The sequence below is a fragment of the Anser cygnoides genome, chromosome Z (assembly GCF_040182565.1).
Source record: "Anser cygnoides isolate HZ-2024a breed goose chromosome Z, Taihu_goose_T2T_genome, whole genome shotgun sequence".
Classification (NCBI taxonomy): domain Eukaryota; kingdom Metazoa; phylum Chordata; class Aves; order Anseriformes; family Anatidae; genus Anser; species Anser cygnoides.
In genome coordinates this window covers 59,781,246-59,991,522 of record NC_089912.1, presented here as the reverse complement: position 1 = coordinate 59,991,522, position 210,277 = coordinate 59,781,246, and the positions used below count along the sequence as shown (strand labels likewise).

Genomic DNA, 210,277 nt, shown 5'->3' with positions numbered 1-210,277 from the left:
AGCTCCCCACACCTTCCTTTCAAGCAGCTGCAGAGAGCAATAAGGTCTCCCCTGAGCCTCCTCTTCTCCAGACTAAACAACCCCAGGTCCCTCAGCCCTCACAGGACTTGTGCTGCAGGCCCTTCACCAGCTTTGTAGCCCTTCAGGGCTTTCATCTGACAAATCAGACTTTGAAACAGTCTGAACATATGTATTTATGGACCTCAATCCTAACAGTCAGAAGTCCTCGGCCCTTCCACCAGTTAGGGCTCCTCAAAACACATGGAAAAACACCTTCCAGTGAAGACTTAACCTCTGTCCTGTGTGTTGCCACCCGCAGCCTGAAGGGCTGGGATACCTCACAGCACACAGCACGTTTCATTAAAACAGAAGGTTTGGCAGAATCACCAAATGGCTTAGATGGGAAGGGACCTCTGGAGATCACCCAGTCCAACCCGCTGCCCAGCAGGATCGCCCAGAGCACATTACACAGGATGGCATCCAGGCAGGTTTTGAACATCTCCAGAGAAGGAGGCTCCACAACTTCTCTGGGCAGCCTGTCCCAGTGCTCTGTCACCTCACCATAAAGAAATGTCCTCTCATATTCAGCTGGAACATCCCGTGTTTCACTTTGTGCCCGTTGCCTCTTGTTCTGAAGACTGCAAGGCAGCTTACGCTGCAGGTCGGCATAAAATTGCCAGGCACAGAAAAAAGTTACAGTCTGAAAAAGCATCACTTTTCATAACATAGGACTATTCTTAATATCCTAACCTCCTTAATAGAGAAGAACTTATAGTCTTCCCTGCCTAAGCTTTCACAGCACTGGGAGGTGGAAAGTAAGACCATAGGCAGCATGACTGCTCAGCTCATCTGGGACTTCTTCCGTCTCCTCGGCCCCGGGGACTTCCACTTCGCTCCCCGGCCTCTGAGATGCTTTTCCTTGTTGTACACTGTGGGGTTGTTAATTCTCCTCTGGCACTTCAGATAATTCAAATTGTTAGAGGTGCGAAGGAACGCTCTGCAGCGAAAAGAAGCGCAGTCGCTATAGTAACTGTGACAATAAATATATGAGCCCACTTAATCAAAGCCTCCTCTTCTAATCATGGTTTTGAGGCTTGTCATGAGTTATATATCCTGCTGCTTTCCCCCTACTCCCTGTCAGCGTGGTTGTGCTGGCTTTGAAACGTTTCCGTCCAACGCGATGCTGCACCTATAAACAAAGAAGATTGCTAAAATAACATGCAAGGTCATGGCTTTGTGCCTGGCTAAAAATAGCCCGAATTGAAGGCATTTGGAAACACCAGACTTCATACCCAAACAGCATTAATCAGTCATGCTGAAACCCTATGTCATCTTAGAGTGGCTGAGGATCTTGTCCAATGTAGCCGATAAGCAGTTAACGCCTCGCCGAAATATACTGCCTGAGTCTTTCTCGTGAAAGATCGACAGGAAGGCTGTGTTGTAATTAATCCCAGAAGAGAAAAAAAGCTCCACCCCATGGAATGAGATCCGGCAGGGCTGCAGGGGCTGAAACTCCCAGCAATATTTTTCAGGAGAGCTTTTTACTTACACACGGCACACCCACTGCCTTGGCACCGGTGTCTTCTCCCAGCAGTTCTTCGGTGAAAGCCCACGTTACCATCCTTCGCATTCATTCTCAAATCCAGACTCCAGTCCTACAAAGCTATTTCAACCTGTAGGTCGTTGCAGAGGGAAGGTTTGGACCATGCTTCATGCCTTATCACACCCCAGCCTTACGCAGGTGGCCAGCAGCATCCCGTAGCAATGTGTCGTGCTGCAACTCAGCTACTATCTGATAACCCAAACTTGGCCGGTCCTAAGACAACAGGGATGCTTTACGTCTGACCTACAGCCAGCGATATGGACAGCAGCCCCACGTAGTGGGACTTGGCTCGCTTCAAGCTTGTTCTGTGCTACTTATCGAGCACCTGTTAGATTTATAGCTAAATCATGTGCTGTACAGCAAGAAAAGGAATTCTCTTCTTCCTCCTGTGGATGTTTATCACCATCTTTGGTGCTCTGCACAGAAGAGTTTCTTTTGGCACCCGTGATGTTGTTGCTTTGCCGTTGCCAAGAGAACAACTGGGAGCCCTTGGCATTCCTCAGCTCCTTAAATACGTCACGGCTCTGCTATCTCGCTTGGCTGTTTGGGACCCACCCCAAGCAGTTCCACCGCTCGCTCACAACAGAGGGAGAATTCATTCACAATTTTTTCATACCACAGGAGACCGTTAGATTATCACAGCGGATTTCCTACGTATACGGGCCGTTGCATTTTACTCAGGTTCCGCTTCAGAGAAAGCCAGCAGTTCCTGCTGAAGGAAAATGCATCTCCCAAAAGTCATTCGATCTCAGTTTGTAGGTCTACATCGATTGCTTTCACTCTCCTAAAACTGTGCTATATTTCTCATTTGAGTTTTCCTGGACTTGTGATCATTTGCTGCTTGTTATGGCTCTCTTTTCTAAATCAGAGTCGACTATTTCCTGTTTTGTTTTTCTCACAATATTCCTTACTGACTGTTACCAAATCCATCCGATAAATTAAACAGAAGATTTTTTCTCCCCATCCTTGAGATAATTTTGTCGGTCCTCTCTGTAACAGTTCCAGTTTTTCAACCTATTTAAAGCAAAACCACCAGAGCTGGACTCAGTGTTCTTGGTTTTCTATATCACTGACTCTTAATGTGAATTAAAATAAAATTAAGAAAATCACCTCTCTGTTCTACTCGCCTAGATCCAGGGCTCTTTTCCTTCTCTCCACACTGTTGCCTTGACACCTACCCTATCAGTCCCATAAATATGCTGATGGTGTACCTATGTATGCACAACTACCCAACAAATAATTCGTCACATTAACTTTTATCTACCTTTGATCTCGGATTTTTTTTACAGTGTAGATCTTGGCAGGCAAACCAACTCTCAGGACGAAAGCTCCTACATCTGGATAAAAACAAGCAGCTTTATCTTCCACTATTTCTGTTAAAAATGCTGAGGGTTAACCATGTTTAGAGTAAACCTCACACAGAGAGATGTCCCTGATGACCGCTCTCATTTCCATTACGATGCTATGGTAGGAACTACACAGTAAAGATGACATTTACCAATTTTACTAAAAGATGTTACTTCTTTCCGCAAGCTTTGCCTCTTATACCTTTAGAGCTACAACACTGCTAATTACATTTACCTTATTTCCATCATTATCCTTTTACTTATGCCTAGTAATTTTGCTCTCTCCTTTAAAATCACTCGGCTTAAAATCTCTCATTTATAATTTTTGTGATCAAATGTGTTCAGGCTTTTCTCTGGCTCTGAGACCACCTTGCATGGGAACAACTTGCATCCGTGTTATTAAAGTGTTTTACCATCCAAACCAATGTTTTCAGACTGCATTTTGGGAATAGCATCTTCCTGAGCCGATTCCCACCCCGTCTCCAGCAAATATTTGGGAAATGCTCCTTGGCCCGATCCAGCACCGTGCCTGGGATCGTGCTAGTGATTTAACAGCGCAGATTCTAAAACCTCCAGCTCCTGGGAACGTTTGGTGGCACTGTTAAATCCTGTTAAATCCGTTAGTTAACCTAACGGGGCTTAATGGCTTACTCCGTTACTGACCCAGATTGCAGAGTGCAGAGGGAGGTGGGTTTTTAGGCTGAGGGGTCAGGCTGCTGTCCTGGTTGCTCGCCCTAAAGCCGCCTTGCTTGTGCTGAGAAAGAAAACTTCTGGTTAGTCTCATATTCACAACTGATGCTTTTATACGAGCTTTTCCTTCTCATAAAAATACCTCGTTGCGGGCTGGCGACCTCTTTGCTGGCTGAGGACCCACACAACCTCACAGACGGGCCGTACTTTGGGGGTCAGCCGAGCCCCACACCCCCAAAATTCAGACTTGCAATTCAAAGAGGCGACTAATTAACAATCTGCTAATTAGTTACATGTTACTGATTATTAATAACAACCTGGAAATCTGCATCTGTGGGCAACAGATTGACATCCCGGCCGGTGTAATGGTAGCTCTGCAGCATCCACTTGCGGCTTGAGGCTGTTCAGCTTCAAGCATAAAGACAGGCAAGTACAGAGGGGAAGCACTGCCCTCTTCTGACCGCTCGGTACAAGTTGGGATTGTTCCTTTACCTGATCTAAACCGGTATAAAAAGCACCAAACGCTTGACACTCAAGTCGCAGTGAAGGCTCACCGAGCGCGGGTAGGCTGCAAAGAGGGGTCAGGCAGTCACCTCAGCGGAGAGCGTAACCCCACCAGGAAGGCTCTGGTGACATTACATCTGGGTTTAGGGTCCTGAAATCGGCACACAGCACCTTTCTGTCCTCCTCTCAGCTAATACGGCGTGCAGATGAACTGCAGAAAGAGAACAAACCTCACAGGGACCGGTCACGGCCAGTGCTAGGCCTTAAAAAGAAGGAGTTGGAGGGTGAGCCCCGTCAACAGGCCTCGTGGTGCCTCTTGCAGTGCCTTAAACTGATGGATCAGCCTTCAAGTGATGGATCCCAGCTCTCCTGGACTGGGATCCTGACAATTCCTGACTGGAAACCATCTCTAATGACAACGGTGTGCTGTCAGCAGCGGGACCGTGGTTTTATGCAGGCAGGGAATTAGGCCAGAAACCCCACTTTTGCCAACTCCCCTGAAGAGGGCAGGCCTTCCTCACCTAACACAGGCCCCATTTCCAAATAATAATCGTCATCATCATCATCATAAGTCAGGCAGGCTTTTAACCTGGAAACACAGCTTCCCATGGCTTTGGGCCCAACACTTTCCACTCACAAGGCCTACAGGGCAGTTTTGGCTGCATTTCTCCTGCTGCCTACAAACTCTACCAGCGTTTCCAAATAAATGTTGCACTTCTGGCTAAATCACATTATGGGAGGTCCCCGCCTCCTCGTTTTCCAAATTATAGGCAGTATTATCCACCTGGTGCTTACTACGAGCAAATAAATAACGTGGTCATCTGTGAAACACAAACCCGTTAGTGCTTAGAGTAAGATCCACGCAGAAGAAAACTACCGCATCAGGAGGGATTTCGGAGAGAGAAAACTCAGGCCAGAACGCCTTTGGGCCAGCGGTTTTGTTTCAGTGGGACTGAAGAGATGGTGCCTGTGCTACTGGAACGCTGGTGGCAGCCCCAAATCCACCACACAACCCCAGTTCCTTACCTCGTCGGCTTCCCAGCTCCCAGTTTTCCCCCTTCCAGCCCGGTTTCCTTCTCCAGCTCGGTTCCCTCTTTCATTTGGTCCATCCCAGGCTCCTAGGGCTTTTAGCCCTACATCAGTGCCAAAAACCTCTCATCACGGAGAAGGAATTCACGCCTCCAGAGGTGGAGGCTGAAGAGATGCAGCTGAGCTTTGAGAGGGGAAAATGCAAACTGAAGGCTGGAAGCAAACCTTTCCAGTCCCATGGCCTGATGCAGAGGCTCTCCACGCATCCAGCACATGCAATATTTGTTTCGCTGCGTGCACACTTGTGCCCTGGGATGCTAAAAAATAGGAGGAGCAGGCAGCCTGGCTCACTGCTGGAGCGGTCTTGGGGCATTTGCTCCCCAGGAATTGCATTTTTTGCAATGAAACCTCAACCTACAGCAGAGGAGAAACAGGAGGGGGAAAGAAAATTGAATGCAGTAGGCATTGAACCCACATTTTTCGTTTTAAAAAAAAAAAAAGAAAAAGAAAAAAACTAGTTTTTAGGTATAGTCTGTCCTGTCCAAGCTGTAATTGGGCATATTCTCTGCAAAGCCTAACAAAAATTCATGCAGACTTCCTAAAGCGCCTGCTTATTTTCCCTGCAAGATTAATCAGAGCAACCCTTTCAAGATCCTTTTGTTCCATCTATTCCGCTGCAACCCAAGAGACAATGGAGTAAGCCCCGGTGAGAAAAGCTTGTCTTTTTAAGCTAGATTTCGCCTTTTTTTTTTTTTTTTTTTAATAAATAGAATCTTACTCTTTGAATTTAGCTATGGGATTGTTATAAACTCGCTCCAACAGCTGCCAGATGGCAGTTCAAAATTACATGGTGAGCAAGGTCTCAGGAACTGAAGATGCTCTTGGAGATGTCTACGTTCGCCCGGGTATTGTACTACTTCAAAAATCAAACTCTGCCTTTGAAAATGTCAAAGGGAACTATTTACGAACAGAGGCCATATGGTTTATTTGTCCTCTTCAATTCCTCTCCCAGTCAACTGGGAAAAAAGAAAAAAAAAAATCCATTTCAGGCCTGAAAATGACTGCATGCCACATTCTACCCTGTTCTTACCGCAAGCACTCAAAAATGGTCGATGGTGGCACGAAATTGCTCGAGGACGTGTTTGCCTTGGATTAAAACGGACAGAAATGATCAGCAGCACTCCAGGCTCCGGTAGCTCCATTTGCCGCATCCACGGACGTTATGCTGGGGTTTTGTTCTCGGGTCCCTTGTTCAAACAGTTGCAAAAATTATTTTTTTTTTTTTTTGCACAAATCACCGTATTTGTTGAAATTCACTCCCCGTGCCCCCAAGGTGCCGGGGTTTGCGTTCAGGAGGCTCCCCTCCTTCTCTGCGGCGCAGCTCTCACAGCAAGCAAAATAAGGGCACGCCGGCAAGCAGGGAAGGCTCAGGCCTTAAATTTTATTGTCGTAGATGAGAAACAAATCTGGCTTGTGATCGGCTGAGCACGCTCAAGTAACAAATTAACGCCATCCCCCCGTCCTCCCCCCTTCCCGGCACGTGACGCCGACGGTTTGGGACGTTAAATAATGGCTCCTCAGAAGACAATTTTCAAACCTGTTCCTTTCACGGCCGTAATAAATAAGAGTCCCGCGCACTTCTGGTGGAGGCATCCGGCCCGAATGCAACGACCCGCGCGGAACATGGCTTCTCGTTTCGGAGGGCTGACGACGGATGCCCACGGGGACAAAATACTGACGTGGTTTGATCCCTGGGGATTTCACGGGCCGGTGCGTCAGCGAGCGTCTGCTGAACCCGCCGGTAGAGAGTTCTGAGCATCGCTGACCTCGTCCTGTAGGTCTAAACTCCGCCGACCTCTGGTTTGGGGCTGACATCTGTGGCTGCGGCGCTGCGCATCTCCCGCGAGGGGCTGGGTGCTCCCGGCGGGGTCGGCACAGGCGGCTGGCGCGGGCAGGGGCCGCTCCTTCATCCCAGAGCTGCCCCCCCACCAGTGAAAGTGCTGAGCTTTAGTTGAGGTATATAAATCGTGTCACGCACTGCAAACTGAGCCCTCTGCCTCTCCCTCGTTTCCTCTTTCAGGGCAGCAGCCTGAAGCTCCGCGGGGCACCTCCGGAGACCGGAGTCCGGTCGCTTTGCCTCCCGCCCCAGGACTTCCAGCCCATCTCACCCGGGCTACCATTTTGCTGGGGCAGCAGCATTTCCAGACAGCGTAAGGAGAGGGTTTCACGATAAGAACAAGCTTTCTGGCTTTTCAAAGCCTAGCACAAGCTCTCCTACAGCTAAACCTGCCCCTAATTCCCCCCCAAGAACAGAAACCAGGGTTAGTACAGTAAGCGCTGCTGTTAGTCCTTCCCCCAAGTCTCGCACGAGTTTTCTTCACATCTCAGAACATCTAGTAGTTCGCTTGTTAAAAGGGTAGAAATAATTCGTACGGGGACAATAGTTAAATACGGACCTTGGAGTTACTAGGTACAGTAGTTTCTCTTTTACAAACGAAAGTAGAGCCACCGTGCCGGGGAGCACAGTGCCACGACGGCGGCGCAAACGGAGACTGGCTTCTACAACGCTATTTACAGGTTTTCAACTTTAAAAAACTGCCGAGTTTGGTCAAATATAAGTATAGAACATTTCTTCCATATACAAACTCTTGTTAGCTGATTCATTATTAAGGTGCTCGTAAGTGTGGATGAGGACAGAAGTTACGGTAGATCAGTTTGTGTTCGCGTCTATTTACAAATCGCGCTTGTTTGCCTGCTGACGCCAGCGTGTTCCAGAGAAGCTGAAAGCAAAGTGCCTTGGAGAAATGTAAATTTTTTTTATACGTGACCTTGGCCAGTCAGGAAACTAACGCCACGGGAACCAAAGTATGGAGACCTTCCTCCCTCACGGGTAGCACAAAAAGCATCCGACTCACTTGGCTAAGTGACTCTTTAACCCACCTGAGGTTCCTGCTGGTTTTGTTCAGATGTTAGCCAACAAGCACACGTTTCTGTCAGGCAAAGGCATGATGATATTTAGTACACTCGGTGCTCTAGCTGCTTAAAGCGATGCACAAATCCTAAGTATGATTTGCTTCACAGCTGCTTTGTCAGAAGGTAAGTAGTGGAACTTTCATTCCTTCTTTTTTTTTTTCTTTTTGTCTTTTTTTGGCAAAGGTTATGTGCCCTTGCTGAGTCTGTACAGGTGGTGGTGGCAGAGGGAGCATCCCGCTCCCATCGCCACCTCTCTGCTCCTGTCCAGCCCTCGCTGCCAGAACGCGCTGGTCGGCTGGGCAGCTGCCTGAGACAGGACTCACAGCACCAGGTTGTTGCGTGAAATACATCGGATGGGGTCTCCGAAAGAGTTCAGAACCACCCGGTACAACGGAAAGGAAAAACGTACGCGTGGAGAAACCAAACGAGGAGAATGTGCTCAGAAAAAAAAAATTATCTTCCAATCGGGAAAAGAAAAAAAAAAACAAAACAAAACCCAAGTGGTCAAATTCTTTCACCATCGACATTCTTGAGGAGTTATTTTCTGCCTGCTGGCCAAACTCTGCCTCTAGCTGCACCCTCACAGCCTCTCCGCCGACCGACCGCGGCTACTCCCTGGCATCGCGGCTCTCTCCGCACCGATTGTACTCACGCAGGGGGCCTCGGAGGAGCTCATAGTTTGGCATGTTTGGAACCCGTCAAACCAGGAGAGGATGTGACCGTAAGAAAATGCTGATTTTGTCCCCGTCATTTTAAGATGCTATGGAAAAAGAAAGAAGTTGATTTGACCTCTGTTTGCAAACTTAGCACGTACCGTCATCTCTCTGCCGTACATTTAAGTTTCAAACAGGTCCCAGAGATTGCAAGGCAAGCTTGTTAAGGCAGTGGAAGAAACTCGAGATTCCGTTCACACCTCTTGATTCCCTTAAATGCATTTCTAAGGCATCAAAAGGGGCACGTGGTTTGTGCTTGCCTTTTCAGAAAAAGGCATTCAGAACAGCGTTAAAAAAGGGATGCTCAACGACAGACAGAAGCCGCTCAGCCCGGGGCGTCAGCCACGCTATCGGAGAGGAACGGGGAGGTACAGCGGGGTTTTCCAGGCCGGGGTACCTCACCATCGCTCCTTCTGGTACACCTCGGTTTGTACAATCTCGCTGGGGTGCTCGGATATGCAGGCCCCGTTGATGTCATTGAGCTTGTTGTCTGGAAGATCCTCGGGTTTTGTGCAAAGTTTCAGCGCCCTGGAGATGAAGACGTCCAAGTTAAACTCGGGGTCTGTTTCGGCGTTCACCTCCTTGGTTTCCTGGCGGAGGTGGTGAGGAGGAGATGGCAGGCTCCGCTCCTGAATCTCCGGAAGAGTACTGGGACACTCGAGACCCACCTGCGTGCTCTTCACCCACTGAGCAATCTCCAGAAAGAGGTTGGATGGTTCTTCTTCCAGAGACAGCTCGGTTTCGGGTGCTATGGTTGCTCTTTTCCAGTGGGATAAATCTAAAATCAGCTTGGGCTCCGAGTAGTGGTGGGGCTTATTGTCTCTCCACAGCAACTTGTCCAAGTAAGAAGGTGACCCCACTTTGTAATCACAGGATTTCCCGCAGTCGGCGTCAAATACGCGGTCCATCGAGGAGTGAGATAGCTCCAAGAACCTCTCCGAGCTGCTCTGTGAATATTTCCGCGGATCGACTTGCGCTTCCTCAGCGATGGATTCCGACCCCGCCCGCGGGTCCCGCTGAACCTCATCCATGTCGTGGTATTTATCGTGCCTCCAGTCCAAATCAGAGGAGAGGCTGACGTGATACCTGGGAAAGACACGCTGCTGTTAGACAGGTCTTACTAATATCAGAGACCTTCTTGTGTGCTAAAAAAGGATGGCTGAGCAATTTATCGGGAGTCTGAGCCTTGCCCTGCCTGCGTGGACAGGACCAGAAGCGGGAATACTCTGAGAACCAAGCTGTCCCTTCGTTCAGCTGCTCATCATCCCTCCATTCTGTTCCTAAAACGCTCGGCTCGCGCTGCAGAACGTCCCCAGCTGGGTGGGAGGACGAAGCCCAGGTCACAGCTTGCTGTGTCACACCGGGAAAGCCAAAAGCAAGGAGGCACGCGGGTGACAAGGTGACCTTGAGCAACTGTTCTGCTGCTCCGGTGCCTCTGGCTGGCAGGCGTCAGGGCGATGTGCGGACACACTGAAGACATGCTGAGGAAAGCTGCCAGGCTTCCTTTTTTTATTTAATTATTTATTTAATCATCCCCAGCTGCTACCCCGATACTTGTTCACGCAGGAAAAGAGACTAACAGGAAGGAATGCGAGGGATTTCTTTAGATTATTTCTTCAGTGCTGGTGAAATACAGTGGGTTAACAAGGCCCGGAGATTTAATTGCTATGCAGAGAGCAGCAGCTCATCCTGCTCAGCTGGAAGGAGCAATACGGGAAGGTGAACATCGATAATTCTTGGCTACCTGTTTTGTGCTAGCTGCACCGGTACCAGGAAGGGCCTTTTAACTGGGGTATTCATCTAGGACAGGACAAGTCTGCCCTAACCTTCACGTACAGCTTTCAGTAAACCATTTAAAGCACAATAAAAATATGTTTTAACAGACCCCATCTACGTGGACTCTAGGGCTTATGCACCTTGAAAAGCGATAAATAGAGTTCCAAATCTTGTCCCCGAAAGGTCCGAGAATTACATGATTTTATAGTGGGTATTATAGGGACAGAGGATAGAGGGAAGAACCCCAGTGTCATTTAAACAGGTGCAACTCAAATGATAACGGTATATGCTGATAATAAAACCGAGAGCAGAAAAATTCTCAGTAACTTGAAGATGCAGATTCAGCATCTCCTCCCTACGGACATCAATGACAAAACTCTTGTTGACTTCAGCTAGGTGCCAGCTTGAGTTAGAATTACAATATGGCATAAAAAAAGGCAAAACAAGTACCCTTTGTGGGTCCAGGGCACATATTACCGAACCAAATCAATGCTCAGAGACTCGCCAGTCAAGTTTTGCCTAAAAAATCCCAGTGAATATCCGGTCTCTAGACCGGCCCCAGGCACTGTACCTGTCCCAGTTAGACATCTGGCTCTGGTTGGCTTCCATCAGTAAGATATCATCAATCTCATCCTCAATCCGGAACGGATGCTGAGACACCGGTTCGTCCTCAGGGCAGGAATAGGGGCTCATGTAAGGATGCTGCAGCCCCATCTCGGCCGTTAATCGATCCATGGGGTTAAATGTCAGTATTTTCTCCAGGAAATCAATAGCTGCAAGTCACACAGAGAAACAAACTCACTCATCCCTCAAAAGCACCGCTAGCTTTCTTTCCAGGAACGGCTTCGTGAATTCCCCACACCAAATCCGCTCGAAGGAAGGCAGGAATTAAAGGTCAAGTCCTGTCAGAAGTCTAACACGGGCACATTTGTCCTGCCTGCTTCAGGGTTATGCGACTAAGTCCTTGGCATGACAAACTCTATTAAATTATTTTGCATATTAGTATTTCGGAAATTTTGAGTGTCTAAAATGATTTCGAAAAGACCGTGGAGAGCGAAGTCTCTACTATGATGAAAGCAGAAATTCAGTGCAACAAAAGCGACTAGAATTAAACCTAAATACATGATTTGTTGGGATTTTTTTTTTTTGACGGTTCCTTTTATGTAGGCTACGTGAAAAAGATCAAATCCTGCCATTGAAGATGTCTTTCCAATTCGTTTAGGTCTTGGTGCATGGAAGAGTCCCTTAAAGTCCAGTTAAGGTAACTACAAATGAGTTTTTTTTGCACTGTACCTTCAGAAATGTCCCTATGAAGATCGTAATCGGAGGAACTGGAATGTTTCTCTGTGCCAAAGACGCTTTAGGAGCAAAATCACTCAGCACAAAGGAAGGGCCATACCTATTGCCTCGGTGCTTAAGTGTTAACCAATATCCAGTTGTCTCCCACCGAATTATTTCGTCGCTTAGATTAAGCCCGAGGAGGAGGCGCTGCCAAAGCGGCGCGCGCCACAGTACCTTCGCTGTCCACCTCGGGGAGCAGCTTGCGCAGCGGCTTCCTCACTTCCCAGGTGCTGTTGATGAAGCTGGGCATCACCTTGAGCAGCTCCTCTTTGTCCTCCTCGTGGATGACGGGGATCGTCTCCAGAATCAGCTGCATCTGCTCCAGCTCGTGACCGCCTGAGTGGGCAGAGAAAGGCAGGGAGCTGAGACGCACGCGCGGCCCGGCCGGCCTCAGCTTACCTGGACAGCTCCAGCGAGCTCCCAAAATCCCGGAGAAAAAGAGGCAGAGAGCTTTTTGGCTGTGATGACTGCACCTACACGAGTTTTTGGCAGACTTATTGACATCTGGGGTTTCAACCCTTTTCCTTGAGGGCGTATTTACCCACATATTCCTAAGCCCCAGCGCAGGGCTGGCTCCCATAAGAGAGGAACGACGCACCCGGGGAGCGTCGCAGAGCCAACCGCCTAATTAATGAACGCTAATCCTATTCTTCAGCGCACTATTGAATTTGACCGAGAGCTCTGCCGATGATTTCCAGCTTCTTACGTGTACCGAGGAGCTGCCTGGCATAAATACCGAGTCGTGCTATCGACTTTCTGTCTGCTAGAAATGCCCGTTATAAATATTCTGTCGTTAGAGCCAGGACTAGCCATTAAGAGCCAGGACTAGCCATTAAGAGCCAGGGCTAGCCATTCTCTCCCCAAATCAGAGCTTCCCATGGGTCTACGAGGGGTTCCAAACACATCCCATGGGCAATGAGATATCCAAATGTCACGGTCAAGGAAAGGGTCTCCATCTATCACGGCTTTGTCACTCCACCAAGGTCCAGTTCAATGCATTTCCAGCTACTGTCACCTCAACTCTGCCAGGATGTGGCAACGAACCTGTCCCCAAGCCAACGTGGACTTTAGCGGGGCTGGTCATTACCACACCCCGTATCGTCATTAAGCAACGAGAGGACTTTCCGTTTTCTCCTTCCTCCACTGGCAACGCTTTCGGATGAGCAGCAGCAAAGCACTGGAGGGAGCTGTAATTTAAGTTGTGCGGCTGACTCACGCACAATTAACAGTTTCTCCAGCATAAAAATCATTACTGGTGCTTTCTGACTTTGTGTGAGCTACCAGCTCCGCTTTTCGAGTGGCTGCTTCATTCCTGAACGAGTGATCCCGCACCCAGCTTGGCACCAGGCTCAGCTCCCTACAGCAGCGTTTTTGGAGCTCTGTCAAATAAAGATTTGCTCATTAACGGGACGTTAATGGGATGAGCCCAGGTGGCAGCAAAGGCACAGCGTTCTAGGGTACATCCTTACCTCCGCAGCCTGGGAACTGCTCACGGCAAATACAATTAACCGTGGATATTTCATATTACTGGTGGGTTTGAGACTAATTCATTTTTGCTTTTTACCACAGATTTCACAACGATTGCCGGCAAGGACGGAAGAATTCACTCTGCCCCGCTCTAAAGCCTTTGAATTGGGTAACGAGCAAGGAGAAAGGGAGAAAAAAATAAATGAATCAATGGGAACCTACCAGCGAAGAGCATCCTTCCCGTTAGCATCTCCGCCAGGATGCAGCCGGCCGCCCACATGTCGATGGCTTTGGTGTAGTTGTTTGGCGAGAGGAGGAGGCGAGGGGAGCGGTACCACTTGGTTACCAAGCCTTCCGAAAGGTAACCCTGGAAGAGCAGAGACAGGGACACCGGTGAAAGCGACGTGTAGGCATCCCCGTTCAATAATTCGAGGTATTTTTGAGGTTTGGCAATTTCTGAGCGCTTAACCCGACTGGAACTCTGCTGCGGCACGCGAAGGAAGCCGTTGTCAGCTCAGCGCACGTAAGCCCAGTGCCTGCATTTCCAAAACGTCACCTCGAAATGAGGCCTTCTTCAAAGGAGGTGATGTTTTATCTAAGTGAAGGAAGAAAGCTAGGAACACCCCAACAGGCTGGGTGCGAAAACACGACCGCTGGAAGACCGAGGCGCTGAGCGCACAGCGCCCGAACCCAGCCAGCTTGCAGCAAACTGCCAGAAACGGGTGATTTCACCCCAGATCTGTACCGGAGGTGTTGCTTATCGACACGAACAAATGCCAAACGCTGCATCGAGTCCTCAACGGGGCTTTGGGATGGATGCAGGGAATTGCACGGGCGCGCCGAAGCAGCCCTGGCCACCTCCTCCCCTTTGCTTATTAGGAAAATTTGTGTACGAACACCCACCGTCACCTTCCAAGCGCGAGCGAAGCTGCAGCTCGACTTAACGCCGAAGCTGCTAAACGGCTGATGTTTCCTAATTAATAGTGGCAGAGCAAATCCTCGTTATCTGTGGCACAAGCGGCTGCGCCCTGTGGACCCCCAGAGCTGTTGGGGACAGCAGATTTTGGACTGTGGTGACGTTTGCTTTGGGATCCCAGGACGGGTTTTAAAGGCGATGCCCTTGGCAGCACCGTACGGCCAACCGCTGACCGCTTGGACCGCAGCCCTCTGGATCCCGAAGGCAGCCCAGAGCTTTAATTCAAGCGCCAAGCGCTCGGCGTCTCCGGCTGAAACCGAGGGGAGGCATTTAATCCTGTGCTGCTGGCAGAGAGCACAGTCCCTTAGATTAAATCCCGTTCTCTACCTTGAAGATCGCCTCTTGTAACCTAATCGCATCTTCCCGGTTCCGTAATTTACTCCAGCCTTGCGCGCGCTCACTCTCCAATCAATTACAAACTTCATTTGGAAGACGATTTCGTACTTGCTCCACGTTTGGCAGGTGGGAGCTGGGAAGGCGACGGGTCCCTGCCGCAGCATCCCTGCAGCCGAAGTGCTCCGGGCGCGAGCAATGCCGTAGGGATAAAGGAATATAAAAGAATAAACGCACCAAGTCAGCTGGGAGGCACATGCCACTGGACAGTCCGGAAAAATACCCAGGCAAGGATTTGTACCCAGACACCGTGCGCTCCTGCAGCTCAGGAAAACGTTCATAAAAGAGGAGATCCATCCACAACACTGGAAAATGAGGAGAGGCATCACTGAGGCTCCGAACGCATGCTGAGGTCGAACGTCAAACGTAATTTCGTCAGGGTAACGTTGGGATATTTCTACATATCTCTACGTTCAATATAACACATAAAAATGTGGATTGAAACACACTAGAATAATCAGCGTAAAAAGAAGCGACCACGTTGAATTGCACTTAAATGCCGTGAAACCACTGGAGAGTGCCAAAACGCAACGGGAGCGAGAAAAGGGTTCCTACCAAAAATATAGTCAAAAACTCCACCCCAGTCGATACGGTCTAAACTATTTTCAGCGTAAATGCAAGAGCGGTTTGCTACCACGGAGGATAAGGGGTTTGTAACGCCTCGGTTCCCCCCCGCCCAGCGCAGATTTTTGTTCGAATTTCCAAACGCGCAAGTTGCCAAGCTTTTAATCAAAAGGGTTTGCTTTAAAAGGGAACATTTTAATTTTTGTCTTCTTAAGATGAGTCGTAATTGAGACTGATTAGCCAAGAATTTACGCCGCCGGCTCGTTTAATGCCATTACGTTCTTGCTAATGCTGCTGAATCAGAACCGGCACAAAGACCCCAAGGCGTTATCAGATCAGACTGCTGCTTTTCAGCTCCTGCAGTTATTCACAACAATGGGGACGTGGGTATTTGCTGGAAAATCCTAAGAAAATAAACTTCGGGGATGGTGATTCGGGGCAATTAGGCTTTCTGTTCTCCATAGCCTCGTGATACGAACACACCAAACCGAGCCGCCAGGGGAGCGTGGTGTCACCAAGCGATGTGAGGGCTCAGGGGGAGCGTGCGCCGTGCAAAACGCATGGGAGATACACTGCAAACACCCCCTGCGTTGCAACGAGCCAAACCTTTTCTTCCCCAGGCGTCTCTTATGGATTGCAGAAAAGTCCAAGGCTTGCTCCCATGCTATTTTTTTGTAATTTTCAAGTATCGTTTTCCTGCTTCCGTTCCTAAGGCTTGTGTAAGAACCGCTCAGGCAACCTAAAAAAGGGATAAACCCGCTGTGGGTAGGATTGGCATCAAGTTCTACCAAATATCACAGCAGGGAAACCAAAAAGCAAAGAAAAATGAATGCAGGAGAGACCAAGGGCTTGCCTCTTCTGGAGAAACACCGAGATTCAGGATCTGGCTCAGAGCCTGCAAGCCATGCAGCCCCTCAGCACCTCTCCTGAGCATCCAAGCGTGCTGCACACCAAAATCCAGCTTTTCTGCACTCAAAAAGCTGCGACAGTGAGTACCCGGTGCCCCCAAACTGGGAATTGGGCAGCACCCAGTGCCAGCTCGTAGGTCCTTCCCTCGAGGACGTGATTTCTGCCTCTGACTGCTGGCGGAGCTGGAATGGTTCCCGACTGCAGTGCCAAAGGGGGGGGGCTCAAAATAGAAACAAATAAGGGCTGTCAGAATAATCCTGATGCAACAGCAGGCTGGTTCCTCTTCAGAGCATTTTATTCTTTTAAATTTATCTTTAAAAGGCAGTTAGGAGAGCTCTAGCAGGGGCTGGAAAACGAGCCTGGTTTGCAGGAGCAGCGTTCCTGGCAGAGCACGAAGCGTAATAAAAATGTCACTGTGCCTGGCTCTGAAAATGTGACATGCATTCTCATCCTTTTTGGGTCACAGAACGCGTTTGTCTGACGAACCTGGGCTAGGCTGTGCTTCAGCAGAGGAAAGGGGATCTTCCTGCGGAGATCTCCTCGTGGTGATCCGTCCGCCGGGGGGGCTTCAGCGTTTCGCTGGGTGAGCTGGGAGCTATGGCAGCGCACTCGTCAGCGAGCCCCAAACAAAGGGAGGACTTCTGAGGTTTAAAGACGTTCTGGAAATCACGAGATCTTGCCCCAAAAAGGGTGCTGCACCCTCCCTCCTCTGGGATTTGTGCAAATGGAAGCTGTAAGTAAAGTTGCAAGTAGGCAAGGAGGAGGAGAGGGTCCTGCGCCACCCCAGGCACTGCACCCAGGGCAAGCCCAGGGCCGATTCTCTCCTCTGAAATATCCATCGCTTTTAGAGTCAGTCTAGACATTTATTGGCATTTATCCCAATTTCTAAAGCCTATTTTGCTTTCTCCCCGTTCTCCCGTTCTTCCTGCCCCATCATTCCTGCAGGCGAGGCTGCTCTGGGCTGGAGCTGCTCCGTGCCACTACTCCCAGCTCACCTTCCAGAGCTGGAGAGCTCTCCCCGTCCTACCCAATTATCCTAATTAATCGGCCGTCACGTAAACAAGACACGGTGCCAGGGAAGGACCATTATTTAGGTGGCTCTTTAAGCTGTTTCGAACCCTGCTCACAATCTGCTGGGGTTATTTTTTGCCATTTTAACACTTAGCAGGATGGTTGCCAGGGTTTGGGATTGGAGTCAGAAGAGCTCTAACCTTTCAGACAAGCGGCAGCACCCAACCTGCAATTTGTCTTGTTAGCAGACCTCAGACGTCAGCCCATGCATATTCCAGATACAATGGGTCATACGGAAAAAAAATAATCCATGCTCTTCAAGTGAGATGACGCTTCCTTGCCAGAAAGGCAAAATATTATGCTGGAGTTGTACACGGCCAGCAGAGGCTTGGATCTACTGGATCTGTCCAGCAGTTACTTACGCAGGGAGCTGGGAGGGGGGTTTAATTTGCTTTTGGGCACCTCTGTGCTAGCACCACCAAAATTCAGGGCACGAGGACCTCTGTCCTGGCCAACGCCACCTGGCAGCAGAAGGATGGAGGCTCAGTAGCTTCATGCAGAGATGCCCTGGGCTCGTCCCTCTTGCTTACGCCTTCTGCAAGAGGCCAGCACGCCAAACACAAACAGATCAAGGAGCTCATAAATATGAGCCCCTGCACCATGTAGGGCTCCTCTCACCTGCCCTGCCCGATGAAATCCCCGAGACGCGGGGCGCCGTCTGCCCCACGCACATCCCTCCCGTCCGGGCAGGTAGGAAGGAGCTGAGCAGGCGATCAGGAGCAGGACAATCCCGAATCGCACGCAGGAGCGGAGTTGTTGGCTCATTTGCTAAAAAAAACGTTGGCTGGTCCCGCTCAATTCCTGCTCTTTGGCACACACTGCTCGAATTCAAGTGTACGTTGACGGCGGTTGGCGAGCATCTCCTCGCTGGTTTGTTGCTAGTAAGAGATGGACAGGCCTTGAAATCCGGCCAACGCATGAGAAGCGCTTTAAATAAATGATAATAAAACCATTTTTTACACGGACTCATCTTGAGTTGACCTCGGGAAAAGAAAAACGTGCCACTAGGGACCAAAACCAAGCACTTGGAGCCGCTCGGAAGGCAGCTCTGTACTGTACCCCAAGTTCTCCAGCCCTGCAAGTGAGAAACCAGGGGCACTCGGCGCAGATGTGAGGATAAACACCAACACAACGCCTGCTAATGAGACACGTGCCCCTTCGTGCGCTTCTCTTGCGGGGATAAACGGCAGCTCACGTTTTATAAAAGAAGCAGCGAAAGGAACGCAAGCAGCAGGACATCAAACCGGAAACTCACCGGAACGGAAAGGAGCGCGGCGATTTCTCAACACCTACCTTATGGCAGTAATGCTGATCCACAATCCTGGCGAGCCCGAAATCGCCGATCTTCAACACCAGGTCCTCCGTGCTGATGAAAATATTGGCCGGCTTGAGGTCTCGGTGGAGCACGTTGGCCGAGTGGATGTACTTGAGCCCCCGGAGGAGCTGGTACATGAAGAGCTTGGCGTGCTCCTCGGCGAGCTTCCCCTGCTCCAGCAGGCGAGCCAGGTCCGTCTCCATGTACTCCTGGACGATGTACACCACGTTGAACTTGAAGAAGTCCCCGCGCAGGTTGGTCCCCTTCGGCCCCAGCACCTCGTACACCTTGACGATGTTGTCGTGCTCCAGCCTGCGGATGATCTTGACCTCCCGGAAGGCGTGCTTCATGCTCCGCGCGTCGCTGATGGTGATCTTCTTCACCGCCACTTTGCGGCAGCTCTTGCTGTCAAGGGCCGACAGCACCAGCCCGTTGGCCCCGAAGCCCAAGGGACGGAAGTTAACGAAGCGGCAGCCCAGGTCGTAGCCGTACACGCTGGCGATGCAGTCGCACTTCTCGGCCATCGCGGGCTCCGTCCTCTTTTGGCTTTTTCCTCTCGGTCACTCGGAAAAACGGGAGAGTCGAAGGACTCCCAGGTTACGGACACGTTTTGGAAGAAAGCGCGCCATCATGACTCGCAGATGCTTGGGGGGGGCTCTCGCGGCGAGCCCATGACTTCACGACGACGTGCAAACGCAGCAGGAAAAGATGTGAGCGCGCACACACACACACAAAACGTTTCGGAGCGGGTGAAAAATCCAGGCGCGGAGGAGACCGCACGGACGTTTCAAACGCCGCGAAGATACCTCTACCAGAACACAGAAGGGTTATTTTTCTTGTTAATACGAGAGCAGCAGTGCTACATTTTTCAGCCTCTTTCCTCTTTTCCTTCACCAAAGCCTCGTTGGCCGTGCCGAAGCGTGGGGCTGGTGGAGCAGGCAGGCGCGCTGCCTGACGTCCCCGGTGCTTCAGTCCCGGGGCAGGCGCCCAGCCACGCAGCCGGCGCCGATGTCCCCGCGGCGGGGCACAGCCCAGCGCAGCCCCATGGCCCCTCCGCTGCCCCGCAGCCTTCCTCCTGCCCGCGGGTCTGGACAGTGTTTCTCCGCCCAGCGAAGTGCATCCAGGCGCTGGCTGTGCTCCTCGGCGGTCAGCAAAGCGTTGCCGCTCCTCGATCGCTACGTGCGGACCCCATTTTCCCCCGCGGCGGGTACAGATCTTGATGGAAGCAAATGGTTTTCGGCCCGAAAGTCACTCTTTATCAGCTGCGCTCGGTGCCGTACGTTTCCACGTTTGCATTTCCAGCACCTTCTCCTCGTGCGTCTTTTGTTGTCCCACCTTTAGGGCCAGCAAGGACGTGAACCGGCGGAGTCGTCCCCTGCGCTGGGCAGCCCGCCTGTCCCGCAGCAGCTCTCAGCCCTGCTCCTGCAAGAAAAGAAGAGATTGATTCGCTCGATAACACCGCCGAACCCGTCCTTCCCGCGCAAACGCCTTCCTCCTGAAGGTCAAGCACGAGCTTGTGACCTTTAGGAAATTCATTAGTGACGCCCTCCACACGTACGCATCCCTCCCGGCATTTTTTCAGACGGTTAATTTTTCCTTTTCAGTTTGAAATGTGCGGAGAACTGCTAGCACTCGGCTCTTCCCTTCCCCTGGTTTCTCTATTTTCGTGCCTGAAAATTTTACAAAGCAGTTCGCAGCCGGCGAAGGTTCGACGGCGGGCTGCTGGCTGCAGCTGCCCGTTCAGCACGAACCTGCTTACCCAACCCACGGGAGAAGCACGTCAGCAGCACGCGGGTGCTACAAGCCCATCCTGCTAAGCAGCCCGGAGCGGAGCGCCTCGGGTTTCTTCAGCCGGAATGAACGCAAATTTTGGCTTACGAACAATTTCCTGCCTTGGCGAGGGCTGGCTGCGCTGATGGGCAGCCCGGGCAGGACGGCGGGCGTGCAAAACGCTGCTAAAACATTAAAAAAAAAAGGATTTTGCAGCTGGGACGTCAGCGTCGGAGCTCAATTTGAAGTTTTGCACAGCCAGCTCTCCCGTGCAGCTGGGCTAATCGCTTCGGAGAATTGCTAGCCCTGCCCCAAAGAGCCTGAAAAACGCTTCCCCTCCAAAAATGCTAATGGTACGGCGTGTTCCCGGAGAGGAGGAGAGGCGTGCTCATTAAGATGGGCGACCCGTGTTGTCCCCAGCTCGGTGTGCCCGGCTCCGCGGGGCCGCCTGGGGACAGTGCCGGGGTCCCTCTGCTCCTGCCATAAACACGGGGCCGGGAAGATCTGCTGGGAAAATAAACGTTGGCTTCTTTTCTCACCGCATCTTTTATAAGGACGCGCTCGGCACCAAGACGCTGCGCCTCCCCGAGCCACCAAGAGCACATTCGAAGCCTGGCGAAGGGTGGGAGGGGGGGTTCGAAACAAGGGGAAAAGGAGGGATCCCAACCTTCGTGGGTTTTTAGGGATATGGAACCGAAGCAGCACCCTTATGCCACGTGCTGGCACCTGCTACAGCCTTCAGTCGTGTTATTACCCTGTAAAGGATTTTCTAGATTTTCATTGCCAATTTTTCAGCTCATAAAAGCTTCCAGCCCACCCCATCTCCTTGCCAGCTCGTGTGAATTTTAACCCCCTTTCCCCTCTGGGGCCATGCCACGGGGCTGCCCCGAATCCCCCAGCCCCAGCCCCTCGTCCTGCTGCACCGAGGGCAGCAGCTCCGCAAAGCGAGGAGCTGGCACCCGGTCCGAGCGCCGGCCCCAGCTAAAAAAAATAAATGAAGGGAGTGGATTTAGTCCCCGCCGTGTTCTTCGTGGCAGATTAAAGCCTCTTTGTTCGAGCCCTTAATCAGCAGAGCCGCTCCATTAACCCACCGGCGGGTTCACGGCCTGCCCGCTCCCCGCGCGGGCTCCCCGAGCACCGGCTCGCGCTGCCCTCCCGCTCCCTCGCCCTCCGGCAGAAATCACCGAGAGTAACGACAGGGAAAATATTGAACGTTGAGCTTCGCTTCCCTTCGCGGCCACCGATCGTTAAACGCGGGCTTGGCGGAGGAAGGGGAGCGCAACCCTCCGGGTGGAGCGGCTGAAGGGGGGGTGGAGAAGAGAGCGGTTAAAACAAAGACACCTGGGGCACGCGGCTCCGAGAAGAGGCAGCGCGGGGATACCCTCTGAAAGCGTCTGCCAGGAGTTACCCGGCGGCTTGGCAAACACCGCTCGGAAGGAAAAAATAATTGCAGCCTCTCTTCAAGCCAGCAATTACCCGCCGCCGGCTCTCGGGTGCAGCTAAATCGGCCCCCGCTGTCACCAAGAGGGCAACGCCGCGCCACCGAGGTGCCTTGGGCGGTAAAATCCGAGGGGGAAAAAGTCACCCCTGCGTCGTGACGTCCTCCGGCAGCGACCGAGGAGACGGAGAGGAAAGATTTCTGAGCGCTAAAGGGAGATCTGGTGCACGCGGGGTTGGCCTATGCGCCCCGTCCCTGCCCCGCCACTCCGGGAAGTTTGTTGTGCCCAGCATGGAAGGAAACCAAGTTTTGCCTTGTCAGCTTAATTATTAATAATTAGCGAAGCGCTGGAAGCGCTGAAAGGGAAAATGCACTGCGTAAGACCAGGAGGGAGGAAAGCGCCCTGTTCTGGCTGACGAGCGCACACAGTAGCTGCACTTTTGTACCGGGAACATCTTATCGGGGGCATGGAAAACACCAAAAAAACGTGTCCCGTACCCACAGACACGTGCAGACAGCGGGGGCACGGCAGAAGCAGCTGAAACCGCAGCGGGGGAATAAACATCTGCCCGTATTTCCAACCAAGAAATGGATTTGGGGGGAGGGCTGCAGCTAAAACAAGAGTTTCAGGCGAGCCCCATCACCAGCAAGCCCGCTTTTCCCTGCCTCGGGATCAGAGCGAGACGAAACCCTGCGTAAAACCACGACGAAACAAATGCAGCTGATTTATTTACACCGCTGGAGTCACCCCAACCTTTTGGCTCGGGCGCCTGGCGGAGGATTTGCTGGGGAGGGGGCTGGAAAACTGCAAAACAGAGGGGTGATGGTTTTAGGGTTGGGTTGAGGGCTAACTTTATCCCCATCCACGCTGCCACCTCCCACGTACCTCTCTAGCAGGGGGAATTCGTTAAAGCTCAAGTGCTGTAATGAGAGGGCTGTTATTAACGGAGCACCACGGGTGCTAATTAAAGGAGGATAACAGCCAGCTCTCGCCTGAAAAACCTTGTAACGTAAAGGGCCGCAGCCTGCGGGTTTTTACATCTCGACAGCGATGGGAGCAGGGATTAAACACCGCGCTGCAAAGCAGGACGGGTCCGGCAGGGGCTGGAGAGCCGTGCAGCCCCTGCTGCGCTCGGCTTCTTGGTTTGCCTCTCGGGTACCTCTGCAGGAGCGCAGCGTGAGTCGGTTTTTTCGCTCCCCCTCGTCGCCCCGGCATCCCTCCCTCTCTTAAACCAAAGCTTTTCAGCCGTCCTTTCCCCCTTCTTTGTCTCCTGCAGCTCCAGGGCCTGGGTCTCTGCTTGGAGATCTCTTGCGCCTCCCAGGAACGCGAGGTTTCCAGGTGCCCAGGGAGAAGAAAGCACATGGGGGAGACCTCATCTAGGGGATGGGATCTCCCCAGGAAACCAGCAGGCAGCACCAATCCCGTCCCCCAAACCTTGTGATGAACACGGCTGACAACAGGGACTGAAAAATAAGATGCTGGGCTCTCCACCGGAGATATCTTGTCCCCGTGCCCCAGAAGATGTCCCCAGCTCGTGCCCAGAGACACCGGCCAGCACTTGGGCCGGACAAAAACGGCTGCAGAAGCGGAGGACTTTTGTCGTGAGCTCCTCTGTGGTTACCACCAGCAGGGTCCTTCCTTGCCCTGTGCGGGATCAGCCTCTTACGCCAGAGCTGCTTACAGCACCAAGTCAGAGACCACTGCACTCGAACGGACGAGTGCTCTCCGCGTTTCTGAGCCTGGGTTTTGTCCTTCCGGCTTTGCTAGAGCCACTGAAGCAGCAGGTACCTAAGGTGACGCGGAGCAAACTGCTTTCCCTTTGGGATCCAGCACGCCCCGACAACCCAAGAGCCGTGTAACCTGCTCAGGAGTCGACCATACCCTTATTTTCAGCCCCGAAATAATATTTTTAGATGCTCCTACTGCCGGGATGCGAATGGAAACCCGCTGGGCCCTGTGAGAAGGGAGGAGACGAGCAGAGCCGTGACCAGAAGGCACCCAGTAACCCCGCACCTCTCTGCCGCAGGATCCGTCCCCCAAAAGGAGGTGAAATCTCAACGTGTCTGCGGGAAAAGCTAGAGGGAGAAGGCAGAACTGAAGGGAAAAAGCCCAAAGGTGAGCCCAAAGTCCTGGCTCAAACGGCAAGGACACACACGCAGTTTTTATAGGCACTCCGCCTTAACAGAAGAAAGCCCCGCGGCGGCGCCCAGAGCTGCCAAGCCGCCTATGCCACCCGAGCCTCCCGGAGAGGACCTTGCGTTTTTATGGCACTCGTGGCCAGGCCGAATCGCGCTCCTGGAAATCAGACGACGAGGACAGAGCACGGTGCAGAACTTGCTGACGCTCGCGCAGACTTTAAACGGGGCACAAAAGGCACTCGGCTGACCCCCCGGCGCTGGTAAATCAGCCGTGGCTGGGGCCTCGAGTGGCTGAACACAGACAAGAGGTGAGGGAAGGCTTTCCCAGCGGGTCCGAGCACACAAAACCGCCCCGGGCGCTGCGCTTTCCAGCCGGGGAATAGCTGGTAATGCCTCGAACAAACACTGGCTTAGCACGGCTGAGGCACCCTCCCCATCAGCCTGCAGCAAACGTCTGTCCCATGCAGCGCCGTGTGGGAAAAACCCAACTCCATCCCTCCTAAAGCATCGGTCCGGGCAGCTTTCCTGCACCAAATACCCCCAGGAGATGGACAGACGGACAAATGTCATAGCCAGTACCTTTCGCTGCACCCGTAGCCTCCGCCCTGCTCCGTCCTCAGCTCTCCTGGCCGCCGTTTTCGCGTCACGCTGCCTTATAACGGCTGACGCCGCATCGATTTCAGGGCAGCGGGATTATTTCCGTTACCTAAAGAAAACAATTACTGGAGCCGATGACTCAGAAGTCTCGACAAGCCATAAATCGGAGCAGAAACACGATACCTAAGCGGGCCAGGTCACTTTGCCCTTTCGGTTGGCATCTGTGGGCTCCTAAGGGAGAGAGGAGAGAAACCGCGCTCCGCGGGCACCCACGCTGCGTCCACGAGCCCTTCGCTCGCCGCGATGCCACAGGTCGGGACTTTGCCTGCGTTATCACTGGCGGGGCCAAACCAAGATAAGCAAAAGCGGGAAGGGTATAAAAAAATAAAGAAAACAACAAGGTAGGAATAGCCCCAGAGGTTTTTCATTACAGCCCAGGAGCCCGCAGCAGGAATTTGCCCCGGAGGAGGCAGGCACGCACGCACAGCGGGTAGGAAAACTACCCGGGGCAGAGCACCGTGCCCCAGAAACCACCCCGCTGATCCCCGTTCCTCTCCTGTACGCGCGCACCAGCGGTTTGGGGACCCTCGCCTGCAGCTGTACCCTGCAATCTCATCATTTCAGGAGACCGCGGTATGTTTTCGTGGGGTGCTGGCAGCTGGCGGAGCTGAAAGCCAGCGGCAGCGGAAGAAATGTGCCGGCACCATCAAAAACGACGCTGGATATCTAGAGAATTATAAGAAAAAAAAAAATAATAATGTTGTAAGTCCTGGTCCTAAAATAGCCCGGGGGAAAACAGAACACACTCCCAGCGACTTCTCGCCATCCACATAACACACGGGGAATAAAAGGCTTGGCCGGGCCGCTGCTAAAGCTTGCTCTGGGTATAATCGCCTACTGCTATAATGAGATTAGGTGGATTAGCTTTATTTTAAGGGAACGTCAATGAACCGGGCAGAATCTAAGCACGAATAAGTCCAGAAAGCCATCAAACCAGACGGTTATTTTTAGAAAGCGTTCCTCCCCCGAAATAACCTGGGTGGGGAGAGATGGCAGGCAGCGAGAGGTGCGCTAACACAAGCAGCAGCCGAATGAATGGATGCTGGAGACAAAAAAGCTGGCCGGATTCGGCCCTGGTTTCTCTGGGCCGTGTTGCAGAAGGAAGCGATTCAGCTGCAGCCTGAGCACGCATTCCTTCAGCGCCGTGGTTTCGTCCCTTTTTTTTTTTTTGTCCCTGGAGCTCATTCCTGCAGAACACCCGGTGACTCCGAGTGCGCCAGGTACCGCGCTGCCAAAACTCCTTTGCTCTTTTTTTCCAGGACGGATTCAGGTTTTCGCCTCGGGGGGCTGACACCCGGACATTTTGCTCAGCACGTGAAACCCACGTAGGGCTCTAAGAACCCGCGCAGCCCAGCAGTAGGATGGCCCCTACCCCGATAAAAGGGCCAGAAAGAACCCGTTAAAAAGCCCCTCTAATTGCATCGCCAACGGTTTGCGCCAACTCCAGCTAACGCTCGAGGCCAAAATGAATTAAGCCTCGAATAGCAAGCTCTCCGCCGTTCCTCCCGCTTTCACCCTTAATTTTTAACGGGGCTGCGGCGAAGAAGGGAAACGAGATCTGCAGTGCTGCTGGAGAAAGTCACCGGCAATAACTTCCTCCGCCTCCGTCCTGTTTCATCGTGAACTCGTTACCACACGCGTTAGGAGAAAGGGGTGCAGGAGAGAGCAGGAGCCCCTTGGCTCAGCTCCGCCGGGTTTGCTCCGCCGCTGGGTCCTGCCGCTTGCACCCTAAGGTGGTTTTTAGGGTGATGGTCTTCGTGCCCAAAGGGGTTTCGGACAGGATGAGAGCCAAATGCTCTACACGGGGCAGCGAGAAAGTGATCAGGGGAAACGCCCGTTGTGCAAAAGGCCTCGTGCCAAGAAAACCTGGCTACCTCGTGTTTTCTAAGGCTCAGGTCTCAAAACTTGCCCCCCTGCCCCCTTCGGTATCCATTACTGGAAAATATTCTTGTATTTCTAGAGCCCTTTTCACTCGCAGACCTGGGATCTGCCGAAAGGCACGGCGTTTGCAGGTGCTCAAAGACGTTGTGAGCGTGATAATCAACGTTTCCTTCAAACTTCTTCCTTTTCTTTTTTTTTTTTTCCCTCCAAATCGCACTCTGCCCATTTGAAGAGCAGACAGCAATTTAGCTTTCAAGCTCAGAGATTTTTCTCCCCCCCCTCCGTGTTTCTAACACAAGGGACTGGGGCATTTCTAATGACTTCAGAAGACAAAGACCGCAGAAACCTTTCTTGAATGCAGAATCGCCTTTGTGCTGTACAGACACAGAGGATAATGAGCAGCTTTGAGTGCTGTGATCAAACTCCTTTCTACGAGCCTGACTGGGACCCTGAACAATCTTGCTTGTGCATCACCACCAGCGTCAGCACGCTGAGGAAATCACTCCCTGGGGCACCTGGGCTTGGTGAACCCGCTGGGATTTAGCGGAACCCGCAGGAGATGCTGCGGCGTGATGCTAACGTGGGGCAAAACCCCGTGCTGAAGAGGCGGGAACAAGAGAAACATGCAGGTGAAACTCCAGCTTGGCATTAAAACTTATCTCGCTGAAGTCCGGAAAAGGCTAAATGCTCATTTCGGGTACTGGGAAGACGCTTTCCGAAGTTGATATAACCTGAAAAAAAAAAAAAAGGAGGAAGAGGAAAAAAAAAAAAGCAAACCCAGAATTCCCAGCCAGCAGAAATATAATTCTTGGAGAAATTATCTGAAACCCTCTCCGGGTCACATTCAGCGCTTGTAAAAGCCACCCCGCCCAGTCCCAGCATTTCAACCTGCACTACTGACAGCTGCTCCGTAGCCTCAAGGAACGCAAAGAAACTACTTTTTTTCCTTTTCCCCTTTCTCCTTGATCTCATTTTAATTGGAACCAGCCCCAGCTGAATCGGAGCCCGAGAAGCCCCAGCACCTCCCCGCCGTCGTTGAAGTCATCTGAAGCCGGGACCGGTTTCTGCGTTTGCATTCCCAGCCCTGCCTCCTCTCAGCAGGCCGGGCTTTAATTTCCCTTTACCCGCTTTCTGGCGGTTCCAAACTTCCCGAATTACGCAGGGTGGGGTGGAAGGAGGTAATGGACCAGGTAAAAGCCGCGCTGCGGCACGACGGCCAGGCTGGTTTGGTGGCGTGCCAAGGATCCTGCACCCCCCTGCTCCTTTGGGGACAGCGTGGAGCAAGTCACCAGGCCATTCCTCCCCCACGGTGACGTTTCACCTTGCAGCCCAGCAGGATCCGGCCTGATTCTTCCTCTTTTTTCCCCCCGTAACCATCCTGCCCAGCGAATGGCACTCGGGGCTGGGGACACCCAGATGCAGGGGAAGGGGGGGGGTGCTCCGCAGCCAGAGCTCCGAAACCCGAGCTGGGATCAGGCTTTTTTCTCTCGGTTTACGTAGCTAATTGCTACGGGCCTATCAGTTACCAGGTAATTAACCCAGCTGTAAAAATCAGGTGCAACCCGGAACGCGTTTGTGCAAACAGAGCGGGAGCAGCGGGGACAGATGGACCCTTGGTGGTTAGCAGCGTGGGGGTGGTTTGCTCTCGGCTGAACCCCGAGTGGGCCCGACGCGAAGCTGAGCCACTCCGCCAGGACTGCGGGGACTTGGAAAGGCTCCCGTCCCTTGGCATGAGAGTAGGGCTGTCCTCCCACCCGTCCCAGCAAAAGCTCCGTGCTCCAGAGCAGCTGCGCGCCCAGAAAGATGCCCAAATATCCCTGCCAGTGACCCACGGACGGCACCTGGGCACTCTCCTGTCGCTGCTCTCCAGCTTTTTCCTCGTCTTTCCTTTTTTCCAGTCTCCTGCTCCTTCCCTCCCCGCCAGGACGCCCCCGAGGACGAGCGCGGCGTCCAGCCCTCGGGCGCTGCGGCCGCGTGGGCTGGCCGGCTTCCTACGGAGATGTGTGATATAGAAATAGCACGATTTAGAAAGCGAGCTGCTCGTCGCAGGCACAACCATGCCGGCTGCTTTTAAAGGCAGGCAGGCTTAGCAACGCTGCCCAGCGCTGCGGGAACGATGAGCCGATTCCCAGACAGCCTCCGGGCTGGGGAAGTTGAAGGTGAGGTGGCACAAAGAAGTGACCCGGTGCTTAAATGCTCCAAAGTCATTCAAACCACACGAAGTAGGCGATTTTCTTCTGCAGCGGTGGCAAAGACGCTCAGGGACCGTTTGCTGGGTGGTCCCAGGCCGTAAGCACTGAGTTTCATTCTCGTCTACTTACTCAGCTACGCTCGTCCGATTTCGCCGCTATTCCTCACATACCTAAACCCGGAGAGGCAAACCAAACCACCGCAACGCAAACAACTAATGAATAATCGATAGCAAAGCCCGTGAAGGCACCGATAAATCTCTGGGACGCAAAGCCACCGGCACGGCCACGGCGGGCTGTTTTACGGCGCCTCTGGAGCATAATTGCCCACAGCAGCAGCCCTACGTGACGGGGAGAAAGCCACCGAGCTGCCGTTTCTAATGAAAGTCGCCTTCTGTTAGAGGTTCTTCCAATTTCTGGGCTAATCACGGGAGCCACGGGCTCAAACTAACGAGAGCAGCATCTACATGTGCAAGTTTTATAAAGCTGAAGGCAGTTGTCAGCATCCTGGGGAGATCAGGACTTGCCTGAAGCGTCTACCGAAGACCCCAGAAGTCATAAAGACGGAAAAGCAGCAAGAGTTACAGCAGGCAGAAACCATTCTGGCAAAAATGAGATGGGGGAAACGCGCAGAAACCCGACCTTTCTAAAAGCCACGGGAAGGAGGAAAAAAGAAATGGCACTGAAAAGAAACCCACAGGGTTGATGACTGATGAGTACCTCTAAAAGAATCCATTCCCTCTGAATGGCCAACAGAATTAATTATGAAGGCAGGCACTTTTTAAGCACGCCAGGAATAGGGTATTAGCTAGCTGTTAGATGCCATCAGTAAAACTGGAAGTGATGGCATAAAAAAAAAAAATATTAAAATGCTCGGCAGTGTGTTCAACAGCTAGTGCTGCTCTGCGTTTGGGAGGAGGCGGCGCGCCGCCCGTACGGGGACGGGTAGCACAGCTACCGAAGAGGGCGGTGGAAACTCAAAATTAACCTTGTGCGCTGTGCTGTCCCGAAGCAGGAGCTGTCCCAATAGCCTCCCGTACCTCCCGTCCTAAAACGACCGAGCTTCCCAAGCTGCCAGGCGTCTGCTAAAATAAAGCAGTTGAAAATCAGCAGGTGAGGAGCAGGGGAACGTTGCGAGGTCACCGTGCTCGCAGGAAGGACGAAAGGCGACGGCCGGGAGCAGCAGACAACCTCAGGGTCAGTTCCAGCTAGAACAGCGGCTTCAGGTAAATACAAGAGCTGGAGATTAAAATCCAGCGTGATTCAAACCGGCCAGCAGTTTCCCAGAACCGGGTCTATTTAAAAGGCTTATTTTTCCTTTGACAGGCAACAGGGCTGCAGGACACGGGCAGCTGCCTTGATACAGCGGTTTTTTTCCCCCAGAGCACACAACATTGGGATCGTAAACCTCGCATCAGGTGTCATTAAGCACACAAACATTAGGTGCGGTGCCACAGCCCCCATCCTGGTTGTTAGCAGGGAGGGAAGGCAGCGCCCGAGCGTGGTCCTCGGGGACTTTTGTCACTGCTCGGTATCACCTGGGGCTCTTTCTGGGGATTATGTTAAATGTAAACTTGCGACAGAAAACAGAAACTAAAGGATGGTTTGTTGAGAGTCAGAGCCAGATCCAAACCACCTGGTGGAGGTCACAGTCCGACAGACCACTTCTTCATGGGGCAAAGCAATGCCTGAGATCCTCAGAAGGATCGCTGCTCGAGTCAGAAAAGGATTTGGGACGGGCGTGGGGCGTCTCTTCTCATACACCACCGCAGCAGAGGTGGAGCAGGAGGGGGTCCTTCAGGGTGCGACAGGAAAAATGCCCATTAGGAGGAGGAAAGAGACTCCCCGCGCGGCCACAAAAACCTCCCGAGGTGGAGCAGGAGCCTCTCAGCGCGAGGTCAGAGCGGCCAAAGCAATTCGGCCTCCCGAGAAGTAGGTCGAGAGGCGATCCGATCAGCGCACGCGGGGAACGGGGAAGGACTGCTCACCTCTCCGACAAGGGCACGGCAACATCCCACGGCTGGGAGCCGAAAGTTCGACCTTGAAATGAGATAGCATCTCCCCGGAGTGAGAGCAATTAGGCGTCGGGTGCAGGGTAGCAGGGGAAGGCGGGGGGTCACCGTTGCTCAGAGCCACCGGAACCGAATTAACAGGCGGGTTTTAACCCAGCCTTCTGGTGTCTGCAGGAGGACGAGCCGCAAACGTTTCCCTGCGGCTGCAGTTCTGCAACGCCTCCCACCTGGGGGACGCGAAGTTCGGGAAGCGTGATGGATGCCTCGAATAAAAGCCCAAGCAGGGTCACGTTAAAAAAAGGAAAGATCGGGGCAAAAACGCCTAGAAACCAAGGTTTGGCAAGCGGTGTGCAAAATTCAGCTCGCTTCAGTTCAGACACCTAAAACACGAATACCAGAGTCCGAACCGGCACCCCTGAGCAGCATCCCCCTGCCCTACGATGGGGACCACCTGGGGGTGAAATTAATCCCGTCCTGGAGGTACCTGGTCCTTCCACACGGTGGAGAACAACTCGGACCAGACACGTTCGGATGCTTAACCGCGGACAAATGAATCACGTCCACCAACACACCTCTGACTGGAAACGAACTGCCTCACGCCGCCTGGAAAACCCCGGGGCTCATTTTGGATTGTAACACCAATTCCGGCCGTTTTGCATCGCCCAGTCTCCCAGGAGGCAGAAAAAGGGCCGTACACTACTCCAGCACCCGGGTGCGGTTCTTCCTTTCTACGTTTTACGTTTAAAGAGGAGGCAGCTAGAGGATACCCGCGTGAAGCAGCCAACCTTGAACCTGGAGAGCTCACGGGTGGCCAGGACGCTGCTGGTTCAGGGTCCTCCTTTCCAAGCAGGGGTCACCCGGGTGGGATTTCAGCCCCCCACCCCGGTCAGGGCTGAGCCCTCGCGGCCCAGAGCTGCCGCCACCTACCTGGGCAGGGTCGGAGGCTCCTGGTGGCGGTTCCTCCAAGCCCAGGAGCGACCACGCGTGGATCACCGCATCCCTTTACCCTTTCCTCTTCTGCGCGGAGGGCGAGGTGAGGATGCAGGCGGCGACCCCGCTCCTGCGATGTCCTCCACGGGGCTCCCGTCACCTCCGACCTGGCGGACGCCCAAAGCCTCCCGAAAGAAAGCGGAAAGCTCGCTGGTGACCCAAACCTCGCTCGTGTCCTCCGTCCCCGGGGGGGGGGGCCTCGCCTCGGGGCAGCAGCGGGCAGGGGGGTGCCCCAAGCGAGGCCGAGGGGCCAGAGGTGGATGGCACCGGGAGGCTCCGGCCGCGGGGAGGAGGAGGAGGAGGAGGATGAAGGAGGAGGAGGAGGATGAAGGAGGAGGAGGAGGATGAAGGAGGAGGAGGAGGATGAAGGAGGAGGAGGAGGAGGAGGCTGCGCTCGGGGCTCCCACCGGAGCCTCCCCCTGCCCGCCTCGGCGGCTCCACGGCCCCACGGCCCCCGCAGCCAGCGGGCAGGGGCAGCACCGGCGGCCCCCCCCCCCCCCCCCGTCTCCCCCGGCAGCCCCGGGCTCGCTGCTCCCTTACCGGCTCGGCTCGGCTCGGCTCGGCTCGGCACCGGCACCGGCCGCCCGCCCCCGCCGCTGACGTCACCCCCGGCCTCAGCCGCCGCGCGGGGGCCACCTGCCGGGGAGGGGCCTCACGGGCAGCCGGGGCCACCCCCCGGTGCCGGCCGGCGGTGTCAGCACGCAGCGACACCCCCCCAGTGACACCCCCAGTGATACCCCCAGTGACACTCCCAGTGACACCCACAGTGACACCCCCCAGTGCCAACCGTTAGTGTCACCACGCAGCGACACCCCCACAGTGACACCCCCTGTGATACCCCCAGTGATACCCCCTGTGATACTCCCAGTGACACCCCCAGTGATACCCGCAGTGACACCCCCCCGGTGCCAACCATCAGTGTCACCACACAGCGACACCCCCCCAAGTGACACCCCCAGTGACACCCCCAGTGCCACCCCCTGTGATACCCCCAGAGACACCCCCCGGTGCCACCCGTCAGTGTCAGCACGCAGCGACACCCCCACAGTGACACCCCCAGTGACACCCCCAGTGACACCCCCAGTGACAGTCCCAGTGACATCCCCAGTGATACCCCCAGTGCCACCCCCCGGTGCCAACCGTCAGTGTCACCACACAGTGACACCCCCCCAGTGACACCCCCGGTGACACCCCCAGTGATACCCCCAGTGACACCCCCAGTGATACCCCCAGTGACACACTCCGGTGCCAACCATCAGTGTCACCACACAGCGACACCCCCCCAGTGACACTCCCCCAGTGACACCCCCTGTGATACTCCCAGTGCCACCCCCAGTGATACCCCCAGTGCCACCCCCCGGTGCCAACTGTCAGCGTCACCACACAGCAACACCCCCCTAGTGACACCCCCAGTGACACCCCCAGTGCCACCCCCCGGTGCCACCCGTCAGTGTCACCACACAGCGACACCCCCCCAGCGACACCCCCAGTGCCACCCCCTGTGATACCCCCAGTGACACCCCCTGTGACACCCCCTGTGACACCCCCAGAGACACCCCCAGGTGCCACCCGTCAGTGTCACCACGCAGCGACACCCCCACAGTGACACCCCCGGTGATACCCCCTGTGATACCCCCAGTGACACCCCCAGTGACACCCCCGGTGATACCCCCTGTGATACCCCCAGTGACACCCCCCGGTGCCACCCGTCAGTGTCACCACACAGCGACACCCCCCCAGTGACACCCCCTGTGATATCCCCAGTGACACCCCCCGGTGCCACCCGGCAGTGTCACCACACAGTGACACCCCCCCCAGTGACACCCCCAGTGACACCCCCTGTGATATCCCCAGTGACACCCCCCGGTGCCACCCGGCAGTGTCACCACGCAGCGACACCCCCCCAGCGACACCCCCCGCCACAGGGGCGCTGCCAGGGACGGGGCAGCCACGGTTCCTCAGAGCAGCCGCCCTCAGAATTCCCTCCCAGTGTCTCCGTTTGCCCTCTCCCAGTTTAAAGTCCTTGCCCTGTCGCTGCCCCCCCCGACAAAATGTCCCTCCCCAGCTTTCCTGCAGCCCCCGTGAGGTACGGCATGGCCGCCTCCGCTCGGCCGAAAATCGCCAAATGGCCGAGGTGGGAAGGGGCCTCTGGAGATCCCCCAGTCCAACCCCTTGCTGATCACCCACAGCATGTTACACGGGATGGCGCCCAGGCACATTTTGAGTATCTCCAGAGAAGGAGACCCCACAACCTCCCTGGGCAGCCTGTCCCAACGCTCTGTCACCTCGCCGTAAAGAAATGCCCCCTCATACTGAGCCAGAACCTCGTGGGCTTCAGTTTCTGCCCGTTGCCTCTTGTCCTGTCGCTGGGTACGACTGAAAAGAGACTGGCTCCATCCCCTCGACACACTCCTCTCGGATATTTACACACATTAATGAGGCCTCCCCTCAATCTTCTCTTTTCCAGGCTAAACAGGCCCAGCTCTCTCAGCCTGTCCTCGTACGACAGGCGCTCCGGTCCCCCCATCGTCTTCATACCCATCCCCTGGACTCGCTCCCCTGGACGTGGGATTTGGGGCAATGCGGGCTCGGGCAGACCGGCCTTACCGCGAGGCTGCGGCCCAGCAAGCGGCCTTAACGGAAAAATTCACCACACGCTCTGTTTACAGTGTGAAGGCATAATTAAAGGATGCTGCTCCAAGGGTCTAAGCGGAGGAAGCGTGACCGTTCGATAGGTATTGATCTCCTTCGGACAAGCGTGCCGCTTTGGTGGAGCTGGAGGAGCGGAGCCTCGCTGGGCTTCTGCAGGGAAAGCGGTGGGCGAGGAGAAATAAAAGAGAAAATGGTCCGGTAAATTAAACTCCCAGGGAATTACCCAGGAGGAAATGAAGGTATATAAACAATTTTTGGTGGTATAGTCATCGGTAACAAGACCACTCCACCGTTTCACGAAGATTAAAATGAACGTTCGCATCCTGTTACCCTGTGAGCAGGAAGGCATAAGCATTATTTCAATACATTGCAAGGGAAGAAAATAAACAAATAAATACAAAACAAATAAGAAAGGGTAATAGGAGCCTTAAAACTTACAGTTAAAACCTCACAGAGAAACTGAGTTCATATGCAGCACATCACCGTATTTTTTAGGTGGCATTTCCAAGGGTGACAGCCTGGCATTGCCTTTGAAGGCCAAGTGTGGAGGTGTCTTCCTCATGATGACAGAGGTGTCTTCCTCATGACGATGGAGGTGTCTTCCTCATGACGATGGAGGTGTCTTCCTCATGATGAAGGAGGTGTCTTCCTCATGACGATGGAGGTGTCTTCCTCATGACGATGGAGGTGTCTTCCTCATGATGACGGAGGTGTTTTCCTCATGACGATGGAGGTATCTTCCTCACGATGATGGAGGTGTCTTCCTCACGATGACGGAGGTGTCTTCCTCATGATGATGGAGGTGTCTTCCTCACGATGGAGGTGTCTTCCTCGTGATGACGGAGGTGACAAACACAGGCACAGCCCGGGAGACTGAGGAGCACCCAGGGTCCCTCCAGGGAGGAGCACGATGGGGTCCAACAGGACTGTTTGGGCAAAGACGTCCATGGACGGGACTGCTGTCTGGCATCTTGCTTTGGTGCAAAATGTGAAGGGGCACGGGCCTGGCTGTAACTGACGTAAAGACTGGCCTGATTTTTGAAAATCCTTCCCCAAGGTTAATTGCAGGTGCAATGTTGCTGATTTCTTCAAGCAAACGGGGTAGTGCCTGGAATAAATGAATGGTCAATACCGGCTTGGTCTTCATGAAGCGCTGGGTGAGGCTGGATGTTACCAGCACCTCTGAGAACGAGGGCAGCGTTCAGCACCTTGCAGGATCTCCGCGGTCTTCCCTGGACCTGCTCACCTGAGCAGCCCTGGCAAGAAACGCCGCAGCCGACGGGGCTGAAGAATTGGTCCCCGAATCTACCACGATAAAAGGACCTCCTTTTAAAGCCGGTGATCCAAATGACAGTAACTCAAGGCGCCTACAGGTAGCTTGCCGCAATGCTGACGCTGCCGAGGGTCATGAATGGAAAAGCCGTATTTACAGCGCCCGGCGTCGACGCAACGCAAAGCGTAAGCCCCAGATTGCAAGTCCTGGCACCTGCAGCTCTGTGTCGGTGCCAACACGCATGCAGCTTGGGCGCTCCTTTCGGCAGCTGGGGGAAAGTAGAAGGACGTGCAGTAAATACAGCGCAGACAGGCACCAGCGGAGCGCTGCTGCTCTTCGGCACGAGGTGACTGCAAGGGTGCGCGTTTCAAAGCAGGACGAAGAGGGCCGGGATGATAACACGATAAGCGACTTAATTAAGCACTCTAGAGCCTGAATGGATAATCACGGGCCTGGGCTGCGTCTTAACGCACGAGGAGCTGTGTCTCTTTTAAAGCAGGGAGAAGCAAAGCCCTCCAAACCTGCCTGAGGGTTTTCATACATTTCCTGGTGGTTGGTGAGGGGGGACCCGGCGCGCTTGATCAAAGCACGCAGCCCTGTTGCCTGAAGCATGTGCCAATAACCAGAGCCGCGAGGATCCGTTATTTTCACCGTGCCAGAAACGTGGTTCTCCATCCAGGCTCTCTCCCTTCGCTGTGCAAGACAGCTGAAAGCACAGGTAAGGCAAACGCAGGAAGGCAGGTCATTCGTCCTGCTTGAAACCCAATAACTCAACCTGGGACTATCAGGTCACTTCAGGAACAGGATGCTTTTCTCTGCTCTCTCCTTTTTCACTTCCAGGCAGGGCGTTTTTATTGTCTAATCCCAGCATTTACAGCATCTCATTCAGAGCCAGAAATTCACCCCTTTACAAAGAAGTCAAAACACACGCCGTGGGGAGGTGACATCCAGACTGGACTGGAAGGTCTCCGCTGTGGACAGCCTGCCCAGGTCGAGATCTCACCTCAGCTGTACAACGTGGCTGTTACACCCGCTGCAAAACCTTTGCCTTGCATTCTATTATTCTGTCTCCAGTTACAGGACATAAGGCCCAGGTACTCCAACACATTTAGGAACTTAAATCATTAGCTGCTGAAATAAATGGGGGCCGGGCATCTACAGCAGGAATAAGTTTCATAAATCCTCTGCCAGATCCGAACTCGGTGACATCGGGGAAGCGATAGCAGGCAGCCCAGCGCTGTCATTTCCTGCCGCACGCCGTACATACATCTTTCCTGACACTTACGACACCTTGTTTTCTAGACATCCCCACTATTTTATCAGCCCTTGGAGTGAGGTGCAGAACGTCAGCGGTCGCCCTGGCTATGAGCGACCTGCAGTAATGCACCCCGGGGGTGGATCATCAACGCTTTTACAGGCCCACGCACAACAGGCAGAGAATAAAGACTCTTTCTTCAGACTGAAGCCCATAAAGTGAAGTACCGGCATAAAGCTGTCTCGTTTCCAGAGGTGCTAAACCTAGCTGCTGGGCTTGGGGGCTGTCCCTCGACCGGCTAAAAAAAAAAAAAAAAAACCCACACTTGTCTTTATCAACATTTTGTAGGTTGCGGAGCCGCCTCCTCTCTGCGTAGACGTGAAATATTGTTAGGAACCGCCCTGTGGAAAAAGAATTTCCCATCTTACAATTGCTTTCCCCCGCTTAAGGTGAACCACCGGATAATCCGTGTGGGATGGGCCTTCCAGAGGTCACCTAGTCCTGCCTCCTGCTGCTTGCGCCACGTCTAATTGGATCGCAGCCTTCCCGTCGAGTCCCAGGACCGGAGGGGTACGTGAGTTTAACAGAATCGGGTTTCGTGTTGAAGCAACAAGAAAGCAAACAGCGTTTCTTGCCTCGGCGGCCTCCTCTCGTATCCATGCTGCAGGCTGCCTGCCCTGCGCGTCCCCGCCGTTCACCAAATTTTAGCTTTCCTCAGCGCTTCTAGCTCGCAGCCCGATTGCCTTCTGTCAGCTGTATTATTAATCAGCAGGCTGCAAATTATGTTGCCATAACCCACGTACTTTTTGTGCTTTCGACTAAAAATAAAGCAAATTGGCGCGGAGTAAACAAACCCCGGTCTGCTGGGAAAGCCCACGGCTGAGCGAGGGGAGCCGCGGGTGCACAGGGGCCGGGGCAGTGGGGAACCTGGGGTGGGTGAAGGGCATCTTTTAGGCTGGACACCATCACCGGCAGCAGTTTTTTTCCAAAAAGTTGAGAGGAATGAGCACAGGGTAGCAAACGCACCCGCCAGACCATCTCCCTCCTGCCTGCCTAGCCAAGGTGCTGCTCTGTCTGGCCAAACGGGGCGGATGAACCCAAAACCCAGCGGAGCAGCCACCGAGTTACCCCGAAACCTGGGCGCCGCCCCTGCCTTCGCCATCTCCTCAACCCAAAACTGCCCTAAAGGGAACATTTCTCCAAACAGAGGCTGAAAAAAGAAACGGGCAATGTGAAATATTTAAATCTCTCTTTGACCTCCTAACCTTTCGTACGGAAAAAAGGCAGACGAAAATACCAAAAAAGGAGAGGCCGGGTAATGGTCGGGCCAGAACTATTCCCCCATGTCCGCGTTTCCTATTCGAACCAAGTTTGCCTCTGTAAAGGTCAGTTTATATTTCCAGAATCGCTGCTTTGGCTCGTGGGGGGGGAGGAAAAAAAAAAAAACCACGCCGTTTTACGCACGTGTTTTTTTTTTTTTAAACAGACTTTCACGCGCTCATTCGCTTGGAAAAAATAAAAAATAAATAAATAAAACCGACCAAACAGCAGCAAAAGGAGGAGAAACAGCAGTGAAAGCTGCTCAGATTCACCTGCTGCAGCTTGGTGCCTGCCGGTGGGCCGCTGGGATCACTTCGTGGCTAGCATTTTGCTGGTGGGCCCGACGCGTCTTGGTCCCAGGGAGCTGACCGCGAGGATTTCCTGCATGCCAGGTGACGACGCGTAGCAAAAAGGCGTGAATTCCACTTGCCCGGGTTCCGTGGTGGTTTATTGCAGGCAAAAGCTGAGCCCTGGCCACGCTTGGGTGCCGATACAGAGAGCGGTGTGAGTCCCAGCTCGAGCGCGCGTTAGCCGTGGCCGCTCCGCTGCCTCCACTGAAACGACTCCGTGTCTGCACTGATGCTATCAGGAAAAGATTAATTCCCAGAGCCGGGGTGGGGTGAGGCAGAGTAAAGCGCGATCGCTTGCCCCGGCGTAGTATTAACGCACGAAAATAAAGTGGAAATTAAAAGCAGCAGGACAGGAAAATACCGCCAGGGTCAAGCCGGGGAAATGAAACCGCTCCAAGTCCCCGCGCGCTGTTCGCTCCGCCGTGCACGCTCTGATTTCTCCCTCGAGGGCCGTAAATCAAATCGGTGCTTCAACGTTGGTGCCTACGAAGCAGCCTGGCGGGGAAGTCCAGGCTGGTGGGACAGACAGAGCGCAGAAAAGCTCCACGCCGCGTGCCCTGAAGCAGCCACAGGCACCCATCACATCGCGCCGTGCTCCGGCCTCGACATCGAGCGCGTCCTCTCTTTTCTTTCTGCCTTTGCAAGCGCTTTAAAACCCCAGAGGTAAGCCAGGGGGGGTCGAGCTCATCTCTCGTAAAAAGAGCTGCAGCCTCGGCTCAGCTTCACGGAACAAAGCTGAGCGCGAAGCTCCGCCGGAGGTAACACCAGAGCACGAGATTTATTAGGCACAAATAATGCATCGCCCCCCCCCCAGCCCCTGCCAGCTCCTCCGGTGCGCTGTGGAGAATGGAAAAATAAACGGAGGGAGAAGGGTTGGGGATACTCAGGAGCTGCGCTGAGCCCAGGGCTGGCTAACGCGGTGGAGGACATCACATCCGTGCTCTCCCTGCTCCGGCCATCAAACCAGGAGCAAAAACGTTCAAGAGCAAAGCTGCTGAGTTCCCAAACTGCCACCAGTTTGCCATTAACTTCCTTTAAGGTTTCTTTCCTTTTTTACATTTCCACCGTTCCCACCTCCTGCTCTTACTTTTTCCCTCTCGTTTCCGTGTTTGCAGGCACAAGGGGAAGAGAAGACCCCGAGCAAAAGACCCGGCGCCCAGCCGCACGTGCCGGAGCCCGGATTTTCCTGTGGCACTTCCCAGTTTCCTCCCGCTTCAGATCTGGATTCCCGCGGGGCGGTAAGCAACCAACCCCGGGAAGCTCTGGATCCCACTGACCTGCTCCGGGACCTCGTTTGGCACCGGCCCTACTCCATCCTCAGTCCCCAGAGGTGCTCCAGAGCCCGACCTCATGGCCCCACCAGCCCCTGAGTGGGACAGAGCCCGGATTTTGGCACGGCACAGGCTGAAAAAAACCCCAATCTGAATGGGTTTGGCAGGCAGAGCCGCGGGTCTGCCCACGGGGAGGGTGCCTTGCCTCAGAGGAGGAGGAGAAAGAGGGGAAGAAGGAAGGTGCTGCAGGATTTCACGAGAATCCTATAAGACGTGCAACCAATTAATCCATAAGTTGATGTTTTCAGCAAATTTTTCTTTACCTCATCGGCTGAGGAACGGCACGAGCCGCCCGTGTGCATCTCTGGGGGGTGCATAACCTGGAAAAAGCAGCGACTCCCCCTTAATATCCGAGACAAAAGCTTGGCCGCGGTAAGAGAGAATAAAAGACTGTATTATTCTAACGGAAAAAAATAATAATAATAATAAAAAAAGGCTTGAATAGGCTGGGAGCTTTGTATTTGGGCTCCATCATTAATCAAGCTAATTCACAGGAGTGAGCCATTGGAGAGATATTAAGCACAGCGAGAACGGCCTGGGCGAAATAATCGAGGAGTTAGAAGAATGAAGGAGTCGCTTGAAAATACAAACCAGATTTCTGTGCGCACCCGTACGGAGCCACAAAAAGAAAGGGGCCGCGGGGCTGGGAAGCCCAGGACGTGTTTTTGGGTTGGAACGTGGAGAATTTGGTGGCCAAAGCGGGCGAGGAAGACCCCTCAGTGCCCGGAACTGGGGGAGGTTTGGCGCGGTGGTGTGTGCCCTGTCCTGCAGAGGGATGCTGCTTCCGTTTTAAGGTTAACTCAAAGGGAAAAGGGAAAAAAAAAAATAGGATATTTGCAATTAGGTTGGTTTGCGGTGATGTTCTGCTGCTCCTGCGTGCAGGGTGAGGTCAGCGCACCGGGCTGAAAAACATGAGGAATGGGCCAAAGGGAAAATTTGGGCTTCCTCACCCAGAAGCGACTCCCCCGCAGCACTTTTGCAATGCGAAGAAGCCCGGCGAAGCTTTTGTCTTGTGCCCAAACCACAGCAGAAAAGCTGAGCATCAAAAAGGGAGCTGAGCGAAGCCTTCAAAAAACCTCGAGCTGCTCCGAAAATCGGCTCGGCGGGCGCAGCAGCTTTGTGTGCCCCAGCACCTCCACCCTTTGTGCTTCCAATTTCCAAACCCAAGGGTGTTTTGCTGTGTTTTTTTTGACACTCGGAGCTGAAAAGCCCTATTAGGAGCTGGAAAAGCATGGGGCTTTCCGGCTTTCCCTTCCGACTGCTGCTGCAGCTGCCTGGAGCTCTCTAGCAAGCAGGCTGCGTTGCACAGAGCACCTCTCCTCTGCTCTCCATTTTCCAGGGGAGCGAGGTTAATAAATAACACGGACGGAGGGCCGAAAAACACCAGACGGAGCAAATCTGAAGTGCAGGGAATGATTTGGGGGTGGGAAGCTCCAAGGACCTCGGAGAAAGCGGGCCTGTTTTCTCCTTCACGGGGCTTTAAAGAACCAACAAAATCGCTGCTGCTCTGCCTAATTACCCACCTCATTACCGGCCGGGGGGAGAGACACCGAGCAGCCTCCAGGAATTTCCCAATTCCCCAGTTGCCGGAGAGGGGAAGAACGGAGACGGGGAGCCCCAACCCCACAAGAAGCCACTGCTGCGACTCGTTCCATGAGCAACTGAGCAAAGCAAACACTGCTGCAAAGGAGAAAGGCAAAAATAACCCTATTTCCAGCTTGCAAATAAGCACGTTATTTAATTAAAAAGCCCTTATTAAGATGGCTGTGATTTCCCAGCAGGCTAAAAATACCGAAGTCACTCCAGCGGCTGATGGTGGCTGCAGCTAGAAAACTCTACGTCTCATTCTGATTTGAGCTGAACGTGATACTACACAACGTGAGAGCTTTAGAAGAAATCCACTCGTTTTTATACCCGGTTATCCCGTTTTATGTGCTGGTTAAATTTCCCCTCTGCACGCAGCTGTTACAAGCTGTCGAGGACGGGTGGGTGGCAAAGCAGAGAGTTTTCAACCAGCTGCCAACACGTGGAAGTGGCAGAAATTTGCGTTTAGAAACCTAATTTGGAGGAAAAAAAAAACCCTCTGGGCCTCTCCTCCTTCCCTACCTGCCCTGATGCACACGGGCCACGTGCGCCGAGATGCCACGCGTCAGGGTTTGCCTGAAAACCCGTGATAAATTGTAGCTGGGGAGGCGATGAGGGCCTTCACCACCTTGGCCGCAAGAGCTCCAAGAGCTCGGCTCCAAGAGCTTGGCCGCAAGCACCGAGACTTCGGGCACCCGCAACTCCCTACCTCTGCTCAGAGCTGAAACGTCGGTTCCGGAGAACCCCAAGGGCTGTCATCAGAGGACGCGGATCTTGGGGAAAAAAAATACTATTTAGAAATTTAAATCTCACGTGGAAGCGGCAGAGAACTCGGGAACGAAGGGTCCCGTCAGTATCGTCGCTGAATTCGTCGCCTTACCTTTGAGACGGTGCAGGACGAGGCCACCGGAGCCTCCCTCGAGGCTGCCAAGACTGCTGCCGTAACCACGCCGTTTCCAGATGGAACCAGATAAGAGACGAGCGATAAAAGCACTCTTAATTAAACATTTGTCTCGCAATTACATACTTCTGAGTAATTATCGCCATCAAGACAAACACCAACTGGATTACACAGAAAAGAGACAGACGGTAAAGGTTAATGGGGCTGCTTCTGCAGCTATTCCCAAGCTCTTGCTGCAGGAAGGGCGGGATGCCCAGAGCTCTGGATGGACACGGCCGACTTGTGGAAGGGCTGAGCTGGCAGATTTTTGAAGTTACAGGACTGAAAAGACAATTTCAGCGGCGCCGTCTGCCCTCGAATCCTCATTTTTTTTACATTCACTAACCCCAATTCCTTTCTTTTCCCTTGCAAACCTTTCTGGCTGTCCTCGCCCTCCTGGTTTCTCTTCGCTTTGGCCTGGCTTAGATGTAGCCAGGACCCCAAAAAGGGCCTGAGCCCGATCCCTAGCTGTAGTTCGTACCTGACTGACTGCTTTCCAGGGGTAGCAGAGTTCCCATTTGGTAAACCCAGACTTTTTTAATATATATATGTACTTTATTGGCTTCCTTTTAATAGCCCCACGTGACCGGTTCCCATTTTAAGCCGTGCTCCTCTCACCACCGGCTCACTCCCGCCACATCTCCGTGGACCAGCCCATCCCCAGCCTGCCTCGGATTTCTCCTCCCTGCAGATATAACGAAAAAAAATAAATAAAAATAATAGACTGCTAAAACAACGAGGAAAACAGGGACTAGTAGAAACATATTTGAATAGTTTGCCGCCCTTGCTCATGGCTGTTTCCCCCAAACAAACCGCCTCGAAAGAAGCACGGCCTGCGAGCTGCTGCGAACGAATGAATCATCCCTCTGCTTTGAAAACGAAGGCCGCACAGAAGAGGAACCTCGGCGCGTTCCCAAAGGTTAAGCTGATTTTGCCGAGCCACAGCTGAATTATTGATGATCAGCGCTGCGGGTTTCTCTTCAGGAGCTAGCAGCCAGGTAGCAGAGCCATTTACGCCAGCACATCTTTTAAGCCCCCGTCTGCGAAGCTCGTCCGACTCCCGGCCTGCTCGGGCCACGGGGAAATTTAATTATTTAGGCTTCTCAGCAGAGCAAACGTAAAATATTAGCTCATAATCGAGACGCTGCTGCTCAGCGCACAGCCAGAAAAGCTGCATCAGCAGCCAGGAGCGAGGTGCCGCTGGCCACACAGATGCGTGGGGATGGGGCTGAGCTCCTCTCGGGAGCAAATTCCCCGATAAATCGAAAAATAAAATGAAAAAAAAAAAAAAAAGGCAAACTTCAGCATGGACCAGCCTCTTCTGGGGGTCTTTCTCCATTCCTGTTTCCACTCTTCGTCTGGTTTATTTGCATTCAGCAAACCCGTAAAGATCCCTGAAGAATCGGGGAAATGGGACAACCAATTTTCAACCAAATCCGAGGAAAGTCTCCCTGCGAGGAAGCAGAGGCTGAGCCCTAATACATCAAAGTAGAAACAGGCTTAATTGGTTCTGATCACGGTTTCTCCGACCTCTTGGTTTTTATTCAGCCTTTGTTCGGCTTTGAAAGCAGCGTGCGTAGTAATAAACTTGTTCCGTGCTCCTGCCTGGCCATAAAAATCAGCGCGTTTAAAGCGGTTCCATTTTACAAAGCCTTTCTCCGTTTTAATTGCATCCCAATTCCCAGGAAAATGCGAGATGACAAGTTAGAGGCTTTTTTTATTAAAAAAAAAGTCAGCTGCTTAATAAGAAAGCCTCATTTAGTTTTTGTGCTTTACTGTGGAAAACGGTAAGCCTCATTACCAGGGTATTAAGCTCCGTAGCCGCTTATATATTCTCCTGGTTATCGCACACAAGCCCCAAATTCAGCACAGCTCTTGTTTTCGGTTGCAGCTAACGCCCCTTAACGGGTCCGCTCCGGTAAGAATCAAGTGCTCAAGGAAAACTCTTATAAAAGCAAAACCGGATTACGAATGATCGTGTAAATACGGCAGGGACCAAAATGAAGCCCCAGCGCTGAGCTCCCACCGAAATCGTACAAGATAGGAGGAACATAGATGAGAAGGTTTTGATTTTAATTACTAAAATAAGCTTTTGTTTGTTTGTTTGTTTGTTTTTCAGGGCTCACAGCTCCACCAGTTGTTCTCCCGGGATGCCTAACGCCGGTTTTATTTCGTGGTGCGGATATTTGGGTGCCGGGAAACAATCACCACCCAGGTGACATCCGCATTACCAGCGCTGGCCTCAGAAGGACGTGGACCAAGCGGCTGAAGCCAGGTGAGCACCCTGGCACTATCAGGGCGCCCCTTAAAGCTGCAAGAAACCCTTCTGAGAGTCACTTGAAGGTGCGCGCGCACACAGGAGACCTTTCCTAACTCAGAAAGCGAAAGCTGTTCTCTCCAAGTCCTTCCTATCGACGACGTTATTTTCACAGTCTTCCTTTACACCGTTACCGGCGGGTTTTGCTCCACGTTAACTCGCTGTAAGCCGAGCTCCAGCGTGAGTGACGTGAAATGCTTGTTTTCTGTTCCTCCTCAGGGGCAGCGCGAAGGGGAACATGTGCTTTCACAGATGGAAGTTGCTGCCTCCTGAAGTAACAAGTAGCACCACACAAACTACGGCTGAGAGCTTTGAGCATTTTATATCCACCGGTAATTATTTCCACCGGTGCCTCTTCAGAAGAGGAGTTAAGGAGAACAAAAAGCTTGTGTTGTTGTTTTTAGAAGAACAAAACAGCGAAACAACAGAACAGAGAGCGTTTTAAAAACCAACTTGGGTTTGTCTCAGCTTTTTAGGTGCAGGCTTTGGTCCTGCACACTCATCATCCGCTCCCCCTGCTCCTTACAGGGTGTGAGGGAAGGAACTGAGTCATGCCCCGCAGAGAGCAGGATTAAGGCTGCGAGGAGAACACACGATTCCTTTCTCGCCCATCATGTAATTAAATTCGCGGCGCCTCAGCTTTATTTCCTTGTTTGCAGGAGATGAAGCATCGGAGAAAAAGCTGGCATTCGGAGGAGTGCAAGTTCGCACTGGAAAGCTGCGCGATCGCTAAATTCTGGAGGAGTATTATTACGCGAAGCTACCTGGCAGGATCGTCGCGATACGTAACGCCAGCGCCGGTTGTGTGCTGATGAAAGATTAAGGGGAACTGCAGCCAAAGAGAAATAAGTGAGCGTACACCGGCAGGAGCCGGATAGCCACGTTTTGAGGTGACTCACGGAGACGAACGCTTTGTCTCGAAAACATTTTGGAAACACCAACGCGCCATCCGAGGAAGGAGACGGGAGCTTGTCGAGCACCTGAGACACCACGGCTTTGCTCTTTTCCAGCTCACAAGTCTTTAACTTTTGGAGGAAGAGAAGCAGAAGGGTATAACAAGCGTCTGCGATCCCAACTGCTCAGCTTCCTCGTGAGAAGTAGAAGTAAGAACGAAAACACGACGTTAAGGATACGGGCTTAAAATATAACGAGCCCGTTTGCGAGAACCCGCCCGAGGGAAAATAGCTTAGAAAATTAAAAATTCCGTAGTAACAGACTGAAAGCTGTTAACCGACATCTAATTAATCACAAACTGCAAATCCCCACAACAAAACATTAAAAGTAATTACAAAGGCAGAGGAAAAAAAAAAAAATAATCTGGTAGCAACTAAGCTTACCCAGACCAAAACAAGTACAAAAAACCCCAGCGATGGTGCCCAAGCAGAAAAAAAGCTGACAAAACCATCGGGACTTGACCTTGCTTTTGGTTATTCATGGTGATGCTGTATAACGTCAGTTTTTGGGTTTTAATATTTAGCAGGAAGCGATTTGTAAGACCACAGCCTCAGCCTAAGAATCAAACAAACCCGTTGACAACAAGCAGCCGCGGGGGAGCGGCGAACGCAATCCAACTGCGAGCTGGCACGAGCAACACCCATTACCAAGAAGTTCTTCCGGGGCTACCTGGGGCTCTTTTTACTTCTTCCCCACACTTTTAAAGTTAAAGCCACACAATCACAGCATAAATCACCCAGGAAGGCAAGTCAACACGCTGTAAATTACCGCAATAGTCCCACGTCCACCAGACCAACGTCCCTCTGGTGGCACCTGTGCCACAGGATCTCCCGGAGAGCTGAGGAGTCAGATGGGAGCAGAAGAAAACCAGAATTTAGGCCGTTCGGTAGTCTGGGGCAAGTCGCCTGGAGATTTCAAAAACCAAACACGAAATAAAGGCAAGGAAGCACAACTTTTAAATGAAGAAATTTATTTTTTTATTAAGAAAAAGGTTACAAGTCCGGAATTTTGAAAGACTGTTAAGAGTACCTAAGGCTGAGAGCAGGGAGGGAAGGGACCCCGGTGATCCACGGACCCAAATCTCTCTTAGTGTAAACTAAGCTTTGTAAAAACGGATCTAACAGACCCAACTGACAGCTGTGGAAACACAAATTACAGAAATTCTCATTTTGCACGTCTTCCCATACCAAAGATGAAATCCATTCCAACACTACGTGGAGACATCAGCTCGGAGCTTGACATCCCAAAGGAAAAGGCTCAGCAGAAAAGGTTATTTAGGACTCACCAGGATCTTTTTACTGAGAAGGTTCCAAGTTCATTCAGGGGCTTTTGCTCATTAAATTGTCATCTGACAGGGTAAAACAGGAGGTATTTTCAAATAGTTGTTGGGATAACAGCAGATACAGGCTTATGGAGGAAAAAAGACTACAAGTCTTCTTATCAAAGCAATTTTTATCACTCACAGAGCTGAAACCTATCACAATTCTACTCCGGAATTTACTACACTAACAGATCCTTTGAAAGCAATCTTCTATAATAAAAACAATGCAGAGTTTGACCAGTATTTTTAAAGAGTAACTCAACATTTTCACTACAACAGAAAAAAAATTATCCCTGCTCTGCTCTTTCGACCTACTGTGTCAGTCTGAGCAAAAAAAAAAAATCTGGCTGCGTGATGAAGTATGAAAACCACACGGCCAGCAGAACTGGAAATGTTGAAAGCACCTCAGATCTTCCCGTTAAAACGACGCAAGGAACTCCAAAACGCACAATTAGGATACGAAGGAAGAAAAAAAGATGAAGAAAACGAAGTGGAAATTGGTTGGCGGCACTAAAAAAAGAATCCAATGCTTCCTTTGGGTAGCTACGGGGTAGTAACTACAGTCTCCACCTCGTAAACACGAGAGGAACATTAATTTCACTGTTGAGTGCTGACCTAAAAACTTGATTAGAGCTTCCTACGACCACAGTGTGCCAACTTCACCTGGTTTGCGTTTGCACCTGCACCTGGTTTGCGTTTGTAATTTACCAAAAGGCATCAGCCCCTCCCAAGTTCTCAGAAATAAAGCTCAAATACTTCAAGGCCCTTTGATATTGCTACTCCAAAGGTAGAATAGATGCTTGGAAAAACACTCTTTGGTCCTCGCTACTGCCTTTTAGAAATTAAGAGAGCCTAACAGGAATGCCCACACGCAGAATCTCCCTGCGGACGACAAAACCTCTTTCACGTCTCTGCCCTCCACGCATCTTGGGCAAGCGGAATCCAGGAGGCTCCTTAGCAGATGACGTAGCGGACGAGGCGCGAGCCGCGGACTTCTCTCACTCGCTGGCAGTGGCGCAGGATGTTGAGGATCCTGTGGAAGCGCTTATCCGCTTTCAGCTGGGTGAACTCTTTGATATCGGCCTCCACGACAAAAAACTCTCCTGGAAAACAAGGAAAAGCCATCGGAAACCAGGAGCATGCTAATTCAAGGGAAAAAAAAAAACACCCAGTTGTCTTTCAGACAACTAAGTAGGGGGAAATAATGTGTTGTTCCATAGCGTCACGCTTCCAAGTCTTACGAGCAAGAGGTCTGCACGGCTACAGGTGATCTAGGTCGGAAAAAAAAGGAGGAGAGCATTCTCCCTCCGTTTACCCTTAGAGTAAGGCAGAGGCATCTTAAATAAATAGAGGGCAGAGATGCCCCACCTAAGTTAGGAGAGACCATTTTCAGTTTAACCAAGGAGAAAGAAGCTGATGCCAGCTGGAAAGCCGAAGATGCCGGAAAACTTTTGTTTATTAAACAAGTGCAAGGTAGGTTTACACAAGAAAATCTGTTTTTATGGAAAGATTTCATCTCTAAATCTTACGAGCGATTGAGCAGGACGCGACTCCACTCTGAAGAAGCGTCCAAGGGTGATGTGCTGGCCTTTGGGACCGAGGTCCTAGAGTGCCACTTACAATTTCCATTTTCTGTTCCATCTGGGGGAGCGTAACGATATCCTGAGCCTGGGCAGAACACAAATTCTTCCTTTATTCGCCCAGAATTGAGGGCAGCAGCCTTCAGCACAGCAGGAGCTTATTTACCAAGAAACCAGAGCTGGCTGAAGGCTGGCGGCGGCGGTTTGGTCGGAAACAGGAGCCCCGTGCACTCAATAACGAACCTGAATCGCCCCGCTGGGTGGGAAGGCGCCCTGACAAACCAGGCGGCATCTTTGGTCGTCTCGAAACCAGCTGGCAAGCAGCCCAGGCTAGGGAACTGTGGGAATCCCAAGCACGGGCGCGCTCACGGCAGAAATTTAAGCGAACGAATCGACGAACGTGCAACCTCACGCTGAAAAATGCACCGGATGAAGCCGTTGAATCATTTTGGGGCTGGTCAGACAAGCACCGGCTGTCAGACCTTTCTTAGACTTCCTAGAAGATCACAAAACAAACCACTCAACGCACCCTCTCGGACGCTGCACGTCCTAGTTCTGTAAGTGAGCTTTCCGAAAACAAACAGGAAAATGCAGACTGGCCCCAAGGTACTCGAAGAAATTAAAAGCCTCGAGTTTGCACGATTAGGAAAAACCTTGGCATTGCAGCTTCTGCTCTTATGTTCACACGAGATTTAAACACTCGCTTCCACCGAGGAATCCCTTCTGTGGCTTCAGCCCATTTTTTCCTTCTCTGTGGACCTGAATTTAATGCCATTACCGAACCCAAACTTCAAGAACCTTTGAAGATGAGCAAGTGTTTCAAGAAATCCCAGATTCACAGTGTACGAGCTGTTGCTAGACTGAAGCAGAGCTTATCTGCACAAAAATCTACCCAAGCCCAAATCAGAGGCGAGTCATAAGACCGTTCCCATGTTATATCACTACCTGCCCGAGCAAAAACCTGCTCCCCATCTTTGTTTATAAGCCCCCTTTAATCCTGAAAGGCTGCGGTGAGGTCTCCCCAGAGCCTTCTCGTCTTCAGGCTGAACACCCCCAGCTCTCTCAGCCTTTTTTCGGAGCGCACAGCGAACATTTAAGGGGAGAGTGTTCTTGCATTCTGCCGAGGGCAAGAATCAAGAGGGAGACAGCGTGGCGTTGTTCTCAACAGGAAAGGAACGTCAAGAAGTAGATTTTAAGGTGAGAGATCTACTGTGCCACGTATATTTGGAAAAGCTAGCCTGGAAGCTGCACGGCAAAGACATTTCGGGGCATTTTTACTCATCTGTGCTTTAAAGACGAGAAGACTTCTTAAGATTATCAGACAGCCCTGTCTCTTCCACAAAGCCACCGCAACGTGACTGATTACCTCGATTTCCCTGCCTCGCAACAAATTTTTAGTAGCTCATGTCCGTTCTAGCTTAAGAAGCTGAACCCACGGTGCATGCGGTTTGGTTCTCGAGTCTATTCGGAGCGACTCCGAATTAAATCGTTTTGCTCTCTGAGTTTTTGGGACAACGTGCCGAGAAACTCACGTGCATTCAGCGAAAACACACAAAATAAAACCAAAGATAGTTACGGGGAAACTACTCAGTTGAAAGACAAATCCTTTTTTGCTAAACTGCAGCTGAGGAGGAGCAGTCAACGGATTTTATACGGACTGTTCTCTGATCTCCTCCCCTTACGGCAAGGGAGGACCAGAACCTCCACGGCAAGGTGTTGTCGGTGCCTCCATAGGGGAGAGGGATTCTAAATATCTGATTCAGACTGTCACAACACGCTGGGGATGGAGGGAAAACCCCGCTAAGTCTACAGTTGTTGGGTTTTGCTCCGTTTTTCCTTCTTTTTTTTGTTGTTTTGTTTTGAGAAGAAGTCATAGCAGATGTTCTAAAGCTTTTCTAAGTGATGTTTTTAAACACTCCCTTGCTATAGGTCACTCCACCAACTACCAGAGTGCCTGGACAGACTATTTCCTGAAAATGAGATGCTACAGCACGAAAACCATCTGCTGTCACAAGCCATTTAACCTCTGGTCCGGTTATTTTATACTTACCTACACCGCCAGATCCACCTGCTATGGATTTGGCACTAATAAACGCAAAAAAAAAAAATACCTTTTGTATCCTTAGTTTCCTCTTCCAGGAATCGGTGGTAGAGACTCCTGACCGATGCATTCATGGATTTCAAAGGCTGATGCAGGATCTTGTACTTGCTCACCACGGCCTTGTTGATATCTTGAACGACGGCGTTGATTTGATCGTACGTCAAGCGACCTTTCATATACCTGCAAATAAAAAAAAAAAATCAAAGTCAGTAGCCAGAGAGTCACGAACGTGAAGTTCTCTGTTTATTTTCCTCTTTATTCAGCCTGAACGTGCTGCTCCTAGTTAGAGGCGGTTTCTTCTGCTTCGTGTTAATGAATAAACCTGATAGTTCATTAGATCACTTAATAACGCTGCAGGAAAAAAAAAGCCATAATAAATCTTAAAGTAGAAAGAAGGACGTTAGAAAGCCAAATCAAGAGGTAAACAAAATATCCCGCCCTTAAACTTCCAGGAGCATTTCAAAAATGGAATGAATGTTGCATTTATAGCCTAACACTTACACTACAAACAGAAAAAAAAAATCAACCTGCTTGGCAGAAAACATGGCAAAGGCCAAAAGTGAAATTAAATGTTTCTGCCTAGGAGCGAAATTTGGTTCATATTAAAGAGAAAAGATAATGTAGGATTATAATCTTGTAGGCATTCCTTTGTTTTTTGAAGAAATATCGGTTTTGTTTTCTGTATTTCCTCGTGCAGCCTACTGGACTACACGCAGCACCAGCATCCTTTTTTTGAGCTTTCAGAGCATTTCGTAAAGCTAGTACCAAAATAATAAAGGCTGCTGATGACAGCCCAGAGCTACAGGAAGCACAGCAGATAAAAAAAAAAAAGCGACGTGGAAATATCAAAACATTGGAATATTTGCGAGTAAGGCTATGCAGCGTTTAGAGACGTAGAGGCCTGCGTTCAAGGAAAAGGAAAATGGAAATCAGCCGCAGAGCTGCAAACTGAGAAGCCATTAAATGGAAATGAAATCTGAAACTCGTGTGACAAGCAGCGAACTGAACACAAGACCAAGCCCCAGGAAGCACTGCAACAAAAGCCGGGGCAACCTTGCAACTTGACTTCGCCTTCGATCGCCCTTCAGTCACGGCAACAAACCAGATTTGGCCGTCTCCGTTTGGTCCCGTATCAGCAGGCGGTCGTGTGGAATTAAAATACTTCGAGGAAAGCGTTACAACTCATTTTAAGAACGAACGGGGTTCTTCAGGCCGGTACGTCATCTGACTGAAAGCTGTAGGACGTTGGAAGAGATCGATGAAGGAAGAAATCCTCTCCTCGTTTCATTTCATCTGAACGGCAAACCTCAGTCTTCGGCAAACATACGAAGAATTTAAAGCAGTTAATCAATTACAAACTCAATAGTCCAGGAATCACCTCCAGTTTCAAACTGAATCGCCACGAAGTTATTTGTCGCCGGTTTTCAGCTTCACGGATCGTTGGATTAACCCAAAGTTGGAGATGCAACCCTTTGGATAAAAATACTCCACTCTGCACGCATCTTCTTGAGTAAAAGCAGCCCTACTGCCTCTGAAACGCGTGTAATTGGAGTAATACAGCCTGCCAGCACAGAAGTGCTTGGCCTATAGACATTAATTGCTATTTATTGCTCTTTGTGCACCCCTCAGCCTTTTTACATAGTCACAGGGGTATTTGTAGGCTACGAAGACCAAGGTATTAAGTCTAAAACACCTACAGTCGAGGTCCTACGCTCCCGCAATCAATCAAATACCCTTAAAAATGACAGCAAACCTCAGCTCACCCTGAAGCAGAGCCAGGAAGGCGCGGTTTGTTTCCCTAAACCTATTTCTCCCTTGAATCCATAGGTACAAAACCCAAAGCACAGGGCTGCGTTCTTCAAAGAACAGCCTAACAGCGGTCTGCCACGTAGATACAGCTGGAAAAGAGATGAAGCTCCTAACGGCCAGCTCCCTAAAAAAATATTTAGGCTAAAAGAAACGTATATTCCCCCAAGTTACCGTCAGAGAATTATAATGAAAGCGCGCGTTCTAAAAATACCTTAAGTGGTGAGAATTTTGAGAAAGAATAAAGCCAGCATTTTCCTTTGCCTCGAATTGAACACTGAGGCATCCACTGCGCGGTTTCTTTTTTGTTCCTCAAAAAAAAGAGGCGTCTTTTCTGGAACAGATCTGAAGGCTGAGATAATTTGCAGGTTTCCTACTGCGCGAGACTATTGTTTGATCAAGATCCTTCGTAGCTGCGCCTAAACACAGCACGTACCTTTGTTAAATACCTGCCGCAGAGCTCAAAAAAAAAACCCACGAAGCCATCGAAGACTGCACATTTGGCACCCTAATAACGTCAGGGTAAGGTTCTCCTTCGCGTTCAGCACCAAGAGGGTGAAAAGAACTCGATTTTTTCGGTTAAATCCTCACGCGGCTGCAGGAGGAGGGAGAGGAACTTGGTTTGCAGAACTGCAAACCTTCCGCTTTGAAGGAGAACGAAACACTTCGAGAGCTGATTAGGGATGATAACAGCTTTTACTGGGGGTTAAAGCAACGTTTGGCTGCGCCTACTTCTCTTGCCTTAGGTGAAGGCCAAAAATTGTCGCCTTCCAGCTCTGCTTTTCCCAAATTCTATCAGAGAAGTACCTAACGAGGTAAATCCATCAAACATTAGAGATGACCCACAGAATAGAAACGCCCTTTTAAGAACCAACCCCCACCCCAAATCCCTTCTTATTCGCTCAGAGTTCAGGCTCCTTCGTTTCCGGATTCGGTTGGAGAAAGTTTGGTAGACGTGGTTTACCTGAAAGCTCTAGCAAAGATGATATGAAAGCCCCAAATAAAACAGACTCATAAACAAAAATCATTAAAAAAAAAAAAATCAGAAAAGCCATTAAAACATTTCTTATTGAAGCAACTCTTGTCAGGGAACACATCGAACCCGGAGTCTCGATAACAAATTAAACTTGGGCATCAAAAGCAACAAATCAAGATTCTGTTTTTTCCCCAGAAATATTTGCAATTGTCCCCAAAATCCTATTTAAGAAAAGGTATCACGGTCTTTGAACAAGGATATTTCTTAATCAGGTGCAGGTGGTAGGGAAAAGAACAAGTTTCTATTCCAGAAACTCAGGAGATTTCAGTGGGAGGTGGCTTTTGCTTTAACAAGTTCAATTTCTTCACCCCCTCTCATAACAGACCGGTAAGTCAAAAAAAAATCACTATTTTCAGAAACCAGTCGTCACGGTCCGTTAAAAACCGCGTTTCTCATCATTTTTGCTTTTTGCGTAGCCGCACCTTTCATTTGAGGAGCTGACGTCTCGTCTTAAACGCCGGTTCTCAGAACAAGCAGAGAACCCGCTGGTGAGCTAGTACGTTCCTGCTCATCCAATTAAAGTGATCTTTGAGGTAAATGGCTTGGGCTTTCCCAGATTACTTCCAGTCTTCCCAACAAATGCGTGAAAAAGAACCTGGTTAGCTCTGTTCATTTCATTTTGAGGTTTGCATAGAATCGTGTCTGGAGCTACTGCTACGTTGCTTCACTCTGGAACATTTCCAATTTCAAAACAGCTGTCAGCTGGAGCCCTGCAAGAGCTCACTTTCCCCAAAACCTCGGTTTCCTGCCCAAATTGGCGTGCGAGGGTTTAAGAAGAAACCACGCTTACTTACGCGGGAACGCTTTCGAATTCTTCCGCCGTTATTAAGGACGCTTCCTTAATAAATCGCGGCTCCTTGGCAGGTTTCTTCGCGTGTTCGGGTTCCGCAGCTTTCGTTTGCTCCTCGCTTTTCGCAGCCGGCCCAGCGACGCTGGAAAATGAACGGATATCACGCGTATAAATAGCGGCTAAGCAGTAAGGGGGACACCGTTACGTTTTCAAGGCTGCTTATTCACAGCCCTACGTTCCAACCCGTCTGAGAGGCCGGGTGAATACAAATCGCGGTCTCTCCTGTGAGAGAAAGAAAGAAATAAAGCACACGCTCCCTTTTCAAAGAGCGTGCTTCGGCTGACTTCGTTACGGCTCCTCGTCTCGCTGCCAGGGAAGCCGCCAGCAGGTGAATTGGAAGCAGCCCCAAGGCGGCGCAGAGCAGTTAAGAATTCAACGTCCCGTTACGTTTCGCGGAACAGGAGGCCTCGGTTTTTAAACAGAGGAACCGGAGCACCGAGCTCCGGTCTACCAGGCAGCTTTAAAACACTTCGCAGCTCTTCGAGACGAGGTCAGATCTTGGGAAGCCTGACTCAGCCGTTAACCTTTCGAAGCAAAGAAATTCGACGGTATCCATCACCTTGTGATTTTTTTTTTTTTAGGCAAGACAAGGACGCGACTGGGCTGCGAAGCACAAGAGCAATAATTACAGCGTGGCAGAGCCGACCCGTGACAAAGAACTGATTCTCTGCTTTGGCCGAACCTTCCTGCAAGACGAAATCTGTTTGACAAGGGGCCGGCAGCCGGCGAGCAGCACGGCAGCGTGCCATCTGCTCTTCCCAGGGCCCGGGCCTGATGTGGCACTCGGTGTGACAGCCCCCAGCCCCGTGCCCTATTTATTTCCCCCCCCCAAACAGCTCTGCAGTGTCGAGGGTGGTGAGTGCCACCTGCTGGACTCCCAAAATGTCTGGTACGCGAAATTGTGACAACCGAAGCCCTGCTCTGTGCCACGCCACAGCGCGAATCCCTTCTGAAATCCAGGAGCTAATTCAGGCATCAGCATCTGAAAAGCAAGGCGAGGCCCTGCACGAGGCTAATCCTCGGAGCTAGCCGCGAGGAATGTCTGCAAGGAAAAGGGAAGCGTGGGGATTTTGCTGGCGGTGGGTTTGGAAGAGGAGGATAAACGCAAGGACCAAGGAAGGTGAGAGTTCACAAACTGTGCCCCTCCTGTGCTTTCCAGCCTCCTGCCATCCTCTTCACTGAAGCAAACCCCTAAACTTTCCCAGAAGGTTTGGGGGAAGAGGACTGAAGACCCCTTTACGCCAACACAGATGGATTCTGACCAGTTACATCCTGTCTTGCACTTACCTGATCCTCCACAGTAAGCACTGAGAAGCGGTAACATGGGGACGAAGGAGAACGGGTGCTTAGACAACTGACATTTCAGTACGGGGAAGAGTTGTGTCAACCTCATCCTAGCGCCCCAGCATTTGGATCGCCAACTCACCCTTCAGTCCTGAAAGTCCTGGTACGGCGCTAGCACAAGCCCAGTAACATAAGAAAAATAAAATAAAAATCGGGAGCAAACTCCAGAATCAATACATGTAAGAACCTCGGGTCCCAAAAGTTCACAGTTAGCTCCTGGTGAAAGGACGGGAGCTGTAGGATGCGACACTTCCACGCTCACACACCACGTACCAGCTCTGAGTGGGTTTAGGCAGGTGGAGGGGAATGTTTTCGCGGAGGTGCTGTGCTTCGCTTTGATCTCTCTCAGCAGACTTCTGGAGCTCCTGAAATTAACGTTGGAAACCATCAGAAATCTGTAACATCAATAATGTCGTGCAATTAGAATTAGCTTACTGTTAGGATGATGTTAAAGTAATTCTTAAGGGGTGTTTTTTGGTCTCTTCCCATTGTTTTATATCTTTACTGCCTCATTTCCCAAGAGCAGCAAATAAAGCTCAGCAAAACAAAGCTAAAGAAAACGTGAATCTTCCTGTCCTTGCCCTCAGAGTGTCAGAGAAATTTGAGTGGGAAGGAGTAATATTTAACAACGTACCGTGGCAGGTTTGGGTAGGGGAAAGGTGGTGGTGACTATAGGAAGCGACACTACAAGAAAGTCATCTATATTCCTCAAAGAACACCTTCCAAAAAAAACACACAGCAAACGAAGGCACTGAAAATGCACACTAAAACGACAGATAAATATCTTCTAATCAATTCATTTGGGTATCTGTTGCATGGATGTAAAAACAAAACTACCCTTTCAACCACTCAAACCACCCTTTCAATGCACAAAGCTTGAAAAATGGCGTTTTTAATGTTCTGTGACATAATAAACCAGCAGGAAATCTGCTTCATCTGCTGGTTTTATAAAAGATTCTTACTTATAAATTTGATGGAAAATTACGACTTCTTTTTGCCTTTAATCCTCTAACACCAGCTACATTGATATCAACGGGTTCTACAGGAGTATTGTGCAAAGAATCCCATTCTCATCTGGGAAAAAGATTTTGATCAAGAAGAAAAAGCAATGGCTTGACGATGCATTTTCTGATTCTCTCAAGCCTTCTGAATTAATCATAAGGAACAGAAACAACAGAAGAAATGTTTCTCTAAGCAAAGAAAAGAGGATTACAAAGGAAGATGTCCAAACTATGTACATGCACAAATTAGATGTCTGATCGATTCTGTTCGTGGCACAAGAATTTATTCTTCTTGAGGATTCCACTAAGCACTCCCTCTGCAACACCCACAACAGCCTGTAAGGCATTAACCCCCACTCAACCCCAACAGGAGACAGGGAAGAGTTTCGAGAACAGTAGCTAACACTTCGCATTGCTTCACAAGTTTTTAAAAGTATTTGATTGTTGCTGCTCAGTTAAATAAAAAAGCATTTACATACTTCGCCTTAACAAACAGATGAGCAAGCTCTCAATTACCTATTCCCTACCAAGCTTCCCAATCTTTTGCAATTGCTTTAAGAGCTGTACGCAAGATAAATACAGTTTGATACCAGTGACTTAAATTTCCACAAAGCATGACACCATCAAGACTCAGTTTTCCATGGCACACCTCAATCTTGGATCATGACATCACTGCTGCAAACAAGACGGCCTTTCCTTTAGAAGTAGCCTCATGCATCTAAAAATATCACTGAGGATCTACAAAGTAACAACTAGGCACAAAGATTCCTCTGAATCTTTCAGTATTTTACAAATGGAAAAATGATTACTTTGAGCAAATTCTTCAGTTTTTCTTGCTGCTGAACTTCCATTTCCATTTTATTCAGGAGATCATGCAAGAGGACCATCTCATGTCCTATTTTACAGAGCATAGATTTGAAGGACGGTTCTTGACCTGTCCAAGAGAGAATGTGAGAACGTTACGCCAGGAAACCAAAACATCTCCGACACAAAAACAAAATTCCATTTCCCTCCCCTCTGCAAGCAGTGATTATCTTCTATGCTCCCCAGCCAGCATCTCCTCCCCAGAGAAGCAGCAACATTAACTCCTTCGCAATCTCCCTCTGCTCTTCAAACACAAAGTTAGCCCAGATGACCCCTCCAAACACCATTTCTACGATTCTTTGTAACATCTGTGTCTAAGAAAGGATAAGAGATGAGCCTAAAACATTTATACCAGCTTCACCGTGGCAGATTAAATAAGCTTATTACCCACAGCATGTTTACACCACAGAGAGGCACTCCTGGAACGCTCGGACAGGACACCTGTATTAGCCTCCAGCTATTCCTTTGCACATTTTTGTAATTAGGCTTCACTTCTTTTGTAATTAGGCCTAACTTGACAAGGTATTTTTTCCTTCTCCCATCTGGGGGATTTCCCACCAGGTGTACAGAATATACGGTGCATTAACCACCAGCCTACAAGTCTCTCAGAGGAGCATCCTCCCACTTGCTGGCACCCAGCTCGCTGATTTTCTGCGAGGAGATATGAACCAAAACCGAGACAAAACCCAGCCTTAATTTTTTTTACCTATGCTTCTTAATTGCAGAGTTTTTTTAATAGTTGAAATCTTCATGTTGATGTGAAAGCACAAGTCTTCCAGATCTGAAGAAGCCATTTTCCTCCGCTGTCACACTGAGGGAGAAAAGGAAAAAAAGCATTAAAAAAAAAAAGACTAAGCAAACTTTAAGTGCACAAACTGAATTTTGAAAAGGATGTTAATCTGTCAGAGAAGCAAAAGGAACTTAAACAAGGCAGTAAGCGTAGCAACCGCTTCTTATTCCACCAAATGGAGAACGGGGCAGGAAGCACGAAGTAAATGACACTAAACAGGGCAATCTCCTGACCTTTAAAAATAAAAGCAGAGCAATATTAGTGCAGCGATTCCTCGGGAAATTGGGTTACTTACACAGCGGAGCAGGGACCGGCGCGGTGCGAGCACCCTGACGGGACGGAGCCGCCGCCGCCGCCCCTCAGCCCCGTTCAAACCCGCCGCGCCCGCCCACGGCGCATGCGCGGCAGCCATTTTGTAACGCCCCTCAGCCCCGTTGCCACCAGGGAAAAATGAAGTTAAACAATGGAAATTGGGACAAATTGGGACAAATAAAGGGTTCATAAACACAGGAGGGGGCGTGGTGGAAGGGATCTTAAAGCCCACCTACCCCTAAAGCCCTTCCACGGACCAGGTTCCCCTCACAGGGATGGGGCAGCCGTAGCTTCTCCAGGCAACCTGTCCTGGTGCTTCACTGCCCTCATAGTGCAGGATTTCTTCCTAATACCTAAATCTGCCCTTTTTTAGCTTAAAGCTGTTATCCCTTAGTATATACGCGTCTGCTCGCTGCCTGCCTCTTATGTTTTTTTCAGGATTTCAGCCCAACCACCTCCCTTGGCGACACAAAGCCCCGCTCTGCATCTGGCCTCGCAGCCAGCCTTCCCTCACGGCGCTTCCTTTCCTCCCTTGCGGGTTGGCCCGAATTATTCCGGTGTTGCCTCCTTTTGCTGTTTGTTTCTTAGACCGTGAAGCTGGAGGTGAAGCCTCCAAGTGTGCCAGGCGGAGCACGATGTTCCTGGTGCCTTCTGCCTTGCTCAATACACCCAAGGTGGGCAATAACCCCGCAGCGAGGGCACGCTGCTTCTCCTGCCGAGCTGCTGTGGTTATGTCTTGTATGTCACACGCAACAACTGGGATTCCACCAAAAAAATAAATAAATAAAAACCCAGCACTAATTAATTACTTATAGAAATTTGATTTATTTTGGCATTGAACAGAAGACAAAGCCCTCATAAACATTAAATCACCTTCAACATATACATTCTTAGGCTGGTACATCTACACAACATCAATTTCTTTCAGGAAAAAAAAAAAAAGATAAATAAACAGCTTACACTTACCCCAAACTCCTTCTTTTTTCTAAATAGCTACAGATACAAAGGTTTGCTGCTCAGAATAGACTGCTTATCTCTCCCAAGACAAAATATGCTAATATGCTGTTCCTTTTCCGCAATTCTCTAACCAAGAATAGCTGAGTTTTCTCCCTCCCCACATCACAGCTCTAAAACCCCTAAAGCACCGAGACATGGATTAGCACACAGACATGTTATAGAAGGACCATTTCTGAAGAAGTGGTGCAATCCAAGAAATGACCATATTCACCAGACAGTTAAAGAGAAAGAAACCTATCAGTCACAAGACATTGACAAAAAACAGGTTAACAACATTGCTTGGCCAACTAACAGGGTACAAGAAAGTATTATATTAACATTTTTAGCTGTGAAAAGCAGCCAGATGTGTTCAGTGACACAGAGAACTCTGCACTAGCCCTTCCAGTCGTCCTTCCTGCATAACCACGCTGAGCCAACGTTTCCTCCAACTCCTGTATTCATCTGCATCACTCTCGCAAACAGACACAGTCTGTCTTTGGGTAGACAAAGCGTAAATGCATCAGCAAAAGCAGAAAAGAAAACAAAAACTGCTTCATAAGCAAATTTTAATGTCAAATTAAAAACAAAAAGACAAAATGAACCAAAAGAAGACATGTCCCAAACACACATCCCCTCCTGGCCTGGGGTTGTTCACATTTGCTAGCTGCTTCAACAGACAACTCAGATTTCTCTTCTAGACTTCACAGGGTTTGTCTTATCTAACGACCCCTGCAGTAAACTGAATTTCGACATATGACCATGACAAGGAGAAAAAATTGAACCACCGTCAGATACAGAGAAAACATATTCCATCTCCCCATGCTTACGAAGAATATTTGAACCTTGCATTCAGGAGTTTCTTACGCCGTTTAAGCACATCGTGGGAACGATCTGATGTTTGTGCAGGCAACTGAATCCGCTCCTGCAGTCTCAGTCAGTTTAGGGATTAAAAATAACGTTTCTCCTGCTTGTTTTGAGGGTACAGGAAAGAACTGCAGAAGTAGGCTTCTTTCTGGAGCCTATTACGCCATCTGTTGCTACCTAGAAAAAGTCACAAATCCAAATCCACAATAACCTTACAGAAAGCCGTGGTACGTACGACCAGGGTTAAGTTACTGCAGGGTAACGAATATCGGAATTGCCATTTCAAGTCACCCACAAGAAAACTTTTCCTAATCAGTACGAAGCGTTCTTTCCGTTTCACGTAAATAAAGTAAAACGTTTAACAAGGTCATGAATTGTCCGTTAGCGTTCATCTTTACAAATCTATTTTATCATCAGGAAGCAAAAGAGTGATCTGTGCATTTTATTAAGCGAACACCCCTGAGTAAAGAGGCTGGTATCCACTGTCTTCTCGCTTGCAAGTAAGCACGCAGACACTCAGCATGGCAAAGAACTGAAAAAGAGAGAGAACAAGAGATTGAGTTTTGCTGTATTTTGTTTCAGTCTTTGGATCCAGCATTTATGTTAATTCTTCATCACAGCAAGGTCATTCCTTTCATATTAAAAAACAATTTGAAAACAAATCTGTGGAAAACGATTTTTTGCCTATCACTTTTCAATAATAGTTTCAGTTCGACTTTTTCCTCCGTTTTCTTTTCCCCATTAATTTATACGTCCACATTAATTCTTAGTTATGTTAATCCAGGAAAAAATTCAGTGAAAACAGGAGATTTTTCTGGACTTAGAAGTTCTATAAATTTTTTAAGCATATGATATACGGAAATAAAAGATTCATCACAGATAAATTAAAATGGGACCTGTAATAGAGTGCACAGCTGATCACTGAGGTGAGGGAAACGATGGCAAATTCCTCCCTGAGCAATTTAAGGATGTTGTAAGGAGTTTTATATCAGTGCTTTTCAAATCTAGTTTTCATCCACTACATGATCTGGTTTCACATTTAATTTAATTCGATGTTATTATTCCATCAATAGCCTAGCTGGTTTCGTTCCTTGTCATGTTTCTAGCCCCTTTTGATGCCAGGCCTCCTAGCCTAGGACTATTCATTGACTTGTACCTAAAACAAACTTCAGTGAGCGATTCACAAAGCCTGGTTAGATACAGAAAAGCTATTTTTTCATAGCAAATTCCAGATCGAGGCCTTTTAGCGCACCTAATTTTTGGTACTTGCTACTAAAGGACCACGACAGATTATTCATTTACTTGCCATTTCAACCCCTCTGCTACTTTTTGGATCTCCCCCCTTTTTGTCACGCGAATGAAATGCAGAAGAGTTGGCAGAAAACCAGCGAGGAACATAAAACTGGGTCTATTTTAGGCTAGTAGGACACTGTGGAAGAAAAAGCTCTGGGATCAAAGAGGAAATTATTATCTTCCACAGGGAAAGAGATAGAAACGTTTACCTTTACGATGGCAAAGCCCAGGATTACCAGCATAGCATAGCTGATGACGCTCTGCAGCCCAGACTCCAGCTCCCCTAAACAGCCCTGGCATGAAAGGGAAAAACGAAAACAAATCAAAGGCAATTCAGCTGGACGGGGTTTTTCTCCCTGACCCTTAAAAGGCAGCAGGACGTTGGATGACCTGCTTAAGCAACCGCCGTTGCTTAAACACAGGGAAGGTTTGGGTGCCAGCGGGACATGGAAATGAGCGACTATGCCCTTCATCCTCACCTGCGTGTTGAGTTCCTGCGGCTGATCCAGGCTCCCCGTGCAGTTCTTCAGATTTTGCTTGCAGCAGCTCAGGGGGACGCTGTTATTCCCAGTGGAATTAAACCACCGCGTGCTTGTCCAGTCGCTGTAGTTCTTCACCCCACAGCAATGGAGCTGCCAAACGCAAGACAGGTAAAGGGGGTGTGATCGCACCCCTTAGATCTAACGCTTGGAGATCTGATCTGATGAGTTCCATGATATCATCGCCCTTGCCCTCTTCCCCAGCCCCAATTCCTCTCTTAGCGCCAAATCGTTCTTTTCTAAACAGCTCTCGGGAGAATTTAAAGGCTTCCTTACGTTCTCTTGCAGGTAATCCACCACAGCAGACTGTGAGTTTCTCCCGTCATACTTCTCAAAGACTGAACGCATTGTGCCTTGGACGTCAGTTTTTACCTATTTAGAAAAGGAAAAAAAACAGATTTAACATGAGCACTTGGAATTGTATCGAGTGGAAAGTGCAGATCTGTCTCCCTCAAAGTCAGAAAAAAAAGTAAAAAATAAAAAGTCAAGCGAGAAAACCGGATATACCGGAAGAGCCTCAAGTTCTTTGCTTACCTTTTCCCTGTAAACAAATGCCAGGACAAAAGCGGACACTTCTGCGATGAAGATGATGAGGATAATGGCCAAGAACTGAAATTAAAAGAGAGACTGGAATAAGGAAGAGGTCCACAGCGTCTGAATTCGTTTGCACGTTACCCACCACGTTGCTTTAGAGCGTGAAGATACCCTTGCCTGCCAGAAAATAATTGGGAATGGGAGATTATTGCGTACGGACAGGGTGATGGCTGCAGTGCCACAAGGTCTCGAAGACTCGTGAGAAGAGTCACAGGACGCCTGGCTCGCCGCACGGGGCTTCAGCAGGCGGCACCCCGCTGTTCTTAACTGCTGAGAAAGGGGTGGCGCGAGCCGGGGGGGGTCCAAACTTACTCAGCTCGAACCTTTCTGGCTTTTTTGACCCCCGGGAGGACGCTCCCGCGACACTCACCAGCCCCAGGCCAACCCGAGACTCCCGGAAGGTGGCGCAGCAGCCGAGCAGCCCGATGATGAACATCACCGCAGCGACGCAAAGGATGATCACGGCTGGCAGCAGGGCGTGCTTGTCCTGCACGAAGTTGTCGTAGCTCCTGTAGGTGTTCATGACATAGCCCCCGACGTAGCTGAGGCCAGCCGCCGCCGCCTGAAAGGCAACCCGAGAGATTATTAGGGGCCATTTGCCACGCTCTCAGCTTCGGAAGCTGAAGCGACTGCTGCAGAACCTTATCGCCCCAGGGCTGCTTCGTTTGGTTTGAGGCTTTTAGCCGCGGAACTGGGCACAGGCGTGGGTGCGGCACCGAAAGGCTCAGTGACGCCCCGCCAGATGCCTCGACGCTGGCCTAAAAAAAATTCCCTCGGGGGTTTACACGCGTCCTCCTTCAGCCCTTTGCAATCCTGCTCCCGAGCCTACGCCTGCTGCAAGCGAAGCCCTGCCGGTACTCACGTCCTGCAAACCCGAGGGAAACCAGCCTGTTTGGAGGAGGCTGCAGCCAGATTTCATCACGCGGCTGACGAGCAGTTCATTTATTGCACATTTTAATTAAATCGAGACTCCTCTGCTCCTGGAGGAAAACCCTTTTTCCCAGTTCCCCGCCTGCAGACGTACAGCGACCAGGCCTTCTCCCTTTTAGGGCCACAGGGACGAGACCCCTGTGGCTCGTGGGGCGCCATTTTCTCCTCCTTCACCGCCACGAGCGACTTCACCTCTTCGTCCTGCAGCACATCGTGGCTCCCGGCCACCAGGCTTCCAACCCCGGTCACCTCGTCCTCGCTCTGCCAGCACCCCAAACCTTAACGCAGAGCGGAGTTAGGGCTTCGCAAATCCCATCAGCACGGGCTGGGACGTCCCTACAGACCCCCCCCGGTGGGTTTTACAGCAGCTCTCAGGATCGCGCAGGTTCTGGTCGGAGATGAAACGCGGCCGGCCAGCGGCGCGGTATAACTGGCGACCTTGCGCTTCCGAGCGGGGAAAAAAAGGAAGTGAAATGAGGCAAAACCAAAAGATTTGGGGTAAAGATCGGTCTTAAAGGAAGCTCAGGCTCGCGCACGCCCCACGCCGAGACAAAGCCGGGACATCATCCGGGGTTTAGAAACCAACGCTGGGAGTTCTGTGGGTGTTTTTGGAGGCTCCTCCCAGCATCCTTCGGCTCGGCAACCTCGACCCACCTGGCGCGGACTCTTGCCCTGCCGCGCTTTTCACACTCCGCCAGCTGGGAGACACACTTACAGTATCCATTTTCCTGACCAACGGGATCGGTCGCTGCCACACCTGAGGGACTCAGCGCCTCCCGGGACGGCCGGTGGCCCTGCCAACGTGCCCACCGAGCGGCCACGTGGGCGACGAGCGCTCCGGGGGGGGACGCTGGAACAGGCTGGACCCCACGGAACAGGCTGGCGTAGCATGAGGTCATAGAAGCACGCCACGCCGGGGCCAGCGCGCTGCTAAGCAGTCACAGCGCATCGGGAGGACGTTTTTATCTTTGGAAAAGGAAAATCCCAGGGTTTCGGTTGCTTCTCCCCTCATTTCAGGGCAGCTGGAGGTGAGATCAGTGCTCCTATTTCCCCGTCCGAGGGGCTGGCGGCAGCAGCAGCCTCACGGCTGAGGACAACGGGACCGCCGCCGGGAGGAAGCACCACCACCTTTGCTGCTCTTATCCCCAGCATTTTTCTTCTCGTGCAGGGAAAAAACACACGGTGAAGGGCGAGAGCTTGCTGCAAGTGTAATTTAGCCGAGCACGGATGGATCAGCAGCCACTGCCAAGGCGGTTTTGTCAGGAGCGGCTGATATAGGTACAGAACACCCTCTAGTTCAATATTTGCCTGCAGAACCGCCCTGTTTTCCTCACGAAGCCGCTCCTGGCTCCTGCTGCTTTCACCTCCCGAGCTGCAAACCGAGTGGCAAAGAATTGGCGCGGCGAAGCTAATCCCGAAGCCTGGGGAAACCTCTTGTAACAGGGCAGATCCCGCTGATCTGTGCCGAAAACGCAGCTTTAATTAACGCCAGAGCCGCAGACGCGGAGCCGCCGCCTGGCTGAGACCCAGCTGCGTTTCGGAGCTGCTCCATAACCCCGCCGTGGGGATCCGTCGCAGGCTCGGGGACCGTCGGACTGAGGCCGTTCCCCAAAAGCACGCAGGATCCCGAGGGTGAAGGAGGGGGGGGTCACACCACGCGTGCGTAAGCATCCGAACACTTCTCCCTTCCCCACAGCATTCGGTCTGCGTGGGTCCCACGCACGCAGAGCGAAGCGCGTTTTCCTGGAAGTCCCTTCAACTCCGCTTCCTGCTTTTGAGCACGGGAACTTAAAATAAGCTCACTTACACCAGGAGTTCGTGGCACACCCAGATGCCTCATGACAAAGCATCCAAGCCTGGCATTAGGTCCCCCAGTGACCCCGATGCCCTGAGCCCCCCCCCAGGAGGGGAGGAACTACCACAGCCTGCGCGCTGGACGTGTAAAACAAAAACCAGGCTCCCAGCCGAGCGGCTTTTTCCGCCAGTAATGCTGCTGAGTCAGAGCCCGGCAGCAGCTCCTGCCGAAAGACCAAAAACCGCCCCGCGTTTATCAGCGACAACCTTCAGCCCTGGCGGAGTCGGGGCCACCGCTACCCGCACGGGAAATCTGGCCTCTGGGAGCGCGAACGCTGCATTGTTTTCCTACGACAAGCCTCGTGGGACGGAACCTGAAATTATCCCAACCTCACCTCCTGCTCCGGAGGGACGTTAGCGGGGGAAATGGGGGGCTTTAGTGGGGGAAATGGGGCCTCGGGGCTCACAGGGGGTGCGAGCCCCACCTGGGGATGGTGCTGCTGCTTCTCCTCCTTGGGCAGTCGCAGCGCTGCCAGCGGATCGAGCTCTGCTCTCTCAAATCCACCGGTCCTGCTAAAACCGCCCGGCAATAACTTATCTGCGTCCTCCTCTCTGCTGCTGGCAGAACTGGAGCGGAGCGGATCTCAGGCAGCTCTACGCACCGCACTTGGTAACCGTTTCGTTAAAACAGCCTCGATCCGTAGCCTGATTTTGGAGGTTAAACATCCACAGCCCACTGATCTCACCCTCTTTGGGACTACTAACCAAATTTTAGGCCATTTCTAAGCAACGACTTTTGGCAAAGCACCACAGCCGCACCGACTGCTGAATATGCAGAAGGCGAACCATTTTCCATCATCATCTCCAAGGCGGACAAGATTTGCAGCCCGCAATGCCCGAGCGTGAAAGAGAAGAACTCGAAATGCTCTTTGCAGCTCTTGTGTTTTGATAAGGATCCGGAGCCTCGTAGAGACCCAGCTGTTCCAAATAAATACATTCGGAAAGGGCACCGAAGTCGGTTCCTCCTTCTTCCCCACCCTCTTAAAAACCTGAACTCCAGGTTCTGCAATTCTGCCGCAGGAATGTAATTACCACGCGTAATGGTTGCTGCAGTGTCTAAACGCCACGGGCTTTGGGGCTGCATTGCTCTTCCTAGGAAAAAAAAAAAAAACAAAAAAACAAACAAAGGGCTGGCCAGGGTCACCCCAAATTCAGAGGCTGTGGACATGCACGAGGCAGAAGAGTAATTACGGATGGTCTGCGGGGCCAAATGACCTAATGGCTTCAATCGTGATCAAAGAGTTCCCCTAGAGCGGAAGGAAAGGTAGAGAGACACTTGGAGAAGGACAAAAGGCTGTTGTTTGGTGAGAAAACACCGAGTCCGAGCAATGAGGTAAACCCGAGGTGTACGTGAGCCACACGAGCTGAAGCCTGGGGAATTTCCACGTCCACACAGCGAGGTGTCCCCGTGTTTCTCTGCGGGTATTTCAGAAAACCACCACCCGACGAACATGCGCCGTGACACCACAGCAGTAAACACGGCTCAGCGCGGCGGTGGGAGGTATTTACAAACCGGGGTGAGAACTCGGGGGTTTAACTCAGTGTTTCCATTTCCCTTTTTTTTTTTTTTTACCTCTGCCACACAGCATCTCTCTTTGTGAGACTTCTTGATCTTCTCTGTAATTCCTCCTTGCTGCCCGAGCCTGAAAACCCCTGGCTGGTGACGGGGTGTCACGGGCAGATGCCTGACGTGTCCCGGGACCCACGGCGCCAGGCAGCGTGTTCCCCTGTGGGCTGGTGGGGCTGTCCTACAGGAGGTGACTGGAAAGGGGTGACTGTAACCAGGTTCCCAGCTGGGCTTTTCTATAATAACCCCCGGCGAAGCCATTTTGCTCCCCGAAGGAAAGCTTTCCTCACCAGACACTTGGCAGCAGCCCCCGGCTGATCCCCCACAAACACCTCCACGTCTGCAATCACTAAATTAACTTAAAGCGTGCTTTTTTTTTTTAAAAAAAAATAACGTGCGGTTGAGAACGCCGCTCCCCCTGAAGAAGACACACGACTCCAACGCCGCTTTTTTTTCCCCCCTCATAAACTTAAAACTCCCGGGGGCAGCTAACCAGAACCGCCAGGCGTGAGCGCTGAGGGCTCCGGCCCCGTCCCGCCGCCCCCAACCCGGGTCGCCCCCCACAGGTTTGGGGTCGGAGCCCTCCCGCTTCCCCCCTTCTCACCCAGAAGGCGAGGCTGAGCAGCAGCAACACGGTCTTGGAGGTGATCACGCCGCAGTCCATGCCTCCGGCCGGTCGGGGACTCTCTGGGACCGGGCAGCACCGAGCCTCTGGGGCCGGGCCCGCCCCGAGCCCGCCCCGAGCCCGCCCCGGGCTCGCTGAGGCGGCGGAGCCCGGCCGTGAGGGGCCGGGCGGGGTGGGCCCGGGGCCGGGCTTTTCCTCCTGTCACGCACCCCAAAAAGTTTGGACGCGGCCGCGGCGTGGGCTTTGGACAGCCACCAGCGTCCGAAATGCCAGGCTGGGCAGGCAAACGGGGGCGAGTTTGAGTTTGGTGGCTGCAGAGGGCTGAGAACTTTCTGCTTCCATCATCCGAGCCTCGTGGTTTCGAAAAGGAAAGTTTAAGGTGTAGGCTGGGGAGGCAGGAGTTTGTTTTGGAGAGGACGTGTGGCAGCCTGAAGCTGACCCACTGCTTGACTGCGGCACACAGTGGTGGCAAACTCCTTGGCCTTGGCAAAACAGTCATTCTTCTTTCCCTCAAAACAGTCATTAACCACTTTCCTTCACGAATACCGATTTTATAGGGGTTGTGCCGGACTGGTTATTGAGCAGGGCATCACAGTCTGCTCTCGGCCCACAAGTTTACACAGACAAACCATCGGCAGAAGGACCCGTGCCTGCCTCGCACGGCTCTGTGGTGGCACTGACAGACCCCAGGGGTGCCGCCGCACCCATCGCTGCCACACGGAGAGCGGCACGGCTTCCAGCTTAGCCCTGGCTTCCAAATCCATTTTTAAGCTGTTACTTGGGAGAGGAGTTGGCCTGCGGCGAGGGCTGGTGTTATTGCTGTGACACGTGCCTTTGAGACTGTCGAGAGGTTGCTGGGCGCGCGAGCAGATCTCCATCCGGCCCTGCACGAGCTGATCCCCTTGCTGTGCCGTGCCTGGCCTCAAGATCTGCGGAAGAGACAACGGCTCCAAAAAAGTGAGGCAAAACCAATCTGCAAAACACAGCTCCTTTCCGAGCGGAGATCCGAGCAGAGACAAAAGTCAGACCCCGATTCAGGAAGCCTCAGACTCTGTCTCCGCCCTGATAATTTTCATTAGAATTTCTGTTAGAGCACGAAGTATTAACGGAGTCTGTAACTGTGGATTATTTCTTCCTCAAAAACAAACAAACAAAAAAATCATCCGCCTCTCTCGTCCTTGTAGTGCGGCCAGCTGAGGTCTTAATAAAGAAAAGAAATCGCCCGGAAAACATTTAGCTTGCTAATGATCTGTGGTAATGACCGGTAATCTGGGGAAAATATTTCAAATTAGAACAAAAGGGCAAATTTTGAGGGAAAAGGGCAAAATTCCTTTGAAATGAAATGTAGAGGAATAAAGAAACTACCAAAGAAACAACCTCGCCAGCCAGCCAGCCAGCACCTTTGTTTAATATCAAAACACCGTTTCCTTTTTTTGTTGCTTGTTAAGTCTTCTATTTTATTAACAAATAAAACTAAAGCTAATTTGACAATGAGAAATTAAATAGCGTTAATCAAAACGCTACGGCACGTATGCTGTTTCTTTCGGAGCAAAATGTTATTAAAATCAAACACAGCTGATTTTCTATTAAAGGTGGCCTGGAAAGTAATTCGTCGTAACAAGGATGTGCCTTCTCAGATAACCATCTCGGACAGATTCCGGACCATTCTCCACCAAATTAGTCCGAAAATCACCAGATTACTTTTGAATGTTGGATTTTAAAAGATCACTAAGCTGGAAATTCCGCAGCCAACTCCAGAAATGACGGAAACAAAAGGAAATTAAAGATAATTAACACTACAAAGATAGCTTATAAGGCCGAGTCTTAAACCAGAGCAGAAGAGATGGAGACGTGCATACGAAGGCCCCGTAGTCAGGCAGAGCATCTTTGTGCAGAGTGAATCAGCGCCCGGCATTCGGTCTGTATCTGTACCCAGCCAAATCCTGGCTCTTCAGCTCCGAGGATTTCAAGATCCGGTGATATCCTTCGAGCTGCTACCTTACAGCTGATGTAAATGGTAGCTGAGATGTCGTAAGCATTGCCGTTGCGAACGGCTTTTGTGGAGCTGCTCGCAGTTCCTCAAATACCCAGTTCAGGCTGGGTTTGTTTTTTAAGTCCGAAATTGGTTTAGGAAACGTGTTGGGAAACCAAGATTATATTATTGAATGAAGGAGAAATAAGCTTTACTAAAGTGTCTGACAGTTAAAAATTGAAAACAGGCTAAAATATGTAACTGTTAAACGATGCGCTTGCTACCCTCGCAAAGCTCGCTGGCTGCCCGTCAGCGTTTCGATGCTTAGAAACTTTTCCTTAACTTGAATTTTCCTTACAAACCTCGCTGCTTTTTGCTCTGTCTACCAGCTGTCAAGGATGTGAAGGCAAAAATTCTCTTCTGCCCACCAGACCACGTGCCTGCAAACAGCTCCTCTGGGTTATCTTCCCACTAGAGCAAGCAACTTGATAGCTCAGGTATTTCCCAGATCTGGTTCTCTCCCACTGAGCCCCTTTTTTTGACAGGGTCGCAGGGGGAAGGCGCCTTTCAGCCACCTCCTGGCGCGGCGTTGGCTTCTCCTGCAGCGCTGCAGCGCCGTTGACTCACTTCCAGCTTGTGATCTTCTACCGCTCCAGCTCTATTTCTGCCAACCCACTTCCGAGCCAGCTGCTCCCCAGCCGCTAGGGCTGATTATTGGTGCTCCGGGACTGTGCCTTGTCCGTCCTGCACCACACCCCGGGTTTCAGACCTCCCCTCCGAATTGTCACGGTCATTTGGAAACTTCGCTGCCCCAGTCCTAGCCCTCACCACCTTTCCAGATTTAACACTAACATCCGTTTTGTTACTGAAGTGGCTGAAACCAGCCCACGGGAGGTTGGTGCCAAAGCAAAGGCGACAGCCCCGGGGGCCAGGGATCACCCCCAGCGGGCGGTGGGGATGAAGCTCCCTGCCACAGGTACCTGCAGCTGGCCTCGTCTCCCAGCAAACCTCTGAGACTGTCACACGAGACAGCGTTAAAAGCTTTATCCGACGATATTTATTGCTTCTTTCCTCACAGGGCCTGTTCCCCATCGCAGAAGGAAATTAGATTAGAGTGAAACCGTTTGTCCTCGACAAAGCTACGTTGCCTGTTACTCCTCTCCCTATTTCCTTCTAGATGCTTACAAATGATTTTCCGATTACTTATTCCGTGGCCTCTTTGATGTTGTTTTTCAGGAGCTGAAGGTAACTGACATGTAACTTCCAAGCCCTTACCCTTTTCTCTCTTTTCTCTTTTCTTTTTTCTTCTCTCTCTCTTTTTTTCTTTTCCTTTTTTTCCTTTTTTTTTCTTTTTTTTTCCTTTTTTCTTTTCTCTTTTCTTTTTCCTTTTTCCTTTTTTTTCTTTTCTTTTTTCCTTTTTCCTTTTTTTCTCTTTTCTTCTTTTCCTTTTTCTCTCTTTCTTCTTTTCCTTTTCTTTTTTTTCCTTTTTTTTCTCTTCTCTTTTCTTTTCCTCTTTTTCTTCTCCTTTTTCTCGTTTTTTTCTTTTTTCTTTTCCTTTTTTCTTCTCTTTTCTTTTCCTTTTTTCTTCTTTTTTCTTTTTCCTTTTTTCTTCTCTTCTCCTTTTTTCTTCTCTTTTCTTTTTTCTTTTCTTCTTTCTTTTCTCTTTTCCTTTTTTTTCTCTCTTTTTTCTTTTCTTTTCTTCTCTTTTCTTCTCTTTTCCTTTTTTTTCTTTTCTTCTTTTCCTTTTTTCTTCTCTTCTTTTTTTTTCTTATCTCTTTTTTTTCTCTTTTCTTTTTCTTTTCTCTTTTCTCTTTTTTTTTTTCCTCCTCTTTTCTTTTTTTTCCTTTTTTTTTTCTTTTCTTCAAACAGATCCTGTCTGCCCCTTTTCAGCCCAATCTCCCTCCCGAAAGCCCTCAACAAACAGCCCTGCCACCACTGGCAACAGTTTTGAAGTGATCTAGGATAAAGCCCATCAAACTTCACAGGAAAATCATGAGCTTAAATAATCTCTGTGGAACCCGCCCTTTCCTCGGTCTCCACTCGGATCTAACCTTTCACCAGCGCTTCTCGTGCCAGCCACCAGATTACGACCGACATTTTGGTGACCGGCGGTGCAAAAGTCACGCTGCCCGTCGCGACGTGGGCGGCTGGGGGCAGTTTCCTGCGACTGGCATGTGAGGATGACGCAAAAAGCACCTCTAGCGCCGTGCGATCTTATTTCTCAAAACCGTTTAAAAAACTCAAATCTCTGGAAAATGTAGAAATATCGAGAAGGAAAATGTAGAGAGAGCTTTTTAGCTACAGCGAAGTAACCTCTGAATGATCAATGAATTAGCAAAAAGTCTCAAAACTCAAATTTATTTTCAGTTCCTCTTTAAATATTCCGGCTGGGTTAAAGGCTCAAGTCTTGTCCCAGTAGTAAAAAAAAAAAAAAACAGTATTTTTTTCAGCAACAAAAATTCACATTTTCTTCTTTTTACAGTAGGGAAATTGTTCCGACGTGGAGTTTTTCAGAGCTGGCTGCAGCTTTGTGGCCAGATCCACTGAAATTTGTAAATGAGCTCCTGGGGCAGCCCTAAAATAAACCGTACATGTCTGTGATAATCATTTCGTGCTGGGATCATTCACCCCTCTTTCGTGCTGCGCTCCCTTTCTGTGGTTACTCTTTGCTCTTTAAAGCTGAGACAGAAAGGAGAGGAACAGAGCAGCTGATCTCTGCCACAACCTTCTGATGTGGGGGTCAGGGGTGAAGAATTTTGTCTCATGGCGCCAGTCTCAGAAGTGTTGGAACCTAGACCTGTCCTAGCTTCCATCCTCCTTCCCCGCGATTCCAGGGGGAGGCACATCTGTGAAAGAAACAAGCGTTTTAGTGAAGATATCCCTGAAGAACGATGAGAGCCAACACTACTTACAGCTGCACGATTGAACTCTTAGGCTGCAGGACTTATTACCGTAAAAACTTCAAAGTTTGGTAGTTTGGGAGTGAAGGAAAGGCTTGATTTTGAGCTCATGCCTGAAAACACATGCTAGTAAAAGTTCTGATCTCCGCTGCTCGTGCTCAGCGTGGCTGTGTCTCCTGTCTCTGACTCAGACGATCATGTGAATGCGAGCGATCAGCAAATCCCTCCAGAAAAAATGAATAAAGGTACCCGATGGACCTTAAAAAAAATAAAAAAAGCCGGGAGTTAGGATTTTCTTAAGCGTGTATTTTAAAGATTGCCTGGAAGCTCTGGCAGGAGGGATTAAAAGGAAGCACGACCGGAGGAACTGGAGACGGTCTGGAGTGTGATCAGTGAGGAAACCCCGGGGGAATTCAGAACCGGGGAGGAATTGTGGGCTTCTTGAGTCCCTGCCTGGGAAACCCAAAGCATCTGCAGGGCTTTTGATCGTGTAAAAGGAAGGGAACTGGTGTGCTCAAGTGCTGGCCCACGCGGCTGCCACAGTACCACACAAAAGGAATAAGAAACCACTGTAAGAAAGGCTTCATCTTTTATGAGGGGCGGGGACGGCTTTGGTTGACTTAAAAATCATTAATTTTTTCTCTTGGAGAAAGAAGTGAAAGGTTTCTTTTGTACGACGAGGCAATTATTCATCAGCCGATATCAATCAACCTCTTGTACTTCCTCTAAGAGCAAAAAAAAAAAAAAAAAAAAAAGGCGCCCTACTGTCCTCGCCTGGGTTTTCCCTCCTGGCACAAAAAGGCGCCAGTTAAAACCCCCCGAAATCCACGCGAGAAAATCCCGTTCGCCGAGTTTGCCACGTGGTGCTGCCCTACCCGCCCCTCGCTGAGCATAAAATGTGTTTTGCTTTTTTTTTTCTTGTAAAGTTCTCAGGCTGCTCCTTAGCGAGAGGTTTCAGAAAGGAGAATTCCTCTTCAGCGCCTTTGACGGAGTTCGTGCTTTCCTACAGGCTCTGGATTAAAAGCTGGCAGGGGATAGAAAGGACCAGAATGTCTCCCGGGATCTACTCTTTACAGAACTTACAACATTTTTTTGGCTGCGTTGCTGCCCAACGGGAACTTGGCCGCCCAAAAAGTCCCCACAACATCCCCTGTTGCTTCAGGGCTTGTACAGATAGTTACAAGGGATTTTTACCGTTTTGTTAGGACAAATCTATTAAAGTGACTGCCCTGACCCGATAAAGGCACTGACAATGCCAGTCACATTACAAAAGGGGGTGGCTCCTGCTAGAACAGAAAAAACCCCCCAAACTGTTTACACGACCTAGGAGCAGGCAGTTACAACACTCCCTCAGGGATCCAAGCCAGCAAATAAAGGACAGAATATATGCCATATATATCCTATATACGTTCCCCCCATGGGGAAACCCTGGAGAATGCAGTGACCAGGATCCCCTTTGCACCTTAGCTCCTGTGACAATCTGATTTCTCATCAAATGTTAATGTAAAATAAGAATAAAATCACAATCTATCCGTGCCTTAACGCTAAAATTAGGAATAAATCTTTTTTTACAAGCGGTGGAGGGACTTAAAGAAAGAATTAATAGTGGGATTGGCGGATCCACAGCTCCATTGTTTAATTCATATTTTAAACGTGAAATACTGCACATTTCTTTACTGTATTATACATAAAATTGGCTCATGTTGTGGTGTAAATGACGACTAAGGCAACATCTCCCATTAACTTTTCCCACAGATATTAATCAAAACTACAGCCTGCCAAGAAACTCAGCCCTCTCAGCACGTAAATAGGGGTTTTCACCTCAGGGAAAAAAAAAAAAAACACTGTTCACTGAAGTTGTTTCTCTTTCCCAAACACCTCCAGGAGTCAGTCAGAATAGGATGACAGAGTAAATCTCTACTGAAACAAACTCTGAAGATTCCAGTTGTTTGAGCACTGCAGCAGTGGTATGACATATACTGGAGTGTGTGAGTGCTCCCTATCATACAGCTGTGTTTGACAGTGCAGAATTAACATCACTAAGACCTGATATACGCACAGCACACATATTTCAGTAGGATAAAAACACGCGTTAAACCCTTCTGCCTTCGGATTACGTTTTCCAACTCGTTATCAGCCCAGTCCTGATTATCCGAAGGGAAACGAAGCTCTTGGCGCTGTCTCTGCCCCGCGGCTTCCAAGCGAACTCACTGTGGGCAACGAACCTGAAGCGACCGCAGCTCCTGAGGCGCTGCTGGGAGCCGCGCACCAGCCCCAACCCCTCTCAGGAGCCGCGGGAGGGCGCGGGGAGCCGCATTCCCGCGCAGCAGCCCCAACCCGCGACGCGTTGTGGCGATATCGCGACGTGACGACAGGACAACGCCCCCACCCCCGGCCGCCATTTTGTGCCCCCTCAGGCGGCGCGGGCGCACTGCGCATGCGCGGCCCCTCCCCCCGGCCGGGCTCCCGCCCGCTCTGAGCGTCCCTTGCGTCGTGAGGTCACTTCCGCTTCGCCATGGCAACGGCAGAGGCGGCGGCCGCCATGACGGCGCGGAGGGGCCCGGGGTGGCGGCGGGAGGTGCTGGGGCCCGGCCCGCACTCCGTGACGCTGGTGAGCGGCCGGGAGCCGCCACCGGGGGCTGGAGACCCCAAGGGGGCCCCTCTTGGCGTGGGGCTGGCCGCGGGGCCAGCAGGCGGTGAGGCCAAGCCCGGGCTGGGGGCGTGTGGCCGGGTCGGGGCTGGGGGTAAGGCCGTCAGGGTGGTCCCGCTGAGGTGGACAGGTTGAGATTTAAGGTATGAGGTGGATAAACAGGCAAGTTGTAGCTCCTCCAGGCCTTTCGTGCTGCTCTTGTGGCGGTTTTCGGCTGAATGTGAGCCAGCAGTGTGCTCAGGTGGCCGAGAAGGCCAACAGCATCCTGGCTTGTATCAGAAACAGTGCGGCCAGCAGGGCTAGGGAAGTGATTGTCCCCCTGCACTCGGCTCTGGTGAGGCCGCACCTCGAGTACTGTGTTCAGTTTTGGGCCCCTAGCTACAGGAAGGACATGGAGGTGCTTGAGAGAGTCCAGAGAAGGGCGACAAAGCTGGTGAGGGGTCTGGAGAACAAGTCTTAAGAGGAGCGGCTGAGGGAGCTGGGATTGTTCAGCCTGGAGAAGAGGAGGCTCAGGGGTGACCTCATCGCTCTCTATAGGTACCTTAAAGGAGGCTGTAGCGAGGTAGGGGTTGGTCTATTCTCCCACGTGCCTGGTGACAGGACGAGGGGGAATGGGCTAAAGCTGCGCCGGGGGAGGTTTAGGTTGGATATCAGGAAGAACTTCTTTACTGAAAGGGTTGTTAGGCATTGGAATGGGCTGCCCAGGGAAGTGGTTGAGTCACCATCCCTGGAGGTCTTTAAGAGACGTTTAGATGTAGAGCTTAGTGAGATGGTTTAGGGGAGGACTTGTTAGTGTTAGGTCTGAGGTTGGACTTGGTGATCTTGGAGGTCTCTTCCAACCTAGACGATTCTGTGATTCTGTGTTTTGGGCTCTGTGTTACCCTTGGTTACCATAAACCCTTATGGACTCGGTCCCCAACTCGATTAAAAAAAAGAATAATTGTAATTTCATCAGACATTCTTTCTGTTGCAGAGAGCCAAGCCCCCTAAAGAACGAAGACGTGAAAATTTTGCCTTGGCCCGCAGAGAGAAAGAACAGGAGCTCCTGGAATACGCCGCTCTCCTAAAGCTCTACAGGCAGTGTCGCAGCGTCCACGAGTGGCAGCAACGCAACGAGCAGAAATGGCTGCACGGAGCTGTGCGGAGAAAGGTTGAGGCGGCGATGCAGGAGTATCAGGCAGGGACTGATGACAGAAGAGAGAGGTAGCAAGCAAGGAGCTAAAATCAATGTCTGCCCTGCTATTTTCCACTTCACCGCGTGCTTAGGGGAGCGATTGTGGGGGAAAAATACTCAGTAGAGCTCGGCTCTGTGCCTCCCCCCCGGCATTACGGCATGGCCTTCGTTATTCCTTGGACTGGAAAGCGTGGGCGTGCTTATTTGTCAGGCAGGCAGCAACGCAGAGCAAAGAGGAGCTTTTGGGCCCTTGTTACCAGTACAATTCACAACAACAAAAAGCTAAAAACCGGAACCACAACAGAATTGGGCTGTGCTGACCTTAGAAAAAAAAAAAAAAAAACGTTTTCTCAGTTGTTCTTTTTATAGTAAGCGGCTTTGCAGCTGTGAACTGGAAGGAACTCGCTGGGATCTTCTGGCCCTGCTCAGCAGGGCCACCTAGCGCAGGCTGCTCAGCGCCGCGTCCTGTCGGGTTTTGGGTATCTCCAGACACGGAGCGTCCACAGAATTTCTGGGCAGCCTGGTCTGCGTGTGGCCACCCTCACGAGAAAAACCTGTTCCTTTGTGGACAGGTGGAATTTCACGTTTTATTTTCTCTTGTCCTGCCACTGGGCACTCCGAAGAGCCTCCCTCTTTTTTGTGGGAGATTCGTACACAGTTGATGAGCTCCCCCTGGGGCCTTCTTCTCTGGGCTGAACGCTCCCAGCTCCCTCAGCCTCCCCTCAAACAAAGACCCCTCCGTTCCCTTCATCATCTCTGTGTTCGCTGGCTTCTGTTCAGCTCCTTCATCACCCCCAGTAAGCCCCAGCGTGCCCCCAGGTGCAGGATTTTGCCTTCCCAGTGTTAAATTTCACCAGGCTTGGTGCCGAGCTGCCAAAGATCCCCCTGCCACCTTTACAGGGACGCATAAATTGTGAGGGGAAGAGTGCAGTCCGTTACTTAATCGTTCAACAGATAAGTCGTTCTGGTTTTTATTGAAGCGTTTCCTTCGTTTCAGGCTTCGCGAGCTTCTGGAGGCAGAGGAAAATAAGTACTTTGCTGAGATGGAATCGTCTGAAGAAACTCTGCTGGAGAAGCAAGCGAAAATGAGGGAGCGAGCAAAATTATTGAGAGAGGAGAGGGAGAAAGAAAGGCAGCAGCTGGTGGCTGAAAAACGGGAGCAGCAGTTCAGGTAGGTCCGGAACGATATAAAATAGAGTTTGGGGGAGGAAATACTAAACAGCAACATAACAAGAAGGTGACGAAGTGCAGAAATCCTTGTCCAGTGTGGGCATCCCCACGCTCCCGCCCCCCGCCAAATCATGGAGGGTTTATTTGGCCTAAATCATGCTTATTAAGCTCACGTATGGAAAGTCCTTGAGCAGTTGGGATTGCCCAAGGTGGCTGTTTTTATTTATTGCCCCCTTCTCAAGGACACCGGCAAGCTGAAGTTGTAGCGCAACCTGAAATCCCCTGCCCAGCCTTCCTGGATGCCAAGTTTGGCAGCGACCTTGGAAGCTCGTTAAGGTTTGCAGGTGCTCCTCAGGTCCCGAGGCCTTGGCATCACACCTGGCTCGTTCAGCTCTTGGCAATCCGGTTCCCTGAGGAAGGGATGAAAATGATGTTAATGCAATCCTGCCCTTTCCCTCTGCGAAACCGAACGTTGAACCCGGTGGGAAAGGCGTGGAGTGTTTCACCGGGGGCTTGAGCAGTCTTTTGTCTGCCACTCATCGGTGTCTTTAAGAAAAAAACAACCTGCAACGTCTTAAAACTCGCATAAAACCTCAATCGCCTCCTTTTTCTTGCGGTAACATCAGGAGCATTCGCGCAGAGGACGTTGCTATCGCAGCGACTGGACGCGGCGGCCGTAAAACGAAGAAATAACCGGGAGGGGCGGGGAATAAACGCGCTTTCTGTCTTCAGGAAGCGGCTCCGCGCAGGCACAATTTGAACGTTAAGAAGCTTAGGGTAGCAAAGCGAGGAAGAAAAGCAGCCGTCTGGGAGAGCAGATGTTTATACGTCGCTCGAAAAGCCGCTCAGAAGGAATTTATTTTGATGAAATCAAGCAAAATGAATTTATATTAAAATTCGAACCGTGCCAAGCTTTTATGGAACTTCTCTTCTCCGAGAACTCAGTTAAATTCAGATTAGTTCATAAACGTGGAGAAGAAGAAGTAATAAACATGGAGAAGAAGAAGTAATTCTTTATTCTTTCACTGCTGGGAGAACTTTGAAGCCATTGCGTTAAGGTAACACAGGTCTTTCAAACGGCGTAAGATTCCCAATCTTAATTACGGTACGTTTTTCTCAGAACATTTGAGAAACGTGTTTTTCGTGAGTACCGATTAGTCCAGTAGTCCGTAATCACCATTCACGTCTACCTGGGAGTCGGAAGAACGATCCCAGGGTTAAAAACGTAAGAAAAATGCTGACTGTGGGAGGTTTCATTTTAGAGATTAGACGCTGGTGAAGGGGGACTTGACAGATTACAGCCGTCTCTTCTAGGTCAAGGTTAAAAGGTCAGAAATGCCTCCTGAATATCAAGCCAAGTGAGAATTTTGCAGTTTATAAGCCACAAGTAATTGTTATCGGGCTGGCTTACCACGGAGCGTTATTGGCAAAGCTTTTGGAAGATCTTGGTAGCCACCGTGTAATTATTACACCTTGGTGGTTGCCTCAAGCACGTGTCCGTGAGCCTAGGAGCCGTGCTCGTGAGTGGGAGGTGGTGGAGGAGCCGTGTCGAGTAAAGAAGAAATTATTCCTTTCGAATTTCCCTGTCGAAATAATCCCGCTGAGGCCGGGGAATATAAAGCAAACGAGCAAAGGTTGGATTTAGAAATAAAGAAGACGTAACAGCTGACCTCAGGGGAGGTCAGATTTGTTTCTGTAGCCTCCGTGTAGGTGCGAACCCCCGGTATTTGGCCCCCTCCCGGTGCAGTCGCAGATTTCTTGTGATGTCTGCTGTGAATTTGGAAAATAGCGTTGCGGTGATCTGCAGAAGGTGGTTTCATTCAGCAGGAAATCGTGAGCTATCCTCCAGCTTTACAGCACGGCCGCGTGTCTGTCACACACCCTTAGGGCTCAGAGACCCTTTACTGCTTGTAGACCTCGTACCATTTTCAGCTCGTTTCACATTCTGAGCGTGTGAAAGTCCACGTCCTGGTTTTAAAACGGGTTTAAAATGTTTGTTCGGGTTCCATTTTGTTTGGTTGTTTAAAAATAAAAAGAAATTTTAAAAGAAATTTTAAAAGAAATTTTAAAAGAAATTTTAAAAGAAATTTTAAAAGAAATTTTAAAAGAAATTTTAAAAGAAATTTTAAAAGAAATTTTAAAAGAAATTTTAAAAGAAATTTTAAAAGAAATTTTAAAAGAAATTTTAAAAGAAATTTTAAAAGAAATTTTAAAAGAAATTTTAAAAGAAATTTTAAAAGAAATTTTAAAAGAAATTTTAAAAGAAATTTTAAAAGAAATTTTAAAAGAAATTTTAAAAGAAATTTTAAAAGAAATTTTAAAAGAAATTTTAAAAGAAATTTTAAAAGAAATTTTAAAAGAAATTTTAAAAGAAATTTTAAAAGAAATTTTAAAAGAAATATCTAAAAGAAATATCTAAAAGAAATTCTAAAAGAAATATCTAAAAGAAATTTTAAAAGAAATATCTAAAAGAAATTCTAAAAGAAATTTCTAAAAGAAATTCTAAAAGAAATTTCTAAAAGAAATTTCTAAAAGAAATATCTAAAAGAAATTCTAAAAGAAATTCTAAAAGAAATATCTAAAAGAAATTCTAAAAGAAATATCTAAAAGAAATATCTAAAAGAAATATCTAAAAGAAATATCAAAAAGAAATATCAAAAAGAAATATCTAAAAGAAATATCAAAAGAAATATCAAAAAGAAAACATAAAAGAACATCAAAGAAATCTTGCAACTTCTATGAAATATGCCTCAAAACTTCAAATCTCACAAAATTCTAGTGGTTCTTGTTTAGCAGTGTAACCTAAATTTCTGCTCTTAAATGGTTTTCAGATTGGGACTTGAGCTTTTAAGCGACTAGTAAACCTAGTCTAGGTCTTCATTTGCATGACGAGCAACCTGAGTGTTTGAACAAGGGTGGTTTATAGGTTAAAAATATGCGTGTGTATATAAAAAATCCCACATAATTCATGTTCTGACTGTATATGCACATGCATCGTATATATAAAGGAATAGACGGTGAGTATATGCATATATATTGTGCGTGTGTGGGTTTTTTTAGACAAATGCCAATACAGGACCTGCTTTTCAAGTCATTAACGTCAAAATCTCCATGAAATCAGGTTTTCAGTCGTTCCTTATGACTCAGAAGGAATCGGTGCCAGACCAGATGCAGGAATCAGCATCCTGAGCTGCAGTCTTCCATGTAGTCACGAGCCGGAGCCCTCCATCCGTCATGGATCTCCAAATTTGCTTGTTAATTTGATCCCCCCGACCCACCTTTTCCTTTTTTAACCTTTATTTTGCCGTTCAGAGAACAATGCGATGAGCTCCGCGTGCGGTGGCTGAAGGAGCATCAGAAGGAATTGTGTGCGGACCGGCTGGCCCAGCTAACTCTGAAGGAGGAACTGAAAAAAGAGCAGGAGGAGGAGGAGCAGATGTTTGCGGAGCTTTGGAAGGAGGACAGGCTGGCTAAGGAAAGGCGAGAGGCGGCGGATATGCAGAAGTTGTCCGAACGGAATCGGGAAATCCTGGACGTCCTCGGCGCCCAGGTAGCAGTGCTCAGTGCTCACAAAGAGGAGGCGAAGCGGCTGAAGGAAGAAGAGGCTCGACTGCTGGTAATTTCCGTATCATCCTCAATTCAATGTTCTTTGAAAGTCCCTTCTAATGTTAGGCTTACTAGACGCGTGGATGAATCCGTACCTCATTTGTATCTTCGCTGATTCTGTTAGGATCCGAGACTCTCCTATTATCCTAAGCCTCTTTTCCAGAGCCGTGGCAAACGCGTTCCTGTTTACAGAGGGAAAAACGTCCTTTGAAACTTAGCACGTAATGGATTTTAGCATTCAAAGCTTCCAAAAGCCTTTGTGGGAAACGGAAACGGTGGTAAGCTTTTTTTTTTTTTGCCAGACGCATTCCGAATCCCGGTTTCCTGGGGGATGGATTCTGGCATCCCAGCTGTAACGCACGGTACGGGAGCCCGGTGCGTGAACACGGGGAGCGGAGCAGGCCGGCTGCCAGTTTGCAGGGTCATCCAACAGCCCAAATCGCAGATCGGGCACCGGGAGCGAGCGCGAAGCCTACCTGCAGCTCCCGGGTGACTGTTCTCAGCCCCTTCTCTCACTGCTCCTCCCCAGCGCTCTGATCCGACAGAGCTGTGAGCGCTGGGAGCCAAACCCCTGCGGGGGGGGAGGTTGCAGAGCCTGGTGGTGCGCTCGGGGCCCTGACACGTACACGAGGAGACGTGCGTATGAAACACCCCTACCGCTTGCTCCCCAGCCGACTCGATTTTGGAATCTACATTCTGTCTTTCCACCCTTCCATCTTTTTTTTTTAATTTTATTTTGAAAGTCCACTCTTTAACAGATAGAACTGGGCAAGCAGCGTCTAAAAGCTGTCTCCTATTTAGGGGTGCCACATCGTGGGAGGAATTTGGCTCACTCGGTCCAACTGTTCTGGTGTTTTGTCCTCTTTTGTCCTTGTCTCTTCCCGTTCTGGACCTGATATAGTTGAGCTGACTTCAGTGGAGCATTATTCAGCGTTGGCTTTGTGATTTGATTCAAACTTCGTCTTCATTTTGCATCTCTGTATACGTAGCAATTGGATGGTCGTGCAGGGCACTGAAAGCTGATACGGGCAAGATAAATATTCCACTGCTTTTTAAAATATAATGACAAGATTTTTTAAAAATAATGACAATAATGAATCCGAAGCTCTAAAAATCCTGGCTGTAAGCCGAGTCTTATTCCAAGTCGAGTTCTTATTCCAAGCTAGACTGCAATGTTGCACTCGTTTAAAACGATACAGAAGAAAAATTCTTTTCCTGTAACGATTTTTAAGGCGCTGCCAGCCCTCCCAAAATAAAAAACACTTCTACTTAACTGGCCTTTTCAGAAAAAAAAATAATAAAAATAGAGGAAATAGAAATAGGAAAAGAAATTCGAATAGGAGGCTTCGTAGCTTCCCCTGAAGACAGCTGTTCTGAGCTCCATCAAGAACAGAAATTTGTGGTGAAGCGGTTTAATTTCTGGAAAAAAAAAACAAAAAGGGTCAAAAAGGACCCTTCAGAGGGTCCCACCCTTAGCTACTTTCCTACAGCTTCCCCGTTGGGTTCCTTATTCAGTGCCTCAGATAATATATACTGAGTTTCAAAGCTGTTTTTCTGGCTTCTGAAAGTAAATTGGGCTGGTCGGGCAGATAGCAGCGTAGCTTTGGCTTCGAAACGCTTCGAGAGTCAGAGCGGGTGCTTTGTGATAACATAAACAGATAACACACGCAGAAACGGGGAGGAACACGCGGTTCTGTTACTGGTTAGTGGCTGTGGCTGTGTTTAAAGAGTTGGATGGAGATCATACGTGCTGCAAAGACACCGGTTTCTCTGAAGAGGTATCTGTCTGTCTGCCTGAAGTATTTGGAGTCTGGATGTCAGGCATTCCTGTGATAATTAAAGAGAAAATCCTGAATTCTAAGGAAGGGTATGGTAAAACGTTCGTACTTGAACGACTTTAATGGATAACACTCACTCCAAAATTCTCTATTTTCTAGAAACAATAACGTTTTTTAATATTTATCTTTGCTCTTCGGTGGTCCAAATAAACTAATCCTAGCCGTCGCTTTGTTTGAAGTTACGGAACGATTTTGCAAGCGGGCTGTTTTTCCTTTCGTAGGAAGAGCAACAGCAGCTGCTTAAACTAGAAAACGAAAAACTTCAAATGGAGAAATTACAGAAGCAGAAGGAATGCAGGGATATGTTGCTCGGCGCAGCAGAGGACAAGAGGAAGCGGCTTAATGAAGAAAAAGAAGGCGAGCTTGCCCTTGAGATGAAAACCTTAGAAAAATCTCCTTGGAAACCTGAGGAAGACCCTGGGGAGAAAATGAAAAGAAAAGTAAGGGCTGCAGGTTTTAATTCGGAAGTTTTGGGACAACACCTCACCTGGACTAATTTTGTTGCTCTTTGTGGAGCTGCACAGTATAAATGAGATCAGACGCGAGACCTTTTTCTGTGGTCGATTCTTTTGTCGCGTAGCCTGGTGCCTCTCTTCCTGCCAGCACTCTGCTTCTCTAAAGAAACCCATTATCTGTTAAAATCGCAGCAGGGACTTTGAATCCCGTCTTGCGATCAGCAAAGCTACCAGTCTAGATGAAAACTGGGGGTTTATAGAAAACCCTGGATTCCCGCCCCTCCAAGCTGATTTCTTTCGGTATAAACCACGTGAGGTTTTTAGTCCTTACACTGCATGGACGCAGTGGAGATTAGGGAAGCTTTTTTGTTTGTCTGTCTCACGGACCTGATTTATTAAATACTTGTAATTGCAGAGGAGAGTAAATATTTGACGTGTTCTGGTTTATTAGACTACTAAGAAACAGTTTTAAATGTTTTATTACTAGCTAGATGTGTAGGTGCAAAGTTTCCCGTGGAATATCTCGGAGAGGCTATGAAACCGTGGATGTATCTGTCAATTTTTGAATTTAGAACAAGTCGATTGTCCAACTTCAAGGCGAAAATGGATCCCAAGGTAACTTGATAACAGAGCAGGGAGCTGTGTTCTTCACTCTGCTCAAGGTGTTTGGAAGATCAGTGTGGGTTAGGAAAGTTTTATAAACGTTCTCTGTAATCTTCAGCCAGTTAGACCTTGGCACAAAGTTAGAAGAGACGGTGTTTATTTGTTACTGCGTTTACGTGGCTTCTAATGGAGGTGAGTGTCAGCCGTGGAAAATATTTGCAAAATTTCTGTGGTGCGGGCAGCTGAGCTGTTAAGAGGGATCGCTCTGTTTTTCTTCTTCCCTTACGCTCTTGTCCAGGCTTTGTCGATTGCCTGGGAAACGCGTTCTGCGCAGCTCGTCTGGTGACAGGGCTTGGAACGCAGCTCGAGGCTCCTGCTTGCCACACTGGCCACAAACCCCCACTTCTCTTTGCTTTTTTGAAATGCATCTTTGAACCCTTTTACTCAAACCTGCAAATGTTTGTGTGCTTGCAGCAGGAGCTGTTCAAGGAGCAACAGGCTTACCGGGCACACCTGGCTCAACAGCTGGAGGAGGAAAAACAGCGAGAAAAAGAAGCGGACAAGTTCCTCGAGGAAGAGAGGGCGAAGGTTTGGGCCAAGAAGGCTGAGCAAATGCGGTTAGAAAAGGAGGCCAGAGAGCAGCTGCTGAAAGATGTCTTGCATACGAGACAGCTACAGATTGAGGAGAAGAGTAAGTAATAATAGCTGTCTGTGCACCAAACCTACTGCGGGAATGTGAGGCTTGGCAAAGGCACGCTGCTTTTGGGAAGACCGTCTAGCCCAGTATGCACGGGCTGCATGGATGAGTGGACAACAGCGCTGCTGTCCCTGAATCTCCTGAAACTTTCCTCCTACAGGCAGTCCTTACGCTCGTTTCCCATTGCTGTCACCAGAACGAAGCAAGGATTGCGTGAGGAAGCAGTTCTTATTACTATTATTATCTCGAAGTTGTGTTAAGTCTTCGCTATCAAGACGGGACAAAAGCAAATAAGCTGAGAATACGCTTCCCGTTGTTTGGGTGCCTCCTCAGAAACAACAAAGCTCAGGCTTGCTATTTAGGCTGCTTGGCTCGCATGCAGTCTCCTTTTCCCCTCGAGCTCAGCAGTGCCTTTATCTTCTAAAAGTATTTGTGTGTTTTTCCAGTGCAGAGGAACGCAAAGGAGCAGGAAGAACTTGCTCAAGAGAAGAAGTTACTAGCCGAAGCCATCACAGAACTCAAACGCGTAGAAGAAGAAAAATGGGCAAGGTATTTTTCTTTATGCCGTTGGTTCGTTGCATTGCAGATCAACCTTTTTAAGTCTGTGAGCTGGAGAATTCTCGTTTTTAACTAGCCGTGTAGGAGCACCGGGTAGGCTTTTTTCCCTTCACAGAGGCTCTGCCGTGGTGCAGCCTGTCGGTTCCAAACTGCGTTGTTAATTGTGTTTATCAAACGCCTCCCCTCGTATTCCGAGCTGTCGTTAGGAGTGGCTGAGGTGCGGGGAGGAAGGCTTAATGAAAGGTTACGTCGTTACTTACCGAGGAGAACGAGTGTCTTCAAGTTATTGCTAAACCCCACCCACGCACCTCCCTTGAACAGTCGCGGCGTCAGCCACCGAAACACCGGACCCCGTAACCCAGCTGCACGGGGTTCCCCTTACCTTGCAGTTCCTCGGGGTGAGAGAATATTTTTTAATCGCAGTAGCCGAAACGCTCCTCTGGGTGTCGTGCGAAACCCGGGACAAAGGGCCTTATTTCTCTCACCCCGTTTCCCTTTTGTGCTTCTGCCCTTTCTCCACACCCGTTCGGGGGACGTGACTGAGTAACTCCTTCCGGAGCTAGCGTCGCTTGCGTTCCCTGATAAATTTATTGATAACCGTCTCCTGGATGTGGCAGATATCTCGCCCTCTGCGAGCAAACGTTCGGGTCTTCGCTTTGAATCTGCTTCGCTTAGCAAAGAGGGCATTGAGTGGTTCCGCTGTGTCGCACGTACTTTGATTAAACTATCGGGTTTTCAAGAGTCCGGGCGAGTCTTTTTGACTCCCGAGCAGGTAGGTGGGCTTCCAGTGCTGCTCCGGAGGACGGTGAAAGTGATGTGTGAATCTCAAGGTAGGGTGGAACAAAGATTTCTTGGATTCAACGATTTCTAGGACGGCCGTTTCCTACAGCGTTAGCACAACGCCGGACAAGAGCCTGCGCCCTGCCTCGCCCGCTGGCAGGAACCCGTTGTTACCTGCGCAACGAGGGAGTGGAAACTGGGCGTGAGGCCGCTTCAGCGGTGAGCCCGAGCTAGGGGAGGACTGAAACCCGACGCGTTCTCCGGCCTCTTGCTGCCGCTGCGAGGGGCAGGGGAGGCGTGCTGATGGCAAGGGGGGGTTCTCGCTCTTGTGGTTTTTTTTTTGGTAAGCACTAATTTTGTGGTCTGCTCTGTAATACGCAACAGAATTCGTGCTCTGAACAACGTATGGTTTGCTTGTAGTAGCACAAGTCACTCTCGACTCCTAAGAAGGATTTTGAACCTTCCTTTGGTCTGAGGTTGAATGATAACAGATTTAAAAAGTTACGCTTTTATGTTTTTTTTTAACCCACGCTTCGTAAACAAGCTATTTACGTGTCGTTTCCAGAAAAGCGAAGGAAGCAAAAGAATACCAAGGGCAACTCAGGGCTCAAATTGCCTATCAGCAACAGGCCCGTGATGCTGAGGAAGAAGAGAAGAAGCAAGAATACGAATTGGGTCTAGCAGAAGAGCGAGCCTACCGAGAAAGGATACGGGACGTTCTGTCAAGGCCTTACGAGAAACTAGCAAAAATTCACCCTTTGAGAAGAAAATTGATGTCTAATTCCCAAGAAGATCACTTAACTGTGCCATTTTAGCTCACTCCCGATTGCCTTTAAAAGCCTTTTCCAGGCGTGTTTGTAACTGATTCGAGTTTGACCCTTTCTCCCCTGTGACGCTCAAAATATTTAACTGAATGCAAGAAATATATTTTTTAATTTCTTTTCCCCGCTCTGCTTTCTTTGACAAGATCTGAATCAGAGCGTTTGACGCTTTAATACAAAAACACTCTATGCTCTCTGCAGCGTAATTATTATGACGACGTGCACGTGCATTATTTTAAAAAAAAAAAAAAAAAAACTTTGTAGAAGAGTTTCGGCAAACTTTTATTAAAACACCGTTCAAGCTGCAAATATTTGCGAAACCTTTTTTTTGTGTGTGTTTAGACAAAAGGCGCTCAGTGACTTACCTTCCTTTTCCCTCTTAAATCCATGAATCTGTTTTACTCTGGCTGGAGAGCGAAGAGTTCATAGTGCCTCGTGTGTATTCTGACAGCTGTTGGATGACTTGCGGAACACCGGAGTCCCAAAGCTAGTCCGCGAGACCTCTTCTTGCACAGATTTAATTGTGCACGTCTGAAGTCATCCTTTTCTTGGGGAAAAAAATGTAATTATTTACCCTTTTGGTGGCAACTCTGCCTCTTCGGGCTGTCTTGGGCTGCCTCCGGTGCCGTAGTCTGAACGTACGGAGTGGGGGACCAGAGCACCAGTAATATTTTCAGACAAAGCGGCCCCCGGATTAACGGCCAGGTTGTTTTTTGTGCAGGAGGAGCAGCGGGTGATGCAAGGAGGCCAGGTGGGAGTAAGCCAGCCCCGTGACATTCCTCTCAGCCAGCTTCTCCGGTCTGCGTTTCGTTATTTTCTCCTCTTTGCTTTTAAGAGGAGGGAAGAATCCGTTTATGTCCTCGTGCCCTTTCTTGCTCGTGGGCTTTGTGATTCAGAAATGTTTTTATCTTTCACATTTTTCTGGTTGAGCCTTTGTTGCTGCTTATCTGCGGATGTTTCTCCTCCCTTTCACCTCCTGCTATCTCTCCTCCAGCTCCTGTCTTTTTCACCCCTTTCTTCAACTTCCATCCCTCCCTAAGTGTTTCTTCCACCTTCTATTTCCTCCTCACCTTCTCTTTTCAGTATTTAGCTCCTGTTTGGTCCAGTACCAGGACTTCTGGGTGCTCGTTTTGTGGGAATGTGAATGGAGGAGCTGATAATTTGCTGGGATTAGAGCACAGGTACCCCAGCTCCCCCGCCAAGGTAGTTTCATCGGTCCAGAGAGCCCAGGCAGCCACAGGTCTCTGCTCTCACCGGTAGATAAAATTGGCAGGATGATTAAGAGATTAATTTCCTGGACTGCCGCAGACTCCTGGTACGGCCCTGCATAAGCGATGTGGATTTTATTTACTACCATGACCCGTGTTTGGGGGGAAAAAAAAAAAAGAAAAGGCACATAATAGCGCATTTGCGATTCCAGGATTAATTAAAGTACGTTATTAAAGGCCGTCATGGGGTACACGCAGCGCGTGAGAGACACAGAATACCACACTCGTGAGCGTGCCGAATTGGAGCCATCCAGAACGCTAAGAAATCTTTTTTTTTTTTTCGTAAAATAAGAGCTCCGAAGAGGTGGTCGGAGCTATCGAGCATTTATTCATCGAGCATTGCTTCAAAGCAGCCTCTCGATGCCCGAAACGCTCAGGTGAGCGGCGCAGCGAGAACGATTTTGCGCCTCGGGACCGAAGCGTTTCCTTAATTCTACCGCCAAGCGTCCTGCTCCGCTCCCTTCGATGTCCTTGTAGTGGGCTGGGCGAACAGCGGCTGCCAAACCTGCCCCCAAATTGGGGCTCGCGGGGCCCGAGGGCCTCCCGAGCGTCAGCTGCTACTCATCCGCGTGGTATTTCCCCCCCGAGCGGCCGGGGAAGCCGTCGATTAACCGCGGGGGACGCCGCGGATCGGCGAAGCCACCCGGCACGTGCCAGGTGACCTCTCCCCGCTCCAGGGCTGCCGGTGATGCGCAGGCGCTGTATTTAAAAACCACGGGGTCCTATTTTACCTCGCTGCGTGCTCTCCTGCTGCCAAACACCCCAAATTTTTTGGGGGGGGGGGGTTGGTTTTGGGGCCGAATAGCCCCAGCAGGTGCCTTCGGAAAGGCGTCGTGCACGCGTAGGGGCGACGAGGTGAAAAGGAAATGATTTTTCTTCTCGCTTCCTCTAGTTTTCCCAGGCTGCCCAGGATTTCAAAGGGTAGGTCTTGAGTTAGGGCTCCCGTTTTGCAGGTGCGCCACCGGCAGAAATTCATCTCGAAAGCGTGCAACAAGGGCAAGAGCCTTCCCACGCCTCCCAGGGATACAGGGGAGTAATATGAACGGGAAATCTCGCCCGTTCACCCCCAGCTCTTCCTTTAACGTCCCCTGATAACGGCGAAGAAACGGATTCTGGCTCTGGGGTGAGGGAGGAGGAGCTGCTCTCCGCCATCCCGGGGAGGACGCACAGCTCCCAACACCTGCCCGTGCTTCCGAGGAAGCTGCTGGCTCTGTTTTGAGGGGAAAAATAAGAATATCTGGCTCGTTTTCACCTCCGGGCACCTTTGATGTGAATGGGAGAGGTGGTACCACCAAATGCAATTTTAGGGTCGCTTCTCCTTAAGTATTAGGATCAGCGCAAGACGTTTCTGTCCCCCGAGGAGATAACCTCCGGCAGCTCAGCACCTCGGGGGTTTCGGAGCTGTTTCGGTGTTCGTATTTTCTCTCTTTAATCAAAGTTTGAAGTTTCCGAGGAAACGGAGCCAAGGGCGGGTGGCTTCTTCCCCAAGGGGCCAGCCCCCGAAACCACCGCGGGAGGGATCCCCGTGGTTGCTTACGGTCGCTCGCCCCAGGCACCCCGATAAAGCCACCCCAAAATCCGTGGGGTGCCCAGCAGCGACGGGGAGCCTGGGGACCCGCCTGGGCACCGCTCTGCTCCCGTGGGAAGGGCTTTTGGGGCAGAAATTGGGGGGGGGGGGGGGGGGGGGAAAGAGGCGCAGCCCCTTTCGCATGGAGGGCGAGCTTGGGGGAAAAAAGCTTGGGAAGGGGAAAAGGGGGGTGGGAGTAAAAGGGGGGTGGGAGTAAAAGGGGGGTGGGAGTAAAAGGGGGACGATGGTAAAAGGGGGTGGGAGTAAAAGGGGGGTGGGAGTAAAAGGGGGACGATGGTAAAAGGGGGTGGGAGTAAAAGGGGGGGGAAGTAAAAGGGGGGTGGGAGTAAAAGGGGGACGGGAGTAAAAGGGGGACGGGAGTAAAAGGGGGACGGGAGTAAAAGGGGGACGATGGTAAAAGGGGGTGGGAGTAAAAGGGGGGGAGTAAAAGGGGGGGGGAGTAAAAGGGGGGAGGAGTAAAAGGGGGGTGGGGGTAAAAGGGGGTGGGGGTAAAAGGGGGACGATGGTAAAAGGGGGTGGGAGTAAAAGGGGGGTGGGGGTAAAAGGGGGGTGGGGGTAAAAGGGGGGGGAAGTAAAAGGGGGGGAAGTAAAAGGGGGGTGGGAGTAAAAGCGGGGGAGTAAAAGGGGGGTGGGGGTAAAAGGGGGTGGGGGTAAAAGGGGGTGGGGGTAAAAGGGGGACGATGGTAAAAGGGGGTGGAAGTAAAAGGGGGGTGGGAGTAAAAGGGGGTGGGGGTAAAAGGGGGGGGAAGTAAAAGGGGGTGGGAGTAAAAGGGGGGGAAGTAAAAGGGGGGAAGTAAAAGGGGGGTGGGGGTAAAAGGGGGTGGGGGTAAAAGGGGGACGGGAGTAAAAGGGGGTGATGGTAAAAGGGGGACGGGAGTAAAAGGGGGTGATGGTAAAAGGGGGGAAGTAAAAGGGGGTGGGAGTAAAAGGGGGACGATGGTAAAAGGGGGATGGAAATAAAAGGGGGGTGGCAGTAAAGGGGGGTGGGAGTAAAAGGGGGACGATGGTAAAAGGGGGCTGGAAGTAAAAGGGGGCTGATAATAAAGCGGGGATGATAGTGAAAGGGGGATGATGGTAAAAGGGGGACGATGGTAAAAAGGTGGTGATAATAAATGAACAAATGAACAAATAAGCAACGAAACCAATAAGCAGTGAAACAAATAAGGGTAACGAACGAAGAAAAATCAGCAAATGGTGTCAAACAATACGGAGCGAGGGGTGAGGACCCAGCACCCGGCGGGTCCCGCGGGGCGGCCGAGCCGTGCCACCCCCTTACCTGCGCGGGGCGCGGCGGAGGCGGCGCTGCCTTCGCCTCCTCCTCCTCTTCCTCCTCCTCCTCCTCCTCCTCCTCCTCCTCCACCCGCTCCGGCGGCGGGTGTAAAGGTCGCCCTCTCTGTCGCCTTGTCGCCCTGTCGGGCCGGCGGCCCCCCCCCCCCCCCCCACCCCATCCCCGTAACCTGCCGGCCCCATGCCCCTCGCCTAGCGCTGCCCATGCCCGGCCATGTCCGCAGCCCAGCTCTACACCAAGGTGAGCCGAGGGGGGGGGGGTTGGGGGGAAGATTTATGGGGTTTGGGGTCGTTTCGTTCTGGGAAAAGCGGGGCAGCAACTTGCCTGCCCCCAGGACACCCCCCCACCCCCCCTTAGCTTGCCCCTCTCCATCCCTCCCCTGCGCCGCATCCGCGCCCCGACGCGCGGCTCCCCAACCCCCCCCCCCCCCCGCCTCCCCGCGGGGGTTTTGGGGCAAAAAAAGCCGAATTTCGCCCGGTGAACCTCATGAGGGGCTCGAAAGGTGCGGCTCCGAGCCGCTCCTCTTCCCGGACGGGAACTTTTTGACGAATTATTCCCCGTGGTCCCAAAACACCGGGCTGGAGAGGGAAGGAGAAAAACCTGCCGGGAGCGGGGCGCTCCCGGGCGCCTTGGCGGATTTCCCTCTTGGTTTTGCAAATCCCAAATCATTTATTTTTATTTGTTTGTTATTTTATTTATTTTTTTTTCTCAGCAGCAGGCGAGGCCAAGCCGCTCCCTCCTGGCAGCAGGGAGGGGAACATGGCCGATGGGCGAGAGAGGAGCCCAGATTTGTTCCCCAGCGAGCCGCGCTTGTGCCAACGGGGGGGCTGCCAGCCAGCCCGGGGGCTGCCTTTTAGGGCTGGGAGAGGTGGCATTTGATTATTTTCTTTTTTTCCCCTTGCTCTCCTGCTCTTTTTCTTCTCCTTTTCTCGGTTCTTTTCGTTCCGCTCCGTGCGGCTGCTTCCCAGCGGATCAGTTCCCGCTCTGCCCAGCCGGCCGGCCCCGGATAAGCAAATGGCATTTGCATGCCAGGGTGGAGGTGAGGTGCAGGGGAAAAAAAGAAAATAAAAAAAAAAAGGGGGAAAGCGCCCTTGGGCAGGACCCTTCGACCTGCAAAGGGTTTGGGATGACGCCCGGTACCGTGGAGCCACCGCTGTGGGGTCCCCAGCCGAGGTGGGGACGTGCGAGGCAGAGGCTCAGCGAGAAAAGTTCTCGGCTCTGAAACCTTTTTCTGCTGGCAGACCGAGAGACGCCGGCGTCGCCTGCCGTAATAACGAGGATTTTCGGGTTTTAATGAGGCTTTTTGAGGGTTTTCTCCCTGCGAGCGTGGTCAGGGTGGACGGGGGGGACCGATGCTGGGCTGGCACCAGCCCTTTCAAGGAATGGCTTTCTGTCTCCGTGCCAGTCTCCCAGCTCCAACTTCGCTGCGGATTCCTGCTTCTGTACCCAGCTCAGGCAGCCCTTATGTAATAGTGGGGGGGGGGGGGGGCCGTCGCTTATTTTCGGGGCTGTCCGTATCGCACGGGCGCGGGATGTGTCGCGAATTCGGCAGCTCGTCCTTCGAACCTCTGCGAACGTGAGAATCCCTGCTGGACGCGGCAGGTCTGCCCGTGATTTGGCTGATCTCCTCCTTTTTTTTTTGGGGGGGGGAGCCCTTGTGAACCAAAACCGCGGGTTTTCCACGGCAAAAGTCTCCGCGGGAGCCCAGGCGGAGACGCGGTCGGATGCAGACCTCAGCATCTCCGTCGGCCGAGCGCGGGGACGCCACGGCAAGTGGCCCCGGGCAGGAGGCTCGCCGCGAGCGCCGCGCTGTCCCTATCCGTGGGCTGGTTGTAACAGTGGGGTTAGCTGATTCTTAACTTGATGATCGGGTTAATTAGCCGGGGTTGCGCGTTTTTATGCTAGCTTGATTAGGTTTGCGCTCCCGTCCGTCCGCCGAATGGGCGTAAGACGCCTGCGGGTTATCCCATGGCACCTGGGATGCCACGGGGATGCAGTAGCCGTCCGCGTGCCCTGTTTTCGATTTGTTTTTCATAATGATGAGATTCCTGATGAGCGCCGGTGCTTCAGCGCCGATCCTGCTGCTGGCACCCACCTGCCTCAAGGGGACATTTTGGGGATGCAGCGAAAGCGGGCAAGGTTTGGCCGTGCCGCCGCCCATCACCGGGGCAGGTTGGAGCCGTGCGTGGTTCGCAGATGTCCCCGGGCTGTCCTCTCCAGGCTGCTTTGGGAAAATACCAGGATGGATCACGGTGCTCACCCGTGCATCACCCTTTGCGCGTCCAGCCCCGTGGCCTGAAGCTCCGTTGAGCACCTACGGCTCATCCAGCCCCCAAAAATACCGGGGGGCGAAGACACCCGCTGCCTGCCCTGGGTTTTGTGGCACCCTATTGCGTTTTCTGGCCCCCTGCACAACCTTACGCACGGAATTGAGGCAAGGAAAAGATGCCGGATGCAGGAGCGCTTCCGTGATGGATTAGGAGAGGACTTTTGGAGCGCAGGACGGCGGCGCCTCCTGGATCACCTTGCCGGCAGGACGGGAACGACGCTTTTTGAGCGAAGATGCGGACGAAGATGCGGATAACCCGGCTGCCTGGAGTCGATACTCCCAGCTAAGTGCCCATCGATCCGCTGCGGGGTGTTGCATTAACCCAGCCACAACATTATCCCCCTCCGAGCCCTTCCTCTGGCTGCGTAAACCAGAAGGAAAGGAGCTGCTGAAGGGCCTTTTGTGTCCTCCTGCCGGCTGCAGGAGCTGCGGCATGGTTCAGAGACCTCTAACCTCCACTTGCAGCAGGTCTCCTGGGACGCGCAGCACTTTCTTAACACTTATTTAGTGCTCGTTAGGCCACGCTGATAAACATATTACTCGGAGGAGCTTATCAGGCAGGAGAGGAACCTGCCCTGGAAACATCAGCAGCTGCGAACTCCCGGGGAAGGCCCTTTTTTGCATCACGGCTCACCTGTGACCCTTCAGAAGGCATGACTGGTGTTTAATAGCCCCCCCGTCAAGCGAGATAATTAGCAGCCGTGCCTAATTAGGAGCAGGTGAGTGGCTCCCGAGCAGCTGGTGTGCATCAAGCTTCAGGCACGTGGGACTCTGCGTGGGTAAATAGTTCTGGGGAGACCCTGAGCGTGCTTTTCTTGCTCCCCGGTCCTGTGCCCAACAGGAATTCAGTGCCCCTGGGTCCTAGGGGAAGAGGAAGGTGAGTAGAGGAGGCGTGGTGCCATTGAGGGATCCTGTTTGCATAAAAACACTAAAATCGGAAATAGAATAAAGCCCGTTTCAGACGGAGAATGGCTGGAGCTTTGTGGGACCCCGTGCAAAGGTTTTGCTGGGGCTGCTTGCACGCTCCCGCCACGTCCCCAGGTTCCTCTTGCCCTGTCGCTGACGCTGCTAAAATGCAGCCGAGGCAACCGCAGCTCAATCCCTCTAAGCCCGGGCAGATGCCGGCGTTGTCCCGTAATGGGATAAGAGGGGAAGCTCCCCCGCCACGCGTCCCTCCCTCTGTGAGCTTCGCCTCCGGAGACGCTTGGATTTGCAGCGTGGGGCTCGCTTACGCGCCTGGCCTTCCTCCTCGGCACTCTTCGTGTTGCTAAATCGAACACAAGGACTTTTGCTTCTGGATATCCTGCTCTTAAAGGTGCCTCCTGACCCGTGCTAATTAGAAGTTTAAAGTTTAGCCTCGAAACCTCACGCCCAGCAGCGCTCTGCCTGCCCCGAGCATCGGCTCTGCCTTCTCCTCCAGGGCTGGCGTGCAGCTCGGGAGATGCTCTTCCGAAGTTTTGCAAGCCTTAACGAGTTAGAAACCAGGCTATTGATTTATTTATTTTTTTTCCCCTCCCGTTGTGCAAAGTGACTCTTACTTGCCAAGGATTATTATTATTTTTTTTAATAGGCACCAGACCTTAACGCATGGAAAAAAAAAAATCCTTTCCTAACGTCTAAACTCTGACTTTCGTTTAAAGTTGCCTCGCGAAGTGCTGTAGCGGGAATGGATCGACGGTTTCTGACTCTGGGGAGAAACTTTTCAAAAGCCAAGCTGCCCGGCGTGATCCCCCGCTGGTTGAATGAACCGCTCGGCGTAAACCCTCTGATTTCTGAACGCCTTTCTGGAAACGTTTTGTCCTTCAAGGCTTCCTTAGCGAGTGCCTGTGTGTTGGTTTGAGGCTGAGGAGCAGCTGGGAAGGAGCAGAGAGGATTTTCTGCTTGTTACGCTGGAAAAAAATATTGGGAATAAGTGTGCCAAGAGCTGCCTGGCACCCTGGGGCGGCGTGGAGAGGAGTTAGTCCCATGCAAAGCCTTGGAGCAGGCAGAGCTGCTTTCTTTGCAGCTTTTCTGCCCTTCACGTGACAAATACGTCTTGGAAGCTGGTCTTGGTCACCGTAGTGCTGAGCACGTCAAAGCTTTTAGGACTTTTAATTTCCGTGTGGATGAGTTTGTAGCTTTGTCCTAAAAAAAGAGCGGAGAGCTGGGCTTGGCCTGGGGTGGTTGTGGGAAGCACGGCCCTACAACAGCCCAGTTTCAGCTCAGGGGTGGACTTTGGACCCTCCGAGTTACCGGCGGCGCAATAAACGGCCGATAGCGTGGGTTATCCTCTGCTCTTCGACCTCTTCTGCAAACAGCAGCGTTTCGGGGCGGTTAAAGGGATATCAGCACGAAGCACAGCTGGGATCAGGAAAAGGACTGCAGCGAAACTCAGAGCCCTGGCAGGCGCCCGAAATGTCTGCTCTTCTCCGAGGACAAGTCTTCTTGCTTCGGGTTGCCCGGCTTTGTCTTCTCGTGACCGTTTCCCATCCTGCCGATCCCCAACCGGCCCCTGCGGGGATGGGCACGTCTTCCACCCAGGCGTGGAGCCAGCGCGTTAACCGGCGAGAGCCCCGTGTCCTCGCCCTGCCCTGTGACACCCTTACGGAGGTGTGGATACCCTTTACGGAGGGGTGACGTGCTCCTGGGATGTGTTAAACACCATTTAGAGGGCTGTCTCGTGGCTGAATCACGGCCATTATTTATCAGAATGACATGTTGCATCCCAGGAATGCGCCCTAGCGGGTTGCGCCTCTTCAAAGCCCAAAGACCCGTAATATGTTTTAAGGTCCCTCTTACAAATCTCGAAGGACGGCTCTGGGAAGGTCCAGCTTCGTGCAGAAACCCCCCGAGGATGACTTCTTGTGGCTGAGGCGAACCTCCAGGTGCTCTTTTGTCACCCGCTGCCACATCCCCGGGCGCGCGAGCGGGCAGCTGGAGCGCCGACGTGCTCCTGGGCAAATCGGTGTCAAAAAAAAAAAAAAAAAGGGTGAAAAATAAATAAATAAATGCGTGGGATGGCACTTGGGGCGTACAGGCAGGCACAAGGCGAGGTTGCTTTGCCTTTTCTTTACTGCTTAACCTGGGGATGTGGTTTGGACATGGGGGTGGGTTTGCCCACCTGCTGAACTCTGCAGTTGGTGTCCCCGGCGAGTGAAAGGTACCGCAACGCAGCGAGGGGATGCTGAGATACCGAGCTGATAGGAGCGGTTACTTTCAATCTAATTAAGCTGACTACCTCCCTGGTGGATTTCTGCTTCTTAATTAAACCCCGAGCTCTGATAACGCGGGCGCTGCGCTGGTTTTGGGGCAGGGAGCTTGACGCCCACCCGGGCGGAGGAGCGGTACCCACCGAGAGCTCTCCTGCGGTGTTTTTATGGCCCTTGGCATTATAAACGCCCTGGCCAGAGGGATAGGAAGGCTGAAATACCAGGTTTGAAATGTGCTCGTTTTCTTTTTCCTTTTTAAGCCTTTTGTCATTTGGACCCATCCCAGGTGGGGTGACGACTTGTTCCTCCCTGTGCAGTGGTGAGACGAGCGCTTACATTTCCCATGCTCTGCTTTATTTTAAAAAAAAGGACATAAATAACTAAAAAAAAAGGGTGTTTTAAGCATGTAAATCCAAGTTCTAGAAAATATCGACGTGTTTAAAGTGAAATTAAAGCTCTGATGCTTTCCAGAGCTCAACAGCAGCCACCCTCCAGCCCCTCTGTGCTCGGATATTTTAGGGAAATCCTTGCCCGTTGTGGGCATGGTCCCTCGATGCTGGGTGGAGGCGAGTGGCTTTGGGGAACCTTTGCTCAGGGGAGATCCATTTGCTGGTGGGAAATCTGTTTTATTTTCGAGGTTCTCCACACTTTCACGATTGTATTTTTATTTTTTAATTGAAAAAAAGTGCTGTCTGCTCACAGCCCGGTACAAAGTTTCGGGTCACGTGGAGTGAATTAGCAGAATGCAAGCTCTGCTGGTGTTGGCTAAACTTTGCCCGGGTCTCATCTAATCGCTCGGTCAGGCTGTAACTAATCGCCAGGGTGACCCATTTTTTGCTCTCCCTGTGCTAGGAAAAGACTGGATGTTGTAGCTGACGGAGGAAAGATAGAAAATCCCCGAGACTTCAGTGTGCAAGCGGGGTTTTAACTATTGAATCTTTCCATTCATAAGTTGGTGAGGTTTCAGCCTCTGGAGGTGGTTTCTCATCATTGTGCGTTCACAGAATAAAGTTTGAACATTTTTAAAGGAGAAACCTCCTAAAACAGTAAAAAAAAAAAAAAAAACACACGATTTCATTTTCTCCAGTAATATTTTGGGGGCAATCCGTTGGCAACTCTTTTATCCAGCCTGTCATCTCTCGCCTTATAAACCTCTTTGATGTGGCTCATTCAGGGGAAAAATGGCATTACACGCTGCCTCAATCACTCAGATGTCAGCGAGGATATTGCCTTTGACTAATCAGGGGAAATTTGGGAAGGTTTAGTGATGCCAGGAGACATGACCCACTTTCGGATAAACGCTTTTTCAGACAACGGAGGTTGTGCTACGCAACGGGGGAGGGAGAAACATTCGCGGGGTAGGAATGAGTATTTACGTCTCTTAATTGTGCTGGCCCTTTTCCAGATTTAGGATGGGTTTCACAAAGCCCGCTCTTTCGACGGCCACATTAAAAGCTTCGAGCATTTTTACCAAGCAGACCAGCGCTTTCCCCAGGTTCAAGTCTTGCTTCTTCTGCCTTTTAAGCCTTGAAGCCAGAAGGCTGGTGGTTCTCTGGGTCCGACCGTGTCGGTGTACACCATTAAATTCTCTGTGAAGGTGCTGTTTTAGCAGGAGCTGGCTCCACTCCTCCTGCAGGCACACCGCCTGTGTAATGGAGCAGTAAGGGCAGAGCAAAATCCAGCGGTCGAGGCCGAAAAGAGCCAGCGCGCCCGCTGGGTGTGCTGGAGATAAGAGCAAATCTCAATCACGGTTCATAATTTTAAGCCTTGAATAGCTTTGGAGCTGCCCCAAGTGTTGGAAGAGCGCTGAATTGTATTTGCCTTACGTACTTGAGCCCGAGAAGCAGTCCTGACCCTCGTCTCTTGTGGGTTTTGTACCTAATTTATAACTGCTTTCAACGTTGGCTGCTACAGCGACCCGGTGGGGCAGTCTCGTGGAAGCTGCGGGGCCTACTCGTGCGATTCACCTTAGATGGCTGAATTAGTGTTGTATTGAGGGTGTTTATGGTGTTTTATAGGAGCAAGCTGGTTAAAAGCGGAGGCTTGTTGTTTTCAGGCAGAGCTTGAGAAAGGCCGACGCCACCAGAGGAGCACCTGTAGGTCTTGTGCTCCGGTAAGCAGGCTGCGGCGAGGAGGGGCTGGGGTCTCCCACGGGGCCTCCTCCGTCCCAGAAACGTTTGATTGATCCCACTGAATGCGGGCAGCTGTGGTGGTTTTACTCGGGTGGGCAGCCGAGCTCCACCACGGCCGCTCTCTCACTCCCCCTCCTCAAAGGAAACGGGGGAGAAAATACGATGCCAAGGGCTCAAGGGTCGAGATAAGGACGGGGAGATCGCTCAGCAATTGTCGTGACGGGCAAAACAGACTCGGAGGAGGGAGACAGTAAGATTTATTGCCTATTACTAACAAGCTAGAGGGGTGAGAAACAAAGGAAAGAAACCAAAAACGCCTTCCTCCCATCTGCCCTCTTCCCCTGCGCTGTGGGGTCCCTCCCACGGGATGCCGTCCTTCCCGAACTGCTCCTGTGTGGGTTTCCCACAGGCAGCAGCTCTTCAAGACCTGCTCCCACACGGCTCCGTACCGCGGGGTCCATCCATCCCCCAGGAGCAAACTGCTCCAGCACGGGTCCCCCACGGGCGGCAGCTCCCCCCAGCCCCCCTGCTCCTGCGTGGGCTCCTCTCCACGGGCTGCAGCTCCGGCCCGGGGCCTGCTCCTGCGGGGGCTCTCCATGGGCCGCAGCCTCCTCCAGGCCACATCCACCTGCTCCACCGGGGGCTCCTCCACGGGCTGCAGCGTGGAGATCTGCTCCGTGTGGGACCCGTGGGCTGCAGGGGGACAGCCTGCTCCACCACGGTCCTCGCCGCAGGCCGCAGGGGATTTCTGCTCCGGCGTCTGGAGCACCTCCTCCCCCTCCTTCTTCGCTGACCTTGGCACCTGCAAGGCCATTTCTCACTCCCAGCTGCTGTTCCCCAGCAGTTTGTTTTTTTTTCCCCCCTTTCTTAAATCTGCTCTCACAGAGGCACAAACACCATCGCTTATTGGCTCGGCTCTGCTCAGCAGCGGGGCCCTTATCTAACATGGGGCAGCTTCTAGATCCTTCTCACAGAAGCCACCCCTATGGCCCCCTGCCACCAAAACCTTGCCCCGTAAACCCACTACAGCAGCCGAGGCAGGTACAAAAATGTGTTTGTGGCAATGAAATCGAAGTGCAGCACTCTGTCTAGCCGCAGGAGCGGCCCGTATCCTCTCGTGTGCCTGGTGGCAGGGAGGGATTTACAGCTCGGTGTCCCCGGTGGTGGTGCGCAACGAAAACCTCCGAGAACGGGCTGAAGCGTCCTGCGAACAGGTTAAGCTGCTTCCCTAAGAAAAAGAGCCCTTGTGAAAAGCCGTCCCTTGGGGATTCTCCCCGGGCCGGCAGCGCTGGCAGCCGAAATGTGTTTTGGCAGGCTGTTGTGTGATGGAGGTGAAAAGGCTGGGCACGGGCTTAAATTTGGAGAGCCCCGAGGCGCTGCTCGTCTCAATATCCCGTGAGGAAAAGAGGCAAGGGTACGCATTATTCATCAAAACTGAATCTCAGTGGCTATTCCGATTATTGAGTCGTTGGTTTGAGGTTATTTTATTCTTCAAACAGCCCGCGCTTTAGTTTGCTACGCGTTGCTTTCGTTGATTACATTCTAATAGCGATGGGTTGCATCTGATATTCTGAAATTGCTGGGAAAAACGGCTATTGGTGTAGTTTCTGTGGGGTATAGAGAGTCAACCCAAGCAGGGAAGTTTGGGATGTGATGGAAACCCCTTCCACCTGCTAGGCTGAGCTTTGGGTAACTGCAGCTGTCCTGGGTCCCTGGTGCTGCCTTAGGGAAGTCACCGTCCCCTGGGAGCGTCCCCGAGCTTGTCCCCAGCCCAGTGGGGGCTTCAGAAACCTGAAGCACGGCTCTTCTTACTTTGTAAGCCGATAGAAAGTGCATTCCAAGTCCTGATTCCTCCCCTTGCAGCTTAATATTATATATATTTTATATATATATATATATGAAGTGTATATATATGTGGTAGGCTTTTCTCTGAATTTCTGCAGAAGGACTGCCCCGAGTTTCTCTCTCATCCTACGAGGAACACCTATTGCTTGAGTAAAGTCATGTAATTGTCCCCAAAGCCCAATAATGGCTGGGTTATCCCTGATGTCACCTAGAAAAGCACAACTTCCGTGTGATGTAAGCCCTAGAAAAGAATTGACTCTTGTCTCGCCCGCCCCACCCAGCCGGGTGGGGAAAAAAAAAAAACCCTCCTCCCCTCTTACAGGTGGTTTTGGCTGGTGTGGCGAATGACTGCAGTCCACGTCGGGAATTTGACTTTAATCCCATCGTTGTTCTTGGTGCTTGTTCGTGATGCTGCCCTATAACGTTCAGAAGGCTGCCCCAGGTGGAGGGGCTGCAGCGCGATGCTGGGTTTGGGTGCTATGGGTGCCGCCCCGTGCTGGTGCTCAGCCAGCTCTCACCCTTCAATTCACGGCAACGGGTAAAACGGATTTCATTTGGGGCAGCGAGTTAGAAACACCTTCACCTAAGCTGAAGGTTAAAATTCCTCTAAGCCGTGCAGTCTCCGCGTGAAGCGGAGTTAAAGCTGCTCTGGGTGTTTTCACTCTGCATTTCTGGGGATTCAGCTCTGTGGGTCGTGTTTGGCTTCACAGACTGGGGAAAGAAGCACGACATGGAGTCGAGTGCCCCGAACAGCGCTCGTAGGGTGGTTTTTTTGGTATTCATCTGTTGGTTTGTTGGTCCTCCTGCTGGCTTTCGCTTCCATCCTCCCGTCGGACACGAAGGTGCCGGTGGGTGCCCTCCCGGCTGTGTCTTAGCAAGAAAATCCCGTGATTGCCAGGGTATAAAGGTGGCTCCTGCACGTGTAACGCTGCTGTAGAGGAGGAGGTGGACGAGCGTGCTCATCTTTTCTTGCAGCCTGGTGAGATGACTCTGGCTTGGCTTGCGGCAGCCTGTTTTCCCACTCGCTGCTGGGAGGGAGCTGGCAGGGAGGCGGCGTGCTGTGAAAAGCAATCGCGGTTCGGAGACTAATTGCTGTGGAACTCGAAGCACGGCTTATTGAGCGGCTATTGTCAAGGAGGGTGACGCAATCTTGACGCTGAAGGCTCGGGAAGCGGTTCCTGAAACACAAATTCAGGCTTGTTGCATGCCAGCTACGAGGCGGACAAGTCTCTGCAGATCCGCACGCGAGGCTTGGGGCAGGCTCTGGGCCGGGCAGACGCGTGCCTTGTCCCAAGAAAACACCCAGAAATATTTTTCTGAAAGCTCCCAGCCCGTGGCAGGACGCTTGCCATCGTGGGGAGGATGAGAAAGGTGGGTGGCCGGATGAAAGCGCACTGATGAAGGGACAGCGCTTCAAGGGAAAGCTCTTGGAGGCACCTTATGTGAATTTAAGTTAAAAATAGTTTTAATGTGATTTTTCGTTGTTTTAATTTCATTTTTAAGGTTCGTGCTTTCTTCTCCCCTACGTTCAGCAGAGGAAGCCACCTGTGGGATTAAGGGGATTGCGAGGGGATGGAAACCAAACCCCGTCCTTCCCTCCCGCAGAGCCCTTCTCTGCCCCTCAAGCAAGGGAAGCATTTGAATGATTTTTCTACCCCTTCAGCTATTTTAACTGAAGTTATTTATCCCGGTTTTGCTGCGTCTTGACCACTGGTGCCGTTCCCCAGGTATTAAAGGTCTCCCTGCCAGCAAACCTTATTGCTGGAATTTTTTAATTATCGCTACTCAAACGCCACTTGCTTGAATCCTCAGCGATCGATGCGTTTTCCATCAGTTGTTTAGCAACGAAAAAGCCTCAGAGGTGGCCGCTGGGCCTTTCCAGCCCTGGTTAGCCAGGGCTGAAGAAAAGCTTCATAAATTCATTTACTTTTCAAACCTCCTTTGGGCTAAGCACGTGCAAAGTGATGCTCCGAGAGGGTTTGGAAAGCGTCAGTGCCGGCGAGGCGAGGGGTAAGCGTGCGGGTTTAATTCATCCTATTGGTGCTTTCTAATGAAAGTTGTCGGGTGGAAAGATTGCTCCATCCTGTAAAAATTAAACCTGGATTTTGGTAATGCTGCTTGGCAGGAGCGTGCCGGGCAGGGAGGGCGTTTGCACGGGACGATGCTGTGCTGCTTGCACCTGCACCAGCAACGGGAGGGCACAAGATGCTCGTGGTGTTACTGCAATTAAATGCTGCATCTCCTCCATTTAAAAACAGTATTTTATAATGATACCTTTATTAAAAATCAGGTGCACGCGGTGCATATTGAGTGTTTTTTGGATCCGGGCTACGTCCGTCAAGGTTACGTGGAATTCAGATGGGGAATGGCACCGCGAGGGCAGGATTATGGCACGGCACTGCTGCTCGAGGCTTTGATTAATCGAGAATTAAGGGAGAGCAGGGTAATTAGCACCAGTCAACGGGGATTTGCAGAAAGCAGCCAGGAAGGATTTAACTTTTGCGATTTTGGGGGGAGTAAAAGCAGCGACGCTTTATGCAAATCGCCATCCGTGTTAATTTGTGCGGGGTAATAAATTTCAGGGAGGAGGAAGAGAGCCGAGCTGGCGCTGGGGGGGGGACGTGGGGACATCCATCAGCCTGGCAGCCCCCCGGGGAAGGAAACAGCTCCGACCCCGTATGTGCTGTGCCCGTCCCAGTGCAGCAGCTCCGCATCAGGCCGCTGCCTTTCCCCCTGAGTTTAGTGCTTTGAGAAAGTTAACACTTCCATTTTATAGCTGTTTCTAGGGTTTTCGAGTAAGGAAAATGCCATTTATTTACTTTTCCTTTTTCCCCTGCCCTAAAGGAGTGCATGCCCCTCGCTGTGTGCCGAAGCACTGATTTGCACGACCTCTCCTTTCTGCCTTTTGGGGTTTTATGGTGAGCGAGAAGTCGGGGTCCAGGGGGTCCCCGCTGCAGGCGGGTGCCCTACGGCCAGCCTGGGGACACCGCGGTCTCCTGGGGTGGCACAGGCAGGTGGTGGCCATGACCTCAGCTGGCCCCGTGGGGCAGAAACCACCCCCAGGGTGAAAATCTCCTTCTGAGAGGCTGCCACTGTTGGAAGTAAAAATAATAATTAAAAGGCAATGATCCACAGGTTGCCGAACAGATTTTCTTTTGGTGTGTCTTCTTCGAGACCGTTTGGAAATACTGGACCATCCTATTTCTTCCTCGTGTAACAAGGCTGGCACTAAGCCCACTGCAGAGAGGGGAAAAATAGAGGCGTGCTTTTCCTTTTCGAAGCAAAACGCCCAGATATTTGTCCCGGTGTCATTGGCCAACGCTTGTGTCCAACGGTTTGAGCCTTTCTAGCTGCTCGGGAGGCTGCGTTAGTGCTCAGCAGCCGAACAAATCCCGTCCCTTCCCGTGTAATGCTGCTCCTAATCTGCCTCCGCAGCGGCAGCCTGCTAAAATCTAAATCAAATCATGAGGCGGGGATTGAGTTTATTCACCAAAACCTCTGCTTAATCTGGGTCGAGTAGCGCGAAAGGCTCTGAGGGCGCTGGGTTGTTCCAGTTGGGTGTGGGTTGGGTGTAAATGTTGATTTTCTCCCTTGGGTCTTGAGCCAGGATCTGGAGCCAGCCACCCAGCTGAGCACAGATAATGCAAAAAACACATTTCAGAAGTGTCCCCGAGGGTGGGACAGTCGTGCCAGAGGTGAGGTTGTAGAAGTAGAGGCTCTCCAGCCTGGATGGGGACTTCCTTTGGGCTTGGTTTTGGTCACCCGGTGGCTTTGAGCTCATCCATCTTCCCCGAGGGCTCCTCGTCCTGGCCAGGGCTGGCTTAGAAAAGAGGTTTTTTGGGAAAAAAAATGGATGCTTGAGGAAATGCTTTCAGAGCGGGTCATAACAGCCTCTTCTCCCAGGCAGCCTGTGGCTATCCGTTAGGGTGGGAAGGCCTCGGTTCGGGGGCGCAGGTGCTGGAGCAGCGATAGCTTTGGGGTTTCCCAGCTTGGGAACGAGCTTGCAAAGACGTCGCAAACGCGGCCATCTGATTGCTCTCCCCGCTGCACGATCCCTTGGACGTGTGTACGCACGAGGAAAATCACTTTTATTATTGAAACTCCGTAGTTTTGCAGCCGGGATGGACGAAGGGATACAAAACCCAGAAAGGTTTTGATTTTGTGGCTGCCTCGAGGCGGGTACGTCCTGATCCCCGACTATTTCGGGCATTTCTGGAACGCGTTTTATCTCCGGGCGCCGGGAGGAGAGATCAGCCCGGGGAAACTGGGGCGAGGAGCAGGGGGCGAGGAAAGGCTGTGCCCAGCTTGACCTGCTCCTTTCTCCATAGCAAGGTGAAAAACAGGGCTCCTGGCCATACCAGCCGGGGTTATTTGCTATATTTACGTATTATTTAGCCTTATAAGACAGGGACCAAACCCCTCTGTTTTGCAACACTGTCGGCATCGCCTGGATTTGCCCCAAACTCTCCTGTTTTGAGCAAATATTTGAGGTCTCGGCCCCCCACTGGTTATTTCTTTGGCACAGGGGGAATCTTTTAGGCTGCCAGGGCAGAGTATTTATTGAAGTTGGAATTGCAGTGTTTCATAAAAAGCTTCTAAAAGGTGCTTGGAAATTAAATTCCCTGCTTACGTTGAGTTTGTACCCTGCTTTGTTTGATTGGTAGCAAGCCAGTTGTATACCTTGTCCGGGAGAAACCTGATTGAAAGTCTGCTTGGAAATCAGACTGCTGGCTTATAATTTACCCCCAAACCTAAAATTAGGACTTTTATTTTCAGGCTGACACAACGTTTTAGCAGCTCTGACTTTACAATGAGTGGTGGATTGTGTCCACGGGGAATTAATTTATTTCTGACTTAATTTCTTGATGTTTCGAGCTTTTATTATTATTTTTTTTTCCCGTGTTTGAGCTTTTCTTTCTTTCTCCCCCTCTGCAGTACACCAGGGTTTGGATTCCTGACCCTGACGAAGTTTGGAAATCGGCCGAAATTATCAAGGATTACAAAGAGGGAGATAAAAGCCTCCAGCTGAAACTTGAAGATGAAACTGTAAGCTTTTGAACATTGTTATTCTTTTCGGTAATTTAAACCCTCAAATTAATGTGTGGGAAAAAAAAGGCCTGAGCCATCTCACATTTTTCAGAAAACATTTTTAAATGCCTCAGCTCTTGCAGCTTTCCCCTGCCTGCTCCCTCTCCGGGTGCTTGTGTTAGAGGAGGCTGCGAGAAAAGCCTTTGACCTCCCTCAACTCCTTTCATCCTCTGGCAAAGTTGCGATAGCAGAACAATTTTATTTTTATGTAGCAGCGGAGTGTTAGAAATATCAGACTCTGGGTTTTTGCTGCTGAGCAAATTGGAAGGAGCATGGCTGGTAACATCTACTTGAGACTGGACACCGATGGAAAATCAAATAGGACATGATCCTATGGTAAAAGATACTTTTTTTTCTGGGCTATATTTATTCTTTGTGCATTAAAAAAAAAAAAAAAGCAGGATGGAGGCTGGGGTAGAGTGGCTACTCTCTGTCCTCAGCCCAGAGCTCGTGGTCTGGGACATCCTATAACTATAGGGGCTGCAAGTGGAGTTAACCATGGGGATTTGGGGGCTTTTTGGGAAGGGAGCAGCCGTGCCATGCACCTGCCACGAGGTGCATCCCACCTGCATGAAGAAAAATGTGTTTTTTTCGTGAAGAACTTCACCTAAACCAGCTTTCCTCGCTGAGCAAGCAGGGTTCCCGTGATCACGTAGCAGGTGATCTGCTCTGTAGCTAAAACATTTAAGAGAGGCCGCTTTCTCCAAATTGGAAATCCTCCGAGGATGGTGAGTAATTCACGTCCCTTGCCAGCCGCCCGTTTCCACGCAGGGAATACTTTTTACCGAATGACTTAATGGCAAGATGGAGAGGAGGAATGAGGCACGCTTGATTAGGCTGCTCTTCAAAACAATTTTGCTTTCAGAGCAGCAAATGCGGGCCAGTTGCAGGACGTCAGCGTGCTGGGCTTGAAAAGGAAGGGATTTGCGTTGAAATGTGTGCCTGGCGTGCTTTGGCTTGTGGAGCTTTTCTTGCACTGGCTTTGTTGGGGTCAGTCTCTGCCGTGCTCGTTGTCCTCCCCATTTTCTCTACCCTGGGGGAAATGCTGATGTTTTGCAGGGCTGCGTGACCTGTGCCAGCAGGAAGCACGCCGGTGGGTTGTCTGCAACCAAAAAGCAGTGTAAAAGCCCAGCATCCGCACGTGCCAGTTCAGCCCCCTGTCCCCGTCAGCTCTTTTAGAGTTGAAGTTGAGTTTAGATTGTTAAATTGAAGTCTTTCCTCCAAGTTATTTGCGCCTTTTACTGTAATACATAGGGGTTTTTTTGTTTTAAACCTTGTAACTGTCATTCAGCGTTGTGTTGTACCTTGAGTCAGAGCAGGTTTTTTTGTTGGATCCCACCTGTTTCTGTCAAACACGACACAAAGGGATACAGAAGTTTTTTCCTTTAATAATTCTTGCAAAACCTTTTTAATGCTCTTCCCCACAAAGCCCTGCCTGGACCCCACGTCATGTTGGGCTGAAGAGCATCACCAAAGGGGAACCGTGCAGGTGTGCATCAGATAAAAAAAAAATCAGAGTATAAATAACTTCAGGGGAGTCAAAGCTGTTGAAAGCAAGCCTTTAGTTCCTGACAGCCGACACGCATTACCCAACGGGTTAATGCTTCCCTTTTGTCCTTGCACTTTAAGTGAATTTTCACGCGTTTTGTGGTTGCTGGCTGCATACAGCGTGCTCCTTCCCAACGATGAGCTAAGTTTTAAATATCACGGGGGATCCCTGGTGTGCTTGCCATTAAGATGTGAGGCTGAGTGCAAACTCTTGAAAATTGGCATCGGCTACGTGGGATTAGAGTATAAAACCAGCCTGAGATCTCCAAACGCGTCGTGTGAGCCTGTCCTTGTGCACATGGGTTGATCCTTGTGCAGTTCACGTAGGCAGTGATCCGGCGGTGGCTTCCTTCTGCTTGCAAACTGGATTCCTCCCTTTGGCTGGGAGCTGAGCGTTGGGGCCCCTTCCTGAGACACTTATTTATTTACTCCACTGCAAAGGGAGAAAAAAAAAAAACGCTTTTTCTTTAGTTGGTGGCTCTGCTGCTCGTCTGGGGATGAGCCAGGAGCACTTGGCGTATGGGCAGCCGTATGCTTCAGTGTTATAACCTGGCTCTTCAGAGATTGAAGCAGCAGGGACTCTGCTTCTCCGTGTCCTTCTCTGCCTGAAGGGGTGTAAGGATTTGAGTATTAAAGTAGCCTGAATTAAAGATGTTCTGAAAAGTCATTCTGCTGGGAAGAATGTGGTTTATTCTGAAATGAGGCTGTCCTTCAAAGAGCATGAAGATGCTTAGATCAGCTGAAGCTGGGGTTTTCTGTAGGCTACCTCTTACTGCCCAGAGCTGGCCAAAGGCTTTTTGCCCCAAGGCTGGCCTGAAAACAACTCAGGTGTGCTCAGGTTGGAGTTTCTGGACCATCCCTGTCCCCTAGGACCATCTGTTGGCCATGGCCATCTCCAAGCTCTTTAGCAAGGGGGTTTCCTGTCTGGATCATCCAAGTCCCTGTAGTATTTAGCATCAAAAGTATGTAATTACAGTTAAAGCAGAAGGTACAGGTATTGCATTGTATCAAGCTGGAGTCATTCTTGAGTAAGTTACAAGATATTAAAGGAGCCGTTGGTTTTTGTGTTCTTACATTCCTCATGTGTGTCTCTTCAGCTCTACGAGTTTGACCTCCAAGGCAATGAGCTGCCCTTCCTCCGCAACCCAGATATCCTGGTGGGAGAGAATGACCTGACGGCCCTGAGCTACCTGCACGAGCCTGCAGTCCTCCACAACCTCAAAGTCAGGTTCCTCGAGTCCAACCACATCTACACATACTGTGGTGAGTATCGCGGTGGGGCCATGTCCAGGTCTTGTAGGCTAAAGGCTCCTTTCTAAACTCTTCTTCCTCGGATCAGTTGGTCATATACTATCTGACCCTATGCTGGGGTGAAGACTACTCTCTGAAAATTTATGTTTGAGTATGTCCAAGTGTCCACACCATGTATTTATCTCCTGGAGAGGGTCAGGTCAGAGCACATCTACGCAGAAACCTCTTACCACCATGAGCAAGAGGCTGTGCCATGAGTAAAGTCCAGGACTGTGAATTTGGAGTGGGTGGGAAGCACGTGTGTGGCCAACAAGTTTTGGGTTATATATATCTGGGGGCAGGGGACATAGTACACGATTCTTGGTGGAAAAGCCTTATCAGATGACTTTGAGGCCAACTTGGTGGTCTGTGGAGAAAAAGTAGGACCTAGGAAACCACGGGAGAACAGCAGCATGCCAGGAAGATGTCATCCAACTCCGTGTCCATGGTGTGTTTTCCTCCCAAAAGAGAGTTTCCTGCTGTAACGGGTTTATAACGGAGACCAGATCTATGGGATTTGATGTCCCAGAAAATTGCACAATTTATCCAGTCACGAGAAGAATTACAGAACATAATTCTGTAATTACGCTACGGAAGAGTAGACAATAATGATGTTCGGTTAGCATTGTTGCCAAGCATTATTTTTTTTATTTTTTTAAATTTTCTGCAAGAGAAGCTCCTTTCTGGAGACGTTTCCATCCAGCATTTGTGATGTCCAAAGAAAATGAGTGTTGATGGCAGAGGTTAGCAGTGTGTGGGTGGAAAAGACTGCGAAACAAACCTCGCTGCCCTGCCTTTTCTTGATGATTTTTGGGGTCATCGGGCTCTTAAATTCAAAGCTCAAGGAGGCCAGCTGTGAACTTGGGTTTGTCATCCCCGGAGAGAGGGGCCTGCCAAAATCATTCAAGGCAGCAGTTACCTGTGGGTGGATGGCAACAGATCGCAACCTTTATAATAAAAATAAAATTAGAAAAAAGCTGACTCAGCCAGTTTTCTGCAGTTAAGCGGGAGAATATTGAATATTGAACCCTCTTGCTGGCACTCGAGGTGATCTTGCTAGCAGAGTAAAACTCAAGGGGGTTTTGCTCAGAAGTTAAGCCAGGGGAAAGTCCGCCTTTGCACAACGGAGATTATTTTCTATTCATTTTTCTCACCAGTTTCATGTGCCTCCTCTGTAGCTATCCTGCAGCTTATTCCCTTGCTATCAAAGCACAGCACTTTGAAGGAGATGCCGAGATAAGAACTAGGAGTCTTTCCCATTCCTTTTTCATTTCTTTTCCCCAGGCTTTGTATTTAAAAAAAATCAATTCAGGCAAGCCCTGTAAAGCCTGAAGCCTTAACTCCAGGCTTGCTTTGTAATGTATCTGTGTATTTATCTCTTCTAAGGCATTGTCCTTGTGGCCATCAATCCCTACGAGCAGCTGCCAATCTACGAACAAGATGTCATCTACGCGTACAGCGGCCAGAACATGGGGGACATGGATCCCCACATCTTTGCGGTGGCGGAGGAAGCCTATAAGCAGATGGCCAGGTGAGTACTGCTCAGTCGCATCAAATTGTCGGATCAAAAATGGGCAAATAGGGAATTAAACGTGGCAAATGCACGCTTTTGAGTTAGGAGGCACCTCTGGTGGGTACCTGGAGATATTTACGGGTCTGCAGAAGCAGCGTCTTCCCCAGATGAATGCAGTGTGTTTTACTTTATTTTTGTATTTATCGTGGTGCTGCGGACAGATGTGGGATTTTGCTCTTATCAGATAAGCCACGGTCTAAAAGAGGATATAAGAGGAAGCCAAAAGTTGTAGTGCCGGGGATCATTTTGCTCTAGCTGGACTCGCACCGTACGTTTAGATTTCTTGTGATTTGGCTATGATTTTTTAAAAATTATTCTGAATTACTGACCGTGCAGGATGCTTTGTATCCCCAGCTCTGCTTTCGGCAGCTGGGGTGCACATGAGCATGGCGGGACCTGGGCAGGACTGAGGCTTCTGAGTGTGTTAAATTGGTGTGAAACCATCACTTCTTTGGGTTGTCTTAATTTTCACATGATTACATTATGTCCACCAGCCGATGGGGCCAGAAACACAATTTTTGGAATAAAATAAGTGCAATGAGCTGATTTTACAGAGAAAAAGGTCTCGGGTAATAAAGGACTTGCAGGAGCCTCTGAAGAAGTGTGTAGCCTGGTGGCAGGAGAAATGCCGGGCTCCTTATTCGCGTGTGCATGCATCAGCTGATGGGGTAAGGGATGCACAAACATACCGTGATCTGATCCAGGTGTAAATCTGCCAAAATTGGACTGCAAAACATTGAATGTTCTCCTGCCAAAAGCCTGCCAGGGCTCGGCAGACCTTAGCTGAGCCTTGCGATGTCAGGGGGCAAACAATTGTGCAGGTAGCGCCTTGGTTAAGCAGGAATTTTCTTCTCTCCCAGCATTAGGATCTCTGAGCAGTGCTGTTTACATTTGCTGGAGAAGAAATAAAGTAAGAAATGCAAGAATGAAGGTGGGGATGAGCTCAGCTTTTACAAATCTGGGCCATAGAATAATAGCATGGAATTCAGGAAACGGAGAAGCCAAGGGGGATGTATGCTGTTTGGGGTTAGAGATGGGATGGGGAGGAGAGGGTGAGGCTTTGGGAGTTATCCCACAAGCACAGCAGTTGTGTAGGACCGCAGGATTTGCAGAAAAAGCTGGATGCACGTTCTCCGGGGAGGGTATAAGGAAGGAAACAGGAGAGACTGCAGGTAACGCTTCCTAGGGGCTAAAGGAGAGATCCGCTGGTCTCACTTGCCCTGCTGTGGCAGGGAACAGAGATGCCACAATGCTGGGACGGCACTGGGCGAGCCTGGGCAGCGGAAAACCCCAGGAAATCCTTCCTGGGAGGCTGCAGAACAAAGCCTCCTCCCGAGGCAGCTCCGCAGGGGCCAGCTGCTGGCTTGGGCTGCAGCCAGCGATGCTCCGCGTCGCGATCCCAACGCAGAAAAAGAGCATCTGGGTGTCAGGTAGCTGATAAAAGTGGCCAGGTGAGTGTTTGGCAACTCTCTCGAGACTGCACGCTGAGGAACCCCTGACCTTATTCACTGTGGACGAAGAAGAGCTGTGTTCTTCACCCCAACACCTTTTGCAAAGCATAAATCCCAGGAGGAGGTCATCTTCCTTGTGTGCCCCCAGGAATTCATGGAAAGAGTGGAGACAGGTCAGCGTTTTGCAGCAAATTCCTATGCGTCAAGCTGGAGTAAGCAGGATTTTCCTTGCTGCGTTTCCAGCTGCCTGGGGAGAAGGTGCTGAAACGAGCCACGAGGGACTTCAGAGCCTGTGTGGGTGTAGGTTGTCGGTGGAAGAAATTCTTTTTTCTCCCCCATCTGTAAAAAAACACTGTATAAAACGGTTCTCTACCCCCAAAAAATAAAAAAATAAAAAATTGCCTAGATAACCCATGCTATTTATCGAAGATACAGCATAAAAAAAGACCCAGGTGAATACATAGCATTTGAAACAAACATCCTTATGTTGATGCTGGCTTTTCCAGCTGCAGCATAAAATGAAATTAGAGATGAGAACGATCTGGGTCTTTGGGGGCTGTTTATCTTAAAAATGTGCAACTTCTGTCCCTTTGTTTGAAGGCAGGGTTGACGATCTCAGTTTATTTCATTGCTGTTATTTGGGGGAGTGCAATGCAATTGTATTAAATCCTTACATATTTATATACTGCTACCAATGCAATGTAACACCGACACGTGCTTTTAGTCCCCACTTTGGGACTTTAAGGGTGTTCTTGTTACGGTCAGGCTCAATTTGAACTACGGTGCTTAAAACATTTTTAATCTTCCTGCTGCTTTATGGCCACTAATCCTCAGAGCATCCAGCAAGAAGGAGGTTAAACATCACTTCCACGGCGGAGATGCGGCGAGTCATTGACTCATGCCTCAACGCGGAGAATTAGTGTCGGGCAGGGATTAGAGCTGGAGTGACCCCTGATAATTGCTCCCGGGATCTGGCTCTGCCCTCGTTTGCTTCGGATATTCTTTTTTTTTCCCCTCTTTAAGGTTTTTAGTGTGAGTGCCTTTGCTCTCTCTGCTGAGATCGAGATGAAGTTGTTCAGCAGTTTGCTTAAAGCTCTAGCGATGGCTTCCGAAAAAGAAAACAATGAAAACAACAATGAAAGAGTTGTTATATGACTTAGGTCTGGAGAATACTCAGGGTATATTTGTTTTCAGATACTCCAGCTTTCCAGAACTATTTCCAAAGGCTTAAGTTCTTGGCTGCATCCACGTGCACCAAGATATCCTCCATCTCTTCTCGCCAGTCAAAGGGCAGTCAGGAGCTGCTGGTGGTGGAAACCGTCGCTGTCCTGGGGCTCAAACCCTTGTACAACGCCCCGGCCGTGGTTTTTATCACCAGGTTTGGTGTCTTTTGGGGAATGATGGTGTTTTGACAAAGGCAAGCCAGGGGGAGGAAGGAACCACTCAGCTGAATGAGCTCCCCAGGTGGAAATGATCTTTGCCTCCCTCAACCAGTTGCACTCTTGTATCTGAAAAGGCATGGAAAAATGTCAAAATTGGTAACAAAAGGTCTTAATTATGAATCCTAGATTAAAAAAAAAGCCCAGGTTACACAATGTTACCTGGTGGCAGTGCTGATTGGATATTAAATAATGCATAATTCCGCTCTTTTGAGCTTTATTGGCTTCATTCAACTGAAGAGACACCCTGCCTGGTGTGGTTTTCATCTTCTGGCTTAAAGGAAAAAGCCTGGGGCTAAGTTCCCCGAAATGTGGGAACTTGGGCAGCATCCGTCCTGCTGAGATGTAAGGGTAAGAAGCAATAATTACCAAGTGACTTCTAGGCAAGAAGTCCAGCACTGGAAGAGTCCAGACTTGACTGTTTATTTAATTGCACGGGGGATCAGACGACTTTTGCTATTTCCTAATTTTAGGGCGCAACAGCGCTTCGTGCAGGATTTCATCTCGTGGTGTCTCTGCAAACGCTTGGTGATGTTCTGGAGATGTTCAGGGTGCCCTTTACGCTTCAGCAGAGAGGCATCACAATTTTCTGTTATTTACCATTACTCTTGTAGAGTGCAGAATAAATTCAGGATTCGTAATGTAGGTGGTAACAAGGCAAGGGAGATGGAGACACAAGGAGATGGAGGATGATGGCGTGATGCGAATGTGTTATCGACAAGAGGACAGGTTGATTTATGAAAGTTTTTCTTGTCTGCTGTCACAGGGATGAGAAGAACCAGTCCATCATCGTGAGCGGAGAGTCGGGTGCTGGAAAGACAGTCTCTGCCAAATATGCCATGCGCTTCTTTGCCACCGTTGGTGGCTCTGCCAGCGAGACCAATATCGAAGCCAAAGTCCTCGCCTCGAGCCCGATTATGGAGGTAAAAACTGAAATTTCCTTCTGTCCTGCTCACAGCGATCCCCGTTTCTCTCCAGATGTCCCTAAAACGGCGAGAGCTGTGCAGAGAGGCCGTGGGAGCTGTGCTTTTGTCTGGCGCTGGGTCTTGCTGGGGAGGAGCCCAGCCTGTGGCTGCAGAGCATCTCCAGAGGGCTTGGATAAAGCTGGTGGTGAAGGAGGGTGTGGGTGTCCTGTAAGGCAAAATAGAAGCGAGGTGGCTCTTCGGATGTTGGTGGTGGAATCACTGAACATGTGGTATTGCCAGAATTTTTATGGAATTAAAACACACAGTGACAGAAAGGAGCATTTGTACAGCAAGCGAGGTCTTCCCCTAAGCCACACCGCTCCTTCATCAACTCCCGGTGCTCTCCCTTCTGCTGCTGGCAGGGGGATTTCCTCGAATCCTCCCATGACTATTTATGTAAAGCTGATTACAAATTTAATGTCTAATTTCCTTTCACGCAGGCAATTGGAAATGCGAAAACAACAAGGAACGACAACAGCAGTCGCTTTGGGAAGTACATTCAGATCGGCTTTGATAAAAGATACCACATCATTGGTGCCAACATGAGGACGTATCTGTTGGAAAAATCAAGAGTTGTGTTCCAGGTGAGGAGACCTTTCTTTCGGGGGCTGTACTCAGGGAATTCAATAGTCTGGGTCTTTTCTTTGCATTAAACAAGTCACCTCGCTGAAGGGACATTTGATTGCATGTTGGTTTGGGAGTCTAAATTAAACCGTGAGGTATCAGCAAAATGTCCCAAGACTATTCTTTTTTTTTTTGGTTTAACTTTTCCTGAAATAATCAGTGTTTCATACAATCAGTATTTCATACCATTCCTTCTTTCAAATGCAGAAGTTATTTGAGCTCCACAGTTGTGCAGATAGCCCCATTCGTCAGTGCAAGCAGTCCCAGAAGCCAGTCTGTTACTTTTTTTCTTTCTCTTTTCCTCCAATCTTTCATCTCCACGCCTTCCCAGAGGCCGCTATACGGCTTCGTTACATAGGATTAATGCAAGACATCACTCCCAGGTTTGCATTACTGCAGGCAGATATAGAATATAATGCTCATAAACATGTCAGTCAGCGGATAATGCCCCACTCCTTCGTCCTGAAGGTTGGGAAAAAAAAATGATGCAGGCCAGTCTCTCTCCTGGCAGAGCTGTTAACGTTGGAAAATAAATCTACAGGTTGGTAACAAACGTGCTCCGTGTCACATAAACGGACCAACATGTAGATATGCAAATTGCCACGTATTAATTAGACCATGCAGACTAGGCAGGGCATGGAAATGAAATCAGAATCTTCATTTCTGAAGATCGCTGGATGCCCTGAAGCACATTGTGGCCTTCCTGGTGGGTCAGGCTCAGCCTTTTGCAGTTTTTCTAGATGGTGGGAGAGCTGCTGGCAACCTCTTCTCCCCCCCATTAACTCGGTGTTTTCCCCCGCAGGCGGAGGACGAGCGCAACTACCACATCTTCTATCAGCTTTGTGCCTCGGCGAGCCTCCCAGAATTCAAAGACCTTGGTCTCAGTGAGTATTTCCACCTCCCCGTGCTGTCTGAGGGCAACAGGAAAGCGCGGTGGGGTTAGAGATGCCTGTCGCTGCGGGAGAAGGGGAGAAGCCTGCCTGTAGCCCCTAGAAACTGCACACAAGGCTGCTGTGGGAGATGCTTGCTGAAGCAGGGAGATCGTGTGTTAATGTTGTACGAAACTTTTGTAAAGATCTGTGTTTTAAATGAAGCCTGGGTTGATCCGGCCAGTTTCTTGGCAGGAGCACTTTTGTCCTTTGAGTCTATTCGCCTTCCAGGTCCGCTGTTAATGGTTAACCCCTGGGATGCATCCCGAGTTGTTGTGCTTTTTTTCTTTGTTTTTGTCCCGTTTCCCCCTGTGATTTCACAACCACAAGCTGCCAGCGGAAATCCAAGTCTTTTTCAACGTGGCTCTTTAAAAGCCATGTCTGCGTTTGCCGTGACTGGGACACCGAAGGCTGAGAGCTCCCTGGTGCATCACCCAGGGCGTCCTGATGCTGCTGTGCAGCTTTCAACTTCACTTCTCGAGGGAGAATGCGAAACGGCAACAGCTGGCACCGCAGGAGGCGGTGGGCGCGGGGCTGCTGTCCCACGGGGCACTTCTCTGGAGGAGAAGCCTTTTTGCATCATTTCTACTCAAAATTTGATGATGTCGGTGTGTGTAGTCTCCAGCTGTGCTTTCCCACGCTGCTTGTGCGTTTGCTTAAAATGCAAAAAAGAAACGATTCTCTGCAAAAACGTGAAGCTCTGTCTTCGGTGTTTTCTCCCCTTTTTACTAAACTGAGCAAGACGTTTGTTTTCCCATATCAAAAGTAGGAGCTGTTGCTTCTCCTTGGAGTCTCACACGCACAAAGAACTGTTGTTGCCCCGTTTTATATTGCAAAATGCTGGAAAAGAGTCTCTAAACTTTCTTGAGCCCAGCAAAGCGATCCAGTAAGCTGATTCTTCAGGTAGGGCAATGCACGAGATGTGCCGAAAAGTTGAATTTTAAACTGGCAAGTAAATGTGTGACTTAACACGTGGGAGCTGGCGTGCATCACAGCGCCCTTTCTAAGCCTGGTGTTGCCCTGAAATAACTTCGCAGAGCGCGGATGCTTGGATGGGGTCACGAATGCTGACTCTGCTGGCGTCTCTCCATGCCCTTTGCCCCCCTGTGTTGGAGGCATTATGCTGAGAAGGTGCTAAAATACTTGAAGCTGTCACGAGTAGGTACAAATATTTAAAAATATATTAAAAAAAAATCAAAAGTAGGAGATAAAGGTAGGCAGATCCTAAGTCAGATGAAAGCTTTGATCCAGCAGGCTGGGGATGAGGCGAAGCGGCTGTGGTGGGCGAGTGCTGCTCGCTGAGGCTTTTTTGTTTCTTCTTTTCTAGCCTGTGCTGAAGACTTTTTCTACACTTCTCAGGGAGGCGGCACGTCTATCGACGGCGTGGACGATGCTGATGACTTTGAGAAAACCAGGCACGCCTTCACCCTGCTCGGTAAGGGGCTGCTGGGCTCGGAGGCTTCCCGGCAGCAGTTTCAGTATTTTGCCTGAAAAAAATCCATCTCCTCCATCTTTCTTTTGATCTACTCCTAAAGGTGTTGCCAAGCTCGTGGATTTGGGGTCTTGTCTCTGGCCCAGCCTGGCTCACCTCCGGTTAATTAATGCCAAGCAGCATCCTTGGCTTTGCGCACGTTCACAACAGTGGTCAAATTGTTTTGATACGACCATTTCTGTAAAGACATAACAGCACGTGAGGGGCTCCTCTGGCATCTGAGCTGTTGTTTCGGAACCATGGGGTGAGGATGGGTTTGTTGGGATACTTCTGATAAGTCCCAAAAGTCACAAAATCAGCAGCCCAGGCGGGGAATCGAGCACCACGAGCGCTTCGAAATGAACTGAAAATTGCAGTTTGTGTCGTTTTGTCGTGAAAACCAGCTCTCGATTGCTCCCCTAGGAGTGAAGGAGTCTCACCAGATGGCCATTTTTAGGATAATCGCTGCCATTCTGCACCTGGGAAATTTGGAAATTCAGTCGGAGCGGGACGGCGATGCCTGTAGCGTGTCGGTAGGTCACCAGTGGGAGTGGGGAGCTTTGTGTGCTCGTCCATCAGCCCGTGCTGGGTGTGCTGTGCTTTAAGCAGTGCCCTTTTGTCTCCAGTCCTTTTCCTCCTGGCATTATTTCCTCGCTGATCCATTTTTCTTGGGAAATGGTGCCTCATTTCTCTTCTTTAGCCTTCCCATAAGCAAGATGATGGAAAGGTTGTTTGCCTCTGTATGTCAGCTTTTCTGCTTTCTTAAGAGTCTTGGTGCATGCCCTACTGGGGGGGCAAAATCAATTTCCTACAAGCACTTTGCTGCTGGCAAAGCCACCAGGATCCAAGACTCAAAGGAGGGTGGCACAAGCTGCTACGTATTGCAATTAATTAGCAAGAATAAATAAGTTTAAAGATGCCTTAGCTGGGATTTTTCCCTTTCTTTCTGTTGGTTCAGGGTTAAAAATAAATAAATAAATAGATGATATGGAGAGCACCGTCCTATCAATTATCATTGCATCCCAGACTGGGTCGTTTGTTCCTAATTAAAGTATTTAAATGGGCTCTGCACACGTTTTAGCGTTACCCTTGAGATAATGCGGTGTGCAATTAGTGGGATGCTGGGGGTAATTTGCTTGATATTTAGTCGTATGGATATGTAAAACTGGCCTGCTCCAACGACGCCGAGTTCTGTAATGGAGTTCATGGTGTTTAATTGCCTTCAGATGGAACTGTGTGGTATTAAATGAACCCCGTTATGACTTTGAATCCGTGGTCCAAAATATGTTGCAGCAAAAAAGCACCCCGGAGGTCTTTTAAAATGCATTTTTCTCCCCGTTCTCAAGCCCATTCCCTCTTTTGTACAAACAAGCATCTAACGGGAAATAATTGCCTTCCTTTTGATATATATTATTACGCCGAGTTAAAGGGAAATTGATTTCTCCTTGTCCAAAAGAAAGTGCCGCCTTAGCATAATAAAGCCTCCCCACTGCCATGGTTTATTGGGGGGAAAAAAATAGAACGCAGTAGGGAAAATTGTTTGCTTTTCATTTCATCGATCGTGTAAAACGGTGCCTTCTGGTAATGCCTATTTTACAAGTTTGTTATTCAAAATTGAGTTAGTTTGTAAGAGGTGTTATGTGCCTAAGGTCTACCTGGGGGCTTGCTGAAGGATGGTTTTTGGGGTTGGGAGGCGCGGGTGGGTTGCACAGTGGGAAGAGGGCGCCCTCTCCTCTCCAAATCTCGGGTTGGAAGAGTCAGCACCCGCTCATCTTGCCTTCTGCTTGCCCGTAGAGCGAAGACGAGCACTTGAACCACTTCTGCAGCTTGCTGGGCGTGGAGCAGGGCCAGATGCAGCACTGGCTTTGCCACCGCAAGCTCGTCACCACCGCCGAGACCTACGTGAAGAGCATGTCGGTGCAGCAGGTGGTCAACGCCAGGAACGCGCTGGCCAAGCACATCTACGCCCAGCTCTTCGGCTGGATCGTGCAGCACATCAACAAGGCCCTGCACACCACCATCAAGCAGCACTCCTTCATCGGCGTGCTCGACATCTACGGGTAGGCGTGCTTTCCGCTTCCGAGGCCCCGAAACTAGCACCCCCTGACGCGTTTCGCCCTTCTGGCAGAGCATCCTTGACCTTGGCTTGCAGCAGGGGATGGGAATCATAGAAAGGGGTGGAAAAAAGCGCGGTCGTGGAGTGCAGTTGGCAGTTTCACCCGATCCTGCTTTAGATTGTGCAACCCTGACCCCGAAACTGGGCGTGCAGACCTGCCAGAGCGCTGGCTTTCAGGATTTATCTCCCGCACCATTCGATGCTGTTCAAGCTTAAAGATGAGCTGGGCTGGAGGTGCAGACGTGGAGACGAAGACAGGCTCCTGTGCTGGGCTCTGCCTGGGGTTGCTGTGGGGAGACGGGGACTTTCCAGTTGTGGGGTGCACAAGGAAAGAGGCCTCCTGGGTTTATTCCCTCTTCCCCTTCAACCTTGTCCCCTTTCTGTCCCTTTGGGGAGCAAGGAAAAGGGAGCGGTGGGGCAGTAGTGACCCGCTGTGCTCCCTTAATATACCGAGATGCTTGATTACTCTAAGTTCGGAGGTGGGGTGGGATGGACGAGCTGTAGCCACTCCAGGAACTGGTCCCTGACCCATTGCTGTGCTTTCTCAACCCCACGTCACCTAATTGCAGACTCCTTGTACGGTCTGTCAAATCCAGGTAAACCTGAAATTCCGAATGAAATCCTGCCTAAGGGGTTCTGGGCCAGCTACAGAAAGCTTCTGTGGCTGTAATACCAGTTGAGTTACTGGAATTCCTCTGTATGAAACATCACGTGGGGTTCCTATGGCTGCTGGCTTTTGGGATGGGGATTTTAAGGTCCCGTTGGACAGCCTGACAGAAGTCAGTGCTGGAGCGTCGGCACGGCCCATCTCCATCAGCATCTGCTGCCACACGGCCAGGTTTATGGGAAAATTGTACCAAGTAGGGTAAGAGTGCAATCCGCTTGGGCCTGGGATGTCAGTGGGAAGGTTTGGGGTGGCGAGGTTGCTGTCAGAGGTTTGTAAGAGTCTGGGCTCTCCCAGGTGAAGAGCACAGGACCTTAAATATCTACTCCAGTTTGGAGGGGTGAATATATACATTTTTTTGCACTGAGCTATAGCGCATTGAAATGAACAGATGCAAAGTTTGCTTTTCCCTTTGGGGTGCAGATTGAGAGCAGGTTGGGGTTTCCTGCGGGGCTGTTGGGCTGGGAAAAGCAAAAACCCTGCTCCTTTCTCCCTATTTTGCACTTCCTTTCCCCATGGGCTGACGCATTTTATGGGCATTACACCTGGCAATGACCGGGTGATAATTACGTCGTGGGGATAGCAGGTCTTGGTCCTGGAAGGTGTTAACCACTGTTTATGTTTTGAGGAAAAAAGGGCTTCATTCAGTGCTTTTAAGACTGTTCTGCTGGCTCCTACAGCACCTAATACCTGAGCAATTACTTCGCTGCGCATTAATCACTGCAGCGGCTTATTCATTTAGCACGGGGAGCTTTGCCACTTCTTCCCTTACTTTAATCCTTACAGGCATTTTTCAAAGACCTTCCCCCTCTCTCCTCCCTACTGTGCCTTAGAAATAACATAATTCCCCGTGGTAGCTGAAAAATGCCCTTTTATAAGAGCAAGCCCAGCTCCCCCAAGCTGCCCCTATGAGGAACGTGTTGGAGTTGGAGCTGGAAGCTCCAGGTCTGCCTTCGAGGGGTCTCTTGCTCACACGTACCCAGCGTTTGTGCCACCAGGGCTGCAACGCAGAGGCTATAATTATGAGTTTAATATCTCATGTGCTCTGTCGAATTACACGGAAAATAACGTCGTGGGTTTCTTAAAATAGCAGCTACTCTTTCTCCGTCGCTTTTGCAGGAAATATATTTGGACTTAATATTTAATAATATTCTTCCCAATCGATGCTGTTAGATTTCTTATCTCCTTCAGTACTACCGCCTGATGGGCAGGAAGCTACAGTTGTACCAAATACCTGATACACGCTTAGACCTCTTGAATCCCTTGAGTTGTGGCGATGTTTTGGGGAACGAGGGCTAAAATGTAGATCTGGGATGCGAGCAACGCGAAGAGACGGGTGGATAACTGGCCTTCCCTGTCACACAGATGATGCTCCTGCAGAGTAAAGTAGATTTTCAGATGAAGCAACGCTTACTGCTGATTTATTCGTTGCTTTGCAGGTTTGAAACTTTTGAAGTGAATAGCTTCGAACAGTTCTGTATCAACTACGCCAACGAGAAGCTCCAGCAGCAGTTCAACTCGGTAAGGCCGGCTTGGAAACCTTCCACAGAACTTAGCAGAAAATTAATCAAGGCACGGCTGGCTTCCGCTTAATGGCACTTATCTGCAGCCTGACCAGAACCCGTGGCCAGCATGCATGTGGTCCCTGCGGTACCATCTCCTGGGCAATGATTATGCTGAGTAATTGCACTAAATATTCAGATCAAGTTGAAAATGATGCTTGGTTGATTTATAGGATGGATACTGGTAGCAGGCTTTTGCAGAGCCCCATTGATGTTTCTGAATAGGTAGAAAGTTTGTGCTTTCCCCCCTTATTTTACTTTTTTTTTGCACAGTTTCAGTCCTCACCCGTGCTAAACTTTTTCGGTCTTGTGCTGAGTCTGGATTTCCAGTGGAAACCTTCCTATGAAGTGTCTTTTAAACGGCTGCAACTAAAACTCTGTGTTAAATGGCAGGACTGGACACACTTCCCATTTTTCATGTGACAAAAAAAAAAAAAAGAGAGATTCTTCTGTTTTATTAGATACAAGCACCTACCTGCACTGAAAATGAATCCATTAATGGGTCATCTTCTGCTTTCGCTGTAAGCAGGGAAAAAAATTACTGCTATTTTCAGGATATGAGGCAAAACTTGTTAAGTTTGAGCAGCTATGGGGGTTAGTTTGGCACTTTGGACCCGTATCATATGCACAGACACGAACATTTTTGAGATATCTAATGCCTCAGATCACTGCTTCTAAAAATGAGAAGTAAATTATGGATTGTATTTGCACTATTCATATCTTTCTTAGTATGTCCAACTATCACTTCTGAAGCTTATAAATTCAAACTCGGAGATGATACGTTTGAAGAGATTTTACAAAGCTATCTTTGAAGAAAAAAAATGCGTTTGAAAAATCTTTTTTTTTTTTTTTTTTTAAGGTCCTTAGAGTATCTCAGAAATAGCCAAAGACAAATTATCTGCTTGGGCAGAGGTCTGAGATATATAAGCCATGCAAAGATTTGATTTTTTTTTTTTTTTAAATAATCTGCAGTGGAAATGTTCCTGAGTCGGTCAGATACCGATGCTGATATCTTCTCCAGGACGATGGGTACATTTTGGGAAACTCTGCTCACACATCAGGGCACAAGTGCTCAGCCCTGGCTTGGTCCCAGCTTGTGAATCTGCTGCAGGTCACTGGTTTCATCAGTGGAGCACCAGGAGAGAGCGATTTTTTGAAGCCCAGCAGCTATATTTCACTGCCATTCCAGTATGTGGCTTTCACCTGATGGCTTCAGTAGTTTTCAAGTGAAAAACTGCTTTTTTCTTCCTGCCTCATGATTTCCTAGCATAATACTTGTGTTTTCCTTGCAAGTGGCAAAGCCTGTATGAAGGTGTATGTTAAGGAACCTGAAGTTTCTATGACTTAAAGCACTGAAGGAAAGCTCTACTCGGGTGGGGACAAATGAGGAAAGGGGGAAGGGGCTGGCACTGGAAGGGGCTGGCGTCGCGGTCACTAACTGTGTGGTTTGTCCAACCCCAGCACGTGTTCAAGCTGGAACAGGAGGAGTACATGAAGGAGGGAATCCCTTGGACTCTCATCGACTTCTACGATAACCAGCCTTGCATAGACCTTATAGAGGCAAAGCTTGGGATCCTGGACCTACTGGATGAAGAGTGCAAGGTAGAGAGGACGAATCCCCTTTGTTTTTATAAGATGTTATTAAAGAAGGGCTTTACCTGTGGTATCTTACAATGTGTGAACATCTTCTAGCACTAATGGCTTAAGTAGGCTGTTGGCATTTGCTTTGCTTTAGCGCAATTTGGATCCTCCTTGGCAGAAGCTTGCAATTAACCTGGGTGCCTGATCTCACCGTGTGATGCTAGGGCTTGTGCTCCTGGCCCAGGGACAGCCCTCGCTTGCAACTCTTTATTCCCTCAGTGTTGTTCAGGAGCTGGAGTTCCTCCCTGCCTCAACATTTTTCTTGTCCCAAGGGAAAATCGAGTTTTCTTGCGATAGCTATTTGGGTAAAGGCAATTGTATTTAGACTTCAGACTCTGGAATTTGTGGTTCTGTGGCACTTGGTGTATGGGCAAAGTGCACCTGGGAGGGTCTCCTCTTTGGTTAACCATGCGGCATCGAGGGACATCAGCCACATACCAGGGACTTGCTGAAGGTGATGCCAAGCTCCGTCTGACTTCAGACAAGCCTGGGTTTTGCGTCTGTTTTGTAGAAGACTGAAATTGCATGTCCTCTGTGCTCCTTTGAGGTAGAGAAACAGGAGCTGGGATGACCTGTAGGAGTCCTACGGCATAGGCTTCTTGTTTAGCTCTTTCTTCACCAATTTTCGGTTGGTACTTGTGTAGTCTGTCTGCCTTTGTGAGTTTCAGAGAGGGGTTCAGACAATTTGGCACAAGACAAAGCGGCGTGCAATAGCTAGAGGTTAAGTTAGATTCAGCTGTGCAATAAGCCTTCTGAATGCCGAGGATAGCTTGGTGGGAAAGGGATGATGACTGCCTTTGTGCAGGTGAAACCCTTAAAAGAGCCTCCTAGCCAGTGCTGGCTAAGAAGGAGGTCAGATATACTTGATACTCAGTGGCATTTCATTTTGTGCTATTAAGCCTGTTAAATGATTCAGGCTCTAGCAGCTCTTGGGCATTTTGAGGACCGTAAGGAAAGTTTTCCTCGCGCCATATGGGTTGATAACGCCCTTTGCTCCTCTCTGAAGCACTGGTTGCTTGTGATGTTGCAGCAATTTCTATGCAACGGCAGTAACACGGGCAACTTCGCTGCAAAATCTGCCTAGCGCTTTTTTCATATGTGCCTTTTTGACCAAAAAAAATGTGAAACACATCATCTACACTCCCCCTTCCTCACCGTCAACATCAAATTCCAATTATCTTGGTATTTACCTGTCACTGGGTTATGCTGCGATTAGTCACAGGCACTTATTACGGGCCCTCTAATCGGCTCTTTTATAATAACCCTCAAACCTTCTCCAGCTTTATAAAAATTTCATCAAGCTGTCAACTGAAAGCACGGGTTTATGGATGGAAACCTTCACCCCTGCGGTACCGCTCCACCTTTCCGTGGGCTCGCCGTGCAGTCGCGAAGGAGCCCGGCAGCTTCTGCCACAGCCCCGCGGAGAGACCGGGGCAGCGCTACAATTAGGGTAATTGCAAGTCACCTCGTTAAGCATGTACTGCAGCCTGTAAATGTACTCCGGGACCGAAATGGCATCGAGGGGGTCCTGATAACATAATGAAGCATTAGCGCAAAAGGCGGAGGGTTTGTCGATAGAGTCCTCGCTTCGCAGTATGGATTTTTTTAAATTTATTTTTAATGTGAGGTTGGGGGGGGGTGGCTGGCTATGTGCTGAAGTAGTTCAGCTAACGAAGGTCGTAGACCCTTGGTGTGTAATGAGAGTCTTGTCACCATCTAGAGAAGAAGGGACCCAGGCAGGATAGAAATGGCAATCAGCAACGAAAGAGAGGGCTCTCGAGTCACAATTGGAGCTATAAGGACTCAACCTATCGCATGAAAGGAAACGATAAAACCCTCTGGCTCTGTAAAAACAGAGGGCTTTAAGATATGTAGGGTTTACTTTTTTTTTTTTTTTAAACAACTTTGTGGTCTTATGAGTTGGAAGCTGCTGTAGAATTACTGATTTTGGAGGTGGCATCTGGAGATCATTTGGTCCAACCTCTAGTTATCACAGAATCATCTAGGTTGGAAGAGACCTCCAAGATCACCTAGTCCAACCTCTGCCCTAACACTAACAAGTCCTCCGCTAAACCATCTCACTAAGCTCAACATCTAAACGTCTTTTAAAGACCTCCAGGGATGGTGACTCAACCACTTCCCTGGGCAGCCCATTGCAATGCCTCACAACCCTTTCGGTAAAGAAGTTCTTCCTAATATCCAACCTAAACCTCCCCGGGCGGTTATGTCCATGGTCTGCCCAGGAAGCCTTATTTCTCCATGGAACTGGGACATTTTATCCTCTGTTAAGTGACTTTGGAGTCCTCAAAGAGTCTTTTGCCATCTTCCTGCACTGGAGAGTCACCTGCCTGGATCTGGTGCTTTTAGGACCTCTTGGTTTTACTTCGGCATGAAATGGTGCCAGAGGAACAGCGAGAGTCACGTCCCATGAACAGAAACACAACAACACGATGGGAACAACAGTGGGGTTACACAAACTGGTGGGCTGTGAGAGCAAGGAGACCGACACAGAGCCCATCAGAAGAAATGGTAATTAAGGAAGGGTTAAGAAAGGGAAACTGTCTTCTGAAAATCCAGTCCTGGGGAGCTGGGAAGGCATGCAGAAGACTTGCTGTGGATATCTGGGACAGCTTTAGTGTCTGGTTGTCCTCACTGTGCTGACTTTGGAGAGGACGGCGGACTCCCCAGGAAGACTTTGAAGGCTTTGAGGTTGGAGGGATCATGTGAAGAGTGACTTCAGAGCGCTGGAGAGGAGGAGCCGGTCCGGGCTGATTTTCAAGAGACTTAACTTATCCTCGGAGGAAATAGAAAATTCACTAAGAAATGCAGCAGGGTCTCTGCATCAAAGCTGGATGAGGTTTCTTGCTTTTCAAGCTAAGAAACCCCTTGCTGTGAGTGCTATGCATCTTCCATACGCTTCCCAAGAGTCATCCAAGTGCTGTTTGGAGTTGCTGTGGGTAGCCAGGTTTCTCTGGAAGGTGCCCTGCTGCCTCCCTACTTTCTTGCTTTTATTTATCCTGTTGGGATGGGAGTGGGAGTGGAAAAAAATGCGGATAAAAATTCTGTTAGCAGGACGTGCATTTAAAGGGGTTTAATCAACAACAGGCTGGTGGGGAAGGTTGACGTGTCAATCCTGACGTCTGCATCCAAGTATTCATTATGAATCTCGGTGAAATTCTTTCTGCTGAGCTGCGGTGTGACCCTGAGGCTGCTAGAGGAGGACGTGTCTAACCAAAGCCACGAGCTCCCGCGTGTTCTCAAACTCTCTTGTGGCTCCCTTTTTGTGTTTTGTGGCACGTTGCCATCGCATTACGCTGTTGATGTGCGAAATGCGTCTTCTAATGCCGTTCAAAAGATGATCTTTAACCTTCCCCGTGTCCTTCTGTCAAGTGGTAGAAGCACTGAAGGCTGCTTCCAACGGACCAGCTTTCAACCCTGCTTGCCTCTCCGCGCTGTTGTGAACTCGGGGATCTGAGCAAATGCGTTTTCCTTGTCTTGCCTCGTTAGGTTCTTGAACATCAGAAACCAGCACGTCGCCTTCCCCTACCGGTCGGTTTCATCTGAGGGGATTTCTGCTCCACGAGCAGATATATGTGACTCCGGAGCACAGAGGAAGGCTCTTTCCAGGATTTAACATATGTAGAAGCGATAAAGAGAAAAACAAAAATTTAATTAGCTCCTACTCTGTTTTAAGAGTGTGACTTAAATATTGTTTTAATGGACCTCCATTGCTTATCTGGTCCTCCTGCTGGAGGTGGTAGCAGGGGGAATTTCACCCTGCAGTCTATGTAGCTCCAAACACCTCCTCAGCAGCCTCGTGGTCAGGGTAGGTTCTTAACCATAGGATGCCTCTGAAACTAAGGGGTCAGGCTCGAGCCTAGGCACTGCCCCTGGCTTCAGTGACTAGGTTTGAGGTGGGTTGCAACAGCTCCTGGCAGCTCGGAGGATGGTGTATGAGGACGGGAGGTGATGCTGGCCAGGATTCGGCCCCTATCAGGTGCTTCTCAGGCAGCTAAAAATACCCAGGCTGCACAACGGTGCGCAGGGAGCGGCGTGGATGCAATGAAACCCTCTTTCCAGGAGGCAGGAGCGAAGCTTTTGAAGTTTGGCTCTGAGATAAGCAGGTTTCTCAGCAAAGTGGCTGGCCTGGAAGAGAGCTGGAGCAAGGTAAATCTGCTTTCCACAGAGCCAGGCAGCTCAGGTGTCTGCAATATTCCTGCGCTCCACCCATGGCTTGGTCCCAGAGAGCCTAATAAATACTCCAGAGAGGGTGTTCACATCAGTTATAATGCATATAAATATGTTAAAGATAAATAAATAAAAAATCTGCATTTATATAGCTCCGTAGTTTAAATATGCACATCAATCTTGCATCAATAAAACGTGCGTAATTGCATAAATAAGTACTTTGTAATATTTATGTGTAATCTCTACGTTACTGTGTCTTCAGAATTGGCTACGCTTAAAACTGTAAAACATGAAAATAGTTCTGGGATCCCATTTCTCGCCGATGGATTAGGCAGGAGCAGCTTGTCCCTGTGTCCCCTTCTGGCAGATTTGGGGTTGTTGCTGTAAAAGGCTGCTTCGGAAAAGCATAAGGGAATATTCATCATCTGCCTCGAGTTGTCCTTCTTCTTGCTTGCTGCCCCTATTTCCTTTGTCACTTTTCCTACAAAGGTCCCCGCAAAGATCTGACGGATGATCAGAGCTTTTCCTGACTCTGCACGATTGTTCTGGGTTTTATCAGCTTTGTCCTATCCCATTTTAAATATCGCCTAACTCTTCTCTTCCGACAGCTTTTTCTAACATGAATAATGCGGTCAGACTTTTTTTTATTAAAAATGGTATGTGTGAGTGCTCCTCTTGCAGTGATGCGGGGGGACGCCAGCCCCTTCCAGGTGGGCAGGAGGGATGGGATGAAGCCCCCCGTAACTTTTGGCTTTGTGTCAAGGATCTTGGTCCTTCTATCCCCGTTCAGGTTCCCAAAGGCACCGACCAGAACTGGGCGCAGAAGCTCTACGACCGGCACGGGGGCAGCCAGCACTTCCAGAAGCCCCGCATGTCCAACATCTCCTTCATCGTCCTGCACTTCGCGGATAAGGTAACCACGTGTGCTGGGGTGCAGAATACGAAATGCACGCCTGGAAAGAAGACAATTATAGAACCAGCGAGATGCTTTTTGGTGATAGGGATGCCCAGTTGCTGGTAACCTTGCTTCTGATCCGGATCAGCTCGGAGGACTTCAGCCTCTGAACTCTCTCACTAAGCTTTTAACAGCCGCGCTTTCTCGAGGAGAGGAAAATCCCCTTTCTGAAAGCTGTAGTGAAATGAGTTTCTGTTAGGGCAGCTTCACTGCAAATATATTGGCATGGGGAGTTATTTTTGAAGAGCAGGAGCTTTGAGCAGAGGCGAAGGGTGGTGGGGAGGAGCGCAAGAGCTGACCATGTGGCAGGTCCCACTGTTTGGAGGAGAAGATGCTCCTTGTGCATCTCCAGATCCCAGGGGCTGAAGCTTTAGGGTCTCATCCATGGGCTCCAGTTATATTGAAAACCTGACGTGGCGAGCCACTCAAATAAGACTCCTGGAAGCTTGTAGTTATCCAAACACACCTTTGTTTGAAAGGGAAATGAAGGAGCAGCCTGGGGATGTGCCAGAGGAGCCACGTGATGTGCAGGTGCTGCAATCCCTTGCAGGAGCTTCTCTGTAACCCGGCATGCCTGGGATGCAAGAGGCACTTTTCATGGTGAAGGCTGATGTTTTCCTTTCCTTAGACATATGATTTTGCACACATACACTTCAAAACCGATATTTCTTTGCAGGTGTTGCCTGTCAGCTTTGTGATAAGTTATTTCAGCTGACTTAAAATGTTTAAAAAGAAAAAAGAAACAAAAGTTTCCCTCTTTCTTCTCAAAACTCTTTGTGTTCCCCAACCTTCCGCAATCTGAAAACCAAGAGACCTACAGGAGACACAGCTAGGAGATCTTTTCAGGTTCATTGATTGACTTGCAAGGAGCCTTTTAAACGAAACGTCCTGTTGAGGGACAGATAATCCTTGCATTTCTACCGCTGGCTTGAGTGGAAGCGCAGCTGCACCCAGAGCAATTTAATGACTTAAAGCAGTCTGTGTTTGCGCAGAGGATTTTGCTTTCATTCAGATTCACTTTCTTTAATAAAAAGCAACCTTCAGGTTCTGTCTGTTCCCTTGCCCTCGGGTTTTTCAGGTGGGCCGCGGGCAGAGCGCCTTGTAGCTGCGCTGTCGGCTTTTGGGTGGGCAGAATGTGACCTCTGGGCTTTTCCCTTTGTCCCGTGCTAGGTGGAGTACCAGTGCGAGGGATTTCTGGAGAAAAACAGGGACACGGTGTACGAGGAGCAGATCAACATCCTGAAAGCCAGCAAGGTAAGTGCAGCCCGTCGGGGCAGCGGTCTCGGCTGAAGCTGTTGGCACTGCTGCTTTTCCCAGGGAGAGCTTGGGATTTGCATTCATCTGCTGCGCAGCAGCGTGCTGAGTATGTGAAAGTGCCTGGGGACAGCTGAAAGACCAGCAGCAAAAAAAGCAGACCAATGGGGGAGGGAAAAAGGGGATGCTGGGGCTATATTTGTAGCCCCGTGAGGATGTGCGTGGTCCTCTGCTCTCCTCCGCCCTGGTGTCAGTGCCCCGTTGGTGCATCAGAAAAAAATCCTTTCTGAACTTACTGAACACCAAGGGCAAAAATCAGCAATAAGCAGTTCGGGGGCAGCGTAAATCCCATTGAACTCTCGCTCAGAGCTTTTTGGTGCTGGATGGATGGGGCTTGCTGACCCCACCGCCTCCTGCCCGCACACGGCTGCCACCCATTATATTTCGCCCTGTAACTTCTGATGACTTTAACCCCATTTTTTGCATATTCATTGTTCATGTAAGAAGCTTGAAATCTAAAGCCAGCTCTGAGGCAGTCCAGCTGCTGACAGAGCTATTTTACACTGCTGCCAATATGTAATATTAACAACTTTACACGTCTCGATGATCACGCTCGCTGCCGCTCCTGTACTACAAGAGTTTGTGCCGCGTAGTTTTCATCTCCTGAGGACTGTGGGCTACTCAACATCTCATTGCATCTCTGCCAACAGAGACGTATCGAATGACCCCGAACACCCAATTTCCTGCTCCAGTGCTTTTTGGCACCTGGGGTTTGGTGTGAGCAGCGACTGCAGTCCAGATGGCTCCTCTTTCCCAAAGCCCTGTTGGTGCTGGGAGCAGACCCTAAATAAAATGCAGGTTGGGGGGGGAAGGGGACAGGTATTATTTTTAGGAGCATCTTAAGCAGGAGTTGGTTCCGGTCAGAATAAGAGAAATGGGAAATGAGAATTGGAAATTGAGTGTTGTCAGTGGCTTGCCCGGTGTCTCAGCGATGAATTCATATGAGGATGGCAAGATGTGCAATTTTCTCGTCCACGGGGGCAGTTGCAAGTCTCCTAACGCTGAAACCGGGCTTTAACAATGCCCAAATCAAAAGCTCTGTGTGCTCAGGAAGCTTACAGCTTTCCCAGGGTAAATGCTGTGCAATATTAGGGCTTCTTGGAAACTCCAGGTAACCTGCAGCAATAATTGATGCCGCGTGACAAATCATTTAGCCAGTGCCGAGCCTGATGTGGTGCTGCAGGAATAGGGGTGGGTGACGGGGGTTTGTCTGATTTTTTTTCCCCCTGTATTCCTCTTTGTATTCCCACTAAGGTGATGTGCAGGCAAGGGGGAGTACAGTCCGTTTCGCTTGTCAAGGGCGTCAACACCTCCCTGTCAGCAAGTGCATCGCTGATGAGGAGCTCCCACCAAGGTGGAATTGCATCCCGCTAATTAGGAATGCAATTAGCGCAGTCAACAAGATGGTAGAAAGGACTTTCTAAAGCAGCTAATTGGTTTTGCTGGCACTGGCCAGCCAGAACTGTTGAGAGGTGATGTCCTTTGCATTAAGGAAAATGATTTGAATGCTGATCGAAAGCATACGGGCGTGCTGTTAGGATATATTTCAGTCCTCTGCAATTATGAATAGGCACCAGCAGTTTTGACTCTGCCAGTTGGGAAGGAAGGATCTGTCCCTTTCGCTTTGCATCAATGTCCTTTTCGCTAGGGATCAATGGGGCTCACAGCCGTGCACTGAGGAGATATTTTGAGTCTTGAAATTCAAGAATCGCTTTCACTTTGTTGCTTTTTCTTCCCTTTCTGCTTTAAGAAGGAAAAAACCCAAGCAAAGAACGCATCTTAGGTGGGTTCGTTCAGCAAAGAGCGGTGCCACGGGTGCTCAGTCCTTGTCTTGCCTTTCAGTATCAGATGGTAGCAGACTTGTTCCAAGATGAGAAGGATGCTGCGTCCGCCACCTCCTTGGGGAAGGGGACGTCCAAAATCAACGTCCGTTCGGCCAGGCCAGTGATCAAAGCTGCCAATAAGGAGCACAAGAAGACGGTGGGGCACCAGGTAATGTGAGCGGGCTGGTCGAGTGCTCTGCGATGCCTCTCAATACTGGTAAAAACAAAGAAAAATGGCATAAAGGTGACTGTGGCTGGTGGAACAGCCTTGTCACGAAAACCAGAAGCTCTCCCAAATCATCTGTGTGATTTAACCATACCCTCTTGAGGTTTGGGTTGCAAATTGTCTGATATCAGGCACGCTTAAAAGGAGGAATAAAAGTAGTTAGAGAGGTTTTGGTTCACTGTGCAAGAAGCAAAGAGGTGGTTGCGTGGCTTAAAGGTTTTTATTGTACCCGCAGTGGAGTAACAGGTGAGTAGCTTCCAGTTACGGGGATCCAAAGTGACTGATGAAATGGAAACCAAGGGCAGGGGAACAGGGCAGCTGAACCCAGGTATTTTCTATGGTTAAGATCTCATTTCTTCAGTTTGAAGCAGGGATAAGTAAGAAGCTGTTGTGGGGGGAAAGTGAGGAGACTTTCCTGTGACCCATATTGTAGGATGGATCCATTTGGCTGCTGTATTTTGTATACCTTCCAGCAGTGTCTCTGGTAAAGCAGATTTGAATTGTCTTGATTATAAGGAGCTGAGACATTACTTAAGGAGGAGGCTGCTCTGGGATTCACTGGACTTGTATCCCAAGGTATCACAGTGCTCATAAATCAAGAATAGGGAGGTTCTGGTTTGAGAAAAAGCTTTTGCAGCGCCTTCATCCCTCCTAAAAGTGCGTGGTTTTGTTTTTCAGTTCCGCAACTCGCTGCACTTGCTCATGGAGACTCTGAACGCCACCACCCCGCACTACGTGCGCTGCATCAAGCCGAACGACGAGAAGCTCCCGTTCAAGTGAGTGGGCTTTCGGATGGGCAAACGTGCTCAGCTGTGTAGCACCGAGAGTGCTTTGGGCTCTCTTTTCCTAAAGAGATTGCCCCTCGTAATTTGGTTCCATAACCGGAAGGTCCCAGCGGTTTGCTGGAATCTCTCCTCTTGGATTTCATCAAGCATTGTGTGTTCCTCCTGCCCCTGTAATGGAGGCTAAAACAGATCCTAGTAATTCATTGACATGCTCTGCAGATATTGGGTATGCTGTAGCACATCCTCGCTTTGCAATAATAGGGTCTTCGATGCAATTTCATCTTTGAATCGCCTTGATTTAAATAGTTACAGTAGTAAGCAGTGAGAAGTAGTAGGGAAAGAAATAAAAATGCGGGGATGAGCAGTGTGCTTGCAAACTGGTTTGTAAAGTGAACAGAAATGTCTCGGTGCTTCCAAAATAAAAGTGGCAAAAGTAAAAAACATGACTTGCATCAACTCCAGGCAGGTTTCCAGGTGAGCGAACAGCTGAAGCAAAAAGCTGGTCTTGATCTTTCTCTGTAGTTCAGAGGTGCATTGCAAGCTGTGAATGCTGCGAGCAGCTAGCTGTTAGCCCTGCTTGACCTCTTAGATAATGTATTTGTACCCGATTTTGTTCCCTGTAACTGCAGCAAAGCCTGGCCGTTGGTATGCGGGGACCTCATATATCTCGTTGCGATGCCTTTTAAAGGCTCTGCCGTAAGCTGCAGGTGCTGACATTTAAGGAAGCGGGGTTATAGCTAACTCGTAATCAGGGAGGCATTTCCCTCCAGCTGATGCAATGCAGCCTGAAGGCTCCCGGTGAGCACGGTGCCGCCTCGGGGTGCAGACATGGCTCCCACAGCATCCTGCAAAGGAGGACGAAGCACCTGTGAGCACGCTCACCCTTGGTCATGATACTGCTTGGCCCCAGGAAGCTTCCCCAGCTTGGCTCCTCACCCCCTGCAAACAGCAAAAGCAGCAGGATTAATGGTTAGAAGACGTTCAGGAACTGGCTCGCATTTAACAGACTCATTAGATGATTAGTTAACGGGTCTGGAGAGCACTGTGTTAGCTGTCAGGGATTCCAGTTTTACTCCAGTTACTTTCTTTAGACGAGGCAAGGAAATATTTTCCAACTTTGTGCAGTAGAAGCTTGGTAGAGGCTCTGCGCAAGGAGAACTGGCTTAACCTTTCCAGGAGGTGCTTCAAAGACTCCATTTCCCTACTGAGCTGAACGTTCAGCCCATCCTTCTTCAGTTTTTTTGCCTTTAACTTCACTTTTCATTTTTTTCACACGATGCTCAAGATAATATCGTTAGTATCCCTTTGTAAATGTACAAGCTCCTGGTGGTCAAGGTGCAATAAATTGTCTGAATGAACTCAATTGTGCTTCTAACACATTCAGGTTAGCAAGTACCAGGAGGATAACACTGTTTGTGGCCGAGTGGTGACCCGGTCCGATGCAACGCTTCCCATCTGACTGATGTCAGGGTTGTCCAAGCTCAGGATTTTGGGAACAAAGGGCAAGCCAAAATACAGACAGGAGTTTTTCAGGAGGAGCAGCGTGCAGGGGACTGTCTGCAGCCAGTGTCATTGCAGAAGCCAAGATGTGCTGGAAATGATGGAGGATGTTCTGGGTCATTGCTTCCCCATTTATGAGCCAGAACATAGTGGTGCAGGTATCTTATCCTCGGGGATTTTCTCCCTCCTCACCCATCATGGATTGTTTTATTGATGTTGTGATCTGGGGATGATTGCTCTTGGTGCCACCAGCTCGAGGAATTTGCATCCTTAGCATGACTTGAATAAAACCGTCTGTTCGTACGTAAAACTCATGCCTGGAAAAATCTGGCAAATACTGGGATGGCTGTGAAGGATTCTGCATTTCATAGGCACTTGTGCTGAAAAATACACGGTGCCAGGAAGAATTAGTGAAATGAAGCATCAGCGTCGCTGCACTGAGCTAGCATTGCAGTGGTATCTTGTAGCATGCAGAGCACTTGGTGTTACATGTTCCTTATTCAGTGAAAAAAGGTAGACCTTCTTATCTTGCTAAAACACAACATTTTTCAGCAATGGGAACGTTACATTTTATTTCTAAAATGAGATAATTGAGCCTGGAGAAGAGAATGAACGCACCTAACAGCAGCCTGCCAGTACCTACAGGAGGGTGCCAGGTTTGTGGTGGAAGGACAGGAGGGAATGGCCACAAATTGAAACAAGAGGTTGAGACTGGAGGTTTAGAAAAAAAATTCTTGCTCGTGCAACCTCTGTCCTTAGAAGTTTCCAGTCCTTGCCTGGATAAATCCCTAAGCAACCCCGTTTCTGATCCTCACCTTCCTTCTGGAAACCCAATGCAGCTCTGGGGATCTGCATCGTGTGAGTCTGAGCTTGTTCCAATGACCCCATCCAAGGTCCAATGTCTCGACGTGGAGATCTGGGGCCTCTTGCTGCATTTGGTGCCATGGGTGGAGGTAGGGAGAAGGGATGGGAGATGCTGACACCTGTGTGCAAAGATAAACAGCTCTGAAAGTGGGTTCGTGACAGGAACCAGAGTGCTGCCCAAGTATTTGTGAGCTCCATCAGCTGGAAGTGCAAAGTTCATCAGCACAAATTGCTGATGGAAATGAGATCCAGCAGTGAGGGTTGGTGCCTGCTGAAGAGTGCAGACAGCTGAGAGCCGAAATATCTTGAATTTTCACGACCCCTACCAAAGCCCCTAGTTTAGAACATCAAAATCACTCTTCTTGGAAAACTTAATGGTCTCCAAACCTGTGGGACCTGTTAACTACTTGGTTTTGGTATGGAATTTAATATATCAGATTTATTTTAGAGTTGAATTGGATTTCTTTCTGGAAATATCTCATTGTCCTTATAGCAAAAGCTATCCACAGATATATGGTTTTCTTCAGCCCCTACACCAAGGACGAGAGCAGAGCTTTCTTCCACAAATTGGAAACTAATTTATGTCCTCTAAAGAGTCACTGTCAAGCTGATTGAGGCAATAGTAAGTTTTTTCTCACAGCATAATGCACCAGTGGGTTATAAAGGACTGAATTCCCTAACGCGCACCGTGTGTAACGGCGGGCTCAAAATTTGATACATTGCAAAGGATTTCACCATTTACGTTGTTGTGATTGATGACGTGGGTTGCCTTCTCACCGTGCTCCTCTCCGTCCTTCGTATCGTTGCAGGTTTGACGCAAAGAGAGCGGTGCAGCAGCTGAGAGCTTGCGGCGTGCTGGAGACCATCCGCATCAGCGCAGCTGGCTTCCCCTCCAGGTACTGTGCTGGGGTTTCGGCATGGTGCTGAGCCGCTGGAGTGCTTTGCTCAGCAAGTTTGTTATCTGGGGGAAGGGAGCAGAAAACATCTGCAGGACAAATGGTTTAATTACAGCAAAGCAGCAGTAACGGCTCTACGTCTTCTGCATTTGGCTCACTGGGAAGCAAGTGTTGCCCTAAAGGACTCCCCCTGAAGCACCCTATACAAAAGCTCCTTGACCTCCAGGGCCTTTAGAGTTTGCTTCTTTATTATTTATTTTTTTTCTCTGGCTTCAGGTATTTGCTACAGTAGTCATTTCATCCAAAAAAAATAAAAAAAAATTGACTAGACTTGCAGAGAAGGAAAATAAAGGTTGTCAATTATTATTGCAGGGTTTCACAAAGCACGTCCAAAGGATATTGGGCTTTAAAGTCTTGCATCTTAAAAAAGAAAGGTTATGGGAAGTGTGGCTCTCGCTGGCTGTTATGCGAAATTCGAGAGAGGTTTTTAGGGCCTAATAAATCAGAAAACATAAACTGTAAATAATGTCTGAAAACGGCAAGGGCAAATAATTCTAAAAATGCGTCAATAGCACTTTAGTGCCGAGCAGCTTTGTGTTAATGTCAGCATAGCCATCAGCCTTTTTTGTGTGGAACAAAGGAGTTATAAAATACGCCCGGCAAGGAGTCGGCTAGGCGTGATGGTGAGTGCCACCAGAAACTCCCCCCCCCAAGATTTGGGAAGGAGCATGACGACTGCCTCCCGTCTCCCGCAGTGTCACAGCCATGGGCATCATCTCTTGAGGATCATCTCTTGAGCCCTGAAATCCTCAAGGTGTTAGTGGAAGTTGCTGTTAATTTATGCGATCCTAAATTATGTGATCCCTGAACCGCTGTTGTTTTTTTATTCCCTCCTTTGTTAAAGTAGCTGTGGGGCCAAATCTGGCTGTCTGTCCTCTTGTGGTGAAAGCCCCAAGACTGCTGTGGCTTATTTTAGAAGAGGCCACGAAGGCAGTTTTATGTCTTTAGGTTTAATTTTCCCGACGACTAATAGCATTTCTCCATCTCTGCCACGAAACTCCGTGTAGCTCAGACCCTATAGCGCTAAAATCCACGTGTGGTTAGTAATTGGAGAGGGGGAAAGGAGAAAACAGCAGCACCTGGAGACCAGCCAAGGTCTATTTACGACAAATACTTGACCAGTGTGAAGAAAAATTCAAAAGGGACCTTCAGTGTGAGCTGCTTGCGTGCTTTTGAGTCCGCTTGTATGATTTTGGCCATGGGGTGTTTTTTTTCCCAGGACACTAAGAGTACAAAACTCTTCCATCACTGCAACTTGTCAGTTGTTGTTCTTTCTCCAGGGGAAAAAAAAAAAAAAAAAAAGGTGCAAATAGCTATTTCAGCCTTTCGGAGTGACCTTCTCAAGATCAGTGTTTGGGTTGCCTCAAGGAAAGATTTTTCTTTGTTTCAGTGTTTCTGCAACATAATCGTACATGGAAACATCTCTACACTAAATAAGATACTCACTTTGGGTTCTAGTAATTGTTTGCTCATCAAATTCCAGCCTTGAAAAGCCAGAGCCAGGAGTTTGTACATTGAAAAGTTGGTCTGTGAAGGCTATAAATTTAGAAATCTTATAATAATCCTGCCAAACTTGAAATCTTTGTGAGATTTTCTTTCACTTAAGTGTCAGTAATTTACTTTCAGAGCAAGAGAGTTTTTTTTTTAATGAAGTTTTATTAGAGAAACGGGAGAAAATGTTAATTTTTTGTCGTGTAGTATTTACATCCAAGTGACAGGAGTGACTTCTGAGATCGATGTGGCTTTGGGTTGGAGATCTCTGGACAAAGCCACCTTCTGCAATTACTTCACACTTCTCCATCACTGTTATTTATGGGTTGAAGGACTGAATGTTTTGAGGCTTCAGTCATCTTTTACCCGGTCCCTTTGAGAAAAACAAAACCAAAAAATATTTTAATACAGTTTTTAGCGTTCTTCAACCCACATGAGATGTGACAGACTTCCACTGAAAAGCGGAGCCTCGTGCTCTCCACTTTGGGCACGCCTGGCTTTCTTTTCTCATTTCCACGGTGCGCTGCATTCGGCAGCTATCTCAAGTAAATTGAAAATGTATTATTTGGCTTGAAATGTTACACAGCAGTTAAGAAACGCATTTGTTAGCATGTAGAGATACAACGCTGATGAATGGACTGTCTTAGATGCGTAGATAGTCTATCCATCATCATCTTCCAGGGGCAAAGCATGGAAGATGTCTCTAGTATAAGCCATTTGTCTTTTTTTTGTAGAAACTAGCTACATAAAGATTAGTTTATAGAAAATGAATTGGTGCAGATCTCCGTTAATAGCAAAATACTCCTTTAAACATGTTTTTCACTTGGATATTAGCAGAACTCCAAATCTTCCTGCTGGTTCCTCTGGTTTCTGGTCAGTGCTACAAAAAGAGCAGTCGCTTTGAATAACGTTATCATTGCAGCCTCTCGGAGATGCCGTTATCGGACTCGTTATGTAGGATATTTATTGCTCAAGGATTCCTGGTGCTTGGCTGCTTCCTTTGGTCGCTGGAGCTGCCTGTCAGATGCTGTGTCTTTGTAAGAGCTTGGTAGGAAATCACGGCTGCTAAACTCTGCAAACCAAACATTAAACATCCATAATTGGAATGTTTCATGGGCGTCCTTGTACACAAGATCATTTTTTTTTAAATAATGTGCCTTTAGCCACTTTACAGTCTTTTCAGGGAAACAAATCCCATAAATGACTTTGGCTCCCAGCAGTTCTGTTTGCCCACTCCCCCCACTCCCAACAAAGGTAATATCTATAGTGTTTTTCTTCCTTGTTCTGCTCTTTGAACATTTTCCAGATAATTTCAAACAATGCCAGCCTGCATGCTTTAGAGCTAATTGAAAGGCAAATCTTTTCTGCTGCAGTAAACAAGGCAAGAGAAATTTTGTCCCTGCATCAGTTTCCAAAATAATTTCGTGTCCAGTCTTGACTCAAATATTCCACCCACGTGCCCCCGAACAGTCTGCAGTTCCTACAGAAAGTTAGATATCGGCTGCCTCCTGTGCTGCTTCCAGTATTGACCCCTTCAGCACCTCTGCTCCCAGGAACAGCCCATTCACTTTGCACCCCCTTGAAATTCACCGTAAAGCTTCCAAGTCTCATTCTTCAAGCCATGGATACAGGAATTAATTTGGGGCTTGCATTCTGGCTTATTTCATCTGTTTAATTCCAAAACGTTGCTGGGCTTGTTGACCAAGGCTCCAGCTCCTGGCTAAGCCAAACAGCCTACTTGCTGCTTGAGCCCCAAAGAGGTTTTTTTTTTTTTGCAGGCTTAAGTTATTTTCCTGTGTCCTTCCATTCCTTTTAATGCCTCTTCCTTTAGTGAGCCGTGCTAACATCAAAGCAAAATTCTGATATTTGAGGCTGGTTGTGCTTAATCTTAGCTCCAAGATCATCTCCTTGGGAAGATTTGTGTAGTGCCTGTTGAGTCCTTTGTGCCTCCTTCTCTCGCTTTCTCAGTTATGCAGGCACAAAATTCCTCCTGGGTACAGCTCTTCACCCTCACCTCCTGTAACTTCATAGTTTTAAGGAATTATATGTATTTAGTGCCTTAGTGATGTCCAGCTCCTAGCAGTGAGGTGTGCTAGGTGTGGGGCAGCATCCTGGAAACCCAAGGGGTGGTTTAAATTTAACCTGATAATAAATTGAACTGAGATATCTTCCTATAATCTCCCTGACCTGTTAAACCGTGGGGTAGCAGGGCACATCATTTGTCTGGTGCTGGTAAGCACTTTGTGGTCTAGCAGGAGGAAAACGTTTCCCTTTTTTTTCCTTTTTTTTCCTAATGAAGGTGTATATCATAGATATACCATGTATGATATACCATGCGTCATGAGGTTCATCATCCACCTATGATGTATATCATAGGTATATGGTGAACCTTTAAAGAAGAGGAGGGAAAAAAACAATCAACATGTAAAAATATGTGCAGAAGACCATGGAAAAAGTCCTCGTCAGCCAAAGCAGCAAGTTTCAATATTTCTGCACAAGAGGAACCTCGCTTGTAGGATTGGGGGATCATGTTCGTTTTTCTTGAAGCACGTAGTTGTAAGGTAATTTTATGCCGCTTTGAAGCAGAAGTGGTTTAACCAGCCATGTTGCATTGAACCCAAGTGCTTTAATTGTTCCTTTCCATGGGGAGACCCTGAACCAGCACCTGTGAACCTCTGCAGATTTTCTCTGCTTGTTAACTGGGACTGCAGATACCGTGGTGCAGCTCCTGATGGACCGCCTGAGCCCAGCACGATGGCTTTTCCCTTGCTATTCGGTGGACAATAATAAAAATGATGTGGACTCAGGACTGTCGTCTCCTGTTAAATCGGCTGGGACGGCAGGAGCAGCCTCGCTGCAGCAAGAGAGAAGCAGTGTTACACCACGGAGGCACGACGTGTGGCAGCAAACCCCTGGGACGTGTGGCTGGGGTGAGGTGGAGCACCGCAGGATGCTACCAGCCAATCTTAAAAAGTGAGGCATGGTACCTATGCTACAGATGGACTTGGATGGAAAGGAGTGGAAAATCGGTTTTTACCACCACGTGAAGTGAGAGTGACAAGCTCTGAAGACAGATCCTCTCTACAGCGAGATATGAACTGGCTTTAAGGGATTTCTGCAGGTTATCTGAGTTTGGGTTGAAAGCAGCTGTGGGATCTCGGTCTCAGTAGGGGAAGATGATGGATTTTGCTGCTTTCTGCCCGGCTTGGACCCATGCCCTCAGCTACGTGTGTGGCCTCTTCTCCATCTGCTCTTTGCTGGAGGAGCCCGGGTGGCACCCACCAGACGACTTCTTCCTCCAAATCTTCCTTCAAATAGCAGCAATAATTAATATTATTTACAGCAGCCCCTAAACGGACCCTGGCAGGTTATTGGGAATAATCCATCCCCTCTTCTGCCACAGAGCTGTCTCACCTGCGGGACATCTCCAGCGCCACATTTATGGTATTTGCGTGAAGCAAAAGGATTAAGGTGCAGGTATGAGATGGGAAACGTCATTATAAAAGAAAGACTTTCAGAAAGCAAAGAAAAAACAAATTTAAGCTTAAACCCTACATAACACAAACCTATAGACTTTGTCTTCAGTTGTGTTTCACCTCACCAGAAGTCTTATTTGTGGGTTACGGTTCTCTGTACCCAGTACTTGCCCTCATTTGGGGGCTGGCCCATGCAGAATAGGGTGAAACCTCCAAATGTGGCTATGCCAGAGCTCCCCAGAGCACTCTGAGCCTGGGAAATCCTCCTTTTTCTGACACTCGTCACAACTCCCCTCTTACTCCTGTCTCTTACCTTGTGCTTTAGGTACGATACGAAGGACTCTAGTTTCTTGCTGTTCCCATGTTCTTCGCAAATGGCTTTTTTTTTTTTTGCAGTGTCTCCGTGCAGGAAATTCATTGTTTTTATCAGTCTGGCTTTCCTTCCCTGCTAAATTTTCTGGACAGATGTGAAGCTAACTACTGGTCACGTGTTTTGAAATATGTGTTGTATTCCCCCTTCTCTCAATCCCTAGAATATTTTATTTTGGTGAAATGGGAAAAAAAAAAAGTAAATTAGGTGTAATAACCCCCAAACAAATGCATAGACAGGGCTGCTGGGCTGAGGAGGAGATGTTTCTGTGTATTCTTCTCATTTTGGTACTGCTCTTCGTGGCCATGAGGGTGAGGTTCAGGCACACGAGTGGTTTCGTTGAGTGAGGGCACAAATCAAGATCTCTGCAGTTCTCTCCCATCTTCTTTCAACGTTCATTTGCATATTATTTTTTTTTTTTTGAAACAACCATGGCTGTACTTGGCAGGGCTGGAAACACCTAGCGTTTTAATTAAAAACTCGGGTTTTGAGGGGTCCATAACTCACTGCGTTCATTTGGAGGAGGCTGAAACTTGGCAGACGCTGAGCCAATTTCGGGATCCAGTCTGCAGGCTCTAAATCTAACGGTGATGGCAGGAGATGATAGCTCCTCGCAGTAAGGTACAGTGCTCTAATTCCTTCGATTAGCGTTGGGTGCTTGGAGACTTTACCGCCGGTGACAGCGAAGCATCTTCAAAGTATCTGCTTTGTGTCTTCAGAGTCCAAAGATTTCACGTTTGTTTTAACGTGGCGTTCCTGCTCCAGGCTGGAAGGGCGCCGATAAGGGTGCTAGGGGAGAGCCAACACTGGGGTCAGGTTTTGGGGTGATGGGGACAGATCCCTCAGTACCCAGGGCGCGTTTTAACCACGTTTAAACTGATCTGATGTTGGGACAAAGTGAGGGAAAAGCTCGTAATTTTGACTGTGGCAGAGGGTTGTTTCAGATGTTTGCAGGGAGCCTCTTTTCTTTTTCCAGTGCTAATTCCTTGGGGTTGTATATGAGTTTCAACTCCAAACACTTTATTTTTTAGGAAACAATGCCTGTCACACAGACTGATCCTGTCTATCTTTTGCTTTCAGGTGGACCTATCACGACTTTTTCAATAGGTATCGTGTTCTTATGAAGAAGAGAGACCTCTCAAAGAATGACAAGAAGCAGATCTGTCAGACCCTGCTGGAAGACCTCATTAAGGTGAGCTGGGACCGAGTCTTTAGCAGCAATTTTTACAGCACAGAAGCTCGTGGCTTTGGTATTTCTGGGCTAGTGGAGTCCAGAGTCTGCCATGACTGTACATGAACAACTGGCCATCTCCAGAAATCTCATCCCCCAACCTCTCCTCCCGTACGTGGCTAGCCACGCAATAACTTCTTTGTCTTGATGTATGGGAGACTCCTAATAACCACTTATATGTTGAAAAAAGAAAATAATTATGAATTGGAACCTTTTCACTTTACATATCTAAGCAAATAAGTTTCCGTCACGTCTCCCCAGCACCTTACTACTCAGACTCATGTGCATTATTTTAAATTGCAAATGTGCAGACTGCTGAGGAGCCCAAAATGTGCGCAGAATCTTTGGCAGGTTGTAATTTTTCACCCCTGCTCTCCTCATAGGATTTTGAGGAATTTACTCACTTGGGTTCCTCTCTGCAGAGGTTGTTCGCCTTACGCACCGGGTGTTTGGCTTCTCAGCTGTGGAGTCATTTGCAGTGTGTGCAGAATTTTGCAGATTTAAGGCCTAATCTTTTCTGTAAAATAAACCTTTTCTTGAAGTCTCCTGGACTTGCCTTGCTGTGTAAATAAATGCATTCAAAATTTGTGGAACTCAAGACTGAATCCTACTGTTTCATTCCCCAGTGGGTTTGTGGAAGTTGAAGTCATTTGGAGTCTAATATTATGTTTGTTACCCAACTTAGAAGAGACGTTAGCTGATAAATTTGACTCAAAATTTTGTAATCTGTATCTAATGAGCAAGATAGACTAAAAAAGAAGAAAAAACAAGAATAATGTTTGCCTTAATTAAATTTAGTTTCCTTTATGCTTTTGAAAAGGATCCAGACAAGTTCCAGTTTGGACGTACCAAGATCTTTTTCCGTGCAGGCCAGGTGGCATATCTGGAGAAACTGCGAGCGGATAAGTTCAGAGCTGCCACCATCATGATTCAGAAGACGGTGCGGGGCTGGCTGCAGAGGATCAAGTACCAAAGGCTGAGACGGGCTGCAATAGTGATCCAGCGCTACACGCGTGGGCACCTGGCGCGGAGGTGGGTCCGAGGAAGCCCTCCAGGGAAGGGCTGGCTGGGAGGTCATCTTAAAACATTTCTGGGCACTCGTGTTCTCAGTACGTTCTGTCTTGCAGCCCTTGAAAATTGGAGGTTTTGGATGAGAAACACGCAAATGCTCTGCGTGGGGGGCTTCCTTTCAGCCCTTGTAGTAAGAAGCGTTTTGTGCACGGAGGTACCACTGTGGTGAAAGCTGCCGTGCCGAATTCACGCTCCTGGCCTCCCTCTCCAGCCTTATTAGAGGCCAGTGATCAAAGTTCCCTGCCTCCAACTGTATTAATTTGATTTCTGGGTGCTGGGCCAGGTTAATAGCGTAGGCAGCTAGGTTATAATTGGATGACTAAAGCACTCTGAGATATTTAGGTGCGAGTGCTTCACAGAACTAATATTTTTCTGGAACTACCGCTGGCAAACGGCGTTTGGACCGGGTAGCGAGCACTTCGCTAATTGGTATGCGCTCGTCTTCTGCAGGGACGGGGTTTGTGCCTCCTTGGTATCCAAGGGGAGTTCTCAGAATTGATTTACTGTATTCTTCGTAATGAGAAAAATCACTCCAAATCACTGGCAATGGGGCTATTTACAGTACGGAATGATAGAGCTGAAAGTTTAACTCCCTGCGTGCAGGAATCCCAGGCGTCCTAGTGCTGGCAGCTCGCTGGGTTTCTGTAAATAACGCTGCGTTGGAGAGTATGGCTGATTGTGAATGTGGGGTGCGTGTGAGGAGGCGGTAAAGCCCTTTGATAGCATCCCAACACATGGGTCACTGTGCATCCGTGCCCCTCGTTCACATCAAGCACTGCTCTTCTCCCACATCCAGACCAGCACTTTGCAGATAGGAACAAGGAGATTCGATTCAGGGAATGGGTTGGGTTGGAAGGGACCTTAAAGGTCATCTAATTCCTGTTCCTGCAGTGGGCAGGGACACCTCCCATGTGCTCAAATTTGGGTCCTTGGAGCTTCATTTCCATTCTTGACTGTTTTCTGTTTAGAGAAATCAGTTAACAGAAGAACTTACGTGTTCCTTCCAAGGGTTTCCTATAAGTCACTCTGTATTTTGGAAGAACATCAGAGATGCCATTTAAATTTGTTCTATTATTTGTGCTTGTGAAAAGGGATTGGAGAATCCGGGGATGAGAAGGTCTCAAACGAGCAAAGCTGGGCAGTTTGGTGACCTTTATTTAGAGCTGAGCAGAGATGTTTCTTGTCCCTAAAAGTCCGTGTGCTTCTCCAGGCTCGTGGCTGCAGGACCCTCTTGTGCATCTGACAGCTCACTTGAAGTTAAAGCAAATTGAGTCCTGAGCAGTAAGAGAAAGGTTGACAAAAAGGGGAGTTGGTGAGGAACTGTAGCCTCTCTGGTGGGCTCTACATGCACATATGGGGTGTTACAGACTTGAACTCCATATTTGCCTTGGCATCAGCCAGCCATCCCTCTTGGCAAGGGAGGGAGGAATCCCTGGTGAGGTGCCTCCCGGTGAGAAGGGTGCGAAATCCCTTCGAATGTGGGGTGGCAAGAGTGCCAACAAGAGCCCCCACTCATGGTTTGAACCATCTGCAGGTGTACAGAGGAAATAAGTCCAGAATTGGTTCTTTTAGCATTCATGACTTTGGATGCAGCCTGCTGTTCCCCACTAATATTTTCCTGGACTTTTTCTGCTGCGTTGTTTCTCCAACATGGCTAATCAATCTGTTTCATAGAGAAGAATGCCATTGGGATAACTTCTTTCTCCTCTGCTTGGAAGCAGACCATTCCTCCTCCACATCAGCAAGCTCTGGTTCAGTGGGTCCTAATGAGAAACCATCTCGAAGAAGGATATATGGCCGATCTGATACGGCTCTTTTAGTTTTGCAAGGCATTTCACAAAATGCAAAAGTGGCTCAAATACCTATAAAATCCTTCATGCTGAGAGCAATAAATGAATCATAAATTCAGCAAAACAAGCTAATTATCAGATTAAATGGAGGTTTTATGGGCGTTTATTAACCTGTGTAACAGCGAATTGAACACGAATTCAGTCGGAGAATGGGAGCAGCACATCGCGGAGCTGACCACATCCCTCATTATTTACTCTGTATGAATTGCTTGGGGTTCTGCTCATGAATGTTGCCAAACCAGTGCACACCGGTTTAAATGTCAGATCAATTTGCTGCAGTTTTCCTGGAGCTGGTAGATACCCAGCGCAACACTCGTGTTTTATGGTTCCGGAAGTGGTGGAGGCAACCTGGGCGTCGATTGGCTTGAGTATTTCATGCAGAGAGTTCAAACCTAAGGGAAAAGCTGGAAAATGTTTGTTTCTAATGCTGTTGAGGAATAACGAGGTGTGTGATTTCTGGTTTGAGTGCTCCCAGGAGCCATGAACGTTGTCTGATTGCATACGAGTTCCCGTTATCCTAACGGAGACATGCTATCAGCTTCTCTTTTCTTCGCCTTACTGCTGGGATGGTCTCTCTCCAAGCTGCTTTGGGACAAAAGGTCTTTCTCACCATAAGGTTTAATACTTTTGTGACAACAATATAGGGAGTTTTAGTCTTATTGCTAACCTTTTCCCCGTGCTTTGCAGACTTGCGGAGCACCTGAGGAGGACGAGAGCTGCTATCACCTTGCAGAAGCAATACCGAATGCTGCGCATCCACCGAGCTTTCCAGAGGGTCCGCAAGGCGACCATCACCATCCAGGCTTTCGCTCGGGGCATGTTTGTCAGGAGGATTTATCGCCAGGTAGGACTCCGCAGACTGGCTTTGCATTAGAAACGAGTAGGAAAATCCTTTGTATTTGCCTCCACGGCATAGCACAGCGATTCATTTACAGGGGACGTTTTGATGTTTTAATAAGCCGACCGCCTCAGGTGTTTCTGGAGCGCACACATTGATGGCAAGCACTGCCATTTAAAGCTGCGCAAGCAAAAAATGATTTTGGCAGCGGCACCTCCAAGGAGAAGCTAAATGAAGTTAGTCACACAAATGCCAGAAGGCATTGTGGAAATCTGGAAATGTCATTTGATCCAACCCGTGCTCGGCAAAAACTTCCCTGTCAAGCAGAAGTTGTGTCGGAGCCATGCTGCAGGTGCCTTTTCCAGTACGGCAGGAAGACTGGTGGGGTCTGTCATTGAAGGTGACAAGTCATTTATCGACAGAAATCTCTTTAATTGTTTCTCTTCATTAGCTTCCTTCATTTAGCCAGGAGCTGGAAGCACAGCTGTAGAGGTTTGATGACAGTCAGTGTTACCGTGACAGACCGTCACTGTGCAGAAACTGAGAACAGCTTTGGGAAATCCTCTGCCCACTCTTCAGATCCAGCTTTACGTTGGTAGTCACCGAGTCTTGTTATGCCTCTTTGGGTGGTCACGGGGATGCTTGAAATCAGAGGCCAGGAGGGGAGAGCCTGCTCCTGGAGATGATGGGGTTACCTGGACACCTGGTGACCCACATCAGGGATGTCCTCCAAAACAGAGCAGTTGGGGTGCTGGCGATCGGAAATTTGTGCTGCCGTTGCTTTTTCAGCATCTCTTTTTCAAATCAGAAGCCTCTGCAGGGGAGGCAGCTGTTCCAGCTCTTAAAAAATTATCTGGGATTCAAGACAACCCAAATTTTAACATGGTGTAGAAGCTGGCTGATGGTCAGGCGTCTCAAACCTGAGCATCCTTCACCTCCGGAGCACCTGGATAGAGGTGCTGGTTCAGGTGGGTGCCTGGCAGCAGATGCAGAGCTGCAGGTGTTGCTCCCTGGAGTCAGGACAAGCCCAGTGCCTACAAAATCTTTGCTGTCAGGCTGGCGGAGGTCCCCAGGTAAATGCACTTGGGTGTTTTCTGCCTTTTGGGCCACCCCCGGGTAGCTCCATCTGTAAGAGCGCCAAGTTTGGAGACATAAAATCTCATTTCAGAGCAACTCCTGCTGCATCCTAAACTCGCACAATCCCTTTATTCTAATTTAAAATTTTCTAACGCAGACAAAGCCTTAAGGTGAAACAAAAGATGTGTAAGAAGAAGCTGATGTGGTACCTTTTATGATGCAGCTTATCCCAAACTAATAACAGCAAGGTGTCTCATAATCTCGAAATTCTCCTGATATTTCTTTCCTCGTAATACTGCAGCATAAATCAACAGGAGAAAGTTATTAACGTGCTGTTGTCTCTCTAAAATATTAGCCTTCCGTTTGAGGGAGGAGAGTTGAACAGCCACCTACTGAAAAAGCTGCTGTAAAATTTTGCAGAGAAATACAATGCACAAGTGCCAGAAATCTCACAAAACCCGGTGCAAGTTTCTAGAAATCAAATCATGCAAGAACGCTGGCTGCAGACCGAAATGAAAGGTCCCCGGGGTTTTGCTTGAAGGTTATCCGCGTGATGAGAAAACCACCAGGGCAGCATTTATCTGCAGCAGAAATTATTTTAATGCAGAGATGGAACTCATAAAATATCACAACCTGTTCTGGTGTGAGTTATAGCTGATGATGAAGGTACGGTATGCTTATTGCTACGTTGGTGCCTAGTAATGGCTAGGTAATTTGCTAGCTATGGGTCCTGTGGATCTGTGCACTATTTCTAGGTGGTCCATGAAGTATGTGAGCACAGATGTCCCCTAGTCACCAACCAGGATCCTATATACCCTCTTGTTTCAAGGCCAAGTGGGTCTTGACTCATTCAAGCAGGGTGGCTTCTAAGAGAGGACTCGGTGTCTGTGGAAATCCTGTAGGACAGGGAATTGAAGTATTCCTTCCTGATATAAAGGAGAATGCAAAATAAAAGCCACTGTCTCCAGCCATCACCTTCAGCACCTACCGGGATGCTCCTACTTGGAGGGAAAATCCTTTTGAAGGAATTTGGGAAGTGCTGGGGGTGCCACGCCGCAGCCAGACAAGGACCGCTGCGACCTTGCGGGTGCCTTTTCTCCCCTGATTTCTCGTTGCCTGTGTTTTCAAGGTCCTCGCGGAGCACAAAGCCACCATCCTCCAGAAGTACGCCCGCGGCTGGCTGGCCCGCACCCGCTTCCGACGGATCAGAGGTGCCACCATCGTCCTGCAGTGCTACTACCGGCGCAGGAAGGCCAGGCAGCAGCTGAAGGCGCTGAAGATCGAGGCCCGCTCGGCGCAGCACCTGAAGAAGCTCAACATTGGCATGGAGAACAAAGTGGTCCAGCTTCAGAGGAAGATTGACGAGCAGGTACGTCCCGAGCCGCGCTGGGGCAGGTGCCGGCCTGCTTCCTCTTTGCGCCTCCGTTGTCCGTTTCTGGGATGGATTTTGTCTTCCCGCAAGGTCTGGGGAGGACAACGTGCCGGTAGCAGCCTTCTCCTGCTGCTGGCCAGATATTTGTAGGGGTGGGGTGCCACCATGGATGGCACTTGGCTCTTGGGTCTCCATTTCACGTCTGATGAGCACGCTCAGTAAGCTGCACAAGTTGTGTGATAAGGGTTGTGCGAGCTGCCCAGAAGGAAGATAAAATCAGGAAACCTGGAAAACTGTTGCTTGAAACTCCAAGCCAGCAGCTTGGAAACACGCTGGACAATTAGGATGTGTCAGGAACCCACACACATCACGCTCAGTTTCCTTGCAGCCTTAAATCTCTCCCATCCCCGTATGAAGGAGAGGTCCTGCGATGAAGAAGATGAAAAATGACTGTGCGTTGGCTGGGATACTGCAGAGTCAAGCCACTTGGGGATTCGCATTGCTGCTGGCCGCTTTCCTTGCTTGTATTAATTGGCCACAACGTGTGCACCGCAGTAGTCTGACATTTAAACTGCGGTGTTTAAGTTTAAAATGCCTGCTCGCTTGCTTAGGCTTTTGCAGAACTGTAGCTAAGAAGAGGAAAAACTTGGGCATAGGGTTTTCTGTACACCTGCGTACCAGAAATCTCTTTGATACGACTGTGCTTCGTTTAAAGGTGGAATTAATTACGACTTAATCTTTGGTTAAGGTTGGCTTTCCCGGGGAGGGCTGTGAAAGCAGCAGAAAGGGAAGGAGACACGGGGGGATTTTAAGGAGGCAGAAATAACGGGCTGGGGCTCGTCGCCGTCTCCCTCAATCTCTGCAGACGGTTTTGAAGGAGGTACTTCGATGCTTTCTGTGTAGCTTCTGCAGGAAAGCATTACAGCTCAGTATTATTACTCCTGACGGCCTGTCCAGTGAGCTAATTTTAACCCTCGTTTCAGGGCTGACAGGTTTCCCTGCGATGCTTTGGAGGTGCTAATGAGCATCGCTGCAGTAGAATTTAATTTCAGCGCGTTGGATTTTGTTTCCTGGCAGCAGCGAGTTTGTGGTAGCATATTTTCCCTGAAGTTACCCCTATTTCAGTCTTTGCTAATCTATAAACACGACCTTTTCAAATACCCATTAACTTTTACGAAAATACATTGCAGGTAACCTGCAGAGCTGCAGTTGTACCCTTATCTGACTAGCCGTGGAAGAAAACGTTTCTATTTCTGCCTCTTTAGCTCATGCATGGATAGAGATACACCGTGCTCGGTGTGCCCCTGAAGCAGAAAAGATCTTTCTCCGAAAATACTAAAACCTATTATCCTATATCAGCCACTGCTCATACGCTGGGCCTGCTTAATTCAGTTTCTAAATCATGTGGGGGACTATTGCACACACGAGGAAGGATTAAATCTGTTTTCCTAGAGAATATCCCAGCAGGAAGGGGGTATATTGGGATATATCCCAGGGGCCAAGGGGCTTTTGCTCCATCACCTTTGCTCAAGGGGTGGGACGGGGACTGAAGCACATACGGATGATCAGAAGAACCTGTGTAGACCTGGAAGATAAAACTCTCTACTTTCATGTTTGCTTTTCTTAACCAGGCTGCACGGTTCTTTGAAAACTCTGTTGTGCTGGGACTAACGGGAGCCTTTGGCTCTGTTGCAGAGTACTTTTTGCACTTGAGTTTTTGTTCTTACTTGACTCCAGTGAATATTTGGAAAGAGGAAGAAGAGGTAGCTTAAGATCTGTGTCTTTGCTGCTTGTCCTGGCCAGTTAAAAATTGTATGCCAGGAATTCTGTAGTCTATTGAGTTGTATTAATTTATTTTTTGTAAGGAAAAGGAAAAAAAATGCCAAAAATGTGTAATTTTTAACTATTTTGTCTTCTGACTTCTTCCCCTCCACTTTTCCTAAGCCTCCACGTGGCCCGAGCCTTCCATACAGTGGCACGAGCCCGGTCCTTCAAAACTATTGAAACCTTTCAAAAAGAAAACTTTAAAAGACAGATTGTATTTTTTGGCTGGATCTTGCTGATGGTATTGCTTTCTTCTTTTTGGGACGCCGGCCGCAGAACAAGGAATACAAACTTCTGAACGAGCAGCTCTCTACGCTCACGTCTGCCCACTCCTCCGAGGTGGAGAAGCTGAAGAAGGAGCTGGAGCAGTATCAGCAGAGCCAGCAGGGTGATGGCAACCAGCTCGTCAGCTTGCGGGAAGAGATGGAGCACCTCCGGCTGGAGCTGGAAAAAGCCCACGGCGAGAGGAAGGTGGTGGAAGACAGCTACGTGAAGGAGAAAGATCTACTCAGAAAGGTGCGTGTGTTTGTCATGTCCTGTCTTGTGCAGGTCTCTTGCAGGTGGTCACGCAGGTGAAAGCTTTGCAGATCTGAAGGGGAGAGACTTAGTTTCCTATCCTTCAAACAGGAGAGAAATCCTTCAACTGGGAGAAAGAGAATTCAGCGTGGAAGGTTTGTTTTTTTTTCAAGCAAAAAGCCCAAATGCACATTTTACCCTGAATTACTTCGCTGGCCAGGTTCATTCTGAAAAACCTTCACAGCCATGCTTGTCACCTGAGGTGTGGCTTTAGTTTCCTGCTGCAAATATTTGTGACTGCTCGAGTTAAATGAACGATCCTTCTGCAATTGTTATTCCACAGCACGGCTTTTCTCGTGACAACCTCAAGGTGAGTTGCTTTGAGGTGGGGAAAAAGATCTTGGATTAGGGACCACTTCCCTTCGAGGGCTCTTTTCGCACGTGTGCTTGTGCATTGCCCCCACGTTGGGAGGTGTGGACTCAGTGATTTTCTCCTCTCCGACACCAAGCAAAAGGATCCTTTTTTGTCCCGGGGCTCGGTTTGTTGGCTGGCTGCAGCCCAGGCTTTTAGAGCCTGAAAGGATGTTTTATTTTGAAGGTGATGCAGCTGGGGAAAACCGGCTTCTCTTTGTTCTCGATAGCAAATCCCCCTCCAGCACTGGGGAGAAAGGCTGTTTTAACAACTGAGGAGATGCTTTCAAAAAGCACAAAAACAAAGCAAAAGCTTGCCCTTCTTGCAGAAGTGCCTATGGCTGAGTGAATACTATGTAGTTTGCCACGTCAACAAATGGTTTAATTATAAACCATAGCAGTTGTTTCCATTTCTGCTGAGGAGTGCAGGCTCCCAGCTTTGACATGAGCTTCCAATTGCTCCCTTCAGCAGTGGGAAGACCTCAGAAACTGCCAGGGAAACGCTGCGGCGACTGCTTTGCTCTAAGAAATGCTTTTCGTGCCAGAGGTGCCCTGGAAATGGCTGGCAGTGGGAGGCAGGGGGCGAGCGGGTTTGTGGTCCTGCGCCGGAATGGTTGCAAAGGTGATGCTCAAAGGCTGGATCTCAGAGCTGGAGGTCCAGACCCTGGAGGAGAGGTGGTTTAAAACCTGCTCAGGAATTTTATTAGGAAAGTCCTAAATACCTCATCTTGTGAGGAGAGGATGGCGGTAGCAGAGCCAAACAGGTGCTTCCAGCATAGGCATTTAAATAAAAGCTGAAGCCATCATTAGTGCTGAACATCTTCCACAGGAGTTCTTCAAAGCAGCCACCTCTTTACGGATCCCGTTGGATCTGAAGCACCTTCAATGATCGGTTTAACACAGAAAGATGAGCAGGAAGTGCAGAAGGCACCGGTGTCGCAGCAGGGCTCTGGGGAAAAGCTGTGCAGCTCTGCCAGCACAGTCAAAAAGAGTCCAACTTTTTGTCCAGTTTTGTCTTCTGATCATCATAACTTTGTCGTCTGGATAAGAGAGTTCATTATCAGCACCTACTAAAGAACACTTGTCGAATAATCCCATCATCCCTTAGCTTTTCCCTGCTGGGATAAATGAATCGAGTTCTTCGCTGTCCTATTGCAGCATAGGTTTTCCTTTCCTCCTCTGTGTTATGATTGTTTTCGATTTTTTTCTTTCTTTTGAGAATTCTTCTGCACTTGAAGACATCAAAGCTGACCTAACAGCTGCTAGGGTATTTATTCGAAGTGGTACACGAATGAGGGGGTATCGTTAAGTTGATGGTGCAAAAATCATGATGAAAATCATGGCTCGGTTCAGACCATTTAAAAAAACAGGATTTTTGCATACCTTAAAATGTTTTCTCTTCACTTTCTCGTTGCGTTTTCAGTCTCCAGCTTTCCTACTGCACATAGAGATGCATGAAATCGTAGTCACAGAACAAATGAATGGATCAGAGAGAAAGAGGCAGTGGGATCTTCCAGTTTCTTTGCATGGATATGACTGCCTCAGGCACGATTTACACCAAAATAGTTTGTGTTTTTACCTTCACCATTACGACGTATCTGACATATAAACGTTTGATAAAATACCTTGATCTGAGCATGCTTGTGTAGAAGACTGAAGTCTGCGCTAGGGATGCGTGCCAGCTAGGCTGCCTATGTAATTTATCTACTGGTGACAGCAAAATTATTACTTGTGGGCAATGAAAACTTTTATTATGGTGTGTACAGCGTTGTTTATCGCCGGCATCTCGAGATTCCTATGCTTTGTGTAGCTGTGGCTGTGTGATGTGATGGAGCAGGCGTGGGGATGGCGTTACAATGGGGTGTCAGCTTGTTCTCGTTCCTGACAGCACCAGAATCATCTGCTTAACTGCAGCAGCGTGTCCCACTCGGTAATGCTTTTGTGTCTCGAGATGACACTAGTGAATGCATCAAAATTCGTGAGGATGAACAAAATTACAGCATAGGTTGCTGTCAGCCTCAGCCCAGTGTTGCTGTTAGGTGACAAGTGGCATCGTTTCCCTTCATTTTAAATAAAGAAGCAGTAAAAAAAGGAAAAAAAAAAAAACCAAACACACAAACAAACTGTTTAGCAGGATTCAGTTCCAGTTTTCATTACTTTTTGCTAGGCAATTGGTGGTGTTAATAGTTGATGTGCAAAGCACACACCATGCCTCACTGACCTGGAGCTTCTGCAGTGGTGTAAAGTGACTTTAATCTTGTAATACGGATGCAAGCTGGCCCGTGTGCAAGCAGTAATTTTTGCCTCGTTCCGCAGCGTATCTCCGACCTGGAAGAAGAAAACGCCCTCCTGAAGCAGGAGAAAGAGGAGCTGAACAGCAGAATCCTGTGCCAGTCTGAAGGTAAGAAAAAAGGTTTATGGCTTGGTGGTTTCTGTGCCTGTTTCTCTGGATGTAGAAGGCACCGTTCAGAGTTAGGCAGTGGCCGTCTGAAGCTTTCCGGTACGTTTTTGACAAGCGTGGGCACAGACGAACCTCATCACCCCCAATACCTGGGGTTTCCATAGGGTGCGTGAAATGAAGTGCTCCCAGGGAGAAGCCTGACCTTTCTGCTGTGTGGAGGTTGGGTATTTCGAAATGGATAACGAACGTTGAAAATGATTAGGGACCTCAACTTGATCCCAGCAGAGCAGGAAAGGGAGCATTCATGCTTCTGGCTTAGACTTAGCTTGGGCTCCTATGTGTTCAATAAAAACGGTGCCATCTGTTAGATGCTGGTGTCTCTCTTCTTACTGTTTTTCATGGACTTACACTTGCCTGTTTTCTCAAAAAGGGGAGAGGAGTAGATTTGCTTCCAAAGGGGAGTTTTTCAACAAAGAAATGAATTTTAATATAAAATAGTCTTAAGCCCGCAGCCTTACCATGGTAAGCGGTTGATGATTACACGAGAAAAAAGATGCTGCTGTTGATTTGCTCCTACATCCAACCTGGTGGTGGGAAGCAGGCAGAGAAGTCTTTAAATGCAGCGAGCACCAAAGGCACTTCTTAAACATCAATATATTTCTGTACTGTGCTAGTCTGTTTGCAAGTGGGTTTATGACCAGCCTGTGGGAGCTGGAGGTGGCATGGCTGAGCCTTGCAGAAGAGCCGGAGCTGTTCCAAATAGCAAGGAACAGGATTTAAATGATAAGTCTTTAACTACTAACAAATGCTCGTATGTATTTTAAAGCTTCTTGGCAGAGAGCGTTTTGTTAATTAGTCAACGTTATTGCACATGTTTACAAGAAGTTCCTTTCAGAGATGAAGAGCACGATTCACTGTTGTTGTTTCTTATTTTGAAGACGAATTTGCACGAAGCACAGCTGAGGAAAATATCCAGATGAAGAAAGAGCTGGAGGAGGAGAGGTCTCGTTACCAGAACCTGATAAAAGAGTATTCGAGGCTGGAGCAGAGATACGACAACTTGCGGGACGAAATGACCATCATAAAGGTAATGAAGCTGAAATTATTCTCTTCTGTCCTGGCCATCGTGTTGGTGCTTGGATAACATGGCTCACTCATCCCCAAAACAAGTGGCAGAGCTGACATTGTCGTATAGTTTGGGCTTGAGGTTTCTAAGACCAAATGTCCACGCTGAAGCCAAACCACGCATGTGTCTTGCAGTAGGATGTTGATCTTTTTACACTTTCTGTTAACAGTTTGGAGAAACCAGTGAATCATAGCAAAAGCTGGCACCTGCATCTTGTTTTGCGTTTCGTTTCAGTGATGTTCACGTGCCAAGTGGGCGTTGAATTTGAAAAAAAAACAAAAGCAAGGCATGAGAATTTCAAAAGGCAGCATTTTTAGATTCAGCTTTGCTGAAGTTTTAGGAGAACTGCTGAAAATGGGCTGATGGTTAGAGTGCTGCTGGGTTAGGCGGAAGGCTGAGCATGTAAAGGGAACCCCACGGGGTACTGTGAACAGAATAATCTTGAGCTCAGCTTTGCACGTTCTCACTTAACAGGCATCTGGTGTCATGAGCAGCCTGTAATTCATGCAGGATTTTTAAAGTGAGCTTCTGTAGCCCTTTATATTTTATTTTAACGTATGCCTGCGTGTTAATATGAGCGTTGTGGTAGGACACAGGAACCAGAAATTAGAAAATAGAGACAGTTGAGCCTGTTTTGAAGGTAACCTTACTGTACACAAATATTTGCTCTAAGAAACAGTGCTTTGTGAGGAATCCTTCCTTAAACACTGAAGGCGTTGTGTATCCATGTCGCTCCTTGACAGCAAGCACCGGGGCACAGGAGAAACCCATCCAACCAGAGCAGCTTGGAGTCTGACTCTAATTATCCATCGATCTCCACCTCTGAGATAGGAGACACCGAGGATGTAATGCAGCAGGTGGAGGTACGGCAAACGGGGCAAAAGGGTGGGAGGAGGCGAGTCCTGAGTCCTGAAATAAATTGTTAGCTGTGAGGGAGATGGCTGGGTTGCAGTGCTATAGAAAATGCTTGCTCATTTGTGAGGTCAGACCTAAGTAGGGCTCTAAAAATAATGAAGTACCTTATTTTGCCCATACCAGCGTAAAGCCGGACAAAAATTCATCGAAGCAGTAAGCTCTACGTGTGGTTAAGACTAGCATTGATGGAAACATCTCTACGGTGATCCTTCTTCACGAAGCTACTGAAATTGATTGCCCCTTTGCCCTGAGCATTTTCATTCCGATGCATCTTTATGGATGCTTTGCTGGCCAGCACGGTTTCTGTAAGCAGCAATCTCTTAATGCAGAAAAAGAGCAGCATAAATTATTCCCTGGCCGTCAAGAATCAGGTGGAAAAAGGAAAAATGCTTAGCTTACGTTTGCTAGAATAAGCTGATTTTAAACTCCGCTTTCGTGACTTGAGAACATTAATGGAAAAGGGACACATGGAAGAGGGGTGATATTCTGTGTCCCATGTACCACACCTGCAGACATCCCTGCTCCTTTTGCTGGCCGCTCTTCTGTTACTTTCGTGTTTCTGAGGAGCTCTGAGAGCATTTGGTGAAGTCAGCCTTATCTTATAAACCGTGGCTTTAGGTTTTGGCATGATACCCGAGCAAGCACTATTGGCCATGCTCTAATATTAAATGTTCTTGGTGAAGCCAATTAAAAACCGACCAAACAAAAAAAGACCGCTAATTAAAAATGCCTGAACCCCTTCTAGACAAGTATTTATCTTTTTAACTATGGCCTCAAGCAACCAGCTTATCTAATGGACATTCAATAATCAATAATTTATTAAAATGGGTCGACTGGGACATTAAAAATAGTCGTTTAAAGAGGGTTTCTTCTTCAGGAGGCTGGGATGGATAAAGCAGCCATGGACATGAGCCTCTTCCTAAAGCTACAGAAGCGAGTGAGGGAGCTCGAGCAGGAGAGGAAGAAGCTGCAAACCCAGCTGGAGAAGAAGGAGCAAGAAAGCAAGAAAGCCCAGGTAAGAGATGCCTTTTAATTGGTAGGAATAGTTCAGGTTTGTAACTGGCTCTCCTTGGTTGCCTGAGGACACGCGCTGTAGGAGCTGAGTTTTGGGAGCACCAAGGTCACGGAAAGAGGCAGAGAATCCATCGGGGAAATGGAGAGGAACTTTTTTTTTTTTTGGCAGCTGATGACAATTAGACGGGAGAAGAGCTTTTTTTTCTGACAAAATGCTTATAACACATTTAGGACAGTATCTCAAGTGAGCCTAAAGATAGAACGGAAAGCGTTCCAAAGGGTTCTTCGGGAGGCAGTGGAAACCCAAAACACGTTTCAAATCCCACTTCCAGTGGCTTTTGTGACCACATCTGGCAGGGATTCGTCGCAGGCTAAAATAGTACAATAAGTCAGAAATAGCAAGATAGCTGCTAGCAGAGTGTATTTTTCCTTTCCTCTGTATTGCAGGACAGGGGGCTGCCTTTGATATGTTCTTTCTCCCCTATGGAAACAAAGCTCTTTCTATATTTTGGGTAGTTTGCCTGGAAGCCATTTAAACCAAACAAAATAGCTATTAGCCTGATGGTAACTGAGAGGCAGGACTCGGTCCTGACTTGTCACTGAAATCTGAAAATTCATCTCTCTAGAAAATTAGCGAGCTAATTTATGGCACGGAGGGAGCTTTTAATGGCAGTTTGTGTGTAGGTTTTCCCCTGCCATCTGTAACCAGAGCTCTGTGCTTTGTTATAGGGCAGTGTGTGGGGAGATGATGGCTGTGCCTATGGGGTCCTGAAGCAATAAATAGCTGTTATATGAAACACCACGCAAGTGCCATCACTCTTGGTTGCATAATTGAAGTATCCAGGGCTTCTGGTGCTTTGTTTGGCAATTATTTTATTTATCTTCAGTGTGAGATCTATTGCATTTGTCAACAGATACACAGGAGACTCAACAAAATCCTCGGTGGCAATTATTCACTTGGATCGCCAGATATTCCCGCTGATCCTCTCCAGCAGCTTGCAGGGAATGTGTGAAATGGGAAACTTCCCCAGCCTCTCGTTCTTGCTGCAGAGACAGATTAAAAACCTGTCTTTCAGCTGCTTTGGTGACGACCGATCCCCCCCAGCGACTGTCATTCTTTGAAAGCTGCAATAAGCCACAGTTATCAAGATATTAACAAGAGATGAAACCATTTTCTCCCCAAGCAGCCCCAGCCCCTGCTACGTGGAGCTGGGACTCCATCTAATGCCAATTAATAACATTATTCTTGCTGAGCTGGCTGGTTCAGCCAGTTCAGTTCCTCCGGCTGCTCTTTAATACCAATTTCTCTCTTTAACCCCTGCAGGTAATCGAGACGGAGACCAAAATGGCTTCGGACCATGAAGATTTTGCATACAACAGTCTGAAGGTGAGCGAGGAGCTCGTACTTAGTGCTGGCTGGCCGTAGCCAGCTTGTGTCCTCCAAGCTCTTGCCCTGCTCTGCAATCCGTGTCCTTCCCAGGCTCTAAATCCCTATGTGTCTGCCTCCTTCCTTTTCTCCCTGTGACATACAGAGTGACCCAAACCTGCTAGGCTCCTCTCAAAACATCTCTGTGTCGTGTCCTCCTGCTCTATCTGTACCCAAATTGTGGCTTGGCTGTGAGATTAATTCTTGTGTCCTGCTGATCCTTGGAAAACCAGCTTCTGAGATAGGTTTGTAAGGGATTTTTTTCTTTTGTAGTGCAAACGTGCATTTCAGATCCTTCTTCTCTCCCTGTCCCCGTAACAAATGTTGCAATACAAGGAACATACGTCACCCAGGATAACATCATACTAAACCATCTGACAGCAATAACACCCCCTTTTTGCTGTCTGCATCTCCTTAAAAGAACTGGGGAGAAAAATAAAGCAACCAAAAGAAATTAGAGTTGGAAAGGACAATACATTCAACCCTCGCCAAGAGCATACCTCTAGCAGTAGCTTTTTCTGGCACTTTGTCCATCCAGTTTTTAGGCTCGAAACGTGCTGTTTTTGTTGCACTTGCCAGACATGCTGTTTGTGGCTGAGGGAAGCCCTGCTGAGTTTCCTTAGTACCTCTGCGCGGCCCGCTGGAGCAGAAGCATGGCAGGAGCTTTAGGATCATTGCCCAAGTGTCTCCCTGTTGGTTAAACGTGGCCGTGAAGGTTTTAAGTCTGATCTTTGACTCGACCTTGTAAAGCAAAGTGAAGTTGCAGGTTGGAAGGGGAAAACCCTGATGTTGCACTGCAAGAGCTCTTTAGGGATCTCCGGCACGGTGTTTTTTAAGGATCTCCAGCGCGATGTTCTCACTGTGGCTGTAGGAGAATGAGCTGCAGGTTGCAAAAATGAACAACCAGCTCTAAAAGCTTGCTTTAAATCCGTACAGTGCTCTGCGAGAGAAAGACGGACTCTGGTGGACCTGCTCACTATTTTCTGGCAATTCCTCTTTTTATTCTGTATGCTGGGAAGGATGAGCTGGCACTTGACCACAACTCCTTGCTGGGTTGTATCTTGAGGCCAGCAGTTGCACAGACCAGCAGTAGCACGTGGGGTTTGGGGTATAACACACTGGGTGAATTCTGGTCTAGGAGGAACTGTAGAAAAGCCAGGAGCAGTTCCTTCAAATGACATCGTGGCAGGAAACGTATTCCTAAAGGAGAGGATTTTGCATTCCCTATAGATGGGTTGATCTTAGAAAAACCACTAAAAAATAAAGGCAAATACAGCTCACCGGCCCTTTTTCCACTTCTGAATATAGGATGCTGCATAAAGTCCCCATCTGCAGTGAAAAAATAACTTAGAGCTAATTGTGAGTGCTCCTCAAAACTCCCTCCTCCCTCCACGACACGTGCTTCTGTGACTATAGCAAAGCTCTTCCACTCTTCTTGCATGCATTTCTCCTGCTAATTTGCATCTCAGAAATACACGGCTCCTTCGAGAGTCACGTGTAATCAAATTTATTTTTCCCCTGTTGCCAGCTTAAAAAGTTTTTATGTGGAGGAGCTGGGCTGAGGTGTGTAAAAGCTGCACGCGGTGAATTCCTCCTGTGGATGGATATTTAATGGTCTCCTTGCAGGAGAAAACAAGGTGCTGCTGCTCGCGGATGGCTGCATGGGCTTGGGTTTTGCAGCCTGAGCTGTTTCAGACGTGTTCTTGGTCCAGAGTTTCGGGGAGGGGAAGGAGTGAGGCACAGTTTTTGCTTTAGGGAGGCTCATTTGTGTAAGGATTGGGGTGTATTTTTTTTAATAGTGCTGCTAAGGAATGTAAAATACTTGGGTTAACACCGGTATGTTCACAGCAGACATAAATTATGTGTCTAATGGATAAATAGAGTTTTTAGTTGCTGCTGTCCCAAAATGTGCCCAGCCAGGCATTTGATTAGCCATAAAGTAGGGCTGGAGGATGGGAAACTCCTTGTTTATTCTCCTGGGGAGATCCTGATGGCAGGTGTGACCGAGAGTTATGCACGTGCAACACAAAGTTCAGTGAAAAATGTATTTTCTGGATTGCTTTTTCTGGCTGGGGGAGCGGGAACGAACGCACCGAGAAGTCCTTGCACTGACTTTGTGCTCCTAGCAGGAGCAGAAAACATAGTTTGATTTCTCACTCCTCACATAGCTGGGATGTTCTTGAATTTGTAAGCTCATCGCTAAATAAGCATCTATAAAGGGTGGTTTTTTTTTTTACTGTCAAGGTCCAGAAGTAGGAGAGGGGACGAATTGCTGTCACAGCAGCACTAACCTCAGATTTATGTAGGTTCACCCTTCCAGTGCTGCTATCTAGGCATCTTCCTAGATGCCTACAGACAGCCTTTGGAGTTACGAGTGTGGCTGACCTGCAAGAAAAAAAAAGCAAGCGAGGCTTCTCCAGCAAATAACAAAAACCATTTGGGTAGGAAATCAGTTAATGCCTTGCTTCTCCCCCTTCATCTGTCTGAGATTGACCAGAAAAGAGTTCAAAGGGAGTCAATGCTTGAGGTACCCAGCAAGAGTTAAACCCTTCCTGGTGAAGGTTTCCCATCGTGTACACGCTCTCCAAACTTCTTTTAGAAACCCTTGCTGAAAAGCTTGAGCCGTGGTTAATGTGGACGTGGAGGAATTGCTGGATCAGATGGATTTCTTACTATTTTTTTTAATGACAGATGGCATTAAGTACCTTAATATGCTCTGTTAATGATGGTGTTTGCTCAGCCAGGAGCGGGCTGGCTGTCCAGATGCCAGATCAGCTATTCTGTTCACACCTCTGCTGCTATTTATAATTTGTAAGGATTTATAATTGTAACACCCGTTTCCTATGGAAATAAGGTTTGCACAGCTGTGCTAGCTACACTCTGTATAAATTGTATAAACTGCCCCCATCCCCCCCCCAGTCGCTTTCAGATTCATTAGCCAAAGCTGCTAATGAGGTAGATATCCCGTAGTTAACAAGAAAGCTGCGGGATGGGCCAGAAGGCAGTGGGGAGAGAGAAGCACCTGAATCTCCTGGGGGAGAGGTTGTGCTGTTGTAGACGCTGGAGAATCCACACGGAGCTCGGTCCCTAGGGAAGGGGAATCCACGTCAGTCAGAAGCCAGACACCGAGCTAGAGGCTGTCTAGCTGCCCGAATTTGTTATTCCTCTCTCTTCTACTGTCATGAAAAAGCAAACGAGCCCTTCAGTTGTCTCAGCGAAACATCAACGCTCACGCGTCTTTATTCGGGGGGAGCAGTCGGCGTAAAACCTGGACGGCGTCGACCCCGTCTGTCAAATGCCAGCAGCTGACAAGATGCTGGGGAGGGAAAATCCTCCGACTGCAAACGTGATGGGGAGAATTACGGGTTGGGTGACAAAGGAAGATGCAGTGGGAATTCAAACCCAAGGGGATGTTGGCAATGGGAAGGGCCGTGTAAGACTGCACCTTGCGGCTTATCTAAGGAATGCCAGAAATGGATTAAGCATCGTGGGGTTTGGTGGTGATTTCTTGATCAAGAAGGAAAAGGGGCAGAGAGGAAAAAATGCGTTTGGGTTCTCTACTGGGTTGATTTTGTGTTTTAAAATGGTGTCAATGAATAATGTCAATTCTCCTCTGTGTCACCACGTAACATTAAATAGCACCAGGCTATTGATTGCAGCAAAAATCTTTTCTGAAGGCTGATTTGGGTAGGAATTGATGGTTCAGCTGGGATCATCAGCACGAGAGGCATCTTAGAAGCAGATGAGGCAGTCGACCCGTTGCTCGGCACTTTAGCTAAATCTTGTAATGGCTTGGTGTTTTCCAGAGACAAGAGCTGGAGTCGGAGAACAAGAAGCTGAAAAACGAACTTAATGAGCTGAGGAAAGCTATCGCAGACCGAGCAACCCAGAACAACTCTTCCCACGACGTTCAGGACAGTTACAATCTCTTACTGAATCAGCTGAAGTCGGCCAACGAGGAGCTGGAAGTGCGGAAGGAAGAAGTGCTCATCCTGAGGTCGCAGATAATGAAGGCAGCCCAGCAGAAAGAGCCGGGCAAAAATATGGTAAATGAGAGGATAATGGGATTTCTTCTGCTTTTTCCCATTCCGTCAAAACGGTGACATTTTGTGACAACCGGCCTATTCAGGAAGGAAACGAGATGGTGGAAAATTGTTTCTGGACCAAATTCTGATCGTGTGATGCTGGTGCAGTTGTAGTGTCTCTACTGGCATACAGGCAAGGGAAGAGCTTGACCCATCTCATGAAGGCTTTTTTATTTAGAGCCCGTTATGACCGAAGGGTGTATTTTCTGATACTCTCGCTTGGGTTTTTTAATTCACCACTTTATCATCCCCTGAGGTTTTAGTATGTTTTTGTGTTTCGGGCCACACACAGGCACTCCTGATCTCCCTCCCGAGTTCTCTTCATCCTCGTTCCATCTGCTGATCCCTGCTGTTGCCCGCTTGCGTGTATGAATTTGTAGGAACCCTCTAGTCCGAGGGAGCTCTGTTACATGTGGGACTTGTTCAATTTTGGGAACCTTGAAAGACTGAGGGATGTTCAGGAGGTCACGCTGCTGTGTTTTTTGTGTCGAATTTAGGAGACCCTCACCAGCCCTGCCAGCTGGCCCAACAGTGACAAGCACATCGATCAGGAGGACGTGCTCGAGGCCTACCAGGGGATATGCGAGACGAACCGGTAAGCGTGGCCCAAACCCTTCCAGCAGTTTGAAGGGCTGAGAAAAGCGTGAGAGACGGGATCCGGTCCTAAATTACCAAAACGTTTTGGAGAATTAGAAGCTTCTGGGTTCTGTTCTGGGGCTGGGGAAAAGGACAGGCCATAAAGATGGGACTGAAGATGCTGGTCTCCTCGTGGGTGAGGTGCCCTTGTCTTTGGGCGAGTGCCTCCCCAAGGGAAGGCAGATGTGAGACGGGTGGAAAAGCCAACGTGGAAGTGAGCAAAACTGGATTCGGGCTTGTATTGGGGGAGAGCAAAGGCAGGGATTGTGCTGGTAAGTTAGGGGTCTGTTTGAAGAGCTCCTGAGTGAGTGGTTTAGGGGAAAGCTTCCCTCTCTCCCAGCCTCTTTCCTCTCCCTCTGGCTCAGCCCTGATTTGGGGAGGGCTGAGCTTTCCCATTCTTCTGCTTCTGTGGCTGAAAAACTCACCGAAGCAACAGCTGAAAACCAAAACTCCTCTTCCAGTGCATAAACAGTAGCAAGAAGGAGGATTTGGAAAAATTGAGTTACTCATTTCGAGCAACTGCTCATGCTGTGCTGGGAAGGAATTTGTCACCACCTGTCTGTATGGTACCGGAGGGTTTATACTGTGAGGCATTAAATCAATCCTTGCCACTATCCAGGAGGATATAAAGTAAAAAGATAGTGTCCTGCAAGAAGACAAAATTACATAGATTAAACCGCAAAGTCGTATGTAAAGTAAATGTTTATTTTCCCGCATGGGAATTGAATCTTTATCTCTTTTCTCTACCTGTTTGTTTGACAAATACAGATATTTCCTACACAGTTTGCATTCAACGAGGTATTTGGAGGACGTAACCGTTGTGGATTAATGGCTTTTAACAAACACAGGGTGCTTTGCCACTTTGTAAACTGGCTGCAGTAGGTTGTTAGCACACCAGGCTGGCAGAGGCCGTGACTTAATTAGGATAAAAAAAGTGTGATGGGGAATCGTTTGTGGGTTTTTTTTTTTTTTTCACTTTGTTGTTACTGAATATTTGCGTTCCTAAAGTGAACTTGCTGAGCAAACTTTTAGCCCTCCTGCGGAGTAGGGATGAGGAGATTGATTGAAATAGTTTGCAGACCTAACTGCTGCAGTGAGGATGGAATCAAGCTCAGAAATCACCAGAAATGCTCAAACCATCCGATTTTCCACGATACTATGAATCTCTTTCCTTGCAAGTGCACGAGTGAGCTGCAATTTAAAAATTCATGCGATGACCTCGGCAGTTTTTCGTCTCTTGAGGTTTGGGAGGGGAAATCTGCAGTCTCCAGGCTCCGTTTCCTATTACCCTCGTTTGCCTTTAATGTGAAGCTGGGCTGGAGAAACAGCTCCTGTAACGTGGTAGCAGCAGCTCGAGGTATGATCGTCCAGGTTTTTGGTGGTGATTTATCCAGCAGCTTGTAAATCATCACCAGCTTCCCCGTGCTATGGTTCCCTGTGCATTCGTTTGGATATCGGGTAGGTTTATAAGCTGTAGGCTGGAGCTGATGGCAGTAAAACACGAAAACAAATGCTCAGGGAGCACGGGCTGTTGTTTTGGGGGATATAAATTAACATTCCCTCCCCCCAGCACCAATCTGAAAAAAAAAAAAAAAAAACCAACACAACTGCTTTCTCTTTAATCTTCATCAATAAATAAATATTTCAACGAGAAGCTTTTCTGGTGGGATTGCAATTCTGAAGTGGGATTGCAATTCGGAAGTAGGATTGATGAGCACGAGCCACTTTTTCAGTGAGTATTTCCATTTCTCTTTACCGTGATATCTCTCACTCTCACCCCTAACCAAAGGGGATGCTCTGACCGCTGGGGCAAACCTGCGGGTCACTCCTAGCTTGGAGTCATCGTATCTCAGCTGTTTAGGCTGGGACAAGCGTGGCTTTATTTTGGTGAGCGTGCCAAATTTCACTGAATTCACCGAATGCCTGATTCATCTGGGAATTTAAATACAGCAGGAGGAAACCGGGAAAAGCTGCCAAGTGCTGCTAACCCAGCCCATGGAGCGGTTCTGTTTCTCCCTGCTGCTCTTGAAGGAAACCCTTTGATGCCAGGTCAAGGGGAAGCTTGAATTAAAAGCAGCCCCTTGTAAATGCAGTGAACTCAGCTTTTTTTTTCCCTCTTTTTTTTTTTTTTTTTTGACTTTCAGCAGCTAAAGAACAAAGCATCAAGTGAGTTTCCAGCTAATTTTCTGCTTCAACAACAGAGCGTAAACCTCAGTAGTCTCTTTGTTCCCCATTTTAGTTCTTGGGATCTTTCTTTCAAGGCTGTTTGATCTTGCTGGGAACACAGAGCCTACGAAAGACCAGGTGATGATGTTAGAGATAAGCGCAGCGTGCATGTTTAATCCAAAACAAATCTGCATTTTCAAGCGAAATGCCCCTTACTCTTAAGATGACAATGATCTGAAGACGATAAAAATGAACATCCCTGGGGTTTGGTACGCTCGCATCTCCTTTAAACTACTTGCATCAGGCTACACGGAGGGAAGGGAGGCACCTGGGGCAGGAATTCCTCTCCCTTGCAAGAACCCAGCTTGCCAAATTCAGGTTGCCTGCTGCTCTTCTAGGTGTGTATCTCCAGTCCATAAAGGAGAAACAAGACTTTGTGAATTGCATCCTTTCAATCCATTTCAGGCTTGTTTGAGTGAAGCATCTAGCATTTTAGGAAATGATTACGGCACGCGCGCTAATTAATCTAGTTAGCAAGAAAGGACCCCTATTGACTTTTCATGCCCTGGTCAATATGAACGTCTGGGAGAAGGGAATCTCAATGATTTGTAAGTCGGTGCCACGTTGATGAATACAAACCAAATGTTTATTTCCCAGGGCAGTTTCATCTTAGTATAATTGCACTCCCTTGAATTCCCAGGCTATTGACTTGTAACGCAATCTGAGGACCTTTCCTGGGTTTTTGCTTGTTTTCAATGTCTAAATACATGTTCTGTTAGGGTCATCTGGACAACAAAAGACCTGACTAATAGACTAATGCAAACCAGACCAATAAAACTTCCCCCCGTATCTGTCGGACCACAGATCCTTTTGGAAACCTGCGATGCATGGGTAAAAATCGGGTTTTAATCAAAATTCATACGTGTGGCTTTACCAGATGGATCGGCCAGAAGAGTTGGCTGGTGTTGAACTGCCACTCCAGGACAGCAGCAGCGAGGCGCTTCCTGGGTCCTTCTGTGGCAGTGCCACAACGCCCCCAAACCTCTCTAATTCCCCATATAGGGCTGATTAATGTCCATTATTGAGGTTTGCATCAGCAAGGGTGGATTCAAAGGCTTATCAGTCCAGGCTACAAGGGAACAGGTGACTTCAGTTGGCCTCCACTAGCAGTGCTGCATCCAGTGGTCCCACAGCGGTGCTCGAAGCGAGAAAATTGGATCTCATATGGATGCAAGAGAAGCTGGGGAAACAAATATCCAAGGGGGGTTTGGACCCGAGGCTGCACTAAAAAAAAAGGCTGATGTGTTTGGCTTGATGACTGAGGAAACCCTTGACTGAAATATATTCGGTTTTAGACCAGTGATATTTTCTGTAGAAGGAAGGAAATAGATGTCTTTTGCTTGATCAGAAAAATGTATTATTAGTGAAATGTGCCAGGGTACAGACGGTCTGGAAGAGAAAGGGGTGAAATTCCCACTTATGAGTGAGATGTTTCAAGCAGGGCTGGATGAAATACCCAAAAATATATTAGGAGGTACGTGAGCAAATAGCCCTTCCCTTTAGTCCTCGGCTTCGCTTTGCCAGACCCGTAGAGAGGTCTGCAAGAACTGAAGTGGTATAGAAGTACCAGCCACCCTTATTTTGGGGCGATCTTGAACCTGGTTCCTTGTTTTGTAACCTGAACAAAGGGAGAAATCCCATCTGTGGGGTGTTCCGTGTACAGATCGAAATATGTTTTGTAGGGTGGTGGGAAAAGAGCTCAAGCCGTATAGATTTGCAGACAGAATGGGTAAGGGATGAGGAGGAAGAAAATAGGTCCAGCTGCTGTAAATACGCTTTAATTTAGGACGCCTCCAAGCCATCCAGGGGAAATGGGATAGCCAAAACCCCGTGGGCTGCTTTGAAAATGGGGAGTTTGCTGTTGGTGTGCAATAAAAATTGGGAAAATGGGTCTGTTTGCACTGAAATTTTAACGTGGATTTGAACTAGCTGCCGTGGCTCGGGCTTCCCAGCTTTTTCTTGCAATCACGCGGGAAACGATTTGGAAATGAAACTCAGGCTTTCACGTCCAGAGATTGGACAAAATACAACGTAACGCAAGTGTGCTTAAAAAAAAAATTAAAAAATAAGGGTTCTGCTCTTCTTCCCCTTCTGTTTCAATTGACCTTTTGTCTTTCTCTGTCCTCTTGTTTCCTTTTTTCTGTCCTTTATTTCTAGCAAGACTGAGGACTGGGGTTATCTCAACGAAGATGGAGAGCTCGGCTTGGCTTATCAAGGTTTAAAGCAAGTTGCCAGGTCAACCGCTTTCTTTTTTGCCCCTCTTCTTCCTCTCCCCCTTTCACTTTCCGTTTCATTTCTTTCTTTTCCTCCGCCTGTTGCCCTCCGTGGGAGGAGCTGGAGGGGGGATATCTGAAGAGGGGGGATCTGAGACCCTCCTCTGATCTTTAAGATTTTAAATTTTTTCATAAAAAATGTTAAATGAGCTGATTGAAAACACTATTTAGAAGAAAAGTCATCATAACCTTTTGTATATCATCTAAAGCAGTCACACCTAGAGGGGTCGGGGTAAAACCAGGCAATAACGGGGAAAAATAAATGGTGATTCCTTTACTTTTCAAAGGAGGAGCCCAAGTTCGCAGAAGGAACACGTTCTTGAGGGTAGCTCATAGTTAATCCGAACGCACACGAAGAAATAAAATGAAAATTAGGCACTTAATACTTATTTCATGGCGGGCCTGTATTTTCCGAGCCTATTAAGGATATAAATTCCTGACAACATGATTACAAGGCTGGGTGCATTATTGTCTGTGTTTATATAGTTGGAAAAGATCCTTTTGTATCTCTGGCTGGAAAATGGAGGTTGCGAATGGGTTGTACAGATCTTTAAAAATAAAAAACAACCGCAACAAAACCCTACAAAGAAACATGTTTAATAAGGAAGTTCTGTTTTTTTTTTTCCCTTTCCCATCTTCTTTCAAAATTGTTTCATCTCCAGTAGAGTAAATGAGAGATTAATGTGAGTTATAGCCACACTACCCCCTTTGTTTCATTTTTATAGGGAGGTTGACTGGAAATATCTCCCATGTTGGCTGATTTTGAAGGATCTTGACTCAAACAGCGGATACTGCCCCGATACGGAAATAAATTCCTGATGGCTTTGCTCCTTTTCTCAGGTTGCTGGAAGCACAGCTCCAGGATCAGAGAAGAGAGCACGAAGAGGAGGTGGAAGCTCTGCAAAACCAGGTGGATGCGATGAAAGAAGAGCTGGAAAAACAGCAGCAGGCTTTCCTGCAGACCCTGCAGCTCTCCCCGGAGGCTCAGGTGGAGTTTGGACTGCAGCAGGAAATTACACGGCTCACCAACGAAAACCTGGTAAGAGACTGCTGAGAAGGCACAGAAGAGACAGGGAACGTGAAGGGGAGGCACCTGGGGGTCTTCCAACCCTCCTAAAATCTCCGCAGGATCCTTCAGCATCTCCCCCTGGTGCTGCTGGTGCACTTTGCAGCATCAATCCCCTTGAGCTGTTTGGTGCCAAAGGCTTTTGTCGCTCCTGTGTCCTTTATTCTTTTTTTCTGAGCCTGCCTACGTGTGGCACTGCCTACCAGAAGAGATCAGCGAAGTTGCTGGTGGCCCCTCTGCTCTGTGATTAGGCACTAAGGCAATGTCAGCCTTTCCTTTTGCTTCTAGTAACACAATTTTCCTCTATCAAAACGCTCGTATCGCGTGTTACTGATACACAGACCAGGCTGTGAGCTCCTGGCTGCTAGTGACTCCGACCTCAAACTCACCCCAAATGAGTTGTGCTTGTTCTTTTTATTTTTAAACCCTCTGCGTCTTCCGTTTTCCAGGATCTTAAAGAATTGCTAGAGAAGCTGGAAAAGAATGAAAAGAAGCTGAAGAAGCAGCTGAAGATTTACATGAAGAAGGTCCAAGATTTTGAAGGTGACTTGGCTGGTGGTGGGGGGGGAACAGCACTCTGTTTTGGCTGCTTGGGCCAGCCTTGGAGGCTGCAGGTTTCCTTTCCTACCCCCCTTTCTTTCCCCCCGTTCTCTGTTGATGCTGTGATTAATCACAGAACCCCGTTCTCATGAGCTGATCTCTGAAAACGAGGCATTAAGGGAAATTAAGCCGAATAACTGGCGAATTTCCACGGCTGGCACAGCTGTTCTTTGTCAGTGTGCTTTGCATGCAGCAGGCTGATGGTTCCTTCTATACACGCGTGCTGGTCTCTTCCATTTTATTAACATTTTATGGGTGCACAGTGCTTAATATTGTGCCTTTGTGGTACTTAGTTGGGCTTTACAGCCAGCCTGAAGCTGAGATGCTTAGGTATTTTTCATTGCCTGGCTTTTTTTTTCCTCCCCCTCCATGAAAATGATGCATTAAAAAGTTTCCCATGGGGTTACCGGTTACCACCTTCTAACTGCAGCCTGTAGTTCCTTGGAAAACAGCAAATGACTTCATCTTTTACTCTTTAGGTCTGACTTCTGGGCTCGCTCTTTCTTTCAGTAGACTGGTAATTCAAGATGTTGTAACTCAGGACCTGCTTCTCTGAATTTTTATAGGTCTGTCTAGGCTAAAGGTTTTATTGGAAACTTTCTATAAAAGACAGTGGCCTGCTGCCTGCTCTAAGGCCGATGAATTTTGGAAATCTGGGACAAGATGCTTTACAAATAGTCCTCGGTCACCAGATGCTAATTTTCACCCTCGTTTCACCCTCCCTTCTCCTTACAGCGTATCAAGCCATGGTCCCGGAGGAGAGGAGACATCACGAGCGTAACAGGCAGGTTGCTGTCCAGAGGAAGGAGAAAGATTTTCAGGGGATGCTGGAATATTACAAGGAAGATGAGCCGCTCCTCATCCGAAACCTCATCACAGGTGAGGAATTTGCTCTGCTCTTGTCCGGCTCCTCGTGCTCTCACCTGGGAGAATTTGTAAATTTGACATCTCAAAACAGGCACGGTTTTTCTCAAATGAATCCTTCCTAGGGCCGCGTGTTTATGGTGATGACAGTTTTGGCAGGCAAAGCTGTGTGTTGCCTTACCAAGCAGATAACTGGCATGGATATGATCCTTAGGGGTAGAAAAAAATGGAAAATGCAAAAAAAGGAGGCTGTAGATCCCAGAGCAAGCAGCAACTGATGAGCCTGAGAGAGCAGCAGAGAGGGATACAAGTTGCAGAGCCAAAATCTTAGCATCCTCAGGGGCGGGGGAAGAAGAGTTCGCCTGGGTACATCTGCTCAGGTGTTTCTGCTTCACCTGGCACCAGCAAATTTTAAGAGGATTTAAAAATAAATGTCAAACCTTCTAGATCTCAAGCCCCAGGCAGTGTCTGCTACCGTTCCCTGCCTTCCTGCCTACATCCTCTACATGTGCATCAGGCACGCGGATTACATCAACGACGACCAGAAAGTGCACTCCTTGCTCACCTCCACCATCAACGGCATTAAGAAGGTGCTGAAGGTAGGCGTTGGCTTCCTCTGTCTTAAAATGGTTGTAAACCACGTCAAAATGTCTGATGTTCAGCTCCCGTTGTGGTTTTCAGACCCGGTCACGCTTGAAACGATAGCTTCAAGATCTAGGTGGCAAGACTCCAAGCCATTTTGTCTTGCTGTGCCAGCTGCCCCCGTCGAAGGAGGGCCTCACGTGTATTTCATTTTGCTCCTCCAGAGACACAACGACGACTTTGAAATGACGTCCTTTTGGTTGGCGAATACGTGTCGCCTCCTGCACTGTTTGAAGCAGTACAGCGGAGATGCGGTAAGAAACTCGTAGCTGATCTGAAATGTTTTGGCATTCCTTCCGGGGGTGGTGTTCAGGTCCCCTGGGTCCTGGTGGCTTTGCTCTGGCAACGATTTGGGGTCATCTCTGACTTCCCTCCTTTCTTCTATTTGGATATAACGTGAGGCTGCTCCTAACAGAAGTCCGTGGGGCACTGCACACAGACAAGATGTTTGGAAGAAGAAACCAGCAACCTTGTAATGCACTTTTTCTGGATGATCCCCAGAAATTTTTGAGTTTCAAAGCCAGTCGTGCTATTTGATCTGTCAGAACAGGGGATTTCCTTCTGGTAGGCTGCTCTTGAAGGCCGTTTCCCTCAGTTTGGTAGGTCCCACAGCTTTTCTTTAACCAAGATTTTCAGACGAGGAAAAATGTTCCAAATCTTGCAATATTTTTGTGAGTGTTTCTATTGCTTTTTCCTGTTCAGCTAGTTCAAAATAACAACACTTACTCAAACCATAATATTTCAGAAGGAAATCCTCTCGTTTCTTGCCACCTCAGTGTTTCATCTTTCAGTTCTTTCCTTTATTTATAGCCATATCTGATCCCTTCTGACAAAATCAGATCATCACAATCCTCTTGGTACGTTACACACCGCCATCCTTATAGCCATACGCTGTTGGTATTAAAATTTGTAGCATCACCCAGTTATGTAGTTTGTCATTCAGTCGTGACTCGTGCTAGATGCATTGAGCAATCAAGCTTTAGGAGTAAAGAAAAATAGAGAATTTAAAGCAAAGTTTTCAAGCAACCAAATTTAAAAATTCAGATCATTCATGTGACGATGACCTCTGAGTCCTCTGGACCTCTGAGTTTTAAATGAAAGAGTAAAATTATGTAGTTAATACTCAGTTTATGCTCTAGTTTGCCCTCTTCTGCCTAGATAACAACATTACATTTAAACAAAATCCTGCTCCAGAAAACAGCAGGGGAAAAAAAAAAACTTTAAATTTCACATTCTTTGCCATGATTTGCTGTGTTAGCTGAAGCAGCTGTTTATAAATCCTTTTAGTATTACCTGTAGTTTGAAATCCATCCGATTTTTTTTTTTTAAAAATATGTTTGAAAGAAAAACCCAAGCTAAATTCAGCAGAGCACTCCTATTAGTCAGGAAAACTGATGTATCTTGAGTTGATTTCAGAATTTGCATATTGTATTTTTGCATTTTGCCAGTCGGCAAACAACGAAGCAGTCGCACACCTCTTGTTTTGACACAGAATTGATAAGAGCATATAAACAGGCAATTACAGTGGCTGTGTTAATTACATAATTGTGTCACGTTTGCCTCCGCCAGCAGAGTTGGCATTAATGTGTAAGCCCAGAACTCAAGGCTGCAGCATCCATTTGCGGCATCAGAAATCTGCTGGGTTTTCAGCAAGAGGCAGGGAAAAAATCAGCTACGAGGGAGATTTCGGAACTTCAGAACGGTTGAAAATGTTGTCAAAAAACATCAGCACGTGGTTATCTTTTTTTTTTTTTAATTATTTTCTAAAATTTTAGCCTCAAAATAATCGGTCTCACAACTAATTGTGACTCCCAGGGATAAGCAAATGTTTCCCAAGGGACTGCGGAGTCACTTTTAATTTCATTTCTATATTGAAAATTAATACAGATGTGGTTTTTCTTGCTAAAGATAAAATGAAGAAGTATCATTTAATGATGCTTTTTTAGCCTTCCTAGTTATAATTTATGACTGAGATAATCACACGTGATTTATGACTCTTGATTTCTTTTCCTATAATAGAGTTTCAAAATGCCCCCTGGTAACATATCTGGACGTGTTATGCTCTAAGGTGTTTTGTATTTCTTAATTTTTAATACGTACGGTTATTTTACTGGACTGCAGAGGGTTGGAATAACAAAACCAGATGTCTTAATCTTCTTCCTCAGGGTTTTATGATGCAGAACACGCCGAAGCAGAACGAGCACTGTCTCAAAAACTTCGACCTGACCGAGTACCGCCAGGTGCTGAGCCATCTCTCCACCCAGATCTACCAGCAGCTCATCAAGGTAGCGGAGGGCATACTGCAGCCCATGATCGGTAAGTTCCCAAAACGTTAGCTTTTAGGAGTGTTTTGTTTGTTCGTTTGGGTGGTTTGCTGCAGTTACATACTCCACAAGTGTTCTTCAGTCCTTTGTGCGGTGCGAGCAAGACTTCTTCCCAAAGGAAAAGCCTGCAGAGGCGCATGTTAGGGAAGAGAAACGAAAAGGTCCTCACGTTAGCAGTGTCCTGGAGTGGAGGAAGCAGACCTGAAAATAAGAATATGCGCTAGAGAGGAGTTTTTATCCCCAGCGATGGAAAATAGCTCCTTCCTTTCCGTTTGGGAGGTAGGGACAGAGGGGAGGTGGCGCTGGTGGTTCTCTACAAATGCTCTTCCCCTGCAGGTTTGCGGCTAAGCTTTTTATGGGCGGAGAAACTTATAAGGAGAGAGGAAAAGAAATGAAAGAGAAGATGAAGAACATCTGGTTTGCTTCGCAAGGGCGAATCAGTATGAGAAGGGTCATCTCCTCAGCTAAATCTGGCCTCCTCCTTGCTGAGCTCATGGCGGGGGCTGTTCTCAGCGCTTTCCATCTCACAGCTGGAGAGCTGCTGGTATTTTCCTCGAGCTCACAGCCTGGACCCCGCTAAAGCTGGGACTCTTTCCCTTCGCCCTCTGAGCGTCATTGCACACGCTCTGGCTGTATCTGACAGCGTTACCTCCTACCACGGCTGCATATGCCCTGCTCCTTGCAGAAAAAGTTGTCGTGTTCAAGTATCAGCGAGCCAGGCTGTAAGAATTTGTGACGTTTAATCTGTCTTCGTTTAATCTGTCCTCATTTCTCCGAGTTCTCTGCGCCAATTAAGGCTCTGTGGTAGGTGTAGAGGGAGAATTGATTACAGCTCGAAGAGTTCCTGCAGCGTGGTAACTTATTTCTGAGTAGTAAGGCCAAGGAAAAAAAAAAACCATGATCTTGCAGGTATTCTGTATGCTTCAGCTATGTCATCCTACCACAGATAACTAGCAGTGCATGGATCTGTTCTCCTTTCAGACCTCTAGTGATTATTAAATGGTCGTCTCCGCTAATTTTTTCCCCTTTTTCAGTGTCTGGGGTGTTGGAATATGAGAGCATCCAGGGGCTTTCGGGAGTGAAACCGATGGGCTACCGGAACCGCTCGTCCAGCATGGAAGACGGCGACAACTCCTACAGCTTAGAGGCCATCGTTCGCCAGCTCAACACGTTCCACACCACCATGTGTGAGCACGGCCTGGACCCCGAGATCATCCAGCAGGTCTTCAAGCAGCTCTTCTACATGATCAACGCCGTTGCCTTGAACAACCTCCTGCTGCGGAAGGACGTCTGCTCCTGGAGCACGGGCATGCAGCTAAGGTGAGACGAGGGATCGGGCTCAGGATGGGCCCGCTTAAGTAAATTTTGTTAATTTCCTAAGCGGGAAATGAATTCTGAATTAAAATCATTTTGCAGAGGTTATCTCCGGGGTGTGCTTTCCCCACGCTTGCCTCACCCCGCCAGAGCAGGAAGGCTGCACATCCACCGGAGGGGATGCAGGATGGGTTGCTTAATGGGATGGAGGAGCCTCCTCGGTTCCCTCCCAGTGCCACGTCTTTTCTTTTTAATCCAGCAAGCACTCAGAGGCTCCGATTCTGCAGGTGGATGCTAAAGGCAGGCCCCTGTTGCTGTGTGTGAAGGGCTACAGACCTCACGGGAGCTGTAGGCAAGCGGCAGAGTGGGGACGGGGCTGGGATCCAGGACCCGTGTGCCCCAATCCTGTCTCAACGCGGTGTTGAGATGAGGACTGAAATCCCAAAGGGACAGCTCGTGCAAGCCTGCCAGGAAAAGGTCATCAATATTTATTAGCCCTGGCATAAATCTATCAACTTCCTTCTCACTGTAAATGATTTAAACCTTCCCTTTGCCACCCTTTCCCCATCCCACATGGGATTCTTTGCGTGCTGCTCTTCAGCCTGAGAGTGGGTGCAGACAGATATTGTCAAAGGTACTCGGGTACCTCGCAGGATTTTGTTAGTGCTTAGAAGCCCGTTAGGAGCTTATTTTTTTTAGGGGCTTATAAAATTTGGATGTATCTGAGTGCTGTAGGAAATGACATCCCTTGTGTTACGTGGCTCATCTATTTCTAAGGTACACAGAGCATAAATTTTGCTTTGAGCTGTGGAGTATTAAGCTTTGCTCTGGTTGTCTTATGCCATGTGAATCACAAATATGCCTCAAAAATCCCAATATACCAACGCTGCAAGATACCCTTAAGCCTCGTGAGTGATTTCTGAGATGCTACGTCTTACCTCGCAGCTCGCCTCTTCCCTTTGTTGCTCCCCCAGGTTTAACATAAGCCAGCTGGAGGAGTGGCTGCGTGGCAAGAACCTGCAGCAGAGCGGAGCCCCACAGACTTTGGAGCCCTTGATTCAGGCAGCCCAGCTCCTGCAGCTGAAAAAGAAAACCTCGGAAGACGCCGAGGCCATCTGCTCCCTGTGCACAGCGCTCACGACGCAGCAGGTGGGGAACAGGAGGGTGCGCGCCAGGAATCAGGGCAGGTGCCGCCCCAAACGAGCGTGTCTCCAGTTCGCTCCTCGCACCCTGCCTGTGAGCAGGATGGAGCCCTCGGCGTGGGAACGCTGCGAGGCAACTTCTGGCCGCCCTGCTGGGCGTTTGGTGCCCGCAGAGTCCGGCGTAACCAGGGCAAGGCCAGCGATCTGCTGCAGGAACCACGGGGATAATCCAGCAGCTTGGGGATTTAGCGGAAAAACACCTGGAGATCGTTCCTAGGCGCTAACAGTGCTGCTGAGCCGCCAGCGACTCTCCGGTGTGAAGTAGATAGGTTCAGAGGAAGCTTTCAAAAGCCAGCTCGTGGTACAAGCCAGACCTTTTAGGTTTTATGGCAGGCCATAAACCCACCTGTTGTCTTGCTGGGCTCTTAACCTGCGGGTTGCCCTGCACAGATTTGTGTTGGGGGACCGAGGAACCAGCGTGATAATCGTGCTGTCTCCTAGGCAAACAGGCATACTGTAAGCAATGCTTATAAATGTGCAGAGCACACCACATCTCTCCCTCTACGTGTAAATTTAGCTACTGTATTTCATCAGTTCTGTGCAGATTTCTCCCAGTTCTGCTCCTCAGTGAGGTCATGGGAGGTTTGCTACGGCCATGCCTTGGCAAAATGTTAGCGGTGCTCCGTGGTATGGAAAATTTTGGCTTCTTACGATTGCCTGTAATCCTATTTTGTTTCCAACAGATTGTAAAGATACTTAATCTCTACACTCCAGTGAATGAGTTTGAAGAACGGGTGACAGTAGCTTTCATACGAGACATACAGGTAAATCAGAAGGCTACGAAATGGAAGAGACAATAATGATTTAATATATAATATCTATGTTACAAATAACTCAGGTGTTTTGTAACGGGTACTGCTGCTGCACGTTGTCCTGAACTTAGTGCTGTGTCGCAACACACAGCTTCGGGGTTATCCAGGCTGTTAATCACAAAGGATTGAAGACCAAGATAAGCAGCGAAATTCCCAGCTCAGACAATTTTGTAGCGCTGGGATGCACGGTAACAAGCAGCACAAGCCCACGAGAAATTTTATTGTCAGAACAAGGTGCCAGTACGATTAGACCCCTTATTAAGAAATTTATTTATAATTTGAACAGGTTTAGTCATTTGGACTTTAGATGCCAGATTTGACTTTGGGAGCAGAAAAGTTTCTTGGGGGGCATGATCATTAGCAGCAACACGACTCAGAAGTCAGGTTGCAGGAGCCAGCGAAGCGTCACTGAAATAGTTACCTCTGACATACAGATCAGAAATGGGCAGCTAAAGGGAAAAAAACAAATAAATGAAAACCAAAGGGTAGGCAGACATCTGATGTTTGTAGGGAGGAAGGGTGCTGCAATAGAAAAGCAAAATAGTTCTCACTGGTTTTTGCGGTATCTCTAAAACTGCTATCAATTCAGAAAATCCCTTTGTAAATATGTTCCATGCTGTCAGACCCAAATTCGTAGGAGAAAGTGAAATCTGTGTAATTTAACCAGTGCATTTAAACCGAGTCTTTATAGTTATTTAAGGCACAGGATGTTTCAGGTTATATTATCCAGCTCCTACTCATAAACCAAGCTTCCCCTTGGGCTGGAAACAGAATCCGTCTCTCTAGTATCCCTTTTGTAAACGTACACTCGCAAACCTTTGATTATATTAAACACGGCAAACGCCAAGGAAAGGCAGTGACTGAAACTAAACGTATGTTTTCTTCTTACACCTCCTAGACGCATTTGCAAGAGCGAAACGACCCCCCGCAGCTGCTGCTAGACTTCAAGCACATGTTCCCCGTTTTGTTCCCCTTCAACCCTTCCTCCATAACGATGGACACTATTCATATTCCGGCTTCTCTCAACTTGGAGTTTCTCAATAAAGTCTGAAGAAAGCATCATTAAAGCCTTCGCTCGTACCTAGAGGCCTCCGGCAAAGAAAGAAAAGCCGCAAAAGAAATGCGAGGAGCTCTTTAAATACGGACCAAACAGGTTTATGGAAGAGCCAATACACAGTAATAAATGGATGCTAAGCTGTACAGTAAAAAAAGAGACTGATCTGTATGATTTTTTTGGTAATTCACATCTCAGAATAAGGATACTTGAAATGTAGATTCATTTTTTACTGCTTAATTTTGTGTTGACGTAGTTCAAAGCCCATAACAACCTCCAAAAGCCACTAACAAAAAGAACGGTGAGTGGGAGACAACTTATTTTGACCTTCATAGGTGTCTGTGAAGGAATGACAGTTCAAAACAAAATCTGAGACACGCTACCTTCAAGGACGTGTGGTTTGCCTAATAACTAGGTGGTGTGGATGTGCTAATAACGGAGATACACAATTCTGTCTCTTCTTCTTGCTCGGAGCTGTATTGTAAAAGTGATTTCAGAAGGTGCAAATACGTATTTATGACACCGGTTAAGGTCACACTTGTTTCCACTGATGCGTGATTTGAGAAATGCTGTTGTTTGAGCTTCATATTGTGCATCTCTTACTTACCTGCTTCAGAGGAATCAAAGAAATTGGCAGTTTGGCCTCTTTTGCACAGATAAGACACGCCAATGCAACCCAGTTTAATAATTAGGTCCTCAGTCCTAATCACATTCAGTGGATTAGTCCTAGCCGTAGCAGTCAATGGAAAAATACTGTGCGATTCAAGCAATGTTTTAAGACAAAAAAAAAAGTAAAATGTAGAAAAAATATAATTGTAAACCAGTATGTTAGTGATGTAAGCCAATTCTTTAAGAGTAAACAAGAAGATCTTGATCTACAGCCTTAAACTGATAAAAACAGCGATCAATCTGAATTCTAACCATCAGGATTTGTTTGTGTAGCTTATAAATTAAAACAGGCGAACCCTCTGACGTCCCCAGGTAGGCACTGAGAGGGGACAGCTACTCACAAAAGCAGCAACTGAATTTTCTCGGTACGTACTATAAGGTGTTTAAGAAAGCAGAAAGCCACCAGCCTTGCAGAAAAGAAGGTAAAAAGGAAAAAAGATTGGGTTCCTGGGGCTGCGTGGTGCCATACAGTAATGCTGATTGCCTTCAGTCCATAAATTAGGACTACACTTCTGTGGGGTGATCCTTCTGCCACAGCTCAGCGTGCCAAAAGGCAGCCAGGAAATTTAGAAGCAGTGAAAGGAAATTTAGGAGCAGTGAAATGCTCATCTTTGTGTTGCGAGCATTTTTGGCCTTTCCACTTCCGTAATGGTCGTACCTACGTAGATGTTAACTTATTTGCTTTTGGGGTTGCCGTTTCTGTAGTCTCAGCAATTCTGTCCCCGTTAAGAGCTTTCAGAAAACCTCTCTGCATCCGACTGCGTTCAGTTGGTCTAAATCATATCCAAACAGCGAATTTCTGATCGGGCATCCTGTCAGCTTGGAGTATTAAAAATAGAATGTAAGGTCTCTTAAAGATTGACGCCGCTGAAACCTGCCATGCCGCAGGCACCTTTTGAGATAAGGTGTGTGTTTTGATTTAAACACCGTGTATATAATCGATGTATATACAAATTGTAATAGACCTGTATGTACTATATGTGTATATTACTATCAAAAAGCACATTTTTAAAGAAAAAAAAAAAAAAGTTGAGTGCTGTTAAGAAATACATTGGTCTATGCCTGTGTTGTTTCAGATGGATGATGATTTAGTACGCCTGTTACCAGACTTAAGGTCATTCTCTAGGGAGAAGTTATCTTTCCTTCTAACCATCACCCAGCTAATTACTGAAGAAAATTGATTGCTTGTATAATACCAGCACTACCTCCAAACTATAGTCCTTGAGCATTTGCATCCGCTACGTATGTTCAGTAGTGCCTTCATCGCCCCTTCGAACACAGTAAGGATGACACCGCCATTTTGCTGTGTCCAGCAAGCCCATGCTCTTCTGCCACTTGCTCATCTGCAACATTTTTATTTATCGTACCTACCTCTTTTCACGTTTTGCAAATGAATGCGTTTTGGTTTTTTTTTTTTCCAATGCTCTGAATTTAATTTTTGATGATGTTTTATTCCTTTTTCCATCCTGTAGTAGTCACAATATATTTAAAAAAAAAAAATCAAAGCAGAATTTACTCTTTCCATAAGACAGTTATAACACAGTGCTATTTCTCAGAATTCACCTTAGGCCGGCAGTTTCCTCTCAGGCTCTTCTGGTCTCTACCTCTCTCTGCTGTAAATTATTCAGTGTACAATTCCCAGCAGGCTGATTAAACCAATGCTCATCATTCAGACTAAATGACAGGTTGCTGCAGCATCCTCTTCTGCAATGATTTTGCTACTGAACAAACGTGGTTAATGCTCTTCTAGGGGATAACGGTCTTTCACTGGCTTTTTCAGGACCATAATTTATATGTACAACAAAGATTTTCTTAAAAAATAAACAAACCAACAACGACAACTCTTAGTATGTACAGATAGAAACTGGGACTTGATGTCCTGGTCTGTAATAATGTAGCTTACCCATTAAAATCCATCTGGAAGAGGACTGTACTAAATATCTTTAATATATTTTTATCTTTTCAGTTTGCACTTTTAAAAACTTGTCTTTAAATATTAATTTTGTTAAATCATTACGTTCGAGCATGCCTTTCTTTCCTCAGATGGGCGCTTCTTTATTTAAAGTATACGTTCAACACAAAGCATGGCTTTCAGAAAGCTGGCTGTTTTCCAGGTCCGCCTTTATTTTTAAATATCGATTCTGAAGTCGAGCATTTTCCCTACTGTGTGCCTTTAGCTGTTACTAAGGGAACTGACTTCTCAACCACCGTTAAACTGTGGGAGGTTTTTTTTTTAATTATTATTCTGCCACAAACAGTTTTCTGTGGAGTTGTAAGTCCACTTATAAAATCTCTCCGAGAAGGTCTACAAAAACACTTAAAAGTTCCTAGGAAAAGACAATATTGAACCATATTGATTTTTGCATGTATAATGTACCTCTGAAGAACACTACTGGCAGTCAAAAAACAAGTTAAAAACAAAATACAAACTACACACAACACCACCGAACCAACACCTCAAAGGCAAGTTCAGGTTTGTGCTGTCTGACCTATGAGAAGTGTCTAGGACAAAATACACATTTCATTTCCAGCTGAAACTTGACTTTATTTTATTCTTTTTGCTTTTTCTTTTTTCTTTCACTGGCGGTTTTGTAGCTGCGGTTGCTTATCTTTCAGCTAGTAAGGCTGTTGTAGTTGTCGACTGTAGAAAAGAACGTTAAACAATGAGAATTAAGTTATTAGAATTAATTTATGCAACTGTAAATCAAACATTTTTTGTTTACACAATTTATCTAACGGCACTTCTACGAGTGAAACAACAAAATGTGGGTGTATTGCAGGCAACAAGCATACGCAGTGGCTGCTACCTTGCCCGGTGACTTGAACATTGAAATCACAACGTATCTAAAGCCTTTGCAATATCTGACCCTCAATTCGCGTGACTTGCAAAAGATACAAGTGTCAAGGATGCACTTGAAACAGCCGGTCCTTTTCCTCCCTTTTCAACCATAAATGAGCAAGAATATGCAAACTCATTCTTCCGGACCGTTTAACTGAAAAATTAACATTTTACCATCGCATATAAGTATGATAATCTAATTAAAATGAATTGCATGAGCTGCCATGAAACCTATTCCTCCAGCTTCATTGATTCACATATATTGCAGTCATAAATTATTTCTTCCCGAAAAAAAGTTACAGCACTGTAGATGTAAATTAAAATAATCCAGAAGACATATGCCCCGACAAGCATACAATTTATTTCAAAAGGTAAATGCCAGTGGACTAAGGCTTTCAAATTAAGTTGAAATTAAAAGAAAACAAATTATCAAAAATGTTTATTATTATTGTAGTGCAATATCTATTTTTTTGGGGGGGTGGGGTGAAGTCTAATTACTTTAACAAGCAGAAGGTATAGCTGCTCTAAAAGAAGTTGAATGATATACAGGAGCGAATGCTGTAGATGAAATACTACTGCTTGTAAAATATTTTTCCATTTTGAACAAATCTGTAAACTACACCTCTGTTTATAAGAAAAATGCTTGTAATAGTCACTGTAATATTCCGCTGTGGATAAGAAAAAATGTGAAATAAACACTTTTGAAGAAATCGTGACTTGGTCAAAAATGGACTGTATTAAATACACATTTCAGTACTTGCTTCATACATCGGAAACATTGATATTTCTAATTTACAAACACAAAGAGCCTGAAACCTTTTACTTATGACTTCCAAAGCTTTAGAAGTTGTGACAACTTTAGAGATGTTTACATATTGTGAGGTAATGAAAAGCCAATTGAGCGTGAAGTATTACGGCCTTGTAAACCAATGCAGAGGAGCTGAGGCAGTGCCAGCCCTTGTGTATGTGAAGTGAGACAATTCAATGGCAAAGAGAGAAAGTAAAGTAGAACATTTTTTTCCTTTTGCTTATGTTTTTCCCCTTTTCTCTCCCCTTTTCCTCCTTTTTTTTTATTTTTTTAAGGTTAGGTTACAGGTACATTCACTGGTCTCCAGATTCATTGAATCATCGGAATTACGTCGGCAAAGCAGTTGAAAGACATTTTGAATAGGACACTTAGTTTTCATATGGAAAATCTAGAAGAAAAATGTTTTAAATTCCTTCATTGAAGACATATGGCATTTTTTCTGTTTGTAACAAAGCATTTTTATCGATCCGCCCTTTGGCAGCCCGAGGTGTTCCACCAACCACCACATTTTTTACACCTCAGCGTGCCTTTTCAAATACTAGAAATTTGTGAGGTGCTTTGGGGGGGCATCCCCCGCACCAACTGACAAGGTCGAGGTGCAGACAGGGAGAAGAAAAGCCCCGTGTCCTCCATGTAAGGCCACCGATATGGACAAAACCAGGTAGCAGCGCCCTGGGCGACCCTCACGGGGCCGCCCGCCATTTTGTGCCGCCGCCGATTCGCCTCAGGTCGTCCCCCCGCTCCCCTTTCCCCAAGCGCGGGGACGGCGAGGAGGGGACACATCAAATAAAGATAAAGAAATAATCAAATCAACAAAAAGCGGCGCCTGCGCGGAAATCGGTACAGGCGCCTCCTCTCTTGGCGTGGCGAATGTGCGGGCTGAGGGGCGCCACAGAGGGCGGGCGCGGAGCGGGGCGGCCATGGCGCTCCTCAGGGGTGAGTCGGGCTTGGGGGGGGGCCCGGAGGGGTCCTTGTGGGGTCCTGTGAGCCCGGGGCGCCCCCCTGTCACCCGGGGGGGGCTCCCCAAAAGGGCTCGGGGGTCGGTGCCACGGGCTGGCCCCGCTGCCTTGCCCGAGGGGGCAGCGCCGGGTGCGGGGGGGGTGCAGCAAGGGACTGGGTCCCTCAGCCCCTCGGCGGGTTGTGGGGTTGAGAAAAAAAAAGGGAAAATGGCATTTTTGAGCCCCTTTCTGTCTGCGGGGGGATGGTGGGGTTGTGGGTGTTGGTTGGCTTGTGGGCCTTGCTTGGGTTTGTTTTGGTTTCTTCTGTTTTCCTCCTCACTGTCTTGTCGGTCCTGTGTCAGCATGGATAAACGGCTGGGAATAACATTAATATTTCAAATAAAGCACAGGGTGCTGGCACACCTCCGCTGATCTGCAGACCCGTGACAGGATTATACTGTCCTTAACTTTCTGTAGGGCCGGAGGCAGCACACAAACCTATATGCAGGCATATGAAGTAACAGTGCAGGTTGAACGCCGCTTGTAAGCTCCAGCAGCTCCTGCAAGTGTTTTGTGTAAAGAACTACTTTGTGTGGTTTAAATCGTACGTCCTCTAAAAATAAGGTAAAGGAGTCCTGGTGAACAAATATTTTCATACCAAGCGCATTTAAGAAGCGTTGGAGGGTTATAGAAGGTTTCAGATCTGTGTCTGATTTTGGCAGAGGAGTTCTTAACAAAATCAGATTAAAACATGTCTTGAACTGAGTATTTGATAAGAATGCCCAGTTACCTTTACTTTCTAGTCCCAAAGGTTTCCAAATCCGTATGCATTTGGTAATATTCTGCTTTTGTCATGCATTTGTCACCTTGGGAAATAGCGGAGACTGGGAGTCTTGCTGTGGTGATGTAGGACAGTGCTAATTAATGGGGACTTAGGAAAAAGGGCAGGGTTCCTCCTCACAGGATTTCATCTACCTCTTGTCATCCTTCCTGAAATTCAGTGAAGGGTGTAGCGTTTGTAGATGATGTCTCTCCCAACAAGCAAAATGAGAGTAATTGCCCTCAGGGGAGTATCTCTGTGGTCAGTGTAATTTCATGCCTGCGAGGTAAGGTTGTGCTTTTTCTTCTTTCCTCGCTAGTTCACTCCAATCTTCTCCTTTAGTCTGAAACTACTGTTTTACTGAGCAGCCAGAAAGTGGACTCGGTTGCAGAACTGATCCACATGAATATCATCAGCCGTAGTCTTTATCCTTCTGTTGCATGATCTGGTCTGGGTTACACTTTGGCCCCGTGGTGCTGTGGGGGAAGACGTGGGCAGCGGCGAACGGTCGGGTTGGAAGAGAAAATGTTGTTAATTGTCAACTGAAGGGCAAAGTTCTACCCCACCCCGGGCCTGTTTGTAAAGCTGTCTGTGTGTGATTCAGCAGATAATGCGGGCAGCCAACCTCCAGGTCAAAAGGGAGGGGAAAAATTCTTTGGCTTGGTCGGGTCCTTGACCTGGTTCACAGCAAAGCCTTGCAGCTGAGTACTAATATACTAAATGTGGCTGTTTTCCATAATGATAAGTTAATTAAAGCATCATTTTCTTTAGAACAAAAACACCTGTAGGGGTTCCCAGTTTCCATCTGTTATTAGTTTTCAGTTTGTTTTTTTTTAAATAAAACCCACATGTACAAGCTAAGTAAAAAAAACTTTCAGTGAATGGATTTCAATCAGTGGACGTTCGTGCTTATCCTTGAAGCTGCAATTCTTGCTCGGTCTACATCAGGGCATTTCCCAGATGGTTTTCAGAGCGTAAGGACTGCCTGCTTCGGGTCCCAGCACTGCATTCAGGTCCTTGTCAGTGGAGCGAGCTTGACCTTCACGAGTTTGGGAGAGTCCTTTCCTGTAAATCGTGCAGCCTGGGGTCCGCGTAATCCACGTACACGAGAGATGGAGGAGCACCCTCAGTGACAAACCAGCCAAAGATCGCGCAGCCTGTAACAGAAGGCCTGAAAGCAGTCAGAAGGGTGGTCGCGGGCAGCGTAAAGAACAGGCCTTTTCGTTTGCCTTCATCCTTCCATCTGTGCGTATCCTTCCAGCGTTGCTTAAAATAACAGCGGCTGTCCCATGGCAGCCGCAGAGAAGGCGCGTGAGCTCAACTGGGGGAAAGTTCACAGCCTGCTTCCCTCTTGTCCCGACACGTGGAAGCAGAGAGCTGCTGTGCCGAGCAGTCGGTACGTGTTCTGTAGGGTGCGGGGCTTTGCTCGAGCTCAAATCCTCTTAGGCTCCTTCTGGCCGAGGCGTTTGTGCGCCTGCACAGGCTCTCCTTTCCGTTGGAAACTGGATTTTCTTCTCCGAAGCTGGAAGACCGGTGCTAATGCAGCTTAGGTGACCTATATTAATTAGGAAAATATCATTATATTTTTATAAGAGAACACTTTTTTTTCCTCTAAAGTTAAAGGTGTCAAATTTAAAACATTTTTTAAAAAAAACAAACCTTTGTGAACACTGTTTCAGTGAGTAAGCCCCAAATTCCCTGATTTTTATAAGATAGGAAGTGGCCGTTTTTGGTTTTAAAAGTACAGTTCCTCATCTGACAGATTATTTCACGGGTATCCAGTGTGGGTTTTCATGGAAGTTCCTTTCATGCTTCTAGTGCGCTGTCACTGATATCTGATGGAGCGTGGCAGCCTCCTTTGTCTGCCCCGTATCCAAACTATCTACTTTTTCCAGACTTCTTGGAAAGGAGGTGTCCCTGGAGTCTTCTAGCTTTTCTTTCTGACCATTAATTCCGGCATATTTTCCCTGTCTAAAGTATCGCTGCCTCCTGTATCTTACTTGTCTTGAGCTGCTTGGGTTCACGCTGTCTTTTAGGATGAACGTAGGATGTCGATAGCGTTTATGAATCCTGTTGTGAATTTAGGATGTTATTCTGTTGAGGCTACCTTGCTCGTTTTCTCTTCGGTATGCCCTGTGTCTCCTTTTTTATGTGCTTCTCTTTGGTGTGGGTCTGGCTGTTAACTCACGTAAGCAAAAATAAGAGAGCCTGAGTGCTCCCTGATCTGCAGATCTGGATCTTTCTCGCTTCTGTTGCAGGTGTCTTCATCGTTGCAGCGAAGCGAACGCCTTTCGGGACCTACGGGGGCTTGCTGAAGGACTTCACGGCCACCGATCTGACAGAACATGCCGCTCGGGCTGCCCTGGCTGCCGGCAAGGTCTCCCCTGAGATCATCGACAGCGTCATCGTTGGCAACGTCATGCAGGTTGGTAGCACGGAAAACTCGCCGGCCGGGGATTATTTCAGTCATCTTCAGCGCGGTCCTATAGATAGCTCCCTCTGTTTTGCAGCCGAGAATAAGCCACAGGGGTGGAAATGGAAGGGGTAAGTAGCGCTCGTAGCGTAGTGCTTCCCGTTCGTGTTTAAGGGACGTACCCTGCGTGATCGGTGCCGTTGCTGGGAGCAAGGCTTAGCTTTCTTCTAGCTCCACAAAAATAGTTTAAACCAGGTGAGGCTGATTCAAAAATACGGGTTCATCGCATGGCTAGGTGCTAATCCGTGCTATGTTTTTCCTGTTTTAATGACCTGTGTCATTAAATCATCGATGAATTTGCCCTGGATTGTATAAATCCTGTTCTTTTAGAGACTGGAACTGATTTGGGCCCATTTCCCTCGAGCTTTCTAAAGAGATTTTTTTTAACAAAGAGTTTTTGATCTGGATGCTGTTGTATGCAGGGCACCGGCGTTACAAAGCCGCAGTTATCCACACATGTAGGTGAGGGTATTTGTTTTAGGCAGGCGCATTTCTCTTCCTATTTTTGTTTTGCATTCTGATTTTATTGTGCTAAGGGTGGACGCTGACACTTCCCTTGCAAATCTGACTATTTCAAGGGTGCAGAAGAAAAAGATACCAGGGAACTGAAGTGATAAGTGACCAAACACGCTGTATTCCTTCTAAAGGATCTGTAGCCAAAAGAGTGGCTTTAGATTCTTCTGTCTGCCACGGCTACCATCTCGGTTTCGTTTACTCAAATTTTTGGGCTTTTTGTGAGAATTATTTGTCAAAAAAACAGATAAATTGCTCCATCGTGTAACTCGTTTTCACGCAAGGAATAGCAGTCTTTTCACGTTGGAATTATATTTCTTTTCCTTTGCATCATACTCTTCCATCTCCCCCACCAGTAAATTTTCGATTTTTTAGTCCGTTTTCTACTCGGTTAAGTACAAGTAACTACGAAGGGGCTATTTTCAACTCCCCTTCTTCAGCAGAAATGACTCGGTTCCACTTTTTTTTCCACAGTTTCCATGGTCAGGTAGCGTTGTGCGCAGAATCGTGTGCTTATAACACCCGTTAGCTTGGGGCACGATCCCCAAGAGCGTAAGTTTTTTTGTTTTTTCTGTTTGGAAAAGATCGGTTCCCTGCCGGTGTGACTTTTGCTCAAGACGTTCGCTTCCCAGCAAAATGTGAGTGTAACACAACTTATTGTTTGTTCCGCCCGCAGAGCTCCGCGGACGCAATTTACATCGCGCGACATGTCGGGTTGCGGGTGGGAGTTCCCGTCCCGGTTCCAGCCCTCACCGTCAACAGACTTTGCGGCTCTGGTTTCCAAGCCATCGCCAATGGATGTCAGGTACTGAGCTCTTTTTTTTTTTTCCCTCCCGTATTTCTGTATTAGTTGTAACTTTATCACGTTGTTAACTGAGAGAAGAGGTGTGTAAAAGCATTTATTGCGCGTTTGAGATGAGTTACGGGTTCTTGGCTACCACTGCTAGAGGCATCATATTGTCCTGCAGGGTCGTGTGCCTCTGCAGTGCTGTTTTTTTACGTCTGGTTTTGTAATTGTGTCTTTTTAATTGTGTCTTCGTTCAAAGATCCTCATGCTCTCATGGGTTAGGTAGTTTATGGCATCGCTTTCTCTAAAATAGAAAAAAAAAATCAGCTTGTTTGCAGCTGACCATTGCGTGAGATTTATGAGAGATCCATTAGTGGCTTGAAATCACATGTCCTGATCCACCTTCTCTTTATTTCTGCTGGACTCTTCGATATCCTTTGTCAAACACGAAACTCTGCCACAGTTTCTAACGTGCGCTTTGGAAGTTTCCTGTGATGCCTTTTACCAGGGGATTTTTTTAAGCTTTGCTTATTCCATTCCTTCAACAAACACACTTGATTGTTGGCAAAAATAATTAAACATCATTGTTCATTTGACATTTTTCTGCTTAAAAACCGAGGTGTTTTTCACGTAGAAGTGTTGCTCATCTTTTTTAACGTAGTATTTACTCTCTGCCTAATCACAAGTTTCTCATAGTTCCCTTCAGAAAAGCAGCAACGCGTTTTTTTGTCTGAGGAGCAATGAATCGTTATGAGAGTGATTTTTTTTCCCAATAATACTGATCTAAATGTTCTCCCTAGCACTTTCTGGAAGTCTATACGCACTCCACTGAAAAGATCTGTTGGAGATTTTGTCCAAGCATCGTCGTGAGATCTTTACCCACGGTGGCATTTCGTCAGTGGTGCTTGTTCCTGTATTTTTCTGGCACGTGACCAGGCTGTTCACAACTGCTTAAATGTGCAGTTTCTAGAAACTGTAGGAAGCGTCTCAGCACATAATGCCACAAATCAGTCACAATTATTAACGAGTTACTGGTGGTGAATTAGTGTGTGGCTGGTGTTTCTTTTGGCAGTTTACCTGGCTAAAATTTTCTAAAATTATGTCCCTTTATTTATTAAGAATCATAAAGTCTAGTTTCAGGCTTAGAGGTTTAATTTGTGTTCCTTTTGAGACGATTGGGAGCTGAAGAGGCAACAGATGGGGGGGAAAAAAGAAAGTTTTGGTTTTGTGGCAGTGATACTCAAACCCAAACCACAGGCTCAAACGTCTGTTAACCTAACCACACAAGCATGGAGATGCCATCAGGTTCTCAGTCCTGTTCCTCTTTCCTGTTATGTGTGTGCCCGTATTCTCTTCCTCCCTCATTGTCATGACTGTTCCTCACTGACAGGAGGGGGAAAGAGCATGTGATGAAAGGGACAGACCCCAATCCTAATAGGATAAGCCCAATCCTAATAGGGTAAGCCCTTTTTAAGTACGCACAAGTAAGCATGAATTCATTCTGTGTGTGGCTTTATAGTTGACGAGGTATTTTTCTAAAATGATCATTACCGTCTTTCAAAACCAGCAGACTAAATCCTGGAATCCTAAATCTGTTTTGGTTTTATTTACAGGAAATTTGCCTTAATGACTCCGAAGTGGTCCTGTGTGGTGGAGCTGAAAACATGAGCCAGGCTCCTTATGCAGTTCGAAACATTCGGTTTGGAACCAGATTAGGAGCAGAACTCAAGGTCTAACTTCCTTTTTATTTCCTGTGAACGAAGTGTTTCAAAAGGAGTGTAAAGTATCAGCCATATAGACGCTGCAGTCTTCTGAAGGAAATCGTTGGAGATTAGATCCAGATTTAGATGGTCAAAGCATTTATCCAGTAGTATGCAGACAGTAGGTTTCCATAATGCTGACGGTTTTGTAGCTTTTCCAAAACAATATTAGAATTTCTATTCCAAGGTAGGTGTAATAAAACGCTCAGTCCAAAAACTTAGGTCACTTGGTGTATCCCATCAAAGTGCTCCATATAATAGAAAAGCTAAAAATCAGGATAATTAGAAATTGTCAGTAATAAATATTAATATTGCTGTGCTTTGTGGTCTTTTATGTCTTTTAATACTGTTCCGTGCAGTTGGAAGACACCTTGTGGGAAGGTCTGACTGACACGCACGTGAAAATACCCATGGCAGTTACGGCTGAAAACCTGGCTGCAAAGTACAGCATCACGCGGGAGGACTGTGACCGCTACGCCTTCAAAACACAGCAGAGATGCAAAGCTGGTTGGTAAATTTAGGAATGCAAGCGTTCATGTGACGCCATTTTCAAATACAGAGAGTTTTTAGCAACAATCCGGACTGTTTGTAAGTTTTATGTGGCTCGTGCATATTGGCGTCGCTTGTTTTTGGATTGTCACTTGTTTTTTTGGTGCCGCTTGTTTTTTGGTTGTCACTTTTTTTTTTTCCTGGCTGCACAGCGTGTGGCTTGGTGCCCTTTTGGTGGGATGCCTGACGTCCCCTCCTTCCTTTCTTTTCTGCTGCAGAGTAGTCCTCTTCCACACCAGCCCACGTCCTTCTTGCACATCAACGTTTACTGTGATTGACCTAAATTGTTCTTTTTTTCTTCTGCAAGTCGTATGCTGTTCTACAACCCTTGAACATTTAGAGCAGATGGGGATCTAAGGAGGGGAAATTTCTTCAGGAGCCGTTTTTAAACTTTCCTCTGGGCAGTTTATATCACCAAAGCCATAACTCAGAGGCGTTGTGTTACTACGAAGTCGATCGATAGTGTAAACAGGATAATAGGCAGTTGTGACCTTCAACATATATTGCAATCCAAAGGTGACCGCGAGATAAAGGACCTAGGCATGTTTTTAGATTCAAATGATGTTGATTTTTATCAGCTGCTACTCTTGAAGGTAGCTTTTATATTTTTAATGGGTGTGGAAGTCCTGTTCGTCAATATTCATCAGTATTCATCAATAATCACAGGATCATCTAGGTTGGAAGAGACCTACAATATCACCCAGTCCAACCTCTGACCTAACACTAACAAGTCCTCCGCTAAACCATCTCACTAAGCTCTACATCTAAACGTCTTTTAAAGACCCCCAGGGATGGTGACTCAACCACTTCCCTGGGCAGCCTGTTCCAATGCCTCACAACCCTTTCTGTAAAGAAGTTCATCCTAATATCCAACCTAGAAATAAGGGGATGCCCTCCCTGCTGATATTCGAAGCTAATTCCTGCCGTTTCTGGAGCCTTTGCTGAAATAAAATCTCCAATATTAAAGTATTATTTGGAGAAGTTTTAGAATGTATTCGTACAGTTTTTGTTCTGTTTCCAAAAAACCACAAACAAACAGTAAACCCCCAGCTGGCCCATTTAAACTAAAGGAAGCACAAATGGTACTGTCCCTGAACTCTTGGCTGAAATAGAGCAAAAGGCAATCGTATACTGCATTTTTTTTATCCGTCTTTTATTTTCCTTTGTGTGCTTGCAGCTCAAGATGCTGGCCATTTTAACGCGGAGATGGCACCGGTGGAAGTGAAAACAAAAAAAGGGAAGGAAAGCATGCAAAAGGACGAGCACCCGAAACCCCAGACCACTCTGGAGCAATTGGCAAAGCTCCCGGCCGTCTTTAAAAAGGATGGGACGGTCACGGCTGGGAATGCTTCAGTGAGTACGTCAAAGCCTTAGCTTATGGAAGTGTCACCTTTAACGTTCTCTAAATTCGTTGTCGCTGTCGTTACGTCTTTCTGAGCCACCTTCGGCTGTCAGCAGCGTCTCCTGATGGAAAGGATTTCTAATCCTTTATATTCGCAGTGGCTGCGTGGATTTAGCCATTCTGCTTTCTTCTGGGGGCGACGATTACTGATACCTGCTTTACAAATCAGCCGTTATCCCCCTGGGCACGCTGCTGCTTCTCTTCCTGCCACAATTAGTATCCTCTCTAGCCCAAACCACGCTCTGCTGTTACTCGGAGTAGGCTGAGAACTTAGCAGCGCGTCCTTCGGGACAGTTCCTCTTACAGTCATCACCTTCATCAATTGATCGATGTTCTTTGGGCCGCGGCGAGAATACAATCCCAATTCCTGCCTAAAATAGACCGTGGCCACAGTAAGGATGGGTGTCTGTGTAGTATCTTTTCCTATTAATGATACGTGGGTTACCTAATATTAATAGGGTCCCCGCAAATCTATGGAATGATGTTTCCCGTATAAGGGAGGCTTTCAGCGGCAAAAATGTATTTTATTTTTCTGAAATGTTAAAATTAATCACCTGTATTTAACAAAATTAATCATCTGTGTTTAACTTTCTTTCACAGTCGGCAGAATAGTGAAAGATTGTGGTACGTTTTGAGTAAACACTAATAAGATTGTTCATTAAACGTTAATGATAGCATTGTAGACTGAAAGTGGGTTTTGGTTTCTCTTTGAGTGGGGCATATTTAGTTTAAAATGTGGGTATTTTTTTTTTGTTTGCGCTTTCTCCCCTAAGAATGCTTTTCTCTCTTACTGCAAGGGGGTGTGCGATGGAGCCGGTGCAGTCATCGTTGCCAGCGAATCGGCCCTTAAAAAGCACAGTCTCACTCCTCTGGCGAGAGTAGTAGCTTATCATTCAGCCGGCTGTGACCCTTCCATAATGGGCATCGGTAAGCGGCAATAAAGCACGTTTTTCTTACGGCATCAAGCACGCTCTTCTTGTGGTGGGCATCCTAAGAAAGGAGGCTGCAGTGTACCGAGTCTGGTAGCTCTGAAGGAGAAATTTGGGTGGCTTCCTGCAGAGGGATTGTCCCGTGGCATCCATCCAACCCTTTTATGCAGAGGGATGGACTTCGGTTTGGCTGAAGCGGTATTCGCAGTGCCTGACCTAGAGCGTTAGCTCTGAACTACAGTCCCTCCAGCCACGTTTTTTCCCCTTTTTTTACTCTCTTAGTTAAGAAAACAGGTTTTTCAAAAAAATAAGAGTTTTCTCCTGAAGCTTACCTTAGTTTCCCGTAAGCTTTTCATCCCATTATCGCGTAATTATGAGTCGCCTTGTTGAAAAAATATTGGCTATGTGTACCCTTTCGAGCCGTAACTCAGTTGCTCAAGTTAAGACAGGATTCCAACAGATGTGTCCGTTTAGGCATTATTCTGGCAAACCAACCGACTTTTTTGCACGTCCCGTATTTTACGCTTTCTCACCAAGTAGCTGTTAATGCAAACAAACCCTCAAAGCTGATCCAGACGTGCCGGGAGTCTTCCCTTCTGTTCAGTTCGTAGACAGCATTGTATCCCAGCGTTACTTTCCCTTTCTGCCCTTCTGTTCAGAGAAGTCTATGTCGGCTGGTTTCACGTGTCAGGAGAGATGCAAATGAAGCATTGTCAGATTTTGCTTTCTCACTAGGGCTATCCGACTAACCCAACCTTCAAAGCAAATGTAGAGGGAGGGTTTCTTTCGCTAGACTTCACGCTGTCGTTGTGCTTTCTAAACCAGCCCATTCTTCGTAGGTCAGGCAACTCTTTCAGCCTGTTTAAAAACTTCGTAAGTCATACGGAGAAACAGCTCGTGTCTTCGCTTCTTAATACCGCGGCTTGTCCCCAGCAACCCAAAAAGACCAGAAGAGATTCATAGACATGACAGCAACGGATCTGAGAGAACAGAGGAGCTCAGACCGAACGACTGCCTTTTCACATACTGACGGTGTTAGGGAGCCCTGCCTTTACAATCTCTGAGAGAATTCATTATTTAAGAAAGAGAAAAGGGAGGTTGGGGGGTGGGAAGTTTTAGTCTCCTTGTCTGTCATTAGGAGTCTTTGTGTTGTCCACATGAGACCCTCCCGTTTCTCTCTCACACAATGAGCATACTAAAATCAGTCCATGAAATACATCTAGGGCCTAGTATTAAGCCGGAGTCTTTCTAATGATCCACTGAGCTTTGACCTGGGCCCTTTCTTCTTTTTAACCTTTCTGCCTCTTAGGTCATTTACTCATTTTTATGCTTTGTTTATTCCTGAGCTCTGAGTCGTCCGTACCATTTCTTGGTAGTGAGATACTTAAAAAGCATTTTAGGATTGGTTTTATTCGTCTGACGGTCAGCTCCCATCTAACGTCACGGTGTCCTTGACCTGCAAGCACATATCGAAACAGCCCTTTCAAATTCTCTTTGAGGGTATCTTTCCTTAGGTAGCTGTGCTTTGAGATGAATCTTTCTTAGTGGATTTTACTAGGTTGCAGATGTCAGCTTTCTTCTAGAGACAATTTTATTGCCAAACTAATACTCTCCCCAAAAAATCTTACTTGCTTCAGTGGACTGCTTCGGCCTGGGTCCAAAGCGACATTTCGTTGTGTGTTTTTGTTGTTTGCTTTTTTTGTTTGTTTGTTCTTAAGCTAGATTTACAGCTAAGTTATACTAAGAGCACCAAAACAGCAGTACCCATAATTAAACACATGACCACCAAGCTCCAGAAAGCCTGCCTTTTTTTTTTGTGTGTGTGTGTGTGTGTTAGTACTGGAGAGGAGAATGCCTCAAAAGGTGGTTTTACTTGTCATGGGATTCTGTCCTCTTGACTTGAAACTTAGGTACATGTTCACCAACATCGCTGTGCAGCAGCAATGATGCTGCTAACTTTCCTTGGCAGTTTGTTGAGGAAGATGCCAAATAGTTAATTGTTTAGGTTTTGGAGTTCTCTCGCCAACTAATAAAGTAGGTGAGTGCCATATCCGAGGTTCATGGGCTCCACAGCAGCTCATGGGGATGGAATCTGTTGAGGCTTTATAAAGCTATCCAATGTATAGCATGTTTATAAGGCTTTATTTTTCCTTTCATTAACTGTGCACATAATTTTCCAAATAGGCCCTGTACCTGCAATTACTGAGGTTCTGAAGAAAGCGGGACTGACCCTGAAGGACATGGATTTGATAGAGGTGAGAGGATTTAACGCAAACAGCGAGGTTACCGATCTTTTTAGCAGGAAGGCCTCCCCTCGTACAAGTGGCCAGTTGAACGGATGTGAACGGCTGTATTGTTTCTCCTGTGTTGCAGGTGAATGAGGCATTTGCACCTCAATATCTGGCTGTTGAGAAAGTGTTGGGCCTCGACCCTGAGAAAACCAACGTCAACGGAGGTGCCATCGCTATCGGCCATCCTTTGGGTGCTTCGGGAGCACGGATCACAGCTCATCTGGTTCACGAATTACGGTATGTGTATGGCCAACAGCTACTGGTAATGCAGTGCTGACGTATTCACGCCTGCAAAGGAGTTGTAGCGCAGACACTGCGCGACTAAAATCTTCCAGTCCACTGGCTCTAAATTGTCATCACTGAGGTGTTCCTCTTTGTACACAAACGTTGCCTGTGTCCTGCAGTCCAAGTCCAGCCTCGCATTCCATTCTCTCGTCATTACAGGACTTTTTGCCTTCCTCTACTTCTGATCCAAAGCCCCCAGCAGTCAGTGGAAAGCTTCCTTTATTGAAATTGCCTCGATCAAAGTCTGTCCCTTCCTTAACGGGCTACATTTAAAAGGCTTTGCCATCGCCCTCCTTCTCCTTTAATCCGTTTTCAGAAATGCTGACTCTTTTGGCTTGCTTGGTATGCTCAGTACCGTTTTAATCTGAATTTTCCCTTTTTTTTTTTTCCTTCCCCCTCCCCTCCCTTCAGGGCAGAGATCCCTATATGTTTTTGCTGGTACTTGCAGCACTCTACTAGTACTCAACCATAAAACCTTAATTAATTTACAGCTTGCAAAAAATGGTTGAGTGCGGCCGTAGAAAACTTAGCTTTTAAAGACCACCTTGGCCATAAAATTATATTTGAGTTATGCGATATTTTACCATGTGTTGAAACCTGAAGTATCCCCTAATGCCGTTCCTTTCTGTTTTGTGCTCCTAAGAGCAATATAATAAACTGTCTTTTAGGTGGGAAAGACCCAGACGCGGAACTCTGTTTTTCTACAGAAATATTTCAGTAGCAGCTGAGGCTTCGTAAGATTTTCCCAGGAAAAGAAGATTGGAAAATCTCCTCGTTATCAGTACCTTTGAAAAGTCGATAGCTAGTTTCTGTTGATAAAATCGGGACAACAGCTACCGTGGTTTCATAAATGTAAGTCATTTTCACTGGTGTATTTTCTCTACAGGCGGCGTGGTGGGAAATACGCAGTTGGGTCAGCTTGCATTGGAGGTGGACAAGGTATTGCCCTTCTCATTGAGAACACCGCCTGAGAGATTTTGGAGACTTCAGCGGTGCCCAAATTCCTGATTCTGTGGAAAACTTCTGCCTTCCGTGACAGTAAAGCATCACTGCCTCCCTTCACGTGTTCCTGCAAGATTAAGGAATAACTGAGAAGTCTGAATTCTGAACGAGAAGACTCAGTAATGTCTTTGTACCTAAAGAAAGTGTAGTACCAATGTAATTTCACACTGATGAAGTATTTTCTAAAAGCCTCTTTTCAATCAAGTTTATTATATTTCCGTAGGCAAAATTCTTTTCATTTCCTGAGGAAATTGCCTGTCAAACTTTCACCAAACCTGCCTTAAAATAGCAGTGCGGCTTGTTAAGCAAGTATTGCTTTAACTTTCCTTATTTCAGCTGCTGCTGCTGTCTGGCACATGTGCCTCTCTTACCAGGAAATGTGGAAACTTAATTGGAGACCATCTGAAGTATATACTGATCGTAGATCGATGGCTCTAACCTGTACCCTGCTGTTTTGCAAGGTAAAAGAAAATGAGGGGAAGCTGAAATCGTCATTGTGCCTCTTGAAAGAACAATAAATGTAATGAAAAAGGGCTCGGCGTGTGTTTGTGAATTTGTTTTAAATCACTGTACTGTGCTACATGGGCTAAAGTGGTAGCGAAGACTTTAGTCTTCAGTTTCTCATCTTCATCCTGTTGAGATGTGACTTCTTCCTGCCACTCCACTGCCTTGAGCTGTGGTGATTGTGAAAGATTCGAGGCCATTCAGAACCAGAATGTCCAGACGAGCAACGAGTTCAAGTCAAGGCAAGTGGCGTTAGAATTGGTGGGTAGCAGCTAAAAGTATGCTGATCACCATTCCTAAGGTTACTTACGGATGCAGTTTCTTTAAACAGCACTAAATATTTCTGAAGTCATTGCAAGGATTCAAAAAACCAGCTGCTGTAAGGCAGCAAACCAGATACTCATTTAACACAGTGTCTTTTTTCCTCCCTCTACTATGTTTTAGTAAGTTAGGGTTATCAGGGTTTCACTGTTCAAGATGCATTTGCCACATGGATTTTATAAAGCAGGATGTCGTCTTGGTTCCTTCTATAGTATCAAATATCTAATTCCTTCTCACCTTTTGACTGTGGATAATCATCGAACTCGTCTTTTCAGAGATCTGGCTCCAGTTTTTCCAAGCTCTCTTCCCTGCGTAGTAACAATTCTTTCAGAGCTTGTGATTCTGTAGGTACAGTAAAAAATAATCCCCTTCATGTACGTCATGCACTTATTTTGCCCGTAATGTTTAATTGCCCTCTTGTATCACTCAAGTTCTTGAAATCCACGTGTAATTCTCTTTGAGAGTTGCATTTGGTCATCCAGCATAATGTTTCTGTAAAATGCATCATGATACTCCATTTTCCAGATAACAAGTATCTTACCAGCACAGGTCATCATCGTACATCCTGCTAGAAACCTTTCTTTGCCCACTGCTTATTCCTGTATCATTCTATTTTTATCCTGTCCGTTTCCTGGAAGAGCCTCTGATGAGGGGCTTTGTCGAACTAAAGTGAAAGTGAAATCCTTTCCCATAAAGTTACCGGGACTTAATGTGTTATAGTTCTAATATTTGCAACTTCTTCCAGAGCTTCAAGAATTTAAAGTTTAGTGTCAGTTTGAAGAGAGCCTAAGGGAAAATGCTCTTGTTTGGGGAGTAAACTTAGTTCTTTTTGCCTCTCTGTGGTCTCAGGTTGCAATGCCTGGTGGTCTAAACACTCCAAAAGATGACAAATTAAGTGTGGTTAGGAAGAATGCAATTCTTTCTTTAGGTTTAAAACTGACCTAAGTGTTCTAAGTTGGACAATCCACATACAACTCGACCTCATGTGTACTTCTGCTCACTGTTGTCCATTTGAAATTTGGCTCACTTGTTAGACTGCTGTCAAAAGCAGTCTGACTTGGGGTTAATTGACTTGGGGTCAATTAACTGTTCTGGGGTTGAGACCACTGGCAATCTCTCTGTGTAAACTGCCAGTCATCAATAGCTTTGTCTCCAGCAGGAAGCTGTTCCGAAAGGTGCGTGGATGCTCTGGGTTTGGGGGAAATACACTGCTTTTCTTTGCTATAATTCCTGGTTTTGCTTTTAAGCCTAGAGTGTGATATTCCCTGAGACAGGTCTGTGCTAGGTGATGGAAAAAATACCACTTGCTGTGCTTCAAGAGTCTCGTCTTTTTCTTTTCAACTATAAAAATGAGCACAGGCATTACTGATACCTCAGCTAATCTTCCACAATATGTAGGGATTCCTTGTGTGAGGATTTGGTCAGAGCCTGTCCTTGCTACCAAGTCCGGTCACTTACTACAGAATGACAGCAGGAATATCTGATCCTTGCACACCGTTTCAAAGTATATTCCGTTTCCTAGGTACAACAATGGTAGACCTGTGTTTCTGCCTTTGGGAAGTGAAGACATCTTATTGACGGCAATAAGGATTAGGGGAATGTAATAGTGTTCTGGAAGGAGCAGAAAATATGGAAGAAATACATTAGATTTTAGGGGAGTCATTATTCATGTTGATTGAAGCAAGTGCATACATTCTATTTTTCTTTTTAGGCGCTGGAGTATTCTTCATTTTCGTAAGTAGTCTGTATGGCACATTATAATGAAAACACCGATTTTTTATCCTTCTTGAAATGCGTGGTAAAAAGAAGCATTTCTGGGAAAGCTATGAATTTACTGATAAATGTAGCTATAGTTTTCTGCCACTGGGTGGTGCGTTTTAGACATTTCTCGCTGTATTGCTGTGGCATCTGTCCTCGCAGCAGTAGCTCTGCTTTTCTTGCAAGTCTGGCCTAGGTTAATGTTGGAACCGCATGTACCATAACCCTTCGTGCCCTGCCCGTCAGCCAATTGCTCACCCACCGTATGATGGTTTTATCTAGCTGTGTGCTGGACATTTTGTCCAGTAGGATCCTATGGGAAACTGTACCGAAAGCTTTAGTGAAATCCAAAAAGATCACCTCAGCTGGTTTCCCTTGATCGACTGGATGGGTGATCTTATCGTAAAAGGAAATCAAATTTGTTAAACAGGACCTACCCCTCATGAACCCATGCTGGCTGGGACCTATGACTGCATTGTTCCCCAGGTGCACTTCAATAATTCCCAGGATAATTTTCTCCGTAATTTAACCAGACACTGACGTGAGACTGACGGGCCTGTAGTTACCAGGGTCTCCTTTCTTGCCCTTCTTGAAAATTGGCACAACATTTGCCAGCTTCCAGTCAACTGGGACCTCTCCAGATTCCCGAGACCGTTGAAAAATAATCGCGAGAGGTCCTGCGAATAGGGAATATAAGGTTATGATATACTTTTGCTGGGCGCTCCTGCATGCAGGACGCTCGACATTGCAATCGCGAATAAAATAGCTTCACAGAAGATCCCGACTGAAAAAATTATCGTGATTTTTCTCACAGGAAGGCACGGGAGGAATTAGTGTCCAACGAGTCTCCTGCATACCCTCACCCCCCTTCAGAAATGTCTCCTGTGAAGCACTGCGCTCTCATGGCACACGAGGAGCACGGTGTCCACGGGCTCCAGCACCCAAATTTCTTTCCACAGACGGCCCTGGGGGCTCCATGGGCTGCGTAAAGGGAGCCCGGGGAGCTCTGTCCGGCCCTTGGGTGACGCCAGGGCCTGTGTGGGGACCGAGGGCAGGGCCTGCGGTGGGGTGGGGGCGCGGGTGCCACCACAGAGGACGATTCGTAATGGGGGGGCTGTTCCTAGGGCCAGCAGCAGACAGCGGTGCTGCAGTTTGGCCTGAGCCACCGGTGAGTGAAGCAGCCGGGGGGAAGGCTGGGCCAGGGCCGGGGCACAAATGCTGGCCCCCCTGAGGGGTTGCTAAGCCTGCAGTGAGGGCCCAGCCGCTCGGGGCAGGGCTCGTGGCCTGTGTTTCTGGCTCTGGCCACAGTCCCTGCTGCCTCCCACCTCCCTCATCCCCTCTCCTACCCGACCCCAGGGGCCTGCGGGTCCTGCCCGAGCTCCCTCAGCCGCCAGCCAGCCCCACCGACCCCCGTCTCTCTCAGCTTTTTCAGACCGTGAAGTTTCCTTTAGGTTGATAAGTGAAGTACTGCATTCGACAGAAGACGCAGAAGAGGGTAAATCCAAAGATTCCTGTGTCCAGAAAACAGACTATTAAACCTGAGCCCGAAGCAACTGTACGTGTGAGAGGGAGAAGGTATGGAGACTCGATGAAGATAGACTTAACCTGTCACACTCCTTTTGGGGCTATGTGTAAGCAGTTCTGCCATGCTGTGAGTGGAGGGCTAACAGTTAAAATGTCATCTTATCTAACATGCTGTTAAAAAATATCTATTTTTGAAGCTCCTCAAGTGCACAATTTCAGGCAGATCTCACCTCACCTTTTAATTTTATAATGGATAAATATTTCTTGTAGAAAGCGAGGTAAAAAGATAAAAGGCAACGTTTTAAATGTATTTAAGGCTGCCATGTGATAACAAGTCCCACTGGGAGTCTAGCAATGCCAGGTCAAAATACAATAGCCATATGAATTGCAGGGTGGATCAGGTGTAAACTCGGGTTGCTAAACCACAGCTATCTGAAAATGCCAGAGCGATAATTCATCCCGGCAGGTGTTGTACCAGAGCAGCTATTGGTTATCCTCTGGTGGGCATACATTTACACGGATACAGCAGAAGTAGGGCTGCGTGTTCACACCCCACCTGGACTGCATCTGTTTTCTGGGAGATCGGGAGTTGCCCAAAGGTGGCATTAACGATTGTGAAACCACAGCTTTAATCTCTGGGAAGATCAGTGAGGCGGGGAGCTGTTGCACGGAAGCTCAAGATGACAAGCTCAAGACAGCTACTGTGCCAGTCCGCGGAGAGATTGCGGTCCCTAAACTAGACATTAACAGCAGGCAGTCCAAATTCCTGTCTCAAGGTAGAGGGAAGTGTTGTGGGTTAACCTCGGCAGAGAGCTAAGCACTACATCACCGCTCGCTCGCTCCCCTCTTGCCCCCTGTGGGATGCGGGAAGAGAAAAAGGAAGACTAAAACCAAAAAAAAAAAAATCTGTGGGTTGAGATAAAAATTGTTTAATAAGCAAAGGAGAAGCAGAAGAAGAGTGAAAGAAAACAAGTGATGCAATCGCTCACCACCTCCCACGGGTAGAGTAATAGCCAGCCTCCCAAAAGCCCCTTTTTTTCCTTTTATTGCAGAGCGTGGTGCTACGTGGCATGGGGTACCTCTGGTTAGTGTCTATGAACCAGAAACTGTCCACTGGGGGCGAGGAAGAAGCAGCAAGAAGGGGAAAAGTTTCATGCTTTTATTTCTGGTTGCTGCCTGATAACCTATGTGAAATGCTTAATCCTTCCTTTTACTAAATAATCTGTTTAAGGGAGCTGGGAAACACCATCTCACTACATCTCAAAGGAAAACTTGACCAAGGAGTTGCCACTCTCTGAGATTTTAATATTGGCCCCAAGCTGGAGCTCAGAATTTTCATAGTTAGATTCTGCTGCAAGTTCCTCACAGTACTGTAGCCAAACATGTTTCTTCACTGTTCGGTGAAACTCTTCTGTCTCACTCATTTTTCTCTACAAGAGTATTTATTGTAGCTGTTGCCAGGGAGGAAAAAAAAAAAATCAGAATCCCTCTATAAATATTTATTTCTAATATAAGATACTGCACCACCACCACCAAAAAAAAAACACGGGTTAAATTGATTGTTTTATTTGCTTAGCTTTTAAGAATGTTGTACACTTCAATGTTTTTCCCCTCTTCTGTGGTTATTTATAAACAAAGTTTCTTAAGTTTTGAAAAGGGCTTTACAAGGTCTAGAAAGAGCGTGAAGCAGAAGATAACATAATTTAAACAGAAGAAAAAACTTTAAGCAAGAGATGGCAGAGTGTTGAGAAGTCATATTTACTGGACATTTGATCATTAAATTGACCATTAAACAAATCATGCTGCCAGGAGTTTTTTCCGCCCAGTCGCAAGGCTAAAGTTTCCCGTGTATGCAAAGCTAAAATTATGCTCTTTTTAAGAAAATGTAGACTCCCCCAACTCCAGGAACTTCTAAATCATAATAAAATTGTGAGATCTGGCAAATCAGCAGTTGGTAGAATGGTAAAAATTGGCCTCGTTTGCAGAAAAGCACGCAAGGTTGTGGTGGACAAGAAGTAGGACTCGACACTTGTGACTAATTTTACTCCAGTAGTGGCAAAGGCCAATCTTTGAATACCCGAGATTCAGGGGAAGGAATGCCTGTAGCATTACATCCTGGAGATCTGGACCCCAGGTGCTATCGTCAGGTCTTTGAGAGCCATGGACGTAGCGGACAGAGTCCAACGAAGGGCCACGGAAACGATGAGGGAACTGGAGTGCTTCCTTACGAGGAGAGGCTGATAGAGCTGGGGCTGCTCAGCCTGGAGAAGGGGAGGCTCAGGGGGAGCTCATGGCCATCAACACCTGCAGGGAGGTGTGGAGAGGACAGATCTGGGCTCTCTCCATGGTGTCCATGTCCAGGCCCAGAGGCCCCGGGCCTAGCATGGTGGCTTCACCTGCCCGCCAGGCCGCGGTTCTGTGCTGGGCTGCCCAGAGAGGAGCCGGGGGCTCCTCGGGAATGTCTCCAGCAGCCCCCTGGACATGGGTCTGGGCACCCTGCTCGGGGGGGCCCTGAGAGGACCCAGAGGTCCCTTCCAACCCCAGCCGGTCTGTGATTGTGTGGTCAGTCAGGTTCTCAAGACCTTCGCGTTGCCTCACTCCTCGTGATGCTTGAACTGACGTTGTAAAATGGCTCCCTGGTATCTCAGTGGTGGACCTACGACTCTTGTACTTCCAAGCACGTCTGCTCCTCGCTGGAGTTTGTGTTTCCCATGCTGGAGGGCTGGTCTCTGTCTTTAGCCACCGGTGGCTGCCCTTTCTGCTCTGCCCAGTTCTGGGGCTTGGGGCAAGGTGAAAACTTGAAGCACCGGGAAAACTGCAATCGCAGGCCTAAAAATAGACGCCCTGAGACTCATTTCAGATCCAATCAAACCCGAAGAATTTGAGGCATGTTGCTACCACCTGGGTAAGTCCGGTCTAAATCACTGGCTTGGGGGTTGGGAATGATTCCACTGTGACTCTCCTGGGAATGAAGGGGGAGTGTTGGTGACTCCATCGGTGCACATGTGATGGAGGAGAAGTAGCTTGTCGTTACCACATAGAAATGTTCCGTTTCCTTTCTTTCTTCCTTCCCTTCCCCGTTTTCCCCTTGTTATTTGGACATCTGTGAGACTACACGGCGCATCCTCCAGACACAGCGAGGTAGCCAGAGCGATAGCTAGGTGTGACAGTACTGGGACGGGCATCTCCGTGGGATTGCTGCAGGTTTGGTGGACTTTACCCTCCTACCTCAGCCTAATTCTCAAGGGCTGCCAACCGCAGCAGAGTTTTTTGTGTCGGGAGATTCTCTGACTCTGTTTAATGTTGCGGGTGGGCCCCCGTCGTTCTTTCCCGCCCCCTTGTGCATGGATCTGAAGAGCATACCGCATAAGAAAAATAAATAACAAGGGACATTTGGAAGCAAGATGCAAAGCTCCAGAGTGCAGTACAGGCCCCCAAAGGCTTAAGTCCCAAGCTTCCACCCTCCTTGATGTCAGACGGTTGCAGTCTTTGGGCCTGGGTAGAATTCAGGGGCAGAACTATTGGCCTGACAGTTAGCTAAAAAATGAATAGTAGAAAGTTATTTTTCTGTGAAATAAAGTATGTTAAAATTCTGGAGTGAGTCCCTGCACAAGGCAGCTCATTAAACTATTATATACCACTGACAGAGGCAGGATAGGTGCCTGGTAAAACCCTGTAGCACGTTGCATAAAATCGTTGTCAGAGTCCAGTGTATTTTAACTGTTATCCCCCAAAATAATTATTCGAAATCTGAATTTCAAATTCATGACCCCAATCTCCTGTTCTTTGCCAGCCCTTGAGCTCCTCCTGGCACTGGGTTTGCTAGATGCCTGTTTCCCGACATGGACCTGAGCAGTTGAGGGCTGCTGCTGACCGCGATCAAAAACAGGCTCCAGGTGGGGAGCTCGGGGGCACAATTCAACACCTGGCTCTCAGACCGGTCCCCTGCAGCATCGCCAGCTGAAACAGATACTGAAACGCTTGCGGTAAAGGGATCCAGGTGATGGAAGGAGGTATTTAAGGCCCAGGAGCCCCACCTCTCAAAATGGAGGCTATGGTTGTTGTGATGCTGGAAGGGTGTGGGGGTTTAAGAGGGAGTGGAAGCCCTCACTGTTTTGTGGAGCTGCTTGGTTTGCCCTGGCCTGGTGCTTGAGCTCTGCCGTGCTTCTTTGTGTGGCACGACTGCTGTGCAGGCGCGCAGTCTGAACCCTGGATGGGGTAAGGCAAGGTTACGTTGGTGTGTGTCACATTCACGAAGGTCGGTTAAGAAATGAGTTTTCTCAGCGCTTGCTGAGTAAAGGCATTGTGCAGTCTGGTGTTTGTTCTGAGGGGAGCTTGATTTCTTATGTAAATGTATTGTTTTTGAGACCGGTGTAAGGGTTAGCTGGGTGTATTTTGAAATGACCATCAGCTTTTTAAAGCATGTATTTGTTTCAAGTGAAATCCTTTGGTTCATCAACCACCACAAATATTCCTGAAGCTTATCAAGGTACTTGCTGGGCTGCTAGAGAGCTTGCAGCTGGCCTTCTCTCTGTCCCTTTACATCCATGAGTTTCTGCCCTGAAAAGCAAAGGGAAGGATCTTCAGGAAAAACAAAGCTCCAGTGATGTAGACTGTTTTTCTAATAATGTTTTGTGTGATTTATAGAGCTGCTTGTCGCATGTGCAGTGAACGGCTCTTGGTGTATTTACGTGGTGCTGACAGTTTGATCCTCACACAGCACGTGAGCTGAGGCGTTGCTGGCTTCTGCAGGCTTCGTGGCAGCATTCTCCAAGCTCTCCTCGAGCTGAGAAGGGGTAAGGAAACTCCTCTCTTCCTACTTCTTCTCTCCAAACCTGGATGGTAGGAGCAGTCACGCACACATGGAAGCAGTTGCTAAATGTGGTGGGACTCATCCAGTCTCAGCCTGAAGGCTATATGGTAGGAGCGCAGTGTCTTGACAGAACAAGGGAACCTACGGACAGTTTTGAAGCCTATTTGATGAACAACTAACTGGTCAACCTTTTTCTTCCTTCTCTGGGGAGGCATTGGGGATGGTGGTTGCACTGCTGATGGTGTGCCTTAGGACACAACCAAACCCTTCCAGCCCTCTGGATCCCTATGGGCCAGGCTTAAACCTGCTCGTCCTCCTATGGTTCAGCCAGAAGTGTCCAAGCACCGCATCTTGTATCCCTCCTGAGGAACTGGGGGGGAAAAAGGCTTGCTTTTCTCTTATGAAACACAAAACTACAGCACTGTGAGTACTCACAGCTGGAGGTAGCTTCCTCTCACTGGTGTGTGACCACTTAAGACAATCAGAGCAAGTAGGGCTCAAAGTCTGTGGTTTAACTCTGTATGCCATAGTCTTTCTCCTGGGTTTAACCTCTTCATTCTACTTTGAGGGGTGTGCTTAATACCCGTGAGCATGAAGCCTTTGAGAGGGTGGAGATGCTTGGTTAGGGAGGTGTTGCTCTTTTGTTAGGCGCTTGAGGCTTCAACGGCGTGACCCGAACGAACTGTTCCTTGGAGAAGTGGAGTCTCCCCTTGTTTGTTTTGGACCACGTTCGGGTTTGGGCTTTGGGCTTACTCAGCAGCAGCTAGCTATCTAGTTATACCTGTCCTGCTCCTCCATCTCTGCTCAGTCACCACCACTGCTCCATTACTTGCCAGGTCTTCTGTGGGGTATTTAGTAGGGACTGCGTGCTCTGGGGCACTTCAGCCAAGCAGTGTCAAGGGGAGGTCAGGATATGCCACGGTGTTTGTGCAGCCAAGGTTTTCGGGGTCATCTAGTGGGAGCGAGACCCCGGTTTCATCCCCCAAGATGCCTCAAACGGATGCAGGATCTGCTCTTACGGGGCTGCTGTGGCTTTGCAGTGTTCACAGCACTTGTGGTCTGGGGTTAGTGCTTCCTCCACGCACACTTGCTTCAATGGGACTGGGGTTAGGGTCCCTGCAGAGCTTTTTGGGTGAGTGGATGCCTTCAGGGCTGATAAAGGTTTCTTGTCATCCAAGAGAAGTGTTGGTGCTCAACTTAGTTTGCACGTGAGTTACACAAGCAACTCCGCAAACTTTATGAACTCGGGGGCATCATGAAGTTAAAGTGAAGGTGACAATTGTGTGTGTTTTTTTCTGGGGGGGACAGCTCTGATGGAGGTGGGAGACTGAAGCAATGCTGAAGTGATGGTTGTGAGAGGTCTGGTGCAAAATAAGATGACAAAGGGCTATTCTTGAAAAATAACATTTGCAAATAGATTTTAAGTCGTGTAGAGGAGGATTTTAGTGCTCAAATTGGAAACGGGTAATACTTTTAACTGCCATTATGATGGCACTTACTTGAGCTTTCATATTAAACTGTACTGTGTTAGTCGTTGCTTGTAGTTAATTACAAAGTCTTGGCGGTGGAGAGAAGGAGAAGTGGATGTGGCAAAGGAAAAGGATGCAAAGCTTATAGGATTTTTATAGGTCTTCCCAATACCACAAAGTTTCCCTATCAAATTGGACTTAATGCTTTAGGCAACAAAGACAAACGCTTTACAGCCAGCTTCTCCCAGCTGGCTGCATTGTGCTTGGACAGTGACACATCCGCTGAGATGAGGATTATTTTTTTTTTGGTGGTTTACACCTCCCAAAAGACTCGACTGTGGTACTGGCGCCTGACTCAGACCCTCTCCATCCAGGGAAGGCATGTCTGTCTGAGTCAGGGATTCAACTCGGCCTCCTTGCAACACTCAGCCAGTTCAGCAAGCTGTCGCTTTTGGTACGACTTCAACTCCCGTTTAACTGATTGTCTTCCCTCTGAAACACCGGCTTGCATAAAGGATTTCCCTTTATGCTGCCGGGTAGATTGCACCAAGCTCGGGCTGAGTTGGGAAACCGCCGCTCTCGTAATACGGCTTCCACTTGGCTCCGATTCCAACAGCAGGCGAGCCGTGCAGCGACAGGAAACGCGGCCCTCGTAAAATGGGCGAAGAAAAAGCAAAACCCAGCGCAGGCGACCGGGAAACAAAAAGAACTGGAGGCTGAATAACTCTGCCAGAAGGTGCAGGAGGAGGGGAAGCGGTGCCGTGCAGCTGAGGTCAGCCTCGCTGGATCTACGCTCACGCAGCCCTGGAGGAGCCTCGCCGTGCCCTGTTGTTGGGACGTGTGTGCGCCTCTCCTCCCTCCGGCATCATCTGCAGCCTCCGCCTGAGATTGGCTGCTGCCGAGTCAGCCCATATCTTGCTAGAGGGAAGAGGGAAACTTGAGACCCACCGTGCCCAAATATCAAACGCTGCTTAGTCAGATGAATAGCAGCACTCACCAGCGGCCAGCCCTGGCTCTTTCCACCCTTCAGCAGGGGCAGAGTTGTGCGTCTGAGCTTTGTTTCTCAATGAAACGCTGGAAGGGGAAGAAAAAAAAGCTTGTGTGGAGCTGGCGAGGCATGTGGAAAATCAACATCTGAGATGATAATGCAAAAAAAAAGAAAAAAGCAGATGAGCTCCTTCCCCTCGGTGCTCCTGCTCTGCTCCTTGTGTGCTTTCCCCGACGTCTGGATGTGAAAAATGTGATGCTGACAAAGGGCGAAGCACTTGAAGCGTTACACTGGGTTCTGCAAGGCTCCAGCAATAAAAGCTGGGGCTCCTTCCCAGGATTTCTCCCTCCCAGGCGTTAACCCCGCAGCGCCCCATAGATCTGTCTCCTGGTCTGGAAGGTTTTCAGGCACCTGTGGACTTCCACTGCTGTTTGCGTGCTGGTGCTGAGCAGCACCGGGGTGATGCTTCAGACCCCCAAACAGAAGTCATGGAGGGTGGGGGGGTCCTGCAGGGTGCTTGGGTTGGGAGGAGAAGCTGTTTTATTCGGACTCTTCAGTATTTTTTTGTGTGCGTGCACAGCTGTTGCAGTGCAGAGGCCCCCGAAAGAAAAATGCTCTCAGGCTGGAGGATCCCAAGAGGTCACAAATCTTTTTTCCATGATGTTTTTTTCCCCCCCGCTTGGGCCTTTTTCTGGTTTTACCTACGGCTCCTGCATTTGGACTTCAGAGATGCTTCTTCAAATGCTGTTCCCAGACCTTTTGTTGGCAGAGCAGCTCACCTCTGGTGGGTCGGTGCCGTCAAACAGCAAAAACTACCCCACACCCTCTCAGCAGAGCGATTGGCGGGGCAAGCACCTTGCTGCTTCCCTGACCCTCTGGGCAGCAGCAGAGGATTAAAACCTTCCCAGAATTACAGCTGTGACTTCTCCGGGGGCTCTGGTGTGCTTTGGATCGCAGCCACGCATTTTGGGAGGCTGCGCTGAGGGTGGGATGCCCTGGGTTCATTTCAGCCCCTAGTTAAGTTTGGCACCTGAATGCTTTGGTCAGTGACCAGATTCAACTCATTCTTCAACCAAATTGGTGGCTGATCAACACGTTCTGCTGAAAGATGCCACGAAGCTCTGCCAGAAGGCAGATAATTTGTGCGTTGTCACCGGGAAGCTGAAATTTTGGGGCTGATCCAGCAATTCCAGCAAGTTCATCAGCTGAAGCCAGCGGCGTCTCTCTGCGTCTCCGAGAGCAGCTATGATTTCTCTCTGCCCAGCAGTGTTTTTGCCTCCGGCGACTGTTTATTCAAAAAAAGGCGGCGATTGGTGAAATCCAAGAGCTTTTACACAGAAAAAGTGTTGCAACTGGAAATGTAAATAACACCCTCTTTTTCTGGAAATTCAAGTACAAAATGCTTGCGCTGAACTGCCAAATGATGCACGAAGTTGCCTTGTATCAAGAAATTAAGAGGAAAGAAAAAAATCTCTCTGCCCCTAGACTTTCAGAAAAGGATGATTGGAGGAAAAAGTAATGGAGACAGGACAGAAAGAGGTAGTTAAAAATATCTAGCTCTACAGTCTCTAAGCATTCTGCGTGTCAAGTATGTATGTGAAATTGAATTAAACTTGAAATAATTAACTGAAATAATTAGAAATAATTCATCTCTTCATGGAAATGAAAGGTCTTTCCTTAGGACAAACACAGTGACCTCATCAGCAGGTTCTGAGACGTGGACCAAACTTCTGAAATTGATTGCCCTCTCCAACCAGAAAAAGGTTGAGCTCCGAAGTAAGTAACAAGATTGCTTTTAAAAACACAAATAGTATTTCAAAGAACACTAATTGCACATGTAATAATTTTAATAAATGCTACGTACTTCAAATGAGACCTAGTAATGTCTCGAGTGTGACTTGTGACTTCTGTCTACTGTTTTCAAATAGAAATAATTTCAGAAACTATAGATAATAACAATCTGATCCTCAAGAAATCCCGAAGTCATATGAAGAATTGATCTCTCAAGAGACAGAATTATTTTGGTTTAAAATCATGCAAATGTATCTCGGGGCTGCCACTTTGATGGCATGTGGTGGTCTTGTCCTTTGAATGAGCATTTCTCAGTCAGTGAGGTACCTTCTGCGGAGACGGGAAGCACGGGGGAGCGTTCAGCATGAATAAATGAGAAAATATGGAAGGGAAATAAGTCAATCCTTCTTGATAGATGACCCAACAGGAAATCTGCAAGCTTCTCGTCATTGCTGCCTGGGGTTTGGCTTCCTCTTCTGACATCTCCCCAGTGAGAAGGCATGGAGCTGGGTATTAAGTCCCCTTGCTAGGAGCATCACAACTGCAAAGGAAAGACCTCCAAGTGATCCAGGATGCCTTGTGCTTAGATACGTGTCACCAGAGTGGTGTTTTCCTGTGGAGGGAAGGGTTAGAGCATCGCAACGTGACATAAAGGCCCATGGTGGCGTTGTGCTCGCAACCCTGCTTGGTTCTCACAGGTATGTGTGCGTGCCATAATGACTAACGAACTGCTGGGTGAGATAAAAGCGGAGTCTAAACAAGATTTCTCAACCAAAGCAAATTCAAATAGGGTTTTTCTGAGTGCCAATCCCTGAAGCTCTATCTGGAAACCGAGAGCCTATTCCGGGTTCTTTCCCGTTCACTCATTAACAAGAATAATCCCGTGTATCAGTCGTCTTTGCTGTCTCTGAGGCATGAACCGCAAAGGGAAGCAAGGCAGTGAATAACACAGGAATGAAAACTGTCCCCAATTTCTACACATCTGTACAGTTACACCTTGCAGTCATGCGTCCGAAGTAAGAGGTCGCTGCCTGTACTGATCCACTTTCTAGTCAGATCCAAATTTTAATACATAGGCTTGCTGCAATGCTGGGCAGAGCTGAATCTTGTCGTTGGTGGCACAAATAGTTTTGGGATGGCTGCACGAATGGTGTGGTTCTGTTTGTCTTCCTTTTGCACCAGAACCTAAACTCCTTAATTCTTGCTGTCTCTAACCTCATGGCACAAAGCGTGCGTCAAGTTCTTGGAAACGGGCACCCTTCATGCAGGAATGCAGGAAATATGTATGCAAATGTGTGTAATGAAGGAAATAGTATGTGAAAATACTGGAGTTGGCAGAACCTCTTGGCTCACTGAGACCAGCCCCAGTTTGTGATAGGCTCTAAGATCCTGTATCTGCATCTATGGATGTATCCCGCTGCTTCCTAGCAGTTGTTAGGGGCTAACGTTTTTTTCCTGGATCTCCTAACCACTCTTAAGATGTGTTTGGTCTTGCCAACATCTTTTTTAGGGCTTGAGCGTACTGAAGGATGGCACGGTACGTGAGGTAAGCCTCGGCATGAGCTACGACTTGCACTTCTCATCCCTTATACCAGTTGAACCTGCTCATGTCATGCATCCATCCTCCCTGGGATTAGTCAGAGGTGGCATATTCCTGCATAAGGCGGCACAGATCTCCAGAGCATCGTTGTTGGGATGGAGGAGCTCCAGGTTC

At 48.5% G+C, this 210,277-nt stretch overlaps 5 protein-coding genes and 4 long non-coding RNA genes across 23 annotated transcripts; 5 read left to right on the top strand and 4 right to left on the bottom strand.

Annotated features, from left to right (window-relative positions):
* Positions 1 to 6,593: 6,593 nt before the first annotated feature.
* On the bottom strand, positions 6,594 to 32,435 carry MAPK4 (mitogen-activated protein kinase 4). Of its 6 annotated transcripts, XM_066988508.1 has the most exons (10): positions 32,287 to 32,435; positions 31,684 to 31,871; positions 25,185 to 25,340; positions 24,597 to 24,723; positions 18,649 to 20,092; positions 13,665 to 13,809; positions 12,150 to 12,311; positions 11,206 to 11,407; positions 9,261 to 9,944; positions 6,594 to 8,905 (listed from the first exon to the last, which is right to left on the bottom strand). In XM_066988508.1, the coding sequence occupies exons 5-10, from the start codon at positions 19,192 to 19,194 to the stop codon at positions 8,893 to 8,895; spliced, it is 1,752 nt and encodes a 583-aa protein (XP_066844609.1). In that variant the 5' UTR covers positions 19,195 to 20,092; positions 24,597 to 24,723; positions 25,185 to 25,340; positions 31,684 to 31,871; positions 32,287 to 32,435; the 3' UTR covers positions 6,594 to 8,892. The 6 variants fall into 6 exon arrangements, with proteins under 6 accessions (XP_066844609.1, XP_066844606.1, XP_066844607.1 ...); XM_066988505.1 differs by lacking the exon at positions 25,185 to 25,340; XM_066988506.1 differs by lacking the exon at positions 25,185 to 25,340 and having other exon boundaries at positions 31,684 to 31,853.
* A 6,993-nt stretch (positions 32,436 to 39,428) lies between these two features.
* LOC125184825 (uncharacterized) lies at positions 39,429 to 42,532 on the bottom strand. The gene is made up of 4 exons (XR_007169306.2): positions 42,392 to 42,532; positions 42,221 to 42,284; positions 41,451 to 41,607; positions 39,429 to 40,247 (listed from the first exon to the last, which is right to left on the bottom strand). It is a non-coding gene; the product is annotated as an uncharacterized lncRNA (long non-coding RNA).
* LOC136788934 (uncharacterized) lies at positions 39,725 to 46,544 on the top strand. The gene is made up of 3 exons (XR_010827561.1): positions 39,725 to 39,834; positions 44,571 to 44,726; positions 45,428 to 46,544. It is a non-coding gene; the product is annotated as an uncharacterized lncRNA (long non-coding RNA).
* Positions 46,545 to 46,675: 131 nt separating this feature from the next.
* SKA1 (spindle and kinetochore associated complex subunit 1) lies at positions 46,676 to 58,838 on the bottom strand. 2 transcript variants are annotated; one of them, XM_013183218.3, is made up of 7 exons: positions 58,711 to 58,838; positions 58,332 to 58,436; positions 57,571 to 57,695; positions 56,034 to 56,125; positions 54,361 to 54,498; positions 50,735 to 50,904; positions 46,676 to 48,146 (listed from the first exon to the last, which is right to left on the bottom strand). In XM_013183218.3, the coding sequence occupies exons 2-7, from the start codon at positions 58,417 to 58,419 to the stop codon at positions 47,998 to 48,000; spliced, it is 762 nt and encodes a 253-aa protein (XP_013038672.1). In that variant the 5' UTR covers positions 58,420 to 58,436; positions 58,711 to 58,838; the 3' UTR covers positions 46,676 to 47,997. The 2 variants fall into 2 exon arrangements, with proteins under 2 accessions (XP_013038672.1, XP_013038673.1); XM_013183219.3 differs by lacking the exon at positions 54,361 to 54,498.
* A 694-nt stretch (positions 58,839 to 59,532) lies between these two features.
* Positions 59,533 to 68,125, bottom strand: LOC106037337 (tetraspanin-36-like). Of its 2 annotated transcripts, none has more exons than XM_048079738.2 (7): positions 67,969 to 68,125; positions 63,384 to 63,575; positions 62,954 to 63,028; positions 62,696 to 62,791; positions 62,360 to 62,512; positions 62,090 to 62,173; positions 59,533 to 61,119 (listed from the first exon to the last, which is right to left on the bottom strand). In XM_048079738.2, the coding sequence occupies exons 1-7, from the start codon at positions 68,026 to 68,028 to the stop codon at positions 61,033 to 61,035; spliced, it is 747 nt and encodes a 248-aa protein (XP_047935695.2). In that variant the 5' UTR covers positions 68,029 to 68,125; the 3' UTR covers positions 59,533 to 61,032. The 2 variants fall into 2 exon arrangements, with proteins under 2 accessions (XP_047935695.2, XP_013038670.3); XM_013183216.3 differs by lacking the exon at positions 67,969 to 68,125 and adding an exon at positions 64,659 to 66,518.
* Positions 64,837 to 66,764, top strand: LOC125184824 (uncharacterized). The gene is made up of 3 exons (XR_010827560.1): positions 64,837 to 64,971; positions 65,112 to 65,221; positions 66,513 to 66,764. It is a non-coding gene; the product is annotated as an uncharacterized lncRNA (long non-coding RNA).
* Positions 68,126 to 75,331: 7,206 nt separating the features above from the next.
* On the top strand, positions 75,332 to 181,554 carry MYO5B (myosin VB). 8 transcript variants are annotated; one of them, XM_066989141.1, is made up of 43 exons: positions 75,332 to 75,472; positions 76,485 to 76,714; positions 77,683 to 77,856; positions 85,501 to 85,603; positions 105,787 to 105,897; positions 108,585 to 108,750; positions 110,164 to 110,308; positions 114,007 to 114,163; positions 114,646 to 114,789; positions 115,632 to 115,713; positions 117,086 to 117,193; positions 117,653 to 117,762; positions 119,024 to 119,289; positions 121,449 to 121,530; positions 123,033 to 123,173; positions 128,191 to 128,313; positions 129,526 to 129,609; positions 131,512 to 131,661; positions 132,397 to 132,494; positions 135,677 to 135,763; positions 142,241 to 142,352; positions 143,212 to 143,423; positions 146,000 to 146,156; positions 148,357 to 148,596; positions 150,700 to 150,939; positions 153,667 to 153,751; positions 154,690 to 154,838; positions 155,621 to 155,740; positions 156,670 to 156,807; positions 158,131 to 158,193; positions 162,039 to 162,278; positions 162,815 to 162,912; positions 167,337 to 167,414; positions 168,293 to 168,491; positions 168,968 to 169,061; positions 169,854 to 169,997; positions 170,430 to 170,581; positions 170,789 to 170,878; positions 172,790 to 172,940; positions 173,983 to 174,268; positions 175,237 to 175,411; positions 176,148 to 176,228; positions 177,175 to 181,554. In XM_066989141.1, exons 1-43 carry the CDS (start codon positions 75,377 to 75,379, stop codon positions 177,325 to 177,327), a joined length of 6,114 nt encoding a protein of 2,037 aa, XP_066845242.1. In that variant the 5' UTR covers positions 75,332 to 75,376; the 3' UTR covers positions 177,328 to 181,554. The 8 variants fall into 8 exon arrangements, with proteins under 8 accessions (XP_066845242.1, XP_066845236.1, XP_066845239.1 ...); XM_066989135.1 differs by lacking the exon at positions 167,337 to 167,414; XM_066989136.1 differs by lacking the exon at positions 167,337 to 167,414 and having other exon boundaries at positions 75,386 to 75,557.
* LOC136789159 (uncharacterized) lies at positions 86,017 to 87,097 on the top strand. The gene is made up of 3 exons (XR_010828024.1): positions 86,017 to 86,384; positions 86,484 to 86,611; positions 86,958 to 87,097. It is a non-coding gene; the product is annotated as an uncharacterized lncRNA (long non-coding RNA).
* Positions 181,555 to 182,425: 871 nt separating the features above from the next.
* Positions 182,426 to 195,929, top strand: ACAA2 (acetyl-CoA acyltransferase 2). Its single transcript, XM_013183224.3, has 10 exons — positions 182,426 to 182,582; positions 185,663 to 185,829; positions 187,067 to 187,195; positions 188,791 to 188,907; positions 189,297 to 189,444; positions 190,664 to 190,839; positions 191,686 to 191,815; positions 194,002 to 194,072; positions 194,191 to 194,345; positions 195,280 to 195,929. The coding sequence occupies exons 1-10, from the start codon at positions 182,567 to 182,569 to the stop codon at positions 195,362 to 195,364; spliced, it is 1,194 nt and encodes a 397-aa protein (XP_013038678.3). The 5' UTR covers positions 182,426 to 182,566; the 3' UTR covers positions 195,365 to 195,929.
* Positions 195,930 to 210,277: the final 14,348 nt, after the last annotated feature.

Excerpts from the sequence above, each read along its gene's own strand:
- MAPK4 (XM_066988508.1), bottom strand. The coding sequence starts at position 19,194 with ATGGCCGAGAAGTGCGACTGCATCGCCAGCGTGTACGGCTACGACCTG. Across the intron at positions 12,312-13,664 it reads GGGAAGGATGCTCTTCGCTG|GCGGTCACGAGCTGGAGCAG; the intron begins GTAGGTTCCCAT and ends CTGCCCACTCAG. Across the intron at positions 11,408-12,149 it reads CCCCGAGGTGGACAGCGAAG|CTATTGATTTCCTGGAGAAA; the intron begins GTACTGTGGCGC and ends TGTGACTTGCAG.
- SKA1 (XM_013183218.3), bottom strand. The coding sequence starts at position 58,419 with ATGGCTTCTTCAGATCTGGAAGACTTGTGCTTTCACATCAACATGAAG. Across the intron at positions 50,905-54,360 it reads GAATTCGAAAGCGTTCCCGC|GTATATGAAAGGTCGCTTGA; the intron begins GTAAGTAAGCGT and ends TTTTATTTGCAG. Across the intron at positions 48,147-50,734 it reads GGAAACTAAGGATACAAAAG|GAGAGTTTTTTGTCGTGGAG; the intron begins GTATTTTTTTTT and ends CTTGTTTTCCAG.
- LOC106037337 (XM_048079738.2), bottom strand. The coding sequence starts at position 68,028 with ATGGACTGCGGCGTGATCACCTCCAAGACCGTGTTGCTGCTGCTCAGC. Across the intron at positions 63,576-67,968 it reads TGCTCAGCCTCGCCTTCTGG|GCGGCGGCGGCTGGCCTCAG; the intron begins GTGAGAAGGGGG and ends GTTGCCTTTCAG. Across the intron at positions 62,513-62,695 it reads TGGATTACCTGCAAGAGAAC|CTCCATTGCTGTGGGGTGAA; the intron begins GTAAGGAAGCCT and ends TGCGTTTGGCAG.
- MYO5B (XM_066989141.1), top strand. The coding sequence starts at position 75,377 with ATGGCAACGGCAGAGGCGGCGGCCGCCATGACGGCGCGGAGGGGCCCG. Across the intron at positions 135,764-142,240 it reads GCAGCTGGCTTCCCCTCCAG|GTGGACCTATCACGACTTTT; the intron begins GTACTGTGCTGG and ends TTTTGCTTTCAG. Across the intron at positions 168,492-168,967 it reads GGCTCACCAACGAAAACCTG|GATCTTAAAGAATTGCTAGA; the intron begins GTAAGAGACTGC and ends TCCGTTTTCCAG.
- ACAA2 (XM_013183224.3), top strand. Across the intron at positions 190,840-191,685 it reads TCACGGCTGGGAATGCTTCA|GGGGTGTGCGATGGAGCCGG; the intron begins GTGAGTACGTCA and ends TCTTACTGCAAG. Across the intron at positions 191,816-194,001 it reads CCCTTCCATAATGGGCATCG|GCCCTGTACCTGCAATTACT; the intron begins GTAAGCGGCAAT and ends TTTTCCAAATAG.